At 32.9% G+C, this 288,358-nt stretch overlaps 2 protein-coding genes across 3 annotated transcripts; one reads left to right on the forward strand and one right to left on the reverse strand.

Moving 5' to 3' along the window:
* The first annotated feature begins 36,564 nt into the window (after positions 1 to 36,564).
* LOC140447217 (uncharacterized) lies at positions 36,565 to 238,789 on the forward strand. 2 transcript variants are annotated; one of them, XM_072539734.1, is made up of 4 exons: positions 36,565 to 36,864; positions 218,243 to 219,840; positions 225,639 to 225,853; positions 236,660 to 238,789. In XM_072539734.1, exons 1-4 carry the CDS (start codon positions 36,828 to 36,830, stop codon positions 236,871 to 236,873), a joined length of 2,064 nt encoding a protein of 687 aa, XP_072395835.1. In that variant the 5' UTR covers positions 36,565 to 36,827; the 3' UTR covers positions 236,874 to 238,789. The 2 variants fall into 2 exon arrangements, with proteins under 2 accessions (XP_072395835.1, XP_072395836.1); XM_072539735.1 differs by lacking the exon at positions 36,565 to 36,864 and adding an exon at positions 122,706 to 122,762.
* A 692-nt stretch (positions 238,790 to 239,481) lies between these two features.
* Positions 239,482 to 240,516, reverse strand: LOC140448716 (uncharacterized). The gene has a single exon (XM_072541829.1). It carries the CDS (start codon positions 240,514 to 240,516, stop codon positions 239,482 to 239,484), a length of 1,035 nt encoding a protein of 344 aa, XP_072397930.1.
* Positions 240,517 to 288,358: the final 47,842 nt, after the last annotated feature.

Below are 288,358 nucleotides of genomic sequence, written 5' to 3' on the forward strand. Positions count from 1 at the left end.
CGTGTCCCTTTATCCATGATATAATAATGCTTTTCCCTAAATTTGTAATTTTATTGTAAATAGTCATAATTTCTAGTTCTATATGATTTAGTTGTTTGGACCTATGTACGTTTTTTAGTCTGTCGACGACACTCTTACTGTCTGTAAATATTATGCAGCTGTAGGGTTCGTTACTATGTATATGCCTTAATGCAAGAAGAATCGCTGTCATTTCAGCAGTGTATATCGATGATTCAGCTGGCAATTTTAATAATTTTTTAAATCCACTTTGAACATTAATTAATGCACATCCTACTTTGTTTTGTACTTTAGATCCGTCTGTAAAGTAAAACTGATAATTTGGCCATTTATGTCGTGTAAATGATTGAAAAGCGACTGGATCTAAATTACTGTCCATAAAAAAGGTATTAATATGTTTTGAAAAAAGCTCTTCTAATATATGGGAATACATAGGTGAAACTTGATTTTCATACGTATAGAAAGTATGTCGGTATTGAGAAATCCTCAGGTAACTATTTACCAGAAGAGAACATTTTTTCTTCGTCCAATATTTATGTGTTAGATCTAAAATTGATAAAATATGAATATCCTGTAGATAGTTAGTATTTTTCCCTATGGCTCTAGTAATGAATTTATCACTTAAAAACTCCCGTCGAAATTTCAGAGGTGGTTCTATCGCCTCAACTTCCATTATATTAACAGGTGTAGAATTCAAATATCCAAGACAAAGCCGAAGGCATTTATTTTTTTGTATTTCTAATTTATTTAAATGTGTGTTTGCGGCAGTCCATATAAATGACAACTGTAATCGAAAATGGGACGAATCATAGTACGGTAAAATAAAAGTGCTACATTTGGATCAGCGCCCCAGTTAGTTCTACAAAAGGCTCTTAGTATGTTCATTGCATTTTCAGACTTTTTTATGACATGATGAATTTGATCCTTCCATAGGAGTTTTCTGTCTAAATAAGTACCGAGATATTTTATACAATTTTTAATAGGGAACTGAATTTGACCTACTTCCAGATGCCCTTGTGGAATTTGATGTTTTCTAGAGAAAATACAAATTTCTGTTTTAGATTCTGATATTTCTAAACCAATATTTTCATAGTGATTAAGAACAGCTTTAATTGAGAGATCAAAATTATTTTTACATATATCCAATGATTTGTGGGCTGTGTAAACTACTACATCATCAGCATATTGAATAATTTTTGTTGGGCTATTAATACAATTTTCTATATCCATATTATATAAAATAAATAGTATTGGGCTTAATATGCTACCCTGTGGAAGTCCTATATTTGTAAGACGTGGTGGAGAGATGGAGTGGTTGATTTTTAAAAAAGTTGATCTATTAGTGTACAATGTCCTCAGAAAGCTAGCTATGGTGATGGGGAAGCCGATGTCTAATAGCTTTTTATGCATAATGTCCAAGTTAACGGTATCGAATGCAGAGGAGACATCAAGAAAAGCAGCCATAGTATACATATTATCAGTAAAGTTTATTAGTATGGATGAGACTAAGGCAGTTATGGCATCTTGGGTTGATTTTGATTTTCGAAATCCATACTGAGATTTTGGGAGAATATGTTCTTGCTCTAACCAATGTTCAATTCTATTTTTTATTAACCTTTCTAACGTCTTTAGGAAGCAAGAGGCTAGGGATATTGGTCTATATGATCTACTGCAATTTTCTGGCTTACCAGGTTTTTTAATAGGTATTAGAATATATTCCTTCCAGCTGTCTGGAATTTGTGACGTATCATTCCAAATGTCATTAAAATTTTTTAATAATGATATTTTATAGTGGTGAGGAATATGGTATATCATGGAATATGAAATATTGTCTTTACCTGGAGCACTGCTATTTTGTTGACTAAGTACTCGCTCTAACTCCCACATTTTAAATGGTTCTTCTATGCCAAACCTATCTCTTGACACTGTTTCGCTGTACTCTGGAAAATGTTGTGTAGGTACCCACTGTGGAGATATTTTCTTATGAAATTCATCTAGCCAGCTGGATTCTGGATCTATTGGAATCTTGTTGGACTGTTTGCGGTTTTTAAAAACGTTTACTTTCTTCCACACTTCACTGATTTGTGTTTTTGAATTTAGACTTTCGCAGTATTCTACCCAATTCTGTTTTTTCTTTTGTTTGAAAAGTTTTTTTGCGACAGCGTCAAGTCTCTTAAATTCAACTAAATTATTTCTTGTAGGATCTTGTTTATATTTTCCATATGCAATTTTTCGGTTATCAGCGGCGGTTTTGCAACTTTCACACCACCATTGGTTCGAAATTCGTCTCTTATGTGTTCCATTAGATGAAAACTTTGGTATTGCTAAATTGGCTGCTTTATTAATGTTTGCTATTAGAGTTTGATAGTTTCCAGGAGAATTTTCAGCTTCTAGTACAGATGTGTATAATTTCCAATCGGCCTTGTTAAGATTCCAGATCTTGTGACAGTTTTGAGCTGTAAATGAAGTTATATGATCTGTTTCCATGTTAATGATAATCGGAAGATGATTGGATCCATGAGGGTCCAGTAGGACTCTCCAAGTAAAAAATTTTGAAATATCTTGTGTACAAAAGGTTAAGTCAATAGCGGATGGACTCTTACTAGTTGCTAATGTGGGCGATCCATCATTCAGGCATATCAAATTACAATGATCAATACATTCTAAAAGTTTTTTACCATAGCTGTCTTCAATTTCACAGCCCCATGCGATACTGTGGGAATTAAAATCCCCACCAATAATAAACGGTTTAGGTATGTCTTTAAAGAATTCCAACCATTGACTTTCAGATATCTTGGTCTTTGGTTCAATGTAAACTGACACAATATTGATGGGATTTTTACCTCGGAAAATTTTAACTGAAATACATTTGTGAGTGAAAGGATATCTATTTTTAAGATTTATTTCTTCGCATCTTAAGTTTGATTTTAATAAAATGGCAGTTCCACCATATCCGTCTGCCCGATCTGATCTAAAGCAATTGTAACCTTTAAAATTATAATAGTATTTTGATTTAAACCACGTTTCTGAAAGCAATGCTATGGAAATATTATTTTGATATAGCAGATATTCTAGATTTACTTTATTAGCTACTGCTGAACGACAGTTCCATTGCAGCAAATTTATGTTCGCGTTTGTGTCTGCGAATTTGAAGACAAGGTATGGTTTACATGTTTACTAATTAATTCCACAATTTCAGATTTTGATACATCGAAATTGTTTGTTTGTTTTATATTACTTATAATATTGAGAACTACTTCTAAAACTAAACTTATTGTTGCATTTAATTCCTCTGATTGTAATTTTACTCCGACTGAGTTTTTTAAATAATGTTGACTATTAAAAATTCCCCCTGAGACAAAAGAGGTTTTTGGTTGTGTAAGTATTTCTTTTCTTGAAATTTCAATGGGATCAGGGCTGGTTGGTCTGTGCCTTTTGTTTGGGTTTGAAGTTGTAGGGGAAGAAAACATATAATTAGTAAAATTGTTATTATAGGATTTGGGTTGTAAATTTTGGGACTGTGAGTACTGAGGTTGAGAGGAATGATACTGTATTGTACTAGAAGGGGTAGGTCCAGATTGAGGCCGTTGGGAATAATTTGTCGAGGATATTTGACCACTTTCCATGGCAGAAGTATTATGAGCGACTATGTTTGCGTACGTATTTTTTGGGACCTGTTTATTTGCATCAAAGAAATTAATATTGCAAGAGCTCATGGTTTCCTTTACAATTTTTTGTCTTTTAAATTCTGGACAAGCAGACAAATTAGTAGTAAGATGATTTCCTTGACAGTTAAAGCAGCGTGGTATGTAATCTGAATTTTTACAATCTTGTGTGGTATGGGACTCCTGACATTTGCTGCATCTTGGTTTACTTCGACACTGACCTCCCAGATGACCAAAACGGAGGCAGTTATAACATAATAATACTTTCTGGTTATACGGCTCTACTTCCTTGATAACTTTATTAATAGAAATATATTTTGGTAAGATTTGTGATTTGAAAATAACAATGCAAGACTTTGTGGGTACATATTCTACTAATTTACCTTCATCCGTAATTTTTTCTACTTTACGTTTTATTCTTTTGACATTAGATACTTCAAAAGTGCAATGTTGATCAAATTGTCTTATTTTATCTTTTATGTACGCCTCTGAAAAATCTTTTTCTATATCTCTAATAACACCTTGTCTATGAAGAATGAATTTTGGGATATACAATACAAAGTTATTTTTAACAAAAATATTTTCGTTTTTATTATTTATTAGAAAATTTGCTGATTTATAATCCTTTAACTTGATCCTAACCCTATTCCGACCTATAGAATCAATACTTATAATTTTATTGTCTATCTCCGGAAAGTTAGAAAGAATAATATCTCCGATTTTAAGTGCATTTAATTTACCTTTAAATTCGACCGAATTATTCTCAACATAAATATGATACGGGCCTAAATCAGTACTTACATACAAAAACTCCTCTCTTTCTTTCGATGTGTTATCGTTATCGATGCTCATACCTGTTGTTGTTTGTATATCATTTGTATTTTTTTGACGTATATCTGGGGGCACTGGGTCGTCTGGGGGTTTCCCCCCGACTAACTGGTCCATTTAATTGTTCTTAACGCACAATCTAATTTTATTTTTACACCAAATCTGCAGATTTATAAAAACACAATTTTTAAACGAATACAGTTTAATTTAGTTTCGCTTTGTCGATAGGCACGTCCGATTCGTAGGTGAACTAGAACACGACTCCATCTCACCGTATGTCATAATAGGAAGAAAGCATTGGTCAAATGTCTTCCGTTTCATAGCTATCGGGATGTTGCTCTTAAAGATGTCTCTTAGTGAACCATACGCCGCTCAAGCAAGTGTCGTCGTTGAAATTCGCAGGTCTGGTTGTCCTTGCCTATTCTGATTTTATGACCAAGATATATGTACTTTTCTGTCAATTCTATCACTTGATTTTGGATGATTAGGTGTTCGCTGGGAACTAAATTTATCATTAATTTGGTCTTACTGATGTTCATTTTTAGACCTATTGTTGAAGATACGTTTTCTAATTCTTGTACCATTTTTTTGTGCTTCACCCAGATCTTCGGTAATAAGTACTATGTCGTCGGCAAAACGCAGATGATTGAGCATTTCTCCATCTATTTTTATTTCTCTATTTTCCCACTTTAGCATTTTAAAGGCGTATTCGAGGACCGTTATAAATAATTTAGGTGAGAGAGTGTCGCCCTGTCTCACACCTCCCTTGATATGAATTTCTCTGGTGGTATCATGTGGTTTTACACGCATTGTGGCGTTTTGGTATAATGTTTGTACAAGCTTTGTGAGCCGGTAATCTATTCTACTATTGTTCAGAGCAGTTATAATGCTGTCTAATTCCACAGTGTCGAAGGCTTTGTAAAAGTCTACAAAGATAAGTACCAGTGGTCTGTTATATTCTAGCGACTTTTCTATTAAGGTTTTTACTATTTGTAGGTGATCGTTTGTTCCGAATTTTGAGAGGAAGCCAGCTTGTTCTCGGGGCTGGTAGAAATCTAACTGTTTCTCTAGTCTTGTCGTAATTATTCGGGTAAACATTTTATAGATGTGGTTCAATAAGCTGATTGGTCTATAGTGTTCTAGGTGCGCCTTGTCCTCTTTTCTTGTGTAGTAAAATTGTTACTGCATTGTTCCATGTTTTTGGTATGCAACAATCTGTTAGACAAAGGTTAATGCAAAGGCTACTGGAAACGACAGAGATGAGAGTACTGAGAAGAATTACAGGAAATACGCTGAGAGATCGAAAGAGAAGTGAAGACATTAGAAGAAAATGAAACGTACAGTGTATAAATTAATGGACACAAAATAGAAAAAAAAGAATGGAATAACCATATAAGCAAAGAAAATAGCAAGAGATAAGTCACCAATCAGCAGAAGAAGTATCGGACGACCTTCCATAGAGGTATTAATCCGCCAGTGAACAAGCAGAACTGCTTATAAAGAGAAAGAAGAAGAAGAACTTTATAAACTGTGATGTTTAAGTTACAACAGGAATGGATAACATAGTAATATAAGACTCAACTAGAGGTTGGTAGTCCTGAGACGAAGTGTCTAAGAGGACTTGTTGATAGCAACTCTTGATAAAAGATAAAACTTAACATATAATCTTCCGAGTTTCATATTTCGGCAAACACTTGTCTGAATAGAAGCATAATATTCTATTTGTTGCATGAATGTTTTTCTTCTTACAAAGAATTATGCTTGTTCATTGACGGATTGATAACTTTATGGAAGGTTATAACTCCAATTTTTGATCGGTTGATACTTATTTTACCATTTGGCAACTTGTACCATACATAGTAAACTAGATTATGAAGAATTAAAATAAAAAAAGTATACTAAGGCTCGTAGGCACCATTGCTCAGTTCTGATAGATTATCGTTATAAGAGGTGAGAAACGTAAGAAAGAATAAACATAAAACAACAAAAAGAAACAAGCAAGAAAACAACTCTTCAAAACAGCTTCCGAACAACTACCTCCATTATATACACACTGTTCCTGTTTCTCCATTTTTTAGTCCGAAAAACTGGATTTTTTTTAAAGGGGAACCCCGTTTCAAGTAGCACATGAAAGACCCCCATCGCTCCTAGTACGGCATCATTCTCAGCCAAGTATTTCTTTCTTCCCCACACTCTGACTCATACAGTCTAGCTCATACAGTCTAGTTCACTTTTTAACTCTTATCAATACGTATTCCCTCAACTTGCAGCATCTTTTCCTCTTACCTTTGTCGTTTGCACAGATGTATTTCTTCCTCTTCTTTATTCTTGATCGCTCCACGGATACAGTTGTGTAGACAAGTCTAACCTGCTTTAATTTCAATCTTTTTCTCAATCAATCATTTCTATATATATTTAGGGATTCTACAGTATTCACTGCCTTCCCTCGCTCAACCGATTCCATCTCTCTCTGTTGTTCCATTCTCCATCGTTTAGTCCTCTCTTACTCATGGCGTCGTCTACTTCGTTCCTCCAGGATTTTCGGGGTCGTCCTCTTTTCCTCCTTCCTATGGGGCTCCATTCGGTTATTCTTTTTATCCATCTGCTGTCACTAGCTCTTCTTACATGTCCATACCACTTTAGTCTTTTTTGTTCTATATATGTTAGTATGTCTGTTTCTATTGATGTTCTTTGCTTTATTTCGTCATTACTTCTCCTATCCATTCTTGTTACTCTGCAGCATCTTCGCAGGCATTCCATCTCTGTTGCTATTATCTTACTGCTGTTTTTCTTGTTTATGATCCAATTTTCGGCCCCATATGTCATAATACTTCGCACTAATGTTTTATAAATCTGCGTTTTTGTCTTCATATTTAGGTGTCTATCCCACCATACTGAGTTAAGTTGTCGGATTGCTGTTCTTGTTTGTCCTAATCTTTGTGTAATTTCTTCCTCTGTTGTTGCCTTTTTCGTGATTATAAACCCCAGGTATTTGAATTTATCCTTTCCTTTGATTGTTACGTTGTCATCAATCTGTAGATCTTCTATGTCTTCTTCACTTGTAGATAGGTACTCTGTTTTCGCGAGGTTAATATCTAGGCCAGCCTTGGTATATTCTTCTTGTAGTTTCTTCATCATGTAGCTGAGGTCGTCTTGGTCTTGTGCAATCACTACTTGATCGTCTGCAAAACTTAACGTATATAGGTATTCGTTCCGTACCGGTACTCCCATGCCTTCGCATTTTCTTTTCCATGTAGTCAAGGCTTTCTCTAAGTATATTTTGAATAGGGTTGGAGATGTGGAACAACCCTGCAGGAGCCCTTTTGTTGTGGTGAAGTCTCCTATGATTCTTGTTCCCATTTTAATGGACACTTTATTTTCTTTATACAGAGCTTTTGTAGCTTCTATGAGTTCCGTCTGTATTTCTAATTTGTACATTGCCTCCCATAGTTCTGACCTTGGTACAGAGTCATACGCCTTTCTCAGATCCACAAATGCCAAGTGTTTATCTCTATTTTTTGCTTTTTTCTTTTCCAACAGTTGTTCCAGTGTGTATATGTGGTCTATGCATGATCTTCCTGCCGTGAAGCCTGCCTGATCCTCCCCGATTTTGCCTTTTATCGCTTGCTCTATCTTTTCTCGCAGTATCTTCCCATATAATCTTCCTATTGATGATATTATTTTCTATCTCCTTTCTTAAATATAGATGTCATATATGCCGCCGTCCATTCCTTTGGGAGCTGTTCTCCATTTATGGCTTTCTGAAATATTCATTGTATCATCCGGTGTAATTTTTTTTCAATCATTTCTCTCAATGTAAAAAAAAATCACACTTGTATCTCTTTATGAACCTAAAGAGGTAGGCCCTGAAATACCCGTGTCATGTGAGTACCTGCGTTAGGAAATAATCCAGTTACCTGTTACCACAGTCCACCCAATCTCTTATGTTCGGGATTAGTATCTTTGTCCGCTGTGCCATATTCTCCGTGTTGCTTCATTGTTTTTGTCATCTTTCAAATGACCTTTCCCTTTCCTGTCTTCTCTCGGCCATAGTAAGGTCTAGGTCTCTCATCTAGAGCTCTTTTTTTCCACTACCAACACACGCAGAAGAAACACATCCAGTGATGGCAAACATAATAAAGCATTCGATAAAGTACGATATAAACATTTAATGAATGTAGTGAAATCAAAGAAGATTGACTACAACGACCTCAGGATCATATCAAATTTATACTATAAACAGCGAGCAAAAGTACGTGTTAACGAACAGCTGTCAGAAGAAATTGAAATTAGATGTGGAGTAAGACAGGGATGCGTATTGTCGCCAATTCTTTTTAATGCCTACTCCGAAGAGGTCCTGAGAAAAGCTCTTGAGGGTGAAACAGCTGGAATAAAGGTAAATGGAGTTCCCATTAACAACATTAGATATGCGGACGACACTGTGATCTTAGCCGAAAACATTGAAGATCTTCAGAGACTGGTGACCAGAATAGCAGAGTATGGAAAAGAGTATGGTCTAACAATGAATGTCAAGAAGAGAAATTTATGAGAATATCGAAAACTCAAAGAAATAACGAGAATCTTCTAATAAACGAAACCAACGTCGAAAAAGTGGACAAATATGCATACCTGGGCACAATGACTAACTCCACAAATGATTACAATAAGGAGATAAAAATAAGAATAGAAAAGGCTAGAGCAAATTTCAACAAAATGAGAAGAGTTCTATGTACCAGGGATTTAAAACTGGAACTAAGAGTTAGGTTGGCGAGGTGCTATGTTTTTTCGACTTTATTTTATGGAATGGAATCTTGGACCTTGAATGCGACATCAATGAAAAAACTGGAATCATTTGAGCTGTGGGTGTACAGAAGAATTCTGAAAATATCATGGACAGAACACGTCACAAACAAAGAGGTTCTGGGAAGGATGAACAAAGAAATGGAAATTTTAAATTCAATAAAAACAAGAAAATTAGAATATCTCGGACATATTACACGTGGAGAGAAATACACCTTGCTCCAACTGATTATGCAGGGAAAGATCCAAGGAAAGAGAAGCATAGGGAGGCGTAGAATGTCATGGCTGCGCAACCTGAGAGAGTGGTACGGATGTACATCAAATGAACTTTTCAGAGCAGCCGTCTCAAAAGTCCGAATAGCTATGATGATTGCCGACCTCCGCCGAGGAGATGGCACTTAAAGAAGAAGATGGCAAACAAAGCTGCTGCAGACACAGGCCTGTAGGAGCATGCCACTCAGTCAAGACCTTATTATGTGGCTAGTTCTAACTACTTTATAGATGTAAGTAGTAGCCACATTTCCATTTAACAGTGAAAATTTTATAGCATTTTATAAAACTAAGTTATTACTTCATTGTAAGTTTTTTTACAAAAGTAAACCTTACAAAAAAATTTTATGGCCGGTCCTAGTCCTAACATATAAGTAATCAAAACACGTTAGGTTGTTTCGAAAGAATAGTACTAAGGTGAATCTGACAAAAGAGTGTGGAGAAGGCGATACAACTTTGAACTTTATAGAATATACCAAGAACCATATCGGTTGCCATCGGTGTTGCCAACTGGAAAACCAAAGCATGAGACGAAGCAGAATGGTGAAGAAAGTTTCAAACGGTTTAGGCCATTTAAGAGCTGTAGCACCATGATGATGATGATGCTCCACTTTTAAAATAAATTAAAATAATTTCAACGTGGTCTGCGATATAATAGACCATTTTGAACGAATTTATAAAATACTTATTTTATATCGCTATTAAACGCTATCAACAACAGTGCAAATAACTAAACTTTTGGCAATTTTTTTTATTGTAGTTAAATCTAAAATGTCGTTATTCTTTCATATTTATTTTTATCGTTTTACAAGCTTGGTTTAAATACATAACATAACATTTTTTCTTGTTGAATTCTCGCGACTTATTGTACCTTGTATCTTGCATGTACAATATGCACTTCGTGCAGAAATGTGCGTTGTGAAATGGACAGACAAGTACTGAGTTTCCAAACGAAACATCGAATTTATAAAAAAAACTGTATCAGCCTACGGATGTTAAGTAATAGACGTAGTCGGTTTAATTCCGATGAATAATGCATGTTAGCGATATATTTCTTAAGATAAATACCAAGGTTTCAGAGTGTAACAAGAAAGACACTACGGAAAAATCCTTTAAAAAAATGTATCAACATCGTACTAATCATTATTAAGTTATCAAGTGAATGATTTTCAAGTTATTATATATATATATACAGGGTGGTCCTTAAGTAATTGTACAAACGAAAACCGTAAATTCTACACTTTAAAATATTACGATTTAAGCCAACTTGCTTTAATAAAATGTTAATATTAAGAAAGATACAGGGTGTTAAAGTGGAAATTTAAAATTCTATTTTTCGCTACAACTTTTACGTTTGTAAATATTTTTGGACAAAAATTTATAATTGGATGCTCTAAAGCAGGATAAATTATAATTTTATACAAACTTTATTGTAACTGATAGAGGGCGCCACATATGCCACATGTGTAGCATAGATTTGCGCTTAACTTTTTTGCCTTAAAGTTAGCTCATTTTGTGTTAAAAAATATTAAAGATACATTATTCTTACAAGGAAAAGGTATACTTGTTGATAACGTCAAAATTCAACCGTTTTCGAGATATTCGCATTTTATAAGTCAGCTGCATAATAATTCTTAGTTGTAATATTTGTGCGGTGAAGCATTGAATACCTGTAGATAAGCATAATTCACAGTTTATTCTTATTACAACAACTCAAAGATGATAATGTAACATTACAAAATTTTTGTTATGGCTGCTAAATGTCTTATTGAAGAAAATATTCTTCATCTTCTTCTTTAGGTGCTGTGTCCGTATTCAGACGTTGGCCGTCATCATGTTTACAATTTCTCTTTTCTATCGCTTCTTAAGTTTCTATACCTACTGGAGTTGTATTACTTTTTTCCTATTGTAAAATGCTGAAAACCCAAAATATGTGATTTATGTAAGATGGTAGACCCCCACATTCTAGAGAGAAGGCAGTGAGAACATACTTAAATAACTGTTCTGAACGTTGGATTGATCGTGGCAGTCATATTCCTTTGCAATGTGGTGAGATATTGATATAATTATTTAATTTATAAAAAATTCCAAAAGAACACTTATCATTCATTACGTAAATTATTTAACCATTTTTATTAGGACAATTAGAAACTAAAGCCCAGGTATTGAATAACACATATCTGTCTTGTTCCATAATACTTTTTCTACCAATCTAACCTTAAAGACTCAGCATTTTTACAAAAACATCATCGTTGGCCTAATAACCGATATTGCTATAAATATAGTAAACACACATGTAATTTAGTTCAGCATAATATTAGTTCGTTAGTTAATCATAACAGACCATTTTTTCGAAATATAATTATAGTTACTCGTAAGCTGTAACGTAATCATATAAATAAGTAATGACATCAATAGGTTATTCCGTGTTTATATAAGTAACCCATGAATCAAATACATCACAGTTTAACACATTATTTAACCTCTGCCACAAATAAGATGTAGTTCCATAATATACCATAAGGTTTGGATATGTATCCAGAAGAATATATTCATCCATTATACATTATAGCCACCACGTATCCCAGAATTTAATCCACTTGATTTTGGTCTATGGGGCGTATTAAAACAACGTGTCTGTACGAATCCCATAAACATTCGCAACCAACTATGGGAAGAAATAAATACTGCAGCAGTTTCTTTAGAACCAATGATGCTATTTAACATGAGACGATCTTTTATGTAATATATTCACAAATGAATTAAAGAAAATGGTGGACATATCGAACACTTACTTTGACAAAAAGTTATGTTATTTAGTTTAACTATTTCTTAATTTGGTTTGTAAACAAAATGTTTTGATTATGACTTTAATTTAACATAAAACGTAAAATGTTTGATGTAAAATCCTATTATTCTGTTTTTGTAAAATCCTATTATTAATTATACTGCTGATATATTTATTTTATTTAATATTTCTCTAACTATTAACTTTAGTTAAAGGTATTTTATACCAAAATTTAGATTTATTAATGTTTTTGTCTATTTTTCCTTCGTTGCCTGGAGTAATTGCCTTAAATCAGAATTATACAGCTGATTTGTAAAATGCGATTATCACGAAAACTGTCAAATTTTGAAGTTATTAAGAAGTATACCTTTTTTTTGTTAAAATAATGTATCTTTAATATTTTTTATCAAAAATACAGGTAACTCAAACAGTAAAAAAGTTAAGTGCAAATTTATGCCACATATGTGGCATATGTGGCGCCCTCTATTAGCTACATCAAAGTGTGCATCAAATTATAATTTCTCATATTTAAAAGTACCCAGTTGTAAATTTTTATGCATAAATCTTTACAAACATGAAAGTTATAGCGAAAAATAGAATTCTAAATTTGCACTTTAACACCCTGTATCTTTCTTAATATCAACATTTTATTAAAGCAATTTGGCTTAAATCGTAATATTTTAAAGTGTAGAATTTACGGTTTTCATTTGTACAATTACTTAAGGACCACCCTGTATTATATATATATATATATATATATATATATATATATATATATATATATATATATATATATATATATATATATATATATATATATATATATATATATTATATCAATGGTATTCCGGGTTTGACTCCGCGTTAAATGTTGTTGGTTTTAATAAAAACCATTTTGACGACGTTTCGGCAAGATCTCACTTGCCATTTTCAAGTCTCTCTGGATGGTCTGCTTCTTGTCGATGTTCGAGTGGAAGTGACGCTACGGGTGTTGGGCAGCTGACTTGTGTAGTTACTGCGCGTTGCGCGCGCTCTTGTAATTGGTCCAGTGCGCAGGTCAGTGGGCGGGGTCTTGGTCGATTCCGTTCTTGCGTTATTCTTCGGGATACTTGGTTTCCATGTTTTTGGCAATCTTTGGGCATCGTCTCGAGAATTTAAATTATTTTCTTGTTTTTCTATTTCTATGGCTTCTCTGATAATTCGTTTTCTCTTGTTTTCGACATTCGCTAACATTACCGTATGTTGGAGGTCAATTTTGTGTCCTGTAGCTAAAGAATGCTGGGCTAGGGATGACGTCGTTTCTTTTCGTTCGATGGCATTGCGATGTTCTTCTTGTCTTACTTGGATCCTTCTATTTGTCTGTCCAATATAGGCTCTATCGCATTCTCCACAGGGAATTTTGTATACTCCTTGGTTTCTAGGGGAATCTTTGTCTTGGCAGATGGTAATATGTTTGCGATTTTTCTGTCGGTGTTGAAGACAGTCTCTATTTTGTGTTTTCTCAGGACCCTGCTTATCTTCTCTGTTGTGCCTTTAATATACGGTAGAGTGGTTTTGGCAATCGGTTTTTCATCTTCTTTTATTTCTTTTGTTGTTTTTTGTAGTCTTCGTGCCTTTTCGATTCTGTGTGTGGAAAAGCCGTTGTTTTTTAACGCTTTTGTAACTTTCTGCATTTCTTCTTTCTTGTGTTCATCGTCTGTTAGTCGTTCAGATCTTATAGTCAGAGTTTTTATGACTGAATTCAATTGTGCAGGATGGTGATGTGAATCTGCATGTAGGTATCTGTCAGTGTGAGTTGGTTTTCGATACACGGTACTACAAAAACACCCAGTACCGCAAGATACCCTAAATTTGACGAGGCACTGCTTAAACAACACATATTTTATATATTATATATATATATATATATATATATATATATATATATATATATATATATATATATATATATATATATATATATATATATATATATATATATAACAAAACTTCCAATCCCCAAATACACATTCGCTGGCTTTCCATGTATGAGTTTGTATCTACCCGACTGTCTGAAGACGTAGGGCATACAGAAATGACGTAAGAACAGTCTATTGATACCAATTTATACAAGAAAAGTTTGACGAATTGTGTTTCTTTCGCCGTTTATTATTGTAATCAAAGCCGTAGCAAAGCTCCTGCTGAAATTTGTAAATCATTTACACATTTCGTACAGCTCAAAAAGACAGAAAGTGGCAGTAGTTTTCGTTTAAGGCTACCAAAATAGGTGGCGCTTTTTGCAGCTACCACTGGAGAAGTGACAATAGCAGAACACATTGACTGGCTTTCCGTGTATGAGTTAGTATCTACCCGATTGTTGATGGGATTGTCATCAGGTGCCACCAATCACGCACCTCGATGTGCATCGCCCTTCCTTCTGGAACTTATAATTAAATTTAATTGGTTGAGAAATGAAAAAGTTTCATATAAAAGTTAATTTATCTTTAAATATGGGACATTTTCGGATCTCAAGTCAGTGTATAGTGTGGTTTTACTCGTCTAGGGTAGCTCCTTAGAGCACTTTGCTCGAAGGGCTCTGCGAATTTTCTAAGACTCTGAAGCTGAGTTTTTCTTCTTAGAAAACCTGTGTTTTATTTCCACCAAGTAAATAAACCATAAAGGCATTGTCTTTTTCAAGACAATGCCACAATAAGAGCGTACCGGCTAACTACGCAATATTGCAACATATTGCGCAATAGTTAGAAAAATTAATAAATATGGGAACTTGCACCAAGATGCAATCAACTTTTCATACGTTTATTTATTCTACCGGAGACGACATGGCGCCCAACCATTTAACGAACTCTACCACGACTCCGAGATTTCAGAGTTCTCATGCTCCAGCGATCGAAAATCGCAAAAGTGCCAACACGACGCCTGTATCAAAACCACTCAAGAAAACAGCGGGGAGAAGCATCGGATGTTAGTATACCAAACTAACACGCCGATATCCACCTTCTGCAGCCCTGAAACCGTCGATGTGCCATATCTCCGACGAGCCAGCCTACTTGATGCTAAGTACCGGATGCGATGGAAGTCCCCGGAGTAGCCAGTCACTGCCTGTCCTACCATTATGTGGTCCAGAGTCACCACGGAGGCTCAGACAAACTCGCCTACGACATACCGGCGACATGCAGATGGGAAACGTATAGCTAGAGAGGACGAAGCCGCCGTAGAACGAGCACATCACCGAGGATGGACCTGCAGATGCTGTCAACAACACCGACCACCGCCTGTGAGTGTTTTGTGCAGTGCAAGTGCGTGCTACGCGAGTGTAGTGTGTGTTAGAGAACTGTAAGTAAATTTGACAATATGGACATATCCATTTTTAATATATTTTATGCATTTTTTCTTTCCTATATATGAATTGTAAAAAAATTGTTTTCTTAAGTTTTTTTATAAAATCAGCTTTTTTATCAGCCTCAGAGTCTCCAAAGCAGGGGGGATGTCATTAGGTGCTACCAATCACGCACCCCGATGTGCATCGCCCTTCCTTCTGGAACTTATAATTAAATTTAATTGGTTGAGAAATGAAAAAGTTTCATATAAAAGTTAATTTATCTTTAAATATGGGACATTTTCGGATCTCAAGTCAGTGTATAGTGTGGTTTTACCCGTCTAGGGTAGCTCCCTAGAGCACTTTGCTCGAAGGGCTCTGCGAATTTTCTAAGACTCTGAAGCTGAGTTTTTTTCTTCTTAGAAAACCTGTGTTTTATTTCCACCAAGTAAATAAACCATAAAGGCATTGTCTTTTTCAAGACAATGCCACAATAAGAGCGTACCGGCTAACTACGCAATATTGCAACATATTGCGCAATAGTTAGAAAAATTAATAAACATGGGAACTTGCACCAAGATGCAATCAAATTTTCATACGTTTATTAATTCCACCGGAGACGACAGGATGATGAGAGTTGACCTAACCGATGAGATAACTTTATATAGAGAAAACAGCACCATAACTACTTCATGGTACATCAAAAAAACCTGGTCGTCGAGATATCTGAATTTCAACTCTCATCATCCCTTGCCTCAAAATAAATCTGTAGTTATCGGACTCGCCGATAGAGCTATCAGATTATTCAGATTATCCTCTCAATAGACCTCAGGCTATTAAGAAAGCAAAAACAGCACTAACACTTAATTCATACCCACACCACCTTATCGACAACACTTTCAAATTGCGACTACATATATTTTACGATAACAGTAATAACAATAAAACCAACACGGTAAAGAAAAACTATATGTCTCTCCCCTTTATAAAAGATTTATCAGAACAACATGCAAATTTTTTGTCTAAACATAACATTACGGTTGCTCATAAAGGGCACAATCTTTTGAAAAAGAATTTTACAAGACTAAAAACAAAAACCCCTCTATTAAAAAAAATGGCATGTTGTGAAATTCCCTGCTCGAATTGTGAAGTATATATTGGAAAAACCAGTCAGCTACTTAACTCAAGAATACGTTCTCACAAATATGACAAAAAAAAACTCAACCGTCTTCACAAAACATAAAAACGAAAAGAAACATAAATTTGATTTTGACAATACCAAGATCCTAAAAAGTGAACATAACAGGAAGAAGAGGAGCTCCTAGAGTCTATACAAACCAAAAAAAATAATAATGCAATAAATGATAACAAAGATGTCAAAAATTTAAACAAGATATATTTTATTTCAATTTAAAAACACGTTTAAATGATAAACCAACATCAATAAACAACATATTCAATTTTAAAATACATTTTACATGTAGTGATTAAGTGGTTATGTCAAAAGTTTCTCTTTTAAACCTTATAATGTCTTTGATAAAATGTTTTTTAGTCAATATTATTTCTTGAAAAAGGCATGGATTTCCTGCCGAAACGTAGAAAAAGTAAATAAAAATGTCTTGAAAAAATAAAAGTATCATGACAATTTTTTATGAACCTATCCCAAGAAAATCTACAAATATATATATATATATATATATATATATATATATATATATATATATATATATATATATATATATATATATATATATATATATATATACTTGAGTGCAAAATAATCGACTCAAAATTATTTTGCGAAAGTATGTCTCTTGTTTCAATGTAAAAAGTGTAAATTTAAAAATATTTAGTGTATAATCATTAACTTCATTATTTAGTTTTAAAAAAGTTTTGTTTTTTGGTGAATCCGATGACTTATTACAAGTAAATAATGCAACACGTAGAGAGGGGGTCAGAATTTGACTCATTTAAATCGACATGCACCGACTTAACGCGTTAAGTAACGCGTTAGTTAACGTTAAATACGTAACATCGTACGTATCAATTTTCATAGCAAACCCACTAATACATCAGTCACTAAGTTCGCAACTGCATTACAAATGGATACCACATCCGTCAAAGCAGTTCAAGCAGTAGCATTATTGTGAGAAGGCCTGAGTCAGAGGGCCCTGGCAAATCGACTAAATTTAAGCCAATCTGCTGTGTTTCGAGTGTATCGTCGGTACCAAGATACTGCTGATTATGTCCGCCACTAAGGGGGAGGCCGTAAACGAATAACAACTGAGAGAGATGATCGATTTCTTATATCGAAATCACTGGGAAATCGACATTTAACTGGTGCTAATCTCAAAGAAGAGCTTAGCGAGGTCCGAGGTGTAGTTACCAGTGTTTGGACAGTCAGAGGGAGACTAAAGGTAGTCAACCTGACACCAAAAAGGGAAGCTACGGGTCAAAGGCTAACTGCAGTCCAGAAGAAAAGGCGATTAGAATTTGCTTGAGAACATCTGGATTGGGGCGACTATCAATGGAGTCAGGTATTATTCTCCAACGAAAGTAGGATATACCTACATGGCAACGACAAGAGGCATCAAGTCTATAGAAGGTCAAGAGACCGATTTGCTCAATGTTGTATACGAGAAATTGCGTCATATGGAGACGGTTCTCGTATGTTTTGGGCAGGCATTTCTATGGATGAAAAAACCGAGTTGGTTTTCGTGCCTGGTGGAGGATGTTGAGGAGTTTTAACGGCGGATCGTTATATCACAGACATTTTGGAGTAACATGTGGTTCCATACGCGGGATTTATTGGTGATGCCATTATTTTAATGCACGATAAGGCACGATGGCATACCACACGAGTCACCATCACCTATCTGATTGAGATCGGTATACCTACAATAAATTGGTCGGCGTTGAGCGTGGACATAAATCCAATAGAGCATGTTTGGGATGAGCTTAAACGAAGGGTCCAGGACATGAATCATGCACCAAGGAGCATAATGGAATCGAGATCTGAGCTTAATGATGAATGGGAAGCAATGCCTTACAAATTTATTATAAAAGTCATCCGATCCATGCGAAATCGATTGGAAAGTGTAACTAGGAGTAGGGGTGATAATATCAAATACTGAAAAATAAAGAAATTCATTTTGTAATTGATGATTTCTCTGTTCATAACGTCTTTCTTGCGTTAGTTCCAATGATTAATATTTAGGAAACTCTGTTCGTATTGCATATTGTTTTTATAATGCGTCTTCCAAATAATACAATAGCAGTTTTTGTAAGTTCAATAATAAAGTTATTGTTTGCACATGACATATTTTTATGTTCATACTTCTTACATTAAAACAGAAGGTAACCTCAAATATCACTTTTGAGTCGATTGTTTTGCACTCAAGTGTATATATATATATATATATATATATATATATATATATATATATATATATACATGTATATATATATATACATATATATATATATATATATATATATATATATATATATATATATATATATATATATATATATATATATATATATATCTAGCTATATCTACTATTTTATATTTATTCTACAATTAGTCTCAAATACTATTGTAAATGTACTTGAAAGCTAAGCAACTACTGAAGATTCCTTTTTGATGAATCAAATAATGTACTTGTATGTTTTATAGCGTGTATATTAACAAAGGGCAATTAAAACTTCGAGGTTTAGACTGTAAACTGTAAATGACAATAGCCTTTCTAAGTTTGCACCGAAAATTATTTTAGTTCGGTAATTAGACTTCCGAAATTAATTAAACTGTGTGCATAGCTAAAGTTTACACAAATTCGTCGAATGTACTCCAATGGTTAATACAGCTGAGAAACTGCATTTGTAATAGGTTAGAGAAGTCCAACTTTTGAAACAAACGTGAAATTCTGATAATTAGACTAGATCTTTGTTTTCAATACAATCGGTAAAATAAACTTGACTCTATTCCTTGATAAATTCTTCATTATAAAACGAAACTAATTGGGGTCATGATAACTTCGAAATTTAACTACCTCAAGAGTTGTCTATATTATTCGAAATACTAGCCTTAAACTGATATAGCTTATACAATGTGTATTATTTACATTGTAAGACTTAGTAACACTTTGTATTGTTCAACATATTCATTAAAAAGTGTACAATTTTCAGAATAATCCTCTTCAGACCTTTTCATTATATAGTTTGTATTTACTAGTACAATTCGTTTGGGCAACTATGACTCGTTTGTCAGGTCATGGAGTTGGAGTTGCCATTGTAAAAAAATTACGCGCACCCTATCCTCCATGCTATAGCATGCTGGACGAGCCATACAGTCTGTAGTCAACATCCCGAGGAATGAACACAAGGTGCATTAATACTCATACGCTTATGAAACGCACCTGGCGCATCATAAGGGCATTCACCAATTACACTTTTTCAACTTGTCTTGAGTGATATATCTTTAATCTTTCCTATCAGCCTCTCCTGGCTAACTCTTGTTTCTTTCGACCCCAAATGACTATTAGGTTTCAGAATGCAGATGGGTCACTATATTTCCTTCTACCTCATACTCTTCAGTGTTGCGACTCATTCAGTGTGACGGGTCAGTCACCGAGGAATTGCCGGTATAAGAAATCCTCTACTTACTGACCAACGGCTTCGGGCGGATGAGTTGGTAACTGGTAATGATGGGGAAGCACAAGTAGGATAAATACGTCATTAAAGATCCACAGTGATATGCCCTAGTCAATTAATAATGGCAATGCTGAATACTAAAATCAATTCGGGAGTAAGTTCTCCGATCGGGTTTCCGGGGAGGACAGTTTTAAGTTTACCAAAAGGTAATAAATTGAAGTGCAGAAAGAATAGCAAGATCTGCACATGGAATATCAAAAATCTAGACAAAGCAGGAAAAATCCACAATGAAATACAGGAGATGAAGAGAATGCATATTGAAATCATGGGAATAGCAGAAATTAGATGGTCAGATTCTGAAGAAATACAAATAGAAGATCACAAGGTATATTACGTGCGAAAAAGTGATGGATCGCATAAATATGGAGTCGGAATAATCGTATCACCCAAGGTTGCCAAATACGTTACTAACTTTACACCGATATCAGAGAGAGTAATGTTACTATAAGTAGAAGTCAACCCTATTAATATAAACATCATCCAAGTCTATGCTCCCACTGCAGACAAAGAGGAGGAAGAAGCAATTGAGTTCTATCAGAACATCAACGGTATCATACAGAAAATTCCTCGATAGCCAGATTTTAATGCCAAGATTTGAGCTGGAGATAAGACACAGTACATTGGAGCACATGGACTTAGAAGTCAGAAACGAGAGAGGAGACCTCCTAGAAAAATTCGCAGAAGACTCAGAACTAGTTGTCACCAACAAATTCTTCCAAATACCACCTCGCTAGTTGGACACGTGGAAATCCCCTCAAGACAGACCCAGGAGAATTATTAGGAATCAAATATACTACATTTTAGTAAGTAAAAGATTCCGAAACAGCTTTACATCTGTCAAGACTTATCCTGGAGCAGACTTAGAGACACCCCTCCCAATGGTGGGAGTATTTCAAGTCAAACTCAAGACAGTGCAGAAAAGAAAAGCACAATCGTAAGACCTACGTATACTGAAAGACCTAGATATGAGGATGAGAGTCCAAGCCACGTTAAACGATCAAGTGACTGCAATTAGAGGCGAATCGAACGAAGAACAAATGATCAAACATATTACAGAAATAGTGCAAAATGTAAAGGATAAACACGTAAAGACAGATATATTAATGAAGAAAAAATCAGGGATGACAGATGAGATCCTGAAACTAATGGACGAGAGAAGAGAAGCCAAAAATAACCCAGACAAATATAAAAGCATGAATGTATTAATAAGAACAAAAATCAGAAAAGCGAAAGAAAAAGAAGCAAGGGAAAGATGCGAAGAAATTGAGACTCTGCAGTCAAAGTACGATAGTCACAATGTACATAGGAAAGTTAAAGAACTCACAGGGGGACTAAAACGAAGACAGAAAGGAAATATAACTAATTCTGACGGAAACATCATCTTGGACAAACAGAGTAAAATAAGAACGTGGAAAGAATATCTAGAAAAACTATTTGAAGACCAAAGAGATAACACCTTTGAGCTAGAAGAAGATGTAAATGATGGACCAAGAATATTACAGCAGGAAGTTTATTTGGCAACAACACAGTTAAATAATGGCAAAGCGGCCGGCCATGATAATATACAAGCAGAACTACACAAACTAATAGACAACGAATCAATAGCAATAATCGCAAAGATATTCAATAAGATATACAACTCTGGAGAAATACCAACAGAATGGCTGAAATCTAAGTTTATTGCACTTCCAAAAAAAAAACAGGAGTCAAAAAATGCGAGGATTCCCGTACTATAAGTCTCATTAGTCATCTCCTAAAATTGTTCCTAAAGATAATTTATAGGAGAATCTACAAGTTGTGTGAAAGTTAAATTTCTTCCAACCAGTTCGGGTTCAAAAATGCTGTTGGTACTAGAGAAGCTTTGTTCTCAGTACAAGTCTTATTTCAGAGATGCAGAGACGTCAACTGCGACCTATACGCATGTCTTGTTGATTACGAGAAAGTGTTTGATCGAGTACAGCACGCCAAGATGATGCAAATACTAAAATTAACTCCCATCCAAGGATTACCTTAACATCCAAGATTTGAAAATAATTAGAAATCTTTACTGAAATCCGACAGTAAATCTCAGAGTTGAAGGTGAACACACTGACTATGTGAAAATTATGATTGGAGTGAAGCAAGGCTGTATTTCGTCTCCTCCAATCTTTAATCTGTACTCTGAAAGAATATTTATCAAAGCTTTGTACGAAACTGAAAAAGGTATTCTACTAAATGGTTACCGGCTAAACAACATCAGATATGCAGATAACATCGTAGTATTTGCGGACAACTTAGAAGACCTACAAGTTCTTATGAACAAAATCACGTATTACAGTCAACAATATGGACTCAATATAAACGTTAGGAAGACAAAGTTTATGATAATTAGCAAGAAAATGGTAACAGAAGGTCAACTCTACTTTAACCAATCCCCTATAGAAAGAGTGACGCACTACAACTACCTCAGCACCATATTAAATGAAGAATGGACCATAAAACCAGGAGATTACTGCGATGCTACGTCTTCTCTGTCCTTTTTTATGGTATTGAGTCGTGGACCTTGAATGAAGATATGTGCAGAAAACTGGAAGTATTTGAGATGTGGCTATATCGGAGAATACTTAAGATCCCGTGGACTGACCGAGTCACAAATGAGGAGGTCCTCAGAAGAATGAATAAGAACCGAGAGGTACTGACCACCATCAAATCTCGAAAGTTACAATTCTTCGAACATATTATGCTAAATGAATCCAGATATGCTCTCCTTCAAGCCATCCTGCAAGGAAAAATATTTGGAAAACGAGGTCCACGAAGAAAAAGAACATCTTGGATAAAACCATTTCTTCGGATTTTTCTTGTTGGTTCTTCCTTATTTAAAGCTTTAGTCGCTGTTTTTTTGATCGATTGCATCCTGTCTTTGTAGAGTGTCCACGTATCTTGGTTTATAGATACTTTATATATATATATATATATATATATATATATATATATATATATATATATATATATATATATATGTATATTCGTCTATATATGAACTTTATGTATATTCGTCTCTCCTCTAGAGCTTCTTTCTACTGTCGTCATAGAGACCTGTTAGATTAAATCTTGTTTCTTTCTCTGCTTCATTGCAAATTGAATCAACTTGGTAGATAAAGTTGTTTTTGATGAGTTTATTTTTACTTTTTTTTAAATCTTAAATAGTAACTTAGGATTGATATAACAAATTAGCATAGTTTTCTTACTTAGAATAATTTAATATCAAAAGATTTTTTCGTAGGAATACCTGAGTACAGAAAAATCACTTAAAAATAAATTTAAAGAATACATAATGCATTTAAATAAACTAAAGGCGCGTACAGACTAGCACACGCATGCGGTGAGAAGCCACGCATATGCGTGCGTACTCAAACCATTCGCGCTCAGAGCATTCGTTGAAATTATTAAAGTTATTAGTTCATTAAAAAATAAAAAATAAAGGAAAAATAGGCGATGGTGGACGACGCATTTAATTAAAAGAAGAACCCTACAAATGAAGCCCGATTTACTAGTGGTTTTGGCGTTAGAACCTAATACTGGACAATTTCAAAATTTTACACGTGTCAGTAGAAGACTTTGAACGCCTTTTAAATGATATAGGTCCCGTAATAAAGAAAAACAACACAGTCTTAAGAACGCCATAGCATTAAAAGTTTGACGAAAAAGTTGCACAAGTACGTTAAAACAGCAATGCTTTATCTTCCATAACAACCGAAATAACCTATAAAAGTGTCCGAATTGGGACACCCTGTACTTACTGTAAAAACACAATACCTTTGCCTGTACCCACGGACCTCTTGCAGTTGCTCCTTTGAGCCCTAAAAGACCCAAGTAAGCTACTCATTTTCTTCTTCACAATCGCTGAATCTATATCAAGATTTCTTGAAATCGACTCCCATGCATCTTCTTTTTTTGTTTTTGAATAATAAAACTTATTTTTTGGATCCCATAATATGGAGTTTTCTTCATACAAATCTATTAATTGCAAACATTGTTCATTTGACCACTCCATTTTACACATAAATCAATAAAATGAATAAAACTCAATATATCCGAACTTGTCTTGCAAATGCAACAAATCTCCACGCTAACCGTCTAAACTGAGCGCGAACGCACACGTATGTTTCTTTGATGTGTGCGAAAAAACCGACACCACTCTGGCTCGCAGCATGTGTGCTCAAGTCATTCGCAAGAAGCAACGCATGCGGCGAGAGTTTACGAAAGCGCCGTCCACATTTGCACACGTATGTGTATTCGTGGCTTCTCATCGCATTTTGTAGGTCTGTACGCGCCTTTAAACTTTGCTAGCGCCACCATGTACCCGCCTGCAATCCGTACTGAATTATGTACTTTTAGTCTTTACCGAAAGACTTGGTCATTTATTGTTTCCATAATTTTAAGGAATAGTATTTTACTTTTTTACTACTTTCATTATAATTAATTAATACATTACAATTACCTACTTAGTATTTAAATTTATTTATATTGTTTTCTAATTAGTAAAATAAACATTAATTAATATAGAGTTATTAAATATATGTTTTTATTGACAGTAAGCATATTTTCTAAACAAAAATGCATATAATGCATATTTTCTAAAAGAAATGCCCATTTATGGCGTATTTTTGTGTAAATTAGTGCATATGTATGCCTATATTTTTCACTTTTTTTTGCATATTTGCAAGGAAAGTAAAAAACCATGGTAAAAACAATTCCCGACCTATTGAAGAGGGGGGGATAACTCAATTATTATTACTGAAATTATCGCACAACTTTTTCTGCAAAAAAATAAAAATGCCACCTCTCACATCCAGATATACCCGTTTTTTCATAGATCCGCCCTGGTCTATGGGTATATTGATGAAATTCTGTAGGAAAATAAGAAAATAACACAAAAACATAATTAACGCAAAGAAAAAAGAAAAAAGATATAATTTAAATTAACTTTGCAATTAAAGCACAGTGTGCAAAGTGTGTACCTATAAACATATCAAAAGCAGAAACTAGTGTGCGTAGATGAAAAAATAAATTGGAAACCCGTTCTATCATTAGAATAAATAATTAAATTACATATTTTTCACTCAAAAAGTAAATTAACAAATCTGTTGTTTATGTAAAAATAAAATGAAAAAATAGCTCGGGATTTTTGGATATTTTTGTTGATTTTGGAAGGCAGGGATGGAACAACTTTAAATGAAAATAGTTTAAACAGTTTGATAGATTAAAAATTATGGACTTTTGAAATAAGTGGACAATGATAAGATGATAAGTAATATGCTAATTTTTTGAAGCGAAACTTCTTAACCTTCAACTACAACACGCCTTTGTACACGACGTTTCGTATACAGCGCTTCAAAAAAAAATGTAACTTTGCTTATAATCTTAATCTTTATTTTTATATATACGATACTGAGAGAACTAATTCAATATTTTATGTGAGAAACCAGACCAATCGGAAGTGTCAAACATTCCACCAGATAAAGGCATGCTATGTGTATCAACGCAAGGTTATTGTTTATCCAGAAAAAAGTTATTTTTTTTCATAGCTAATGTTAAAGTGTTGTTATAACAACTGTTTTGAGTAGATAAAGTATCACTTTAACCGCAAGGGTAGATAAAGTGACACTTTAACAGCAAGAGTAGATAAAATGTTTTAACTTTTTTTTATTCAATAAAATTTACAAATTCAAACACATTAAGGATTAAAAACAACTGAACTTTTACAATTAACATTATTAGAACTATCTATTTTTGGAGCATCACAACTTGTACTTGTTTGCTTAAACACTTGATTCGAGGTACTGGATTGATTTTCTGGTCTGGCCTGGATTTTCTGTCGTCCACGTTAAACACTTCTAACTTGTACAATTCATCGGACCTAGTCGCTCCATGCACACCAAAAATAGCAATAACCTTCATCAACAAATAGACGTTATTAGGAGCTTCTGTCAGAAATTTAATAATGTCATCTGACTAAAGCATTTTGGACTTTTTAGCTTTGTATCCTCCACTCAGGTTTTTTAGTAAGGTCGTTAACTTACTGAATTTAGAAATGTCACAATTTTCATTCACCAACAACGTACGCTTCAGCATCAAATAATACGACCAAAATGACGATGGCATCGCTTTCTTCTACTTTTCAGAAAAATACGCCAGAATTATTTTTTCACTCACGCCATTGATATTCTTAATGCTTTTTCACTTTTTAAAAGACTGGTATTATTTCTGATACATCATCCTAGATCTCTTTTCAATTCTTTTGCGTCCATTTCGTATTTATTCACTTTGTACACAAAACGCAACAATATTCTCCGCAAAAACTAAAACGTAACATTTGTTTGACATTTGTGGACAGAGTAATTCATATCCATAGCAACGGAGAAACAAAATTACGATTTTTGTGGTAAAAAATACAATTTTCTGTGAAATTCTATTTTTCACCTGAACTTGAAGTCTTGCTATAGAAAAAAATGTTGTATTGCACACGACGATAAAATCGCATTATCTTCTCGAGCATAATTAGCGTCTCAACTGACGTCTCGACGCTAAAAAATGCTCTCGAAGATAAAGTAAAATTTTATCGTCTTGTACAATAAATAACTATTTATTTATGTTCGTCAAAGTAGAAGTCTGCTTTAGTACGCCAACACTTAAGTGGAAAAATGCAAAGATATATCTCGTCGGTCTTTAGATTTAAGTTTGTTTAAGCTTACGGTAGTATGATGATAACCAATAAATGTGAAATCGTCCTAATATGTTAGTATTTATGAATTAAAATAAAAATAAGAACAGAGTGTTTTGCTCTTTGTATTCATTTAGTCTTTCAACCAAATGCTACAATTATTTCTCTTTTAAAATAAAGGCAGAAATTACATTACAAGAAACGTCTCATTAAACGCTCTTTTAAACTATTTTTTTTTCGAATTGTGTTTACATAAGCGCCTTAAAAGTTATCTTCGTGTGTTTAAATTATATATTGTATAAGAAAAATTCGATATATTGTTATTTTGACATTTCGATTTTCACTTCGGATTTAATTTTCGGTTGTATTCAAAAATAGTAAAGAAATATTAAAGCTTCTCTCATCTACTGTTAAGTTTTGTGGTATGTAGGTATATCAAACATAACGTTTGATGTAACCCTACACATCACCACATTTCGGTTTACGTTGTTACACAAATAACTATATTAAATAGGTGCTTGGTAAACTTTGCCCAACGTTAATTAGATTTTTACCCTATTTCCGACTGCAAACGGTAACTCTATATTTAGTAAACGATAAACAACTTCAATAAAACCATTCGAATTAGAAGAAATCCAATTACGAAGCACAAATATTTAAAAGAGTGTATTAGGTTTTCGCAAATCCTCAGGTTAATTAAAAATACAGGTATAAAAAAATATACTTTTGTATATTTTTGTGATGTTATTACAATTCTAAACGTTTCTTCTTTAATTTTTAATATATTTTTGTAACTACTCCTCTATTATAATAGAGCATTCGTAGCCAAGCTCCTTGATAGTCCGAGCCATTTTTCAAAATTTAAAATGGGACTTGGGAACAAGAGAGGCGTTGTTTGCGATTCAAACACCAATTCAAAAATGCCTCGATCACCAGAAGAAAGTATATCTCTGTTTCATCGAGAAACAGAAAGCTTTTCATAGATTCCAGCATGAAAAATTGTTGTGTGAACTACAGAAAATAAAGCTAGATGGAAGACCATCAATGGTCATAGGGGAATAAATATTTGTTTTATTAGAAGAGCTATTACTTTAAGCAATTACTGTAATTTAAAGTAATAAATATTTAAAGAATATTTTCAAAACATTCAATTTATGAGAATTAAATCAAAATATTGAAGTCAAGTGTATGGTCCATATGAGATTGAATTAGAGGTTAGAATATTATATAATAATAGAGAATAAAAGATTATATTATTCTCGAAAAAAAATTCAAATAAGCACTAAACGGCCCCAAAATTGATATAAAAATAAACAGTAAATATATTAACAATATCAAGTATGCAAACGATACCGTTCTGATAGCAGAAAAAATAGAAGTCTAAAATTATAAAATATACTATAAATAGACTGAGTTATAGAGTTATAGACAGAGTTAATAATGCAAACAAAGCAATGGGAATTGCAATAAATCTTTAAAAATCAAAAGTAATTGGGACTAGAAAAACTGATGAAAAACAGTCACATTGACCTAACTCTCAATTATAACAAGTTCACAACTTCAAATACTTGTGAGTAGTACTATACGATAAGTGGGATCCAGATATAGAAATAAAAACACAAATAGAACAGGCTAGGAACATGTACCTACAATAAATGGAAGCAAATTAAAATTAAGCCGAATGCTTAGAATATCACAGACACAACACATTAGGAATTGAACAGTACTTAACATAATAAATAGAGAGTTAGAACTTATATCAACGATTAAGAAAAGAAAGACCTTGTACTTAGGCCACATCGTGAAAAATGACAAATATCATTTGCTACAAATAATAGTCAAAGGGAAGCTAGAGGGCTGATGAGGAGTAGGCAGAAGAGCCATGTAATGGCAACTTGTAGAAATCGTATATACTAAAACGCTAAGCCCTTTTCTTATCCACCACTTTACTCAAAAACCATATTAGATAATTAAAATATTTTTTCGGAATATTATTAGTATTACGTATGAGATTGTCAAGATATACTTTTGGTACAAAAATTCACTTCCGGTTTTGAGATGACCGGAAGTTAAAATTTACTTTAAGTTTTAGACCCCACAATGTATATATGGATCGAAAGGTCTCGCCGAGACGAATCTAAATATGTACTTCCGGTTGCGATCCGACACCGGAAGTGACCCGAAACGCGCATAAAACGTCAAGATAGAGCAAATCTGACACCGGATTCGTGTTCAGCATGCAAAATTAACTGCTAAATGATAACATTGTAACAAAAAACATTGTTTTCGATGAAATATTTCGTAATATTTAATACACTTTTTACTTGCATTATTATTGATGAATGTTATGTATATTCTTGCTTATATTGTTTGTATTGATCTCTTAATTTTTCTCGCAAAATAAAAATTTCATTTAAAAAACTCGATGTCGAGTTGGTCCGCTAGTTACATTTAAAACTATTCGTCACTAGCATATGTTTTCCTCGTTCTCTTAACATTTCAATAGCTTGAATTTTCTACGACCATATGATCAAGTTAAAGCAATACGCAAAACTATTAGTAAACTAATTTGAAATAGGTTTGTGGCCAAGGGTATAGGAATTTATCGGCAAAGGGAAACATTAGTTAATTAATTAATTAATTAATTAATTAATTAATGTTTGTATTTTGAGAACTATTTCCGAAGTGGAAATTGAAACATCAATAAACGTACTTTAACCTCTAATTGTGGCTTATTCCCATTTAAATAGTAATTACTTTATAATGCCACAAGAAAATAGCTTCAGAACAATCTTACATTATTTAGTTTAACTATTTCTTAATTTGGTTTGTTAACAAAATGTTTTGATTATGACTTTAATTTAACATAAAACGTAAAATGTTTGACCTAAAATCCTATTATTCTGTTAATTTGTCAAATCCTATTATTAATTATCCAGTTCATATATTTATTTTATTTAATATTTCGTTAAATATTAACTTTAGTTAAAGGCATTTAATACCAAAATTCAGAAGTATTAATGTTTTTGTCTATTTTTCCTTCGTTGCCTGGAGTAATTGCCTTAAATCAGAATTGCGCAGCTGATTTGTAAAATGCGATTATCTCGAAAACGGTTGAGTTTTAAAGTTATTAACAATTGTACTTTTTTTGTTAAAATAATGTATCTTTAATATGTTTTGTCACAAACACAGGTAACTTAAAGAGCAAAAAAGTTAAGTGCAATTTTATGCCACATATGTGGCATATGTGGCGCCCTCTATTAGCTACATCAAAGTGTGCATCAAATTATAATTTCTCATATTTAAAAGTACCCAGTTGTAAATTTTGATACATAAATGTTTACACACATGAAAGTTATAGCGAAAAATAAAATTTTAAATTTGCCCCTTAACACCCTGTATCTTTCTTAATATTAATATTTTAATAAAACAATTTGGCTTAAATCGTAATATTTTAATGTGTAGAATCTACTGTTTCTTTTTGTATATTTACTTAAGGACCACCCTGTATACATTAAATGAAACAAGTTATGGTGAATTTCTTTAATTTTACAGTAATAGAAATCTACAATTACGATGATACAATTCTACAATTCTTTGTTCCACAACACGATGGTCGGAGCGAGGGTCGGTGGTCGGCGTCTCATAGTGTCGATCGTAGAGTACTAGGGTCGAGGGTCGAAAAAATACTAAGCTCGAATACTATGGTACAAGTCTATGGTCCGATACCTAGCTCGAGGCTGGGCGCTGCGCTTTGACAGTGAACGCTGGCATTTTTAAAATAATGCATTTATTTTACCTGGCGATGATAATATGATACCATCCCATGGTCTGAGCGAGGGTCGGCGCTTCGTTATGTGCGCATACTAAGAGGGAACAGACCTGCGACATAAATATTTTGTGTTGATATTATGTGACATCACTTACTATGACGCGTATTACGTATATCGGGATTTATACTGTACCAATTGTATATTTTTATATGCAAAAAAATATTCCAAATCTTTAGCTATATTGTTAGCATATTATATTAAAGTACTTATTCATTTTTGTTTATTATTTGCTGTTGTATCAAATATATTATATTTAATTTAAACTTAAGGCATTTTAAAAGTGATTAGTTTTATGTTTTTGCCTTTATTAGTTTTTAACATTAACTATATTGTTAAAAAGAGTCTTCCAAACTCTCCTATCGTAGCATAATTGTGTATTGGATCAATTTAAGACAACAATTATTGTGAATATTAGGATTTAACAACAAATGAGAACATATCCGCTAAATTATAGGACGGTATCTATAATCAGCCATTGTTGGCTACTAGCAGCAATCATTAAATGAAAGCTGTACATCGGGAAATCTTAGCGGTGAATTCTTGAAGATCATCGAGTGTGACCAGTGTCGTTTGTACTTATGAAGTAATAATATAATAAGTGATGGAATTACGTATGTGTCTGAAGTATTGAACAATTATGTTATATACTGCTTCAGAAACAGATTGTGAAAGTTATACCAAGAATTAGATAAGGATATTTTAAAGGATTAAAAATTAGTGTAGAGAGGAAATATAGAAATGCCCGTTCTTATGTATATTAATTATGACAGTATTTTATTATATAATTAAAGCAAAAAATATGCAAAAAATTTCTTTGTTTTAAAGGTTAGTCACAAATTTAAAGAAAATAAGAGAATCTAAAATGAAACCCATAAACGACGTCGTTAAAATGTGGAGAAGGAATATGAGTCCGCCAGATGCAAGACTTTGTTTTTACCGTATAAGCCAAACTCAGTTAATTGCAAGAAAACTGGTAAATTTTGCAAAAAAACCTTTAAATTTAATAAATGGCACTTTTTGTGATAGGGAATATTTGGGAGGGTTGATTCAAACTACTACCATTCAAAGAATTTATAGGCGAGCGGTTTACCCCTCAAAAGACGCTTAGAAACAGAATATACCGACTAAAATTCTTTTTGCATTTCTAATGCACCAAACCTTTTTTATTCGATTCTATATATTTTTCCAAGATGAAATGTATTTTTTTTTAAATTTTTACAAGTGGGCCGGCAATTGTTATTAACAAATAACTTATACAAAAAAAGCAATTTCACCGAATTGCTTCGGAATCAATTTTTTTAGGTGTATCTCATCAAAATAAATACTTTTTTTCTCCTGATAATTTTTCGAAAAATGCTTCCTTTTCTAGTTATTTGCATTTTTTTTTGTTGAAAAAATGCCTCAATTAGTGATTTTTGGGATTTTTTTTCTAAAAAACTACTAAATGAATTGCAATTCTACAAATAGCTTTATAATCTTTAAACCGTCGAGTACAAGTTAGAATATTTTGACAAGGATAATTTTTTTCTATCTTGCTAAAAACGTGGACCCAAATATTTCGAATATGCCTTTCGAGCAGTCTACCGCTAAGTGTGTACAGAGATTGCGGCGATACAGGCGTGCGGCGCGTAGAAATATTTGTTTAAATTTAAAAAATTAATTCAATACAAATATTACGTACAATTTATTAAAAAAAAAGATATTTCTAATTATTTTTATATAGACATATTATAATTAAAACAATTAAAATTAATTTTTTAGAATGCTATAATAATGTAATTTTTCTTTTAATATACGTGGTGACTATATTATTGAATGTTTTATTACAGTGAAATACATTAAGCAATATATAATTAATTTTTATTGAAAAATATAATAAAATTAAAATATAATATTAATTATACATCGTTTTCATTGTCAATAATTTGAAAATTTTCGTCAACAACAACAGGATTTCCATCTAATAAGCTGATTTCATTGTCTTCAATAGAGTCGTCTTTAACATTTTTACAATTCTCTGGTGTACATGCACATACTGCGCAGTATTCTAAATTATAGGAAATACAATTACAATTTTTCGTAGAACATTTAAAATCGAAACAATTATTTTCCATTGTCCAACCATGGGTTAATGGATCAAGAGATGAAATAATATTGTTTTTTGCTTGAATCCATTCATTTATTTGCGACTTTGCTCTTAAGTAATGTTGTAATAATGCTGGTTTCAAAGGTGGTAATTGTTCATTAGATGCATTTTTTTTAATGCAATAATATATCTTAATTCATTTATGGATTCATGATATTTTTTAAACTTATTTTGAGGGTCATACAGTTTATATAAAGATTCGAGCGCCTACAGCACCTCTACCGCTGTACACGCTTAGCGGGATACTCTCGAAAGGCATATTCGAAATATTTGGGTCCACGTTTTTAGCGAGATAGAAACCATTTATCCTTGTCAAAATATTCTAACTTGTACTCGACGGTTTAAAGATTATAAAGCTATTTGTAAAATTGCAATTCATTTAGTAGTTTTTTAGAAAAAAAATCCCAAAAATAACTAATTAAGGCATTTTTTCAACAAAAAATGCAAATAACTCGAAAAGAAAGCATTTTTCGAAAAATTATCAGGAGAGAAAAAATGTTTATTTTGATGAGATACATCTAAAAAAATGGATTCCGAAACAATTCGGTGAAATTGCTTTTTTGTATAAGTTCATTATCCAAACGAGTTAGTAGACATGCTTTTGGTTCAATTCACGGCATATCAAGGCAACATGTAGATCTCATTGCTCCAACTTTTCGTGACAGAGATATTACAGCGTCACCTAGTAACAAAGGAAAGCATACAAATAGACCGAACCAAAAATCTAACGAAACACTCAGAAATCTGAACATGCACATCCAGAGCTTTCCAAGGCGTGAATCGCATTATAATAGAAACAAATTCCGTCGATTCTATTTATCTCCAAAAGTAAATGTAAAGAAGATGCATCAACTCTATTTGGAACTTTACGAACCAGAAAGTATCCTAAAATCTCAAAGAAATCCTAAATATAAACCTAAAGCTCTACTATCGATACTTCAAAGAAAACTTCAATCATAGGTTTGGCTCACCTCGATCAGATACGTGCAAAATATGTGATGTCTTAGATAACAAACTCAAAGATGTGACCCTCGACGAAAATGAACGAAAAGTTTTAGCAGCGGAAAAGAAGTTGCATGAAATTAAGGCCGATTTGTTTTTCAAGGAGCTGAAAGAGAAAACCACATTGTGCAAGTATAGCGACGAAGTAAAGGTTTCAAAAATTCCTGCTGGAGAGCTTTCTACAAACGCTAGTTATGGACATACAACTTCTGCGTCCATTCTGGTAAGACAAATCAAGCACACTTTTATATTTATGATGAAACTACGGCTCGAAAGTCACCAAACGAGGTAGTGTCATTTTTGTACCACTATATAAAAAATATACTCCCTAAAAATGTTAAAGTTTTATATCTTTTCTCCGATAACGCTGCTGCGCAAAACAAAAACTCAGTAATGATTCAGTTGCCCGTGTGTCTATTGTTTTATTTTTTTTCTGAATGCTATCTTTTTGACACCAACCTGTTTTTTTTTACAGATTTTTCGTATTTGTGTAGTAGGAGAACCATAATCATGTGATTGTTGTAACCGAATACAAGAGTTTTTGTTAGGAATTTGTTTTTTTTTTCTCTTAAAAATTATGGTAAAGAAACATTATTTCACGTGTTTGGTGCAAGAATGATGCAGATCCAACTGTTTTTCAATTTTTTTTCTTATTTTTTCAAAAATTGTCTACTTGAAAATAGTCTCAAGTATTGACAAAATCTGGTTGTCATCGATTGATATTACGTCTTTCGGTTTAAAATAAAAACTTTTATTAAAAACAGTTTTTTTCAATTTCCCAACAATTACAAATATGGAGCTGCATTCTTCTTATAGCAAACTCTTCATTTGTATATTATGATTTGTTTCGTTTTTTAACAACGAATAAAGGGCTAAAGCTCTTTTATTCTTTATTATTGATTGAAAGACAAAATTATTGTATTATAAGGAAAACTTTGATTAAAACATAATACTCCCAAATAAATCAATAACTAAAAATCTATTACAGGTAAAGATATGTTTAGACTTTTCACAAATTGTAATACACACCTGTATGTACTGCATTGACAAAGAAAGTACTAAAAGATATATGTCTTCTATTAGCATATGCATTTCACGCAAAAGTATTGTTTATAAGGAATGGGAATACGTTTGCCAAATAAGGAAAGTTGTATGCAGTTTGTTATACTAGACGCAGAATTCGTTCACAATAAATAACTGTCATTGTTTCACTTTCTAGAATGCACTTGTAAATCTGCAAGAAATAAAAAAAACTTTATAGGTAAGGCTTATCATGATCGATAGTTTATATAGTTTATTGAGGCATTTTTTTTAAATAATATAAAAACAATGTCGACCTTCTATTGATTTAGCTTGTTTCTGCAAAAAAAAGTTATCTAGTATTACATCAAAAGAAGAAGATTTTGGGGGTTTGGGGGGAATGTGCAATATAATACTCATAGACATATAATACTAAACAATACTAGTCTGTAATTAAAGCATTGAAACAGTATTAAAAGCTTTATTATGCAAAAATTGCAAGAACAGTGCATTCCATAAAAGCTCTGGTAAAAGGGCAAGTAGAATACCCAATAATAGCGCCCAATGTTCAAATTATAAACAAATTAAGGTTATGGTACCTAAAACAGTATAAAACTTGCTTTTGGAAATATAAGTAGCGACAAAAATGATTTGTATTACAGCGATCTGTAGAAAAACTGCTAATAACGTATGTCCTTAAAGTTTTCTGAAAATTTTAGATTCAAAATTGGAAACCAAAGTTAGTAAACAACAAAACGACATAAACAATGTCAGTTTTGACAAATACGGTTCGTTAAGATGTCGTACAAACTTAACATTCGTCAAAGTATTTATCGTTTAGTTGGACATGTACCAAAACGCGATATTGTAAGAATTTTTTATCGTTTGATCAACGATTTATCAGACAATTAAAGAGTGCGAAAATGGTATACCATGCCTTAGTTTGCCCAAAAGTTAAAGACCAAGAGTTTTAACTCCTGCTCTGGAACTGTGATGGTGATCCTTTCCCAAGTTAACATGCTCCTTTTCTAACTTGGCTGCACCGTACTGAAGACCACCAATAGTCAGAAATACGTATATACGGGTGCCTTCCATCGATATACCTTTTTTATTTTCTGTTTTGCGAATATATATATATATATATATATATATATATATATATATATATATATATATATATATATATATATATAAAACAAGTTACCATTAACATAATTTAGCTAATCTCAAGATTTCTATAGAAATCTTAATAGTACTATGTAAAAAATATTGACCAAAAAAACTTTTCATGTTTCTTTACGTGTATCCTTCTCACATGCATCTTACATCAATCTAGATCTCATCAACTTTATTCAGCGCTTGATATGTAAACAATAAACCGTAAAACACTCCTTAATTAAGTACCACTTAGATGCAATTCAATGCTGACAGTCTCTCACGTTAAGAAGTGCGTACTTTCCAGAAGCGAAGGAAACGGTACCGCGTGCCGTCTATGTTCTTCGCTATTAGAGCACGCCAGTACCATGACAGTAGTTGGAAGAACCGCTGGTAAACAATCGTACTACCGGATGGCACCGTAAAGTGAATTAAAAACTTTCGTCTGTCGTGCGCTGAAAAATGACAAGTTGTGTGAATTTATAATCTTATTTTTTTTTGTTTATAAGGATTTTTTGTGTGCTTTTCTGATATAATTGTGTTATTTCTTTAGTATTTACCAGAATCGATATGTGGAAATATATTTTGGCCTTAATCATTTTTACAGGTGAGTTATTTTCATAAGCAACTAATAAAAGTTGATATCTGATAGTACATGGCATAGATCAGTACACTATAACTGTGTGTTAACTTAAACTGTTTTTACTATTTTCCTTACAATTTTTGCACCCTTTCATTTATTTCTTCGCTATTATCTGTAAATAAGTCCTTGATGTATTTCTCCCAAGTTTGTCTAGCAAGTTTGTTGTTTTTCTTCTTCTGATAATTGGAGATCTCCATTAGAGTTTTTTATAACTTTTTTATTTCTTATGTAGGCTATGCGTGTCTTGTTTTATATTAAATCCTTTTATTTCTTTGCAATTTTTATTCATCTAACGTTCTTTACCTTTCTTGATCTGCATTTCTACTAGTCTCTTTATTTGCTTATATTGTTCTTTATTTGTATTACTGTATTTTTGTTTTTTTTCTATGAGCTTTATAATATCTGGTGTCATTCAGTCTTTTTTGGCACTTGGTTCTTTTCTATCCACAAACGTCTCGCCAGCGTTAAATACTGCCGTCTTAATTTTGTTCCAGGCACTGTTAATGTCTTTTGAAGCTGCTGTGAATGCTGGTGCAATTGCTTCATTTATTTATTGTTAACATTTTTTACACTCAAGCTTTGACAAATCTAGTCCTAATTTTACTTTTTTTCTGTTATTTTTTCAGTCTATTGTTAACGTTGACTCGTTGTGGTTGGAGTCTGCATCAGCACTAGAATATGTTTTCACGATTTTTATCCCATTTTTAAATCTTTTCTTAACAAGAATGTAATTGATTTGGTTTCTTATCAGAATATTTTCGTTGCCTTCTGGTGTAATCTATGTATAAAGTCTCCTTGGTGGTAATTCATAAAAGGTGTCAATGATAACTAGTTCCTTCTCTTGACAATATTGTACTAATCGATCTCCTCTTTTGTTTCTTATTCCTAGACCACAATTCCCTACAATATCTTCTACTTTTCCTATAGCAACTTTGGTGTTAAAGTCGCCCAATATTTAAGATCCCATTTAAGACACGCTAGGCACTTAAAGTCGTTTTGTTTTCACTCTCCATTAGTGATTTTTCTTGAGATATCCTTAGGGATCTTTAATGCAGTGGTTTCTCGTTGCCTTCTGCATCTTTATGCCATTGATCATTCATGGTTCATCTGCTTTTGAGACCGCTCTGTCAATCTCAGGACAAAAGAGTAACCTTCCACTTACCAGCTCATCCGCCCAAAGCTGTTGACCAGTAAGCTCCCTTCCTCGTCAGCCTCCCTACCTTCCATTAGGATTGGTTACCCAATCTCCAGGTAGGGTTGCTCAGGTTACCAGGGTTTACACGTCTGAACATGATCATACTTCTTGGAGGTGAGGATACGAATTGGCTAGGAGAGGCTAGAGTTGCTATCTGAAAGCAACACTTTATGATGCGCAACGCTACCCTATTTGAACCCTGAATAACCAGTATACAGGCTGAGTTTTTAGTGCGACATCGAAGACCCTATATATTTTTTCATATTACTCATATTTATATTCTTCTCATAATTCTTTTTCTTATAATATTTGGCTTTGCATTACTATACAGAGTATTTAACAATTAATGCCCATTTTTATTTCTAAATTTCTATGAAATCAACACCATTTTTATAAAGAAGTATTGCATAAACAATTATTTATTTTATATAATAAGATAAACAATATATTGTTGTTTTTAAATTAAATTTAAATAAAATTATTGACTAAAATTTGCATACATGGTGAACTACAAAACAAAATTACAATTTTCTTAATTTTTTTAAATGGATCACACTGTATTTTATTTTTTAGAAATATTATATTTATGATAGTTTTTTATATAGCATTCCCTATACCTTAACTTATTATTTTTGAGGATATTTTTAGTTTTCTTCAAATTTCGGGAATACCTTCATAATATAACAATTTAACATTTTTATAAGTAGAAATAAGTATTGAGTATTGAGTGATAACAAAATTATGTTAATATAATTATATTATATATAAATATATATATATATATATATATATATATATATATATATAATTATTATATATTATGATAATATAACAAATATATTGAATCATATTTTATTAAAGGTATAGATACTGGCCTAAGAAACGATCCAAAATAATTTTGGAAGTACATCAATAATAAGCGATCTAGTTATAACCTACCTAACTCCTTATTTTATCAAGTCCAATCTGCAAAAAATGGTCAAGACATAGCTAATTTATTTATGAACTTCTTTCAAACTGTGTATTCACCAAATAACAACAACCTTTACTTACCTATCCATCCATTAAATAGCAAATTTAGTACAAATATTTGACCTTCTTAGATTATATTAGTACTTCTAAGATTAAAATGACTGATATTTTTAATGGCATAAATGAGCTGCCCAATAAGCTTACTGCTGGTCCAGATGGAGTGCCTAATTTTTTATTAAAAAAGTTTGTCTGTACCCTTGTAATACTATTTGTTATATTGTTTAATAGATCTCTGAAAACCTCTATGCTGTCTTTTTCAGGAAAGAAAGTTGTGTTGGTCCTATATTAAAAATGGTCAGAAAGACAATATTGAAAATTATCGTAGCATTGGTATACAATCTCCAATCCATAAGCTCTTTGACAGTCTTATAGCAAAGCAACTTTCTTGGTTATGTAAAGGCTTAATATCTCAATTACAACATGGTTTTCATAGCCAAAAATCCACTGCAACAAACTTGGTTTGCTATCAATCTGATATATTATCTCATATGGAAGACCGTAAACAGGTAGATGCAATATACACAGATTTTTGTATATCATTTGATCGTGTAGATCACCAAATACTTTTGGACACATTAATTAATATAGGCTTTAAAGTCAGGTTTGTTGAATGGATTAAAAACTCTACATCTGGGAGAAGTCAAAGAGTCATGATAGGTTGTCATTTGTCTGACAGTATCTCAGGAACATCTGCAGTTCCTCAAGTAGACCACACTTCTCCACATTTTTTTTTATCTTCGTTAACGACATCACTTCCTGTTTCCTAAATAGCAAATGTCTAATGTTGGCGGATGACTTAAAATTTTGAAAAGTTATAGAGAGCTTAAAACATCAAGCCTTGCTACAAGATGACTTAGACCGACTACAAAATTGTTGCAATTAGAACAAAACTCCACTTAAATGTGAAAAAATGTTGTTTTATAAGTTTTCTCGTAAATTCAATACAATTGGAACAAGCTATACTATTCATAATAAGCCACTGAATTGTGTTTCTTCTATTCGGGATTTGGGTGTTATTTTCGATGAGAAGCTTACTTTTTGTCACTATAAACTCTATTTCAATAAAGGCATCTAAACTTTTTGGTTTCGTTACTAGGAATTGCAAGTATGTTTTCATTGATTCAACAAGATTAGTGTATTGTTGCTTAGTTAGAGCTATTTTGGAATACTGTTCAGTTATTTGATTTTCAGAACGATATTGATACCATAGAAGAGTCCAGCATACATTTTTGAGATATTGTGCTTACAATATCCACATTACTATTGAAAATCATGATTATCCCCGTATCGAACAACAATTATCTTTACCCTCACTGAAAAACCGTCGTGATATGTCAGGAGCCATATTTATATATAAGGTCATACATGGATTTATTGATTGTCCAAACCTGTTAAGCCAGGTTACCTTTAATGTTTCCCATCAAGCTCTAAGTTGTAACGAAATATTTTGCCTACCACATGGGGTATTATTATAATAGGTAGAAAAATGGGGACATAAATTATTGGGACGGAGATAGGGCAAGCAAAATAATCGATACTTTTGCGAACGGCACTCAGGGTTTGTTTGGAGAACTGGGATCGTGGATAAGTAAATGGCAAGGGGTTTGGATTGGCGCAACCACAAAAATATGAAACAGAAGGTCATGAATCTCTTGGGACAAATAAACCAAAACACAGAAAGGAAGCAGGAAACACCTCTAGTAATTTAAAAAGAACGACACTTCGAGGTGCTTCATTATAACTATTACAACAACTAGTTGTAATTAGGGAAATAATTATTAGAAATGCAGAACATATATTTTTCAAATGAAACAAAAAAGGGTGAGTTAAAAAAAATAAACAAATAATGTTAAAAAAAAATTTAACATTTATTGTGTCTTACCACAAACAGTTATAAAAATAATGACACAAATATTAACATTAAATTTAAAACAGAAAAATTAAAATGACAGCTAAAGTCAAATCCTAAAATTTACAATTTTGAATATTACAATTTTTTAAATTTTAATTAAAGCAAAATATTTAAAAAAAATGTCTGTCTCTACTTTAAATTTAAACACAAAAAAGTTACCTGGACTGCACTGGGGTTTTACATTAAAATTCTGGAACTATAACTGGAACTAAACAAACTGTTTCAGGAACAAAACAGGAACAGCGAGATTGAAGAAGCACTTATGCTACTTTAGACTGGACTTCTTAAAAAAAAAAACAGGAAACTGGAACATCAGAATTGCTGCAGGCGACAAAAATCTCTTAAATACTTTTTTAACCCCCTCTATAACTACCATACTTCACACTTTACTTAACACCTCTACAATTTCCATAAAAAGGGGCAAAAACAGAAAACTTTACAAATTCGACGAATAAATTTGGATCCAGACCTAAGCCGACTGTCTTTTACAGCGACTCTGGTAAGAATGAGCAATTATCTTCTAAAATTCATCGCATAAGTTAGAATAAACAAAACGCTGGGTATAAACAAACACAAACGGGAATTGAATTAATTTGAAAACGCAGTATCGGGCGGTTTAACTATCAAAAAAAAAAATATCGAAGAATTTCCGCCTGTGACACAAACAAACAATAAAATGATTTATTATCGACTTGGCGACGTGAAAAGAACGAAATATTATTTGGGTTTTAACTTGAAAGATGCGAACTAAGAAACATGGAAAAAATTCTTCGTTATTATAATGCATATATAAGGGGATTTTAATTTAATACATATACGAACGGATTCCAATATATATATCAAGGAATTTATATATCAAAGAATTTGTAAGTGCTACAAAGTTACCACAATGTTTTCAATATCCCTTTCCACAGCACAACCTATGGTATTTACAATCCATTCGATAGATACATGAGGGTATTAAATGTTCTCGATTTTTATCTCGGTTAAAAAGATCTCTTGCTTTGTGATATTTATATTGGGATCGTTAAATTTTGTTCTTTTTATATTTTGTTTCTTTTTTTTTTAATTGTAAGATTTTTAGTCTCATTTTTTAAACTTTTTAAAAAATTTTATTATTGATTTTATAGTATAAGTAATTTCATGTTTTGAATTCTAATTGTGATATTGTATATTATAATGCAAACTGTTAATGGGGTTATCCCGTGTAGTAAATAAATAAATAAAAATAAATAAATATTTAATTAGATTAGATTAAATTCAACTGAATATATTTCTGTACAAGTTACTTCAATTTTATCGCAGAGTAGTTTTTATTACAAAACGAGGTAAATTAATAAGTATAGACACCCTTTATTAAACTAAGTTTTAATAAGAGTGCCAACAAGAATAACATCTAGCTTTTCGAATGCGCGGAAGTAATAACTTTTCGAGTAGAAATTTTAATTATTTCGCAGTCTTTGATCTTTTTCAAATAGTAATTTATTTTAAATGGACAGATTTTAATTTTTGCTATTTCTCTTTTTCATGACACTTAGAAAAAATATTACATTCGTTAAAATGAAAATGTTTCAGACCTTTTTTAAACTTAGAGAAGAGGACAATGTAAAGATTTAATATATACAGCTACAGCGAATTTTATATAAGTACGACAAGCAAAAAGTGACTGGTCATCTGAGCGTAAATAGAAATAAAAAAGATATTAAAGTAGGCGGTGTAGTAGACTAGTACGAAGCTTTGTAATATGTTTTATGTATTTTTAAAATTGAATAAAGTTATTTAATTATTTTTTTATTATTTATATTTTAAACAAATTATGTTATGTTTAAATAATTCATTGAGGTATTATTTTTGCTACACCATCTATTGAAGTATTAACAAAGCATAGAGAGAGGGCGAATATTTATTATACGGGACAGAAAGAGATAGAAAATAAAGACAGAGGAAGAAAAGAAAAACAGAGGGCGCCAACTACTTTTTAAATAAAAAATAGTAAAAATTAAACTGAAGATAAAGAAATTAATAAATTAATAAAGAAATTAAAATTAAATAATTATTTAAATATAAATTAATACAGATGTGACGTTTATAACGTTACACACTCCTACCACTTATCAGAAAAATTTCAAACACAACTGAGAAATTTTTCTCACAGAAAACAAGAACACATTGTGTCTTAATAATAGTGCTCAAGCTATGTATAAAGTCATGGACTCAGTTATAGGTCCTTTATTAGAACCTTTTGTTTTTTATTATCTTGATGATATTATCGTTGTAACCCCAGATTTTGATACTCATATCAAAACTCTGAAAATGCTATTCAAGCGTTTGAAAGATGCAAATCTCACTGTTAATTTTGAGAAATGCCGGTTTTGCAGATCTTCACTGCAATACCTTGGGTTTGTAGTAGATGATCAAGGGTTAAGAACTAATCCTGGTAAGGCCCAGTCTATTTTAGAATACCCTGTTCTCACAAATACAACCCAGATACGTCGGTTAATTGGCTTAATTGGTTATTACCGTAGGTTCTTAAACAATTTTGCTTCTATTTGCAGTCCCATTTATGACTTGTTCAAATGCAGAAAGAAAGGTCAACCTATTACGCTGGGCGCCAATGTGTAACGATAAGACTACCAAAGAGAATTGAAGTACTATTGTAAAAATAATACCCCAATCAACCATGGGAGCTTATCGTCTATACCTTGCCTAGCTCTCTATCTCAAGGGTGACTTCGTCTTGTCTTAAACTAGGGATTGAACCTGAGTTCTTAGTTGATAGCAAATAACACAAATTTTAACCAAACATATTTATTAAAATAAATAGAAAAACAATAATTAACCCTGCAAAAGCTTAACAGTTAATAAGTGCTACTTATTGCTTCGATGGGCTGCTTGTGTGTTCTAGCTGTTAGGTCCTCCAATTAAAAGTTGGGGTTTCTGGAGAGCTACAGTCACATGTGGTTGTTTGTCCTGATTAGGTTGTTAAATCCAATAAAGTCAATAAAGTTGTCAATATTGTTAAGTCCAATAAAGCCAATTAGGTTGTCGATATGCCAATAAAGTTATTTTAAACTTTAATTGTGGCTTATTCCCATTAAAACAGTAATTACTAGAAGATAAAACAAGAAAATAGCTTCAGAACAATAATAAGTTTCTGCATTTCGATGTACGGCATTGTTGGTGATATACCACGGTATATTTAAAACCATCCTTAATATTTTAGATTGGAAGCTTTGTATAATTTCTATATTAGAATTTGTCGTTGTTCCCCACAGTTTTATCGCATAGGTCCAAACTGGCTTCAACACCGCTTTGTATAGAAGTAATTATTTTGAGTTTTTAACTGGGATTGTTTTTCTATTAGCCAGTATAAGTCTCTCCCTTTATGACCCAGTTGTTTTCTTGTTGAAGATATGTGTTTTTTCCATGTCAGTTCTCTATCCAGGCAACATCATCTTGCTGTAGTATTTGTTTATGGTTATTACGTATAGGTTGACATGTTCCTCTACGGGTTGTAAATGTAATATGTATCGACTTTTGCTTATTCGGTTTCATTCTCCATTTTCTTTAACAAGTTTTTGACTTCATGTACGTTATTTTGCAGGAGTTCTGATGCGATGTATGGATTCTTGTTGGAGCCTAAGATCACCGTATCATCTGCAAATCTAACTGTTGTTGTGGCAGGTGATGTTGGCAGATCGGCAGTGTAGACTAGGTACAGGACACGACACGGATTGGAGTTGTGTTATGCCATTTTAAAACGTCTATTTGTAAAGTATGAAATTAGTAGTGTGTAATAGTTCAGAGGTAAACAACTCCTCGGCTTATAGGATAACTCCTGTTGCCATACTTTGTCAAACGCTTGTACTTGTTGAATGGTAAAATGTTTTCTACCTGAATGTAAATTGGTTAGTTGGAATTATTCCTTTGTCTTCTAGAAGAGATGTTTGTTGATAACAACATGATCCCTAAGATGCAGTCTGGTTTTAGGTTCGAATATATCTGCCTTTCTGCGTTATTAAAAGTGTTTCGGACACATTGGAGAACATTGGTAATAGGCTGACGGGTCGGTATGATTCCATCCTTTCAGGTGGTTTACCTTGTTTTAAAATGGGTGTTATTTCAGCTACTTTTTATTGTGGTGAGAAATAACTGATTTTCATGATTGAATTGAATAATTATGTTGGACATGTATATCCTTTTCCACAATTCTTGTAATATTTATCCTCTGATAAGGTCTTACCCTTGGGCTTTTTTAGGATTGCTATTGGATCCCACTGTGGTTTTTATTTCATTTTTTTAAAAAAATTTTCTTTTAATTCTAGCTGGTATGATTCTTCAAGTGCTCGATTTATTGTTTCCTCTCGATTTGGGTCAGTTGTTTCATTGGGAATCACCCCTTACGGTAAAAGATGTGCTAGTAGAAAAGTGCGAAAAGTTTAATCGTTACAGAATTAAATACCATTTGCCAAACAATCTTAAAAACATTTTAAACTCTAAAACACTTTAATTTACTAAGAAACGTGTATTTAACTGTTATAAACTCGGTTCCTATTCCCAGTCCGAACTGTCTAGTGAATTTAGTAATTATTTTTTTACGAAGTTAGTTACTTTTTAACAGACTAAAAGTGGCTGGAAATTACTATACAACCAAGCATACGTACTCATAGCCAATATTAATAGCAAACAAACTAAATAGTAAATAACATAGAACTTTGCGAATTACTGACAATCAATATTTATTTATCTGCATCATTTAATAAATAGTTATGTTAAATTATAACAACTAAAATATATTTTTTAAATATATACTACCCAAAATTTGATGGGTTTAGTATCCACTTCCACTATTTAGAATAATTCTTCTTTTTTTAAAGAAAGAAGTCTGCAATAGTAGTATACTTGAGCTATTAATACTGAGAAGTAGGAATTGTTGTGTTGTAGGTTTCCGACAATGAATCTGTCAAAATATGCCCGAGCTAAGCGAATGGAGTATACCGATCCGCTAGTAACCTTGTATGAGATTATTACAGGTGAATAAAATAATTTTATTCATTGATGCATTGTAACTATTCCAGTTTGCGTGTGGAGGGTTTAATTGAAATTTTTGCTTAAATGCCTTAATTCTAATCTGCCTCAGGTGTAAATAATCAAATATGCCGTAAAATACATATATTCGAAAATAATAATCTATAGTATATGGGCCTTGTGTCGAAATAAATAATAAAAAACAGTAATTATGTTTTAGTACATTAACATATGGGAGATATGTTAATCTTAACATATTGGACGTAATTATCTTAATGGGACACAGATTTTTGAAAATAAAAGAACCGACTTAATTAGCAAAATAGCTAAATTTTATTGAACTTATATATTTATGGTTTTTTTGTCTAGATAATACTAAACATTAATCTACACCGAACATGATTTATTCCATAATTAATAGAACTACTAATTATGTAATAGAGTATACAAAAATAATAATAGCAAACATTGCTGTAAATATAGTCTTTATTCTGTCTTCGTGTTCTCACCACGACGTGATGACCTGCCCAATAAAAACAGAAAAGTTCAGTAACTTTAATATTATTTACACTGGTGCTTTTGCTACCCAACTGTCCTTGGTCAATATATTCGAATTGTATGATCTCACAATCGCGATCGAAAACTGTGTGGCAAGAAGAAGGCAAATGAAAAGAATTTGCAGAAAAAAGAAAAGAACAGATAGAAAAGCAATTAGCAAAAAGCAATAGAAACAAAGAAGGCCTTGGTGGCTACTTCTAGATGAAACAACAGAAAAATTAAACAGATGGGCGGAATATTTCAAAGATCTATTAAATACAGAACAACAAGAGGAACTTAAGGGAAATCAGAATTAGCCAGAAGTTGAAGAAGGGACGTGCGAGGAACCATTTTTGAAAGAAGTCAAAGAAATAATAAGAGACCTAGCGCACAAACAACTTATTTGTCCTATTTATAAAAAAAGGGACAAAATGTAGTGCGAAAACTATAGAGGTATAGCACTATTAGAAGTAGTCTATAAAATACTAGAAAAAATTATTAGGTAAATATTAATAAAATATGATGACAAAGTGATTGGAGAATACCGAAGAGGTTTTAGGCCAGGAAAAACAATTACTGATCAAATAAATATGTTAAAATTAATACAAATAGCTACGAACAAAACTTTGGATTTTTTTTTTATTCAAAAAAATAAAGTCGCATCCACCCAAAGGTTATTAGCGACATTCCTGTAACATTTGTAATAATATTAAATTTTAACATTTGTAACAATCAATCATTGTAACAATTAATTACAATTTGTGAACAATTGAACATTTGTAACAATTAATTAAGTTAAATTTTGTGTAACATATTTATACATTTTAAGTAACCCAATAAATTGTTCGGAACTAAACTTTTGTTGAGGAGTGCTTTCAGGTTATTTGGCAAATTGTAAGACTGTCTTTGATTTACGTATTTAGGACAGTCTATCAAGAAGTGCTTTGTACTGTCTACTGTTTTGCAGTTTCGCATTTTGGAGGTACACTATTTGAGAAGAAATAGGCATGAGTATACCTACAGTGTCCAAGTCGTAGACGTGTAATAATAGTTTGGCATCTTCTATTTCTAGCTGTGGACTTCCATTAAAAAATATCACTTTTGATGGTTCTGAGTTTCGAACTAGAGTCATTCCACTCCCGATTCCACGTACTTAATACCTTATGTTTGTAATAACCTTTTAGATCGCCTGCGATACTCCGACACTCTGTTTCTGATGCGTCATTGGTGATAGCGTTACGCGCAATAGTATCTGCTTCTTCATTCCCTTCTATGCCTATATGAGATGGTATCCATAGGAAGTGGACTCCTCTGAAATTTTCTTGAGCTTTCATTAATTCGGCCCTGATAATTTTCTCAATGGGGAGTTTAGGGTATACATTTTGCATAGCTTTGACTGCACTGAGAGAGTCAGAAACGACTAGACAACAAGGGATGTTTTTAATATTTACTTGCTTGATGGCTTTGAGCAAACCAAATAGTTCTGCAGTATAGCTGCTGTAATTTGGAGGAAGTTTAAATTGAAAAGTGTCATTTGGGGTTACCACTGCTATTCCAATGCCAAGTTCACCGTTGGATGCATCTGTATAAATTTTAATCCACACCGCCTGAAGAAAAATTAATCTTTGTTATCCTGTCTTTGCGAAAACAGTCATATTGGTTGAAGTTATATTTTTTTGGGGGTTTCAGATTAGTTTCCTGTAGGCATATTACATCAGGAGATTGTTCACCAATTAGATGATGGAGCATAGCAAGGCGATGGAAAAACCCATCAATATTCCACTGAAATAGAGACTTGAATTTAATGTTAGCTTAACTGAGATGTGTCACTTTCCGTTTCCGATGCCTCACTGTTAAGATAATTATGGATTTTTTTTCTTATGGGCGCGAATTTACGTTTTATGGATCTTTGCTTTAAATGAGAATAAACTTGACTGAGCATATGGGACAAAGTTGGTAGGTCTGTGGTATATTCTTGAATTGTGGTTATAGGATCTGTTGACCCTGTGATATTCATTAGGAGCATGTTAAGTTGATCAACGTTTATAGGGAAAGGTAGATGGTGATTTTCTATGAAGTTTTTAGCAGGGTCAAGTAAGAGAGAAAATGAGCATTCAGAAGTGCTTGCTGAACTAATTTTAGCTTTTTTAGATTTTGATTGGACTTTAGAAGGTAGAAAAATGTTACATTCTTTTGAAGATGGATCTGCTTCAGGTGAAATAATTTCATCAAAGTTTCTTTTTGGTTGATTAATTGTGTGATTGTCCTTATTTGATGCATCTACTTTGTTCGGTATCTCCGGGATATTAGAAATAGACATTTGTTCACACTGAGAAGGGTTTGTGTCATTGGATGCTAGCAAGGATATATTTGTTGCGCTGGATACCGATGCTTCATTGTTTTGGTTGGGGTTTAGTTGAGCTAGTGGTTCGGTGCACTGTGAAGCGATGTGTCCTGGCTTCTTGCATCTAAAGCAAACTAAACTGTCTTGATAAATGAATATTCTATATGTCGTGTTGTCAAAAACAAGAGTAAATGACTCTGGTAGTGTTAGATTGTGAGAACTGATATAGATTTTTCTTCGAAAACTAAGGATGTGATTGTACTCAGGCATAGAAGCACTTAAAGCACTTATCTTGAGGAAAGTCATGGGGGAGACAGGAACTATGCTGATTTTTTGTAACTCATTGATTAGCAAGTCGTGCGGTATTGAAGGACATACGCCGGAGAGCACAAGTCGTTCCGCTGGTGTAACTAACCTTCTTGCTCTGACAATTTCACCTTGTATTTGTATTTGATCATGATTATTCATAAAATCGTCCACTATTTGTTTATTGGATAAATACATACATATGCGACTATTAGATAATCTAGAAGAGAAGATTATATTTTTCGGTTGAATTATATTTCCAAGTGGGAGAGGTTAGTCTTGAAGTTTGGTGTTTTCTAAGGCACTAAAGATAATTGCTTGGGACTTTAAAGGAAATTGCACTCTCGACGCTGCCGAAGAGTATGACTGTGATGTGTGTATTTGATTTTGATGGTCTTGTATTGTAGAACTGTTGTGTGATTCCATGTTAGAATTCATTTCGATAAATGTTTGTGAAAAGTAAGTCCGACCCTGTACACCTGCTAAAACAGGTATATCGGTCTTTACTAAAAGCGGTTATTTGCTGGTAAAACTGGATTTTTTTATTGACAACAATAACAAACAATTGCAATTTGCTGATTTTAATGCTAATTTAACTGGATATTATGTAAAGAGTTTGTACACTTACAGTTTATTTCAATATATCACTAAGATTCTCAATTTATAACTTACATTAAACTTTGTTAATGTTAAAAATATTCGGAGCCCACATTTAATACAACATTATAGTTATCGATACAGAACCGAACTCCAAAAACTTAGGATTACATATGCTATTTTTCCATTTTAAACAAGCATATGACTCCCTAAATCGAACGATGCTATATAAGTCCATGAGAATATTAGAAATACCAGAAAAGCTTATAAGGTTAGTGAGAATGACGCTTTTAACATTAAAATCTCTTAAAATTAAATTAATTAAAAACGATCTTTTTAAAATTAAGATAATAGACAGTCCGGCATATGAATGCGGAGCAGTGGAAGATTTAAACCACATTTTCGTTGAATGCCCCATTAATGTTATTCCTAACATGGATTTATATTCAATTTTTATTTCAATGAAATTCCAAACACCAATCTCAATATTCCCTAATGAAAAGTCAATCAGTGAAATCTTATAGTTTCTTGACTATAATAAAATTAATTTGTAATTTACGATGTTCAACTTTAATTCAATATTTCTGCCTTTCAGTTTCTCCTTTGTGGCATCCTGTTTATTGTGTAATATCTAACCCCTCCATTACCATTTGTTTACAATATGTGTTTATAACTACCTAACCTCAAATTTAAAAATTCAGAAAAAACTACTATTCAGAAATATTATCCTGTTGAGATTTCTCAGATATAGAAGTATCTTCAGACATGTTTTCTCAGAAAACAACATTGTCCAAACCCAAAGATATCAAACGCAAATTGCAACCAACTAAAATCATTTCAAAAAAATTGTGTACAAGGAATATTGTGGATCAACCAAGCTGTTTTACATCACTCTTAGTCGATGATGCCCCACAGAAAGAAATAGAAGGTGCTGACGCTACAGCCAGCATTCCATTTGATTCTATAGCAACAAACGACAATAGGTTATCGAAAGATTTAGGGAACGAAACAATATTTAACCTGAACAATTAAAAGAGTTATTTGATATTGAAACTTTAGCTCAAACTCAATTAGCAGATACTGAAGATCCAGAAAAATGAGGTTGGAGCTAATTAAAATGTTCTAGAACATACATGGACGCAGCCAATTGGAAATTATCACGAATTTGAATACTCCGCAGAAGATGGATTATGTGGTAATTACGCTGCAATACTTATAAATTATTTATCGCCTTATAAATGTGTTTGTACTTTCGTTGATGATGAAATTATTGACGAGATTGTAAATCAAAAAAACTTATATGCAACTCAAATATTGTGTGATTCCAACGATATAACCAATGATTCAAGACTACACAAATGGCTTCCAACCGACAAAAAAGAAATGATTAGATTTATGGGTATAGTAGCTTACATGGGTCTGGTAAAAATGTATTCTTTGGAAAAGTATTGGAGCAACGACAACCTATATAAAAATGTTATTATACCAAAAACCATGTCCCGAAATAGATTTCAGCTGCTTCTTAGAATGTGGCACTTCTCACATAATGAAAGTTGGCCAGGAGATCGTTTATTTAAGGTACAGCCATTAGTAGAAAAACTTCAAAAGGTTTATACTCCAAGTCGAACATTTTGTATAGATGAGTCTATCGTTCCATTTCAAGGACGATTAATATTATATACAACAATATATTCCCCAGAAAACGCACAAATACAGAGTAAAACGTTTTCAATTGTGCGGTAGCAATGGGTACACGGGAATCTACGAATATATACCGGAAAGGAAAAAAAAAGGACGGCAACGCTTCTGTACCAACTAACATTGTCATTAACCTCTCAAAGGACCTACTAAATTTAAGACGAACTAGTATTGCTGATAACTATTATACAAGTCTTGAACTAACAAATATTTTGTTGGAAAATAGAACACATTATATTGGTACATTGAGAGCTAACCGACGTGGAAATCCGAAAGAAGTCATACTCAAAAAGTTAAAAAACGAAAAAGGTGTATGCGTCCTGAAGTAGGAAGATAAAAGAGATCTTCTTCTCATCACTAAGCATACTACAGAAACCGTAGCCATTCAGCGACGCAATGGTATAGTTCATAAACCGAAGGCAATAATTAAATATAATAAAAGAAAGTCATCTATTGATCAATCTGATCAAATGACTCTTATAATTCATCGTTACGAAAATCGTTTAAAGTGTTATCGAAAACTAACGATATAATTCATTCTGGGGACAGCAGATGTAAATTCTAACATAATATATAACCAGCTTTCTGACAAAGAAGTAAAAATTACAGCGTTTCGGGAAGAATTAGTGAGATCCCTGCTAACTTATGTTGAGAAAAGTTATGAAATTGAAACAACAGACACGACATTAAAGAAATCAGCACAAATTCATAAGTTGCTTAAAAAAGAAGGGCCTTTCAACAAAGCCAAAAAATATTGTAAAGCCTGTTATGCAAAAAAACTTCGTGGAGAGGTATTCAAAAATCATGTAAAAATAGTTGTGACCTATTGCGGTATCTGCGAGGGCAAGCCTCATTTTTGTTTAGATTGTTATAATATGCATTTAAAGTAGTTATATCTATTTATTTATAGTATACTGTAGCCTTTTTGTTGTTGTGTGTGTTTTTTAATAAAAAATGAAGTATTTTCATTTTTTATTAAAAAAATAAAAAAATTAAAATTGGAGTTTTCTTCAATATTTTTCTAGCAATTATATGCGATCCTTGTATGCTACAGCGGTCGTATACTGTATGTAAAACGATAGTATGACTGCTGGCAAATATAGTACTGACATTTTTGTCGAGTGCATAGAAGCCATATACGCCGGCCGGGGCATATTGAGAAAATTGCGAAGCGGGCGTATACGCCCGCCGTGGCAGTCAATCTGTTAACATCTTTTATCACAAAACTGTCATTCTGTATTACTTATTTTTTCAGTTATTTATAGCTTACTTTGAAGTGGTTAGATTAAAAAAAAATTATCAAATGCAGAAATTTAGTTCTTTCGTTATTGTTTGATCTTTTCTACATCGTTATTGTTACTTCTTTTTTAGGTCAGTTCTTTTATAAAATCTAATTAACAAATTTCAAAGAGAACAACTAAATTCATTAAGCCAGGACGCTTGCCTATTTACTTGAAGAAGGGATATTCCACAGATGAAACAAAAGCTGTAATTAATTTAAGGCACGACAGCCACAGGGCGGAAGCTGTAAAAGCCGTAATTTCTAGGGAATCATAAAGATTTAACTGATTTTAAAATTCCCTTCAGGCAGGCAATTATTGAAAAACTATATTGTAGAAACTTAAATATTTTTAGGTTATATTATCTTAATGTAGATGGAACCAAGCAATTTTTTTCTCAATTCATCGGGTAAATTATCTTCCAACAAATCACGAAAACTAAAAGTTATAATAGGAAATAATTTACTTAATCTATATACATTAAAGCACCAAAAATTTAATAAAGATATTAAAAATAAGATAAACTCTTTTCTAAAATTAAAAAGTGGCATTTTATAGACAAATAAAATAAATTTATAAATCTGGTAACATTAATATTATACGTAAAAATCAAATGAAAATGAAAAGGTAAAAATAGTAGTAACTGTAACAAAGAGATAATTAGGAAAAATTCGGAGATAAAATGAATGACGATAGCACACCCAAAAGCTACTCTACAGAAACCTGAAGACGATAAGAAGACAAAAAACATGAAATATACAGCATTAACACTTTCGCACCTGACTACCACTATACTGGTAGTTCGAGTTTTCCGTAATATACTGACTACCACTTTACTGGCTCATAGCTCTACTAATTTCAATGCTTTATATATTCGCACAGACAAGAAGTAAAGGAACGAGATGTAGACGCCGTATATTTATGTAGTCTCTAATATTGTACTCTTTGCCAATATACTGGTAGTTTGTTCCTAAACAATTATCGACACATTTAGAGCACGTGATAATTTGAAGGTTATATCGCTCATCCGGAAGAACAGTGTCACAAGTCAAAAAACATCGTTTTTCAGGAGAGACAAAAATAGATTTTTTAGATCTTAATTTAACTGTCAGTTTTAAACGGTAATTGCTAAAATTTTTAGATCAAAAACGAAGAATATGGATAAGTGAACGTTTTTAATTGTGTAAAAATCAAAACCAAAAAAAATATGATATTTGATTTAACAAAGAAAAAAAGATGAACATTTTGACTTATGTCACTTTTCTTTTAAAATGTTTTTTAAAAATTAATGAAAGTATTAACTTGAGAAATGAAATTTTATTTATAATAATATGGAAATTATCTTAGTATAAAAAAATATTATTAAAAATATAAAAGAAAATATAGATTTTATGACTGACTTGATAAAACGAAAATACTTGGATATAACAGGTAAATAGTAGGTAATCTACAAAGATTCATAAAATGGCAAACAGCACTTTCATCATCATCATTGGTGCTACAGCCCTATAAAAGAGCCTCGACCTTCCCAAGTCTATTACGCCAGTCAGTTCTATCCATTGCCAGTTTGCTGCGCCTATTTGTCTACCATCCTCATCTACACCATCCCTCCGTCTGAGTTTTGGTCTACCCCTATTTCTACTTTACACAGGTTGTGACATAAGGATTCTTCTAGGAGGGTTGTTCTGCTGTGATCTTGCCAGATGTCCTGCCCATCTTAGTCTTCCTATTTTTATAAAGGATACTACGTCTTTACCACCAAATATATGTTTATATCTGTGATATATCTCGTAGTTGTACCTCCTTCTCCAAACACCATTTTTAAAGATGCCACCAAATATTCTTCTCAGGATCCTTCGTTCAAATATAAGCAGGAGATTTTCATCTGCCTTGGAAATGGTCCATGTTTTGTATATGGTTATTTTTGTTGTTTGGCTTAAGTTTCTGCTTCTCATATGTCTACTCAGTCCAGAATAGCATTTGTTTGCTAGGATTATTCTTCGCTTGATTTCTTCCGTCATGACGTTCTCCTTGGTGATCAGGGAGCCTAAGTATGTGAATTTGTCCACCACTTCAAAGGTAGAATTATCAACCGTGAATTGGTGGCCGATGTTTCTGGCTCTATTGTTGGGTGTTGATGCACTTTGCAAACAGCACTTTGGAATACAATTTTTTTTTAATGATAACATCAGCCCTTTCTTCTTTTTTTCTTATATCCCTACTTAATTTTTTAAACTTTTATCAATTTTGCTTTGATATTTTGTCTCTTTGATTCAATATCATCACACTATTAAAATGTTATTGCTGGTAAGAGGTTTTATAAAACAATATTCCAGAGAATTCTTTTGTGATTTTTAAAATGTTTATATCAGAAATTTTTACGCCATGGGTTCGCCATTAGTATCATTGGAAAAAGAGTTTAAACTCATAATATCAGCTGCTAATTGTTTCAGACCAAAAATGTCTTGATGACAAATTTTATTAACTTTGTATGATTCTCCAGATTTTTTACCAGTGCGTACAAACGTCGCATACTGATCAGGGGTATATACAGGTCCTGATCTTTTTGATCTTTTAATTTAGAGTTTAATAACTGAATAAACACTATCTCCCTCATTCTGACTGTGTCCTGTAATCAAAAACTTATGTGTTATGCTCTGCAGCTCATCGATATTCAAAATGGCGTATACGTACGCAGCTATCATAAAACGGTTTTTTTGTTGGCCTGCACAGTTATCAAAAAAAAATTCCTATTCATATTCCTATTTTTCTCTTTTTCTATCTATTTCATTTACTCCTCTTAGAGCCTCCCCTTCATGCCACATGTAACATTGAACATTTTTAGTTTGAATGTTGCACACAGTTAGATTATAAACGTTCACTTTGGAAACATAATAGAAGGATGAGGTTTCTCCAGACGGGCATGTTCAAACCGCCTGAAGATCATAGACTGCAACCGTGTTGTTAGAACTTTTATCGTTTTCCTTTTCTTTACGAGATGAATCTGTTTCTACACGATGCACGTCATACTTGATCCGTAGACCCTTTTTCTCCTCTTCCGTAGTGTTATTATAACCAACACATACTTCGCACCGGTCTTTCTTTAGAACAAAGAAAGACAGATTAAATTCTTCGTTAAATACGAGCTTACAATATGTAGTTTCCAAACGGTTGATTTTTCTCTTCACAAATTTTAGTATAGTTGTTATGTAGCTCTGCAATTGTTTCACCTCCTTCTATATATTGCTTTTTAGTTTTGGCACCGAAATAGTGGCTTTCCACTCTGGGTATTGATTTAATGTGTTCTTTGATATCATTTTTTATGTTTTCGTCAACTTTAACATGATGTCCGTGTTTCTCTCTTAAATCAGATAATAACATATCTACAATTTGGAGAAAATTTTAAGATATACAATTTGTATTTAAACCATTTTTCTCTTAACGTATAAGAAACGTTTTATAGTCAAAAAATGATTTTTGTAGTTTTTAACATTGTTTAAAAAAGACAAAACATAATCAGCTGTACGTCTTTGCGGATTTTTATCATCTACCCCTCAAATAACTTTTAGAACCTTCAACTATCTGTATATGATGTTAACGTGAAATCAATGATTTTTTTACAGATAGACTGGTGCTTATAACTAGACTTCGGCAAATATGCATATTGCATATTTTGCATATTGTGCATATTTTATGCAAATATTTCATATTTTGGCATATTTGTATAAAAGTTTGCATAAAGTGCATAAAAGTTCAGATTTTTATACTGTATTTGAAAATTTTTAAACATACCAATTTATTTCAATTCTTGTATAAAATTTTGTAGTCATTTTAATCAAGAAATGATCTAAGTACGTAATCTCTACAGGTACAAAACATTTACAATTTCAAAGAAGATCAATTTAAGTAGCCCTCAATATTCTTAGAAAGTCTCGGTCACTGAGGCATTCAGTTATTGGATAATCGCAAAGGGTTCGCTCATTTGCATTTTATGATCTAATCCCCAAATCTATCTACAATTTATTGTATCTTAACAGCAGGTAAACGGCTAATAGTTTTGTTCCTAATTTAGGGATTTTCCAAAATCTCCCAGTTTATTGAATTAGGTACCTAAACATTTCTAATTTGATGCTCAGATTTGGAAATCATTTTTGTTTTACTATTCAAAGCGTAAACACTCGTTGTGCGTAACAAAAAGGAAGATTGTGATTTTATAATGCCTAAAACAACCAGTGCTTCAACTTGGATTAAACCTTATAAAGAGCTGTCTATGGATATGGGAAAAATCTACTGTTCAGTCTGTGGCAAAATTGTAAGTATCTAATATTTTCTATTAAATATCTAATATTTCATACATACAGGGTGTTTCCAAATGACACTTACAACGTTTGACTGTAGATACTTCTCGAAAAATTGAACAAAACGATATAGTTAATGAGGGGTCAAACATATTTACTTTTCGAGATACAGGGTGTTAAAATTAAAAAAAAATTAAATTCTTTTAGTTAATAACAACAATAACTTTAAAACCAATAAACGTATTTACTTGAAATTTAGTACTCGTAGGTTGTTTTTAAATGAAAAAACGCTTCCTTTAGTGAGAAAAAATTGTCCATGGTACAATACAATGGTGTGTATTTAGAAAAATTTTTCACCTTTACTTTTTTTTATGAAGTCAGCTATTCTAAAACACAATTATTTTTATTGTAATTGAATTAACAAAAAAAAAACTTTTGTTGAATTTTAAAATAAGTTATATGATGTACTAATGGTTAGTAACAAAAACTAATTTGTGGATTAATACTGCATTTAAAACGCTTAGCGAGTGTTTTTTTTCCAAACCAGTTATTTGATTAACCAAAAACACCTTGTATATTTTTATATTTTAAAGGTTGGGTTAAAATAAAGGTTTTTATTTTTATTTATAAATAGCATGTGAGAAGAAATTTCAGATAGACCAACATGTGAGAACTGCTTCACACATTGCAAAAAAAGGAAAAATAGGAGGAAAACATCAAACTTCAATGGCTAAATGTTTCCAATCTACTTCAAAAAAATTAGATGAGCAAGAAACTTTTAATGAAGACTTGTGTCGCGCATTAGTGTCTGCAAACATACCGCTTTCAAAATTAGCAAATGTAAATTTTAGTTCGTTTCTAAAAAAATATTGCAAACTTAATGTTCCAAGTGATCGGTCTCTAAGAAGAAATAATGTGAACGGGCTATACTAGTCGGTGTTAATTAATATTAAGGAAGAAATTGCAGATAATTATTTTTACATATCTTTAGACGAAACCACTCATTCCTCAGGAAAGTATATTGCTCATTTATTAATTGGTGTTCTTAAAGAAGATACCTTACCAAAATCTCATCTTATTTCATGCCAGCAACTTGAGAAAACAAATGCTTTAACAATTTCGCGTTTTATACAAGAAACATTAGCAACTTTTTTTCTTCCGACAACTATTCCTTCTAATAAATTACTGCTTATTTTATCGGATGCTGCTCCTTATATGGTGAAAGCAGGACAAAATTTAAAAATATTTTTCCCAGATTTAATACATGTTACTTGTGTAGAGCATGGATTAAACAGAGTTGCAGAGGAAATACGAAAAAAGTTTCCTCTTGTAAATACCATGATATCCAGTGTCAAAAAAGTATTTCTTAAATCTCCTATAAGAATTCAACTTTATAAAGAAATGCTACCTAACATTCCTCTTCCACCACAACCTATTTTAACGCGATGGGGAACATGGTTAGAAGCAGCTTATTTTTATGCAGATCATTTTGTTAAAATAAAGAACATAATTGATACGTTAACAGATGAAAGTTCCCAATCTCTTTTGGATTCTAAACAAACTTTTCAGAGTAACTTGCTTCAACAAGAACTTTCATTTATAAAATCAAATTTTAGTTTTGTTCAAAAAACAATTACTCAGTTAGAATCACCAAAACTGTCATTGTTCGAAAGTACAGCATTAATAAAAGAATTTGCGTCATGTTGTCGGAACGTTAGAGGTAATATTGGAAAAGATATTTTAAAAAAATTTGAAGCTACTATGGAAAAAAATAAAGGTTACCATATTCTTTCTGAAGTAGTCAGTGTTCTAGCTGGAAATATTTCGGAAACAATTAATTTAGAACCAAATGTTTTGGTTAGTTTGAAAAATGCTCCCGTTACATCAGTTGATGTTGAACGAAGTTTTTCCATATATAAATTTATGTACTCAGACAGAAGCCACAAGTTTTTGTTAGAAAATTTTGAACACCACTTGGTCATTTATTGTTACCATAATTCTAAATAAGTTTATTCATACTTAAAAATGATGTAGTTACTTAAAATAAATGTAAATCTTAATGAATAGTAGGAAATATTTAGTTATGTACACTTTTTTTTTAAATAAAATTGTTACTATTTTACGATTTTTTTATTTATTTGTATGCATATTTTGTAAAATATTTGCATATTTTCGGGTAAACACGTGCATATCTATGCGCATATTTTCTACATTTTTATTTGCATATTTGCCGAAGTCTACTTATAACGAATGAATGAATGATAATGTGCAAAGATCAAGCGGATATACTGTAATTAAGCCATGTTTATGTATTTTGTATATAATTTTTTATTATTATTAAGATTTTTTACTGTTTTTTAATATAAATATTGGTTAAATCGATTATCAAGTAAAAAAATTAAATCTGTAATAAGAATAATAAACAGTTGTTGGTTTTTGCGGTCTAAAGAAATATGAATACTTGAATTGAAAGTTGAAAATATCACTTCGTGAAGAACAAGATTAAATTACCAATTGCGGAAAAATAAAATGAGTTTAAAGAAATGTATCATTTTCTGTAGGTATATAAATAATAAGACAACCTACTATTATTTAGTGAAATTGTACACTATTGGCGTACCTAATACTTTATAATAGGAGATTATATCAATCTTCAGAGCTAATTACAAATGAAAAACTATTAAATATAAATAGAAATTCGAATCCAAAAAGAATATATTTTGCAACAATTCCATTATATCGGCGGCAGCTGATGAGTTCCAGAAATTTATTTTATCTTAACAGAGTACCTTGCCTTCAGTTCTTATATCCGGCCATATTCACTGTTAATCAGAATTTATTATATGGGGTATTTATTTCCTAAAACAATTTTAATAAATCATCCCAAATTTTGCCATATGCAGATGATATTGACCTAGTTGCCCGCACAACACGCCAGCTAGAAGACATGTATACCACCTTGTCAAACGCATCGAAAAATATGGGCCTGCAAGTAAACGAGGAGAAAACTAAGATAATGGCATCAACAGCCAACAATAGAGCCAGAAACATCGGCCACCAATTCACGGTTGATAACTCTACCTTTGAAGTGGTGGACAAATTCACATACTTAGGCACCCTGATCACCAAGGAGAACGTCATGACGGAAGAAATCAAGCGAAGAATAATCCTAGCAAACAAATGCTATTTTGAACTGAGTAGACATATGAGAAGCAGAAACTTAAGCCAAAAAATAAAAAAACCATATACAAAACCCTTATACAACCAGTGTTGACATATGGGTCGGAGACATGGACCATTTCCAAGGCAGATGAAAACCTCCTGCGAAAATGGTGAGAAGGAGGTAGAACTACAAGATATATCACAGATATAAACATATATTTGGTGGTAAAGACGTAGTATCCCTTATAAAAATAGGAAGACTAAGATGGGCAGGACATCTGGAAGATCACAGCAGAACAACCCTCCTAGAAGAATCCTTATGTTACAACTTGTAGGAAGTAGAAGTAGGGGTAGGCCAAAACTCAGATAGAGGGATGGTGTAGATGAGGATGGTAGAAAAATAGGCACAGCAAACTGGCAACAGTTGGCAATGGATAGAACTGACTGGCGTAATAGACTTAAGAAGGTCGAGGCTCTTTTATAGGGCTGTAGCACTAATGATCATGATGATTTATTTACTAACAGTTTCCATTATTGACTGTCTGTAATAGGAATTGATCAGATTGCGCTGACTCAATAAATGAGCTTGTTTGCCACACTAAAAAAAATTACATAAATAAATTAAAGGATATATTTTTGGACACACTTTAAAACGAGTAAAAAAAGTTCTTTTTTAACGAGTTGGCAAATATATAACAATATATTTGCACATCCCAACAGGGGTAGGTCTAATGTACTCAATAAAGATGAGTGTCAACCTAAGAACATGTGTTGAGAGACTTCAGACTGCCGTCACGTATTCGGCTGCTAAGAATCTTATTGCCAGCAGTAAGGTGCAAAGGATATGTGGATGACCACTCTAAGTTGTACCTTCAAGATATTGTTTCTTGATGTGACTTTCATCGTTAAATTCTAAAAGTGGTGTTTGTTTGTGGGGGATCTGTCGAGAGTAACGCATAGGTATTTTCGAGTTAGGTCGTGCTCTAATTTCGGACCAGATCACACAACTTTAGGCTTTTTGTCAGCTTTTTCATCATTTAAATGAAGATTCCAGACTTGTGCTTTTGACGGATTTTACTTCAGAAGGTTTCTTTCATTGTAAACTTTCTATTTATCCAATGATCTTGACAGTTTGTCCTCCACCTCCGCAAATGATCTTCATTGCGCAGCGATGGCTATGTTATCTGCGTATATAAATTGTTGTGTTTCATATATTGGGTTTTCGTTCATTATTTCGGGTTCTCCAGCGGTTGTTTTTTCACCTCGAAGGTAAAAATTGAAGAAAAAGGCTGGGTCGAAAAAAAAGCAACTATTCTGGCTGCGTAACAATAGATAATGGATAGGTCAAACAGTCGAGGAATTGTTTCATCTAGCTGCCAATGGAGAAACAATTCATCAGCGTGTTAATGCGACGACAGCCAACGCTTAAAACAAGCACGGGACACAAAGAAGAAGAAGAAGTTGATCCTGCTATATCTTCTGTGAATAAATGAAGAACCAAAGAATCGAAAAAACCTGCATTAAAAAAGCTGTTTGTCGAATTATTTTCATACTTGGAGCAGAGTACTTATGTGAATCATTTTATTACACTTTAAAATTATGCATTAGAATGCATTTAAAGATGCATTATCCAATACTATGACTTACTAGAGTTACTACCTGCACACTGGAGAATGTTCTCGAACCACTTCTTGAATCATATGGAGTTTATGTCTTCATGATAGTCCCCAGTTTTCTTCGATATACAAACAAGAACATCATTTTGCGGAAAGCCAGTATCGCTGCCAATATGAGCGACAGTTAGACGCTTTCCTTTTCGTGACAGCGCTCACAATCTTGTCATTAAACCTTCAACAAAGGCTTGTTGTGCATTTGTTACTGTTGTATCTTGCCATATCTTACAGAGCCATAATAACAAAATTAATTTCTAATAAAATAATTTAACTCTAAAAATATAATGAAATAAAAACGTCGCTGGAATTGTATGATTTTCCAACAATTTCTGTTTCCAACAATGTTTATTTATATTTCTCCAGAAAAGGTTCAAATAATTAAATGGTATTATCAAGGCAATTCTATGTCAAAATGTATAGATCTATTTGCTAATATATTCGAAAATATACCCATACCTGGTAGACAAACAATTGCAAATATTGTGAATAGTTTTAAAACACATTATTATTTATAAGTAGACTTCGGCAAATATGCATATTGCATATTTTGCATATTGTGCATATTTTATGCAAATATTTCATATTTTGGCATATTTGTATAAAAGTTTGCATAAAGTGCATAAAAGTTCAGATTTTTATACTGTATTTGAAAATTTTTAAACATACCAATTTATTTCAATTCTTGTATAAAATTTTGTAGTCATTTTAATCAAGAAATGATCTAAGTACGTAATCTCTACAGGTACAAAACATTTACAATTTCAAAGAAGATCAATTTAAGTAGCCCTCAACATTCTTAGAAAGTCTCGGTCACTGAGGCATTCAGTTATTGGATAATCGCTAAGGGTTCGCTCATTTGCATTTTATGATCTAATCCCCAAATCTATCTACAATTTATTGTATCTTAACAGCAGGTAAACGGCTAATACTTTTGTTCCTAATTTAGGGATTTTCCAAAATCTCCCAGTTTATTGAATTAGGTACCTAAACATTTCTAATTTGATGCTCAGATTTGGAAATCATTTTTGTTTTACTATTCAAAGCGTAAACACTCGTTGTGCGTAACAAAAAGGAAGATTGTGATTTTATAATGCCTAAAACAACCAGTGCTTCAACTTGGATTAAACCTTATAAAGAGCTGTCTATGGATATGGGAAAAATCTACTGTTCAGTCTGTGGCAAAATTGTAAGTATCTAATATTTTCTATTAAATATCTAATATTTCATACATACAGGGTGTTTCCAAATGACACTTACAACGTTTGACTGTAGATACTTCTCGAAAAATTGAACAAAACGATATAGTTAATGAGGGGTCAAACTTAACAAAAACTAATTTGTGGATTAATACTGCATTTAAAACACTTAGCGAGTGTTTTTTTTTTTCCAAACCAGTTATTTGATTAACCAAAAACACCTTGTATATTTTTATATTTTAAAGGTTGGGTTAAAATAAAGGTTTTTATTTTTATTTATAGATAGCATGTGAGAAGAAATTTCAGATAGACCAACATGTGAGAACTGCTTCACACATTGCAAAAAAAGGAAAAATAGGAGGAAAACATCAAACTTCAATGGCTAAATGTTTCCAATCTACTTCAAAAAAATTAGATGAGCAAGAAACTTTTAATGAAGACTTGTGTCGCGCATTAGTGTCTGCAAACATACCGCTTTCAAAATTAGCAAATGTAAATTTTAGTTCGTTTCTAAAAAAATATTGCAAACTTAATGTTCCAAGTGATCGGTCTCTAAGAAGAAATAATGTGAACGGGCTATACTCGTCGGTGTTAATTAATATTAAGGAAGAAATTGCAGATAATTATTTTTACATATCTGTAGACGAAACTACTGATTCCTCAGGAAAGTATATTGCTCATTTATTGATTGGTGTTCTTAAAGAAGATACCTTACCAAAATCTCATCTTATTTCATGCCAGCAACTTGAGAAAACAAATGCTTTAACAATTTCGCGTTTTATACAAGAAACATTAGCAACTTTTTTTCTTCCGACAACTATTCCTTCTAATAAATTACTGCTTTTATCGGATGCTGCTCCTTATATGGTGAAAGCAGGACAAAATTTAAAAATATTTTTCCCAGATTTAATACATGTTACTTGTGTAGCGCATGGATTAAACAGAGTTGCAGAGGAAATACGAAAAAAGTTTCCTCTTGTAAATACCATGATATCCAGTGCCAAAAAAGTATTTCTTAAATCTCCTATAAGAATTCAACTTTATAAAGAAATGCTACCTAACATTCCTCTTCCACCACAACCTATTTTAACGCGATGGGGAACATGGTTAGAAGCAGTTAATTTTTATGCAGATCATTTTGTTAAAATAAAGAACATAATTGATACGTTAACAGATGAAAGTTCCCAATCTCTTTTGGATTCTAAACAAACTTTTTAGAGTAACTTGCTTCAACAAGAACTTTCATTTATAAAATCAAATTTTAGTTTTGTTCAAAAAACAATTACTCAGTTAGAATCACCAAAACTGTCATTGTTCGAAAGTACAGCATTAATAAAAGAATTTGCGTCATGTTGTCGGAACGTTAGAGGTAATATTGGAAAAGATATTTTTAAAAAATTTGAAGCTACTATGGAAAAAAATAAAGGTTACCATATTTTTTCTGAAGTAGTCAGTGTTCTAGCTGGAAATATTTCGGAAACAATTAATTTAGAACCAAATGTTTTGGTTAGTTTGAAAAATGCTCCCGTTACATCAGTTGATGTTGAACGAAGTTTTTCCATATATAAATATATGTACTCAGACAGAAGCCACAAGTTTTTGTTAGAAAATTTTGAACACCACTTGGTCATTTATTGTTACCATAATTCTAAATAAGTTTATTCATACTTAAAAATGATGTAGTTACTTAAAATAAATGTAAATCTTAATGAATAGTAGGAAATATTTAGTTATGTACACTTTTTTTTTTAAATAAAATTGTTACTATTTTACGATTTTTTTATTTATTTGTATGCATATTTTGTAAAATATTTGCATATTTTCGGGTAAACACGTGCATATTTATGCGCAGATTTTCTACATTTTTATTTGCATATTTGCCGAAGTCTATTTATAAGGTTGTACAAAATGTCACAAAAGGAAAGAGATGTCCCCGGAAAGACAGCAGGAAATCGAAAGGAGAGATGAAAGTATTTGTGAGGAGGATAAGAGCCACTAGAAGTGTCGCCAAGGAGTTGGAGGTCTCGCATATCACAGTTAATAAAGTTTTAAAAATATATGGCTTTAAGAGTTTTTAAATATTCAAAAACTCAGTAGTTATTTCCCGGAGATCAATTTCGTAGAATGGAGTTTTGTGAAGCTGCAATGAATGCATCTCACGAAAATGATACTTTTATAAAAAATATTTCATAATTAATCACAATTCTTCTAGAACGCAGTATTTGTCTTACGAAAATGAACATCGAAGTATTGTACATGGGACCCAACGTCCTCAAAAACTTAATGTGTGGACCGGCATTTTAGGTGACCATGTAATTGGTCCAGTTTTTATTGAGGGAGTTCTGAATTCACCTAAATATCTTACTCTTTTACAAGGTAACATTATTCCAGTTATTCATAATCTCCCAGATGTACGTCTAGAAGATGTCTGGTATCAACAGGATGGCTCTTCTATTCATAATGCACGTATCGTGAAAAATTAAACACAATTTTTCAAGATCGCATTATAAGCAGAACAAGCCAAATTAAATGGCCTGTGAGATCTCCCGATTTGACTCCCATAGATTTCTTTTTCTAGGGACATATTAAATTCACCATCTATGGCATTGATCTCGAGAGGGCACATAATCTAGTTGATTTAGAAAATAAAATAAGAAATGCATGTGCTACGATTATCCCACAACAGCTTGCAAACGTAAACCAAGCATTTTATAATAGACTAGGTTATTGTCTTGCAAAACAAGATGGTATATTGAAATCTTTTATTTAGTTTACTTTTTATTTTGTACAGAAGAATGTTTGGTTGTTTTTCAATTTTTTTTAATGAATTACTTATTTGTGTTTAACTACTTTTAGACTAATACTTTTTCGTTTTTCTGTGAATTCTGAAATAAAATTTTTCAAAGGTTTTTAACTGCATTGCAATAACTTTAAATTATTTACGTAGATTTACGTAACAGAATTAACTTTCTCGATGTATACCCAATAGAGTCTAAATTGATACTAAATGTTAAAAAGTCTACGGCCATGTGGCATTGACTACGGCAGTGGGCTTAGGAAAGCGCTTAAATTAGCTCAATGTATATTACCTATGTCCAGTTGAGAGATTTACGCACTGTGTAAAACTATAAAACATATAACAAAATATAAAAAAAATCGATGTACTGAAACGCAAATCCAAAATTGCAAATGAATATCACATCCATCGAATTAACTCACTGATGTACTTCTAGTGTAATTAATATAAAAACAATTCACCTGACCCACGGATGAACATCGCATATGCAAATCGCACTTTAACAAAATAACTCATATTATTGATAATATGATTTTATCAACATGTAATACAGTCCAGTGCTCCACTAGTTTTGTAGCTCAGAATCACTAAAGCAGAAATTTGTTTGAATGTATATATGTGTACAGCGATTTTTTTTATTAGAAATCACTCGTATGAAACTAATTTTGAATAAATTCATCTTGTAATTAAATTACGTTGACTGCGCACGTGAAAATTGTTCTTTGTCGACCCAACAAACTAGTATGTGGCTGGCATAAAATATGCGTGTGTATATGTTTATTTCGGATATGTGAGCTTGCCTTGGTAAATCAGCGGTTTGTACTCAGGTTTGTTCTGTCTAAATCGATTTGCAGCTCACAATAACTTTAAATTATTTTGTGTGGTAATTTACAATGTTACGCAGAACTAAACCACGAAGTAGCGAATTATCAGGTATGCGGTCTGTATATTTGTAAATAAAACCCCTTTTTTTCTTTACGTCTCTATATTTCGCTAATTGTTTATTAAATTCATCAGTAGAAACTACGATATACACTAGTGCCCAAAATTAACGCACCACCTTAAATTTACCATTAGTTTGAAGCTATTTTTCTTCTGAACGAATGATTGGATTTTGATGATTTTTTTTTAGAAAATAAAGCTGTGCTTTTTCATCGTTTTTTGCAACACCCTCTGGAGTTTGTTAGCAATAAACGCTATATCTTATTAATATTTTAAGATAAATTTATGAAATGAAGCTTAATAAAATAGAACCTTAATAATCTTTAACAATTTTCCGTTCCCAAAAACACTAAACAACGAGTATTCTCACCTCTACATCTAATTACTTCTTCTCAGCGACGAGGCATACTTAAAATCAAGCGGCGTATTTGGTCTTGATCAATTGTATCCCAAACTTCTCTCACCATAACTTCTATGTCGTCAAGAAAGACAGGTGGTGGTTATCGGCGCCTGAGTTGACGACCAATAATATCCCACAAATTATTTATGGGATTGAGATGAGGGCTTTGGGGTGGTCAGTTCATGGTTTGTATTCCAACCTCGTCCAAATATTCACGGACAACACGTGAAACATGTGGTCGGGCGTTATCACGTAAAAAAAGAAAATTATTTCCTATGTAAGGAGCAAATGGAACTGCATAGTTGGACAAAATGTCTGTAATATAACTTTCACTTGTTAAGGAACCTCTTAACCTCAACCATTACAGATCCTCCATTTACTAAAGTAAAAGACGTATATTACACCGTGCATAGCGTTCTCTTGGCCGTCGAGTAACTCTCACACGTCTATCTGAGCTATATAAGCAATATCTCGATTCATCAGTGAACAACACGTGCTCCCAGTCATCAACATTCCAGTCAAGGTGGTCTCTGGCAAATTGTAATTTACTTCTACAATGATTTACGTTTAAAGCTAGTGCTCTGACTGCTATCCTTATATGCAGATCTTGTTCAACGAGACGCCTTTGTATAGTGTTTCTACTAATTTAAATATTATGAACATTTACCACTTGTATTTGTAAATGTCTCATTGTGAGAAAACGTTCTCTTATAGCACGAAATCTGATAAACTGTGTGGTCTTGTCGTGGTGTTGTAAGTCTTCCCCTTCCTTGTTCACGCTGTGTCGTATAGTCGTTTGTTTCTCGAAAACGTAGAATGACTCTTCATATTGTAGTATGAGATACTCCTAACCTCAAGCCTATTTCACGATAACGTAACATAACATCAGCTAAAGTAATTGCCTGAAACCATTCATCTCGGCTCAGATTTCCTGAAATACGGTCCATGTCAACTAATTAACACACGCAAAATAACAAAACAATTTTTTAAAATGTAAACAGTATTGACAGTCTAATACTGTCCTGTCAAATTGTTTGATAGCCAACTAACTGCTTCCATTAAAATGAGTAGTACAATTCGATAAAATCACGTTACGCTTTGAACGTACTTTTCTTTTTTGATAATAAAGATATCGATGATTTTTTACGAAAATGTTGAAAGAAAAATGAAGCCTTTTCGAAATATTGATAAGATGTAGTGTTTACTTCTAATAAATTCCACAGGGTGTTGCAAAATAAGATGAAGATGAGATTTCGTATATGAGCGAAACGTTCACATTTCCCAAAAAACATGAATACAGCAATTACTTAGAAATAGGTTTGCAATGCGAAAAAAAATTATCGAAACCCAATTAAGGAATATAACATATCAGTCTTCAAAAATGATCTTAAACAAAAATTAAAACATTATTTCACTAGGACTAGGAATATAAGAGATGGTAAAAAGCATAATAAAATTTAGCCGGAATATTGTTACAGTCATTGCAAATTGGATTTACATGTTCCAAACAAAGATACTTTTTACAAATCGAAAAAAAAATGTTTTGTTTTTCGATTTTTTTTTCTATCCACAATCACAACACTTACCAATTTCTGCCGGAGTCCTTCTCCCGGAGATCTTCAACTAAATGACAGATCTCCTTTAGTCGAATCCTTATTGTCTTGTGTATATAGACATTTTGACTTCGATTCTTCTAGTTATTGCACATAAGGCTAAATGCTAAATTTGTCAAAACTTCTTGTCGAGTCTTTATGGAGTTTGAAATGTTATAATTGTAAATAACAAAGGAATTTATTGCTGTAACATTTAAAAGGCTGTACAAAACAACCATAGGCCATCTTCTACTACAACGTGCCACATCATATTGTATGCATAATTTATCTACGTTATCAACACCGCTTTTTGTGGTGTTATATGCTCATATGACTTCCCATTTTGCAGTTACAGGATCAACGTGGTTTCTATTATGCATAGAGGAATATAATACAATGTTTTTGTTTTTTTTTGGTTTATATGACACTAGTATTCCTTTTGAACCAAACCCAAATGTACTAGACCTAATAGGTCGTCCTTGATTGTTAGAGAAATGTGCAGGATTTTCTCTTCTATTTATATTTATTGTTCCTACAAGAGTTAAACCATTTTCGTTCAAGCTTATACCAAGATCTAAGCTGATGTCGGTGGTAATATTTCTCTTAGATCCGTAGAGATGGTGACAGACCCGTTCCGCCACTGCATTGGTACTAGTATCTAGATAGTATGGACCACCCACTTGATTTTTTCCAACATAAACTTCCATGTTACTGATGGACTTGGTCTACGTTGATCTTCGGTAAACTGAGTAGGTAGCTGTTTCTTATTTATTCGTATTGTACACAAGAAACTTAATTTATGCTTATTGAGTAGTCTTTCGTATAGTACAATACTGGTGAACCAGTTCTTAGTGGTTATATTTCAATTTGATCTACTAATTGGCTGAACGATTCTACTAACCACATCAATCGCGGAGTTACTAGGTTCAAATGAAGAACGATTTGGTTGTTTACCGACATATAACTGCATATTTGTGGTATAAAACATTCTGTATTTAGCAGGCAAGGAGGATATATACTGTCAAAATATACCGTTTCTCGATTTAGAACTAGTTTATCTAGAATAGAGACAACTCACAGAACTATAGTCATAGAGCCAGTACAAAATGACTGAAGTGTTTTAAGAAGATTAGTGTAGAGGCTCAGCATCAATAATATCTTGGATATATTTCACTGAAAAAACTGTGATCATCTAAAAAATATAAAATGATATTTAACAACATCTTATTTATTTCATATTACTTAAATATTTATTATTTTAACTATATCCCGAGACACAGTTGAGATTTATAAAAGGACTAGGCACACATAGATGATTGAAGGCAATCAAGAGATGTACGTCTGTTTCATAGATTTCGAAAGGGATTTTGACAGGGTACGTTATGATCTACTTAAAGATATTCTTGAGAGCAAAGTCATAGATATAGATCTGATAATTATTCCGAATTTATACTGGAACCAGCTAGGAAATATTATAATGGAAGATGAAGTTTCAAACGTAATAAGAGTTACACGTGCAGTGGGACACGGATGAATAATATTGCCACTATCGTTTAACGTTTATCTTCTTCTTCTCTTCTTCTTCTTCATGTGCCTTGTCCGTTCCGAACGTTGGCAATCAACATGGCTATTCTGACTTTGTTTACGGCAGATCTGAATAGTTCAGCAGATGACAATCCGAACCATTGCCGCAAGTTTTGGAGCCACGAGTGTCTTCTCCTCCCTGGACCCCTTCTGCTGTCTATTTTCCCTTGAACGATCAGTTGTAGTACTCTATATTTATTATGTCTCATAACGTGACCCAAGTATTCCAACTTTCTTTTCTTTATACTTATTCCTACCTCTCTCTCTTTACCTATCCGGCGTAGTACCTCTTCGTTGGACACGTGCTCAGTCCAGGATATACGTAATATACGTCGGTAAGCCCACATTTCGAAGGCCTCTACTTTTTTCATCAATGTTGCGGTCATTGTCCACGCCTCCATTCCATATAACAAAACCGGGAATACATAACATTTCAGAAGTCGAATTTTGAGAGGTAGGGTGAGGCTTTTAGAGGTGAAAATTTGCTTCATGCTAGTGAACGATGCTCTTGCCTTTTCTACTCTTATACGTATTTCCTTCGCTTGATCCCAATTTGAGTTAACTATTGTTCCTAAGTAGATGTACGAATCCACGTGTTCAATTCTTTCATTGTCTAATATCAGTTGCTGTGGTGGTTGTTGGGTTTTGCTTACTAACATCCATTTGGTTTTTGTGATATTTAGTCTGAGTCCGTATTGTGCACTTGTTTTTTGTATCTTACTCATTAGGCAACTCAGTTCCTCCATGCTACTTGCTAGAATCACAGTGTCATCAGCATACCTTATGTTATTAATTATTTCTCCATTTATCTTTATGCCTTCTGTGCTTTCCTCCAGCGCTGTCTTAAATACTTCTTCTGAGTATATATTAAAGAGAATAGGAGACAAGATACAGCCCTGTCGTACCCCTTTTTTGATCTCAATTTTACTGGTCAATGTAGATCCTACTTTCACTTTAGCTGTTTGACCCCAATAGAGACTCGCTATTGTTCGAATGTCTCTGTAGTCGACTCCGATCTGATGGAGAACTTCAATTATCTTTTCGTGCTTTACGTTATCGAATGCTTTTGCGTAGTCTATAAAGAATATGTACATGTCTTTGTTCATATCTCTGCAGCGCTGGATGAGTACCTGTAGACTAAAAAGTGCTTCTCTTGTCCCAAGAGAATTCCGAAACCCAAACTGCGAATCTCCAATGTTATCCTCGCATTTTTTGCTTATTCTGTTGTAAATAACCTTGGTGTATGCCTTCGAAATGTGGTTGATTAGACTTATCATCCGATGTTGATCACAAGACTTTGCTTTTGGTTTTTTCGGTATGGCAACAAAAGTTGACTCTAGCCAGTCTTCAGGAAACTCCCCGCTGTTATAAATATTGTTAAAGAGTCTGACGAGTGAGTCTAGAAATTGACTGTTTGTTTCGCACAGCATTTTCAATACTTCCCCGTATACGTTATCGTTGCCTGGTCTTTTGTTATTTTTAAGACCCTTTATAGCATTCTCCACTTCTGATTTTAGAATAGAAGGGCCAGTATCATCATTGCTCAGTGTATACCCAATAGGACGGTCATCATTAAACAGTTGTTCCACATAAGTTTCCCAGATTATAACTATTTTGTCGGGGTCTAGTTGTAGATTTCCATTATCATCGCACAGCCCTTTTGATAAAATATTGTAGCTTTTCTTTGTTGTGAGTTCCTTTATCTTCTTATGCATATTGTGATAGTCGTATACCTTTTCGCACTGTTCGATTTCTTCGCATCTCTCCGAGAACCATTTCTCTTTAGTTTTTCTTATCTCAGCTCTTATTGGTCTATGGGTTTCACGGTATTTGGCAGTATCTTTAGTTTTATATATCCGTCTCTCTTCCATCATGTCAAGGATGTCTGCAGTCATCCAGTCTTTTTTTTTTCTCTTATCAGGTAGTAAAAACTTAGTGCTTGAAGTCCTAATCTCTTCTTTAATTTCACTCCACTTTTCCAGCGGTTCATTGTTATTTTTAAGGATTTTTGATATTTCGGTATTTAAATTCTCCTGCATCTGTTGTTTAATATTATTGTTGGAAAGCTTCCTAATATCTAGCGTTTCGGGCCTGTTCTTTACATTTGGCTTTTTTAACTTTACTTCAAACTTACATACCACCGGATTGTGGTCTGATGCTACGTCCGCACCCGGGTAAGTTTTTACGGCTTTGATGGAGTTTCTAAACCTGATTGGTGCAGCGATATAATCTATTTGATTTCTGATTATTTTACCAGGTGAGTCTGCCGATGATTTCCAGGTATAGAGTCTACGGTGCGGGAGCTTAAAGAGAGTGTTAGTAAGTACTAGATTGTGTTCTTGGCAAAATTGAACTAGACGATCTCCTCTTTCGTTTCTTTCACCAAGTCCGAAATTTCCCACTACCTTTCCTGTTTTGCCTCGTCCTACTTTCGCGTTGAAATCTCCCATTATAAGTGTTATTTCATTATTCTTTTTGGTTGCCTTAATTAAGATTTCTAGTTGTTCGTAGAAGTCTTCCATTATTGTTTCTTCTTTGTCAGCTGTAGGTGCGTATATCTGTATTATGTTCAAATCAAATGGGGACGCATACAGCTGTAAAAGAATCATTCGGTCTGATAGTGCAATGTAGGATTTTATTGACGATTTTAAACGAGGTGCAACGATTATTCCAACTCCATGATTGTGTTTAGGGGTATCGTTACCAGAGTAGTACATTGCATGGTCTAGGATATTAACGTTTATAGTAAACACATTTGCCTGGGAATTTTATCAAACGCAAACAGCTGTAACACTTAGAACAGCTGTAAACAAAGTTTGAATACCCTTAATGATATCCAATCTCCTATAGGAGAGAAAAGGGAAAGAACAAGAAGATGTATTTATTTCAATTATTTATATGCTATATAAATTGCAATACAAAATTTAGTTATTTTCTTTATCTTATCTATTTATATTCTAACCAAATTGCACACTGTTAATAAATGAGAAGTTAAGAAAATTAAATGTCACTATTTTTGTCTTCTTATAGACAGTAGTCTTCAAAACACCACGTCACACAACTGTGCAAACATCTCTTGTATTTTCATCTTTGTATTATGTACCACAGCCGGCCGGTAGTAGGTGTTATACCGTTTTAAATCCATCATTAGCTAATAATTTGCTCGAGTTAAAGCTTCCCAAACAAACTAATTTTCTACGTCGACTATAATGTCCTGTTAAATTACCCTCTGCAGGGCAATATGTCAATCGATTGTGTCTAATTGAACTGATTGCGTGATGTGCTACCAACTTGTCGCATGACATAAACTTGTACTTAACACAGTTAGAACAGGATAAATAGATTCAGCTGTAAGTTTTAAACATCTATAACACTCTTTAAAAAATCAATTTTAAATATTTTTTTTATTTCGATCACAGACTTTGGAGGTTTAATTTAATATAATGTATAATTCAAAACTTATAACTCTTTACACCTAAATTTTATAATTTTCCTTACATTTCTTACGACTTATTTTTCTTCTTCTATTCCATGCGTCTCTCTTCCGTACTTGTATCACTATCCTTTTTAATATACTTCAACATTAATACTTCATCTTTGCTGTGGCCTGCCTTTTCTTTTTTCTATGTTGGTTTTGTATGTAGATTAATTTTATATATAATAATACATATATTAGGCTAGGATGACAAGTCACACTGTTTGTCCAGTAAGGTCACCTAGGAAAGAAATGTGAATACCTACTTCTGACATTTTAATCATATTTTGTCCTTGATACGGTTGACTTATTGCTAATTCATTCTACACATTGATGACTCAAATATTCTTAATTGGAAATTTTGCTACTTCACAGTAATTATTTTTTATTTATTTATTTATTACTGTATTTATTATATGTCAGTGGGTAAGATACAAATATACACTTACAATAAAAATAAAATAACGTTTTACCAAAATAAAATAAAATTAAATAAAATTAAAAAAAAATTAAATAAAATTAAGTAAAAGCTATACCTGTAAAAAGGCTGCTATACCGTTTTGTGCTTGATTTCCCATGTAAAATCCCTTTAAAATGCTGGAGTCATTCTCCTCATTTTTTGAGAGTTTTGTGGTGGGAGTAGAATAGTTTGTCGGATCATGACGAATGATACATCACTGAAAAGCAGAGGTGGTAGCGAATATGTTGTGTATAATAAAAAACACATTGCGGCATTGTCAAGAGGGCATTACATTATATTTCCCTTGTTAGTGGTCCGATTGGAGCGTGTGATGCGTTAAATAAAAAGATAGATAGATAGATAGATATATAGATTTAGAGAGATAGCCTTTTGGCCTATTCCACCGCGACCTTTTCAGATCTATTGTGGTCCTCTAGTCCTAGATAACATTCTCTAGCCTGACCCTTTTTAAACAGTCTAATAGCTACGAGACTGTACCTTCCATGTAGCTATTTGCCGGTGGATTTTCTTCTCCTAATGCAAAGAACCGCACGTTTACCAGACTGTCACACAGACATAGAATGTGCTCTGCTGTTTCTTATCCGAGGTAACAAAATCTGCACAGGCCAGACGGCTAGATTGTGTGTTGATGAGCAGATGTGTTCGACTAAACTCAAGCATCGTCTTTGTCAATTTATGCCAAATAAGCCGCAGAAATGGGGCATCAAACTGTTTGGGCTTTTTGATTCTCAAGGTTAGGCATATTGTTTTAAAGTTTACAATGGTGCAGGTGACAATATATTTCTTCCTGGCGCACCCGATCTTGGAAGCACATCAAACGTTGTTGTACGTTAGACACAGACCTCTCACAGACCTCTCTCCTAGCTTTTCTCATCACATCCTTTACTTCGATAATTTCTATACGTCTTTACCTTTGTTAGTGTATTTACATATATATATATATATATATATATATATATATATATATATATATATATATATATATATATATATATAAATGTGCGGATCATGTGAACAAGTATACTATGGTCAAACATCAAGATGCCTTAAAGATCGCATTACATCCCACAAGTCAGATAATAGACTGCATCCTGAAAAAACTGCATTGGGTGAACATGCATTTAAAAATGGGCATCAGATAGATTATAATAACATCAAAGTAGTAGAACAGGAAAGTAACATCACCAAAAGACTTTTTCTTGAAATGGCCTACATTTGCCAAAATAATAATGCAATGAATCATAGAACAGATATTAGCCATCTAAATGAAATGTTCTCCTATTTGTTACTACTAGATAAATGCAATAATAACACAAACAATAATTTATCAATTGACATTTGAAAGAATTTTGTCAAAATAATGTCACGTATTTATTTAGAATAATTAAGTGTTTTTGGATTTACAGTAATTTTTTTTTTTTTTTTAAACTTTTAAACATAAAAATAGTTTTTATATATTAAAAAAGATGAGAGACTATGATAAATTTTATCAACATAATACATCTTCTTTGATACAACCTCATTAAGTTTGTAAGTAGAAACAATTTTTAATTAATTATACCAACGCCAACAATTTATTAATTACATTTGTAGCTCCCTGATGAAGGACATAACCAATGTCCGAAAGCTTGGAATAAAAATTTAAAAGAGTACACGTTTCATTTTTTATTGCTGCAAACCCACTATTTAACGTTTACTTCCTTACGTTGTCAGCAAATACTTCTAGTTCATTATATATATATATATATATATATATATATATATATATATATATATATATATATATATATATATATATATATATATATATATAGCCTTGGTACAATACGGATAACTAGAATTCCAAACTGTAAGCTTCCGTTGGACTTACGTTGGCATTGAGCCGTTTTTGAGAGCAAATCCAAATCAACCAAAATGAGTTGCAAAAGTACCATGATCTGATCGAAAGAAAAAGAAATACATCGAAGTCAACTGTCCTCAGATCATTCGCGAATAACACAGACATATGGGAGGAGTCGATCTAATGGATGGATTGATGAGTCGCTACCATATTAGAGCGGAACACGTAGTGCAATGGTTCGAATTTTCTATCACTTGATCGATATCAACGACAAACGACAAACGATAGAAACGACAAACGCTAGACAACCATTTGATATCGTAATAAAAGTTGAAATAAATATTTAAAATTTTGAGCCCAAAATATACCTTAGACATAACCAACAAAATCGAATGTTTCTAATTTAAATGGATGACGCTGTATATGATTCCTTTTTTTCTCTTTACCTATTTGGTTACCCTCAAAGTAATCTCTGGTTATTATCTTTAACGCAACAAATAGTGTCTGATAGTAATCTACCGAAATTCACGCATTTTATCTCTAATTTCAGATCCAATTTGTAACATTAAAAGTTACCTCACATTGTACTTAGTTAACAATAATGTCCCCAAAGAATATCTATTCAGTTTTTCACTAATTACTACATACCTCCATGTGAATTAGAAATAAAAGCAAGTCCATTATAGCAACAAATTAGCATTTTTTGTTTGTTTGTAGAGTTTCAGCAATCCGTCATTGCAACCCATAATCAAGGCTGTTTGTAGAAATAGCTAGTTTGTCATTAAAAATTATTCATAACCTACTGAACTGATTTATTTGTAAATTGGACAAGCATTTGGATTAGTTATTAACTTTAACGACATTCATGGTTTTATTACTGTTTTTAATATATCGCAAAATTACTAAATTACGGACTTGTAAAATTCATCTGCGGTTATATTTACTCCAAATGGCAGAATTTTAAATGATATGATATAATTATATAGTTATTATATATGTATTATGTTTAAAGCACTTTTTAAATCTAGTAATAAATATATTATTGGATCATATTTTATTTTGAATATTAACTTTATGCGTGTATTCACATTTATAGGTTTATAGAGTATATTTTTGAACGATAGAAAAGCTCTTTGTGTATTTAATTTTCTTTTTTGACTGCTATATTCATTTTCACGTCTATAGAAGTTACAGATCCTATAGAGAGCATGCACAAACTTTCAAAAGTCTTTGTCCCCCAAATAGATTCAGAATTTATTTGATAAAATATATAATAAAATTAATATTTATTTATTATATACAGTCCATTTAATTTACAAACCGTTGCACGTCATCGGCGTCATAGCCCGTGACCTCACATGATACCAACACGAAATATTTAGGCGGTAGGTGTGTTCATTTTTAGAATCACTTTGCCGAGTACACTGGCATTACAGCCACTAGACATATTTTATTATATACGCGTAAAAATAATATTTAAAGATTTCTATTAATGTTAACTTGAAGAAATACACAATAATATGTTTCATTTAATTTGTGTAAATGCATTATAAAGCGTTTTTATGAAGAACATTTGTTCGGAATACACTATAACTATAATCTAACGAAGGTGATATTTTGGCATAAATTGGTAACACTTATTTGACAGTTGCGGTGTTGACACTTTAGTTTTGTTTTTATTATTTACTATTAATTAAACTATGTTGTTTTTTAAACAAGCGGCTCAAATTGTTTTTAACAAGATTATTTTTTAACTCTTGTTTTGTTTCTATTTATTGTTTAAAACAACAGTTACAGCTTAAAACGTGGGACCCGAAAATTACATCAGGCACCTGTCAAAACACATATTTTGGCCTGAGCACGAGGTCGGGTGTTTGAACACCGGGGCTGACGTCATTGGTAGGCCGCTAGAGGCACTATCCCGTTTTAACCAAGTGTCCCATTTTACCTCATCTTCCCCTACCCATATCTCTGTTTGTATTTTGATGTTGAAAATCTAGTCGTCTTTTTTATAGTAGTTGTTTAAAGTAGTATCCATTCTTTTCTGTCAAATTGCTTGAGTTAACTGTATTCATAGTGGATGGTTTCATAGATTTTAGTATTCTCCAGGCTTCTAAGCTTTTGATTCCTCCTATGATTTCCATATCCTCCCATATTCGCATTTATTTTCCCATCATTTGTTTTTCTTTTGAATCACCTCCATTTCTACGTATTTATTTGAGTACTCGTATATTTACGTTTTATTTAAGGATTGTAATGTAATTTTTTTTAATTTACTTAAAAAGAAATATGAAATAAAAATTATGTACAGCTCGATCGTGTATAAGCAAAATAGCTGATAATAAAATTGGAAAATGGCTTAGTATTACTTCCGTCCCCAATCGTTCTCATTCTGTATCAATCTCTCTCGGTTTCTAACATCATCAAAACTTACTATAGATCAGTTACTGAGGGTTTTTACCTCCGACTTCTTTATAACTGAATCGATTCATTTGAAATTTTGTGTGTTGGTAAATAATTACTCAAGGAACAAAAGTTATATAGTGCCGATGTGCGCTTCCACCCTGGGGGCGTTTGCCACCCCTTTTTGAGGATGGAAATTTTTATACCCAAAATAACCACGCTATTCGATAGAAGAACAAATTTCAAACAAAAAATATAGTTAACATTTTTTTCGCTAGATCAATACTTTTTGAGTTATTCGCTGTTGAAAAGTGTCATTTTTCGTTAAAAAAAAAGCATGTTTTTCCAAAGTTTTTTAAGAATAGCTCTGAAACTAAGAGTTTTATCAAAAAAGTGTAACAACTAAAATTAAAGCTCATAAAAAAACAAAAAGATTGGCTTTTTAATGAATATTTTCAGTTCAATATTAACTGAGTTATGGCTGTTCAAAGAAGGTTTGTTTTTGTTTTTGTCTTTCAATACGAGTATTTAACGTTAAATAACGGAAAACGGGTACATTTTTCGACAAAAACTCATATAATATTTTTAAAAGAGCTTGATAAGACCTTTAAAATGAGTGGTAGTAAAAGTCCTTTTCACCAACTGTACGTGAGATACGATCAAAAAAACGATTGGTTTCTCAAATGTTTGTAAAAAAAACGCAATAAAACTAACGTCATGTTCACTAGGATTGAAAAAAATTGTTTTCCTTATAGAATTCACTTTATTTTAGTGTTTTTTGTATGATTCAAAAGTTTAGCCACTTTAGAATACCCAGTTTTTGAAAAACGTATGATTACATTTTTTTTGTAAATATTAAAAAAAAATATTTTTTTTATAATAACTTCAAAACTATAAAAGATACTTAAAAGATGACAAAATATAAAAAAAAAATTGTTGTAGCTTAAAAAATAATGGAGATATAGTTGGTTGAAGTTTGCTTTATAGCGCGTGAACCACTGGTCTCCGACCCTTTGACCTTTCACCCTTTAAACATGAAGGACTTTAGAATGTTTTAACATTCCTATACCTATAGCCCCTTAAATTACCTGTAAAATCGTTTCTTATGCAAGATGTAGTATCAAAATTAACCGAGTTATTGTAAAAAAACCAATAGTACTTTTTAGAATAAATTTTGAAGCATGGAAAAATTTTATAATTTGGAGCATTGGATTTATTTTTAGTTTTTTGGAAAATAAAAAAATTCTAATATATTATAAACTGAATTTTTTTTATTTATGTCCATGTCTAAGTTAAGGATTTAAGGATTTTATTTTATCAAAAGGGGTGCGAGTAAGGGTTGAAAAAAGTAGGCTCATTTTATAAGTAAAAAATTAATTTTTGTCTACAAACAATGCACTCTAAAAATGTTTCAAATCGTTAAAAATATTTTTTAATTCATTTTTGACAAACGGGGTGGTTGTGAGGGTTGAAATGTTGAAATTATAATAAAATGTTATTTTATAAGCAACAAATTAATTTTTGTTTAATAAAATGCACTCAAGAAATGTTTCAGACCAATAAAAATTTATTAAATTCATTTTTTAAAAAAGGGGTTGGTTGTGAGGGTTGAAATGTTAAAATTATAATAAAATGTTATTTTATATGCAAAAAATTAATTTTCGTTAAATAAAATGCACTCAAGAAATGTTTCAAACCGATAAAAATATTTTTTAATTCATTTTTAATTAATTTTTGTCATAAGGATGGTTGTAAGGGTTGAAAATTTCCAATAAATAAAATATAATTGTATAGCTAGGGTATTAATTTTTATGTGTATTTAAATACATAATTGAAATGTCTCAAGCTGCTACGACTTTTTTTTCATATTATTTTTATAAAAAGTATTAACTTTTAAGGGGTTTTAAAGGTTTTTAGGGTTGAAAATTGTGAATAATTAATTTTCGTATTAGAGAACACATTACTATATTTACCTTATGCGAATAAACAAGATTTAAGTGCATAAAATAATTAAATTAGTGTTTTTCCCAGTTTCTTCAATAAGGGGTAGTTTTCACCCCTTAAAAACAAAAAGCGCACCTAAAGCGTATATAAATTTTAAAGTGGAGGGTAAGATAAGTTTAATTTGAAATTTTCAAAGAAATCGGTGCAGTTATAAAAAATTCGGAGGTATTACCATATCTTAAGCTTCAGTAACTGAACTACTACAAAACTACTAAGTTAGATGTATTATGTAAAAAATGTTTCGCTTATAACCCGTAAATATTTAAGGTTTATAATAATAAAAATATTTGGTTTTAATCAAGTATCGTTTCAAAACATATTCAAAATATTCTTAATAATTCTATTCTAAATATCCGTGAAAATTAGAAACTCAAGAAAGTGGTCGTAATTAAAGACATTTTTCATTATTATATTTAAAACATTAATTTTCATTAGGTATGAGTCGACTGCCTAACCTTTTTATTGTCATAATAAATTACCTGTTGAAAACGCAGCAGTTGGGCACTAACGAAGATGAATATGCAGATTTTAAAATAAATCCAAGATATTGGACCGCTGAAATAAAAAATGTCTATCAGTCTTATCAAATGCAAACAGAAAAAGTACACAGTTGGAATAATCGATTTCAAGAATCGCAAAGAAGGATATATACAACTAAAACCCAAAATGATTAAAGATAAAGAAGGCCGTTTGATGAGTGAATGTGGAGAGAAAGAGCAAAGGTGGATACAATATGTTGAAGTGAAGATCTCTCTATTTGTTACAAAGAATATTATTTCAAAGAAAATTATATAGAAGCTATAGGTGAGTAGGTTAAAGCGACGTTGAAACAGAAGTAATCTAACCTTCTAATTTTGTCGAGTTACTTCAGACAATCAAATGAAATTGCCAAAAAAAGTCAAAATCTAAGTAAAAAACTGGAACGACTCTTAAAGCGCATTTTGTAGAAAATTGAGCAGTGTATTTTGAAGGATACCTACTTAATATTCAAACTGTCAAATAAACGTCAAATCAAAAAGGCGGATATTTTGAAGCTCTTACAAAAAAATATCAATTTTAAAAGGTTTTTCTTCACTTTTACGGTATCACGTGTAGTGGTAAAGACAGATTAAACTAGTGGGCTGTAAGAAAGTGTATATTATGTGTGTAGGAAGTGAAATCTCTAAAAAATCGACATGGAAAAAATTCCACCAAAGTCTCCAGATAGAGGGAAATTTCATATAGAATTAGGAGAAAATAGGATGATGGAATTTGAAGAATTTTAAAAAACTAGCAACATTAGGGTAAATGATAAGGTAACAAATAAAAAAAGCCAAACAACTAGCACTAACGAAGTATTACAATTTGATTTTAATAACGATGCAACTTTGACAAAATTTAATAAAACAGATAGATCAGCTAATCCAAATTTAAATAAAGTTATAAATTTAAGATTAAATAATAGATATAAATTAGGAGATAATGCACCATATATAGTACATATAAAAAATAAAAACGGTTATATCGGCAAATTACACAGGATAGGCACGGCCCGATTAATTTTACGTTCAGTACCTGAAATTGAAAATAATATCACACAAATTACGATAGTTGGTAGGAATAAAATTAAGGTAGAACTCAATAATTTTGCTAGTGCTAATAAATTAATTGAATCTGAAAATTTAAAAAGCAAACAGTACGAGGCATATTTTCCAACGTTTTTTACTCAAAGAAAAGGAGTTATAAAATCTATAGATAAAGGGATAGAAGAGGATGATTTGTTATCATTAATTCAACCTAGGTTTGGAATGAGGTTTGAAATCTTACATGTAAAAACAATAATGCGCAAAGTAGTACAAGAAAATGGATCTACTATCTACGAACCCTTTCAGTCACTGTGTCGTCAATTGACGACACAAGAATTTTAACTTCGTTTAAGTAAATATTACAGTTAGTCACAATTTCGTCAATTAAGAACATCAAAAACGGGCCCTATTTTATTAAAAAAAATGCTAATATTCCTACCAAAAGGGATTACCTTACAAAAGAGTACCATAACTGGGAATAATTTGGAATTATTAACAAAATATATTTCATTACACTAAAAAAAAGCGTGACCGAAAGGGTTAAAACAAGAACTGTAATAGTAACTTTTAAACGTCAGTTTATACTTACAAACGTAGTAATAAAAAAAATGATATACGAAATTACACACCCAGAATGTTACAATGTTTAAAGTGCATGAGATTTGGGCATATATGTGCTCAATGTAGGGGAAAAGATAGGTGTGACAGATGCGGTGAAAAACATAATAAATCAAATTGTTCCAATCCGAACAATTTATTTTGTGTATTGTGTAAAGGAAAACGTAGCCATACTGACAAGGGAGCAAATTGTACGGAAAGAAAAAAACAAGAGTATATTAAAAAGATTATGAATACTGAAAATTTAACATATTACGAAGCTAATAATAAATATAGAAAATATTATTCCACAGTAAGTAAAGAACAAGAAAGTACTTCCAATAAATAAACAATCTATAAACAAAAACAATCAAGTAGTATTGATTCTAGTAACGTAGACAAGGAAATAATGGAAGCGCACAGAAAAAATCTTGTAAACACCAAAACTACAAAGTCAGCCTTGTTATAATTTTAACAACCCCATTTATCATAATAAAACACAGATACAAAACGATAATCAAAGTAATATAGGAGAAATTATAGTAAACTTTATTTCAACAACTTTTAATCAGATTAATCACAATTTAGATGAAAAAACGTTGGAATTACTGAAAAACAATATTTCACAATTATTATTAAATCGTGATGGCTAACGTATGATTTCTTCAATGGAATGCTAGGTCAATTAGAACAAATAAGGGTTATTTAGAAAAAATTTTGTATGACAATAAAATATATATAGGACTAATATCAGAAACATGGTTAAAGAAAAGTAACTTTATTAACTTTACGGGTTACAATATCTTAAAAAAAAAATAATTTTTATAATAGTCCTACTTTTCATCCAATCAATGACGTAATGTGTAATAGCGTATCAATTAAAATTAAAACCGGTAAAAAAATTAACATTTATTCTATTTATGTAAAACCAAATCTCAAAATTACGGTAAATGAATGAAAAAAGTTTTTTAATAGTATGGAGAAACCTTTTATAATTGGTGGTGATTTTAATAGCCACAATTACGTTTGGGGTTGTAGTACTGTAGACACTATAGAAAAAAAAAATCTGTTAGAAGCTATTGAGGACTGTAATTTCGTACTTTTAAATAACGGCAAAGAAACTTTGCTATGTAGACCTAGTAGTATTAATAAATCGGCAATAGACCTTACAATATGCTCAGCAAATCCTGTTTTTATACAGATACAATAATTAATATAACATAGCCTGGGTAAAAAAAGGATTTTAAAGGTTATTGTTATGTTTAATGATTACGTGTTAATTGGTTAGAGTGTAAGAACACTCTCAATGTGTTTAATGCATTTTATAATCTCGTCCTATGATTCCCTCGTTTCTTTTTCTAAATTCGTTTGATTACACCAGAGCGGTTTATCAAAAATCCATAAGTTATCTTTTTTAAAATTGTTATAATTTCTTAAAAATTATACTATTTTGTTAACGACATCTGCTCTGTTACACAGAGTTTCTTTTGTTTTTCTCTTTGAACTCCTAAATCCAATCTGTTTCAAAACTCTCTAGATACTTATTCCGAAAATTACAAATGCATCAGTTTTTATTTTACCAAGACTGAATCTAAATAAACATATTTCTTTTCATGCATTTTATATACATATTAAAATTTTTAGAATTGTAACCTTCGGGAAAATCCATAATCTTCTAGAGTAGGTAAAGTTTGTACTGTGCGAACTATTGATCATAGTCGTATGTATCTCAAATACAGGGTGTATCACATACAAGTTTATGTACGGATAAATGTGGTAACAAAGCATCCATTCATTATAAATTTACAAAAAAACCTCTAAAAAATTAAAATGCATTTTAAATTATTTGCACTTACTTTTTCATGTCGCGAATCAGATGAAGTTTATTGCGTTGGTGTTGACCTTTTTCTACTGGCCTCAATCTTACTCTGTTGATCTTCACTCGATCTTATTTGGTTCATTATTGCCCATGCCCTTTAGTCGCAGTTCAAACCAGTCGGTGTGTTTCGTTCGGAGGATACGAGATTGGAGGTTCCATGGAATCGCCAGAATACGGGAGCGGATTGGCTTTAGTTAGTAGGACTTTTTTAGGGCGCCACATTAGAGCCAGGAGTAACTGCTCCTGGCAAAAAGCTCCCGAGATTTTGGCAATATATACATCAATATACTCGTTGTTTAACCTTCTTTCCGCACTATGTCCAATACGTTGGTTATCATATTGGTTATTATAATTTTATTCCCAGTAGCTCTGAAAAGGGACGACGAAGAGTATTACTTCGTCCTAACCAGTCACGTAGATTACGAAGCCATGATATTCTTCTTAAAGAAGAGCTGCTCTCAAACATTAGGTTGGAGAATAGTATTTAGATAATGCTGAGCTGCCGCCCATAATTATTTCTTCTCATACCATTATTGTACCACCTTAATATGAGTAGAATTCCTGGGCGTGTCTCGTACGTTCAACATTTCTCGATTTTTTTAATCTTTCGGAATCACAACAAAATTGTTTGTAGTAACAACTCCATAATTTAAATAAATATTTTTTGAAAACGATTTCAGGATTGGAAATCAAAACATCAAACAACAATAATTATAAACTTAATTTTTAAATAAGAGGATTTGTTGAGTGGTCACCTCGTTTTCCAGATTTAATTTCCTTCGTCTTTTGAGTGTGAAGTTGTTTTAAAAGCAAAGTCTATGTTAATATATCAGACAACATCTGAAGCAGCTAAAACAACGCATTCGAGAATAATTTTTAAACATCACGCTTAATATTATTCAGAATATCACGGATGGATTTAAACATCGAAATGGCCACTGTCAGGTGGTTAATGGTGGTCATTTTCAACATTTGATTTAATAAAATGTCGTTCTTTTATAATTTGATTTTGATTTTTTCGTCATTTTCGTCCTTTTATAGAACTCTGAAGAATAATAATGTTCTTCTATATAAGAATAAATCTTTCATCTAATTGTTTTTCCAAAAATTTCTGATCTTCAATGTTCTTAAGATTATCTAATAATACTACATTACTGTATCGTTTGTGGTATATACTATTTGTATATCGTTCAATCTTATGAGATATTGAGGAGAAAATAATAAACTATAATGACATTCTTTCTATAGAAAGCTTTATTAAGCGAGTTGCTATCTGACTAATCTCTCGAACTTGCCAATCATTGCTTTTGTATTTTGAAGGTAAAGGACACACAAGTAATTTTTAATTGAAACACTTCTCAAGTAATAGCAATACAAAACATAGCGATATTACAATTAAAAATCAGATTAATACATTCTCAATGTCAATGTTCGTATTAGGTAACTATAATATGTGTAAATAAGGAAGAGATTACTGAATTAATAACCTTGCTCGAAGTTGAAATTGGTTCAATACTGAAAGGTTAGAGGAAAAAGTATTGACAGGAAGGTAGATAGCTACTAGTTATAATGAGGAATATAATTATGTTATCTTCTAAATATTTTTTAATAGATGAATTAGAAAAAATAAGAGAATTAAAAGTTTTGAAAATTTGGAATATCGTTATGGAAACTGAATGATTTTCATAAAAAGGTAAATCTGTAAGTATTGGAACATATATACGAGAATTGGGATATTTGAACCAAAATATGTTTATAGACCAAATATGCCTTAATAAATTATTTATGTGAAAAAAGTCACAGTAGGTCATGGATTATTCCTGATGATGAAATTGCGTCGTCGCCAAAATGTATTTCGACGAAATTTTCTATACATCTTGAACATATAATATAATAAGGGATGAAATAATAGGGATGAAAATAAATCGATTTCGCCTAACTTACCTATATGTAATTTTGCATCCAGAAAAAAATTACACTTAGAAAATAAACCAATTTAAAACTTTTTTATGAAAATTAATAATGTGTGTTAGCAGGCTATATATTTTTTTTCATATCTGCTAAAAGATTTTAATTTGAGCTTCTACAAATTAGCATTAAAAAGTGGTTAAAAAGTAAATCAAATACAAAAATTTAATACCAAAGTGTCTTAAAAAAAAATCGGTTGCCTGTAAAGTCGGTTTTACGGGCGAAGATTTTACGTGACAACGTCTTTTTCTCGGTAGAATATTTATTGATATGAATATTATTAAATTGCACAATAGTTGTTTGCAGTTGAAACGCGCTGTTTCTTCTCAATCGACTGAATTACGATTGATTGCAGAGTGATTTAAACTAATAATTTACTTAACACTATCAACATTTGTCAATAGTATGACATAACCTATAAACTCAGTTTCTCAACTTTTGTGTCAATCTAACAATTAATCAATCAATCATAGTTTACGATAATGAAATATTAGTGTACAATTATTTACCTTTATTGTTGTAGTTGTTGTAAATGACGAATCTAAGCACTCCACATTTTTACTACAGACACAGCTGACGATACTTTAACCACACGTGTGAACTTGTATTATGACGCTTTCTCGGTTTTAAAACGCCAAGAACGCTCGAGAAAGACAGAGACACAAGCACGCACCGATTCAACGCGCCTAATTCTCTAGTGCTGCGCGCGCAGCGGACCGATCATGTTTGAGTGGGAGAGAGACGCAAGGCATTCGCCGGTCCGGCGGGCCTCTCTCTCGTTCGGTGACTCATCGTAACAGACGTGAGCGGGCGTTACACTTTTTCATGAGTGACTCCGAGCCACAACCTAATTTAAGACGTTGTCACGTCAAAACGGTTGTCTATCTCTTAATGTATAACAGCGAAAAAGTTTAAAAATCTTAAATTCATTCAGACGCCGGTGATAAATAAACTAGTTTTTTCAGTAAAATAAAAGTTATCAAAACAATATCCTCCTCCTTCTAAGTGCCTTTTCTGTTTTGGTTGGCGATCAATATGGCAAATTTCTCTCTATTCTGGCCTTAATGAATTAATTCATTTCCTTTTGTGTGGGTCCAATCTCTGATGTTTCGTAGCCAAGATTTTTTTCTTTCGTCCTATGTCCCTTTTACCTTCAATCTTGCCTTCTAATATTATATGGAGCTGCTCAAATTACCTATGGCGCATTATGTGTCCTAGATACGACGTCTTTCTAATTTTGATAGTATTGACCAGATGAGGGCGTGTCTTCATTACTCTCAGTACTTCTTCATTCGTAGTTCTGCTGGTCCAGCTTATTGTTAGCATTCGGCGGTACATCCACATTTCAAATGAATTTAATTTGTTGACGTCATACTGTTTTAATGTCCAGGTCTCACAGCCATATAGTAATAGAGACCACACACAACACTTTAGTGTTCTCAATCTTATTGAGACTGACAACAATATCGAGTGTTAATAATTAACAAAGATAATTTGGTGATAATTGGTAAATACGCCATAGACCAGTCAGTGTGTTATAAAATTTTTTAAATGGGACCCAAAAGAGAAAAATGGATAAATCATGCCATTTCATCCAATCAAGGAATTCTGCGTGGAAGCCAACAAACGGAAATGGATCTTACATCTACGTAATTAGAAGGTAATGTTTATATTTTCCAACCTTTCACCACATTATATTCTCAACTACTGCAACAACCCTAATACTATAATCCACCTCCAACTACACAAAACTCATCTGAAGCTTGGAAATTTGTCTAAAATCCAAATAAACGACATCGCCAGACAAAAGAGTCGTAAAATGCTCAAAAAACAAACGATTAAGTAGCTGGACTCAGTCTAAAAAAAAAACAAATACTTAGAACTAAGAAAATCTCGCAAGTTACTCAGAGTCTCTGTACAACCTGTACAGCCTGGCATCAGTTTTGCTTAAATCGCTAGTAACAAGAATGTTGACAAAATACAGAGTACCAATATGACCTAAACAGAAACCACAAACCACATGAAGAAACTAAAAAGTATGTTAAAAATATGAAACAAATGGGCACTATGCTAAACCTACTCACAACTGTTATCGCTTAAATCGCAAAAGTTCATGAAAATAGTCGTTAGGAACGCTAACAGGCTAGCACAACATACCCATGCAGTCAAAACTTTTATAACAAATCACAAGATTAACATAATGCTAATATATGCATGAAAAGAAAATAAATGGGTCTTCAACTCAACAGACTTTACTGGTTACTAGGTCAAAGATCACAACTATCTTTACGTAACAACTCATGTTGAAGTGTATAAATCAGTCATAAAGACAGTATGAAGTTTTGAGATCCAGCTATTGGGATCAGCGTTCAGGTCTAATTTAGATAACTTGGAGAGGTTTTAATCAAAAGTCCATCGCGTCATTACACATGCACCATAGTATATACCAAATCAGTTCATTACGTATGATCTTCAAGTCAAGACTGCTAAAGAAGTGATTACAAATTGCTCCAAAAATATCCTGCCGACAGGACGTATGTGATCCTGCGACATAATAAAAAGAAAAGTGCACAAAGCAATATTAGCCCCTGGTCAAAGTGTAGATGATCCTGTTGATTCCTTTTGTTTGTTTGTGGACGAAAAAACTGTGGACGAAATAGTGAAGTCTACAAACAAAGAAGACTAAAAAGTGCTGGGGATCGACAATTGGAAATATTGCGCCTCTACAGAGCTATATGCCTTTATTGGACTACTACTAACTAGATACTAGATATACTTTGAAAAAGGGGTATGTTTTTTACTTATAAAAAATTGTAATAACTTCTATATTTTTCAAGCTACAGACTTGTACGTACAACCATTGGATAGCTGGTAAAAAAGCTCACATTAAAAAATAAAAAACCTTCTATGACCAATAGGAACGAAGTTAGTGACTATTTTTAAAAAAATCATATCTCCATTGTTTATAAACATTAAGAAGTAAAATTTGCACAAATTTTGAATGAAAATCTAAACTTTATATTGAAACTTATAGCTATAAAATTTATCTAATTTTTCGAAACGACGGTACTTTCGAAAGATCGACATAGGAAAGTGGAGAGGATATCTGTTTCAGCTCCGTTTTTTTTTTTCGGCATCGGAACTTCAAATTGCAACACGAAGGAAAAATATACATTATCTTGGCTTCCTTTGCAGCTGCAAGCCCCTTTTTTTATTCTGGGGTAGCTCGTCGAAATATTAATAACTACATAGTTTTCACTGGCCGGAAAATATGGGAAAACACGGAAAAATTGAGTCCATTTGAAATTCACCCTAAATACTTACTTTTTTTTAATTTGCTCGAATAGTCTGTCGCAGTATTAATAATGATGACATAATTTTCACCCCCCAAAAATCTCGGAAAATCCCGGAAAATCAACATATGTTTTTATATTAATGATGTAATAATACTTATATATTTTATAAATTAAATTTCAGGTAATTTTTTACACATTATATTATTATATTCCTTATATTAATTATAATTGTTTGTATTTTTATAATTAACAATATTGATTTTTATTCTATTTTTCTTACAAATATGATACACTATTAATCTAATCTACCTTACCGATTTGATAAAATAAGTCGATTTTTTCATCACTTGCCTTATTAAATTTTGCAATGTTTATTGAACTTTACTTTTTTTATTTTCTTTACATACATTGGTTTAAAAGTTAAAATTTGGTTCATTTATTCGACTTCACTGTCAGGTCTGAACCTTTTTATTGCAGGTTGTTTGTCTTCACTTATTAAGTCAGTCTTTCCATACATTAACATATTAATGGGCGATCTTAATGCCAAGGTGGGTCAAGGTAAGGTAGGAGAACAAGTAGAAAAATATGGGCTTGGAAACAGAAATGACAGAGGAGATCGATTGATTCAATTTTGCCAAAGTGAAGACTTCGTAATAACAAATACCTTTTTCAAATTACCTCCTCGACGGTTATATACCTGTACATTTCCACAACATACCAAAGAAAAAATAGTGAGAAATCAAATAGACTACATTATGATAGCAAGGAGGTATCATAATGCTGTTAAATGTACTAAGACGTACCCAGGAGCTGATATAGGCTCTGATTATAACCCGGTAGTTACTGTGATAGAGGCGAGACCAAAAAAGACCACACAGAAAGGCACTAGATTTAAATAAACTTAGAAACAAAAATATACGACAAGAAACAGGAGAAGAAATAAATGAAAACCTCCGTTCAGTGCAGCAACAAATTAACGATACAAACAACGTTAACCAAAAATTAAAGTACATAAATACAGCAATACAAACAGCAGGAAAGAAACATCTTACAAAAACAACAACAAAGAATAAGGGGTGGATGACACAAGATATACTAGACTTGATGGAACAAAGAAGAAAGATGAAGAATTACCCAGACAAATACAAAGAAATAAATAAACACATAAAAAAGAGAATAAAAGAAGCCAAAGAGGAGTGGATTAAAGAACAATATGAAGAAATGGAAACCTATGAGAAAAAGTACGATGCGTTCAATATGCACAAAAAAGTAAAAGAGATAACAGAAAACAGGAAGCATAAAGAAATGCCAAATAGGTAAACTTAAAGACAAAGATGGAAATCTTATTGTGGATCTAGAGAACAAAATAAAAAGATGGACAGAATACCTGAATGAATTATTTGAAGACGATAGAAACAACTTAACTCAGATAATCAATGCAACTGGGCCAGACATATTGAAAGAAGAAGTAGAATACGCAATAAGAAACGCTAAAAATGGAAAAGCAAATGGACCTGATAAAATTCCTACAGAACCGTTGAAGCTTTTGAATGATAAATCTGTAACCATATTATTAAATTTTGCAGCGAGGAGCTAAAACAGTTTCCCCTCCACTTTCCTATGTCGATCCTTCGAAAGTAACTTCGTTACGAAAGGTTTTAAGTTCCGAAAAATTGGATGAATTTTATAGCTATAAAATTCAATATAAAGTTTAGATTTTCATTCAAAATTTGTGCAAATTTTACTTCTTAATGTTTATAAACAATGGAGATATAATTAACTCCGTTCCTATTGTTCATAGAAGGTTAATTTTTTTTTTGTTAAATGTGAGTTTTTTACCAGCTATCTATAGGTTGTACGTACAAGTCTGTAGCTTGAAAAATATAGAAGTTATTACAATTGTTTATAAGTAAAAAACATACCCCTTTTTCAAACGTTTATTTTGTAAATAATTTCGATGAAAACTCAATATTCATTTACCTTCTGAGATAGTATAAGTCTTAAAGAATCCTATGAAATTTGTTAAATGTGTCTAGCATCATTCATGGAGCAAGCTCAATAGTTTAAATAATTAGTCCCAGGGATAAACAAGTTGAATAACTTTTAAACTATTTGACCGATCGGGGGGAAATTTCGCACAAATTTAAAGGACGGTAATTCCTCAATGTTGAAATGTATTAATAACATTTTATTATGTTAATAAAAAAATTAATTAAATTTATAAATTAGTGCAAAAAACTGTTTTTTTTTGCAAATATCTCCGTAAATTATTTATCAATTTTAATTGAAAAAACGGGAAAATAAAGATATTCTTGATATAAAAAAATGGTATAATTTTGTTTATTTAAATTATAAGGGAAAACAATTATAGATAAAAAATCAAATTCTGACCATAAATTATTGTTTAAAAAAAAACGCAGGGTAAAAATAGGAGTATCTTTTTATCTATTCGTCATCTAGTAACCCCCACCTATGTCTTAAAAACTTTAGATATCTGCGAAACATTTTGCCGTGAAATCGATGATTTTTGTATAACGAGACTGGGCTAGGTCTAGAATAGCATTATCATTTGCACAGCTTTTTGCGCGACCTCCGTTACCACGTATTTGTTTTTCTAAAGTCCCAGTTTCTCTTAAATGACAATCAATTGCTAGGAATATGGACCCGTCCGTATTATTAGGGTAAGAAATGAAGGAAAAGGTAGGCGCAAATAATATTTCCGTAGTTGTTATTCTTAAAAACGTCTAATTTTAATTACAATCAATGTGATTTATTCTTTAAAAATATAAAACATTCAGCGCGAAACATACCAGAACCAGTTTTAAATAGTTCAAGAACTATTTAAAATAAATAGATAATTTTGTATAGCGAGGTTGTCATTAAAAATCAATACGGTTTAAATATCGAATATAAATTCAAAGGATATATTCACAAAATCTTCGTTTATATTCTCATAACCTAGATTTCAAGGTTATGGTCATTTCATCTTCCGTATCTTATTTTCTCAATAATAAGATAGTCAAACAGTATCTTCAGTTTTATTTACGGATACACTTTTATTTTCAACAGACACCAGCTGGCGAACGTGGGGGAAAGTATAAAATAATATAGCAGCCGTAAACACATGTTTTCGTTGTAATATAATAATACTAAAACATGGTACTTGCATATAATTAGAGAATAATATATGCCTACGGGATTTTATTTTAATTAATGTTTAAAACAAATAAAATTTACTACAGAAGCAATGCGACCAATTTGTGGCAATAATGTTAGAAGACTCTGAGGTTTCCAGAGCAACAACCAACACATCCTGTAGTGATCATTTCCCAAGTTAATATGCTCCTTTTCTATGTCAATGTTACCTAAAACTTTAAGAGGACCGTTAAAAGTTAAATTTTAGAGGCCTCTTAAATTTAACGGAAATGTTAATATAAATTTATTTTATATCTAGGTTAGACCAGTAATTCGTTTTCCTGGAGAAATAATAAATTGTTATCTTTATTTTTATTTTCCACCTCACCATTCATCTAGCAAAGTTTTTTCCGTCAGTAGTTCGTTTTTCTACGTTAATAAAAGTTTTAAACATTTGTTAGTTATTTTAACCGCCCTTTTTCAGTGAACTTTCATTTATTAATTGACTTTAAACTTTTCTATTTTTCATGGTATAAAACTTCGATGGGAAATAGCAATGTGCTCAACTATTGAACTTTTACATTTAAATTTTAATATTTAAGCGGATATTTACGATTTTACCTTTGTTTCCTCGAACTGAACAACTGTTATTTGCATATTTTTATGTGGAAATATTGTTATAAGGCGATCTATTGTTCATCTTAATAACCACTCGTGAAATGAAGATGTTTTGGAAACGAAAATAACCGTGCGACTCGCTTTGAAAGGCTATTCAATGCAATTCCCATGGAGGTTTGTTACTAAACACTCTTCATTCAAAATTAAATAACCACTTTTAGTTTAATTGTTTTTGAATTATACTTAAGTAATGAGACAATGAAAGCATTATTATATTCGGTATTTTCACATTTGCAAAATTTGCCGCGGTGGGATCGTTTAAGTAGGTGATTAATATATTAGCACAGAGTAAAACTTGCAAAAATTGTAAGCCAAGTCTTTATATATCACAGAATCACACAAATCTTATTATCTTAGTGATTTTCTCTTTTATTTTGGTTCAATAAATAAGCTATATGAAATTAAATACACTGCTGAACAAAAACAATGTGTAAACTCTCATTCTTTCTGGGATTTTTATTATCTTAAACTGGTGAAAGTAAATTAAAACATCAAAAATAAAAAAATTATTTTATTTCACTCTATTACAAAGCTAGACTGGAATTAGTTCCTACGACATATGTAGACTTTTATTCATAATCTGCCATTAATAATTATCAATAATTATTAAGTCATCATCATCACCATTGGTGGTACAGCCCTATAAAAGAGCCTCGACCTTCTTAATTCTATTACGCCAGTTAGTTCTATCCATTGCCAACTGTTGCCAGTTTGCTGCGCCTATTTGTCTACCATCCTCCTCTACACCATCCCTCCATCTGAGTTTTGGTCTACCCCCACTTCTACTTCCCACAGGTTGTGACATAAGGATTCTTCTAGGAAAGTTGTTCTGCTGTGATCTTGCCAGAAGTCTTGCCCATCTTAGTCTTCCTATTTTTATAAAGGATATTACGTCATTACCACCAAATATATGTTTATATCTGTGATATATCTCGTAGTTGTACCTCCTTCTCCAAACACCATTTTCACAGATGCCACCAAATTATTAAGTCATTTGCATTAATTTTTACTAGAGTAGTAAAATGCAATTACAAGAGTGATTTCTATAACAACAACCTGCGTTATCCGTTCCTTGTAATTACAAAACCGGAATGGATAAATTTTATAAAGTAATACTGTGAGCGAATATGACATCCAAACAAACTATAATAAAAACTATAAATAAAAGGAAAGTACACCTAAGACCACTGACAGTGAAAGAGAACAGAAGTAGGTTATGCTTAGAAAAATTTAGCCACTTGCTCTTTCTCTCTCTCTCTTCAATCCTGGCCCCCTGCAGGGAATGTAGTGGTCTTCGTGATATCGTGTATTGTCCATCTCCATCAGATCTCTGTCTCTGGTCATTTCTTATAACTAATGCACAGGTCTTTTACTTAATCCTGTAATTTAATCAATCCGATCCGTCTTGTTGTGGATCTTCTCTGTGATCTTCGGCCTTTCATCTTCTTTTAGATAATAAGTCTTTCCATTTTTTCTGTGTTTGCTCTCATACCAAGTTCAAAGTATTTTAATTGTTGGAGATGGACTTTGCTGGATAGCCTTTCAGCTCATTTAGAATTGAATTATTTGTCCTGTGGTCGGTCCACGGAATTTGTAACATTCGTCCCTAACAAAACATTTCAGTGACGTCTATCTTTCTTCTTTCTGCTTGCCATACTGTTCGGACTTAATAAAAACTTACAACAGCGCTCCTACGTCGTACTCCTCGCTGCAACACTGCGCTGTCCAAAATTTGACTCAAAAATCTCTCTACGTTTCAACTGCCGAGCGAAGCAGCCACATCGGTGAATTATCCGATCATCCGATCTTATACAAAAGCAGAGAGCAAATTAGTGGTAATTGTATCATCTATCGAACAACTTAAAATATACTGTTTATAATTGCAATACATTTCTATTAAGTAAGAAGTAAGTAGTTTATTTAAATTCTTACAACAAAAAGAACCACCGCTTAATGGAAATACACCAAAAGTCGAAGGAATAATCTGAAGTAATTTTACCTAATTACTTATATCCAGCCTATTATTTATTCATTTATACACTTAAATGATGTTAGAGAAACCCTTCCCATTTCCACGTACAGTCCAATATTCACATCTGTATGTCAGTATTGGAATATTAAGCAAATGATCAAGCTTGTTTTTAGAATTCGTAAAATTTACGAGTCCTTCCATATTTTGGCCATCTTTTCTACAGCGACTTTTACTAGATCACATCTATGTTTTATTTTTTTTCTGTAATGACCCTGTGTTTGTTATTAATAATCCTAGATATAAGTATGAGCTTACAACCACAAACCGGTCAATAGTGGTTATGTATGGATCATTGTTATGTAGTCTATCCACTATCGTGATCTTTGTCTTTGATATGTTTAACTGTAGACCAAATATTTGACTTTCATTTTCATCAGTCGTACGAGATCAGTTAACGCTTCTTGACTATTTGCAAGGGAGGCTGTGTCATAATATTATTGTGGGACAAACACATATGCATATTCTTGTGGGACCTTATAATCTCATTTCTACTTCCTATCAATTCATTACTTGAGTTTTATTTTTATTATTTATTTATAATGCTCTTTGAGTAGCTCTCGGGCATTTTAAGTTTATATTTCTATCTATTATGATTTAGACTTTTCCTCCAACGTCTTTCTTTTTTGATCTTTTGATATTTTGTAAGTAAGGAAAGATTATATCTTATATTGGATTATTTTTAAATTCGATTAGTTTGAGCCCGGTCCTGACAAACTATTTGCCTCCACGCAGATCAATCTTTAGCTACTGACTTTAACTTCTACCTTCTGGAATTCCTCAGTAATTCCATTCTTTCAACGTAGCTAGTCTATTTTAGTTTATCTACTTTTATCTTTAATACCAAGCCAAAATCTAGGCATCACGACCTCCTAATCTGATTCCTTGCCACACGGCCTCACCAAAAGGCAGATCAGACACCAGCGTATTCTAGTCTAAGCTGCAGATTTATTTAAAATTTTAAATTACTTCAAACGTACTTTTGCTACAGCATTGTATCAACTAAACTAATATCAGTCTCGACCTAGGCTCGAGCAGGGCATACAAGATATTAAGTTACAAATAGGCTCTTGTCATTTTTCTGTGGTTACTCTGGATGGATACTTTAATACTTAAAATGTTTTAAGACTTTTTACTTTAGATTAACTCTTTTTATACTGCAAATTCTCAACACAGGTATTCGACTTCTCATTCGCCAAGAGGCTATTAAATATAATTTATCGCCTTAAGCAAATATATATAATATATATAAAGAACAGCTCAAGATAGAAAGCAATTTGCTGTACTAATAGCCAACCTTCAGAAATGGAGAAGGCACCATAAAAAGAAGCAAATATGATTGTCATTTTTCAGGTCCAAACTGCTCAGTCTAATTCTATTTTAATTGTAGCATATTGGTTTATAAGTTAATATATTTTGTATTTTGTAACATTATAGTTATTGTTGAGTCATTTACCGATCGTGAAGTCAATGGCATATTTAAATTCATCGTCATTGTATCATTAGCTTATATGCCTGTAGAGTGTCAATATTAATACCCATTATTTAGAAAGCTTGGAGAATGCGTGAACTACCGTTAATCTATTTTAAATGATGGTCATAAATTGTGTTTCTGTTATTAACTTGAGTGCGTACTCCCAGTATCTGTGTTTCACCATAGGTTGTTTGATGGAATTAAAGTCTTTAAAAGAATTACATATCATTCGCTGTTGTAAATGGGAAATAACCGTGAAAACAAAAGCTATCTGTAATTCTTATTACAAATACTTGTGGTTTAATCCTGTATAAAACAATATAAAACTTAATACTTAGTGCCTGTCTGCAAAGTTATGATAAATACTCTCTTCCAAACTTTGAGTATCGCTTCTTTACGCCGAGTTCTGACACGGTTTTGTTTTTTGATTTTTTTGGTTCAGGGGCGTTTTTCCTTTAATTTTACCAAACCATGTCTATTTTACATCATACCTAAAATTTATATATATAATGTTATTCTTTTGTATTAAATAGCTTAAAAATTATAAGAAAAAAACATGATAATAAAATTGCCTGATGATAAATATAGGTCATTCATCGCAGTTGATGATTCGAACATGTCGGAAAACGACTGTGAAGAAATTCATTTTTCTGTGAAGATAACCAACAATTTTTTTTAACAAGCAAAAACAACTTTTCATATTACCTGACGGAACTTGTTTTCCGAAACATTTTTTGTTTTTAAATGAAATATAGAATATGATGGAATAATTGTATATTAGTGAGATAGGGTTGTTTTCACAGAATTTTAAAAAAATTAAATTTTATATTGATTTTTCCATCGAAAATGGTACATTGCGTTCATAAGTAATTAAGATATCTAGCCCAAAATACCATTCCGCAAATTTGAGAAAAGTTAAAGATATTTTAGAAAAAATAATTATACACCAGAATCTTACAAGGATTTAATTAAAAAAAGAAGTTATATTATCAGAAATCAATTTTATTCCTATACCAAACCAAAACAAACCCAAACCATACCTAGCAATAATAATAATAATAGTGTTACTAACTCAAACAAATAATATATATCCTTACCATACAATAATGGATTTTCTGAACAAATGTCAAAAATGTTGGAAAGCGTGATGTTAATGTTGGACATAAATCATCAAAAATATCTGGAAAATATTTTTTAAAATTTAAACCCAAGGTTAATAAAGATCATCAATCAAATGTTATTTATAAAATCAATTGTAAAGACTGTAATTTAACATATATTGGGCAAACACACCAATACCGATATAGAAGAGTTGTTGCACACAAACATAGTATACAGATCAATGGATTAATTACAACAGCCCTAGCCAAACATTCTCTAGAAAATAGACATTCTTTTGATTTGGAAAATGTATAGATTTTGGAAAAAGAACAAAATTGCAACAAAAGGTGCATATCGCAGATGATTTACATAAAAAAAGATCCAAATTCTATCAATAATAAGACTCACATCAAAGATCTTTCCAATATGTAGAATAATTTAATAAATTTGAGTTGTTTTTAAATGCACCATGGCAGATATTTAAGATACGACCCTGAACCACTCCTTTTTAAGATACCTGCCAGATGTCATCTGTCAATCTCAAATACCAATTTTTTAATCCATGTTAAACTTTTAAAAAAGTGTAAACATGAAATTCAAGAAAAGTTTCTCAAGAATATGAAATCCTTTTCCTTACGCTTATTACAGTAGGTACTATGAATAAACGAGAATTGATATAACTTTTTGATCATTTAATTTGGAAATCTGAAACAATTAACAGTACATACAATAGTATTTAATTTTAAAAAATCTCCATTTTGTTTATAACCAAAATTAAGAATTTCGTAGCACAAAAATTATGCTATGGTCGTGTGCATATTCTTATGGTCGTTGTATCAGATCGTGCATGATTGTTGTTTTTAGGATTTCATTTATATATTTTCACATATTTTCAGTATTTCGATTGTGATATTTGCCAGATATTTATTGTTGTTTGTTTAATAATACCTTTTCGAAGTTTGTTATTTAAACTAACGAACTTTGCACAGCGTTCAGTTAATTTGAAGTTATCAAATACATCTTCTTCTTCTTTTAATGGCTGCTTAACAATATTCTTTCATTCTGCCCTGTCGGATACTTTCCTTCGCTACTGCCTGGTGTTCATGGTTTTAAGATCCCTCTCTACGTCGTCTATCCATCTTTTACGGGGCCTTCCCCTTGTTCTGTTTCCTTGGGGCTTCCATCTCTGGACTACTTTTGCAGCTCGACTATCTGGCATTCTTTCTAGGTGACCAAGCCAGTTTGTTTTTTGTGACTTTACAAATCTGACAATATCTGCGGTCTGCATTAGTTCATCCAGCTCGTGGTTCATTTTAATTCTCCACGAACCATCGCTGCATTGGGTTGGTCCAAATATCTTCCTTAGTATTTTGCGCTCAAATATTCTCAGTTGGGAACAACTAGACATTTTTAAAAATGTCTATAGGCCCCAGGTCGACTCAGCCTGAATAAAATGAGTACCTTGGGTAAAACCAGGGGTAATAATAGGCGGTTGAAGCGTAGCACTGGCCATGTTACCTTCCTTGTATACCGTAGGCCCTAGATATAGCAGACTACCCTGCTATACTCCCAAAGCCGCACAGCGGTATAAAACGGGAGACTACTATTATTATTATATATTCTTAGTTGGTTTTTATGAGTGGTTGAGAGGGTCCACGTTTCGAATCCATATGTGGCCACTGGTCTAATTACTGTTTTGTAGATTCTCAGCTTAGACTCACGATTCAGTAACTTACTTTTCATTAAGTCTTTGTATGCATAAAAGCACTTATTACCGCTAAGAATCCTTGCTTGTATTTCTTGACTGATGTTGTTGTTGTCATTTATTATTGAGCCTAGGTAAGGAAAAGTGAAGCCATATTTGTAGGTATGGTTATCTACCTTCAGATTCTCATGTTCATTCGATTTTGTAAACTCCATATATTTTGTTTTGCTTTCATTTATATATAGACCAAAAGTAGCAGCTTCTCGTTTCAGTTCTATAACTTTTTCGCTTAATACCCTTTTGTTGCGGCTTATTATGGCAACATCATCCACATATGCGCATATTTGCTTTGATCTTGTATTAATACAGCCGTTTATATTCAGTTTTCTAACAACAGCTTCTAAAGTTAGATTAAAAAGTGTTGTTGATAAGGCATCACCTTGTTTAACTCCATTTTAAATATCAAAGGCCAGCATCATATCTCCATCTATTCTCACCATAGCTTTGGAACCCTCCAGAGTCATTTGTATAAGTTTAACCAACTTATTGGGAATCCCTAACATAGATAGTTGCTTTAACATCTTTTGTCGATCTACACCATCAAACGCCTGTTTGAAATCAATATACAAGATGTAAATAAGTATGTTATATGCAACACATTTTTCATGTATACCTCTTAACATATGTATTTGGTCTATAATTGACCTCTTTGGTCTAAAGCCACATTGGTATTTAACAATAATTTCCTCCGAAAACGATTCCATGCGGCTGTATATAATTCCTGAGAATATTATCAGGAATTACCTAATTATCAAATACATAAGTTGAAGATATTTCTTTTATTTCATACCGTATATTTGGTTTATAGTTTAAAATATTATTTATATTATTATCTCTTTTAGGTAAAAATTGTTATTTAATTGTATTAATTATTCTTTATATATTATGTATATATGTCGTATTTTTAGCGTTTACAGCGGGATATAATTACTCTTCCCTACTTTTTTTGTTCCCGTCTATCCACCATCTCTATCTTTCTCGTATTGTTTTTGTCTTATTGTACATATGCACACTTTTACACAAATTAACAGGGGCATTTACTACGCTACACTTTTAATCAATGTGCATCTTGTATTCCTAGTTTTAATCAATTAATTTGCCACATTTTTTATACTCGCGCAGGTAGTGAATTTAGTGTACATCATGATTTTTAGACGATTTTTTAATAGCTACTCAATGGCAACCCCTTTAGTTTTGATTAAATAAATCATAGTTTATTAAAAATGTATTTCCCTTTTTTAGCTTATGTTTAAATCTTCTGAATAACTAATCATAATTGTATAGTAGTATTACAATATTATTGAGTCCGGCCCTGATCCCACCGCCATATTGGTAAGATCGTTAACCACACCTTCTGAAGTCGTTTTTAATATACACCTTAATATGCTCATAGCTTCTCCATAGATTCTAACTCGATGGTATATCAGTGCAGATTTTTATGACGAAGATTTTGGTTTCATATTTTACCGATTGCCAACGAGCTATGGGGTTTATCTAAAGCAATTTGTAAGAGTTCGCCGTGCGTCAATAAGTTGGGCCTTATTAAGCTCTACATTGGACGATCTTAAAGTTATTTCGATCAATAAACGTTTTTAAAAGTTTATACTGTCGCTCCTTATTAAATATCTTATACCTTGTTGTTGAGGCAGTTTGATTAATTCTAATAAACTCAACTTATTTATTATTGAAAGGAGTTTGTTTTATAGAAATATTTCAAGGTGTAAGTGTTTTAAATACTATTTTCTCGGTCAATTAACAATAATTAACATTCATAAATATTTATAATTACATAAAATATTCAACGTTTCGAATAAAATTTAATCAGTTTTGTAAAACTTAACACAAAAGGAAAAGTAGGAATTTAAACGTACATTTAAAATAAGTTACATCAATTTTACTGAAATTTATTATGAAAGTTTATTAATTTAGTAAATAACGCAAATTTCTAAATTTGTTTCATTTTATAATCTCGAAGAAAATGGCAACTAATTTATTGTTTTGAATTGAAGACCTTGGGACCAGAAGGAGCGAAGCCACAATTTCGTCAAAAATGAGTTAAAGTAGAAATTGCACACTTTAAAACCATATTGTCCCAAACAAAAAATTTCAGCTATTTTCTCATAGATGGCGCCATTGTGGTAAGTCCCGTTGTGTCACCATTAGGATATATTGCAACAGAAGGAGATAAGCCATAGTAGTAATCAAAATGGCGGCGGAACATTCTTGTGCATGTAAACGGAAAATAGACTTTTCTGAGTTTGATTCTGAACACAGTAACCAAGATCCGTTTTTAAATAAAAGTGAAGATGACAAAGACTATACAGTGTCCAGAAGTAGCAGCGATTCGAAAAATAAGGGCAGAGGAACGGTAAGTTTATTAAATGTGTGGCTTGTCCCCTTATGTTATATTTTTCTAAACTTAAAATATTAGGATTGTGCTAAAGGTTTTTTGTGGCTTATCCCTTTTTAGTAAAATACCTATTTTATTGCAGGAAAATAAAGAGGTTTATACCCCACAGTCTTGCCAACTCCTTCTAGATGGAGATACAAGAATACCCTACGCCATAAAAAAATTAAGCGCAAGACTAAAAGAAATCTAGGTTGTAAATATATAAATACAAAAGGGAAGAAAATAGAACCAAAACTATTTGGTGTACCTTGCAGTTGCACAAAACAGTGTAGGCGGGCAAGGAAATTAATATATTTAATGCCTTTTAAAACCTGGGTAATTATGACAAGCAAAATATTTACCTATTCTCAACTAAGAAAGTAATTCCAAAGAAGAGAAGTTACCCAAAGAGAACAAAACGAGTTCATTCATCCAGAAATATTTCAGTTAAATATAGAGTCAAAAAAAAACGTAAAAATTGGATTTCAGGATTTGAAAATAAGTAATGTACAAAAAAGTAACAAAAAATAGAAAACTGTGCATTGATAGGTTTCAACCCTTCGACGATTTGAATGGCGGAGGGTGCCTTTCGCATTGCGACAGTATTTCTTGTTATGAGTTGGACCACGCTGTCAGATGTTAAGAATTAAATAAATTAGGCAAAAAGCATAGTTATTTTTTTGACATAGGTTTCGTTTCGTATTTTTTAGGTATATCTTGCGTTTTAACTGAAATAAAAATATATTTTTATGGTTTTATTTTGATAAAACCAAATTTATTAGAAGGGGAATTATAAGAATACGATTTTTAGTCTAGAAAGCAAACAACAACGCAAATAAACAAATAACGAAGAAAATAAAAACGAAGGAAAAAGACACGAACCGGAACACGACAGCTCGATTGAAGAGGACAAAGAAGAGCAACATAAAAGTAAGAAAGCTCTAGACAAATGCATAAAAAAGTAAGTACAGTATTAATGGACATGGAAGAGATTAGGAAATTGCTAAGTCAGATGAGGCAAGAAATTAAAGAAGATATCCTGAAAAGCAAAGCCGAAATTAAAGAAAAAAAACGAACTAAAAGATATAAAGCAGAAACTTAAGCAAAACAAAGTAGAAACAAAAAATTAAAAAAAAAGTAGAAACAAAATGGGAGAAGGAAAACGAAGAACTCAAAAAAAAATTAACACTCATGAAGAATAGATTAGAGAAGATCGATAAAGAAAAAATACCCAATAAAGGAAGAGAAATGGGGTAGACCTAGAAGATGAACTAAGAGAAAACATACAAAAAATGATTGAAAAAGAGCTTAAACTAAAAGTAGAAATTAATGTGCGTTTACAGGAAATGTATAATAGAAACAAAAAGCTGGCAAGACAAATAGAAAATACTGCAAGAAAAAGGTAAACTCAAATACACAAGACACGGTAGAGAAATATATTTAAATGCAGCGCTAACGTCCAGGAAGCAAAACTACAAAAAAATCAGAGACATAGCCAAACAAGAAAGAAGAAAAGGAGAAAAAGTAAAAATTAGATACCAGAAATTAGAAATAGATGACAAAGTGCTGAAATGGAATGCAAAAGAAAATAAACTCACAGAAATTGAAAATACTCCAAAAAACTAGAAAAAGAAGAATGGATGAATAAAAAGGAAACAGACAATGCAAACGAAGAGAAAAATAAGTCAAATAATATTCAGAATGATAAGAAAAAAACAAAAAAGAGAAAGATAATTAGGAGAATGATAAAAAACATTAGAACATGGAACGTGAGGATGCTGCTGGAAAGAGGAAAAATGAAAGAATTAGCGACACGGTTAAAACACTACAAGATAGATATTGCAGGAATTCAGGAAACCAGCTTGGGGGACATGAAATAATCAAAAAGGAAAATGATAGAGTATGATATGCTGGCGAAGATCAAATTTTAAAGATTAATAAGTTAAAATAAATTATACTCATTCATATTAATAAAAAGGCATTTTTCAAATGCAACATTTATTATAGCTTAAGTTTATAGCACTATCTGTTTAATAACTGTTTATTATCTTTTTAAAAGACAGCCCATTAGTATTATTATTCTCTATAAAATTATAGTTAATCTAGTTTTATTTATTTTAAACAATTTGCTGTGTTTAAGTGACCTATTAATGTGTGTATCTTTATAATCCAATCCCTTTATCAGAAAAGACTACAAAAGGATATTCCTATTCTTCTAATATTAACTTAATTATAATTTTGTGTTAGGATATTTAGTCTTATTATATTGATACAATATACTTAGTTACAGTATAGATACAGAATAGTTACAGTATGTATACAGTATAGTTACAGTATAGTTACATTATAGATACAGTATAGTTACAGTTTAGTTACAGTATAGTTACAGGATAGATACAGTATAGTCACAGTTATAGTTCCTGTTTTATTCACTTTATGTCTAACCGTATAACGAAATTGTATGCTATAAAAAAATAATCACTCCGTAATTACCTGTGATGTGGAATGCATCATTGAAAGACGTTTTAGCGTCTCTATTATGCAATCCACATAATATGCCGAACTCAAACTTAACTTACAGAGAAAGTACAAATCGTCCGTTCGCAAGAAAAAGTCACTATGTGCTGCCACAAACTATTTGAGAAAAACACTTTTTATTTGACTAAAATTTCTTTTTTGTTTTGATTACTGAAACTTAAAAGTTTTGACTTAATATTGCCTAACTACACCAAGGTAATAACTTACCTCGGCTGTGTGCATATTTATGAAGACTTTGGTAGTTAATGATTTTTTTCTGCAACTAAATTTTCTAAGTAAAGTAAGTTTCTATACCAGATAGTTACTTCTTCTGGTATGTGTTCAGAAGGTCCAATCGGTAAAAGTTGCTGATATGCAGATTTCAGTTCAACTGTCTAGGTCGACCTCGTCCAGAGATATTTACTTTTTTATAATAACTTGAATGGACATATCCGTAAAAGAATTCTTCTTCTTCTTGATGTGCCTATCCGTTACGAATGTTGGCGATCGTCATGGCAATCTTTATCCTATCTGCAGCAGCGCGGAAAAGCTGCACAGATGTTGTATTGAACCAGATTCTAAGGTTCTTTAACCAAGATGTTCTTCTTCTTCCTGGACCTCGTTTTCCAAATATTTTTCCTTGCAGGATGGCTTGAAGGAGAGCATATCTGGATTCATTTCGCATAATATGTCCAAAGAACTGTAACTTGCGAGATTTGATGGTGGTCAGTACTTCTCAGTTCTTATCCATTCTTCTGAGAACCTCCCCATTTGTGACTCGGTCAGTCCACGGGATCTTAAGCATTTTTAGATATAGCCACATCTCAAATGCTTCCAGTTTTCTGCACATATCTTCGTTCAAGGTCCACGATTCAACTCCATTGCAAAAGAATGCTTAGGGATATTTCTTCTGAAATCTCAAGCATTTTATATTCAACCATGAAACTGTTTCCCTATTCTCATCTGTATTTCTGTTTTGATTTGAAGATTTGAAGAAAACTCTTGCAGGTGGAAATAGTCTGTATATTTAAGGATATGAACATCATATTCTTTTCTTTTGATTTTTTGGGTTGAAACAACGGGCAGATTTAAATATTCTCGTCCAATCGTTTATGGTAAAGGCATTCTTATATTTTTTGCAGACTTTATTGCTGAATGAATTCAGTCGCATTTCATATGAGAATGATCTGACCACAAAAATTTTATTTCGATTATTTTTAGGTTTGGAATAATTTCTTCAGCATACAGCATCACCGCAGCAACATTTTCACAAAAGATAGAAACATGATTTCTATCATGATTGTAAAAACTTAAACAGAATTGCCCCTATTTCATTACTCCCCCGTTTCTCATTCAGCTCATCCAAGGTGAAGTAATGTGCTTTCTCCCTATAACTAAAATTTCCTTCTATCGCCCGCTTAGTTTCTGAAATATATTTTACATTATTGTTTTCTTAATGTACTCTTCTTTGGTAAGGATTTATTAAAATGTTTTTAAAAAAAGAACTTAAATTGAGGATGATTAACTTTTTACAAAGCAATGTTGGATGCAATCATTATCTGGCATAAATCAAATTTTAATGTATCTTCCTCCTTTTTTGAACTGTCTAAACTATCCCGCAGAGATATTTGTACTAACTTAGAGGAGCTAAATTTTTCCAAATTACGTTTATGAACTAGAGTTTTACAATTTTGGTCAAAAAAGTACTTTTTACAGCTTGAAATCTGAGAATTTTATTAAATAACAATAAATAGAATTTTAATACCACTTTTTAATTTAGTTATGGGATAAGAAAGAGAGAGAAAAAATAAAACTTACCGATTTGCCGCACGGTTTACACAATGATCTATGTCTTTCTAGAGAAAATTTCAAATATGGTATGATCCATACACTAAATTTAGAAATCGTCTTTTAAAAAAAGTCTAAAAGGTTTTAAAATGTGTACTCTTTGCTTTTCTGCATCCGCAACAAAACTAAACTCTGATACATTAACCGACTGTCCAACTTCTTGTTTATTCAACTTTATTATAGTAAGGATTAATTAATAGTGGCATATAAATTAAAAACATGCATAAATAAATAGAATTTACGGAAAAAGGCCAACCTCGCCATAACATCTTCTTCTTCGCCGTCTTGCAACGAAGATTCGCGATCCCTTCTTTAAACGCTTTTCTAGCGTTTAAAAATCTAAAAAGCTTTCTTTAAAAGCTTTAAAGCTTTTTTCCCTCTACTCTTGATTGCATACTGACGTGTAGAAGAGAGTATTTATCGTTTCGAAATATGTGGTCCTAATAAGCTTTCTACTATGTCCAATTCATTTTAATACTTCTTCGTTTAAGACTTTTATATATACATAACACCTAGAATAAGAAAAAAGGTAACTTTTCCTTTAATCCGATCTTTAGTCATAAATCATACAAAATGTTTAGTGTAAAGACATCGAGGAAAAAGAACGAAAAAAATTCAATAAGATGAGAAAGGTACCTTGCAAAAGAGACCTGAAACTGGGCTTGGGAGTTAGGCTCGAAGCAAATAATAAAAAGGCACAATGAATCGAACAATTCAACGCAGCCGTATCTATGTTCAGAATAGCCTATAAAAAAAAAGAGAATTCTTTATAATAAATTCAAATATTAGTTAGATAAGTTTAGTTTTTAGTTAGTTGTATTCTGCTAATTTTCAGTCAGTAATTATTTGGAGCTGTTCACTTTAAACCCACATATTTTATTTCTGCAGTACCACCAATTTATAGATTTCCCTATCCATCAAAGGATAAAGCCATCTAGCGAACTAGCATAGACACATTTTAATTCATTTTTCTCTCGAGTACATTATAGTTAAATGTTTGTGTTTTCCAGTTCTTTAACGGCAACTAAATAAGATTTTCTAACAAAGTTTTCCCTAAAAAATTAAATACAAATAGAATATATGGAATCCGGCTAGCGGACCACATGCGACTCTCACTTGATTTTTTTAATGTTCCGCTAGCAAATTACAAGATATTTATATTCATTAGATGCGCTTTGCTACATAGCGTGAATTTGTACCACGCACAGTAAATATAAAGCGGTAGTATACTATGTAAATATGCATCCAAACAAACAATATTTGATTTAAAATGTCGTATATAACGGTGTGTTTTGTTAATTTTTTTGTTTGCTTGGCGGGTATTTTGATAGTATTTTTATAATTTTTTTTGTGGTTCAAGCCGTCTTTTGTCTTTTTTTTTGTAGGATGTCTAAAAAATCTTATTATTGTATATTGAAAAATCTTAAAACCTGGGTTTATAGAGCTGCGCTTGTACTCGTTGTTAGAGCTAAGAAACTATCCACTTTTATTTCTTGTTTCTGTTTTCTTTTTATTATTTTACTTTCTCTCTGGTAAATTTACTTATTTATTTTCTCTTCGGGATTTATTTTTATTTTATTCCATTATTTGTTGCTTAGGTCTTTTGCGCTTTCATCTGTGGAAAGCGTCGTATTACATGATCTCTCGCATTATGGGACTTGGGTGATTTTCCAGTTCCGCGAATTTTTCCGAATTCTTTGAATAAAAATCGTTCCGCGATGTAGTTGACTGCTTCTCTTAGGCTACTGTTGTGTGCCGCTTGTATCCACTTCTTTGTGGTGTTACAGATGTGTCTCCATGCGAGACTCGCATGTTAGTATTGCTAGAATTATACTATTCATTAGCTTTATCTTTGTTTTGGTCCTCAGTTTACTTTTTCTACTTGCGAGTCTTCTTATTGATGCTTTTGCTATGATGGCTTTTTGGATTGTGGCGCCTACGTACTTTTGAAATTTTATCCTATGTCCGTGGTGACTCCTAGGCATTTTGCTTCGCTTTTTTACTCGATGGGGTTGTTTTGCAATGTCAGTTTTTTCTCTGGCTGTTGATGTATCTTTTTAAAAAATACCGCTTGCGTTTTGTCGGAGTTTAAGGCGATTTTCTATTTTATACTCCACTCTTGTCATCTAACGCTGTTTGCAGGTTGTTTACTGTTAGTCTACATTTAGGTGTTTGGCCGCTATCGCCGTGTCATCAGCATAAAGGCTTAGTATAGTTCCTGGTGTTCTTGGAACGTCGGTGGTGTATATTGTGTACAGTAGTGGTGACAGGACCGCTCCCTGTGGTACTCCAGCAATCGGGGATCCGCGCTCGGACAGGACTTGTCCTATACGAACTCTAAAGCTCTGATTGCCCAAGTACGAAGAGATTAGTCTCGTCATTGCCCCACTGTATCCATATCTACTCATTTTTAAGATTAGTCCTTTATGCCAGGCTCTATCGAAAGCTTTGCTTATTTCTATGAAGGTTGCTCCTGTGTTCTGTCTATCGTTAAATCCAGCTGCTATATAATCTGTTAATATGAGTACTTGTAGCTTGCTTGAGTCTTCTTCTTCTTCTGGTTCCTATCCGTTTCGGATGTTGGAAATCATATTGGCAATTATGACCTTGCTCGCTGCGGCTCGAAACAGCTCCGTTGAGGTTTTCTTAAACCATGTTCTTAAATTCCGCAGCCATGATATTCTCCTTCTACCGGGTCCTCGCTTACCTTTGACTTTACCTTGCAATATAGACTGCAGCAGGGAGTAACGGTGCTGATTTCTCATAACGTGTCCCAGATATTGCAATTTTATGCGTTTGATCGTAAACACAATCTCTGGTTCCTTCATCATTCTTTCTAGAACTTTCTTGTTCGTGATCCTTGCTGTCCATGATATTCTCAGCATTCTTCTATAAAGCCACATCTCAAATGCTTCAAGTTTTTTAATAGTGGTGTCTGTAAGCGTCCATGCCTCCGCCCCGTACAACAACACAGAGAAAACATAGCATCTCAAATGTCTCATTTTTGTATCCAGGGATATGTTGTGACTTTTGAATATGGCGCTCATTTTGTTAAAGACCGTTCTTGCCTTTCCCATGCGGCACTTTATTTCCTGTACATTGCTCCACTGTTCGTTTAGTTGTTGCTTGAGTACTCTGATCTAAATTCAAACTGCGCCTCTGGGATTATTTCTATCCAATTTGTTCGACTTGAAGTCTGCTGAGGGTGATTCTCTCCTGCTGGAAGTAAGCTTATTGGCCTGTAGTTTTGCGGTAATGTCTGATTTTTCCTACTGGTTTTGGGATCATGATGACATGATCCTTTTTCCATCGATTTTGAAATTGCCCAAATCTTAGCATATTGGTTTTTAACTTTCACGTCGCCAGTCGAATTTTGATTTAAAGTGATTTAAAATGTTTTTTTTTTTCCAATGAATACTGCATCCGCTGCCTTTCTAAGATCCAAAAGGGATTAGAAGTTTTTAGTTCAGTCGTAATTACCATCGAAGTTTTCTTGAGACTAGGGTTTTCGCTGGGCTTCTTTATCGCTGCACAAACGCCTTTCTGTACCACCCTGCCATCTACAGTCTGATTCGCAACCATTTTCAATAATCAGATTCTTGTTTGTGTTTGGTAAGGCGGCAGTCACTGTTATTTAATACAATTTTGGTGTGTCCCGTTTATTTTATTTTAACGGTATAATACTTATACCACACATATTTGGAAGGTATTTCTCTATTCGCCAACTGAGGAGATGCCCGATGGGGAACAAGCAACATCACACATCATTGTACTTATTTCATTGCATTGGTCGTTCGTAAAAATCTCTGCTAGTCGATTTCGTAAAAATATGTTTTTTACAGGAGAGGATTTTAGCCAAATGCATCTTCATTCCGCATTCATCCTTTGAAACGACGCTGGCGTTCGTTTACTGAGTTACTCGATCAATTTTAATTTTATGATCTATACAAAAGACTAACCAATTAAAAAAAAATTGTTTTTAATTTTTTTTTTTATTTTAAAAACGTGAGATGGATGTTAAGTAAATAAAAATAGATGTTTTAAATATGTCCGTTTGAGTTTTAACTTTCCAGTTGCCTATCAATATTTGATAGATGGAAGATCACTTTCTTCTTTAAATAAAGACTTTTACCCAAACAATTTGGTCAGTTAAATGCTAAATCATGTCACGATTTATTTCGAATTTAAATAAATTACGAAGGTAGCCCGTTCAAATTTATGTTCTCGATTATGACAGACGAATCTAGGAAGATTTAGAGATCCACTTGTGTAATCATTAGAATTTTCTATGTGGTCTTACGTGATTTCTTCATCAAACATTAAGTATAAATCAAATATTTTGATTTCCTGAAGTGTCACTGCTGCGGGTATTAAAAAAATAAAACAAATCTGACCACATCTTGAGAATCATTAAAAACTAGTTTTATTTTTGTTGTGGGCGTGTTTATTTAGATATTTTGGGTTAAGTATTGGTTCATTTGGATTCTAATTACGATAAATGCAATCGTGTAATTTACTTTTGTAAAATTTTTATCATCCGCGTTTATAATCTGGTCAATTTAGACATAAAAATATTATATATTATACATTTTAAAATGTATAATGCCGAGCACATGTAAAATATTTTACACAAATAGTAGAAGGCGAACATTTTTTGGGAAAAGTTCGCTTTAGGTATTCTTTTTTATAATAATTAAGGTCAATACACGTTTTCATTTAAACAAATTAATCGTGAACTCATTTATAACAGTACAAAATAGACATCCCTAAATGAGATTTTTGTATTCTTCGACCGCTTTATCTGGCGTCCTAAATCGTTATCTGTGTAGTTTGTTTTTAATTCTCGGACACACCAAGAAATCATATGGTGGCAAGCTAGGAGCTTATGCAGGATTGTCCACCAAATTAATGTTTTTCGTCGTCAAATCCTCGGATGTTATACAAGCGTAAGGGCTGGCATATTCTTGATGCAAAAAGATTCGATGAAAAATGGTATATATAGTTGTCTCCCTAGTTTTGTATTTACAAATATATTGTCCTTCTTTGGTCGTATCACTGGTGATACTAATAAATTAAGGAAAAACTTGGGGTAAAGGTAATTATCCAAAATTAGTAAAACGAGCCACAATTTTATAGTTTACATATATATTTACTAATAATTTAAGAGCATTAGTTAGTGCTGATGAATTTATCCTATATAAGGACCACTTCATTTCATAATATTTTTTTAATAACGACAAAAATACCCTATAAACAATACCTAGAGAGATAAGGAAAATTTAAACTGGACCCTCATTAGTATTTGAACAGCCGGTTTAATTCTGATCAAAAAAACTAATAAAATGAAATTGGTCAACAATAATTTTACCCACAACTTCACTAAACACACTTCTTTAGGAACTGTATAGTAATATTTATCTTCAGCATTGAAGGTAAGAAAATTAATGATTGAGTTTTTTCTTTTGGGTCACTAGTAAGTCTGATTAATTAGATTTTCTTCCTCTAGAATCGTTAATAACAGTGAATAGGTACATTTACCTTTAATCTATAAATACTGTTGATTTATTTCTTTAAGCTTGCAAATATATTGACACAAATGGATATCATGTCGAAATGTCGAAACGTCGATGTCGAAATAAAAAGATTTACACAGATACTTATAACCATCTAAGACGTGCCCTATAATCCCGAATCTAATAATTAAACAAGAACTACAAAGATGGTATCGATCCTGCTTCCAAAATAACTTTTTTACAAGTTTGAAAGCGAATACAGTTTTGTTTTAAGTTTTAGAAAGCAATCGTTCACTACAACTTTGGAACGTATATCAATTCCTGATTCTTCTCTTCTCATTGCGCCGTCTCCTTTCGAAGGTTGGCGATCCAAATGGCACTTGTAGTTGTGGAAACTGCTGCGCGAAAGATCTCTGCGGATGAGCGGTCGAACCATCTCCTCAGGTCTTTCAGCCACGAGGTTTGGCGTCTTCCTACTGATCTTTTGCCCTGTACTTTTCCTTCCAGTATAACTTGAAGTAATTCATATCTTTCGCCTCTCAACACATGACCCAAGCATTGCATTTTTCTCATTTTGATTATTCTTAGTAATTCTTTTTGTTTACACATGCGACGAAGTACCTCAACATTACAAAATCTTTGTATTCGTGGAATCCTCAATATTCGTCTGTATATATACATTTCAAAGGCATCTATTTTTTTTTTCTATTTCAGAGTCCATTGTCCAACTTTCACAGCCATACAGTAAGATAGAGAAAACGTAACAATTCCTGATTATTCTAACATAATTCATGCAAATGGCTTTTAACGGCTATATCTTTCCATAGACGGATTCAGTTGCTTTAAATAAAATACCATTGGTCATCAAGAATCAGAATGCATTGATATTAAAAACCAAACCTCTTCAATTACTTTATTAGATTTAACCAAACCACATTAGCGTTATCTAAACTTCATGAACCCGATAATAAAATGAATCAATGTATAAAAATCGACTCCATCCTTACCACACTTTAAGATAATCCAAATTCTTTTTACTTTTTTTTTTTCAGAACAATATCACCAGCTGTAGACAACATCGAAAATACTAACTTTCTTAAAAAGAATAACTTCCTTAAGTAATGTAGACAATTTAAACCCACTAAACATGTATATCACATCGTCTTCTGAAATTATTGACGACAATTCAAAAACATCTTTAATATTCCTAAACAATCTAAATCCAAAAAAGCTCAAAACTTCTTGCAAAACCTCGCAGGAAGATCTCATTTAATTTTTAGAAACCAAGACAAAATCGAAAATAGATCATATCCATGTGTAGTCAATTATAATAAAATGTATTATATAATAATGTTTATATTTTGAAAACGATTTCTGTAATGGAAATTGAAACGTAAATAAACTTACTTTAACCTTTAATTGTGGCTTATTCCCAATAAAATATGTGATTAAACAAGTTAAAAAAATTACTTCACTGAACCAACTGAAGTGAGATCCTAAATTTTGTAAATAATTATACGCAAAATTCAAGATTTAAAAATGATCTTTCCAGGTTAAAAAAAAATATACCCCAACTCTTCTTCAGCTGATGAAACAGACAGATCATTATCACAAATTGAAGGATTATCAATCCATGACCAATTCGTTTATAGTGCAGTGGAACATAAATGGGTTTCATGTCTAATATGAGCAATTATACAGCGCTAACCTCCTTCTTCTTCTTCTTAGCTTTCTGTCGTCCATGTTTGGATATAGGCCTCTCCCAACTCCTTCCATCGGTCTTTATCCTGAGCAACATATTTCCAATTTGTTCCGGCTATTCTTTTAATATCATCAATTCATCTCATCTGTGGTCTTCCTCTTGGTCGTTTACTTTCGTAAGGTCTCCACTGTTGTATTGTAGTGTTCCAACGTTGGTCTTTTTGTCTAGCAGTGTGGTCCGCGTTAAGCGGTAAGGTAAGCTCCATTTAAGTTTGGCAATTTTTGTTGCTATGTCCTCGACTTTTGTTTTGGATCTTACCCAGTCGTTCCTCTTTTTATCTGATAGACTTATACCTAACATTGCTCTTTTCATTGTTCTTTCTGTTGTGGCTAGTTTATTCATGTTTGCCTTGGTTAGGGTTCAGGCTTGACATCCATATTTCATGATAGGAAGGATGCATTGGTTGAACACTTTGCTTCTCAAGTATTGGGGTATTTTCCGGTTCTTAAGTATTAAACTAAGTTTTCCAAATCCTGCTCATGCTAGTTTTGCTCTTCTAGTAATTTCCGCACTTTGGTTCTCTTTGTCAAGTCTCAGGATTTGGCCTAGGTAGATATATTTCTGGATTTGTTCTATCTCACTGCCATTTATAGTTATCCGTCTGGGGTCATCTGTGTTTGTCATTATTTTTGTTTTTTTCATATTCATTTTTAGGCCGACGTATTTGTAGCTGGCTGCTAGTCCCCATCATAACATTCCCCCTGCGCTAACCTATAAATTCTTATAATAAAAGAAGAATTTTTGTCACCCTACGTAAACTGTTCTCTCATAATAATATTCCGATTGTCTGACAGGAATACGAAGAAAAAAGAAGAAAATATATTCATAATATCGGAGCTAAAGAAATCGGAGGCCCGCAACAACAAAATCAACATAGTAAACCATATGCCAACCAAGGCATTGACAAACCATACATAGAAACTTTAGCAAATATATACAGACAAGCAAAAGCTAAAAAAATAACAGCCTGGTACGCTAGCAGCGGCATCCATACGAAGTAACAAGAAGTCGGGAGACCTCTATCATCTAAGTGTTCCTGATGAGGAGTTGAGTAACTCGAAACACGTGTAAAACAATGGTGGAATTCGAAGTGAAATGAAGTGCAATATTTTACTTTTCAATCTTAATCTTTTTACTTTACTACCTCATTCAATGTTAATAAATCAAATCCCTTATCTACGTTACTCAACTAATAACCCTGTATAGTTGATGTGGATTGTATGTTTTAAATAAAAAACACAACATTAAAAAAACTGGAAAAATTTATAATAAGTACACATATGATTAAATATACACAAAAATGTATTCAGAGGTGTAACAGTTAGTAATCAAAAATGAAAATTAGTCTGATAGTTTGTTTCACAGCGTGTGTTAACGTAATTCACTATTTGTACTAAATGCATAAATTAGATAGCCAACCGTTTTGTTTAGCTATTTAGTGAAACCGCCTTCAAACACTTTACAAATAATTTAAATTTAACATTAACTTCAACGCAAATTACACATTTCACTTAAAATATAAGCAAGTTTAAAACAATTATTTCCTTTTCCGGGAATGCATTCATTTGTCTTAGAGTGATTTATTTAATAATTATTACTTAAAAATTTAACTACGCAACTGAATGATTATTAAATAGAAAAATTTAAATTTTACTGGAAGAAATACTGAACTTAATTTGGCATTGAGAAGAAGTAAAAAATTTCTGTCAAGTACCTATCGGTATAAAAGGGTAGAAATAAAATAGTTCTTATAAAATGTGATGAGAATTTTTGCGAAAATTGCGACATTATAAAAAAAAAATTAATAATATGGCTATCAGTAACGTGGCCAGACGGGTATCCAGGGACTCCGGACGCAACAAAAATATTAAATTGGACCCTTTTTTTTTAATTTAACACACGTTTTGATTTTTCTAAAGATTATTGTGAAAATGCAAATTAAATAATATTGTTTCTATTCACAAAACCTTTTATTAGAAAGCAATGCCTCTTAAACTATTGTAAATAGTGTTCATAATAATGACCAGTTTCTTACGATTTTTTTTATTTAAAAATTACAGTCGCATTCTAATTTGTACATTACATGTTTCACATATAGGTGGATCACTTTTGGACAATAAATCTTCTTCTTCTTCTAATGGCGCTATAACCCTTTGTGAGTCTTGGCCTGCTTAACAATGTTCTTCCATTCTGCCTGATGTTCATGGTTTTAAGATCCCTCTCTACGTCGTCTATCCATCTTTTACGGGGCCTTCCTCTTGTTCTGTTTTCTTGGGGCTTCCATCTCTGGACTACTTTTACAGCTCGATTATCTGGTATTCTTTCTAGGTGGCCAAGCCAGTTTAGTCTTTGTGACTTGACAAATCTGACAATATCTGCGCTCTGCATTAGTTCATCCAGCTCGTGATTCATTTTAATTCTCCACGAACCATTGCTGCATTGGGTTGGTCCAAATATCTTCCTTAGTATTTTGCGATCAAATATTCTCAGTTGATTTTTATCAGTGGTTGAGAGGGTCCACGTTTCACATCCATATGTGACCACTGGTCTAATTACTGTTTTGTAGATTCTTAGCTTAAACTCACGATTTAGTAACTTACTCTTCATTAAGTCTTTGTAGGCATAAAAGTACTTATTACCGCTAAGAATCCGTGCTTGTATTTCTTAACTGATATTGTTGTTGTCATTTATTATTAAACCTAGGTATGGAAAAGTGGAGCCATATTTGTAGGTATGGTTGTCTATCTTCAGATTCCCATGTACATTCGATTTTGTGCACTCCATATATTTTGTTTTGCTTTCATTTATATATAGGCCAAACGGACAATATTATTTGGACAATAAATATGAATGAGTAAGTCTCGTGTGTCCAATTCGTAACCTCGTTATCACCAATTATTGTCTTCTGTTCCTGACTGAGAGTTCCCAAGCTGTCACGTCATTTTTAATTTGTTTCAATGATCTTTGCGAAAATTGCCATTCGTTTTTCCACTTGCACAAGACTCGTTTGTAAAAGCTTTTATATCACTTACGGTATTTCGATACTCGGCTTTTTCTATATCGGCACATTTAGCAATTTCACTCGCGCACTGGTCCGCACTTTCGTTACCTGCAATGCCAATGTGGGATGGAATCCATACAAATCTGATACTAATAGAATTTTCTTGAGCCTGTATAAGTTCTAGTTTTATCAGTTTCTCAAGGGGACCTTTGGGTCTGTTTAAGGGTTTGAAGGGCACTTAGTGAGTCACTTAAGATAACAGAGTTAGGAATGTTGGATGGCTCCTCATCTGCACAATATTAATACTATACAAGGGCTTCAAGATCTTCCTAAACAAGAGTTGACATATTACCTCAAAACGTAATTGATAATTTAATTTTAAGCAAGGAAGTGTCAAGCTGTAATTAATGCTGCTTAATGGAACACAGATAGTATGTTAGATTTTTATGATCTATGTTGTCACTTTTTAAAATCCTATCAAAATTGATGTATATATATATATATATATATATATATATATATATATATATATATATATATATATATATATGAGAAAAAGCTTTGTGTACCTTAAACATTTTTGATATGTTTATCTATACTTCTATACTTGGAAAATCTCTTTATTGTACAGACTTGTCACTAATATCACTTTATGCATGCTAGTTATTCTTTAAATAAAAAAAAACCTTTTGTACAACATTGTTATCAAGATCTCCGAATTAAGAAAATAATCATAAAACATGAAACCGCCTGCCTAAATAATCCAAATTTAGTATGTATCATCAAGCGCCATCGTATCTATTTACATTTCCAGCATTTTAAATTCCTATTCCGGCTATCAAAAAAATATTATGCGGTCACTTTCTCCAATGCTAATGTCATCGTCAACGGAAGGTTCGTCGTTTATTTCTTCTTCTTTCCTCAAGTGCGACGGCCTACGACGCAACAAGCAAGGACGTTCCGCAAGTTTTGTTTTAGATCCGGTCAAACAATAATTTGCAGTTGCGCAGTGGTGGAGGGTTTTCATTTTTCACTTTGTGTGGCTGTTGTTGATAAACTAAACTTATCACAATGATGATTTGATTTGAAATTATGTATTTGGGCCATTTCAGATATTAATTTCTTTAAAATCACAAATTGTAAAATAATATTCTTCATTACAACAATGTAAAGTTTTATTATGTTATACCGGGTATTTAAAAAGTTATAACCAACATTACCTGAAAATCGTATTGAGTTTAACTCTCTGTATAATTAAAAAGGAGTATAGGAACATTGATCTATTGCAACCATAGTTTTTTAATAATTGTTAAAAATTATAAAACATATTTGTTTTTATAATATTCGTTAAATCAAATACAGGGTAAGTCAAAATGCAAGTACATTATTTTCTTGGCAATTTTAAATAGAACACCCTGTCTTTTATATCACAGTCAAAAAGTAGTAATATCGTACTTCAAATTTTATAAAGTACTCCCTATACCTAAAGTTATCAGTTTTCTAGATATTTTTATTTTTCTATCAAAGTATTAATTTGGTAGATATTTTAACATTTACCAATAATTATTGTGACTTGTCCATAATTGATTTGTCAGAAACTGACAGTATTATTGTTTATTAATTCAGTATTGGGGTACACCGTAAATTAGCAACAATTATTATTTAGTAATTTAGTAATTAATTCAATTTAAATTAGCAATAATGAATTTTACTACCGATGAAATGGTAGATATGATCTGGATATTGGGGGAATGCAATAAAAATGTATTACTTTCAGCTAGAATTTATCAAGAACGGTTTTCAGATAGGCGGCAACCTAGACAAGATACATTTGAAAAATTAAAAGATCGATTTAACCGCACTGCTTCAGTGAATTATGAAAAACATGAACGAACAAAAACTAGGGTGACAGAGGGAAACGAAATGAGTGTGTTGATGGCAGTTAGAGAAAACCCACACACAAGTATAAGGAGTATTTCCAATTCTTACTCTATTCAAAACATTATATCTAAAAGCAAGGTGCACTCTTATCATATTCAAAAGCACCAAAAATTAAATAATGATGATTTTCAGAAACGAATAGTATATTGTGAATGGGTCTTAGAAAAAATTAGTGAGCAGAGAGATTTTTTTTATTATGTCCTATTTGGTGATGAAGCTACATTCCATCGAAACGGTTTTGTTAATAGGCATAACTTTCACTACTATTCAACAAGTAATCCATACCACATAATAACATATAGTCAAACAAGATGGTCTCTAAATGTGTGGGGAGGTATCATCGGTAACCATATAGTAGGACCATATTTTTTTTAAGATAACTTAAATGGTGAGATTGATTTAGATTTTATCGTAAATCAGTTACCGATATTATTAGAAAAGGTTCCACTTATTATACGTGAACAAATGTGGTTTCTACATGACGGTGCTCCTGCGCACCACAACGAATTAGTACGTGGTGAACTTAATGATCAGTTTCGTGAAAGATGTATCGGAAGGGATGGACCCGTAAGGTGGCCCCCAAGGTCACCAGAATTCATTAAAATGGACTCATTTTTTTTAAATTACTGTAAGAACAAAGTATATAAAATACCTCCAACAACAAGGGATGATATAAAAAATAGAATCCGAATTGTCTTTCAAAATATTTCTTTACAAATGCTTAGTAATGTCAGCAACTCTTTCACTGACCGCTTTCAAGTATGCATATATGTTTTGGGAGGTCATTTCGAACACCTTACTTAAGTAAGATACGTTAAAATTACTGTTGTTTTTTATTTTTCTGTGTTGTTATTTTTTTTTAATTTTCCGTCGGTTATTTTTTATAAATTTTATTTAAAATAAATTGTTTTCTTTTATGTGTCGTTATTTCGTTACTGAATTAATAAAAAATAATATCAAACTGTCAGTTTCTGACAAATCAATCATGGCCAACTCACAATTATTATTGGTAAACGTTAAAATATCTACCAAATTAATACTTTGATGGAAAAATAAAAATATCTAGAAAACTGATAACTTTAGGTATAGGGAGTACTTTATAAAATTTGAAGTATGTTATTAGTACTTTTCGATAGTGATATAAAATATAGGGTGTTCTATTTAAAATTACCAAGAAAATAATGTACTTGCATTTTGACTTACCCTATATTTGATTTAACGAATATTATGTAAACGAATATGTTTTATAATTTTTAACAATTAATAAAAAACTATGGTTTCAATAGTTCCTATACTCCTTTTTAATTATACAGTGAGTTAAACTTGATACCATTTTCAGGTAATATTGGTTATAACTTTTTAAATACCCGGTATAACATAATAAAACTTTACATTGTTGTGATGTGGAAGTGAAGCTGATTTCAAATTTAAAATAACATACAGGGTGTTGCGTTTAAAAAAACATAAGTTTGGTCTGCCACCATCTTGGAGTTTAAAGCTGCCTACAATTTTTGTCAATAACTTTTATTTGTAATTTTTACTTTAACAGATCTACTGAGCTTCCTCACAGTAATCAATCACCCTGTATATATATATATATATATATATATATATATATATATATATATATATATATATATATATCAAAAAAAGGAGTGCGACCGTTAATCCAATATAAATTAAGGATCACCCGAAGAGTGATGGGTTTTTCGGTCAAAAGGTGGAGAAAATCAAAGAAGTTGGCTACTTCATCTATTATGATATGTCTAATATCTTAAGCTTCTTTACATATTATACCATTGACATGTCTTTTTGAGGTAACACTTTTATATTGACTTTTCTATGGATGTTTGGTTTTTCATATTGTTCTTTTTAGATGAACTGATGATGCTTTTTAATTAGAGAGCAAAACGTCTTCAAATAAATAGATGAAGTAGCCAACTTCTTTGGCTTTTTTCTTCACCTTTTGACCGAAAAACCCACCACTCCTCGAGTGATCCTTAATTTATATATACAGTTAAACCTCCCTTAACCGAAACCTTTTTAACCGAAACATCGTTTAACCGAAACGGCTGACAGTTTCAATAATTTTGTTAATAAAAAGTAAATATTTGTCCCAAAACGTAAACAATTCCGTTAATTTCACTCACCAATTGATGTCTATGTGTGTTGGGAAATAACAAAAACCAAGAGCTCTAAAAGATATTTCCGAAAAGGCATTTTAAGGTATAGAAGCCAAAAAAGTTCATGGATGTCGACCACTTTATTTTTAGAATGGTTTGAAAATGAATTCGTCTCAAGTGTAAAATTCTTTTTAAAATCAAAAAACCTTCCCATCAAAGCATTGTTGCTTGTTAACAATGCGCCCTCACCCTTAAAATCTACAAAATGGTGACAATTGTCAGATTTTTGCCACATAATGTCACAAGCTTAACCCAGCCGTTAGACCAGGGAGTCATAGAGACATTCAAGAGACATTATAGAGAAGCGTTCTTAAGACATCTGTTATTACAGGAGACGAATTAGTCCAAAAGTGTTCCCGTTATTCTCAAATCTTTAACAATAAAACATTTTTATTGGTGAGTTGAGTCGTGGGCCAAGATCAAATCTTCAACTTTGGAAAAATGCTGGAACAAACTTTATGATAAGATTTTGATTGACGATCCTGAAGAAGAAAATGGTAAGAAAACGACAGAAGAAATTTAACCTTTCATTCAAAATTTGCCGGGACATGAAGAAATTAACTAAGAAGAGATACGTGACTGGTTAGCAGCTGATGACTCAGAACGTGAATTCATCGACCAGGACATCATTGATATGGTTCTTTATCAAGACAACCTGAGCATATCAGATGACGAAGATGACGACCCAAGAGGCAACAGGCAGCACAAGGCCGTCGGCGAGATTTTCAATGCTTTAGAGGAAAGAATTTTATATTTTTATTACTTTATTTTGGATTTAATTATTAGAAAACATTACGAAATCAACTCATAGTATTTTTTAATACAATAATTTGATCAAGAATATTATAAAAAACAATGTTATTTTTAACCGAAATTCTTGTTATCCGAAACGGCCTCCACCCGAATTATTTCGGTTAACGGAGGTTTTACTGTATATATATATATATATATATATATATATATATATATATATAATATATAATGTGTGTCTAGATACATACTATCGATTTTCTGTTTTAAAATAAACAACTAAGCACTGAACATATAATTGCATTTGATAATGCAATAATTCGTGCATACCTTCTTCGAATGTAATTGAAATTTATATCTTGCCCAACAGGAACAATTTTCATCATTATTAAAGTCAACCTTGTTAAAATACATTCTAATAATATCCATTTTTGTTAATATCCGCAATCGAGGGAGGTGTTGATACGTTTTTTTTTACCAGAAACCTTGAAATTCGAAACCGTATTTCAACACTCCCACAGATACACCAAGACGGTATTTTCGTACTTAATCGTGCCGGTTTAGTAATGCTGTATCATTATTCAATGTTAATGAGGTAACCACGCATATTCTTAATCTAATATTAGTTGCATTTTGTTGCAGGTAACGGAAGTTTATTGGTACCGAAGAGATATTAACAGGATTGAGAGGTTAAAGGTTTGATATGATTTATTTCGAGGCTATTATAAAAAATTATATATTCAATGGATTTGTTTTAATTGAAAAGGAAACTGGTAGTGATAGTTATGTAAAAATATGGAAAAATGATATATGTGTAAATATATTATCTATAGAAAGGCAGTAAGCAAACGATACAATAATTATTGAAAGTACATGTTGGTCTGTTTTTAAATTATTAGATTTCAGAAAGAATTGCGTATGAATAATACATTAAGTATATATATACTAGTGATTTTGCCCGTCACCATGCAATAAATAGAATTTACAATCACTATACTTAATTTTTTTTGTATTCCTCCCATTTAAGACTAGGAAGACAACAGAATAATATTTTAATCTATTGTACAACTTTTATAGCAAATTTATTTGTTGGAAAAGCTCGAGTTTTGTATTATATCTTTTACCGATCACCAAATTCGCAGTAAATTTCTTAGGATCAACAAAATTTTTAAAAGAATTAAAAATTTAATTTTTAAAATAATAAACTGCTTGCATGAAAGGGTCAGTCTTTTCACCTCCAGATCAATATTGTCTGGAGTATTGTCTATCTATAATGTATAATCTCTTTTGATTATACAATGTGTGGGTACAGGAATAAATTAAATTATGTAAAGAAAAATTTAATGAAGAGTAAAAAATAATATCTGTTTAATGATTTTTCTCAGGTTTTTCCATAACACTAAAATATTATATAATGTTAGCTCAAACATCTTCAAATTCAAAAAGTTCAGTAATGTCTTCATTTAGCAATTTATCTTCAATACTGTCTTAATTTTGATCTCTCCCTAGGTTATACTAGTAGAATGTTGCTCTAGATCAGAACAGTTGACTCTTTTCAACCCTACAGCCACTGCCACTGGCTTTTATATCCAAATTTGATCTCCCATTTCTTTTATCCCATTTCTATTATCTCCATTTAAACTTCTTATCAAGAATACAAAAACTAAAATGTTCACTTCTGCATCAAATATTATATTCTTGCACTAACTGTATAAACATTAAACATCATACTGATCATACTCTCCGATTTCATTAAATCTTTTGATATCCATGTCTCTAACCTACACTAAACACCAATATTTAGGTTATATTTTTAATTTCGCGATAACCTATACCTATAACATAATAACGAACTACAACAAACACAATTTATTTTCCAAATAACTTTATATTCAGTACTTTATTCGGCAAATAAATATTTTATATTGTATCTATCTATCCATCTAATTAGCCTTCTTCGGTCCATTTTTGGACATAGGCCTCCCCAATCCTTTTCGATTCTTCTCTGTCTGTGGCTACAGTCATCTAGCACGTGCTTCTTGAGATCATCTGCCCATCTCATTTGGGGCCTTCCTATGCTTCGTGTATATTCCCACGGTCTCCAACTTATAATAATTTTGTTTCATCGGTCTTCTTTTTGTCTTATATTGTGTCCGGCAAATCTCCATTTCAATTTTGCAACTTCTTGTCTAACATCCCTCACTTTTGTTTTCTCTCTTATGTTTGCTTTTGTAAATTGTAAATGCATTGATTGTATACTTTGGTCTTAAGATTCTGTGGATATCTTTTGGTTTTAAGGATGTAGCTTAATGTGCCAAATACCGCCCATGCCAGTCTAACTCGTTTTTATCTTTGCTGTTTGATTTTCTTTGTTAAGTTTTATAGTTTGACCCAGATATGTATAATCCTCAACTTGTTCTATTTCATCTTGTTTGATCCTCATTGTGATGTCTTCATCTGTATTTGTTATGATTTTGGTATTGCTGTAATTCATATTAAGGCCTCTTTTTCCAGTTTCTACGTCCAGTTCTTTTATCATTTCAAATAATTCTTCTTTTTTATCGGTTATCAATGCGATGTCATCATCGTACCTTGGATGGTTCAAGCGTTGTTGACAAATGTTTATACATTTTTCTTCCCATTCTTATCTTTTAAAAATATCTTCCAGAACCTGATTGAAAAGTTTCGGTGATATTGTCGAAAGCCTTTTCGAAATCTAAGAACGCTATATATACAGGAATGTGGTATTCATTTGCTCGTTCTATAAGTATTTTCATACTTAGTAAATGGTCACTTGTGCTGAATCCCTTTCTAAAACCAGCTTGTTCTTTCGCTTTTGTCTGTTTGTTTCTTTTTTTTGTCAATCTATTGGTTAAAATTCTTATTAGGAGTTTATACATTACATTAGGGAGTGTTATAGGACGGTAGTTTTTATATCTGCTTTATCCCCTTTCTTGTGTAGGATAATAGGTTACGGATTCCTTCCAGTTGTTTGAGATTCTTTTTCTTTTAATATCTTGTTAAAAAGGGAATGTAGAGTATTAATTACCACTTTTTCACCATATTTCAGCATATCTGTAGTTATTTTATCTTTTCCAGGCGATATATTGTATATGTCAGATAATTTTAATTTATTTTATCTGTCAGTTTATCTGTTCAAATTCAAAAACAAATTATGATTGACTCATAGATTGAAATGTCAGTAGTTCAGATTTCTTTGTTCAGATGGCGTTAGGATTTTAAATCTAAACTAACATAAAGCTTTAAATTATTTTGTATTAAATTCTACCTTAAAAATATTAAAATTAATTATTTTAATATGTAATTAATACTGATTGATTGAAAATGAAATTTGATGAATTGATTAGATGATTGAAAATATGATTAAAATGTCAAATGGTCGTAGTTCAGATTTCTTTCCTAGATGCCGTCGTTAGTTTACTATACAAACGGTGTAACCTGTTTTCATAGTACTTTAACTGGAATTAATATTAAACTCACCAGTCTTCCGGCTTGAACCCCGTCGATTATCTTTGCGCCGAGATTTCAACATCCTCTTCGATGTCTTCTTCAGGACTTTCGAGGTCGCAGTCTCCCGAGCCCCCAGACACTACTACACTAATTACTAACCAATGCATTACTTACTACAGTAATAGTACATTAATACATTACTTAGTACAGTGAGTCCGGACCGTTATATTTCCATTCATCGTTGTTATTGGTAATATGACTTAGGGATCAACGACTACACATTCTGACCAAACTCTATTGGTACTATACCATAGGCACAACGGTATTACAACTCGGAATCGTCAAGTGCAGTAGTCGTAGCACAAATTTATCCATATGATGAGTCAGTTGTGGTGCTGCTGTCTGATGATTTGCTGATTAAGCATGATGTAAATAAGCGTCTTTGGCTTTTAGTGTGTATGTATGTGTCTTTGGGTGAAAGTGTGCGCGCGTACCTATTTATATGTAAATTTGATCTTCAATCAACAAATCCACAGTTAATGATATATCTGCAGCTCCTCGGCTTTGTTCTCAGTTGATCTGCAGGTATTTAGTTGGTTATATATGATTTAAACATCTTCTATAGTCCTATATACCCAAGAAGGTTCCGTATTAGAGCCATTGGGATGCGCCATATTGGAGATGAGCTCCCACTCCGTCGGTCTTGTGTAATCTACTGGCCTCAGATTTGTACGGTTTAGGGTATCTCAAATCTTTACAGACATACTTAATAAATTTATTTCTTCATTTTTTGTTTTTCTTTCGATCACAATTACATTTTCTAAAATTTGAAATATTAATATTATGGTTAAAAGATCTAATTATTATGATATAAAAATTTTATTCATCACAGGTATTTATATAAATGGCCGTAATGTCAAAAACTTTTGCTGAATTTCAAAATCTTTATCTTGGTATATAAAACACACATACCTAACATATTTAACAAAATCCTTAAATTAAAGAGAATCATTTGATATCCTCCTTTATATTAAATTTTTGACCTCCTACACCACTTAAGACGATCTTTCTGATACTTAATTATCTTCAAGTTTAATCTGACAGCCTGTCCTTTTCTAGAGAAAAAAGAACATTTATATTAACTGTATTCCATTATCATTCTTAACATTTTAAATCCTGAGGCTGAGCTTTCTCTTGTTTATGGTTGTTTTTATTTTAATGCCATGTGTTAACGGCAAGAAATTACTTTTTTATTTACTACAGAGCAAATGTTTGTCATTTATCAAGGCATCTGTCCCCTTTTTTCGAAAGACAATCAATGAAAAACGTAAAATTGCACTAAGTGTGTCTAATTGAGTTATAAGAACAAAATTAATAGTAATTAATCCAGTAAAATAAGGCAAAAAAGGGGGCAAACCTCGGAATGAAAGATTATAAGCTGAAAATTTGCATACGTCTTTATTTTGATGGTATAAAACTTACCTCAAAAGTCCCTAATAATCACGTGTCCGCGACTTAAGATATTAAAGGTCAAAGGTCACGAAAATGAGTTTTCTGCAAATATCTCGTTTCCCTTACACTTTATGACATTTAAGGTGGTAAGAAAAATTGTAGAATGGAAAATTCTCTTCAATTTTTGTCTCAAGTACTTTATGTACCTTCAACCCTTCTTAAGATAGAGCGCAAAGAGTGGGGGCCGCTTTTTCTCACCACCAGAGAAAAAACCCAGTACCTTCTGCTCGATTACATATACAGGCAAAATATCAACAAAAATAGCCAAACACATAAAAAAAGAAAGGAATAACACCAGCTTTCAGAACAAATAACAATCTAGGCAAATATATTAAAAATAACAAGAGCCAACATAAAAAACACTTACACAGTGGTGTGTACAAACTTTAAATGTGGCGACTGCCCAAAAACTAACATTGGTCAAACAGGTAGAAATTTTAATAAACGAATAGCAGAACATAAAAGGGCTTTCAATAATAGAAAAACAGATTCTACATACGCACTTCACCTTCTAGATCATAATCATTCTTTTAATGACGAATTTAAAATTCTACACATTCAAAATAAAGGCCTTAAGCTATTTTTGTTAGAATCTATGGAAATCAACAAATTACAAAACACAGATATAATTCTGAATAACCAGCTTGAGACAAACAGTTCTCCCCTCCTCAACCTATTTCATTAGAGACTATAAAGTGTAAATCCATGCCAAAAACAGATCACTTGAGAAAGGCAATTAGCCGAAACAGCTGTAGTGATAATAGTGATAAGAATTTAAAATAAATTTTGTGAAAGTTTTGAAAACAAAGTTTTCAGTGTTTTATTGTTATATATTAAAATTTGTGGACAACACTTGAACCATCTAAGGTACGCTGATGACATCGCATTGATAACCGATAAAAAAGAAGAATTATTTGAAATGATGAAAGAACTGGACGTAGAAGCTGGAAAGATAGGTCTTAATATGAATTACAGCAAGACCAAAATCATAACATATACAGATGAAGATGAAGACATCACAATGAGGATCGGACAAGACGAAATAGAACAAGTTCAGGATTATATATATATATATATATATATGGTTTCAGTTGTTTTCCGGGTTTGACTCCGCGTTAAATATTTTTGGTTTTTAGAAAAACCATTGTTTTGACGACGTTTCGGCAAGGTCACACTTGCCATTGTCAAGTCAGATTCTGCTTCGTCTTGATGTTACAGGCGAACTGATTTCTCGGTCGCTGCACGCTGAGTTTAAATATCTTGTTGCGCTTCTTGTCATTGGTCCTGTGCGCAGAGTGGGCGTGGTCTTCTTCGCTATTTTAATTTTTACGTTTTTCTGCAGAATTGTTTTCCACGTATTTGGGAGTCTTTGGGCATCATCTCTGGTGTTTAAATTTTTCGGATGTTTTTCGATCTCTATGGCTTCTCTGATTACACGTTTGGCCTTATTTTCGATGTTGGCTAGCATTGTTGTTCCATTTAAGTCTATTTTATGTCCTGTGTTTATGACATGTTGTGCTAGGGATGAAGTTTTTTCTTTTCTTTCGATGGCGTTTCGATGTTCTTCGCGTCTAACCTGTATCCTTCGATTTGTTTGTCCGATGTACGATTTATCGCAGTCTTCACACGGGATCCTGTATACGCCTTGATTTTCTAATGCAACTTTTGTTTTTGCTGATGGTAATATGGTTGCTATTTTTCTGTCGGTGTTAAAAATAGTTTCTATTTTGTTTTTTCTTAGAACTCTGCTGATTTTGTCTGTCGTACCCTTTATATAGGGCAGGATAGTTTTACCGACTGGTTTTTCTTCTTTTTCTGGATCTTTGCTGTTGTTTCGGGATTTATGTGCTTTTTCAATCATGAACATGGAGAAACCATTTTTTCTTAGACTTGTTTTGACTTTGTGCATTTCTTCATTCTTATGGTCCTCATCTGCCAGTTTCTCAGATCTTGTTATTAAGGTTTTTATTACCGAATTTAATTGTGCAGGATGATGGTGTGAGTCTGCGTGTAAGTACCTGTCAGTATGGGTTGGTTTTCGGTATACTGTATGTCCTATGCTTCCATCTTCTTTCTTAATAACTAACACATCTAGGAATGGAAGTTGTTGGTTATTCTCCCGTTCCATGGTAAACTGTATTTTTGGATGGATATTGTTAATGTGTTGTAGAAATTTATTAAGTTTCTCTTCTCCGTGCGTCCAGATAATAAATGTGTCGTCAACATACCTAAGCCACAGTTTGGGTTTATGCTCTGCTGTTTCTATTGCTTTTGATTCCATATCTTGCATAAAAAGGTTGGCTATTACGGGGGACAGTGGTGAACCCATCGGTGCTCCTTCGACTTGTTTGTACCTCTGGTCCTTGTAGATGAAGTAGGTGTTGTTTAAGCAATGCCTCGTTAAGTTTAGTGTATCCTGTGGTATTGGATATTTTCTATGTATAATTTCTAATGTTTCTTCTACTGGGACATTGGTGAATAATGAGATTACATCAAAGCTCACTAATAAGTGTTCAGGTTCCAGAATAACGTCCTTGATACGGTCGATAAAGTGGCTTGCGTTCTTGACGTAAGAATCCGCTTCCTCCGCATATGGTTGTAGCTGGTCAGCCAGAAATTTTGCCAGTGATTGTAACGGTGATCCAATAGAGCTGACTATTGGTCGTAATGGTAGCTCTGCCTTATGTACTTTAGGTAAACCGTACAGTTTTGGACATCTTGACGACTTTTCTCGTGGAATAAGCTGGAACTGTTGTTCTTTCTTGATGTTTGACGCTTGTATTTTGGCTTTCGTTGTTTTCTCCAGATACGTTGTTGGGTCTGTTGCGATTTTTTGATATGCACTATCGTTTAGAATGTTTTTTATTTTTGTGTCGTAGTCTTCAATGTTCATTATGACAGTAGCGTTACCCTTGTCAGCTGGAAGAACGATAATGTCTTTGTTTTGTTGTATATTCTTCAAGGCTTTCTTTTCTTCGTAAGTTAGATTCTTTTTCGGAGGCTTGGCTGTTCTTAATATTTGTGATACGTCTTGTCTAATAATCTCGGCTGTTTCTGATGGTAATTTAGTGATAGTCGTTTCCACTTATTCTGGAACCTGAACACTTATTAGTGAGCTTTGATGTAATCTCATTATTCACCAATGTCCCAGTAGAAGAAACATTAGAAATTATACATAGAAAATATCCAATACCACAGGATACACTAAACTTAACGAGGCATTGCTTAAACAACACCTACTTCATCTACAAGGACCAGAGGTACAAACAAGTCGAAGGAGCACCGATGGGTTCACCACTGTCCCCCGTAATAGCCAACCTTTTTATGCAAGATATGGAATCAAAAAGCAATAGAAACAGCAGAGCATAAACCCAAACTGTGGCTTAGGTATGTTGACGACACATTTATTATCTGGACGCACGGAGAAGAGAAACTTAATAAATTTCTACAACACATTAACAATATCCATCCAAAAATACAGTTTACCATGGAACGGGAGAATAACCAACAACTTCCATTCCTAGATGTGTTAGTTATTAAGAAAGAAGATGGAAGCATAGGACATACAGTATACCGAAAACCAACCCATACTGACAGGTACTTACACGCAGACTCACACCATCATCCTGCACAATTAAATTCGGTAATAAAAACCTTAATAACAAGATCTGAGAAACTGGCAGATGAGGACCATAAGAATGAAGAAATGCACAAAGTCAAAACAAGTCTAAGAAAAAATGGTTTCTCCATGTTCATGATTGAAAAAGCACATAAATCCCGAAACAACAGCAAAGATCCAGAAAAAGAAGAAAAACCAGTCGGTAAAACTATCCTGCCCTATATAAAGGGTACGACAGACAAAATCAGCAGAGTTCTAAGAAAAAACAAAATAGAAACTATTTTTAACACCGACAGAAAAATAGCAACCATATTACCATCAGCAAAAACAAAAGTTGCATTAGAAAATCAAGGCGTATACAGGATCCCGTGTGAAGACTGCGATAAATCGTACATCGGACAAACAAATCGAAGGATACAGGTTAGACGCGAAGAACATCGAAACGCCATCGAAAGAAAAGAAAAAACTTCATCCCTAGCACAACATGTCATAAACACAGGACATAAAATAGACTTAAATGGAACAACAATGCTAGCCAACATCGAAAATAAGGCCAAACGTGTAATCAGAGAAGCCATAGAGATCGAAAAACATCCGAAAAATTTAAACACCAGAGATGATGCCCAAAGACTCCCAAATACGTGGAAAACAATTCTGCAGAAAAACGTAAAAATTAAAATAGCGAAGAAGACCACGCCCACTCTGCGCACAGGACCAATGACAAGAAGCGCAACAAGATATTTAAACTCAGCGTGCAGCGACCGAGAAATCAGTTCGCCTGTAACATCAAGACGAAGCAGAATCTGACTTGACAATGGCAAGTGTGACCTTGCCGAAACGTCGTCAAAACAATGGTTTTTCTAAAAACCAAAAATATTTAACGCGGAGTCAAACCCGGAAAACAACTGAAACCACATATAGCTCCCGCGGAAATTTCAAATTCAATATATATATATATATATATATATATATATATATATATATATATATATATTATATATATATATATATATTATATATATATATATATATATATATATATATATATATATATATTATATATCTGGGTCAAACTATAAAACTTAACAAATAAAACCAAACAGCAGAGATAAAAAGACGAGTTAGACTGGCATGAGCGGCATTTGGCAAACTAAGCTACATTCTTAAAAACAAAATATATCCACAGCATCTTAAGACCAAAGTGTAGAATCAATGCTTACTCCCTGTTCTCAGTTATGGTTTCCAAACGTGGACATTTACAAAAGCAAACATGGACAAAATCATAAAAACCCAAAGAGCAATGGAAAGACAAATGTTGCACATAAGACTAATGGATAAAAAGAGAAACGAGTGGATAAGAGAGAAAACAAAAGTGAGGGATGTTAGACAAGAAGTTGCAAAATTGAAATGGAGATTTGCCGGACACAATATAAGACAAAACGAAGACTGATGGAACAAAATTATTATAAGTTGGAGACCGTAGGAATATAAACGAAGCAGAGGAAGGCCCCAAATGAGATGGACATACATCAATTAATTCAGATAATAGCAAACGCCACATTATTAAAGCAAGAAATAATTATTTTGCAGATATTAGAAGTTTTACCTACATTTCCTCAGATGTTAACAACCTTGAATAATAAACAAACAAGGATTTGATTATGTTAAATTTAGGTATATAGAAAACAATGGATTTTTTTTTTTGGAAACGGTTAAGTTTAGAAAAAAGTGCTACAGGACTTTTTTGTTCCAAATTTTGTATTACATCCATACCTTAAAGGGGGTATTAAATCCATTTTTTTTTTTGGGGACACCCTGTATAATATATTAATGGCAATAATTTATCACTAATAATCATTTCTATTCAAATTAAGTACAATATCGAATATTTGTGCTTTGGTTTTATATTCAGAGCTAAATATTTCATTCCACCACGAAATGTACAATATACTCGTATGTTACAATTATATAACCTAACAATAAAAAACAACACTTTTATTGAAGGTACTTACCATGGCTATTATTGCAGCAAAGAATGATATATTTCTTAAAAAAAAACTTGACCCAAAACACTATTCTAAGTAATTATTGCGGTATTTACCTTCACCTGTTTATATGTATTAAATTACAAAAAAAATGACAAATGGACTATATGCATTTATTTTACGTTTCATTGTTGTTTTATGTAAGTGGATCTAAAAGGACGGAGCAATTTAAAAAATTACTAGAATAATAGTTTTTTTAAAGACGTGGGATATTAATAAAAAAACCCATTAGGAGTTAAAAAAATACAAACGGACAACAATTTAAATAAGTGCCAATATTTAAAAGAACTAAGATATTTAGATCTGTTCTCTGAGAGATCAAAACAAAGTGGAAAATACATAAAAATTGCACAAATGATGGTGACTTGTAGTAGTCCATAACAGATTTCATTAAAATTTAGATTTAATGTGACACTTTTGAAATATTTGATTATTTCTTTAGCACAAAAAAGTTTTTAGTTAGAAATTTTATATTTCATTGTAAAATCTCCAGGGACTCCTATAAGGAGACAAAAATAATGATAATTATTAAGAACATTAAAACGCCCAAATTACAATAAACAATATAGCCCAGTCCGGTTAAAAAAAAAAGGTCGAAAAATTTTTCGCAGATATCTGAAGCTTTTAATACATAGGTGGGGGTTACTAGATGACGAATAGATGAAAAAGTACTCGTATTTTTACCTTGCGTTTTTTTTTAACAATAATTTATGGTCACAATTTGATTTTTTGTCTAGTTTTTTCCCTTATATTTTACATAAACGATATTTATATCATTTTTTTTTCAACAATATCTTTATTTTCCTGTTTTTAAAATTAAAATTGATTAAATGATAATTTACGAAAATATTTGCAAAAAAGCAGGTTTTTTTGCACTAATTTATAAATTTTATTAATTTTTTTATTCACAAAATAAAATTTTATTTATACATTTAAACATCTAGGAATTACCGTCTTAAATTATTACATGTCTACGTATTTCTTTAGGTGCTCACTACACAAGACCCATTCGAAGTCTCTATTGGGAAAGTGGAGAACTTCCTCTTTCTTTCAGAATACAATATCTAAGCCTAACATATGCAGCGGCAGTGTCATCAAACAGAAATATTCCAGTACTACATAACGTTTTTGTGATCGATTTACAAATAAATTTCAACAAACACATCAAATTGATCATCCTTTTTACTTTCGTATAAAATCATACTTATCCAAATTAAACTTTCAATTTCCAAAAACCAATGATACCTCTTCAATCCACAACCCTGTACCATGGACAATATCTATTCCTGATATCGACATCAGTCTAACAAACCTAAGAAAATCAGAGATATCATCAACCGTCATTAAACAAAAGTTTTATACACTATTAAACAGATATGGCAATACCTACAACGTATACACCGATGCGTCAAAAAACGAAGACAGAGTTGAAGCAGCAATTTATTCGGAAGACTCCTCAGTTAGTTTCAAATTGCCATCAGTTACAACCATCTTTTCGGCTGAATTATTCGCAATTCTAAAAGCACTATTGTTATTACAAAACAAAAACAAATAAAGATGTATAATAATCACAGATTCATTAAGTTCATTATCCTCACTGACTCAATTGTACTGTGACAACCCCCTTCTACTTCTTATTAAAAAAGAACCTAAAAACATTGCAAATAAGAACATCCAAGTTCATTTTTTATGTGTGCCTTCTCATATCGGAATTAAAGGTAACGAAGTTGTAGATAAACTGGCTAAAAACGCACCAACTAACCCGATGTCCGAATAAAGTAATATATTGGTACACAACGATTTAAAACCATACTTAAAACAAAAAATAATTCAAAAATGGCAACAAACTTGGAACAACACTCCATTAAGGTTATACGAAGTCAACAAACATTCACATCTTTGGAAACCAAAAATAAAAGACAGGAAAGAGCAAGTGATACTTACCCGTCTCCGTATTGGCCATACACGACTTACTCATGACTATTTATTACAGCGCAAAAATAAACCAGTGTGTGAAGTGTGCAACAGTGTTCTATCGGTAAAACATTTTTTAATACAGTGTCCCAAATATAATAGTGAACGACTCAAATATAACATACCCAACTTCCTAAGAGATGCCCTAGAAGAAAATACAGACACCCGAAAAATATTTTCCTATCTTAAAGACTGCCAACTTCTTCAAAAGATCTAAAACGTACATTGTAACACACAAAGATATTATTATTATTATTATTATTATTGTAAACTAATTTATATTTCACTTATTGTATCTATATTGTATTAATCTAAATATGCTAATGACCCTGCGTGGTTGATGCGTTAATAAAATAAAATAAAAAAAATTTGTTATATGTTGAAATATAAATCACAATATAAATTTTCTAAAAATGTGTTATTTTTATTTCAATTTTTTTTTAAATTTGGGGTATCTGATACCCCACACACAGGTTTTTACAGTTAAAAACAAGTGAAGAGCTTGACTAAGAAGCAGGGAAATTCAATATAGATATACAACAGGCAGTGTGGGTAAACAATAAGCCAATAAAAAGAAGAGCAGAAGGTAATAATTACCCAACTGAGTTAGGAATTATGGCTGCCAAAACAAGGCAGTTCAAAAGAAAATGGCAGTAATACAAAACAACTGTGAATAAAAAACATTGAAGGATATCAATGGGAAGAACTCAACAAACGTTAGTTTTAATATTGTTAATAAAGAAAACTTACTCGTTAGTCTATTATTTTGAGACTAGTTGTAAATAATCATCTCTTAGGCTTTTTTTTTAAATAAATAAAATCCTTTGTTTTTATTTTAACGGATGTATTATAATAAAAATATTAATTTAAAAATCTAAATATTATATAAACTGTATTTCTAATCATACGTTCCAATGAATATTTATTGAAGAAATTGTATACATTTAAGCCCGTAATCTAATCCTAAATTTACGATAAGATCCGACACGGCAATTAATAGTTAATTCATTTTGCCTGATGCAAAACGTTGTACATTGTACATTGTACACGCTTCTCCAAATGACGTCTTTAATTATGTGTAGAAGGTGTCGACTGCCCCTGATTTCTACGAATTGATCAGTTACCGCAAAAACCAAATTTCTGTTTTCGGTAGTTAACCATGAATGGAATTGCAATCCGTAGGTATCGATTTTGTGTCTATAACATGTACATGTGGACGTTTTGGTGTTGCTGTAATTAAAACAGGTGTCAAAATATAATTGAATCACTTATAGAATTTGCTCGTAGAAATATCTGTGTTCTCTTGGTTGGGTATGTTTAGGAAATCGTATTCGGTGATATAATAAACTTGAGGTACATTATTTAAGACATCAATTATACATTATACTATATTTGTGTGTAAAAATATTTGTTATTAGAGGTACTGTCTCAGCAAAACATCTTCTTATATCTACTTTGTATGTCAATTTTTTAATTAAATCACAATTAGGACTAGTACGAAAATATTTATATGGAAGTGATCACTCCCAAATTTAATATAAAAAACCATTCGCTCCCCTCAGTACGAAAAAAACCCACATTTCCTTTTATAAAAGATGATATATGATTATGAAGAAAAATAAATTAAATCCTGGAAATATATCGGTTATTCACCGATAGATCTAAGACAGAACATTATGTACCATCTGCCTTGTGTGGTAAGTGTTTATTTCTTAACAATGGGGTGTGCATTCCCAAGTGTATAGTGCTCTCACACACCCCGTATATATGTTTACTTAAATGCTAAAAAGTATGCGTGAGGTAGGCTGTACATTCCCAGGTGTATATTGCCATAACACACCGCGTGTATATTGTTCTAGAGGTTTTTTTTTTGGACTTCTTTCACTGCTTGTGTTGACAGTTGCATGGCTATCTCAGTATTCTTAGATCCTGCTGGTTCACTCTATATCCTACTAGTTGTTGTTTAGGCCGTCTGTGAACCGTCCGTAGGGTGCACCTACAAGTTTTCATCGTGTTCTATTAACTCTCTTAATATTCTATTGGGATGGTTTCTGAGGTCGTTAAAAATCTCATATGCTCTCTCGTCCATTGTTCGTTCCTTTGGGTTGAGTCTCTATATACGTACCTGAACGGTACGTATTTTGGTATTCCCAGCACTTCTTTTATTATGGAGTTTTGGATTGTTTGGATCTTCTTTCTGTTTATTCTGTAAGTCTGTCCCCATAATGAAGAAGCATCTCTATATTTATGATTAGCAGCGGTAAAGAGGGGCATCATTAAAATGAGTTGTCTTATTAATTAGAGCAAGAAACACGGAATTGTATGACATATTACTTAATTACTTAATTTATGGTGACAACTGTATTATACTTGCGTGTGAATTTATGCATGGAGAGTGACAGAGATAATGACAATTTCAGATCTTTTGAAAATTTTGAAACAGTGATCTGTTTTTCTGCAATTGTGGCATACATTATTAATGACAATCTTCTTCTTCATCTTCTTCCTCTTTATAAGCAATTCTGCTTGTTCATTGGCGGATTAGTACCTCTATGGAAAGTCACTCCATCTTTTGCGCGGTCGTCCTATACTTCTTCTGCCGATTGGTCCCTTATCTTTTGCTATTTTGACGACGCTGGTCTCCTTCATTCTGCTTATGTGGTTATTCTGTGCGTTACATTTTCTTCTAACGTCTTCTCTTTCGATCTCTTAGCGTATTTCCTGTAATGCTTCTCAGTACTCTCATCTCTGCCGTTTCCAGTAGCCTTTGAGTTGTGGCTGTGCCGGGTCTTGTTTCTGAGACATATGTCATTATGGGTCTTACACTGGCTTTATATATTTTTGATTTCATCTCAGTGTTAATGTGTCTGTTTCGCCATATAGTGTTATTAAGGCGTCCTACCAGTCTATTTGCTTTTTGTACTTAATCTCTTACTTCTTTGTCCAGGTCTCCATAGCTAGACAGTGTAATTCCCAGGTATTTTATTTCCAATACTTGTTCAATACTGATGCCATTAATTTCTATTTTACGTCTGGTTGGTTCTTTGCTGAGTACTATTGTTTTAGTTTTCTGAGATGCGATTGTCATATTGAATTCTTTTGCTCTTATGTTAAATCTGTGGACTAGTCTCTGCAGACTATCTTCATCTTGGGCTATCAATATTACGTCGTCTGCGTAACATAGTATTTTGATTTCTTTGTTTCTCATTTTGTATCCTCTTCATTTGTTAACGCTTTTGATGATTTCATCCATGATCAAATTGAAGACCATGGGGTTCAACTAATCCCCTTGTCTTATTCCGCTGCCTATTTCTATAGGTTCTGTAAGTTGTCCGTCTATTCTGACTTTCGTTTTGTTGACAATCTATTGGAGGTATTCTATTAGAGTTGTCGATGCGTCTGTGATAAGTTTCGTATTACATGACTTAGATTCTTATTGCACAATTTAGATCCACTTCTTGTGTAGATGCATTTTCCTTTTCTTTGTGCACTTTCGCCGTCATTGCTTGTTCCAAGCAAAGACCAAGGTAAAGAGACTCTTAGTAAGACCAGAAACCTAATAATATAAGGCGATTTGTTCACAGGACCAACAAATCGCAAGCTGTCGACAGAAGCAAGAACAAAGAAAAAGATTAGTAATAAAAAGATCAAAAAAAGAGAAATATGAGAATAGTAACTGGAATGAAGTCTTCTTTTTTCTGTGACTTTTCCTCTAATTACAATTGGGTAAAAATCGTTTTATGTATTGTTATTCATAGGTGGAGTTGCATACCAAGCAGCTGTTTAGATTTTAAATGTAATGTTTTCTAATGCCACTTCTATATCAGATTGTGATTTAAGGGAAACATGCAGTTCGATTGTCTGGTCTAGTGTTTCTCTAAGAGCAACCCAATTTGTGTTTTTGTTAAATAGATGTGGATCTTTTGGTTTTTGCACTATTTCAGCATATTAACAGAATTAGAGAATGAATAAATGAAACATCAAAGCTGGATTTTATTTTTAGATATCTGGTATTTCTTTGTGATAAAGAAGTCGATGGCATCTGGATTTTTTTAGGGTCTAAAGGCCGGTATGTAGTTTTGCCTGTATCCGTCGAGTTTAAGCTATAGTTAGTGATATTGAGAATCAGTTTGCAGCATTTTGTGTTTGTCAATCGGGATCCCCATAGTATATTCTAAGCCTTAAAGGCTCCTAAAGCGTCTCCGCCGCTTATGAATTTAGTGCCAAGCGTTTGGATATAGCTTTCATATTTATTTTTTTATTGTTAAATTTAGGTGGGGCTATATATTGCGGATATTATCAGTGTACCTGTATAACTTTTCAGAGCTGCTGATGTGGCTAAAAAGTGTGTAAAAGCCTAATGGAATAAATTCATTATTTAGGTTACTGTACATATTTATAAAAAATCCCGAAACACGTCAAATTTAAATTATAACTTGACATTCTTTAACGTGAAAATGCAACCCCTACCTTCAACCCTCTTAGAATGACAGGTACAACCTCCAATTTTTAAAATAGGAAGTATAGGCTTGTGATATATCGTTTGAAAGGTCTTTTCATTCTCCATTCAAAAATATTGTCGCTTTCAAGTTTATTAAGATTAATTAAGATAAAATAAATTAAAATCATGTGGTTACCGAAATTCGCTAAAATATACTCAAAACTTATTTCCCGTTTAGGTCTTGATAACGAGAAAGTGAACAAAAACCATAGCAATGTGGTTTTTAGATGGTAACCATTAAAAAACTTTAAAGAATTTCCGTGGCAACGTTATTTTAACACGCATAAGTAAATTATTTTATTTAAGTTATCAGTATTTTAATTTAAGTAAAAAGATCGTTCAATTCAATTCTGAAAAATGGTTAGATTAACGAAAATGCATAAAATAACAGTTTTACAAATGATTGGTTACGGAGATAACACCCGAACACAACAGGAAGTAACTCCTTACATGACCAAACTAAGTTTGGTCATGTAAGGCAGATAAAAAAAAGCAGCTGCCAATGCACTGAGTGATGAACACAAATTAGATGTGTTGCTTGAGTGTCAGAAAAATCCACATACATCGAGTAGACAGGCCTCCACTACATTCAATGCTAGCCATACATCGATAGTAAACATATTAAAAGAAAATAAATTGCATCCCTATAAGATGATACCTACTCAGGAGCTCATGGAAGACGATTTTGATAGGAGAACTTTTTTTTGTGAGCAAATGATGGACATGTTGGATAACAATATTATCCAATTAGAAGACGTTATGTTTTCTGATGAGTGTACTTTTTCACTTAACGGTCATGCTAATCGGCAAAATTGCCGCTACTGGGCCACGGAAAATCCTCACTGGATGAGAGAAGAACACACTCAATACCCTCAAAAGGTTAATGTTTGGGCAGGGATTGTAGGAAACAATATCATTGGTCCCTTTTTCATTGAGGGCAACTTGAATGGCAACAATTATTTGGCACTACTTCGAAATGATGTCATTCCAACGTTGGCAAATTTTTATCCTGATCCAGGAAACCCTCAAGTTTCCTGATCCAGGAAACCCGTATCCAGCGAATACGATATGGTTTCAGCAGGATGGAGCACCACCACATTACCAACTTAATGTCCGGCAGTACCTCGATACAATATTTCCCAATCGGTGGATAGGGAGGCGAGGATCGATTGAATGGCCAGCGCGATCACCTGATCTTACATTATTAGATTTCTTTTTATGGGGATATGTGAAGAGCCATGTGTACAAAACTAAACCTTCTGATTTAAATGACTTAAAAGAACGAATAACGCTTGCGATTAGGTCGATCACGCCTGTTATGTTAAATAATGTTAGAAGACAGTTTTAGTAATGTTGCCGAGACGTTCGCGGTGAACATTTTGAACATCTACTTCATTAACATTCATAGTCCTTTTTCTGATCTACGTTTTATTACGTTTTGCATTACATTTTAGTTTTTGATTGTATTGTAGCGAATTTCGGTAACCACATGATTTTAATTTCTTTTGTCTTAAATAATCTTAATAAACTTGAAAGCGACAACATTTTTGAATGGAGAATGAAAAGACCTTTCAAACGATATATCACAAGCCTATACTTCCTATTTTAAAATTTGGGGGTAGTACCTGTCATTCTAAGGGGGTTAAAGGTAGGGGTTGCATTTTCACGTTAAAGAATGTCAAGTTATAATTTAAATTTGACGTGTTTCGGGATTTTTTATAAATATGTACAGTAACCTAAATAATGAATTTATTCCATTTGGCTTTTACACACTGTATGTTTATTCTTATAACTTTCTTGGTTTATAATATTTTATATAATTACTTATCATTTACAGTTCCTCCATGGACTGTGTTATCTGGGTGATTAGTCTGATAGATATTATATTATATTTTAGGTTATTGTTACTTGTAATATGTGTCTCTACAACTGGTAAAATATCAATATTTAAACACTTAACTATACTTATTTAAAATCAGCTGGTGTTTATAAATTTCAGCATCGTCTTAATTATGTTAACAAACTACCAGTTACGCTAACAGTCGTTGATCGGTTTCAAATCTGGCGACACTTTCACAAAAATGCGAGACCTTCGTAAACAAATATTCGTGTTTGCGATAACTTTTCGCGTCACATCTATTCCATTGCCGGTGGTATCACCAAGTGTATCAGATCATGTTTCGCATTTAGATCACGATTGCCCATGCACTTTTTTACTTTCGTTGCAACATCGTCGTTTGATCATAAAACTGTAAACTGCAAGCGTGATACACATCGGAGGTGACTTAGATCGTTCATGGGCGGGTCTCTAGAGAACTATCACGCAATAGTACATTATTGAGATTATTTTTATAGACAGAGAATACTTATTATAGGTATAAATATTAATATTAAATTAACTACAATAAACGTAAAATACATTTAATTTTTTTAACTAATGGCTTAATTTGACGTTTAGAAAACCCGTCTGAACACGGGTACAGAAAAGTTACGCGGCTACAGGCGCACGGTCGAAATGACCGGGTCGTTATTTAGAATTTTAATTAGTATGGTTTTTTAAAAAAATTCACTTTCATTCATAAAAATAGATAATAAACAATAAACAGATAATATTTACCACTAATGCTGAAATAAGTAATCTTGAGGAAACTTAGTTAAAAATTTATTACATTTATTCCTTTTGTATAATACCAAAAATAACCGGCCACCTTAAAAATGGGTAATTTTTGATTTCTTAAATCTCCTAAACTTGTTGTCCGATTTAAGTGATTTTTTAAATATTTTATAGCCTTATTCCTTGACAATATCTTTATATTAATATTGTTGCTAAACAGGTAAATTTTCATTGTATACCGGGTGTACGAATCAAACTGTGTTTTTTTCTTAAAGTTTGCATCACCCTGTGGACTATTCTAGCATTTGTAGAATACTGAAATTAAATCGCAACTATAGCCTCATGCTTTCTCGACATTTTGTTTTTTGATTGATTTACTTATGTTGGATAATACAAAAGTTAGGTGCTTTAACAACTAGACATGTTTTTTATCAATTTTTATCTCCGCGGAAGAGAAGCTTGGCTTTAAAAAAAAAGCCATTTGTTACATTAAAAATCCAATGAATAAAATCTTCGAAAAAAATTCAAAATTTTTTTTGAAAATCAAAGTCTAATTGACAAAAAAAAGTGGGTATCAATAATGGGTGTTGCTGCCTCTAGCCCTTAGGACTTCTTGGAGCCGGTTTGGCAATCAGTTCATGATATCCTGGATATCAGATTGAGAGATATTGTGCCACTCCTCTACCGCAGCTGTCTTTAGCTCTTCAAAGGGTGCAGGGGCTGGTAGTTTTGCTCTTACCCATCTTTTGAGGTTGTCCCAGATATGCTCAATTGGGTTAAGATCGGGACTGTGTGCTGGCCATGGTAGAACTTGAATGCCGACCTCAATAAGGTACTCACAACTAGAATTTGCTGTATGGCAACGTGCATTATCATGCATTAGTCTAAAGTTATCACCAATGAATGGTGCAAAAGGCATGACATGGTCTTGGAGAACTTCTTGCACGTATACTTGAGCGTTAAGACTGCCTCTACCGAACACAACAAGATCAGTACGCGCTTCGTAAAAAATTCCTCCCCAAATCATTATTGACCCTCCTCGGTAAGCCACTGTTTCGCTTATAGCGCATGCAGCAAACCTTTCATTTTGAGACCTATAGACACGTTGGCGTCCATCTGGACCTTTTAGGGCTATTCTGCTCTTATCTGTGAACAGTATATTCTTCCATTCCGCCATAGTCCAGTTAGCATATTCTCGCACAAAATGAAGTCTAGCCCTACGGTGCTGTGGGAGCAGTTGTGGTGCGCGAGCTGGACGAAAAGCCCTCAAGTTTATTTCTGACAGTCTTCTTCTAATCGTTTGTCTACTCACACTAACGTTTCTCACCTCAAGAAGAGACCTACGAGCTTCAGGAGCGGTGCAAAAGCGATTTCTCGATACTTTAGTGACAATGAAGCGGTCATCTCGAACTGAAGTGCATTGTTTTCGGCCTTAAGCTGGCCTGCAGTTGTACGATCCTGTCTCCCGAAATCGTCTGATAGCATCTTGTACCGTAGTTCTGGATACATCGAGTATACCAGCGATATGACGTTAACTGTAACCAGCGTCAACTAAAACCACTACCCTAGCAGCATCAGTTGGAACGAGTGACATTTTTAAAATTACAAACAATAAATAAGCACTAAAATTTCAACTTAAACAATATTCGCTCACAATGATATAAAATTACAATTTTAATTGTTAATTTTAATTACAAATTGAATTTTAATTAAAATTGTTCAAGAATTGTTATTAACACTGAAACAGATTTGCAACAATGTCGTACAACGACTATACGTCAAAAATCCTTCGATGACACAAATTTAGGAAACAAACTGTCATAGGTAATGTAAACAAAACAATAATAAAGGTCACTACCTTTAGGTTAATTTTGCTGCTAAGTTAAATCGTCTGTATTGATGGAAAACATGGCTAGTTGTTAAACTACCTAACTTTTGTATCATCCAACATAAGCGAATGAATCAAAAAACAAAATGTTGAGAAAGCGTGAGGCTATAGTTGCGATTTAATTTCAGTATTCTAGAAATGCTAGAATATTCCACAGCGAGATGCAAACTTTAAGAAAAAAACACAGTTTGATTCGTACACCCACTATACAATAAAAATTTACCTGTTTAGCAACCACATTATTATAATGATATTGTCAAGGAATAATATAACATTAAAAAAAAACACTTTAATCAGACAACAGCTTTAGGAGATATAAGAAATCAAAAATTACCCATTTTTAAAGTGGCCGGTTAATTTTGTGAATTTGACAATTTTTTTTAATTTTTTTGTAAAATTAATAAAGACATAATTAGATAGATAAAGAATAGACAAATGCTAAAAAAAATGTAACGTAACTTATTTTTCAATGTTTTCTGACAGCAAAACATAATTTCTTACAAAAGAAATATAAAAAATAAAATCAATATTTCTTTTTCGATTTTTTCATTTCATATAACGAACAAGGAACTAAAATATATAAACTATCTAATTAAAATATACTATTATCAACAAAATTTCAAACTATTTACAAGTAACACTTTTCTAAATGCAATTCTTTTAGTTCCATAATTTTAACCTTGTTTAAGCTTAACGCTTCTTCAAGGAAACGTTTTTTAATGCGTCCATGACTTCTATGGATGAAAACCAATTGTCTGCTATGACATTTCGGTGTGAATTAGCAATTGGATGACAGTCTCAACACCGCTTGTGTTGGTTTCATAAAACATCTTTCTTCACTTGTTAGAGAAAAACCACTATCCTCACCATAGTAAATGTAGCCATTATAGAAATTGTGGGTACATGCGTCTGTTAGGACCATAATTTTCAGTCCATATTTCCGAGGTTTATTAGGTATATACATGCGGAACCTACATCTACCTCGAAATCCTATCAGCATTTCGTCGATACAACACAATTCTTCCATAGAATAGCAGTCTTGGCAATTTTTTACAAAACGCTTGAATAACCAAGACACTGCTGTAGTTTGATCATTAGTTTTACGTTCGTCTTCATTATCTGCATTAATAAACCTAAAACAGAAGCAACAAACTATTTACACTAACTATTTAGTCAACAAACTTTAGGCATGCGAGCAACACATACTCTTTTCAAAGATATAATGGATCTGAATATGTCTTGTCCCGTTTTATCTGTTGCAAATATTTCGTGCAAATCTTCATTATTGAAAACTGCAGAGTAATACAAGATAGCGAGAAACGCTATAAATTCTTCCTTTGTTAGTTCTCTCAGTTCTGTTCCATCAGAATTGTTAAATTTTATCTTGAAATAACAATATCTTTTCATTTGTCCATAAAATTATTTCGTTTTCCGTATCTTCTGTGAAAAGATTGCTTCATATTTAGGAGAAGGGATCACAGACATCACCACATTTTGCAGGTCCTTTCAACCTCCGGATGAACTTTTACCAGATTGTGTTTTTTTGTTCTAATATTCAAATCTGGATTGGCCGGAACAGCAAACCACTTGTATCGATTTTCACCAAAATAAAACTTTTCATTTGTTGTTCCTGGCCTCTCTTGTTCTTCACCCATAGCCTGACTTTCTTGTGTTTAAGCATTGTCCCCCGGATCTTTTATCTCACAGAGTTATGGTCCCTCTCTGGAGAAAAATCTTTGTAGTTGTAGTCCTCATAATCACTAAACTGACTCTCTAATTCATCATACCACCGCCTTACACTTTTATCAAAATTAGGCTCTCCGAAATACACTCTTTTGGAAAAATCTGTCATTTCAGACATAAAACACTATTAGCGGCGTGGTACCACACAGAATACGCAATACTGAAACATAGTTGACGTGCATGATACAAATATAAATGTATTCTTGTATCATGGTTGACCTGCGAATCGGAGTGGCTTACGAGTACACCAACTTAAACGTAGATGGCGCGGTCAAGCATATATGCAAAATTTGCAAGTTTACTGGAAGGATGGATTTAAAAAGTACTGGGGGTCCGCCTGACCCTACAACGCCAGTTAAGGGGTTAATTATTATAAACTAGCATTATATAATCACAACAAAACTCTAATAAGCATATATGCATCTCTATTAACAGGTAATAATGGTGTTACATAATAATACTCGTACTTAAGTTAATTTGATGATTTTCACACAAACAAGCTATTTTAGATTGTATAAATAAATCATTAAATATAATACTTAATATAATTATGTTAATATATTACCAAAATCCTTTAACTGAAATTATTTTTTAAAAACACGGCAATAACCGTTGCGCCGTATATTGAAGATCTACAAAAACTGAATTTTTAGAAAAAATGGTCTAAAATTTAGTTAAGTATCTAATAAGAAGTGTAAAGTCTGAAAACGAAAACGCTTGAACGTAAAATAATTAGAGTAAAGCGAACGAGAACATTAAATAAATTGTTTAGAGCAATTATGTACGTTCATGAATAAAACAATCTTTCACAGGACAATTTATTAAGTTTTCTCTGTCTTTCTTCACGGATGTGATTCATATTACAGAGCAAATTTATGATATCCATAAAATACTTAGTTATCCTGTAACACAGTTACGTAAAATAACACTTTGTTACAGTTAAAAAAAACAAAATAACAATTAAATTGTCTAGGTGAAATTAATGTCCTTATTTTACTGCTCAAACCATACTAAACCCGGCTTTGGTTCTTACCTGCAACAACTGCAATCGAAGATTGAATTATTAAGAAATATTGGTAATAAATTTTATAATTAACTATTTTATCGTATGTTTGATAAATAATATGTTTTTTATATTATGTAATTTAGTTCATACCGCAATATGTATTTAATCAGTAGCATATACAAGGGGTACCTAATTATACTTTAAAAATATCAGCATACAAATCAATACATTACACTTTTTTGCATACATTTAAAGTAGGTAATCGAAGAGTGGTCAAGCTAAGTGATCAACGTGCAAAAATTAAAATTTGCCAGAAATCAAAAAAAAAAACTTGAACATTAAAAAAAATAAAACAAATATATAATTGTTTATCGAAATTCCACGTAACAAGTACGGAATTAACATTAGAAGAAACTCAGTAATTCACAATAAATGAAGAAAAAATGGAAATGATCCAAGTCCACAGAAATAATATATGATTAAAAATCTAAAATAAAGGTGAAAATTTTCCTGGTTAATGAACACGTAAACATATAAACACCAGGAAAGGCTAAGAGCCAAAAGAATGGAGTGGTTATATTATCGTGCCAATACATAAAAAAGGCAGAAAGGATACATGTGGCAACTACAGGGGAATCTCACTAATCGGTACTACATATAAGATGCTAGCTTCAGTTGTACTAAAACGATTACTGCCATGTACAGAGGAAATTATTGGCGATTACCAATGCGGCTTTAGCCCTGGAAGATCAACAATCGACCAAATATTTACTATCAGACAAATGCTAGAAAAGTATTGGGAATATAATAAAGAAGTACACCAGATCTTCATAGATTTCAAACAAGCATATGATTCCATAGATCGCTTAAAACTGTGGAGTGCAATAATGGAGTCAGGCGTACCAAAGAAGCTGACCATGATTGCGCGAATGTGTGTCAACAATTCCTTTGCACAAATTAGAATAGGAGGCAAAACTTCAAAGGCTTTCGGCATAAGCACCGGACTCAGACAGGGAGACCCGCTGTCCCCATTACTATTTAACCTAGCATTGGAATATGCAATGCGAAAAATCTATACCAGAGTCAAACCAGACATAACTGCCAGAGGAGCAAAGATTATTCTCGCATTTGCAGATAATGTAGATGCAGTAGCACAGACAACACTGGAAGTTAAGGATATAGTATCGAACTTTGAAGAAGTAACACTAAGCGTAGGCCTGAAAATAAACGAAGAAAAAACTAAATACATGGTCGTATCAAAAAAGGAACGACAGCGAATAAGACAAAACATTACCATAAACGATCATAATTTTGAGGTGGTCAAAGAATTCAAATACCTAGGAGCAACAATTACCAGTGAAAACACAGGAGAATGGGAGGTTGAAATACGAATACTGGCGGGGAATAAATCATTCTTTGCCATTCAACATCTAATGAGGTCAAAGCTTCTCTCAAGGCGTGCCAAAATCCAAATGTACAAAACCATAATACGACCAGCAGTGACATATGGAAGTGAAACATGGACATTGAGAAAGAAAGAAATCAATAAGCTATTAGTATGGGAACGCAAAATCCTGCGAATTATATATGGTCCTTGCAGGGACAGCGTGACAAATGAATGGAGGAGCAGATACAACAATGAAATAGAGACTCTCTTCGGGAAAGGAAACATCGTAAGATACATAAAAGCCAATAGATTAAGATGGGCAGGCCACGTGGTACGGAGTGATGACGACAGACTGATTAGCAATGTGTTTTGGGAAAGACCAGATGGTAGAAGATCGACAGGAAGGCCTAGAAAAAGGTGGAAAGACGCAGTCAGGGAAGACCTGGAGAAGATGGAAGTAAGGCCATGGGAAATAATAGCACAGGATCGGAATCAATGGAAGGCAATAGTAAACGCGGCAAAAACTCATGAAGAGTTGTAACAGCCAGTGATGATGATGATGATGAAAGGCTAAGAGCTCTGTTGACTTTAAATTTTGGAAATTCACACCTTTTTTCAATATACGACACTACTCCCATCCCATAAGTCACTGAAACTTTTCTCGTACAATACTGTTCCTGGATCTTCTTTCGTCAGACGTAATGACGATGCTTGAGTAATGTCAAGTTTAGATGTATCTATAGATTTTGATGATATTTTATCGAAATCAAAAAAAGTACATTCTTCCATATCTAACACTTTGTAAGGCTTGGAAGATCTACCATCAGCAATTACGGCTTTTACATCTTGTACTGTTTGAAGCTTGGAACATTTTGCACGTTTCTCAATAAGAACAAAATCTTGATCTGAAGATGAAAAGCTATGACTGGAAACTAAAAATTTATGATCGATGGTATCCAAATATCCATTGGCTACTAAGAAAATGTATAAGAAAATAAACATTCGGTTTTTCAATTGCCCTGCACAGTTGTCGCTTACCAGAAACGCCAAATATAATATCTGAGGAAAAGACCGAAATCTCACAAAACGATGTGAAAGAAGGAATAAACAAATTAAAAAACAGAAAGTCACCAGGAGAAGATCAAATACCAAATGAACTCTTAAAATATGGAGGTGATCATCTTATACAACAACTGCAACTTCTTATTAATAAAATAATCACCACGAACAGAATACCAAATAAATGGAGGAGAGCGATCATGGTGATGTTCTTCAAAAAAGGAGATAATAAAGACCCCAATAATTATCGAGCAATAAATCTATTAAATAAAACACTCAAATTGACAACAAAGAATAATAGAGACAAAAATAAACGAACGAATATCTCTGAAAGAGGAACAGCAAGGATTTCGGACAGGAAGATCATGCACGGACGCAGTTTTGGTAATAAGACAAATAAAAGAAAAGTCGCTGGAATACAACAAACCAGCATATATGTGCCTGATAGATTTGAAGAAAGCGTTTGATAGAGTGAGGATTCGGGACGCGATAGAGCGATGAGGATTTATTATATGAAAAGGGGATATCACTGGATTTAGTAAAAACCATTGAGAATATATATAAAGATAACATAGCTATGGTAAGATGTAAAGGAAAACTATCGCAACCTATCAAATATGAAACTGGCATTAGACAAGGAGATTCGCTGAGCCCACTCATTTAATCTGATAATGGATGAAATCATAAAGAAAGTTAAAAAAAGAAGAGAATATAGAATGGGAGAAAAGGAAATAAGGATAATATGCTACGCCGACGACGCCATAATAACAGCCGAAAATGAAGATGACCTACAGAGATTAATTAAAGAATTCGAAGATACGGCGCTCATATACAACATGGAGATCTCAACAGAGAAAACTAAAGCGATAGTGATATCAGCGGAACCAAGAAGATGTAAATAACAAAATAATAGAACAAGTGATGGAAACTGAATACTTGGGAATAAAACTGTCAAGTTACGGAAAAGTGAAAGAAGAAGTATAAAAACAAGTGAACATGGCAAACAGAGCAGCAGGATGTCTCAACAACACAATCTGGAGAAACAAATACCTCACAACGGAAACGAAAACCAGGATATATAAATCAACAATAAGACCGATAATTACTTACACAGCGGAAACAAGAGCAGATACGGCGAAAACACAAAGACTACTGGAAACAACAGAAATGAAAGTCTTACGAAAAATAACAAACCAAACTCTAAGAGACAGAGTAAGAAGTGAGGAAATACGAGCGAGATGTGGTATAGAGGAAATAAACGCGTGGACCAAAAGAAGAAAAGTGGAATGAAATCAACACATCGAAAGTACGACAGAAAATAGAATAGTACGAATAGCAAGAGACAAATCGCCAAATGAAAGAAGATCATTGGGACGACCGAGAAAAAGATGGTCAGACAACGTCAATTGAGGCTAAAAACCGAAGTAAAACAGGCATTTTGCCTATTTATAAAGTAGGAAGAAGAAGAAGATCATTGGATTTCTCTCCTTCACGTCCAAAACCAGTGTTATTAAATTAGATTGTAGATTGTAAATTAAAATAGTTTTAATAAAAATACAGGCTTTATAGTACATATACCTATTTTTCTCTCATCAGAAAATTTATTTATGATTTTTGGTACCATGAATTTACTACAATCAGCAGTCTTAAAACTGCATAAAACAAATATTTAAATATATTAATTTATTTAAATTGAGCAACCTCGTAGGTAAAAATTATCTCCGTAATTGCATTGCGGCACATATGTCAAGAACTTTTTCTTAAAACACGAGGTAACAGGAAAGAAAGTTCACGAGCCTAAGGTACTAAACGAGTGGATTGTATGTCGGCACTCAGAAAAAAATCTGTCCGTTCCGCTCTGATGATGTAGAGACTATTAAGAACATAGTGCGGAAACGTTGAACGCTTTTTTGTAAACATTTATTAAGACGTGAATGATGAATAAGGTGTTTTATACTAATAAGAATTTCAATAATTTCATAAAAAGTACATCCAACAAAATGGTATATTAAAGTTATAACAGAATTATTATTATATAAAATTACAAGAATCATTTAAAATGTTGTGTAATGTAAACGGAATTGTGGAGTTCCTTTTAATCTATTAAACAATGCGTTTAACGATGTAGAAATGGTAGAATTGAAAAAGTTATAAAAACAATTTGACTTTTTATGCAATAGAAATCTACAAAAAAATCTCACTGGCAACATATATGCAACATCTATAACATCTATGGTTTATGTCAATAACTTTTTTATACTCCACATATCCAACATGATGGAGTTCCTCAAGGTTTAGTTTTTAACATCCTTATTCACTCTTACAAAAAAAAAAAAGAAAAAAATGAAAGAACTTAACAGGCAATTGACAGACAAAGAAGAACACTCATAACAAGAGATAATAATGGAGGAATACTTACTGAAGAGAGCAAAATGAAGGAAGTATGGGAACAATATATAATCCATCTGTTCCATGACGAGAGGGAAAATAAAGATATAGGTGAAGAAGAACAATACCTACAAATTTTACCCTCAGAAGTAAAGAATGCCCTACAGAATGCAAAACAAGGAAAAGCACCGGGTCCTGATCAAATTTCAGTTGAACTGTTAAAAGCCTTAGATGGCGGTAATATAAAGAGATTCACCCGAATTCTCAACCACATATATGTAGAGGGCAACATCCCAGAGGAATGGCTTAAATCGATATTTTTACATCTACCAAAAAACAACAATCCCAAATCATATAATGACTATAGATTGATAAGCCTACTGTGCCACACTTTAAAGATTCTCTTAAAAATTGTTCAAAACCGAATTTATAGGAAATGTGAGGAGCAGATAGATCAAACGCAGTTTGGCTTCAGAGGAGGCATGGGTACAAGAGAGGCATTATTTGCAATGACGGTACTCTTGCAGAAATGTCGGGAATATAACAAGAGTGCATATTTATGCTTCATAGAATTTAGGAAGACCTTTGACCGAGTGCAACATATGAAGTTAATAGATGAATTAAAAAACATCAATTTAGACAAAAAAAAACATTGAGTTTATTAAGACTATATACTGGAACCAGAAAGCAGTAGTAAAGGTGAACGATATAGAAACAAATAATATACCGATTGCGAGAGGGGTCAGGCAAGGATGCGTCTTGTCTCCGACGCTTTTCAACGTGTACTCACAGGTCATATTCAGAAAAGCTTTATGGGCAAGAAAAGTGGGAATAAGAATTGGTGGAGAAATCGTAAACACCATGAGATTTGCAGATGAGACGGTAATTATGGCTGAGAGTATAGAAGAACTACAAACTTTACTAGATGCAATAAATAGTGAATGCATTCAAATGGGACTTGACATCAACACAGATAAGACCAAAGTTATGATCGTATCAAGGAGTCCAATAAATAATGACCAACTAACCCTTGGTGAACAGCAAATAGAGAGAGTGACAAAATATAAATATCTGGGAGCTTACATCAACACAGAATTAGATCCAGACCAAGAGATCACGGTACGAATAGAAATGGCAAGGGCAGCGTTCTTAAAATTCAAGCAATTGTTCTATGACAAAAATCTGGATACTGCGCTGAGACTGAGGTTTGTTGAATGTTACGTCCTGTCCCAACTATTGTACGGGGTAGAAACATGGACGTTAAAAGCGCAAATAGTTAAGAAGCTTAAAGCATTTGAACTTTGGATATACCGGAGAATTTTAAGAATTCCATGGATTGCCAGGATCACCAGTGAGGAAGTGCTGAGAAGGATGGGTCGAAACAAAAAATTGTTGAGTACGCAAGACTGCATACCTTGGTCACATACTGAGGAATGATAAATATAGTCTTCTGCAGGTCATCATGCAGGGTAGAGTCGATGTTAAAAAGGGAATAGGTAGAAAGAGGAAGTCATGGCTGCGAAATATTCGAGACTGGACAAACATGACTGTAGACGAATTATTCCACGTTGCAAAGGACAGAGAAACTTTTAGAAATGTAGTCGCCAACCTCCGTTAATGGGGACGGCATAGGAAGAAGAAGATTCATTCTTGCAACTAACAGGTTAAATCACAATGTTGCTCCACCAATTAAATGCGTATTATACGCCAATGACTTAATAATGTAAGGTAAGTCATGTCATGTAAATTTCCAATGCAAAAATTCAACGCAACTACCAATAAAATTTTGTAAATAAAAGTAAACGATCTACAAAACAAAGTTGCTTATCCAGGACTTACCCTTTTCCATTCTAACTCCAAAGTTATTAAATGTAACAGCATAATTAATTCTTTTAATCCTGAAATAACTGTAAATAACTGGAAATTGACGGAAAAATGTTAGCTCTAATATTAGATTCAAGATAAACTTAGAAACAACATACTCAGGAAACTTAAAAAGTTTGCCCAAAAAGTTTAAATAAAAAATACTCTCACATTATCAATAAGAAACTAGATTACTGCAAGTAAACAAACTCTAAATTTACTAAATACTCAAACTCAAAAGGAGGTTTGTAAAATGTTTAATAATAAATACCCTGGTCAACAAGTTTCGGAGTCTACAGTTAGAAAAATTGAAAAGAAGTTTCGGTATACTGGACATGTAAAAAATATTGAAAAACGGAACGGTTAATAAACTCAGAGAAAATCCTCACTTGGTGTATGAGACTCACGCAATATCCTAAAAAAAATTAACATTTTGGCTGGTATCATTAATAATAAAATTATTGGTCCTTATTTTTTTGAGGGTACAGTTGAGGTTTATCTAGATTTTTTGATTAACTTTTTAGTGCCTACATTACGAAGACTTTTTCCTGATGTCAATCATACAAATAAGATAGATCAATCTATTTACTACCAACAAGACAGATCTCCTCCGCATTTTTCACATTTTTTCCCAATAGGTCAGATTTGACTCCTCTCGATTACTTCTTATGGGGTTATTTAAAATCTAAAGTATATTTTAATAGACCAAACAGTATTGCTGATTTAAAAGTTAGGATAACGGAAGAAATTAACAAAATAACCTCCGAGGTCGTACAAAATGTTGTGCGAGAATTTCAAAATCGCCTCGGCTATTGTCAAGAAGTGAATGGTGGTCATTTTGAACATTTAATTTAATTGATAATTTTTTGACTGTTCTAACAACCATTCAAATTTCGCCATTTTGTGTCATGTGGAACAATTTCACCCAATCATGTCAACATTAGACTGATAATTGCATTCAGTGCAATTTTCAATCCCTATGACAACACGATCGAGTTTGACAACTTCATCCAAATAAATTTCAAAATGTCACGTTTCGGCAATGAGAATGTTCAAAGTATAAATGCGCTAATCAAAGAAAAAATTCCCAGAAATACAACCTACAGTCAGAAATATATTTGGGGAATATTCATTTTTTTTTCGAAAAATTATCCGCCGAATATCCCTCGGACATCGATGAATGCCTCATAATTTCATGACAAATTTCTCAAGCTCGTTGCTTGGCAACGGGTTCCTTGGTAACCAGGAACGAGCTTTCGATTGTCATGAAATTATCTCGTCTGTTACCAATGTCCTAGGGATATTACTACTGAAAATTACATTGAAAAATACATTCTAAATATTATATGACATTATTATCTTCATTCAACCTAAAATTTTGTGATAGAGACATTATCAAAATTTTACATCTTAAAAATCAATTTTCTCAGTGAATATTGCACCAAACTTAAAAAACTTTATATTTTTAAACAGAAGACTAAAATCCCTTTCTAACAAGGTACCACACGACCCCCTTTGTTATTTAAAATTTTCGAAGGGGGTGCTTATAATTCAAAGGGGATAATATATTCAGACTGTAAATTGTTAATTTAAGAATAAAAATCGACCTGTTTCAGGTTTTTTTTTTAGATAGTACATAATAACGCCAAAAATGAATTTATTCCATACATGTGGACCGCATGGTATAACTTTACTGTTAAACTTTTTTTCATTGGACTGGTAGTTTTGGCGGGAAGCGTGATAAATCGTTTTTACCGTTAAAAACTCACCTCCACCACTTCCCTACCTCAAACCAACCGTCAATTATTTTCTCTTTAAGTTTTGTTATATTTTCATCCTTTTACAATGGCTTCCATCCTGTTACTATTTTTTTTTATTTCGGTCTCAAAAATTATTTGCACTGGTCTATAATAGCTCATACAATGTCAAAACGCATCTGTCCTTCTTCTTCTTCCTTCTTGTATGTAGGCTTTAAGTCTGTTTCTTTTTCAATATTATCCTCCTAAATCGTTTAAATTATCGCACCATCTTTTTCTTGGTCTGCCAATACTTCTTCGTCCATTTGGTGACTTATCGTGTGCTATTCGTACTATCCTATCTTCTGCCATTCTACTAATGTGTTCGTTCCCCTCCTGTTTCCGTTATATCACCCATCCATTGATGTCTTCTATATTGCATGATCTTCTTATGTTTTCGGATCTCTCCACAACAACAGACTTTTCCCTGATATTCATCGGAGTATTTTCATCTCTGTTGTGTCTAGTAGTCGTCTCGTTTTGGACGTGTCAGGTCTTGTCTCCGCCGTGTATGTTAATATAGGTCCAATTGCTGCTTTATAGATTCTTGTTTTTGTGTCTTGTCTTAGGTGTTTGCTCTTCCAGATTGTGTCATTAAGAGATCCCGCCATTTTACTTGCTTTTAAGCTTTGTCGTCTTACTTCTTCTTCAACATCTTCATAACTAGTTATATCGATTCCCAGATATCTAAATAAAAGAAGATGTGTGTTAATCTTTGAAGCTGGTCTTCCGTCTCGGCGATTAATGCCGCGTCGTCTGCATAACATAATATTTGGATCTCTTTATTCCCCATTCTGTAGCCATAACATTTACGTACTGCTTGTATTATTTCGTCCATTAATATATTAAACAGAAGTGGACTTAACGAGTCACCCTGTCTGAGTCCGTTTTGGAAAAAGCGGCTTTCAAAACGCATATGTTCAATTCTTTGAATTACGAGCCTTGTGTGAAAATTTTTGCGAAAAAGTTGTGTTATTTTTGTTATAAACGTTGAATATTTGGATGAAAAGAATAGAACTTTTTATAAATTTGTCAATGCTGTATATAATTACTGATGATTTTTCTAATTATAAATTAAACAGATTATCGTATTTACATAATCAAATAAACTGCATGATGGTAATTGTCAGAGATTGCCTTTACCTATTAGAACAATTTATTGGATGAAAGGCGTAGTGGTGGTAGGCCACGAAAAAGAGACAGTATGAAGTAGGCAATGAATGTCATGTAAGTGTGTTGATATTGCAAGTTATTATTGCATATAATAATATTTAAGTAAATGTAATACTGTATTCTGTGTAAAATAAAAGCAAAGAAAACCGAATCCAACCTACGCAAACCTCTTCAAACGGGTAGTTTTTTGGTGGTGCGACAGTAATCATTCTTTAATTTAATTTAGAAAACTGATGCGGTTATACAACATATGTTTAGTCCGTATTTATTTATATCATCCTGCAATATGTTGAATGCAGTTATTAAAATCCATATTAAAAAGATTTAGCAAGTACGATATAACAGATAATGTCAGTTAAAATGACGTTAATTGTTTAAAATTTATAACAACTCTCGGGCAGACCGCCCAAACATTTACCAGTGCCAACGGTTTATTTTTATTACATCAATCAATGTCGGAAGATGTTAAACCAGTTCGCTACTTTCCTAAAACAGAAATGTACATTACCAATACGATTATTTTCCTAAAAGAGAATAGAAAAAGTAGGATTGTGTTGAAGATTTAAAATGTACTTTTTTAAGAGTTAAAATTTAATATAATTTGACTTGTGCAATAATTCTGCTAATTGGTTAACTATAAGAATTGCTCTATTGCTGCATGTACAGCGAAAACTTGAAATCAGAAACGTAATTACAAATCTATGTGCGATAGTAAAATATATGGCAATTATTTTCAACTACTGTTGTCTGAAATTCGTTGGAACGTAAACCTTTTGGATCAGTACCGACATGTGCATTCGATGCAAAACATTTACAAAACATCCCGCAGATATCAAAATTACGAGACTAGCTTGTATCTGGAGTCCGATAAATCCTCATCTCATCTACAAATTAGGTAAACTTAGTAAATGTAACAAACGATAAATTCAAAAGGACCCAATTAAGTATTTTGAGACGAAAAATAATAGCATAAGAAAATATTTTTTATCAAAATAATTAACAATATTTTTAAAGTGATTTTTGCGTTTGAAGCGTTTGAAGTTTGTGCGAGACAGTGTTTTTCGTATTCAAATCTAAGGTGACAAACTTTTTTTAATAATTTCTAAAGAAATAATTAGCCAGTGAAGTTTGGTTTTGTTAAAGTTTTCTAAATAAACATTTAACTTTAATATACTAAGATTTGCTCTCATTTAAGTTTTATTGATCAGCTAATTGTCATATTTTAGTTTCTTTAAAATAAAATTAACTTTTGATAATTAATTAATAATTCAGAAAAGTTGAGTAGTTTCATTTCGATATATGACAGTTAGTACAATTTTTATGTCATTTGATACATAACCATAGTTTTAAAGTCTGTTTTGTTAGAAAGTTCAATGGAAAATTTGTTGACAGACATAGTTTTTATTCTGTTTTGTTAGAAGGTCCAATTCAATGTAAGGTTTGTTAATAAATTTTAGTATTTTTATTTGTAATAACTGTTTATGTAAAATAAAAATAAATAGTTAGTGTTTTTCTTTAAACCAGGAGTTTAAAATTATTTTTAAGATATTTATTCGCCCAATAACGACAATTTTGTCTATTAACAGTACCATTTAAACAAAAAGTGTCCTTGTCGAGAAACAAGACATTGTATTCAAATCTATTATTTCGATTACACAATTCTTGCATATTTTCGCAAAACTCCATGCGTTTATCAAAGTCATCTTCATTGAGTTCATTTATAAGTTTAATTTTATATGGATGTAATTTGGCCTTTTTTAGAATTTTATGAACAGCACCACGACATATCCCATTGTTAGTTAATAAAGTTGTAATTGAAGAATGAAGATTTTTCTTTAATTTCATATAATACATTTAATTGATTGTAGTAGGGAACAGTGGGTCTGCACTTTGCCACTCTTGAGCTTATCTCTAACATTGCCAGTCGCAATTACTTTTTGCGTCGCTTTACTTATTGATACTGGGTCAGGATATTTTTCATTAAAGATATCGCATGCTTCCGCCATACTTCTTTTACGATCGCAATAACCAAGATCATCATAACTTTTATTCGCTGCTTTTCTGACAGCACCACCGTTATTTCAAATCATTTCCATTAGGGTAATATTTCTTAAAAAGACACTAGTGCAGACTTCTTAATCGATGTAATACAACAAATCAATTTAATATTGACATATCCAGTGGTAACTACGAACTTACTGTCTGATTGCTAAGGAATTTGACATGTCTTTACAGCTTACTTGATTTTTGGCAATATACTGAGTACAGTCGTTGCCACTTTATTTTTTTTGTATTGTTGACCTACAGCCCATTACAAAGCCATTATCATTTGAATGGAATTAGTTATCTTTAATAGATAAACAATCTAAAGTATATTCGTTTAGCAAATTCCCATCTGTAAACATGAGCAGTTGATATTCGCCTTCTCATTCGTCAAGAGGCTATTAAATATAATTTATTGCCTTAAGCCAGACGGATTCTCATGTTACATATCCAAACTTGCCAGTCTGTTTAAATTCAAATTGTAGCGAATTGTTTTTTAAGTTAATATATTGTGTATTATATGTTATAGTTATTTACTGGTCGTGTTATTTTTTAGAGTTTAGTTTAAGTGTTTAGTATTAAGTTGTATAGTGTGTAGTGAACTTTTAGTATCCAAAAACAAAGCATTTGTTAACCAAAAGTAAAAATAGCTTGCGGTAATCACTTTAATAAAGGTAAGAGAAACCAATATTTTAATTTATTGATGTTTGGAAAAATTTTATTTCCTTTTTAGTCCATTTATTCACGTTTTTTTCTGTAAATATTAAACAACCGCTTGGATTGACATGAAATTTGGCATATACATAGCTAACGGCAAAGAAAAAAGTGATATTATGCCGATGTGTGCTTTTGCCATGGGGGTGAGTGTCACCCCTTCTCTGGTGTGAAAAAACCTGCGTTCAAAATAAATCCAGAATTGAATAGACTAAATAATTCTAAGATACTTTTATTTTATGCAGTTTTTGCAGAAAGTCAATACTTATCGAGTTATTTGCGAGTGAATATGATTATTTTTCAACAAACCACGTTTTTAGATGGTTTTCCGCAAATAGCTCAAAAATTAAGTATTTTATCGAAAAACATATTCTTAGCAAAAATATAGCTTATAAAAAAGTTAAACAAAATGATGTACTTATAACTATATGAAGTCTGTAGACTCAGTAAAAGCAGAGTTGTAGCTAATGAAAAGTAATTCAAATTTTAAATCGAATATTTCAACGAGAAATATCAACAAAATAAAGCACTTTTCATGGAAAACTCGATGTCGGGGAAAGTAAAGTGTTTGTTTTTTTTATTCGTTTACGTTAAAATATTCGATTTGGAATTTGGACGAATAAGAAATTACTTTTCATTAGCTACAAATGTGCTTCTGGCTTTCTACGTACACCATTTTTTTGCTATTTTATAAGCTATTAACGAGTTATTTGCAAAACCGTCTAAAAACCCTGTTTTTTTGTTGTTGAAAAATGAACATATTCACTCGCAAATAACTCGAAAAGTATTGACCCAGTAAAAAAACTCTATAGAACAAAGGTTGCTTAGAATTAGTCAGTTTATCTAATTCCTGACTTATTTTGAAAGTATCTTTTTTCACCCCTGAGAATGGCTGAAACTCACCCCTAGGGCGAAATCACACATCGGCACAATATAAATTTTTTTATTTAACATGTTAGTTATATTTATCCCAAATGTCATGTCAATCCAAGCTGTTCTTTAGGGAGGTTTTATCGTGAGTGAATGGAATATTTCTGGACTTGAAAAAGTATATAGAATGCAGTTTCATAACTTCACCGATATTTTCGATGATGCTGGTTTTATTACAATACATATTATTTTTCCCTAGGCTATTTTGACATTCTCTCAATCAACTAAGTACATTAAGTTATTGAAGATAGATAGAATAACAAAAATGTCAAGTACTGATACAGCCGATGAACTCCTTGATATTGATTTAACCCTCACTCCAGCTAAAAAAAGACCAGTAAAGGGACATTTGGACGTTAAAACTAGGGAAATGATTATAAATGTTTTTAAAATGGAAATGCATACAAATACGGCATACAAATTTGGCATACAATGCCGAAAAGTGCGATTTCTATTAGAGTAGCAGATAAAACAGGTACTGATATTGTTTCTCCATTATTTATTTTAGAGTGTGCATTTTCACTTTATTTAACAAATATTGTTACTTTTATCTATTGTAGGCATGTGTAGCAGTAGTGTACGCAATGTGGTTTATGAATACGAACTTACGGGAACATTGTCGACACCAAAATCAGTTGAGCATTGTAAAAGTATTGTTAACTCGCTGAATCAATTTGACCGAGAAGCAATAAGAAGAATAATCCATCAATTCTTTTTTCGAAATGAAATACCCACAATAGACAAAGTTGTGAGGGTTTTTAATGAAGATCCGGTTTTGCCTAACTTCAAAAGAACTACGTTTTTTAAATTATTAAAAGATATAAATTTTAAGTTTCAACGTCGTCAGCGAAACAGCATTTTGATGGACAGAGACCAAATTGTCTTGTAGAGACGAGAATTTCTGATAAAAATTAAGTCCTACAGAAATGAAAACCGCAAAATTTACTACTTAGACGAGACTTGGCTAAACGCTGGTCACACCAAATCTAAAGTATGGGTCGACAATTCGGTAACGACTTAAAAATAAGGGTTTTTAGATGGACTTTCTACGGGGTTAAAAATCCTGCAGGTAAATGTTTATGTGCTCTTTCACTTCAAGTAGTTTTTAAAATAATAAAATTTTCAGAAAAAGGAAAAAGACTAATAATCTGTCACATTGGCAGTGAAGATGGGTTGGTTTCAGAAGGTCTGTGTGTATTTGAATAAAAAAAAAGTGGGGACTACCATGAAGAAATGGACGGTAAATCTTTCGAAAATTGGTTCAAAAATATACTGCCCCGATTGTAGTTTACCTTCTGTGCCGTACAACAATAGGCCACTCTATTCGAGCATTTGTTGTAATGATGTTACTTGTTTGTCTTTAATATGAAATGACTTCTTTAATATTTTTCTTTGTTAAATAAATTTTGAATTAAATTTTAAAAAAATATTAGCACTGGTTACCTTTACACTCTGTATACTGAAGTTTGAATGTGATGAGTTTGGTACGGTTTTAATCAGAAAAATATCGGCTTTTAATTTTTTTAGAGAAAAATATGACCTTTCTATTTAAAAAAATTATTGATGACGTCACATCTGCTAAGATAGTGGGGGAAAAAGTTATTTTTTTTTTTTCAAAAAAGGTTAAAAAACAAAAATTAAAATCGACCTGTGAGAGCTTTAACTCTGAAAATCTGAAAATGATTAAGTCAGGAGATAATAGACCGTTTCCACATTTATGAACACACTGTATAATACCTGATAAGAATTACTTTGACTCATCCTTACGCAAAGATCTCTACGATCCATCTACACATCCTCCTGTACAATTTTAAAATCATTACCTTTTAATTAATAGTTGCAGAAACCAATACAATCTCCATAATCATTAAATATACGATTTGGCCACCTGCTGCGAATTGAGTACTAGTAATCAGTAGGTGGCACATCACTCTCAGTGCAACATCATCAACTAGAAAGTGTAATTGATGGAAACACCACGAAGTTATTTTGATATACATTAGTTTTAAATACCGTTACTAGTTTATAAATAGCATTGCTCTTTCATTTACGTAATAAACTTGGTTAATAGTAATTATCAAACATTAATGCTTTGATTTTTGTTGGTTTACGTAAAATAATTAAAATTGTCCTCATGTTTAGTTTCTTTTATGGTAATGTCAACGAGAAGTCCTAACTACAATGTAAAAAGTGAAAATTAAATGTTTGAGAACGAAACTTGTTTGCAAAAAGTTGATAATATGAATTAATCTGGAACTAATATAACTTGTTAACATTTTAAAGCGGTCATGTTTATGCACCTGAGAGTATTTTTGATGATCTTGTTACTTATACAATCGTCATTGGTGCTATATTCCAAATTGATGTTCGACCTTCTAAGCTGATTCCTCCAGTTGATCCTTTTCTGTGCAACTTGATGCCAGTTGACGATACTGATCTATTTATCATCCTCATCTACACGATCTCTTCATTTCAACCTTGGCCTACCTGTTCGTGTAGTTCTTCTTCTTCTTCTTGACTGGCTTTACAACTCGGGGTGACGACCTACTGATCTGTCCTCCACCCCTGTCTTCCTCTGATCCTACCACATGACCTGCCCATCTTATCCAGTTAGCTGTTATATGTCTTTATATGTTTTCAGTACCATACACAGTCACGAATTCAGCATTGCTGCGCCGTCTCTACTCTGCTGCGAATTAATCTCTTTGAGAGCCAAATATCTTTCTGAGAATCTTCCTTTCAAATACCAGCAGCTTATTTATGTCCCACTGATGTAGTGTCCATGATTGTCTTTTTAGCAACTTAGATTTTAGTAATTATGATAGAGAGTTTAATGTTTTGCTGAGACCTCTTTTCCTATGTGGTTTTCATCTGTAATTACCGCCCCCAGATATTTAAATTCTTTTACTACTTTAAAGTTGTGGTCAATAATAGTTATGTTCGCCTAACTCTTGGTCTTTGCCATATAAATATATAACCTATTAACAAAGTACACACAAGTACTTACAATCCAATCTACAACTTTTCTAATTAAAAAAAAACACAGCTATAAGGATTCGAAATATCTAAGAAAAACAAACTACAAATTTCTATGTCTAACTACCAAAGTAAATCTCTGGTAAATATCTGTAACGAAATTAATAAAAATAAAATTATATACAACAGAATGGAAATTCCTATTAACGAAACTAACATTATGTTAGAAAATACAACCAAACAATACAGATATTTTAATTAATACACAAATCATAAAACAACTGTTTCTATATTCCTTTTTTACCTAGTAGCTACATTTTAAAGACAGGTTTGGTATCGACTAATCACAAAAAGCAGTAATTTTCGACGCCCAACCTTCAAAATATTCTTTGAACCAAATACTTGCAGTGAGTCACACACTTGGATTTAATTAGTTGACAAGAAAACATATAGAAAGCATTATAGATAATATCAGGAAGTAATTGGTCAAGTAAATAACCAATTACCTTCTGTAAATTGACTTGTTGAAATGAAATAGGTGGATCATATGAATCGTCATCACTCAGAAGTTTCTACTAGAGGATCACACCCACATGGAGGCGGGCACTGTCCATGTACTGATAAAGCGAAAGAGAGAAAAAGTACACAAAATTGTTATTTTAACGCCCTGGGACTGGCAGCAGTTAGTCAGACAAACCTCAATGAAATATACTGTACATAATATGGAACTAGAAGATTTTAAAAATTTTAGGTCTGTGTATATGTCAAAACATCTCAAAATCCGCCTTTGATTATTAAAAATGGAGACATTAACAAACAAGTTCTTCTGTCAAACTGTGTTTAACTGCAAGTAAAACAAAACAGCATGTAAACTCTGTTTTTGAAAAATAATTTTCGTAATGAAAACAAGGAAATTGACCTTGTTAGGTTTCGAAGGTAACATCTTACATTGCCAAAATATTTGCAACCGGTATCACAAAGTTCAATACCTATATCACAACAAAAGCTTGTTGATATATTGGCATTATTGCCATCTGTTCCTACCCAACCAGATAAGTAGGTACGATGCCATAAAAAGTACCCACAGATGAAGAAGCCATGAAGCCAACAGCAGAAGTCCAGGAATCCAAAAGGAAGAACCATCCACAGCAGGCGGTACAAGAGCGGGACGTCGAGAAGAAAAATAAGATACTTAACAGTTTAAAATGTCTTATTAATATGGCAATAAACGTTTTTATTTTTTATTTTTATTTTTTATGATTATATCTGTTCCTAAATTTTGTCTAATATATAATGTCTAATAATAACACTAACGCCCAGTGATATATTTAAATGACTGGCCAAAATTAAAAAATGCAAATATTTAAAACAATTTCCTGAATATCTTCATATTAAGAACAATATTACCGATAATTATGTATAAGTAAAATTTTTAAAATAATAATTTGGTCGTTAATGAGTTACAAGATGCAATATTCTTTTCTCTAACAAATTTCAAATAGCGCTTACATAATACATCAAATTTTTGGTTAAAATCATAAGTAAACATTGAAACTTGATTACATAGTCACTTCCAACTCATGTCAAAATTACCTCAAGCCAATAAAAAATGAAGTACTAGAGAACCCCACTTAAGGCTCGAGTGAGTTTGCGAACGAACTGTCCTATATACCGCTGAGATTTGCGGATATGTTGTGTTAACTAATAAACTCCGAACATATTTTTGCTGTTTCTCTTGTAATTACTACCTACGGTAGTAATTTTGCTAATATGGTAATAGAGTTAATTGAAGATAATTTTAGTGAAATACCAAGAAATATATTATTCAAGTTTGTTGTAAATTGAATTATTTGTTGGTTAATTTGAAGTAGAGGTTTAATTTGTATAAGTAAAAAATCATTTATAATTATAAACATGTTACACTGAACTAGATAGGCAAAGTAGTTCTAGTTTCTCACTGGTAAATAAAATAAATTAGTGCTAAATGTAAACTTAGTTCAGATTATTTTAATCAAGACTTGTACGGATTTTCAACAACATCCGTAGGGGTATTTCGTACACTATAGAGTTTATAGTGTTTCTTCCCAACCTGCTAACATAGATGCAATTCTAGGAAGCTGTGAGAGATTTTGCCCGTCGACTTCAAAGAATTAACAAATTCAGGACTTGACATTCCTGGAGTCAATTAAAAGACATTTTCCTACTTTTTACATGCAAGAAAGTCCATATAATTTATAATTAAATTATTTTTACTTGCACTTGTACTTGCGGCCCTGAGGAAAATTTTATTCAAACTATTAGGCTCTCAAAGAAATCCTAGTGAGGATCCCTGCTGTACACGAAGCCCCTAAGCAGAGTGTACAGCGGAGTGGATAATTTCAGAGGTTCACTCTTCCTGTGATGACATGGCGCCTAACCGGTTTTCGAATACACTTCCCGATGATATGTTGCTACTACACAGAGGCCTGCACTAACGAATTCATGTTGGATTCAAGACGACAGAGGGGAGAGCCACCGGAGATTAGGATGCCAAAACCTAACACCCCGCCATCGAGGTCCTTAGCAGACCTGACGCCTTCTGTGTACCAGATGCCTGAGACGAGCCTGTCCTACCAATATGTGGTCTGAATCACCACGGAGGCTCGAGCAAACTTACCTACAACACCGTGGGTAATGCAGAAGGGAACCGGATAGCTGAGAAGAAGACGAACCTGTCGAGGGATCTGGTACATCGATCGAGGATATAGCCTGCCGAGTATGGAGATGATGTTAGCACCATCTTCCCCTGGAGTCGCAATAAAGTGCAGTGCTTAGTGTTCGAACAATTTTATAGTATTTTGAAACTTGTATTTTTCGTCGTATTTTCTACTATGTATTTTTTCTATTTTATATCTGTATTTTTTGTATTTTTCTAAATAAATTTTATCTACCTACAGAGTCTCCAAAGGAGGGGGGATGTCATTAAGCGCCCTAGTCTATCGACCAATAGCACGCACTTGATACGCATCGATCCGCCCACCTCGATTCTTGTGTATTAATATTTGTACAATTTTCAAGTCAGGATCAGTCTACTGACTACGGTCTTACCTAGAGTATCGTACGCTCTAGGGGGTCTCCGGTATAGGTATATATACCTGGTAAAAACAATATCCAAGCTGAAAATATTGTAATAAACCGGCGCCTATTTCAAGGAGACTCGTTGATCCCAGTGTGGTTTTGTTTAGCAATGAACCCCCTATTCCAGCTACTGAACTCAACTGACGAAGGTTTTAGCATCAAAAATAACACTACTGTTGTGGCAAAGCTTAATCATCTATTGTATATGGATGATTTAAAACTATTGGCTTCCACTCAAAGCCACCTGGATCGGATGCTGAAAACAGTGGAAAATTTCTCTACTGATATCAGTATGCACTTCGGTCTTGACAAGTACTGTGTCTTAAATATATTCAAAGGAAAAGTTCTGCCCGGTGGATTCGATATGCAAAAGGGCCAGAACATTGAGGCCATGGGTGAAAATGACATGTATAAATACCTCAGAATAAAGCAAGCGCTGAAGATTAGCCATAAGCAAATGTAAACTGAGATAACTACTGAGTTTATACGAAGGGTAAAACAGCTGCTTTTTTCACACCTTAATAGTAAAAATTTGTTTAAGGCACCAAACACCTATGCATGTTCCGCGCTTAGCTACTCATTTGGTATTGTTAAGTAGACAAAAACGGATAAAGAAAATCTTCAGCAAGAAGTACGAACACACCTCACAAAGGCACAAAAACACCATCCTGGAAGTGCAATAGAAAGAACGACATTACCGCGTTATTTAGGAGGACGAGGAGTTATGGTTATATGTGAGCGACTAGAAAAACACATTACTAATTTAAGAACTTATTTTTTCAGGTGCAAGCTGAGACATCGTCTCTACATCGAGCGATTTGTGCAGTAGATGATACAACATCGATCAAACTGAGGGAACCAGAAATGCGCATAAACCATCTTACTAAGGACGAAAAAATCCGCACCTGGATGGGCAAACTTCTGCACGGGCGACATCCCAATGAGTCAGTCAAGACCATGTCGACAATATAGCGTCGAACTATTGGCAGTTATCAGGAAAGACGTTCCCTGAAACAGAAGGTTCATTACTCGCCATTCAGGATAAGGTTATACCAACCAAAAATTACCTAAATATATCGTCAAAGACTCTCAGGTCCAAAATGACAAATGCCGATATGAATGTCAAGCTCAAGATCCAACACCTTACCAGGGCCTGCCGGGCATTTGCTCCAACTGAAGATAAGGAACTACACGACTCAGTAGGAAAGATCCTTCATTAAGAGATAGTCATCAAACTGGGACTTCTCCAAACAAACCATCTCCCATATTATTAATACGTTCCTGAAAGTATACTTAAGACTGATAACTACAAGCTATACTGAGACCACAATGTGCTCACAAACCAAACAGTGGCACATAGTAGACCAGATCTCCAGTGGCACAAGAGACAAACAACATTAATTGATGTGGCGATACCCAACAACAATAATCTTGGTGTTAAACAGAACGAAAAGATCGCCAAGTACAGGGATCTGGAAACTCAAATACGAAGACAGTGGAGAATGGAAAGTACCAAGACAATACCTATTATTTTTTCTACTACTGTAGTCATTCCGAAGAACCTCCTAGAAAACATAAAAAAGCTAGGTCTGAATAAACATGTCTACAAGACCATGCAGAAAGCTGTACTGCTCTCAACGTCCAGATGTGTACGAAAATTTTTAGGAGCTACTCCAGCATACCAAGTCACCTAGGGCTTGATAACACGGAAAGAGTCCCACCAGAGCTCAATCCTTTTGATACCGTAGGTATCTGGGATTAAGTGAATTTTTTCCTTAGAGGAAGTGTGAGCCGAATGGCTAAATCTAAATGTTTGTTTAGAAAGCTTACATAGATTACAAGAAACAAAAAGCATACTAAATAAACATAAAAACTCACTAAAGTAGAGCTACTATAAAAGTAGCACCCCTTGTGCGTGAGACTTAAAAATATATATTCAAACAAAGAAATTCTTAACAATTGTATAAATATAAATAGTAGGTTACATATGCGTACTTACTTTAAATACATTAATTTTAATTATATTATAGCATGTGACACAACTGTGAGTACACAAATGTAAGTACATGCTATTAATTGCAGTAAATTCAAGAAATGTTGTAGTTTTTAATCAAAGTCTATTTAGATATTTATTATTTATTACTATTGTCTATTAATCAGTTCTTCATAGAATTGTGTTGTTTTGTTTTCAATTCATAATATGGTAATAGAGTTAATTGAAGATAATTTTAGTGAAATATCGAGAAAGATATTATTGAAGTTTGTTGTAAATTTAATAATTATTGGTTGGATACATTAAAGTAAAGGTTCAATTAGGTTTAATTTGTATAAGCTAAAAATCATTCATAATCATAAACATGTCACACTGAACTAGGGACGTAAAGTAGTTCTAGTTTGTCATTGGTTAATAAAATAAATTAGTGCTAGATGTAAACTTAATTTGTTATGTTGATTTGTTTAAAACGAATTTGGTTTCATAGAAAATATTATAAGAGTGATTTTTTTTTTATTTTTTATTTACAAAATTGCTTCAACCACTAGGGGTTATTAGCATGGTACAATAAATTACATAAATGTTAATAATGTTACACTATATTTTGTGAAGTAGTCTTGCATTTTGTGAAAAGTTTATAGTTTTGTCATTATTGAAGCCGTTTAAGCACTCTTTGGATGAAGTGGGTAATCCAGCTTGAAGTCGTTCTAGGGTGTACAAAGGGCAGTCCACTAGCACATGGTCCACTGTAGTTACACATTCACAACTGTAGCACATGGGAATTTGTTCTTTACTTAGAAGGTAATCGTGTGTTAACTTCGTATGGCCTATACGTAATCTAGAGATGCATACTTGGTCTCGTCGCTTGAATGGGAGTTTGTATACAGCTACCTCTTGCTTAATGTTTTTCATGGATGTCTCTGAATTGTTCCAGTGTAGTTGCCATTTCTCGCTTATTTTGTTTCTAAAATATTGCTTCAGGTCGCTATAAACGCGTTTAGTAAATAATGTTGATTGTGGATTTTCTGCTGCTTCCCTGGCCAACTGATCAGCTTTTTCGTTTCCAGTTATACCACACTGTGATGAAACCCAAAGGAATTTAACAAATCGGTCGTTTTCTTGACATCTCATTAGTTCTGACTTTATAAGCAATAGAATGGGATGGTTTGTGTATAACTGTTTCATAGAGCTGAGAGCACTTAAAGAGTCAGTTATTATCAAAGAGTTTTGTATGTTTTAATTATTTACAAATGTTATTGCTTGCAATATAGCAAGAAGTTCTGCGGAAAATATGGTTGATCGTAGGGAAAGTGAGAAGGAGTAGTCTTGGTGTAAAGTTGTAAAAGAATCGAGGCAGATTTAGACGTGGCTGTAAAAATGAGGGAGTTATGAGAGCAGTTTAATTTCTCTGCTGCTTTTTTTTTAAATATACTACGTGGTGTGTCATATTTGTTATTGATAGTAAGACTTGTATCACAAATGGGCAGCTGTATTCTCCAAGGAGGTTGATGATTAAGGTTAGTTACATTGTATGTCTCAGGAAAATGTATGTTTAAACTATTTTGTAATTTTTGGATCCGGATATAAAACGGGGGACTTAATAAGAGTGATTTTGTCAACATCCGATGACACATTTATAATGGCTCATACTCTAAAATAACAGTGAACCGAACTAGTAGGCTCAGCACATTGGTGTACTTTGTATCTCGAAGGCACTACTGTTGTTTATTTGTTGCAGATAATGGGCGTGGCAGTTTACAGAAGTAGAGAATACGCGAAAGATATAAACAAAAAAAAAAATAAAAAAAGCAAAAGTATCGAACACCAGTTTACAAAAATTTCACAATGGAACCACAAATGGGGTTTACAATAAAAAACGTAAATTGAACTCTGATAATACAAAATGATAAATCATATATATATATATATATATATATATATATATATATATATATATATATATATATATATATATATTATATAGATTCGGTTTTTTTATAACGTCTTACGACGTTGTCCGACTCCCAAACGCCACTGTATTCTGTCTTGAGTTAGATCTTCGTCCAGATTTCGAGCGCTAATCGCTTTCCTAACTCCCAGGTTCTAGCTCTGTGGTGGTCTTCCTCGTTTCCTCTTCTCTGGGGGTTGCCACATGATCGTTTTTTTAGGCAATCTTTCGTCCCCCATTCGGCTCACATGCCCATACCATATGAGCTGTTTTCTCTCAATATCCTCAACTATAGTGCCCTCTATACCCATTTGTTGTTTTATCACTTCATTCCGTATTCTGTCGGCTCTTGATATTCTCATCGATCTTCTGATGGCATCCATTTCCGTGGCTTCGACCTTTTTCTTATATTTTTCGGTTATTCTCCATGTCTCAGCTCCATAAAGTAGGCTAGTTTTAACCATTGTCTCATAGATGTTCCATTTTTTTTTCTTTGATATTTCTTTACTCCATAGAACTCCGTTCAAACATGTTATAGCTCTTCGTGCTTGTACAATTCGATGTTCTATTTCTCGTTCATCTTTTCCACTACGGTCGAAGATGACGCCCAGGTATTTATATTCGTTGCATGGATTTATTTTTTGATTGTCATCGACATCGAGTTGTTCTGCTTCAGCTCCAATTGAGAGGTATTTTGTCTTTTCTAAATTGATATTTAATCCCCATTTCTGGTATTCTTCAATTAGTTTTCTAAGCATGTATTCCATGCCATCTTTGTCAGTTGAGATCACCACCTCATCATCTGCAAACTGTAAAGTATATATGTAATCCTGATCGTTCAATTGTATACCCATTCCTTTGACTTTCCTTTTCCATTGTTTCAGAGCTGCAGAGATATAAATCTTATAACTAAAGATAAAATGATAAATCAAAATGTCAAAAAGAAACACAAATATTTTCAATGTTTCTCTCTAGTTCCATCCCTCTTTGCGGAGTATTGGACGCTTATGAATTTCTTGGCCAAAAGGGTAAGATTGCTGACTGGCCAAATCAGCGCATCTTCTATTCCCTTCTATTTATTGCTCTGTTTTTAATTTGATCATATTTTATTCCAATTTTTTCGGGTTCTCTCGTTGTAGTTTTTTTCAGCTGTTGTCTGGTTTTGCTCTCTTTCTTTTCTTTGTGGTATTCCACATATAATGCTTTTGTGACTAGAGTCAGTATCATTTGCTCTAACTAGTTGTTTCCTATTACTAAAGTAAGATTAAAACCAATTGAAAGAAATACCTCGAATTCCGTAAAAATTTAGTTTTTTTATCAAAATGTCGTGATTTACACAATCAAAATCTTTGCCATGCGCATCCACAGATGTGCATTAACATATTGGTAATTGATTTACTTCTATAAGTTTTTTCAGTCCATATTGAAATTTTGATTGTTTGTTTATTTTGCTATGATTTCGTGATAGTGAAACATTTTTCATAATGTGTATAAACAGTATATAGTGTTTATAGATTTAATGTTCTATTGCCATTATGCAACTCATTGAAAGAACAACAGTAAAACATGATCTCGTTATCTTTTTTTAATACTAAAAAGTAATTTCATTTAACGCCTTAATTCAATTAATCTTTATTCAAGTTTCTGTACAAGGAAAACCATTAATGTCGTCATTATATGGTGATCGTTTATTTTGAAACGTAGCCTTGTCCCTATATATGGTCAGATTGCAAAAATTAACCCTAATCGAGATTCGTTCATGCAAGTACACAAATAAACAAAATTACGGTACATAGTCGTAATAGGAAAATTTGATCTAAATGAAATTAATATTAAAGGCACGATTTGACACGAACAATATATAACTAATAACTGCGTGCTTTTGTGTAATTGAACTAACAAACAAGAGACTGCAAATACAAATGCTTGATTGGTTAGAAACATGCCGCATTGTAACCTAAATAATTGACTTGTTTCTAATAAAAAAAGCACATAGTGGTTACTGGTTTTTGAAATCAGACATCTCCTAACAAAACTTTTCTAACTCCTTTTACAGAAATTCAAAATAACCTTTACCGACAATATTTTCACATATTCATTCGTATACAGGGTGAGTTATGAGGAACTGTACAGACGCATATCTCGTATGGAGGCCTCTATGAGGAATAACAAGTCGACCCCTGCAGTGGAGTCCCGGTAATCTGAAATAATTGGGAGCGAACCCATTTCGGACTACTGAATTTTTAAACAGATTTTCTTCTTAAAACACTGTTTTAATCAAAAATAACGTAAATAATATGCCTATCATTAAGTACAGTACTTTCGTTTTGAACGCAATATGATCCTATGATAATAAAAAGAAAGTAATGTACCCTTTAATAGAAGGAATTCATTTATCTGAGACGTACGATTAAACACCTTTTTCAAGATAAATGGACGCATAGACGAGCTCATGCTTTACTCTGTTGCTGATGGCATGCTGACTCATCTGATGAAAATCAGACGAGTTTCCGTAATCGGAATTATAGATGCGATATCGGTAAAAAACATAGATGTTGAGCATGTATGGTATATATCATTATACAGGGCGAAGGCAGATCGGTGATGCACAGATTAATTCATAGTCAGTGACATATAACCAGATGCATAGTACTGACAATAGAAAGCTAATCGAGGAGCTAAAAGCCGATATTGTGATGGGAAAACCTATCGATGCAACAGCTACGAGATATAGCTTTAACAATAAGTTCAAAATTAAGATACCAGACAGGGAAGACTGAACTAAAGGTGTACCCATACAAGCTGCTACCTGGTACACGGATGGCACAGAAACATCGGAGGGTGTGGGAGCCGCCATATTAGGGACAAATCAAGGGATAGATTTTCCGGTAAGTCTATCTAAGGATGTGACAGTTTTTCAGGCGGAAATAACTGCAATCCATCACTGCGTGGAATAAATAGAAAGGCAGGAAAGAACGTTCTGTTCAGTTGCCATCTTCACAGATAGAGGCAGCGCTTAAGGCACTCAATTCTGTAGAGGTCAATTCTAAGCTAGTATGGGATTGCGTGTGTGCCCTAAATAAACTACCGGGGCACGAGGGTCATAAAAGCAATTAAAAAGCAGATGAAATGGCCACACAAGGCTCATCAATGCCATTTATTGGATCGGAACTCTTCTGCGGCGTTGCAAAATCAGTAACAAGAACGGCTACAAGGAAGTGGGTAGCTCAGAAATCTCTGGAATAGTGGAGGAATTCACCAGGACAAAGACAGGCGAAACAGTTCATTACAGAATATTTACCAAAATTTACGACAGACCTAATAAGCAAAACAGTCAAAGCCATAGTAGGTCTTCTAACATGTTACTGTAAGCTGAATAGGCACTTGAAGCTGATGGGATTATCAGATGATGACCTGTGCAGATTCTGTCACCTCGAAGAAGAAACAGCAGAGCACATTTTATGTCAGTGTGACAGTCTGGCAAAATGTGCGGTTCTTTGCATTAGGGGAAGAAAATCCACCGGCAAATAGCTACATGAAAGGTACAGTCTCGAAGCTACTAGACTTTATAAAAAGGGTCAGGCTAGAGAATGTTATCTAGGACTAGAGGACCACAATAGATCTGAAAAGGTCGCAGTGGAATAGGCCGAAAGGCCACCTCTCTTAATCTAATCTAATTTAATCTGAGCATAGATGGTATTATCGAACCTGAACATTGATAGTACGATATATCGATATAAAAAATGATTTAATTGCTGAAAAATCTAGTGTAACTGTTATTATGTAACTGTAATATTAAATAATTAAAAATTGTCTCTTGATAGATATCTTAAACACAAAGAAATTATTAGAAAAAAAAAAACGAATAAGTAATATAATAAAATTGTAAGCCCCAATAATGCTTATCAATATTTTGTAAAAATAACAGTTTTAGTAACAGCTTTTCTTTTATCGTGTTTTATTGCTGGGATTTACCAAGTAATTTCAATAATCGTGTTATTATATAAATTACCAGCCAGTGAAAACAGTAATCGATACTTAAATGGTGTTCGATGTTTTCATTTAACATCTATGTTACCATTGATGTTAACGAATACCTAAATATCGATGGCAAAACATCGACCATCGAGCGTTCGACATCGATGTTTTTCAATCATCGATGAACATCGTGCGTCCGTAAGCGAAATATCATCATTTCAAACTCGTGTTCTCAGTTTTGTTGTTTGGATACCGTACCGCTGCATTCTTAGCTTTTGTTGTGAACTTATTATATTGTTGCTATTTATCCCATAATATTGTTTTATTTATTATGTGGATCAGGAAAACCAACCGTAATTACCTACTGTACTTTTATTCCAACACTGTACAATATGGTGTCAAAACGAAAACAGAGTTCGTGAACCTTAAAGAAAAAAACTTGAGGTGTTGAACCTCAAACCAAGCTTGACCAAGCTTTGTTTTTGTGGTTTTCTCAAGAGAGAGAAAAAGCCTTTAATGGGCCCCTTATTAAAGAAAAAGATTTAAACTTACATAGGCTAATGAATGGTGACGAAACGTTCGCTGCTAGTACAGGTTGGCTTGATCGTTTCTTGAAGCATATGCTGCGTTTAAATATGTAGGTAAATTTGCTGAAATGATTAATGCAGAAAACTACACACCTCAGAAAATATATAATGCTGATAAATCGGACCTTAACTTTAAGGCATTGCCAAGTAATTGTCTGGCGGCTAAGAGAGAACTAACTGCTCCAGGTTTTACAATCAGCGGGGTAGCTCCGGGAAAGAAAAGAGGGAATAAGAATTGGTGGAGAAATCATAAACACCATGGGATTTGCAGATGACACGGTAATTATGGCTGAGAGTATAGAAGATCTACAAACTTTACTAGATGCAATAAATAGTGAATGCATTCAAATGGGACTTGACATCAACACAGATAAGACCAAATTTATGATAGTATCAAGGAGTCCAATAAATAATGAACAACTAACTCTTGGTGGACAGCAAATAGAGAGAGTGACAAAATATAAATATCTGGGAGCTTACATCAACACAGAATTAGATCTAGACCAAGAGATCCGGGTACGAATAGAAATGGCAAGGGCAGCGTTCTTAAAATTCAAACAATTGTTCTGTGACAAAAATCTGAATATTGCGCTGAGACTGAGGTTTGTTGAATGTTACGTCTGGTCGCAACTATTGTACGGGGTAGAAACATGGACACTAAAAGCGCAAATAGTTAAAAAGATTGAAGCCTTTGAACTTTGGATATACCGGAGAATGTTGAGAATCCCGTAAATCAACAAAAAACGTTGGAAGCCTTGACAGAATGCCGAATTGACTATCGGTATATAAATATAATTAAACATATATACCAAAACGCAACAGCCAGTGTTAGAGTGGGTGATCGTCAAACCCAGAAATTCCCGATACAACGTGGAGTACGCCAGGGGGACACCATATCGCCGAAACTGTTCACTACGCTTTTGGAATATATATGTAAAAGGGCAAAACTGACCGACAAGGGCATAAACATAAACGGAGAAAAGCTTAGCCATCTAAGGTTTGCAGATAATATTGTACTAATAGCTGATAGGATAGATGAGGCCAAAGAACTTTTAAATCAGCTCTATCTTTCGTCGCTAGAAGGGGGATTGAAAATAAATATATCTAAAGCCCAGATGATGACAAATCTTGTAGTCAGCGAAGATATATGCGTAGGAACAAGATCCATAGACCAGGTAAGGGCCTATAAATACCTAGGTCATGAGATTCGCATAGGAAAAGATAACCAAACCGTTGAGCTTCTCCGTCGTATAAGACTGACTTGGGCAGCCTTCGGCAAGCTGAACCATATTTTCAAATCGTCTGATATACCAATATGCCTTAAAAGAAAAACGTTTAATCAGTGTGTTTTGCCAGTGCTAACTTACGGTGCCGAAACGTTGACCATGACAAGGAGAACAGTTTAAAAGATCCGTGAGTGTCAAAGGGCGATGGAGCGTGCTATGTTGGGCGTTTCACTACGAGACAAGATCCCAAATCGCCAGCTACGACAAAGAACAGGAGTGGCTGATGCAGTAGAGAGAGTAGCAACACTAAAATGGAACTGGGCAGGTCACGTGGCTCGAATGACAGACAATAGATGGACAAAGCGGATACTGGAATGGAGACCAAGAGATGATGCCTACCGAAGTAGAGGTCGTCCACCAACACGTTGGACTGACGATCTAAAACGTTGTCATAGGAATTGGATGCAAGAGGCACAAGATCGAAATAGATGGAAAATTATGAGGGAGATCTATGTCCAGCAGTGGATAAGCGAAGATTGAGTGATGATGATGATGATGATGTTAAGAATCCCATGGACTGCCAGGGTCACCAATGAGGAAGTGCTGAGAAGAATGAGTCGAGACAAAAAATTGTTGAGAACGATAAAGGTACGCAAGACTACATACCTTGGACACATACTAAGAAATAGTAAATATAGTCTTCTGCAGGTCATCATGCAGGGTAGAGTCGATGGCAAAAAGGGAATAGGTAGAAAGAGGAAGTCATGGCTGCGAAATATTCGAGACTGGACAAACATGACTGTAGACGAATTATTCCACGTTGCAAAAGACAGAAAGCTTTTAAAAATGTGGTCGCCAACCTCCGTTAATGGGGACGGCATAGGAAGAAGAAGGGGTAGCCCCGTCTTATTGAAACCACGTATCGTTGGTGTTAGCTGTTGACCTTGGTAGCCTGTTCATTGTCGTTCTCAAATAATTATGAATAGGTGACACCGGCAGCTTAAATTTCACGCCAAACGGTGACTTTTTTGGGAAACATTAGACACTCTTGGATCTTAATTAAATTGGTAGTGTCCCAAATTCGACAATATTGTTGGTTCACATACCAATTCGACTTATCGCTGAAGACGATTTTTTGATGAAAACTAGGATCAGTTTACACCTGTTCCAGAAACCATTTAATGAACACACGTCGTTATCTAGAGTCATGTATCCTGGGCCAGTTGAATTTATGGGTACAGACCCAAATCATGACGTATTATTTCTTAAGTTGTTGTATGTTGATTGGCTCTCCAAAGACTCTCCAAACTGTCCTTTGTTATGAAAGTTGTGCAACAGATTATTATAATATTCCGTTGTCTTCCTAGCCTTAAAAAGGAGGAAGACAGAAAAAATTAAGTGAAGTGATTGTAGATGCAATTTATTGGATCCTCCGTCACGGGCAAAATCACTAGTTTTCTATAATTGGCCGTATATACCACACATTTAAAAGCAAAGAGTGTAAATACAAAGTGTTCATATTTTAATCCGGTGAGTATTATTACTGAGCATCACGTCGTGTACTTCTTCTCTAAGTTCCATCTTCTATCGAAGGTTGGAAATCATCATGGCTATGTGGACCCCGTTGACTGTAGCTCTAAATAGTTCTGCACTACTGCATTTAAACCATTCCCTTAAGTTCTTAAACCACGATATTCTTCGTCTTCCCACATTTCGCTTTCCTCGAATTTTCCCTTCCATAATAAGCTGCAATAATGAGTATCTTTGCCCTTTCAAAACATGGCCTAAGTACTCAAGTTTTCCTCTTTTGATAGTCAATATTATTTCCGCTTTATTTTCTATTCTTCTAGTAACTTCTGCGTTTGGCATTCTTTGAACGACGTACAAACAAGGTCAATTGTAAGCAAGTTAAAGTTTTTTTAAAGTACAAAGTACCAGTTTTCTTTCTTTTTGGAAAATGTCAACTTAAAACCAGCTCTACAATTTATCTAAAAGGCGTATTATTTCCTTCATCTAATTTATTGTTAAAAAATGTATCATATTAAAATGTACAAGAATATGGAAAATAAATCAATTATGTCTTCTTAAAATAAAATAAATGATTCAATTACAATATGCAAACCGCTACCAAATTACATAATTTTATAGCTTTAACTTTATTAATGCTCTCTCTCTCCAATATTACGTTATTAGAGAAGCGACGGCTGATTTTAATCTTATATAATCGTCTGATAAATCAGTCTTTGGTAAACACCTTTACTCTTTAATATTTTTAGTTTTACTACCGTTTTAGCATGTTCTGATGTGGGTTTAGATATTTTATGTCGATCGAGAAATATTATAAAAAGCACATTTTATCCCGTGTATCCGCTTAACGTATTAACTGTAATACACCGATTTTAAACATTATGAAATCATTTTAGAATAATATTATACATAATCAAACTAATATATGAAACATCATTTAAATTATTTAGTATCTTTAATGTAAATTAACCATATTTGATTGAAAATACGGTTATTTTTACATTTGAATATCCATTTCGAAAATTGTCTTTCTTGGAAATCTCTGTTACTTGGTAATACAAACAAATTCTACTAATAATTGGATTTCTATCAATTGATGCTGGTAGTAATGATAAAGTTCTAATAGGTATACCTCTATTTTCTCCAAGTGTGCCATGGAAATCTGACATTTATTGATTGTTATGACGATAAATCAACAATAATTAGAGTTTTGAAACCTTGTTATTTGTAAAATCAAATCAAAATGTACTCAAATGTTGAATACACTGACATGTTATTAACCTTAGGCGAATGTTTAGGATGTTCTAGTGCACCTGTGACACGTTATGCAGAAAAGTTTCCTAGAAGAAACTTACCAAGTAAAAAAACATTTAGAGCCGTTGAACGTCGTTGTCGAGAAACTGGGAATGTGAGACCAAATAAAATAAATTCTGGTAGACCAAGAACAACAAGAACAATTAATAAAGAAACTAATATTTTAAATTTACTTGATCAAGATCCAACAGTTAGCGTAAGGAATATAGCAAGACAAACAAATACTTCTTCTTCAAGTACTTGGCGGATACAGAAAGAATAGCAATTACATCCTTATCATTACAGACAAGTCCAAGAGCTCTTGCCAGATGATCTACCGGTTAGAGTGGATTTTTGTGAAACATTGCAACAAAGGACAGCCCACAATCCAAATTTTTTAAAATGCATTCTTTTTACGGACGAAGCCACCTTTACGCGACAAGGTATGCTTAACTCCCATAATGTTCACTACTGGTGTGATGAGAATTCACGAGTCAAAAGGGTATCACATTACCAACACTCATTTAAAGTTAATGTTTGGGCAGCAAATTTAGGTAACAAGTTAATAGGTTATCATATTCTACCTGGAAATTTAAATGGTGACATGTATCTTGATTTTTTAAACAATTCCTTATTCGAGATATTAGAAGATTTAACGCTAAACGAGCGAAGATCTTTATTTTTTATGCACGATGGAGCTCCACCACACTTTGATAGAAGGTGTCGTAATTGGTTGAGTAATCATTTTCCGAATCGATGGATTGGTAGAGGTGCAGAAGCTCCGATTCATTGGCCTCCTCGGTCATGCGATTTTAACCCTTTGGACTACGCAGTTTGGTCGTATATTAAAGAAAAAGTCTATGCTACAGAGGTAAATTCACGCCAAGAATTGGAAGAAAGAATTCAACGTCAATTTAATGACATCATGGCTGATCCCCTACCGTTTAGAAGGTTAATGGAATCTTTAGAAAAAAGAATAGACTTGTGTATTCGCGAAAACGGAGGGCATTTTGAACACTTACTGCAATTGAATTTTATTTTATTTTCTTAGTCATTAATTTAATTTTCTTTTTGTGAGTTTTGTTTAATTACTAACTATTTTATACCAGCATCAATTATTACTTCATAATTTTCGAATCAAAATATTCCGAAAACGGTACACAGTATCGAGTTTTACCAAGAGTACCTTTTTCGTGTAAAATTGAATCAAGTTTAAGTTTACTTGAAATTTGGATTAATAATTATACTCTTAAAAAAGTTATATTGACTAATACTTAGTACGATCCGTGTAACTAGCGCCCTCTATGAGAATCAGATATAAAAACAAATTCATGGGATGTATCAGCTTCCAAAACATATTCATATAAAATTTCATTACAATGTTGCCAGTAGTTTCGGCAAAATCGTAAAATATGCGTAAATTTTTTTTTCTTCAACCCTGTATCTTGAAAACGGATGGCGTTACAAAAATTTTTTACTAAGCAAACCCCAATTATTTTTCAGTTTTTTACCTACCCTAGATACGGGGTTACTTTTTTTTGAAACACCCTGTATATTCACATTATTCAACTGTCAAATTTACGACGGGCATTGTAGCTAATAATGTGACGTCAGTTCCTTCGTTGATCAGCTACATGTGAAAATATCAACATGTTCCATCCTTAGTGCATTACAGTTTAGGTCTATAGTAAGCAAAACTTTAATGAATTTATAAATAAAAATAAATTATGCTAAATCGATAATGCGACTAAATAAATTATTTTGAAATCAAAAACAAATTTTAAACATAAATTAAATATAAAATATAAATATATAAAAATTAAAATTGTTGATTTATTTGATTAAAATAAAACAAATTCCTTTTTTTCTATTTTTTCGTTGATTAAATTAATATGCATTACAGACTAGTAGTAAATTAAATTGGTGAGTTTTTAGGTAATAGCAATTAAATCGACATCGACAAATTTTTGTAAATGTAATTAATTACGCGTTTTTAATTGTGGTAAATAGCAGACAGTTACAAATGCGTCGATGTGTTAATAGGAGAGATTTGGTCGAAAATAATTAGACCGTGAAAACATAAATAATCGAAAAATATTAAATTTAATTTAAAATTTGAGACATGATTAATTCGTTACAAAAACAGTTTTTTAAATCTGTTGCGGTAATGATTTGTTATAGAGATGTATGTTGATGTAGACTTTAATGCAGTAGACGTAACCAATTAAAATTCGTCGACGAATAACCATCGACACCATTTGGCACACTACAGGCCTTAGATTCGCTTAGCTTTTGACGTTTATTATTTTTTTGTTGGCATTTGTACAGCATGTCATGATTGGAAGCCTTCGAGTTATGGGCCTACAGAAGGATATTAGGAATAAGTTGGGTGGATAAAGTCACGAATGTCGAGGTGTTGAGAAGAATGGGAAAAGATAAAGAGGTTTTAAATACAATTAAAGTCAGAAATTTGCAATATCTGGGACATGTCATGAGGGGCGAGCGTTATAACTTGTTGCAATTAATAATGCAAGGAAGAATACAGGGTAGAAGGAGTCACGGAAGAAGACGCATCTCCTGGTTAAATAATTTGAGAGCTTGGTTTAACTGCACTTCTGCTGACCTCTTTAGAGCAGCGGCGTCGAAAGTGCGAATTGCCATGATGGTTACCAATCTTCTTAGAGAAGATGGCACGTGAAGAAGAAGAAAGCATGTCTCAACCTTCTAACTTTTTGTGCCCTGATTTTATGTGTTTACTTGGGTCTCTTATATATCTTTATTAGCTCCTAGTTTGTTCTTCTGTGTCATTGCCCGTTAGCCTCCTTTATACCACCAAAAACTTTTCTCCAGGTTTTTCTCTCCCAAATCTCCATTTTTTTCTGCTTTCTGATTCATTATCCAAGTTTCACATGCTTACAATGCTGTTGGTGTCACTATTGTTTCATAACTTCGAATCTTTGCTGTCCTGGACACATGTTTTGCCTTTTCAACGTGTGTTTAATGATCCTAGCGGTTTGCTATTTTTTCTACAACTGGTTATCTATTTATTTCTCTTTGTCATCTCTATTTGTAACTGTTACTCTCTCCACCTCATTTGTCCTTAGATTGATCCATTTATTTTCTGCTGCATTTTCCTCTCTTATTTACGAGAACGCTGATTATAGTTGTTTTTTTTTGTAACTAAGAGGTCATAGGAGAAATGTCTTAAAGAATTGCGACATATTAGGTATTGTATTAAACCGTGGTGGGTTGACTTATGCTTAAATATAGCTGCAAAAAATTTAGGCTACCCTGTGTTTCAATAGCCACATAGCAGCTGTGATAGACTAAGATTGCCTGATAATCAGATCTATTCTGTAAAGCTGGATTTATAGTTTGACGTACTGTAAACGTAGACGCACTGGAAAAAGATCAACATAGAATTTTGTGTACTCTTATTTATAAATGAACGTAAACGCATGACGGAACGTAAGTGAAACGCACTGCAACGGAAGAGTTGGGCAACATTCATCTTTTACAGTGCGTTACTTGCATCTGGCCAATCAAAAGGAAGAATTTTGTGCTGTCAACCAAAGTGAACTGTCTGGCCCGCCTACCATTTTGTAAAGTTGTTTATCAACATATTCGAATTTTGATTTTGTTGATTATTTGTTTTTTGAATTTATAAAATAATAATAATAAATAATAAAAGGATATTATAGTACCATGGTCACCAACTCTAGCAACTGTTTCTACTCATGCCAAAAAATTCCACTCCGTCGGTTTATAAATTGAAATAATATTTACAGTCCATTTGTTACGTCTGCAGTGCGTCTACGTCTACAGTCCGTCAAACTATAAATCCAGCTTAACTTTTAACAAATGGAATAGAAATGACCAAGTCGAATCGTAATTACCCGAAATCGGAATGTTGGATATCTATCGCGTCGTTTGTGTGTTTGGATTGGCATTCTGTAACTCACATCGTAATCGGTGTAAATCGAAAACGCCAACTTCTACTTGACGCGCTCAGAAGTTGGTGTTCTGTGACGTTGTGTTACTGGAAAGGCTAGTGCGCGCGAAAAATTCATCAAAAAAGAAGATTATATTTCAAGCTTGTCGTCAAGTAGTTTTGATTTCGTTACAAGAATACAAAATGGCAAGCGGAACAACAAAGAAAAAGACATCTGCTAAGCAGTTGAATTATTTAGTAAACTTTATCTAAATAAATAACACCACAGATTACAAGAAACATTTTAATGTAGTTGTATAGGAAAGACTTTTAATTTTAAGTTTTTTTATATAATTTGGCTAATTTAATTATAGTAGTTATAAAGAGATGATAAAATTATGTTATTATATTATTTATCCTTTATAAAACATAGATATCCTTTATAAAACAAGTTTTAATTATCTTTTATTGCACGTAGGTACAGGTTAATTAACTTATACTCCAGAGTTCGATATTTCAGATGTTTAAAAAGATACAGAAAAGTGGTAATGGAGATACACAAAAGTTGTACGTATATATACCTACTGAACTAAACACAAAATTAAAATAAATAATAACAAACTCAACTTTATTTATATCGAATGAGCTAGCTGGCCATCGAATATGAGTGTAGTGAGAGCACACAATATTGCACAACATTTAAAATGACATTTTTGTAATATTCACACATAAAATTATCTTGGCATTGTTTATAATAATAATAACATTGTATATTTTAATAATGATAACATGATTTAACAAAGAAAAATATGTTATTTTGGAAGATGCTAAATTGATTTCCTCCGAAACAGTTCTTATTGCAAATTGCATAGCAGGCTGAGGCTAGTTTCTTACTTAACAAATCAATATGAAAAACCATTTAAGGTTTCATGACTAATTATTAATAAAAATAAAGATTTAGACTTACGTCGTTGACCTAGAAGTAGTAAGAAGCTACTCAACATACTTTTTGGACTCTCTGTGTTCGCCTCCTTGTACGCGTTTTTCTTGGTTGGTTAAAAGGGTAGCCGATGTTGATTTAGGCAAATAAAGACTAGGTACTGCCTCAGGTTTGAGTTTTAGACCCTTTTTAGAAACGTAATTTAAAAGTTCCTGTTCTAGATTTCTTAGGTAATCTTCAGTTTTAAAATGTGTATAACAAATTCTTGCAGTATTACAATTAAAATTATTCTATCTACAACAAGATATAATCCACAGTTTTCTGGTCACACTATCTTTAGGAAATGTATGAAACCTAAAGAATTTATCTTCATTGTCACTATTGCAACAAGCAATTGCACAGCGTACTTTGAAAAAGGTACAAAACCAGATATACAATGGCAAATAAAAACTTTCAGTTTTACAAAAAAATACTATACAGTATAAATAAATAGTAACTAAACACCATTTGTATAAAGACACATAATATAAGCATATATCTAAATTATTTTTCTATTATAAAATAGATGACTCAGTCAGTATTGAGATACTTTAAAATATATTTATTATCTCATAACTTGCAATTTGCAATAGTCACCATTGATAACCGATATTATTGTTGAACTTTTGTTTTTATACAAGCTTTCTGTCTTGCCGGTGTAAAGTCGTCTGAAGTTGATATTTATTGTGTTTTGCGTTTGAACTAATTTGTGTCTTATTTTCATATTATTATATTGTTTGATAAGTAAATTTTGCATATAATAATGGTAGGTTATAGTAATGTGTATATTTTTTATTTTACTAAATTTCATTATAACTCATCTAAAATAGCATATTGAATTGTAAAACAGATTTTTCTCTATTGTACTCTATTTTGTTTTTATTTCAGTAAAACTGCTTGGAAGTGAGTGACAGTGAATCAGAATAAGCAAATCTACTACTATTTACCTATTCACAGTATTTCCTCTGCAGAAAATTTTTAAATTTCAAGGGATTTGCATACAAAAAGAGTACTTATATTATTAGTATATGTATGAAAACAAAAATAAATATTTCGCCTGAATCTCTAGGAGAAGTAAAGGTTTTACGCTACTGAAAATATATTTTTTATTCAATTATAACCAAAACAAAACATTTAAAAAAAAATTAGATCACTTTTTAACCATAATTTCAAAATTAATGTGTACGTAAAGCTGTAATAATGGGTTCGAGGTGGTTCAGGCGATCTTAACTACGTCACACTCCTGGACCAGCTGTCAAATGTCATGCACAATATCATACCTTGTGTATTCATTGTACCATGAGTCGAAATCAATTTCTACACAACATTCCGATAGTAGAGGTCGAGATGAGTTACAGAATACCGATTCCTACAATTCCGATCCGACTTGCTGATCTCTATTCGATTTGACTCATTTCTATTCGATTTGTAGTTACAGAATAGGGCTGAATATCACCATTGATGGCTACAATTTACATATTGTTGATCATTACAAATATTTGGGTATTGTTTTGGACTACAAGCAAGATGTGAGGAACGGAAATCTCTTCTTTTTAAATAGCTTATACTTTTTAATAGATTCTGGGTATACATTGTATGGTTCATCCTCACTCAAACTTATATAATGTAGTATTAGTAACGTAATAATGTGTATGTCAAAATTTTCAATAAATATGTCAACGTCATAATGTCAGAAATAAGAGTATTATTTACTTACCAAATTTTAAATTTTCGTGTTTAAATACTATTATGGAGCCAGTTAAAAGATGTGCTAAACAAACCGAAGATAAGAAGCCATTAACAATAACTATTACTGCATGCAAAAATAAGCACGTTCATATCTGTACCCACGATGATTGCTGCCCAGATATAACCCAACAAGTTAATAACCTATTAAAAGAAGTAGAAGCAATCAAACACAAAACAGAAGGTGAAGAAGTCGATAACAAATTAGAAGAAGCAGAAGAAGTTAATAATAAATCAATACAAGAGGAAGAACTCGATAGCGAAACAGAAGGAGAAGAAGAACCTAATGACAAAATAGAAATAAAAGAAGAAGAAGAAGTTAGTAACAAGACACAAGAAGAAGTTAGTAACAAGACAGAAGAAGAAGTTAGTAACAAGACAGAAGAAGAAGTTAGTAACAAGACAGAAGAAGAACTTAGTAACAACTCATTGATACAACAGAAAACTGCAAGTAATGTAAAACAATAAAGTTTGTAGGAATCGTTTCCTGTTTAATGATAATATATAGTAATATTTCAAACAAAACATATTTTCTAATTCTCGTATATATTTTTAAACTTACTAAACTTATTATTTAAACTTTTTGTCTTGCCAGAGCCTAAAGCTGTTCGTTCCATTCCACACCTGTGTGTCCCGGTATCCATACCAAGTTGACTCCATTCTGCAGCGCAACATCAGTCAGTGCCGTCTTGCACCCAAAAATAAGTTTAGAGCTACTTTGGGTGCTTTAAAAGCCCTTAGTGCTACTTTACAGTCAGAGCAGATAGAGATGATTCTGCCTGAGGAAGCATTATCTGTTATCTCCTGAACATATACCAAAATCGCAAATATTTCGGTCTGCTAGACTGATGCATGGGAACCGAGAGCCTAGCTATACTCAAATCAGTTTCCGCAACCGTATATTGCAGCGCCTGCTTTCTTGTGTTTTCTGGACCCATCTCTGAACCAGGTGAGTCCGCTCCGACGAATAAGTGCGGGTTCTTGTTCCATCGACTAATCCTGGTCAGAAAATTAAACCAAGAAGAAGAGTGATAACTCAAATTGATAGATCATGTTATCCTATGACATAGAGAGCACACTCGATGTCACTACAAATCTTACAATCGACGATCCGACGATTTGGAAGACCAAGAGCTGAATGTAGATCCGATCATAAATTGTTATGGGCTTGCTTTAAGATAAAGATAAAATGAACAATGCCGCAACAAAATCAAAACAGGCTGGAGATTTCAAATCCGAAAACATTTAGAGATGCATGAGAGGAAACTAGTATATTGAACACACAAGACAACCCAGAAGAAATGTGGAAAGGTTTCAGAAATGACATAGAAACCTTTGTAGAAAGAACCAGAACCGAAAAATAATCATCAAGAGAAAACACTGGATGACAGACAGAACGCTGCAACTTCTCGAAGAGCGAAAGAGAATCAAATCTATCATATATCAAAACGACAGCGACAAAAACGAATTAGCAAGGTTAAATAGAGAAATTTTAGAGAAAAGAGCATGTAGGGATAATAAAAATAAACATGTAAATGAAGAATGCAAAGAACTAGAGAGACTTGCAAACCGGTATGAATCCCAAGAGTTATATAAACCAACATATTATAAATGACGAAAAAGGGATTGCGGAGGTATGGAGAAAATATTGTCAAAGTCCATATGCAGATGATCACCAGAATGCAAATCACGACGAATTTACTCCAGAGAGAGAACCAAACATTCTAAAGTCAGAGGTAAAAAAAAGCAATCAAAAAGTTAAAAAATAGAAAATCTCCTGGCGCAGACCAGATCACCGCAGAAGTTTTAAAAGAGATTGGAGATGTTGAAGTAAATGTTATGCATATGGTATGGAAGAAGATTTGAGAAACCGGAGAGTGGCCCAACGACTGGACAACATCCACTTTCATCCCTATATTCAAAAAAGGAACTCCGCTAGATTGGATCAACTACAGAACGGTAACCCTAATATCCCATGCAATCAAGGTTCTAATATTTCTTTAATACATGAAAGACTAAAAGCTTTTCTATTGCCTCAGATATTAGAAGAACAAGCGGAATTTGTCCCATAAAAAGGCACAAGAGAACACATTCTTAATATCAGACAGCTAATCGAAAAAACTCGTGAATTCAAGACTCCTATGCTTATGTGCTTTGTGGATTACACAAAGGCCTTCGATAAAGTCCAATGGAAGCAGCTATGGTCCATACTAGTGGAAATGGGAACACGCCACCACTTAATTACTTAAGTCTATATGAAAATAATAAGTGCACAGTAAAAATAAACAACACCCATTACGATCATTTCAGAACAGAGGCAGGTGTAAGGAGATACATAATCTCGCCAACTCTGTTTAACATCTACAGCGAACACATTATCCGAAAGGTACTAGACGGATGGAAGGGTGAAATATTAGTAGGCGGTCAAAAAATCAGTAACTTGAAATATGCTGATGACAATTATTTAATAATCGCGGTAAATCAAGAAGAAATGGAAGACATATTGAGATGTCTGGAGGACAAAAGCAAAACATATGGACTAAAGCTAAATAGGAGTAAGATAAAGATCATTAAAGTAGACAGAGCTCGGAATAATCTTCAACACGTTAGAAAAATTGGGGGCTTAGAAGTAGTAAATAGTTTCATATACCCGGGGTCTCTAGAAACAAATGACGGAGGGTGTGACGGAGAGATACGTAGAAGGTTGACTATTGCTAGAACAGCTATGATGAAACTGGTAACAATTTGGAATAATTCTAACATAACAGTACACACAAAACTAAGGCTGGTAAGGGCACTTATTTTTCTCATAGCCACATATGCATCCGAAACGTAGACCTTAAAGAAAGCGGATAAAAATAAACTAGACGGTTTTGAAATGTGAGTATATCGCCGCATGTTAAGAATATCCTGGATTGATCATCGCACTAACGTATCGATATTAGAACAACTTAAAGTAAAGGATAGATTGCTTAAACAAATACAACAGAGATATTTGCAGTATTTTGGACACATTGCTAGAAGAACAGGTATGATGGAAAAACTGATAGTCGAGGGTAGAATTGAAGGAAAGAGACCTAAGAGAAAATCTCCAAGCCGTTGGGTAGATCAAACAAAAATATTGATTAACCAAGAATTACATGAAGCCGAACAACAAGCCCAGGACAGGGAAGGATGAAGGGAAATCGTGAAAAAACTGTAAAGGCCTGATGGTGTCACCACATCCCAAAAGGGATGAGGACTGGGAAGGATTACTATAATAAATTACCTGTTTATTCCTGCAATATTCATCAATGAAAAAAATATTGTAAGTGACCATCAGCAATTTATTCGAGAAACGGAGTAATTACATTTCATCTGGTTCACAACATCCACTGCTCCCTTTGTCGTATTGTAGAAGGTTATAACCTGCGGCTTAAAGTTTTTACCCGTTTCTTCATCAATTGTGTCATCATCATGAAACGTTGATAACATCAGAATATTTTTGTTTTTCTTGGAGCGTGTGCTAGTAAAAGACAGTCTTTACCATAACCAATAATGCTGCTGTTTAGTTGTCTTTTTTTGTAGCTATACAAAGAGGAGGAATTTGTTATTTATTCTTTCTCAGGGGTCCTACTAGAGTTATCCTGTAATTATGCAGCAGGTCAGTAGCCCGTGGAATGGACGTAAACCAGTTGTCGCAAGGTATGTTGCGTCCAGTATGGGCAATTGGTTCTATCATATATTTAACTATACTGCTAGGACTATTATCTATCTCAAAGAGGCCTTCTGGCTGCTTTCCAGCATATATTTCCAACTTTGCTGCATAAAAAGTTTGCAAATTAATAAGTGCGAACATTTTTATCCCATATTTTGCCGGCTTACTGGGTATATTATACATTCCAACTGTATAGCAAACCATGTACTTTTGTATTGTTAAACCATCATTAGTAATAGGTTTCCATTTTGCAATTAACACTGTTTTACAAGTAGTCATTTACTTATACATCTTTATAGAAGTAATATTCGTTAATAAAAACAACGAACAGCTAAGTACAGCCCAACAAAATATAGAGACCGAATATACAATAATTGAAGAATGTGAAAAATTGCTGTGGTTGAATACCATTTTTGTATAATATTCCAAAAAAATTTGTTAAAATAAAGACCTTTTGTATATATTCTATCTATTCAAAAAATGAAATTAAAAAAAATTGGCATAAGCAGCGAACAGACTATATTAAAATACAGATTAAACTATAGTAAAGTATGTTAAAGTATAATATGTTGTCGTTTTGGAAATATACCGATTTTAATTAAAATATCCTGTAATGTACAAATTGATTCTGAGCTTTCAAACACATTATGACGCCTTAATTCAGTTTCAAACCGAGAATTTATCAACCACGAATTTATCCTTTCAATTTTAGTTTGATAATTGGAAAGGATTTCCTGAGTGGACTTTTAACAACGTTGGTTGATTTAAAATCATTGTCAGAATGTATTGATAATTTATTTTGAATAAACTGTAATTATTGTTATGACTAAAAGTATTTATGTCAAAGTCTATATTCAAATAAGAGGCATACATATATACACAATTTTCATTACAATTTGATTCTACGAAAATGACAACCATAATAGGTATATCTAAACAAGGATTTGATATCAAAATTTGTCAACAAACGTAAATTTTTATTGACAAGGAAAGATTTATTAGTACCTATCTAATAAGCAGTGGGGCTGCTAACAATCACTCATGTAAGATGATGGTTGGGTTTTAAAAACAACATTTTTCTACAAATATTTCCCGGATTTTTCGAATATAATTAAACACACTGATATACAGGGTTGAAATATAGTATGAAAGCAAGATCTTTAAAACGAAAAGGACGTTATTCATGAAAGAACTTGCATTGCATGCAAGTGCAATGATACATATTGCAATTGATATTTTTTATCACTAACTTTTCCTATAGTTAACAACGATAGTATTTCAAAAAATATCGATTTTTAAGGGATGTTTTTTATAAATTGTTTAAACAAATAACACTGTTTATGAGTTAATTAATTTATAAACAAATTACATATTTGTAATGCATGCAAAAAATACATACAATTTAAAAAAGGAAACCCTAAAATTCGTTGAGTAGATCACGAGATGTAAACAATTGTATTAGTTTGAAGATGCGTTTTCATTTTTTGAACGCGTAAATTAGTGGGTTCCTTATCCACTCGCCACTATTAGTCTTAACTTAAACCATATTTTTGGACAATTCGCAACTTTCACAATTCACACTTTGTTAAAGTGCAATGTTTGTACAACTTCTTGTATAAAAACTACGAATCCTCTTCTTTCAAATGCCGATAATTGCGTTCCTTAATTGTTATTGTTATTAATAAAAAAATCCAGTTTTACCGGCAAATAACCGCTTTAAGTAAAGACCGATATACCTGTTTTAGCAGGTGTACAGGGTCGGACTTACTTTTCACAAACGTTTATCGAAATGAAGTCAAACATAGAACCACATAACAGTTCTACAATACAAGACCATCAAAATCAAATAAACACATCACAGTCATACTCTTCGGCAGCGTCGAGAGTGCAATTTCCTTTAAAGTCCTAAGCAATTATCTTTAGTGCCTTAGAAAACACCAAACTTCAAGGCTACCTTCTCCAACTTGGAAATATAATTCAACCGAAAAATATAATCTTCTCTTCTAGATTATCTAATAATGACATATGTATGTATTTATCCAATAAACAAATATTGGACGATTTTATGAATAATCATGGTCAAATAGAAATACAAGGTAAAATTGTCAGAGCAAGACGTTTAGTTACACCAGCAGAACGACTTGTGCTCTCCGGCGTATATCCTTCAATACCGCGCGACTTGCTAGTCAATGAGTTACAAAAAATCGGCATAGTTCCTGTCTCCCCCATGACCTTCCTCAACATAAATGCTTCTATGCCTGAGTACAATGACATCCTTAGTTTTCGAAGACAAATCTATATCAGTCCTCACAATCTAACACTACCAGAGAGTCATTTACTCTTGTTTTTGACAACACGACATATAGAATATTCATTTCTCAAGACAGTTTAGTTTGCTTTAGATGCAAGAAGCCAGGACACATCGCTTTACAGTGCTCCGAACCACTAGCTCAACTAAACACCAGCCGAAACAATGAAACATCGGTATCCAGCACAACAAATATATCCTTGCAAGCATCCAATGACACAAACCCTTCTCAGTGTGAACAAATGTATATTTCTAATATCCCGGAGATACTGAACAAAGTAAATGCATCAAATAAGGACAGTCACATAATTAGTCAACCAAAAACTAACTTTGATGAAATTATTTCACCTGAAGCAGATCCATCGTCAAAAGAATGTAACATTTTTCCACCACCTAAAGTCCAAGCAAAATCTTAAAAAGCTAAAATTAGTTCAGCAAGCACTTCTGAATGTACATTTTTCTTCATGGAAAACTTCATAGAAAATCACCCTCTACCTTTCCCTCTAAACGTTGCTCAACTTAACATGCTCCTAATGAATATCACGGGATCAACAGATCTTATAACCACAATTTAAGAATATACCACAGACCTACCAGCTTTGTCCCATATGCTAAGTCAAGTTTATCCCCATTTAAAGAAAAGATCCATAAAACGTAAATTTACGTCCATAAGGAAAAAAATCCATAATTATATTAACAGTGAGGCATCGGAAGCGGAAAGTGACACATCTCAGTTAAGCCAACATTAAATGCAAGTCTCTACTTCAATGGAATATTGATGGTTTTTTCCATCGCCTTTCTATGCTCCATCATCTAATGGGTGAAATATGACTGTTTTCGTTGTCTAGTCCTTTCTGACTCCTTCAGAGCAGTCAAAACTATGCAAAATGTATACCCTAAACACCTCATTGAGAAAATTATCAGGGCCGAATTAATGAAAGCTCAAGAAAATTTCAGAAGAGTCCACTTCCTATGGATACTATCTCATATAGGCATAGAAGGGAATGAAGAAGCAGATACTAGTGCGCGTAACGCTATCACCAGTGACGCATCAGAAACAGAGTGTTAGAGTATTGCAGGCGATCTAAAAGTTTATTTCAAAAATAAGGTGTTAAGTGCGTGGAATCGGGAGTGGAATGACTCTAGTTCGACAATCAAAAGTGATATTTTTACATGGAAGTCCACAGCCAGAAGTAGAAGATGCCAAACTATTATTACACGTCTACGACTTGGACACTGCAGGTATACTCATGCCTATCTCTTCTCAAACAGTGAACCTCAAAAAATGCGAAATATGCAATACAGTAGACAGTATAAAGCACTTTTTGATAGACTGTCCTAAATATGTAAATCAAAGACAGTCACAATTTGCCAAATAACCTGAAAGCACTCCTCAACAAAAGTTTAGTTCCGAACAATTTATTAGGTTACTTAAAATGTATAAATATGTTACACAAAATTTAACTCAATTAATTGTTAAAAAGATCCAATTGTTCACAAATTGTAATTAATTGTTACAATGATTGATTGATACACATGTTAAATTTAATATTACTACAAATGCTACAGGAATGTCGCTAATAACCTTTGGGTGGATGCGACTTTGTTTCTTTAAAAAAAAACTAACTTTGTCGCAAATTATCATAGAACAACTTTTTTTTTAAATTTGCTTAAAAATGTAAGTTTTTCGAATATAACAAAAATTTTATCTTTAAGCAACACTTTAAGCAAGTTATTCTATTTGAGTTGTAAAAAATTATTTTTTTTTTCACTTTTTTTGATGTACATAGTTTAACTCTTAAACTTTCATTTGGTATGCATAAAATTACTGTATCCTCATTATTTTCTGACTAATATGACTACAAAAAAAGGCCTTTGAGATAAACAAATAGAATAAATTTTAAACTAATTAATGGATCGATATGAAAGTTTAAGGGGTGTATTGAAGACCACAATATCCAACTTTAGCGAAATAACAAATGCCTAGGTTGATTATTTTCAATAGCTATAAATAAATAACGCCTTATTTTGCAATTTTTGAAGCAACCAATTAATTTTACAACTTTCAAAAATCGTACATTTACAGCTTTTTTATGTTTTAAAAAATAAAGTTTTGTAATTTTACCTCAAATATTAAGCTTTTCAATGGTAAGTAAAAAAATCGAAAAAATGGCATTTTTTTCACTAAATTGTTAATAACTAAAAAGAGGCGCCGAAATTTATGCGGAAAACATATGGGTTTTCTTTATATAGGCCTATAATAACTAAAAAAATTGTCAGATATCTGGATTAGTCACGGTCCCGAGAGAAATCTTAATTCCCCGGTCTACTCTATTAATTTGGTATTAATAATTAGGTATTAATACCTCCTAATCGACGGTTTTTTTACTTTATTAATAGTTACTTAAAAAAATTAGCTTAGTTTTCCTGAAACCATCTCTATAATTTCCGTATGTATTTAAAGACCTTGTGTAATTTAACATACCACAAATCTTTTAATATTAATTCATTTTCTCTTTACTTGTTTGTATCCTATTCTTATAATCGAATTCACAATTCACCCTACATTTACGTACGAACGTGACCGTTCCTCATTTATTTGTCAATATTCAACCCTTTATGAAGAAAAGTACACATTGCCCTTGACCTCCGTCAATATATCAACAGGTTGTCCGTGATTTCCTAATTAAACAAAAATTTTATCGAATTAAATCTCTGATTATATACTTCTAAGAGTTCTTCCTTTTTTAGTTAAATAACAAGAATGTCACGTTCAAACTTCCGTTGTCTGCATCTGGTTTTTGTGGAAATTGAAACGCCAATAAACTTACTTTGACCTTTAATTGTGGCTTATTCCCATTTAAATAGTAATTACTTTAAAATGCCACAAGAAAATAGCTTCAGAACAATGTTGGTTCTTGAAAAACAACAGTCTTTTTTCAGGGGTGAGTGATTGGCCCATCACCCAACCTTCTGCTCGGAGTGTCAATATTCCGCTCTTGTTATCCCTAAGGCTGTTTTCCACCGAGATTAGTTACCACGGACGTAACTGCATTTTCTGCGTAAATACCCTTTACCGAACCGTAGAAATAAGTTATTTCATTCAAAGCCTTCTTAAAATACGATTTTTTTATATGGCTCTATACTATTATAGTTTTAATGTGTTAATAAATAAATTCATTTAAATAATCTGTAGACGATATTTTTCCAATATCGATTGAAGTTCTGCATTTGAAATATTTCCATTTTTTATTCACAACTAGGACCCGGAAACGTGCCGTACTCGACCAATATTCAAAACTTTTGTTTACATTGTATAGAATCGACTAACTCCAGTTCGTAAAACAAACAACAGCGCGTGATAATAAACATGATAAACAAGAACAGAAACACTTGCAATAATCCTTCAAAACATAATTAGTGTGTGTTCACCGATGGAGCGATTTTCGATTTAAATCCAGTGATCATGACTTAGAGCACATTCCATCAAAATTTACAGCTTTATTAAATACGTAATTGGTTATGTCCATTTTAAACCAGCTGTTGAGGTTAGGAGAATTAATTATCTGATTTAATAGTAATAGTTTTTGGCGTAGCAACTTTATTTTTGCACTGGCACAATAGCAATATACAGTGTGGTCCAGTTAATAGGAAAAGTACAGATCAGACAAGACATAGGGCTAGATAAAATCAATATTTTTAATTAAATTAAGTTAAATACTCTATTTAATAAAAATCGTATAACAATTAACCCAAAAGTACACGTTTCATGGTCAATTCGACTGAGTTTTTTTTTAAATATTATTAGACGAGATATTTATATACAATCCTAGGAATGCCCATTTAGAGTTATCCTTAATGAATCACAGATATTTCAGGTAATTTCGATATTTACGTCGAAAAGGGTAACTATAATCGGTTCACAATTTGTCGATAGCTCACTACAAGTTTAACCCTAATTAGACAACTGGAATACAGAGGGGATAGGTAATACGATATAATAGTAAAAACCAACCTGAAACTGACGGTATAAGATGTTTTCGACTTATACAATACAGCCGTCAACCTTATAATCCGATTACGAAGGTATTTTGAATGGTTACAGATGACCGACCAGTGTCGTAAAGTATATGATTGAAACATTTATTTGAACTAAATAAATATATTTTTTAAATTGTACTTATGTAAATTGTATTTTTGTTATAAAAGATACATTTATTTAGTTAAGGGGAAAGGCGCCAAATGTCGCCTGGCAAAATTTTCAATGTGTTTTAAATGTATCCATTATTTTCGAATCCGGAGAAAACTAATAAATATTTTTGAAAAATTTAAAGACAGAATGAAAGATTACATTATTACTGAGGGCAGAAAGTCCCTGAAAACTTCTACAATGTTTATTTTAATATGTTATGTAACAGGGGTGAAAATAAAAGGGAAAATATAGTATAATTTTTAATTGAAAATATTGCATGCAAAAGAAACTTTTTATTTATTCTAATAAATATTTCATTTTGCCTTTAAATTTTTCAAAAATGCTTTTTAGTTTTCTCAGGATTTGAAAAAAAATGGATATATTTAAAACACATTCAACATTTTGACAGGCGACATTTTGCGCCTTTCCCCTTCAATACCTTACGATTACAACTACTATTACTTACCTTATATAATTACGATTAGAAAACTATTCAAATTCAAATGAAATAGGATCGACTTCGGAATCCCAGTCGTCTTGAGGGTTAATAATTAGTGGTTGTGTCTCTACGGTCGCATCAATTATGTTATCAAGATCCCACATTTTTTGTTCTTCTTCTACTACATGTCTTACTGCACCTTTCCAGTTTTGTTCTGTAATATGTTGTAAAGATTCGTATAACAATTCACGTACAGCTTGTATTTTATATGACATATTTTTTCTAGCCACATACCTTTTCATTTGTGCCCAAATAAGTTCAATTGGATTTATTTCGCAGTGGTAGGGTGGAAGTCTAAGGACTGTGATGTTTTGCCTTTCCGCCATTTTGTCAACTACGTATTTCTTGAACTTAGATTTGTGTTGCCGGGCAATTTTTAAAAGTTCTGCTTTTACCATTCCATCTTCGTAAGGCAGATACTTATTCCGCAGCCAGACAAGAATATCCTGTCTTCCACGCAGTCGTTGGAAGTCTTTCTACTAGTCGTGAATGATAAGGGGCATTATCTAGTACTATAATTGAATTTGGTGGTATGTGTTCAATCATCTGCTTAAAATATTCTTCGAAAACATTAGCTCTTATCTCCTCGTGATAGTCTTTTGTGCTTTTGGACTGAAATTCCAATAAACCATGCTTAACAAATACTTTTTTACTACCAATGTGAGAAATTATTAATCTACTGCCTTTACCAGAAGGTGGGGAGATACCAGTAGACCAACCTTCCACAACGGCTTGCTTGGAGCTTAATACATTTTTATCTGACCAAATTTTTTTTAGAGTATGACCTGAGTTTACCCACGTTTCATTCTGGTAGAAGATTGGCCTTCCTTCAGACCGGAATTTTCGTATGGATCTTAGATAATTTCTTCTCCAACATACTATCTCCTCCCGGTCAATCAAAAGTGATTTTCGGTCTGATTTCTCCCACCGGAAATTTAATTCTTTTAAAACTTGCCACAATTTAGTTCGTCCGATATGAGGCAAATCCGGGTCGGCTCTAACTTCTTGTAAAATTTTGTTTAGGTTTGGTATTTCTTTTTTTGAAAAAAAATCCATGAAGTTTCCTTTGAATACCATTTTTGGCAAATTCATCAATTTCAATAGGCTTTTACCCTCTCTTTAAGTCTTCGTTTGTGTTTGGGTTAGCTATACCGTGTTTTTTTCTTTCTGATAAGAACCTATATTATATAGTTGACTCCACTACGCCAGTCATGTTGGCACAACTTTCGACTATGTTGCGAACAGTGTTTGTGGGATTCTGAGAAACCAGAGAATCGTGAACATTCAGGACAATAGTCTTCTCTCTTGGTGAATAGACAGACTTACTGACTGTACGCAACAGTACCGGTGTAAAACTTGATGATGTTGATGATGAAGCCATCACAAACAATCCAACAAAACGAGCACGAGCGAAAGGTACGTATATGTTCGTAAGTATATGGAATAAAAAATCACTCACGCACTGCATATAATTCGCAAAAGAAATATTCGAGACGCTAATTACTGCCGTAGACGCGGAAACACCGACGAGCCGTAAATTACATGCGATAAAAATCGTACTAAACAAAAAAATTGTTTTCGTTCGTAATAACTTCACCCTTTCAAGTTAAGTTTCGAATATAAACTGAACAGACGAGGCACGTGGCCAAAGCCGGCATCTTTATACCCATTATATTATTAAAAATCTGGAGAATTCCATCCTAATTATCTTGCAACGAATAGTACCTTCGGATATGAATTCCAGGTTTTCTAGTAAAGTGATTAAACGAGAAGATTAGTATTGAAATATCCAAAAAGATAAGGTATTCATATTTACAAAATTGTTAATGATTAAATTCTTATTTTTATTAATATAATATAATAACCAACATTAGCCGTGAAAGTTTTAATTGTTTTTTGCTAAATATATTAGTATTAAAATATTAATAATATTATATATAAGAGTATTAAAACATTATATTATTATTTAATGAATAAACACCTCAGGAACGAATATGATGATACAAATTTTACGACCGTTTTATGACTTTGAAGCACATTTCGTGCTCTCAACAATTTGTGAACGGAGAATAAATCTTCAGTTGTTCTCACTCAATGCTTTCGACAACAGCGCGTGTTGTTACGGAATAAATTGTTGTTTAAGCTAATAAAGATATACTTATTTTATTGTAGATAGATTGTATATAGATGGAGCAAACCGACCCAGCTAGAAAACGCTCCTTGATAGACCTATTGGTCAAAGAAGAAGAGGAAGACCCAGAACAAGATTCCTAGATAACATCGATGAAGACATGAGAAATATGGAAATACGTGCTTGGCGGAGGAAGGCGATGGATAGGGACGACTGGAGAGAAATTCTTGAGAAGGCTAGGACCCACACAGTGTGTAAAGTCAAAATGATGATGATATTTTATTTTCTTCTTATTAAAATTAGGTAACTAGTGATAAAATATTTATTGTTCATTAGCCAGAATATCAGCTTGTCTATCCTTCATCTCATTCTTGTAGAACTCACTACAATTTTAATAAGTTCCTGATGTTGTATTTTATTTAAGATTTTTAATATCTTGGGCAACCTTTTGAAGTGGTAGGTAATCTTCGTTTGGGTTGAATAAATTCCAATCATTTCGATCTGCTACGGTGTTATCAGCTTCTTCGATATAATGGCCGTTAAATTTTGCGTCGAAAATTTCAACCCACCGGTTCAAGACCTTCATCCTTACAGCTTTTTATTTTTGGCTTAAACTATTTACTTGTTTGGTTTACATTTCTGTATAACTTTTGAGTTTCGTTTTGCCATAGCCATTCTATGTTTTCTAACTGCTTTTCTTTAAATTTCCTTTTTTTTCTTCTATGTAATCTTTTTTCTTCTCTTTTTAGGGTCTGGTATTGCTCTTTTGCCCTTCTTGTGCATCTAGCTTGATTTATCTTTAGATATGCTTTCTATTTTTGTTATTTGTTGCTTCTTGGCACTCGTTTGTTTTGTCTAACTGGTTTGGTTTTCCTTAATATTTCCGATGCCTTCTCAGCTATATTTTTACATTTTGTCCACAATTCCTTCATATTTTCTCCCGCTTTCAGGCTCTCTATTGCCTCATCCATTTGTCTCCTACACTCTCTCGCAACGATTTTAATGCACAGATTATCAACAATCTTTAGGCTTGATATTCTTCCTCTGATTTTGGCCATTACAAGAAAGTGATCACTATCTATGTTTTTACCTCGGTAGCTTGTGACATCCGTGAGGTCGGAAAAATGCCTTGCATCTATTAGGATATGATCAATCTGGTTAATGGTGTCGTTGCCAGGTGATTTCCATGTTCCTTTGTGTATTATTTTATGGGGAAATCTTCTGGGGTTCCTCCTACTATCATGTTTTTGGTGCTTGCAAAGCTTATTAGTCTCAACCCGTTATTATTTGATTCTTCATGTAAGCTCTCACATCCTATAGTCTAATTTACTTTTTGCATTTAGATCTCCAGCAATTATTTTCACATCATTGGATATTGATCATATTGTTTGTCTAAAGTGTCGTAGAATTCATTCTCTTCGAAGTAAATATTGACTTTTGAGGCTCATACTTAACTAATTTTGCAAATGTACTTCTTCTTCTTCTTCTAATCAAGCTACAACCCTTTGTAAGTCTTGGCCTGCTTAACAATGTTCTTCCATTCTGCCCTGTCGTATACTTTCCTTCGTCACTGCCTGATGTTCATGGTTTTAAGATACTCTACGTCATCTATCCATGTTTTACGGGGCCTTACTCTTGTTCTGTTTCCTTGGGGCTTCCATCTCTGGACTACTTTTACAGCTCGTTTTTTTTTTCTTTTCTTTTTGCTAATGTATTTTCCAATTATTCTAGTTGAATTAAATTATCGTAAATAAAATTTCTTTGCTAAACAAAAAATATTACTACTGAAAGATCTCTATTTTTATAACCAGCAACAATATTCTCTATCAAATCTCAAACAGTTGCTCAAAAAACTAAATGTTTCAAATCACAAGGTTCTATCTGACTAAAACAATAATGACTGACTTACTGCCTAGATGTTATTAGCTCATTATATATCGGTACCTCGGAGGTAAAGGACACTATGTCCATTTTCTTACTTTTTCAGGAGAGCAGTTTTAAAAATTTTTAAATTTGTAATCAGTAAATACTTAAATGTTTCTTATATTTAACCAATATTAATATATTATTATTGTGGTGTGTATAATCGTTTTTCATTCCATGAAGTGTTATATACCTGAGGTTTACCGTTCATTATTTAAAATTTTTTTAAAAATGTGTAGTTAGACATAGTGTTGTTTACCTCTAACAACTTTTTTAAATAATGTGGCATTGCATGTTAATGTCTTTACGAAATAAACAATACAAACACATTAAACAGCCTATACTATTATTTTATTAGAGGTAAATATTATAATGTTATAATAATTAAGTAAAATTATAGACAAGTTTCAAAATTGTTAAAGATGCTCTATATCATCTTCATCTTCTTGTGGGTAATCGTTTGTGGCTACATCGCTATGTGTTAAATTTTGATAAAACGCATGACAAACTGACGGAACAAAAGGCAGTAGTGCAATTAAGTCATTGTACTTTTGTTTTGTGATTGGTAATGGGATTACTGGGACTTGATTTAATTGGGCTGGAAACGTTACTTGCTGTCTTCGATACCTCATGAAGTCAACTTCATACATATTTTGATTATTGAAATCGGTCTTATAAAAGAACTTTCCAATGTGTTATTGTTGGACTTGTAGGAAAACACATGTTAACAGCAGAACAGGGTCTTTATTAACATTTTTTTCTACTTACAAAAGGAAGATTAGATGACAATTTCTTATCGAACAGCGTTTTGAAGTTTTTGAAATCTGCAAGTTTAATATTGTGCACTGTGTATTTACCTGATGTTTGCCGAACTAGTTGTTACCTGTCCCATGGTGTTAAAATGGCCAAATTTGAGAGTTTCTTTCTTTTTCTTTCGATTAAAGCATGAACAGTGTCTGCTTCCATATGTGTGTGCCCTTTCACTAAAAACTTTTGAGTGATCGTCTTTATTTGCAGTATCCAAAAATAGCACATTATAATACTTATATTTTTATTTTGTCCATGGCAGTTATCGGTCCAAAGAGTGATGTCCTCTACTTGACTACCTGGAATTGTATTGTCAGCCCATTTCAAAATTGACGAGGCAATTTCATTTGCACCTCGGGCCCCTTTCGATTTGTCTCACATTATATATTGTACAGAAAATGTAAAATTGTAAAATGTAAAATCATGTAATGTAAAATTTAATGTCCAAAGCTTCCTTTTGTAGAAACTAATACAATTGTTTGTTAGTGGTGAAGGCAAACATTTTTGCAAATCACCAGATAGTACTTTGTATTTTGGTGACTCTTTAGCTATTATAAAGTCCAATTGTTTTAAGTTATACCGAGTTTTAGATTCAATTAGGTGAGCATCATGATCAGCCTGTACACTGGTTAGTTCAGCTGCAGTAAGATTATTTTTTAATTGAGCGGTGAATGTACTGCATGTATCGCAAATTTCTCTTTCGGGCGGTTTAAACGACAACTTAAAGTCTTTATTAAAAATATCTGCGTACAACCACCTTTTTGCTCTAAGCTTTGGATCTACATATCTTTCATTGCATTCATCAATGTACAGTTGATACATCTTTTCTATTGTAAGTTCTGTGCCCAGATAATCTCTCTTACTCCTTTCTCTGGAATAATGACTCTCGTATTTTGGGAATGATATAATATGTTGATGTATACTATTTATGGTTTCGGTAGAAGTTTTATTGGTTGGCGTGTGTCTACCTCTTTGATCAGCTTTTATTAAACCTCCTGGCTAAATTTTTTTTAACATATTTACTACTACTAAATTAGATATGCAAAGTGTGTTTAAAAACATAACCTTGCACACCTTCAATAGCTGATTGTTCACTGTAAAATGGTAGTGTAGTGTATTATTTTTAGATTTGGTAGAATTTAGATCTTTTTTCTTGATCGAAGAGTAGGTTGGATGTCGATACATGAGAAGATAAATTGCTGTTTAAGATCTGAAACGTTTGTCTTAGTCCAGTATGAGTTGAAAATTTTTTGTCTTTCGTATTCTGGCGATCTTTCAGAGCATTTCATGCGACACATTCAAGGAGGTTTTAACATTTTTGCAGGCATGTCTTTGCCTCTGTTACTGAGATACTCTTTCCCACCAGCTATTTTTTGTTTGCGAACATTACAGGCCCAATTTTGTTCATTTACTACACGTTTTTTACCTTTTTGTTTGCACTTAGTTATATTTTGTACCTTTCTTTTAACACTTTTCTCTTCTTCTAAAATAACTTCATTATGTTCATTGAAATTGCCTGCATCACTGCTTAGGGATAAATCATCCTGAAGAAGATTTTTTTTATTGCCCCACTAATCGTAGGAGTTATAATAGCTTTCTCTTTTACCTTTGTTTTCGCTGGTTTACTTATACGTCTCATATCATTTTCGTCCGATTCTGAGCTTTCACCACTTAGAGGCACATAGATTTTATCAATATCCGAATTTTCATCTCCAAACAAATTATCATTTTTGTCCACTTCTTTCTTATAACGAATATATTATATCAAACCAGCTAAAAGAAGGACTTGAATCATGCTTTATTATAATTTATGAAAATATTTTAATTCAAAAATAATGTTAAAAAATAAAAAATTTAGACATGACTTTAAATTATTATGTTTAATTTCAAATCGAGAGCTGTCATTCGTTTCTCGTAAAGTGTAGCACAAAACTGTATTGGGTTGTGGCATACTAGAATAAATAAAACACACTGAAAAAATTAAAAATTTAATTTGAAATTAATTCAGAATGAATAACTTTTACAGTGAACAAGTGTGGAATTTAAATATATGTTATATAATTCGAAACTTCTGAAATAATAGTATTTTGTCATATCTCCATTATTAAAAAATTCTTCAAACATTTTGGACATTAACTCAACCATCTCTCTGGTTATTAAATTTATTAGATACCTTTTTTATATATATAAGTGTACAAGGGTACATAACACTATATCCAGATAGTAAATGACGGTGCACACATATAGTAGAGGTAAACAACACCAAGTCCACATGGTGTTGTTTACCTCTGACTGGAAGTGGACTTGGTGTTTATTAAAAAGTCGGTAACTTGCCGTAAAATTGTCTCTGGACATAGTATGGTTTATTTATGTGTCGAGTCAGAAAAGTTATATTCAAAAGTGTAATAATCTAAATTTCGATAAAAATCGACATAGTATCCTTTACCTCCGGGGTACACATATAGAACTTTAAAAATCTATTAACATATTTGTTTGCATGTAAAGAAATATCTGATTTATAGGATTAAAATTGCTGGTTTATAATTAGTTAATTATATGGTCGAATTCACGAATTAGTTTCCGTTTGAATTAACATTGTTATCCAACGCAGTGGAAACTTAAAATACATGCAAATTAACAATTTCATTTTAATTTTAATCCTCACTTAGTAAATTCTATAATTGCTTCATTTAATGTTTCTCAACTTTTATTTATAAACCTCCGCTACAGACTTACACACATTCAGTTTTAATTTAAAATCCGTCTGATGGAAAAATATACACATAATGCTTAGTTTTGATTAAAGATTTGCTGTTTGTTAGATAATTTTACCTAAAAAAAGTATAATAATATAATCTTCACAGGGGAAATTCCCAGTAGTTGTTTGTATTCCGTAGTTCAAGAAAACTTAGCATCAGTGTTAAGAGCGTAGGCGCAAAATTTCAGGCCAATGCTTTTTAAATGCATTCATTTTTTTCGAATCCTAAAAAAACTATTAAATATTTTTGAAAAATTTAAACGCAGAATAAAAGAATACATCATTATTGAGGGCCGAAAGTCCCTGAAAACTTCCCTAATGTTCATTTTATTAAGTTACAGGGGTGACAAAAAGAGAAAATTTAGTGTAATTTTTAATTTCCAATATCTCATTCAAAAAAACTTTTTGTTTATTCTAAGGGACTTTCGGCCCTCGGTAATAATGTAATCTTGCATTCTGCCGTTAAATTTTTCAAATATATTTGTTAGTTTTCTCAGGATTCGAAAAAAATAATTGCATTTAAAAAGCATTGTCCCGAAATTTTGCGCCTACGCTCTTAAGAAACATAAGTTGCTTGTACTGGACATCGAAGTAAAAAGCGAAACCAAACCAGAATATCGGAGAAGACCACAAAAAATCAAGTGGTGAATGTTAAAAGATGAGAAAGAAGTTTTATTGGGGGCAAAAATTGTAAAAAAAATGTGTTGGAATATAAGAAACATAAAGCAGGAAACAAAAAAGAAGTTTGAGAATATGGATACCTAGTGGTGGTCTAACGACAAGAGAAAAGAAAAGGTCGGACATATAAACAGTGGCAAGAAAATAGGTAGGACACAGGATTTTCAAAACTATTGGGTCGCCAGAAAGAAATCAAAAGTGACAGTAGCAAAAGCGTATAATTCGATCAATTATAATTCGAGAAGCCAAAATTTATAAAATAGCCAAACATAGTCAGCTTTTAATCAGATTAGGTGTATCCGAGATGAAAACAGTAAAATACTAATTAACGAAAAGGATGTCAAAAAGAAATGAAAAAAGTATTTTGGCAGGTTATTAAATAAAGAATGTGACAGACAACCAGTTGAGTGAACGGAGACAGTAATAGCAATGGTGACCGAAATAGCAAACGAATTAGTGGCTCAAGCAATTCTAAAAATAAAGAAAGAAAAAGCAGTTGGACCAGATAATATTTCAGGGGAAGTGTAGAAAGCATTAGGAAAGACAAGGACAAATTGGTTAACAAGTCTATTTAATAGAACTATGGAAGTTGGACAAATGCCAGACGAATGCAGTAGCAGTGTATTAGTATCTGTCTACAAAAATAACGAAGATGTACAACGATGTTCAAACTACAGGGCCATAAAACTATCTAGTCACACCATAAATATATGGGAAAGAGTAATTGACAGACGAATACAACAGATCAACAACAGACGCAATTTTTATTAGAAGGCAGTTTATGAAAAAATACAGGAATAAAGAAACAAACGCTCATATGGTATTCATTGATCTTGAGAAAACATACGATAGTGGATAATGAAGTCCTTTGAAACTATAATAACGAGGCTAATAATGACCCAAATTTTATTAAAAACATTTTATTCACTAATGAATCTTCTATTTCGTTAGTAGGGACACACAATCCTTCCATTACGAAGTATTATGCCGGGAAAACCAGCCCAGAAGTGTTGTTTACCGAACTTAACGTCCTAAAAAAGTTAACGTCTGGACTGGTATTTTAGGAGACCACATAATAGGTCCATTAGGTTACTATTAAGGGTATCTTACATAGTATACATAGTATACTTCAATTTGCTTAATCTCAATCTTCCTAATGTAAATCTGGAAAGCGTTTGGTTTCATCGAGACGGCTGTTCAGTTCACAACGCTCGAATAATTAGGGAGTATTTAAACAATGCTTTCCCAAATCGAGTTATCAGTACAACATTCGATATTAAGTGACCAGCGCGATCTTCAGATCTTACACCCATGGACTTCTTTTTTTGGGAACATTTAAAAAGCATCATTTACGATCATTCTGTGGCCAGAGTACAAAGTTTGGAAGAATTAAAAAATGGAATAAGAGAAGTCTCCAATTCTATTATAGCAGAAACTCTTTCACCTATCCGCAGAAGTTGTAATGACAGATTGGGATACTGTTCAGCCGTAGAAGGTCAAATATTTGAATCATTTTTGTAGGGCATAAAGAATTATTTTTTATTTTATTAGGAATTATTTTTTATTTTCAACAAAAGTATATTTTTTGTTTTATCTTTTTAAAGAAGTACGCTCTTATTTTTAATTTAACCACAAAAAATTGTTAACATTATTATAAACCTACACAAATGCACCGCGTTATAAAAGTCAGTGTATTTTTATCGAGTTTATGTACTTAATCCAAAACCTAACGTACTATATGTTTATGTATATTGTATTTTTCTTTATCACTTTTTGTATTTTGTTATGCTAATACCCTTGAATGGTTGAAGCAAAATAAATAAAAAAAATGTGTTATATTGTATAATTTTTTAATATATTTTAGTATAACAGAATGGGTATATAACTTATTTTCATTATTGTTAGAACAAAAACAAAATATTGTTATAAACTAAATTTTGGTGGAAGTTCTTCCACCATTTTCAAATCGACATGCAACTGAAAATTTGGTGTCACTGTTTGTGGTAAAATACATATTAGACATAATACTTAATACATTTTATATTCGACAGATGTTTTAATAAAACAGTAAATTGAATTTATTAATATACGGTAAAGAAAATCAAATGGAGGGTACTATAAGTGATGGTAATCACACATGCGATAAATAAAGATATTAGAAACAAACAACTGATCTGATACGGTCAAGTATTATTGGAATCTAATAAAAAAGCGAGGAGTTGTAGAATAGCATCCCCAAGCTACAAAGAGACTAAAAATATTAAGGGAAAAACCCAAAAATCTTTGAAATGGGTGTATAACCAAAATAAATATCTTTATAAAACTATATCATAGAAAATTTAATACCAGTAAAATGTCGCTTTTAACAACCTTTAAAATCTCAGTATTCAATCGTCTTAATGCATAGTTGTCTGTTAATTTCGTTTATTCTTTTTTGTGGTGTTTTTACTTAGTTTTTCTTTTTTTCAGTCTGTTACGGGCAACGTTTCTATTTTGCATCTTTTATCCCTGTGAGATTATTTATTCGTTAAGATTAGTTAAGTTTAAAATACTATTTTTCGTAAATTTCAGTCGCGCGTCATTTGCGTTCTTTTCAAGCAGTACATTTATTTTGTTAATTTTTGGGCCACTGTAGTGAGTCTGAGAATATATTTCATGCCATATTATCAGTGAATATAGACATTTCATTTAAATAATATCTACGTTTTATTTATGTTTTCTGTTTTCTTATAAGTGATTTAAATGTTAATATTGGATAGGTAAGTAAGAAAGTTATAATTTTATATGGTTGATTTGCAGGAATCTAAGAAGAATTTTGATAATTTTAGGGTTAATATCGCATAATGTTAATTGGGGTTTTAATATTAATTTTGATCAGTTCGTGATAGACATCATAATTTTTTATTTTGTTTATTAGGTATTACCAAAATATGTTTTCTAATGATTCTATTTGTCCACATTCACAGTATGGGTTGTCGCGAATATTGATTTTATATAAATGTACTCCTGTCAGGCAATGACCAGTCCTCATTCAGCCAGTACATTTATTTTGTTAATATTTGGGCCACTGTCGTGAGTCTAAGAATATATCTCATGCCCTATTATCAGTGAATATAGACATTTCATCTAGATAATATCTACATTTTATTTATGTTTACTGTTTTCTTATAAGTGGTTTAAAAGTTATAATTTTATATGGATGATCTGCGGGAATCTAAGACGAATTTTAATAATTTTAGGGTTAATATCACATAGGAGCATTGGTATGTTAATTGGAATTTTAATATTAATTTTAATCAGTTCCTGATAGACATCATAATTTTTTATTTTGTTTATTGGGCATTCCCAAAATATGTGTTCTAATGTTTCCATTTGTCCACATTCACAGTATGGGTTATCGCGAATGTTGATTTTATGTCAGGCAATGACCAGTCCTCATTCTAATAATGGTAGTAATATGCCGCCTATCTGTGTATGGGATTGAGTCAAACCATGGTTTATTAAGAAAACATTTTTGTATTTTTTTATACCACTTGCTTTTATATTGAAAAGAATTTAACCAATTAAATTGATGCACAGAATATATTTTATTTTTAATATTGGCATGATATCCAAGTTACTTAATCTACTTTTAGCAGGAATATTTATTTAGCTTCAATCTTTGCTAGTTTGCCAGCTATTTCATTTCCCTCGATATCATTATTTCCAGGAATCCAACATAATCTAATATCTTTCCCATAATTATTTAAATAGTATAGTTTCTTTTTAATTTCCAAGACTCTGTAGTCCTTTGTTGCAGTTATTATATTGTTATTAATTTTATCTACAGCGCTTTTTGAGTCCGTAAATATTATACCTTTATCAATATTTTCTTCCTCACAAATCATTAGGCCCTTTTGAATAGGTATTATTTCAGCTGTACAGGTATTAATATGTGAAGGATTTTTTTTCAGAAATGGAATAACTTATACTATTCCCGTATTGGCTTCCTCAAGGTTTTGATTGTTTTGTTTTTTTAAAGCATCTGTAAATATTCGCATGTAATTATAGTAATACGAATTTACAAAATTATAAAATTCCCAACGGTTATGTGAACTAATTTTTTTAATAATGTTTTTATGATTGGTATATTATAAGAGTAGATATTGTATTCATTTGAGTAGCCAACTGGTATGTCACTTGTGTTCATTGATGGTAAAAACCTTTTTACTGCTGTTAGGGCGTCAATCAAATATGTTGGATTTTTTCCCTTCCAATATCCTTGTTGATAACCATGATATTTTTTTAAGTCTAGAAGCATATTTAATAATGAGTGATTTAAAGTTGTGCTAATTTTTGCTATGTATTTCGTGGCAATCCATTTAAATCTATGGTGCAGATCGATAGTTGCACTTTCTGCTAGAATGACATAAGTGAGAGTAGATTTCATTATCCCATGTGTTGTTCTCAAGTAATTATAGCAGCACCATAATCTAATTGTGATTGTATCAAGCCATTATATATTAGTTTTAGTGTTCTTGGGTCGGATCCCCACCATACTCTACAAAGAGGACGTATTATAATAATGCCCTTTCGGGCTTTATTAATCATGTGATCTATTTGGTCTGACCAATTGAGATTGTGCTTAAATATTATACCTAAATATTTTTTCGACAGAACATTAGGGATTATATAGTCATTAATTTTTATATCTGGTGGATAACTAATAGGTCGGTTCATTTTAAATCACATAGTCTCGAATTTTGATGAAGATAGTTTAAGATTATGTGTATCAAACCATATTGGTAATTTATATAGGATAAAGTTTACCTGATTTGCCATGTGATTAAAATTATTGCCTTTTGTTAAGATAATTATATCATCCGCATATGACAGAAGTATACAATTTTCAGGCATTATTGTGTATATATTTTTAAGATAAATATTAAATAATATCGGGCTTAAAGGTAAGTTTGTATTAGACCTTGTGTACTATACGATGATCCAACCATTTCGTGATAATGATTTTTAACATATAAAGTCCTATTGTTTAAGAATTGAAATATACGGTTATTGATATCTATCGGAATACAAAAGTTATTAAGAAGTCTGTATAGTATTTAAATATTCAGATTCACATGACGAAAGCTGCTATATCTACATCTATTTATTTTAAGTTAGTTTTTACACAAATATCACCAGGTAAATCGTAAAGGAGAATTTTATTGGCTGGCAGCTGAAACGCACGTGGCCTTTGCAACCAAGAAGAAGAAAAATTATATTCTTTTATTCGTAGAAAAAACACAGTAGTTAAATGTTAATATATCAATTAATATTATTATTAATAAATCGCAAAATTTTAACATGATATAACCTATATATTCAAAAGTAATATAAATTGCATAAATTTTATAATATAGTTTCGGAATGGTTTCGGTAATGTATGATCATAAAACTATAACATATAAAACAAAACTATATATTCTAGTGAATTATGTGTTTACTTGAAATATTTTTATATTTTATGTAACCATTAATAATGTAACAAAAATATATCAAACCCTTTTATATCCTTAAATTTGATTCTAAGCCAATATATGAACACAGTTCACCAGCTTGCCAAAACTGCGAGAAGATCGACATTTTAAAGTTTTCTTGAAATCTCCCTGTTATAATAGTAATAAAACTTTAAAACGGTGTTAATTAATTCATTATATTATTATCTTTTATAAGAAGAAACGATTATTCGAGAAAATGATGCCATGGTTGTTTGTGATGAAACAAGAATTACCTTTCAGAATAAATTTACACTTGACAAGAAGTTCAACCTTTTTGTTTTCTTTTGAGGATGAACATTTTCTAAAGACCGTACCAGATTGACCTATCACTAGGAATGGTTGGTGTGTATTGAATTCATAGTAGAGGAGTACGTCCAATCCCATTTTCTTCTAGAAGGAGGTCCTGCAAACAGAGGTCTTCTTATTATCCTGCCTACCAACTAAAACCACCTTCTTCTACATGTGCGCAGTTGGCTGACGACACTTTCGTAGTACTCCTTTCTCTTTTCTAGATTTTATCCCTGTCGCTAGTCCGACTGCTGCTTTTCTTCTTCTTCTTTCTTCTTAATGACTAGACGGATGTAATAGTTGATACTATTCTCTATATATTTTGCTTTTCTCCACTGTCCATCTATTACACTCCAGCATTGTGTGAGTACCACAGTCGGAGTATTTGCAGTATAGGTACTAAAGATAATGTTTTGTATAATAATATTTTATAACAAGATTATTTTTATTCAATAACTAACTCATACAAAACAGAAATCATAGCAATATACAATTGATGTAACAATTTTTAGATTGTTATATCAACAATATTCTAAGGCAGGATTTTTAATAAATCATTCCTAACTGCCGATTGTGGCGCGCAGTTATTAATAAGTAAAAGACCATTTATTTAGTTACAAAAGTAAAATAGTAGGCTTTAAAAAAATGACAGTTTTAATAAGATTAAACCGTAAATGGTAGGCTTTGAAAATGACAGTATTTATATTATTACCGATTTAATCGGTTTGTATGGCTTGTCTTTATCGTTAAAAATAATTTTTTCTGTAGAACAATTAACAGATATGATCTGGGTATTAGATTAAAGTTTGACAAATTGCTTACTTGCATCCAGAATATATCACGAGCCATATCCTTTGGGAGGAAGCCAAACCCAAGAGCTTTTGAAAAATTACTGGATCGTTTTGTTCGCACTGGGTCAGTTGTATATAAAAAAAATTAGAGAACCAAAACTGTTCTAAGTGAAGAAAAGGAATATAATGTACTGATAGCTACGAATGAAGATCCTCACATCTGCACTCATGAAATTTCACGTCAACATGACTCTAGTCAAACTTTGGCAGCAAAAATCCTTCGTAAACATAAACTGCATCCTTACCGCATACATTTACATCAAGAATTGACAGTCGATTATTATTAACGCATATTAGCTTTTATAGAAATATACTTTATTGTCACTAAAAATTGTACAATTTTATGGACAGAGCTTACAAAAAGTCAAAAAAAATAACAATTAAAATTTACTAAAACTACATAAATCGTCAATATCACAAAATAAAACATTATCAAATATACAATCCATTGCAAAATTTTACTAAATTGCAAATTGCATAATAAAACCTTACGAACTAGTTTACGAATAAGTATAAGCTACTGCATGTAATACCCAAATATATATAAAAATACTTTGTTGCTTGTACCTAAACGTGCTGTAATTTCTTCGTTATTCGTTATTAAAAGATTTCAGTGCTAACGTATGGTCTCACAGACGGAGCGAACCTATTTATACCGATAATTAACGATCTGTTCCGATATTCGGGCCAGGTCACTCAATAGCTTCATATTTTACCTAACCCTTGTTAGTTTTAAAAGATTTTTGAACTTAGATACATAGTTAGTCCGTTACAAAAAATTTCAGTCTCAGAGACGGATGTTAGCTTTTGTGGTTGTACTAAAGATAAGGATTGTAACTTTTAGCGTTGTATTTTTAGTGAATAAAATATTGTTTTTTTACTTCTTAGAAATAAAAATGAACTACGAGGAGGAGCAAAAATATTTAGAAGGACTTCTAGAGGAAGCTGACAGTAATGATGAATTTAAATGCAATGATTCTGCGGATAGTTTTAAAGAAGATGCAGTTGAAATACAAAATCTTAATACAGATAGTAAACAGGATAATATCAGAAGCAGAAAATGATGTTTTGCATGAGTCAAAAGCAGAAAATATTTGCCGAAGAATTCCTATTTTTTTTTTGGTAAGGATAAAAAAACTAAATGGCGAAAGCATCTTGGTAATAAGCAAATTCGTACACGAGCAGAAAATTTAGTTACGCATTTACTAGGTGTAAAGGAGAGTGCTAGGGAGAAATTAATTTTTAGTGATATTTGGGGCTGTTTTATAACAGAGCAGATGTTGGAACTTATTGTGATAAATACAAACATAAATATTGAACTACATGCTGATCCTCTAAATAGAACCTACAGAAAGACGGATATACTAGAAATAAAAGCACTTAGAGGCCTGTTGTACATAGCAGGAAAGTTAAAGAATAACCATCTCAATGTTCGCGACTTGTTTAGAAAAAACGGTACTTCCTTAGAAATATTTCGCCTTACAATGTATCATACATGTACTTTGTATAATGTCGCATGTGATCAATAAATTTGACTTGACTTGACTTGACTTGACAATGCCATACGGGCGATTCAAATTTTTATTGGCATTTATTCGCTTTGATAATAAACAAACTCGTGCAGAGAGACAAACAACATATAAATTAGCTCCTATCGGAAACTTTTTTGAAGACCAACACCAATTTGCCAAAACACTACAGCATGTCAAACCATTGTACAGTTGATGAAAAATTAGAAGCCTTTAGAGGGCGCTGTGGTTTCAAGGTTTATATGCCAAAAAAACCAAATAGGTACGGTATAAAAATATATGCCTTGACTGATGCTAAATTACCTTATACCTCAAATTTAGAAATTTATGTTGGTCAGCAACCACAGGGACCCTACCAGCAATCCACAACAACTTTGGATTTAGTAGTACGTTTGTGCAGACCTATCTGGGGTACAAATAGAAATGTTACTCGATAATTTTTTTACCACTAAGCAGCTAGCTGACACATTATTGGCCGATCAACAGCTAACTGTAATTGGAACTCTTCGAAGAAATAGGCCAGAACTGCCTTTACTGAGTTTACGGCACCTGTCTAAAGACCTACTTCTACAAGTATGTTTGCATTTCAAGATAAATGCACTATGGTTTGGTATATTCCAAAACCGAAAAAAGTTGTGCTCCTGATGTCAACTATGCATTATAAAGATGATACGTTAGATCCACAGAGTGGTAAGCCTAACATAATAATTGATTACAACGCAACCAAAGGAGGAGTGGACACTATTGATAAAATGTGTGAAAGCTACAATTGTGCAAGATTGACTAATCGTTTTCCCATGGTGATTTTTTATGTAATATTGAATATCGCTGGCATAAATTCATTTACAATACACAAGTGTTATTCTGCTCGGACGGCTCAACTCATAACACTTAAAGAACATTTTTAGACACAATGGGTATGCAATTGCTTGAACCACATGCAAGACGTAGAGAAATTGCAACAAACATGACAAGGATGATAAGTATACGACTCAGAGAAATGTTTGATATCACGTTGAATGTGCAAAATATTGGAAAACCACATGGTCGTTGTTTTTACTGTGAAAGCCAGAAAAGTCGAAAAACAAAGTACAGTTGCTACTCGTGTAATAAATTTATGTGTTTAAAATATATAAAGGGTATATGTGTGAAATGTTCGGAAAAAGATTGACTTGTTTTAATTTTGAAGTTACGTCGTAATATTAGAATTGTTTAAATGTGGTTATTATAAGTGGATAAATTCATCTTTAGTTTACAAATAATTAAGACAATTTTTTGTTTATAGTAAGATTTTAAGGTTTCTTTTCTCACTTTTTACAATAGCTGCTTGTTTTTTTAAGGAATTATTTTTGTCAAAACAAATGTTCTTAAATATAATTTTTAAATAAAACTGTAGGTATTTATTTTAATTAAAACTATATTTATTAAGACATTTAAAGTAATTTTATTTAAAAAAAAATTAAATTGATAGTATTAGGTCATTTATAAATACACGGTCCCAGAGACGGAAGTTAGCACTTATGTTTAAATAATTCACGTTGGCACTCAAAGGTTAACTCTTCCACTGGATAATATGGTCTTTCAGATAGATACGCTTTTTTCAATTTACGGAACTTAAGGAAATAAGTTGTAGATTTAAGTTGCAAAGGGGGATGGTTGTATAATTTTTTTGCAGAATATAAAATAGATTTCTTTACTAACTCAGTGGACGGGATCGGTAAATACACATCAAAGCTTGAATTTCAGGTGGAGTAGTCATGATTAGGTCTTGCTGAAAAAACATGTAGTTGTTTACGAATTAAGCAAACAGTTTCTAGAATATATAGAGAGGGAAGAGTTAAAATCACGTGATTTTTGAAGTAGCTTTTGCAATGTGTTATTCTACTGAGGCCAAAAAGATACCGCATTGCTCTTTTTTGTAATTTAAAAATAACATCAGATTGAGCAGCTGTACTAGAACCCCAAAAAGAAAGGCCATATCGAAGATGAGACTCGAACAAAGAAAAGTATGTTATTTTGGAAGATGCTTAATTGATTTCCTTCGAAACAGATTTTATTGCATAGCAAGCTGAGGCTAGTTTCTTACTTAACAAAGTGATATGAAGGGACAATTTAAGGTTGCTGTATATAAAAATACCAAGAAATTTTACAGATTCAACGATACTGATCTAGCTGTTATTAAGAAGCAAGGGTTGAGGAGCTCCTTTAAAGGATAATGCTACTGTCTTATTCACGTTAAAAAAGAGTAAATAAGAGTCGGTTCAGGTTTTTATTTTAAGTAAATCTGAGAAATCTGAGACAATATAATCAATTATGGTAGATGTTGTTTTAGTAATTCTTGTAGGAGAAATAACTAGCATTGTGAAACCATACAATTTGAATATATTGACCAAGGATAATTGGGTAGCACAAGCAACAGCGTAATTAATATTCAAGTTACCGCATAGAATTTTTCTACTTTTATTGAGCAGGTCGTCTAACAAATTTAATAGGTTCTAAAAAAATAGTTCCGTGGAAGAATCAGGTGATCTATAAATGCAAAGAATGTATAAATTAAGATTCATGTTATAATAAACATGGTTTTTGTCAATGATCTCAGCAGACACTTCATATAGATCGATTTTTTTTTCGATTGTGTGCTTTTTGAATATAAGGCTGCATTTCACAAAAATGGAATGGTTAATCGGCATAATTTTCATTACTATGCATCAACCAATCCCTATTTTGTTAACACTCATAGTCAAACAAGGTGGTCTGTAAACGTTTGAAATGGTATTGTTGACGATTATGTGATTGGCCCACATTTTTTTGATGGTCGTGTGAGTGGGCCATATATCTGGATTCTCTAAATAATCATTTGCCAATACTACTGCAAAATGACCCGCTTAATTCGACAACGAATGTGGTTTTTACACGACACGATAGTACTTCAGTTCACCAGATTCACCACCTATTCACAATCATCTAAATAATAACTTTCCTGAGAGGTGCATAAGTAGAGGATGACCAACTGTTTGGCCACAGCGATCACCGGAATTCTCCAAAATTGATTTTTTCATGTGGGGCTATATAAAAGACTTTGTATACAAAAGCCTCCAATAACGCCAGAAGATGTGAAAAATAGAATAAAAGAAGCTTTTAATAAAATTGACTTACAAATGTTAAGAAATGTGGCTGTTATTTGAATATCGGTTACAAACTTGTATGTACGTTGAAGGTGGACATTTTGAACATTTACCTTAGACTTATTTTCTTAATATCACATTAATTCTTACATTAATTACATATTATTATGGTTTATGTTGTTGTTAGTTCATAAGGATTTCAAAATAAAAATTGTCATTACTTGTTAAATACTCTGTATAGTAATGCGAAGAGGAATATAAATATAAAATAATATATAGGGTGTCCCATTTAAAAAATTGTATGTTTGGTATACTACGTAGTTATTAACCACCCTGTAGAATTCCACATATTTTTTAAGTATGGAGAATATCATTTCCTTCATTTTTCCTAAATAAGTTTTTTGGATATCTTGTATAGTTTATTTCACGAAAAATGGTTGAGTGCTTAATGATTGCAATAAAACCCGACCGCAAGTACCCCAGCTTAGTCAACATTAGTTGAGCAGGTAAGTATTCAGGTAAAATTGAAGCTACTGTGGATTGTCGTTATCTTGTTTGTATAATAAATTCCTGGTAATATAAAAACGATTAAAAAATCGTATAACATTATAAAAACAATTAGAATACATTTTATTTCATAAAGTTGTAAACATTTTAACAATAAGTTTCACTATCAATGGTTGATCTTTTAATGACCACAATAAATTTGTTGATCGTTAAGTATTTCCTGGAATAATTATACAGGTTCCCTCTATTCTGTATAATTTGTAAAAGTATATAAAACCGATGAGAAATTTTTAAATATACATTTTGTTTCATTTAGTTGAAAGTGTTATAAGTGTTACCAGTATTATACCTATTTATATCTATAAAACAGCATTATGTGGCGTCCGTGGAAAAAAATTGATGGTGCTTCTTCCAGTGTTCCAGCAAAGAAAAAAAATTTATCTGCTGACGCTAGAGAAATCGTAAAAACAATATATAGTTCTTTACTTACAAGAGGACTTACTGCTAATACTGCTGCCAGTGAAATATCTGATTTAACGAAAATACCTTTAACCACAGTGAAAAGAATTACATCAAATCCCAATAAGTCAAGAAGGAAGCGTAAGGATGCCGGTTCTACCAAATGTATTGACGAAAGTGATAAGGACTTAATAAGACGAAAAATTTACACAATGTACGAAGAGCAACGGATACCTACATTAAATGCTTTAAAACAACGGCTTACTAACGATGATACACAAATAAACTGTAGCCGCATTAGTCTTTGGAGGATTTTGTCTAAGATGGGCTTCAGATATCGTACAATTGACAAAAGGCAAGTGCTTATTGAGTCCCATCGTTTACAAAAGTGGCGTACTGAATATATAACTTCCATAAGAAAGTACCGTACGGAAGATCGACCAATAATTTATCTGGACGAGACATAGTTTGACACTCATGAAACACCATCCAAAGGATGGTCCGATTCTTCCAACAGGTGTCAAACAAAAGCTGCATCAAACAAAGGGAAAAGAATAACAATTTTACATGCAGGATCAGAAAATGCTTGGGTCCCAAATGCCTTATGGCTTTTTGCAAAGAAGATTAAGGACTCCTGCGTGGACTACCATGAGAATACAACGGCAGAGCTTTTTGAGCAATGGTTTAAGAATTGTCTTATACCTAACCTTCCTCAAAATAGTGTGATAATAATGGACAATGCAAGTTACCACAGTCGTCAATTACATAAGTCTCCAAGTGCAAATAACACGAAAATTGAAATTCAAAACTACCTGTTAGAAAACGATATATATTTTGAAGAAAGTTATTTAAAAAATTAACTCTTAGAAGTGTTAAAATCATTTTCTATTAAAATTAAAATATGTTTGTGACGCATTGGTCGAGGACATGGACAGCGAAACAGAATTAGGTAGTTAGGAATTCATAAATATATTTTGGTTATTTTGGGTATATTTTTTTTCAATTCATCTATTTTTTGTACATTATGTATTCGTTTGTATGTATATACTGTAAATAGAACTATTATTACCGTACATTTTTAACGATATTCGATTAGGAAGAGCAAAAACTTTTAAACACGCCAGTTTCTTGCAGACAGTCCCAAGCCTGTAAAAAGTATAAGGGAAAGTACCTTTCTAAATTTAGATCCATATACTACAATTATTCAGTGTGTCAAGAGCAAATGAAAATTACCCACCCAGACGAACTCTATTATCGGTCCTAGTGGGAAATAGGAGTAGAGGCAGACCACGACTGAGATGGAGGGACGGTGTGGACGAGGACGCAAGGAAAATCGGCGCGGCAAATTGGCAACGGTTGGCGATGAACAGAAACGACTGGCGAAATAGACTGGGGAAGGTCAAGGCTCAACTAGAGCTGTAGCACCACTGATGATGATGATACTACAATTATTCACGTAGAACAAAAAAACTACTTTCTTCATGTTAAAAATTGTTCAATTATCAAGTACTTATATTCACTTGAACAACCTGAAAATACCATATGAAATAATTTAATAAATTTTTATAATCGTGTATTACACAGCTACCAATGAAATATATTAAATAACAAACTTTCTGAAGTGCGACCCTGTGTACTTCGGTAGTTTATTGAGAGACTCTTGTATACACAATAGGATCAACTCAGGTAACCATTAAGCACTCAACCATTTTTCGTGAAACAAACTATACCACAATGGAATGAAAACTCACCCTGTATATATATATATATATATATATATATATATATATATATATATATATATATATATATATATATAATTTATCAAAATATACTAATCTATTTTAATTTATATTTCAGATGACCTTCAGCGATCATTCCAAATAACTACAATCCATCATGATAAACCAGAAGAAAGCAACATACACAGAATGGCAACCACAATGACGACCAACAGTACGCTAGAACTAAACAACGTTACACTAACAAATAGCGAACGTCAAAAGAGACTTCTGCCATACGTTAACTTTTACCAATCTGGAAACCAAAACCAAGTTACCTATGAGAAATATCCTCCAACTGCCCCGAAAAAAGTTTACCCCGTGTACAACGAACAAAACTCGGATATTGTGTACCACCATAATCTGAAGTTTACTCCTTTTTCTGTCAATAACGCAATTCCAGGGCCTTTTAAACCGATGATGTCTGCCCCGCAGAGAGTTAAATTTCAGTACGTTCCGTTAACTCAAAACAAAGTTCCAAACTTCAGCGAAATATACGATAAATTGGCTCAATTGAAACTATCGCAAAGCTACAGACGACCCGCCTACTTTCAAATTAAACGTCCCTCTAGCCATCAATCGTTTTTACTAAAGCCACAAGTTTATAACGAGCATAAACTTATACAACCGTCTAAAACGACAATAGAAACCTACACTGCTACAAATATAGATATACCAACTGGATCCATCGACACTTATCAATATGATACTCAAAAGAATTTTCCTCAAAATAAACCATACATAAACTCACAAATAGCCGTAGAAATACCTTATTCTAGTATACCTCAAGAAAACTATAAAAGAAAGCCATATCAAGAATTCCAGAAGCCATTTATAATTGTACCAGCAAGCCCACCAGATAACAGAAATAAACAAGTTGTCATTATTCAACAAAGAAAACCTATTTTAAGTAATAATCCAGATTCCTACGAAAAAAATCCATACGAAAACCGATATCAATTAAATACTCCTCAATATGAGGAGTATGAACCTTTTCCGAAATACGAACAAGTTCCAACGTACGAAGATGATCCACGGTATGAAGAAATACATTATAAAGAAGCTGAAACATACGCAGTAACTCCAAAGTTTGAAGAAACTCCCAAATATATAGAAGCTTCCAAATATGAAGATTCTCCCAAATATCTGGAAGCTCCAAAATACAAAGAAAGTTCCAAATATATAGAATCTTCAAAGTACGTCGAAAATCCAAAAGATATTGAGATTCCAAAATACGAAGAAGTTCCAAAATACATAGACACTCCAAAATATGTCGAAGCTCCAAAGTACGAAAAACCCTCCAAGAATTCTGTCAACCTAGCTATTATTTTAAAACATCTCCAAGCTACAAATACTTTACCAAAAACTCTTACCCCTGACAATATTGACAACAGTATAAAAACTTTAGTTAAAATTTTGAACGCTTTGAAGAAGCAGCCAAAAGTAGGCAAACCCATTGTGGTACAAGAGCAAGTAGCTCCCGAGTATATCGACGATATCGAAAACGATGCTGGTTTAAGCGTCAACGAGATTTATCCAGAAGATACTGACGAAGGTGGAACTCCAGGAAAGCCAGGTGTTGATTACCCAGCTTTGTCCAGTATACCACAAACAAGTTTTAATTGCAAGACTCAACGATACAAAGGATTCTTTGGAGATCCTGATACACACTGCCAGGTAAGTCAATGTTTGTAATAGAATAATGTTTATTTTAATGTATTTGAACTCTTCTAATACTAAGACTAAAATACAACGAATGTATAACGTTTATTTATTTAACCGTACAATGCATGTATTAGACTAACTCTAAAATCTAATTGCTCTTACATACATAGTTCGCTTTTTTCTTCGCAATATTTCTGAAACTCTTGTGGCGTCATATTCTTCTTCTTGATGTGCCTATCCGTTACGAATGTTGGCGATCATCATGGCAATCTTTATCTTATCTGAAGCAGCGCGGAAAAGATGTATTGAACCAGATTCTAAGGTTCTTTAACCAAGATGTTCTTCTTCTTCCTGGACCTCGTTTTCCAAATATTTTTTCTTGCAAGATGGCTTGAGGGAGAGCATATCTGGATTCATTTCGCATAATATGTCCGAAGAACTGTAACTTTCGTGATTTGATGGTGTTCAGTACCTCTCGGTTCTTATTCATTCTTCTGAGGACCTCCTCTTTGTGACTCGGTCAGTCCACGGGATCTTAAGCATTCTCCAATATAGCCACATCTCAAATGCTTCCAGTTTTCTGCATATAAGCCGTCACATAAGCCGTAGAATTTCTCCAAATGCCGAGAAGATTTGATCAGGGAGTAGCATGAACCAGAGTACCAACAGTCTTATATTCGAATATTAGTACTAGGATATTGGTCTCGCATGTTTAGGTTTTAAGTTTCTAAACCATATTCCCCATGTTTCTTCTGGCATCCTGTCGACACAGTCTCTTTAAAATATTTTGCGTGCGCTAACAAATTTCACTTCACCCTTCACTTCCAGTTCTCTTATATCACGTAAGCATATTTTCCTAAAAGTTTTTAATATTTTTATTTCGATTCTTTCGTGCTCCTTATAGTATTTAAATGTTGCTCTTACTCGATAGTGCCACTCTTAAAAAAGTTATTAATTTATGCTGCTTGGTTGCTGCTACCCTCGGTGATTTATGTGATTTCGATTGTTCCTATTTTGCATCGCGCGGGTTTTGGCAAACAAATCATTACTGGTACATTTTTCATTGAGATGCTCATATTGAATTTATCTGCTGTTATTTTGGTCTTACACCCTGCGGAGTAACTTGAAAAAATTTAATATGTTTCAGATTGTTTTTGGTCGCAAAACAGTTTATTCACGAATTGCTTACAGAAAAAAGTTTTTGTTTTGTCATCTGTAATTTAAGTAAAGAAATAAAAATAAGCAACTTTACTTTATTGTGATTCTTCTTCGACTGCTGTCTTAGTCTTACAGTATGCTTTTAATGTAGGATTTTGGCACTACCAATTGTGAACTATGCGTACTTCTGATATATTATTATTGAAAAGGTACAGAGATTTTCATTCATCCCAGTACTTTCTTATACTATATTTGGTTATCTGCCAAATAGTTCTTACTTTATATTTTAAAGCCATTCTCATATAATTTTTAAAACATTACCTTTCTTTTGGCTCTTTTTAAGGTTTTCCAGGGAAGTCTGATCATTATCATCTTCCTGTTTAACTGTGGTCACCTTTTCCTGAGATGGTCAGAAGTCAAATGATGCTCAATACATACGTTATGTGTTGTGTACATTTTAAATGCTTCCAAGCATCTCATAATATAACTTTTCAAGCATCAAATTCATACAGAAGCCTATTTCAGATATCCAAGCTTAGTTTCTTATCTAAACTTGTGGATTTGTTCTCTTCTTCTTAAAATGCCATTTCCCTACAGTGGTTGGCAATCATAATAGCAGTTTTTATTTTTAATCTTGCTGCTCTGAACAAATCAATCAAGAATTCTTCCTTTGAATAACAGATCTATTTCCTTAAATCTTTTCCAGATTGTGGCCTAGGTATTCCAGTTTTCTTGCTTATTTATAAGTATTGTTATTAATTTCTCATATCTTATTCTACTTCGTAGTTAACAAAGTACAAGTCTAGGCCAACTTTTACATCACGACATTGCTGAATCAGTATGTTGGTGACAAATTGTTCTTTTCGAGTACCCATTCCACTTCAGAACCCGAACTGAATCTTAGTAATCTCCTCCTCTATATTCTCATTGATTCTCTTATTTATTAAAGTATAACTCATCAGTCTCAGTGTTCGATAGTCAAAGAACTCTTTTTCTGTTTGTTTTTTAGGCATGGTCATAAACGCTGAATATAGCCACTCTTTCAGTATTTAACGATTTATAATATTTATAATATTAATATTTATATTACATAATATTTATAATATTTAATAATTGAGAACGATTTCCGAAGTGGAAATTGAAACGTCAATAAACGTATTTTAACCTTTAATTCTGGCTTATTCCCATTTAAATAGTAATTAATTTAAAATGCCACAAGAAAATAGCTTCAGACCAATCTTTCAGTATTATTCCCATATCGTACACTGTGTTGAACAAATCTGTTAATACTTCCAAGTTATCATCTTCCACTAGTAGTAACAGTTCTATAAGTATTTGGTTTTCTCCAGCTGCTTTTTCTAGTTGGATGTAATTTAGATAAATACAGTTTTTAGACAATTTCGCACTCTTTGATCTGGATTAAAGGTAGCGCCAGTCGTCACCCGGACTGCGTGGCAACATCCGAAGTATTCTCTTAGACATCTTTCTTGGGAATGATAACTCAATGGATTCCCATGCACTATTGCATCGCAGTATCACAACCATTCCCCTGATACAGCTGCGTTTGTGAAAATCCAATTATAAGCCGTCCAGGATCATATCCTACGTGCCTTATCTTGGTACTTCCGGTTGCTACTGCCCTCTGTCAGGAATATTTAACGATTAGGTGGGTACAGGATTGGGATCTGTTTTCTCCCAGGGAGAGTTTAGGATCAAAAAAGTAGCTGGAGTAGGGGCAGGGTTGTCCAGCCCTAAAGTTACTGGGAACTGTAGTTGAGTACTACCCGTTACTCCTTTGTATTAATCGCAGAAATTGTACAAGACCAATTTCTATGATACATTCAATTAATCTATGATTTAATATATCACGATCTTATTTAGAACACAATGAGTCTTCTCACTCTAAGCCTATTTCATATGAACTTGGTTAAATAATTTTTTTCTAGCGTTTTAGTTACTTCTTTGCCCAATATATTTTTCATTGTCTTAATGCACTGGTATGCTTTTGCCACATCTTGTATTTGAGACAAATGTGTGGTTAGTAATAAATAACCTATCGCGAAGAACTGTTGACTTTTCTTTTTTAATTTTTAATGATAATGATGGAAGATAAAACGCATTACTGCTTTAATTAAATTACTATTCATTACTCCCTGATTTTTTCAGCTAGTATGATTTTCCAGCGTTTCAATTACTGCTTTAACTAAATTAAAACAAACAAATAATTTATTTTTCAAACAATAAAATTCGATAAAATATTATAACTTTACAACATGCTGAAACAGTTAAAAGTCCTTCAAAATGTATAGAACAAATTTTATCGAAACACGAGTACCTACTTACAAATGTGTACAAACACGTGAAAATGTTTTAATTTATTCAAACGAGAGCATCAAACATTAAAATACATTTCTAGGTAGGATTAAACAATTAATATGTAACAATTTTTATTAAAATACAAGGTTATTTGGTGACTGAAACAACATAATGAATAACGCATATTTTTAATATATTTGAGGAATATTGAAATATTGATATATTTCTAACTGTTTCGAGCTCTACAGTTATAAAAAAAATATGCATGTGAATCACAAACACTATGTATTTATGTACATATAGAATAACAAATTATTGATCTTATTCTACCTTAACGGAAATTAGCATATTTAATAATACAAAAAGATGGCGTACAAAAGATGGCTGAACACTAAGAATCTTGAAGATAAAGAAATATACAAAGAACAGCAAAGAATATTTAAAGATATGACAAGGAACAACAAAAATGAAACATGGGCTGCAAAATGTAAAGAAGTTGACTGTTACATCGGAGGAGCGCGATCATCAGTGGCATGGAAATTAATAAAAACCCTGAAAACCGACACATCAAATAAAAGTCGAATACAGCCCATCCAGATAGATACATGGAAAGATCATTACGCAAGGGAACTGAATGAAGACAGAGATATTTATAATACTGACTCACCTCAACGAATACGAGTACAAGGTGAATATGTAAACATGGAAGAAGAACAAATACAACAAGCGCTTAAATCGATAAAGAATAACAAAGCATCCGGGCCGGAGAACATACCAGCAGAACTTCTAAAAAACGGAACACCAAAACTAATAAGCTATCTTAAAGTGCTATTCACAAGATACTTAAATGGGGAAGAAATCCCGAATAGTTGGAAAGAAGCATGGATTACTCCAATTCACAAAAAAGGTCCAAAAGATATTTGCGGAAATTACAGATGTATCTCTGTCACCAGTACCTTTAGCAGGCTGTTTGGTAAAATCTTAAAAAACATGATTGAGAAAGAATACGAACCTCATGAAATTAAACAGCAAGCAGGATTTAGAGCTGGAAGATCTTGCGTAGACCACATATTTACCCTAACACAACTGAATGAAAAGAAAGTTGCAAGAAACCAGGAAATACATCTTTTATTTGTGGATCTCACAAAAGCATATGACACGATTCCTGTGAGAAAGCTGTGGCAGTCTCTTGAACGATCTTCATTAAATAGCACGATCATCGCCGCAGTCAAACAATTATACAATAAAGCATCATCAAAAATCAAACTAAACAACTCCTTATCAGAAGAATTTCCAGTAACAAAAGGCTTACGACAAGGATGTCGTAAGCACTAAAACACTGGAGAAGATCATGTTCAGGAATGGGGATCCAACTTGACGACGATACAACATTATACACTCTACATTTTGCGGACGACCAAGTAGTAGTGGCAGCAGACAAGGAAGATTTAGAATTCATGACGAGACGGTTATTTAAAACATATGAAGAATGGGGCCTCTCTGTAAATAGAAACAAAACGCAATACTTATGCATCGGGAATGAAGTAGAACATCTAATGGTCAACGAACATGAAACAATCAAGAACTGTGAGGAATATATATATTTGGGAACAACAATCAACAAGAGTGGGCGCACCGAAAAAGAGATAGAGCAAAGAATCGTGAAAGGAAAAAGGGTGATAGGATGCCTAAACCCGATGCTATGGTCAAAAGAACTATCAAATCAAAGAAAGCATCTCCTCTTTAACTCCATCTTTAAAAGTATAGTGCTCTATGGATGCGAAACATGGCAACTTACTAAATCCCTTGAGCGACGCCTACTTGCATTGGAAATGGACTTCTGGAGAAGATAAGCTAGAAAATCAAGGCTTGATAGAATACAAAATGACCATATCAGAAATATAATGGGAGTCAAGTAAACCATCATTGACGAAATTCAAAGGAGAGAACTGATCTGGTATGGTCATGTGAAAAGAATGGACGACGACAGGCTGCCAAACCAAATTTTAAAATGGACGCCAAGGGAAAGAAGGAAGAGAGGAAGGCCAAAACAATCCTGGCTGGGCGGCATTCAGAAGGCAATGTCGGAAAGAAACCTTCACCCTGGCGAATGGAATGACCGACGTAGCTGGAAACTGGGAACCGTAAGGCGGAAAACGCTATAAAAAACCGAAAAAAAAAAATATGCTTCGTAATGGAAGCAGAGAGATAAAGTAAAGTAAAGATCGTCTTATATCTCAGATCTAGGGATAGAGTTTTTAGGTCGCACAAGCATATCTAACATGACTTAAGTCACGTAAGTAAGTTTACTAATATTAGTTTTATTATGTTTACAGGTTTGGCATTACTGTGATCTAAATGGAGGACAAGCTTCTTTCTTGTGTCCTAACGGCACCATATTTAGTCAAGTTGCACTAACATGTGACTGGTGGTACAACGTAAAGTGCTCTTCTACTGCTCAGCTGTACGTACTCAATGAGAGGCTCTATAAGTATATAATACCCTTGTCTCCTAAGTTTCCAGAGGATTATACTGGACCGTTAGTAGATAAGTAAGTAAATTATTTTTTTACAAATGTAAAGTATTATTTAAATATAAATAATTAGTATACTATGACATAAAAATCTCACTCACGGTTCGTTCTAAATACACTATTTATTTACAAATTTTAATAATTTGTACAATTGCTTATTAAATTTATTTGCAGACTAACCCTTCAATAAATACAAGTGGCTTTTTGAAGCATATACAATATTTCAATAGTTCTATTTAGAGTGGTAGCAATGGTATCTAGAGTCTAGTGAGGATAGAAGCTCCCCAATTTTCACACAGGTCTAGATAATGAGGTGAATCACTCTGCTACGCATTTCTTATGGACATCTTAGAATCTTAAAACTGCAAATCTTAGAAATGCTCGAGAGGAAGAGCATCCGGTTAGTTATGTATTAGTGCCATGACACACGCGGCGATTTTGACCGGAGCGTTTACCAAAAATAAAATTGAATCGAGAGGTTGTCTATGTTGAGTGAATGGGTAGTGACAGAACGAGCGGTGTGCGCTGCCTGACGGTTTTGAAACCGAGTCGGTTGATAATTGGGACGACTTCCCGGCTCGTTTTTCAAAACTCCCTGACTATTATTCTTCTTCTTCTTCTTAGCCTTCTATCGTCCATGCTTGGACATAGGCCTCTCCCAACTCCTTCCATCGGTCTCTATCCTAAGCAACATATTTCCAATTTGTTCCGGCTATTCTTTTAATGTCATCAACCCATCTCATCTGTGGTCTTCCTCTTGGTCGTTTACTTTCGTAAGGTCTCCAATGTTGTATTGTAGTATTCCAACGTTGGTCTTTTTGTGTAGCAGTGTGGCCCGCGAAGCTCCATTTAAGTTTGGCAATTTTTGTTGCTATGTCCTCGACTTTTGTTTTGGATCTTACCCAATCGTTCCTATTTTTATTTGACAGTCGTATACCTAACATTGCTCTTTCCATTGTTCTTTCTGTTGTGGCTAGTTTATTCATTTTTGCCTTGGTTAGGGTTCAGGTTTGACATCCATATGTCATGATAGGAAGGATGCATCGGTTGAACACTTTGCTCCTCAAGTATTGGGGTATTTTGCGGTTCTTAAGTATCCAACTAAGTTTTCCAGATCCTGCCCATGCTAGTCTTGCTCTTCTAGTAATTTCCGCACTTTGGTTCTCTTTGTCAAGTCTCAGGATTTGGCCTAGGTAGATATATTCCTGGATTTGTTCTATCTCACTGCCATTTATAGTGATACGTCTGGGGTCATCTGTGTTTGTCATTATTTTTGTTTTTTTCATATTCATTTTTAGGCAGACGTATTGGGAGCTGGCTGCTAGTTCCCCCATCATAATTTGCAGTTTCTCGAATGTGCTCGCTATAATAACTATGTCATCAGCGAATCTGAGATGGTTTAACTTGTTACCATTAACGTTAATGCCATAGGTTGACCAATTTGTAGTTTTGAAAACGTCTTCTGGGGCTAGGTTGAAAAGCTTTGGCGATATTACATCTCCTTGTCTCACTCCTCTGTTAATGGGGATGGGATTTGTATTTTCGTCTAGTTGTACTATCATAGTTGCATTTTCATATATATTATGTATTAGTTGCCTATATCTCGAAACTATTCTACAATTATTAATAGTTTGTTCTATGGCCCACACCTTGATACTATCAAACGCCTTTTCATAGTCGACGAAGGCAATAAATACGGGTAGTTGGTATTCTGACTATTAGTAGTTACGGTTTATTGCTCTTGCCATACGTATCGATTCTCTAAAAGCGGTTTTCTAACAATTGTTGGATTTCTGTTTGTTTTTTCTTCAATATTTTTATCTGAAAATGCCAAAAATATATTTTGACAAATTGATTAGGAAGGTAGAGAAGCGTCCCGCTTTATGAGACATGAGAAGATCAGAATACAATAATAGAATTATTAAAAAACAATGCTGAAAGGAAATTTGCGACATATTTGCTTCTGAAGGGATGACGACAGCAGTAAAATTAAAAACTTGCTCCTCATGACTCCTCAACTCAAAGAACAAATTATTGAAGTACGTTTTGTTTTTCTTCTTCATCACTCATTTCCATAAACTACAATAATGTGAAATTTTTCTATTTCTTTCTGAAGTAACTGAAAACTCCCGTTTTGATTAAACAAACTTGTTAAATTAAATAGACCACTGGTCTAGAAAACGGCCTTGATAAATGCTTCCGTTAAACCGCTGCGTGTGTTATTGGCCTTATGGTGGATGGAAGTACACTATCCTAAATTAGTGAAGAAACGTGAGTTCTGGGTGTGCAGTGAAAAATTTTAAAAAGTGAAGAAGCTTCAGTCTCTCAGAATTTACACAGCAGGTACATTTATATAATTTGCCGGCTCCTTCTTTGTAGTATTATGACGTTGTAATGTTGTAATAAAATACAATAAAATACAAGTGGCACAGAGAGCTATGGAGAGGTCAATACTGAATATATCCCTCAGAGACAGAGTATCAAATACAATAATTAGGAGAAAAACTGGTGTTACTGACGCAGTTCAAAGGATACCAAACATTGAAATGGAACTGGACGGGGCATGTTGCCAGATTAAAAGATGGAAGGTAGACGCAGAAAATTCTGGAATGCAGACCTAGACACGATGCTTATCGTAATCGAGGACGTCCTCCAACAAGGTGGTCAGATGACATCAAGCGCATTCAGTACAACTGGATTCAGGGTGCTTAAGATAGAATGCATTGGAATTTTACGGGAGGCCTTTGTCTAGCAGTGGACTCAAAACGGCTGATGATGATAAACGTTGTAATATAAATATGAAAAATATGCGAAAATGATAAGTTCTAAATCAAACGCAAGCAAAAAGAATCAGAAAATGATCAGGTGTTGTAACGAAATATATTTTTTGCCTGGGGTATTATCATAAGGGGTAGAAGATTGAGGATAGAAATTACTGGGGGCGAAGATAGGGCAAGCAAAATAAACCCTACTTGTGCGAACGGCACTCAGGGTTTGTTAGGAGAGCTTGGGGTCGTGGGTAAGTAAATGACAAGGGGTCGGATTGGGGAAACTACAAAAAAATTAAACAAAGGGGTACTAACGTGAATCTCTTGGGACAAACAAAACAAAAAGAAACAGGAAACACCTCCAGTAATTTAGAAAGGGCGCCACTTCGAGGTGCCTAATTATAACCATTACAACAACTAGTTTACCATTACAGTAACTAGGGAAATAATTATCAGAAATGCAAAACATATTGTTACGAACATGCTCTCGGCATGGCCCAGGTAACGGTTGCATTGCATCTCTAATACTCTTCCAGAAGCTTCGCGGTGTATCGAGTACGAGAGAGAATACCGGTCACGTAGGCGAAATTTAATCTCGCTACAATATCTTTTTCAAATAAAACTCAAAAAAAGGGTTAGTTAGAAAAATAAACAAAATGTTAAGAAAAAAATTTAACATTTATTGTGTCTTACCACAAACAGTTACAAAAATAAGACAATGCAAAAATACTATATGAATAGTTACAATTCAAAAAATACAGAAAAATCTTATATGTCATCCGTTTAAAAACTGCAGGAGTTGGAGATACTACAAACACTTACAAATATTACCGCACAGAGATTAACCTTTTTTTATAACAAACAAAACAAATAAATATCGAAAATAATAAAACGAGCTGTCATATGTTAACATTAAATTTAAAAAGTCAAGCTAAAGTCAAACCCTAAAATTTTACAATTTATTAATTATAATTTATAACAAATCCTTTTAAATTTTAACGAAAGCAAAATATTATTTTAAAAAAATATATATCTTTACTTTAAATTGGACACAAAAAAAGTTACCTGGATTTCACAAAAACACTTTAAGTTCCTGAGGTTGGAAACAGGAGTTGAACTCTGGATATGAACACACGAACAAAAGGACCGCATCTCACACTGCGAATTGGATCGACCATTTGAGGCCGAAGCCGGCACTGGACACAAAACCTATGACTCTGCCTCTTACAAAACAGGAACAGGTAGAATTAGACTGCATTAATTAATTAACTGCTACTAAAATTGCCCTCCATAACGCAAGACGAAGATTTCCCTGAAAAGGGAAAAAGCAAAAAACAGAAAACCACAAATTCGACGTGAATTTGGACATAACGCTGGAGCCTATCACTCTTGACTGGATTGCAGCTCCAGCGAGAGTGACGAAATTATCTTTAAAAATTGATCGCATAAGTTGGAATAAACAAACGATGGTTAAAACGCAAATTATTTATTAGAAAACGCAATATCAAGCATTTCGAATAAAACATTAAAAGAAATACCGAGGAAGTAACATCTGTAAAATATAAACAAACTATAAAATTGTTTATATTAACTCGAGCCGACCTAAGAAGGAATTGAAAATACTTTTTGCGTATTTTAACTTGTAAGATAGGAACTGAGAAACATTAAAATTATTCTTCGATTTTTCAAACATATATATGGGGATTTCAATTTATCACATATACGAGGGGATTCCAATAAATTTACAAATGCTACAGTGTTAATAAATTTAAAGAAAGTGCAGAAGCTTTTATATTACCTAATACAGTTGAATATATATATATATATATATATATATATATATATATATATATATATATATATATATATATATATATAACGAGTTTATTACAGCTGCCGCCGTTTCTCGCAACCTAACTTCCAACGCTTGCGATCGTTCCAGTCATCTACTTGTAGACCCCTATCTTCCATTGCACCATTTACTTCTTATCTCCACGATCTTCTTGGTCTTCCCTTTTTCCTGCGGTTGGTGGGGATCCACTGTAACATTCTCTTTGGCCATCGTTTATCATTCATCCTTTCTACATGGCCATATCATTTCAGCCTTTTGCATTCTATAGTTTCCAGGACGTCAATGTATATGCCCATACGCTCTCTGATTTCAGTATTCCTTACTCTATCTCTTCTAGTGAGTTAACAACATCTTCTCCAATAATTCATTTGCATTGCTTTTATTTTGGATGCGTCATTTTTATTTATTACCCAAAGCTCTGAACCATATGTAGCAATGCTTTCTATGATACTTTTGTATATCCTAATTTTTGTGTTTCGGGTGATGTGGTTATTCCAAAGTATACTATTCAGTTGACGTATTGCTGAATTTCCTTGACCAATTCTAGTAGCTATTTCTTTTGTATTCCGACCATTGTTTGTAATGTTTACAGCGAGATATTTATAGCTATCAGTATTTTGAATTTGTTTGCTTCCTAGTTCTAAGTGCTTACCTTCACCTCCCACTACTACGTACTCTGGTTTTGATGGATTAATTGATAAGCCCCACTTAGTATATTCTTCACCTATTTTTCGTAACATGTAGTGGATATCATCTTGATCTTCTTCAAGTATTACTTGGTCATCAGCAAAATGCAAGCTGTACAGTGTATGGTCTCCAATTTTAACACCCATAGGTTCACATTTTCTTTTCCAAATATCGAAAACCCCTCCAAATAAATCTTAAAGAGTGTAGGTGCAATGCAGCAGCCTTGGCGAAGTCCTTTGATCACTTTTATCTTTTTTGTCACTTTTTGTCCAATCTTTATTACACTCGTCATATCATCGTACAACTCCCTTACAGCATTAATGTAAATTGGTCGAATATTCTTGTCTTCTAGCACCTGCCATAGCTTGGCTAATGGGACACTGTCATACGCTTTTTGAAGATCAATAAATACCATGTGTCTCCATATTATGTTCCAAACGCTTTTCTATTGTGTGTTTTAGGCAGAACACATTGTCTATACAAGAACGACCAGTACGAAAGCCACTCTTATCTTCAGCGTCTTCCCAGCAATCTTCAATTCGGCTTTTAATTATCTTCCCGTAGACTCTACAGATTGAGTTGGTTACACTAAGCCCTCGGTAGTTTTTACAATCTTTTCTGTCGCCTTTATTTTTGTATAGATTGCTGATATATGCAGTTTTCCATTCTGGGGGTAGCTCTCCTTCTCTCAAGAATAAATTAAAAGTATAAGCCAATAGCTGAAATAGTTTGTCAGGGCCATATTTAATCAGTTCAATGGGTACTCCCCCCGGTCCTGGAGCCTTTCCATTTTTCATAGCGTTGGCGTGTTTTTTAATTTCTTCTGGTGTTATTTCAGTTTCTTCGCGGTAGGAAATATCATATTTTTGGTAGCCAATATCTTGGAATTCTGTTCGATCTTCTGTCAGCATTTGTTCATAATATTCGACCCATAATTCTGGGGTTATTAGAGTTAACCTACTGCATTCTTTTCTATCTGTTCTACTACCTCTAATTGTTTTCCAGGCTTCTTTACTTCTTGCTGTACCCATAAAATTTTCTACGTTATCGCAGGCTTTATTCCACATCTCATTTTTGGCTGTATTTACCTCTTTTTTTACTTCTTTGTTTAAGCTGTTGTATTGTTATCGATAGTAAGGGTCCTTTGTTGCTAGCCATTTGTTATACATATTCTTCTTCTTCCCCACAATCTTCTATTTCTTTATTCCACCATTCATTTCTATTTTCTATGCTATCCACTTCTCCAATAGCTTTCATTGCAGCTTCATCAAGAGCTTTCATAATTTCGTTATACGTGTTAATTGGTGAGGAGTAACATCGTGCAATTTCAGATTCAACCTCATTCGATACAGAAACTGGGTAGACTCATTTTCAAAACCTTGTAGATTATATCTCTTTGTTGAAATGTCTTGCAGTATCATTGAACTTTCGTTTTCATATTGTCGTTGGCTTCCTTTAAATGTAAATAGTAGTGACGCTTTAAGCAAATGGTGATCAGATCCACATTCTGCTCCTCGATGGACTCTAACGTTATTATCCTTTATTGTGGAGTTTTCTTTGCATATACAGTAATCGATTATTGATTTCAAATTCCTCGTTGGCTGAATCCACGTGAATTTATGAATATCCTTGTGCTGATAATATCCATTCATTATCTTTAAATTCATATGATCGCAGAAACTTATTAATCTCTCACCGTTTTTATTTATTTTTTCTTCTTCAAATGGACCGACCACTTTGCTATTTACTTTTCTTCCGGTTCTAGAATTTAAGTCACCTAGTAGAATTACTTCCTTCCTAGTTCCAATACTCTCTACCAGGTCCGTCAATTCGTCGTAAAATTTATCCTTTACCTTGTCCTTTTCATCTTCAGAAGGTGCATATGCGCCCACTACCACTATGTCACGTCCTTTTAGCTTCATCTCAACTTTTATTAGCCTTTCGTTTATTTGTTCCCAGTTCTTACACCTCATCAAGCTTAGTCCGAATACCTTGCACATTCCATGTTCCAAAACTCATTAACCTTTTTCGTAAGCTGGGTCGTTTTCCGTTAAGACCGTCCGGCGTTTTCTTTCTAGGATTTTTTGCAATACAGTTTTTTTTCCGTGTGATGGGGAGCAGGCCCATCGCCACAACCTCCAATCCTGGTGGACCGGAAAGATTTCTGTAGAGGCCTTCTACCCTTAGCCGAGTGGCCCAGGTTTTGAGCGTTGGAGACTCGCCCTCACCCTTCTCATTCTGAGATAGGATTTGCTGACTATGTGTTAGTTGTTCTATACTTTGAGACGTTTCTTGGTATTTGTGATCCCCACATATCGGCATCAGTGAGTACCCCAAGATCTAAAGTCAGCTGTTTCACCCTCCTCCTTTCTCAACCGGGCTTGGGACCGGCTTTGTCGCAGTTGAATATCTGTAGCTATATTTTCTGACCCAACTGTTATATTATCTTTTTGTCCGATTTACTAATAAAATAGCTGGTTACTTTGAAAAACACCTGGGGAAAACTCTAGAGACGGTACTAGCGTACTAGTTTATAAAAGGGATTTTAAAGGTATCGTGTAATTGCATTAATTAACCCAAATAAATACCTTTAAAGGCGAAAGTGACTAGTTTGCAAATAATGATTTACCACTTCGGGTTACAACTTGTTTGTCGGAAAATAACAGAATTAGCATTAACAGATGTATTATCTTCCACGTAACTTATTGATTAACTGTTTCAAATGTTTGAATCTGCAAAATAAATAAACCACTCATTTTGATCCGTTAAATTTAATTCATGATTTACATACAGTTTTATTATTTTTCCAATCAACTGTTTAAAAGTAAATATCAGCTCTTTTATCGCATTAGCCTTTCTTCAACGTACTTTTTTAATTGAAAGGTAAAAGTCCATGGCAAACAATAACAAGTAATCAAAAATAAAGTATTCTCATTGAATATAAAATAGTTATAAAAAACCAAACTGTCGGCAACAATCTTCTGAATTTTTATAAGACTTTCATCTCCGTCGTAGAACAATCGATAATAATCGATTATTATTTTAGTCGATTTTTATTAATCGATTACTAATCCTCCATATTTTTAGACGAGTAGATTCCACAATCACTTGACGTTTACACATTTCGCTTTCCTTGGATTTTGCCTTGTATAATAAGTTGTAGTAATGCGTATTTTTGCCCTCTCATCACATGTCCTAAGTACTCAAGTTTTCGTCTTTTGATAGTTAATATTATTTCCGCCTCATTTCCTATCCTTCTAGTTACTTCCACGTTTGACATTCTTTGAATTCATGATATTCGTAGGATTCTTCTGTAAAACCAAAATTCAAAGGCGGACAACTTATTCAGATGGACTTGTTTTAGTGTCCACGCTTCCAAGCCATAAAGAAGAGTAGGGAACACGTAACATCGAAGCATTATCAGGCGTAGTTCTAACCTTATATCCTGACAACAAAGAAACTTTTTAAGTTCAATGAATGATGTACGTGATATTTCAATGCGTGTCCTAATTTCTTTGGTTTGGTCTACATCTGATGTTATCCATGTTCCTAAGTATTTATAGTTATTAACACTCTCAATTACAATATCTTCAATAGTCAGTTGGAGATTTGCATGTGCAGATTTAGTAATGGTCATGCATTTAGTTTTCTTTAAATTTATCTTCAGTCCGTACTCATCACAGCGCTCATTAAGGCGTTGCATTACGTTCTGTATATCATTGTTTTTATCCGTCATTATTACTGTATCGTCTGCAAAACGTAAGTTATTTAAAACTTTTCCATTGATAGATATACCTTTTATTGAGTCTGAGAGCGCTTTTTGAAATACCGCTTCACTGTAGACATTGAAAAGTAGTGGGGAAAGCACGCAACCCTGGCGGACTCCTCTCTGTATTTTGATCTTTTGGGTGTACTGGTTGTCAACTCTCACCTTGGCAGTTTGATTCCAATATAAATTAGATATAATTTTCATATCACGTCTGTCAATATTTTTGCTTTTTAATATATCTACAAGCTTTTTATGTTGAACCTTCAAATGCCTTTTCAAAGTCTACAAACCATAAGTACATGTCCTGATTCATGTCCATGCATCTCTGAGCCAGCACATTCAAGCCAAACAAAGCATCTCTTGTACTCATAACAATTCTAAAGTCAAATTGTGTGTCACTAATTTCATATTCAGGAGTTTTAACAATTCTGCTGTGAATTATTTTCAAAAATGTTTTAAGTGTGTGACTCATTAAAGCTATTGTTCTGTGATCTGAGCAAGTTGTTGCACTTGGCTTTTTGGGAATTGCTACAAAGGTCGATTGCAGCCATTGTCTGGGGATTGTGGCAGTCTGATATATTAGATTACAGAGTTCAACCATTACATCAATAACATCTTCATCAATGAGTTTTATTAATTCGATTGGCACATCATCTGGTCCTGTAGCTTTACCCTCTTTTGTGTTTTTGATGGCATAGATGACTTCTTCTCTTAATATTGGTGGTCCGGTATCCTCGGTGATTTCTAATGACAGTTCTTCTCTTTCATCATTAAATAGTTGTTGGATGTAATTGGTCCAGTGACATAATCTCTCCTGCATATCAGTAATAATATCTCCTTTATCATTTTTAAGGATATTCGTTCTTGTACGTTTTCGAGAACCTGTCATTTCTTTGATTTTTTGTGTAAATTAAAGCTATCATACTTTTTATCCAGATCTTTTCTTCTACTTACTATTTGTTTTGTTGTGGACCACACTGTGTTCATTGGTCTTCATGTTAAGGCTGCCGTTTCCTTTACTTCTTTCTTCTGCTTCCCGTTGCGTAAATGTTAAAACAGAGTTAGGATTTTACAAGCTTATGCACTCAAAATCTAATTTTTTACGGTACTTACGTTATTCATTCAAAAATTATTTCACCTCTTAGTTTTTGTTATCAAAATGCTACAAAAAACATTTTACGAATTACGAAGTTCTTACGTTACATCTGGCAATCTAATTTTTTACGGTACTTACGTTATTCATTTTAATAAAAAATTATTTCACGTCTTAGTTTTTGTTATCAAAATGCTACAAAAAATATTTTACGAATTACGAAGTTCTGACGTTACATCTGGCAACGTTGCAAAAAATTAGTGTTCAATGCTGACTAAATGGATGTTTACGCTTCGCGCACTTTCAGACAGCTGAGTCGTCATTCCTCGTTATACCGGATAGAATGACCTTGAAGGTTGCAGCTATTTGTGTCCATTTATACTGCCTTTTCATCTGCACACCTCGCGGCTATTCCCTATTTTGGGTTAGTGTACAGAAGGAGAGGCAACGCAGCTATGTCCTTACGTGCCCAATTAATGTTGATTTGTTGATGTTAACTTTTTCGCACTTTTTTGATGTAAGTCAATAGATTTTTGGATTGTTTGTTTTATAAAACAGCAATTGATACATTTCTGTACCAATATTTAAATTCTTCATTATATTTTACAAGCATTTAAAAATTGTACATTTTAAAAATAAACTTGTATTTTTTTAGATACCTCGCACTTAAATTTCAAGAAATGGAAGAAAAGATGAGAAAAGAAAAAAAAGGCAAAGGTAATTCCAGTAAAGAAGAAGATGACGAAGTGTCCGAAAAACATGACGTTGAAGCTGAAAACACGGAAAAAATTATAAGCGTTGAATCCACCTCGAAAACTTCTATTCAAAAGGAAACACTGCAAACCGTTGAAGATGATAATAAAAATTAATAAAACAATTTATCGAATAATACTGTAATCATCTTCTCATTTATAATCGATGTTAAAAATGGTTTATAAGCAGATCAAATTTGCTGAGTCTGCAAACAATACGAATTGGGCACTAATTTCAAATAGATCAGGGCGGATCTATGAAAAAACTACTAAATTTGGATGTGTGTAATATTATTTGACGTATCCTCCCTCTCAAATAGGTCGGGAACATTAATATAAATATTTAAAAATTACTAAAAATATCGGTTTTTTTCTACTTTCCTTGCTTATCACTTTAAAACAATTCATTTTGTCGTAATTAAAATAAAATGACGATTATTCAATTATCTACAAGAAATGGTTGGTTAATAATGTTTTAACCCTGACTTTATTTTTTACTGCAAAAAAAATTTCTACTGGTATATACTTCCAGGGTAGGACCAAATTAAAACATGTTTAAAGATTTTTTAATTCTTTATTTCTTTTGTTTTAATAGGGTTTATGACTCTCAAGTTACAATGGGAAAATTTTTTATGAAAGTCCACAAAGCAATTAGAATTAGGCGTAAAGCACAAATTTAGATTACATTTTTCACATATTACTTTTGGCAGAGCTAGGCATTCCGGTTTCTTGCAACGACCGCGCTTTTCTGAAAATTTAGGCCAATAGCCTATTCCGTCTTTCCGAATGTTTTTCTCCAGTAGAGAAGCAATAGGTCCTCTTTTCCTTTTCTGCTCTATTTCTTGTTCGATCATAGATATACTGGACCTTCCCCTCTTCTTGAGCCTCTCTTTACCCTCTTGATAAAGACAAGCGGCAATATATGCTTTGAAATCTAAAACACTTAGTTCATCATTTTTTTTTATAACCAGTAACTGGGTGTCTCTTCTATAAAGTAACTAAGCATTTACAACTACTGCTAAATCAAATACATGGAACACAATGCGGAGGTACCACTTTTTAGAAGAATCCTAGTTCTATATAAAGAAATCAACGAGTCCATTAACTCCATTCTGCCCATACATTTATTGTAAAACGTTACAATGTTAAGACAATCGATAAGAATGGTTTCTTTCTGTGCTTTGTCCCATCTTTGAACTTAACTTGTAGGATTCGTGCCTACAAGCGAACTCAGTAAATGCACCGGCTTGTTGTCATACGATTGGACTTCTATAAGGGTGATTCCTTCTTTATTATAGACAAGTTCTTCGAAACTCCCCCTTCCTTTCTTTTTCATATCTTAGTCGGTAGAGAAATTACATCCTTTCAATCTGCTAGGAGGCACCGTACTTACAGAGGGAATAGCCAACTTGTTCAGTTCAATTTGGAATTGCATACTTGTAAACCAGTTATCAAAATATATCGTATGGTAAGCATTTCTTGCTAGTTATACAGTTCAAAATTGTACTACAGTAATACAGTTCAAAATTGTATACAATTCACTCTGTATACAAGAGTGAGTATACAAACCAAACGTCATTGATTGAATAAACAACGTCAGTTAAACGGATTAAGTGCCGTATATACCAATAGTAATTAAATTAACCCTTTTACCATCGATTAGAGGATGAGAAAAGATATTTCACTTAAAATCTACTGCAAATAGTATATCTGTTTAAATCTAAAGTAACAAATTTGCCATATTAAGTAAACAAGAAAGAACTGAAGATAATGGTTTCAGTAGTATTAGATAAATTGATTTCCCTAGTCAAATCGGCAACAAATTTTGATAGGTGCGTTTTATTTTTAGCTATGCTCGATGCAAAATCAATCTAATGCTTTTTGTTTTAAATCTCTACCCATATTTATGTCCATAGTAAAATCCACGTGAAGCGTTCAATGTTGGCCTTACGGCAGGCTTGGTTGTCATTTAATAACTTCGTACGCACTTCAACTGCATATACAAAAGACATGGCCGCACTGGCTCTCATATATATATATATATATATATATATATATATATATATATATATATATATATATATATATATATATATATATATATATATATATATATATATAATTATTTGGTAGGTAACTTTCGGGAAAGCGTCAAGTCAAGGATCGGCTAGAGATGGTATAAGCCAGTTTGGTGTAGAACTTTATTCTAAATGTGAAATTTTTTACTCGTATCATCCGGATGAGCAGAAGATTAACATCATCAAAGGCCTGAAAAACAGAATAAAAAGAATTTGTCACCCTTCTAACTACAATAAGAACATCAAGTTACTTTATAAGATTCTTAGAAAAAATCACTATCCTAAGATGCTGCTCAGCAAAGAAGTCACAAACATAATTTTTGGCACTGTCTTTTCCACTGCATTGAGAATGAGCCCATTTCGAGCAAAGTGTACAGCGATACAAAGTTCAGTGTCTTCAAATTCTCCACAAATTAAACATTTTTTCTCATCGGCAAACACAGTGGGTAGGGAGATATCATCATTTGAATCATCATCACAAAGTTTGTCATCATCAAAATCTTCTGACGATGTTTCATCAAAATCGTATTTTGGTCTGATAGTTTTCTTCATTTTCTTTGTTTTTTTATTCTTAGAAAGCTCGTCTTCAGATATAAACGTCTTTCTCTTTTGTTTCGATTTTTTCGATTCTTTTTCCAATATTTTTGTTATTTTCGCAATCTGTAAAATTTCGTTTCACTACTTTCGCTTTTTGCTTTAACTCTCTTTTTTTCTTTAGCATCTTGCAGGATATCTTTCATTGGTGTCGAAGTCAGGATAATAGAATGTTGTTTTCTATCCTGACCTTTTTGTTTAGGATCGGTCCTGTTAGATGGCATTGGTGAAATGTCGAGAATGCTTTTTAAAAAATCTACTTTTTCTGACGATGTTCCCAATTGACTACGATTAATAATCTCGATAGCAGTAGCAGGACTTTCAGGAGGATTTTCATTAATAGGTGCTTCATTAGTAGAGGTATCATTGAGTCTTTCAGAATGTTCCTCCTTGTCCTCAACAATTATTTGCTCTATGACTGAATGAGCAGGAGCAAAATCTTGTTCACTGAATTTTTCTGGTTGAAACAAAAAAATTCCACATGCTTTGAATCCTGCCACTGTCTTGTCAAGGGTAGCAATTCTCAAGTAAGCTTTGCTAAATATCGGAGCAATATCGTATGGAGTGATTTTTTGATAAAAATTTGTTTTCATAAAATTATCACACTTATTATTGAACGCATTCTTAAAGGGTCCGTAGAAAGATGCATCTAAGGGCCAAAGTCTGTGCGAGGAATGGGGTGGAAGCGACACAACGTGAATGTGGTTTGAACGGCAAAAGTCATAACATGGCAAAGAAATATGGGTTCCATGATTATCCATTAACAGAAGGACATGGTCTTCTTCACTTGACTTAGTGGTTCTCTGGAAATATTTCAGCCAATCTAAAAATAAATCTTCGTTGGACCACCCATTGTGTGAACATCTATAAATGGCTCCAGGAGGTCCTCCTCGCTGCAACAAAGGTGACATCCGTTTCCTTGGATAAATAAACATTGGGGGCGTATATATTCCTGAAGCACTCATGGCACACACTACAGTGATATTCTTGCCACGCTCCCAGCTCGTAACTCCTCCCACTTGCTTCTGTCCTCTTGGTGCAGGAATTTTTCCCGGTTTTTGTATTATGTAAATTCCAGTTTCGTCCATATTATGAATACGGTTCCGTGGAAAGTTATACTTAGTCATTACAGTGTTTAAATTTTTGTAAAACAAATCAACTTCGTCTTTATTAAATGTTTTGACCTGCTCAAGCTAGTGGCTTGCGGTTTTCATAAACTAATTTTATGCCTGCTGATAAACCCATTTAACCAATCTATCCCGGCCAACTTGGTCTCTTTGCTAAAGTTGTGTTTGATTTGATGTTTTTCAGCCAATTCGAAAGCCAGTCTCCTTAGTTTTGGTTCAGTTGTAGTGATGCCATAAAATAGTTTTGATAGGCTCTGCTAAATTTTGTTCTTACTCTACAGAAAAAACGCATTTTCGACCCAATCTCGGCTTACTACCTTCGTTTGCCTTTAGCCTATCCCTTAATATTGTTCGGTGTATGCCAAACATTGTAGCTGCTTTTTTTGCGAGATACGCGAGACCATTTTGCTGTGGAAATATGATTTGAGATCTGTCGCTGGAGTTTTTGGATAGAACTCAATAGTTGTGTTCTCTAAGACTTCTCGTGCATATTTATCCGCCAGATCGTTTCCCGTGATTCCAGTATGAGATGGCATCCACAGGAAAGCAATGTTTCTGTGATTTAGGTTGTGCAATTCTTGTCTAATGAGTTTGGTCACAGGATGGAAAGAATAGATTTTTGAGATGATTTCTAGAGAACTCAGTGAGTCAGTAATTATTAAGAAGTTAGTTTCAGGACATTTTGTAAAGTGACATATGGCTTTATATATTGCAAAGAGTTCTCCTGTTAAAATAGTATTAGTCTCCGATGGTTTATATTTCTTTATTTCATCCTTTGTGGCAAAGGCAGAAACTACACAACGTTCTGTTCTAGATTAATCTGTGAATAACTGTTTGAAGGAAAAAAATTGAGAAATTAAGGTTTGATATTTAGAATTAATTAGACGACGATTGCTTTCTTTCTTATTTTCTGATAATAGATCCAAATTTATATGAGGAGAAGATATTAGCCACGGAGGGGACGTTGGCATCTTGCTACGATAGATTTCGGGGACTTTAAGGTTTAATTAATTTATAATTCGTTTCTTTTCTTTGTATGTTAAGAAATCTTTATCATAGTTAGAATTTGTGGATGTTAACTTGAATGTTTCCGCTATTTTTTCTACGATTTCTGCATGGTTTGTTATTGACGATTTATTTTCTACTTCTAATAAATCGATTCCTTGATATGAGCTAGTGCCTGTTATATTCTTTATTGTCCTCCATATATTTGTTAAAGATGTGTAATTATTTATCGTTTCTACATATTTTATCCAGGATTGTCTTTTAGATCTTGTGGTAATCTAAACTATTTCTTTTAAAATTATTTAAGTTTTCTAGGTTTTTGTACCGTTTGTACTTTTGAAGAGCTTCTTACTTTCCTTAATAGCTTCTTTGCATTCTTCATTTCACCAGGGAGTTACTTTATCTCTTTTAATAAACTTTGTTTTACCTATCGCTTCTAGAGCTGCTTCCGTTATGAGTTTATTGAACTGTAGAATTATTTCGTCTATTGAATTTTCTAAGCAAATTTTTGATGATTCGCTACGGATAATTTCTTGAAAACTGCGCCAATCAGCTTTATCTAGCCTCCATTTCAGATCAGGTGTAACTGGGTAAATTAAATATTCATAAATGATGTGTGATGTAGATACTATTTTAATACTTCACCACTTTTTTCCCAAAAATTTGTTTTAATATAATAATTAAAAACTCATTCATTAAAAATCAATTATTACGAAATGATAACAACGTGTTTACTCTTCAAATGTTCGAGTGAGACTCTATAAAATATTTGTAGATGAAAAAACCGTAGTGATTTTGTTGTTGTTTCTATAAAAATACATAAAACATTTTCGGCCTAAGCTGATTATTATCAACGACGTTGAAATACAAATTATAATAGGCAGTATTAAAATAATAATGGATCAGAATAAAATTTAATAATAAAGGATCGGGTAAAAAATAACCTCTATATAAATTTTGTTGTCGGGGACGCCAATAATAAATTTTGTTTTTGACTAGATTAGAAATGCGTTTCGGTAGACACGTTGTCACGAAAATGTAATGCTGTAAAACAAAAAGTATTAAAATTATTTAATGTGTATTGTTATTTTGTATTTAGTTTAGACAATTATTTATGCTATATACAGTTGTGATATAATTAAAATGTATATCAGCTGAATGGTGGATATTAAATAATAATTTGTTATTATTTATAGTATTTAAATTCTATGATAATATATTTCATTTGTTATGTTTTGGATTATTTAAAAAAGGTTAAAATTATTTGTTTGTAAATACATGCTAGAATAAATGAAAGTATGCTTTGTGTTCCTGAGTATTTTTTATTAGCCGTACATTCAAAAAAAAATCCGTGAGGAATTGTCTGTCTCCGATCGGACGCGTTCCCAGGTGGTGGATAGGCAAACGCCCTAACCGGTCATAGGACCGGTGGATAGTTGGGAAATGAAAATACCAACCGCGAACCAAAACAGACTATGGAAACCTTAGTCTGTTATCGGAAATCGTTCTGATTTCCGAAGTGGAAATTGAAACGTCAATAAACGTACTTTAACCTTTAATTGTGGCTTATTTCTATTAAAATAGTAATAACTTTAAAATGCCACAAGAAAATAGCTTCAGAACAATATTAAGCTCCATCAAAGTGAAAGACACCAGAGTGAAAAGAGGGGGCAGAGTGTGGAACAGATCACAAACTTGTGGTGGCATGGATGGAATTCCCCTATATCTGGACAAAAGAAAAACATACATCGATTGTTACAACGGGAACGACAATAAACGAAAAGAGGCTCAAATTACATCTATTGCAGGAAGAATCAATAAAAGATTTATACAAAAGAAGACTAGACCAAAAACTAGAAGAATTCAGATATGAAACGTTAGATGAAATGCATGAACACATAAAAACCTGCCTGATTTCAGCGGCCTTAGAAGCTCTTGGAGAAGATGACCAAAGGAACACCCATCAGAATATCAAATTAAGGGAAGACACATTGAAATGCATAAAAGAAAAGAAAAAACTACACATAAAATACCTAAACACCAAAAACAGGAAGACTTAGACCTATATAGAGCGAAAAACAGAGAGCTAAAGAAAAGAGTAACAAATGAAAAGAACGAACGATGGGAACAAGCATGCACAGAGATAGAACGACATATCGGAGGAACGAGAAATTCAGAATCATGGCGAATATTAAAAGCACTTCAACGAAATAAGACAGAGAAAACCCAGATCGGCAAAATTAGTGAAAACCAGTGGCAAGAATACTACGTAGAACTACTTACAGAAAACCGTCCCCAATTTCAGGAAGAGAATATAGAACATGCAGGAAATGGGGCATACGACCAGATAGAAATAAGCCTGGCAGAAGTTAAGAGAGCAATCAAGACATTGAAGAACAAAAAAGCCAAAGGACCCGGAGGAATACCAAACGAACTAATTAAAAACGGAACGGAAAAGTTATTCCGCATGCTACATAGAATGTTCGAAAGAGGACTAAATGGAGAAGAAATACCTGCGGAATGGACACAAGCATACATCACATCCATACATAAGAAAGGAAACAGGAAAAAATGTGAAAACTATAGAGGACTTAGTATAATATCGTCGGTAGGTAGACTTTACGGGAAAATTATTAAGGAAAAACTAGAAACTGAAATAATAGGAAAAATTGGAGAAGACCAAGCAGGGTTCACAGTAGGAAAATCATGCCTAGATCATACGTACACATTAAAACAACTGATAGAGAAGAAAATGGCAAAAGGTAGACCGATCCATCTGGCCTTTGTTGATCTAAAGAAAGCATATGACTCAATACCTAGAGTCAAATTATGAGAAGCAATGAATGATCTCGGAATCCGACAAACACTAATAAAAGCAGTTAAAGCACTATACAAAGAAAACAAAGTAGCTATTAAATGTGGAAATAAGGCCTACAATCCATTTAAGACGACAAAAGGACTTCTACAAGGCTGTGCTACGTCCCCTACTCTGTTTAAAATATTCTTGGAAAAGACACTCAAACCATGGAGGAGAAAGTGCGAAGGAATGGGCATACCAGTAAGAGACGAATACCTATACACCTTAAGTTTTGCCGACGATCAAGTAGTCATCGCACAAGATGAAGAAGATCTCAGCTTTATGCTCAGAAAACTAGAAGAAGAATATAAAAACAACGGAATGGAAATAAACTTAGAGAAAACCGAATACCTAACAACAAAAAACAAGAATATGAGAAACCTAGAGATAGACGAGGGAAGACAAATAAATGGAACAGATAAATTCAAGTATTTAGGAACCATAATATCGAACCAGGGAACAACAGAAGAAGATATAAACAACAGACTGAGACAAACAAGAAACTGTATAAGACAACTAAACTCAGTGTTGTGGGATAAGAACATTACGATAAAGACAAAAAAGAGAATATATAATACCCTGACAAGAAGTATCCTGACATATGGGTCCGAAAACTGGACAATAAACAAGAGAAATAGAGGTAGAATAAGAGCAGTAGAAATGGAGTTCCTGAGGAGAAGCTGTAGACTTACAAAAAGAGACAGAATTGAAAACGCAGAGATTAAGCGGAGAATGGGAGTGCAATCAGACATAATCAACTATATAGAGGAGAAGAGACTATCCTGGTACGGCCACGTCAGAAGAGCGGACAGAGGACGCTGGATAAACAAAATCACAGAATGGAGCCCGATTGGAAGAAGAAAGAGAGGAAGACCCCGAAGGTCATTCAGAGATGAAATCGACGAGGCTATGGAGAAAAGAACCCTGCGAGATGGAGACTGGAATGACAGGGAAAATTGGATAAAACGGTTGAGTGAAGGAAGACAGTGAAAACTGTGGAAATCCTTAGTAGTAGTAGTAGTAGCAATATTGAGTAAATCCTGGATTCGCTCTGGGGGTAGGCAGGGTACCTGATTTTTCGTGGAGTCTTTTTTGGAAAAGTTTTAAGCGCACAAAAAACTATAATACTTGTAACGATTATATATTTTACCTACCATAGGGTAAGATTATGGGGTAGAAAATTGTAGACAGAAACTAATGGGGGTCAAGATAGGGCAAGCAAAATAAATAGAAACGTATGCGAATGGCACTCAGGGGTTAACTGGAGAGCTGGAGTCGTTGGTAAGTAAATGACAAGGGGGTTGGATTGGGGTAACTAACAGAATATGAAACAAAGGGATACTTACACAAATCTTCTGGACAACTGTGTGTGTGTGGTTGGGATATTGACTGCGAAACCTATGGTTTCATTCGCCTAATCACGTTTGATTCTGGACAACTGGATTAAGACAACAAGAAAGGGCTTCTAGCTATTTTAAAGGAAGGACGCCGCTTCGAAGAATCCTAAACTTGCTGGATTTAGGAATGTTAATTATTACCTTAACTCACAAACTTTGCCACTTAACTTTGAAAAACTTGATACTATCTCTGGGATTGGAGCTGCAAGGACAAAACGTGCAAAAAGACGTAGATGGGGTTGGATCAAGCAGGCAAACGACAACAAAGCTGGTGGGATATCCTATATAATAATTTTCAAAATTTCATCAGTTCCGGTGTACTGCACAAATCTTATGGTTGATACTCTGTTCTAAACTGCATTATTACAAAAGAATATTATCCAAACTTTCACCGGTCTTAAGACATAACACAAAAAAATGAATCGACTCCTGATTCAAAATCGCCCAAGCATCTTTCCAGTCTGAAATCTCTTGCTTGACTCCTCTCTGCGTTACATTTTACAAAATTCAACGCCAAATAATTTCCCTTCACGTCTCCAGCCAGTTTGTGGTCTACGAACCTAAACAAACAAAATACCCCTCTTGACCTCGTTCTCAGCAACGAACCGAAAAAAAAAATCCTAAAATATTTACCTTTAAATTGGGTAACTGGAAATTCCTTACCTCACAATACATACAGAGAATAGGGGGACTTCAATGTAAACAAAGACAAAAAAAATATTTTCAGCGTTAACACGGCTTTACTACGAGATAAACAACACGCATTTTATTAATTATTTTAAACGTCCTCGTTTTCTAGTTTTAACCGGAATAATCTTCTACCTGACAATGTAACCGACACAAAAACATCTATATTTTGAAACAACTGAACACAAAACTTAAAACAGAATTTATACTATTATATAGATATTAAATATAAAACGCTACATACTAAAAACTGTTGACAAATGTTTGACAATGGTTAACATTTTCTTTAGAGTGGGTGCATTTTTGTCAAAATTGGAGTTAAATACTAAATTAAAAATTTTGATAAATAGTTTTACATGTTCGAATGGATTTATTCGAACATGCTTCCCTCCAGGGGGACACATATGAAACTAGAAAAGAGAAAAGAGAAGAAAGCCTATATTAGGTGGGGCTAGAAAGTTTACTTACTTGCCTGATGGATCTAAGACAAGTTGTGTTTTTTGTCCGAAGTCGTAGTCCGAACCAGGCCATCATTGCTTGGTATTAGCTCTAAGACTCTTGCTAGCTCCCACTTTAGCGGGGGTAGGTAAGCGTCTATTATGAGTACTATATCATCGACTTGTACGGGATTTTGAGTATCAGTACACCACTCGGATAGATATTGTATGGTTTGGAGGTATGAGACACTCCATTTCTTCCAGAACAATAATTGTATTTAAGACAATTTCTGGTAGAGGGACAGTCTGTTTTCTGGGATCTCTAAAATATTACTAGGCTCCGGTGGAGCTAATAGAGATTGGCCCACCAGAAAATGGACAAGGCAAAGAAAAGAAAGATCTTCTGGGCATTCTGAGATCCTAAATAGTGGTCTAGAGTTAAGAATCGCCTCAAATTGGCATAGTATTGTATTGAAGGATTCGTGAGCACTGCGTTTCCGATCACACGACGAAGATGAAACTTAGCTGACTGAATGCCTCTTTCATGTATTCCTACACTTTCAGGATTAAGAGGAGTAGCGAATTTAAAAGTGATTTGGTTCTGAGCTGCGAAGTCTTTAATGGATGTTGTGTGGTCTTAATTCATAAAAAAATTATAGAGTTCATGGAGCTCGTTTTTTGCCCCATAAAAATTAGTCACATGGTCAGAGCAGATACATAATGGAACTGACCTTTGTGCCATAAATCTTTTTAGTGCCAAAATATAGGCTTGACTAGTGAGGCCGGTTAGATGGCAACACTTAGTGGTGGTGCAAATGAAAAATGCTACATAAGCTTTATAGGAAGGAGATCTACGGAGGTGAAATGATTTCAACGTAAAATGTCCAGCGTAGTCCACTAAGACAAACTGAAAGGGTCTTGTACCTGAAACATGGTTATAGTGAAGATCAGACATAAACTAGTTGACTGGTTTTGCTTTAAACCTGTGGCATACCATGCAGTTGTGAATTACTTTATTTGAGTTAAGCCCGACAAAGACCAAAATTTCATTCTGAAATGAGACAGACACACTTGTGGGCCACTGTGGAGTAGGGAAACGTGCATTTGATACATCATCAAAGATACAATTCGATTCTTACTAGGAAGAATCATGGGATGTTTCTCATTGTAAGAGAGATGAGGAGCGTTGTAAAGTCTGCCTTCAACACGTAGAATACTTCTGATCATAAAAAACATGTAGTTGCCTAAGCGATCTGTTCGGGAGAGGTTTTCCACTTTTTAATTTTGATAGTTCGCTGTGAAATGATCGTAATTGAAGGTATCGTACAATGCTTAGAGTGGCCGCTTCAATTTCTTCATTCTGTAGGGAAGATGAGAGCAATGGGAGATTAGAGCTTTTATTCTTCAGATTTTTGATAAATCTAGAAACACATGCCAATACTCTTTGCATGAGAGAGAAAGTCGAAAACTTAAAGAAAATAAATTCTAAGGTTTCATTCACTTGTATTTCAGTGGAGGCTGTGGTTAACATAACTTGTGTTGACCGAATTTCAGGTAAGTTTTGCGTGATGAGAATAATCTTAAACTGAGAAAAATTGAGAGAATGCTTAATAAGAAACTCTGGGTTGACAACCGTAATACTGAGAGGGTGGAATTGCGTGTAATGTCCTTGGGGCGAGTCGAAATATCTGCTACGTTTAGTTGAGACGGAATGTGATAATAAGAGTAAGTAAGAGTAGAGCAATAATCTTCTGCATACGATTATGAACATAAGGATTCAACGAAAGCCTTTTATTCAAAAGTGGAATTAAATACTAAATTACAAATATTGATAAATAGTTTTACATGTTCGAATGGATTTATTCGGACAATATGGATACGCAAATTAATTGAAAACAATCTTCCTTGTCTTTGTGCTTTTAATAATCCCGATTCAAAATATATTTTTTTTGAACGTCAAAAAACTGTCAAAGTGTTTAGACGCATTTCAAAGTTTCTCTTAAAAATTTAAATATTTAAACGATTATTTCTTCAGTTCCGAACATGTAAATAGTGAATTATATTAAAATCAAAATCATGTTCAAGTCTAATCTAAAATAGCTCGCAAAGAAGTTAATTTTATAGTGGTTTAATAACTTAAGAAAAGTAATTAAGTATAAAAGTGAAAGTGATTTGTATACTGAATATTGGAATCGTGAGTAGATAAAATATACTTTTTTCATCTATTTGGATTTATATATTTAAGTAAACAACTGCAATCAGTTATAAGTATTATCCAATTTACATGAACTGGTATCACAACGAAAGTTGTAAAACAGCATCGGTTTTAGTCGGATTTTAAAATCCATTTAAAAGATGTCATCTTCCAATCAGCTACCACAAAATGCATCATACTCAAAAGCAGTTAGTCAACCACGTAGTATATTAATCCCAAGCAGAGATCAAGCTATTTTGTTTAACACCCTAGAGAATTGTACAATTAATGACTATCTTAAAGGATTGAGTCAGCATATAGAACCGAAAAATATAATTTTCGCATCCCGTATATCAAACGGTAGAATATGCATATATCATATCATCCAAAAACCTAGTAGATAAATTCATAGCATAAACAAAGAAAATAATAGTAAATGGAAATATACTAGAAGCGAGAAGATTAATAACTCCATCAGTCCGCTTAATTCTGTCCAATGTATGTCCAAGCATACCTTCTAACATAATAATAGACGAATTAATAAAACTAGGTTTAAATCCTCTCTCAGATATATCATATCTACAGATAGGAGCAACCAATCCTGCCTTTAGTCATATTCTAAGCTTCCGAAGACAAATTTTCGTTTCACCTTTTCCAGACAACTTTGTACTACCTGAATCTTTTATTATCGAGTTGGAACAAACATCATACCGCATATTTATAGCCCAAAACGAAAATTGTTTCAAATGCAAATTAACTGGACACCAGGCAGCTAATTGTCCAAATATTTCACCTTCTAACCATCCTTAAAATGATAGTGCAATGCAAACAGAAATAAGACAAAATTCATCAATAGATCATACTCAACAAGATAATCTACAAAATACTCCCGCAATCTCAAATACCACTCCATCCACACTTACTACGTCTTCTCAAACCACATTACAAAGAGTAGCAATCCCAAATTTATCAATAAACCAAACCCAACAGTGCTCACTACAAAATACATCCATACATTTGACCACTTCTTCAGTTAACACTACAATCGCAACACCTACATCGTCTGAGTCATCCTCTTAATACCCAAAAACATAAATGAACTTTACCCGAAACAAGTCAACACTTACCTCCAAATAAAAATACACATTTGAATTCTTACGAAACCCAAGTAACTTCGAACAAAGCAACCGAAAAAAGAACCCTAGAAGATGCAATCACGCCACCCTCCGAAGAAAACTTTGAAAAACCTAAGCTTCAATTAAAGAAAAAAACCAAAACTGATGACAAAAACTTAAGAAATGATATACCAAATCTCCAAACATTATTGGAACCAGTTTGAGAATATGTAGAAAGGGAAAAGCAATTGTTAAGCTTCGATCAAGTAGTGGATCTATTCGAGAATATACAAGGATCAAAAGACATAATCAGAGTAACAAAATTGTACTCAGAAGACTCTTATGTACTTATAAAGGTTCTAACGGAATTACATTCATACTACATCGAAAAAAGAATGAAAACCATAAACACCAAATTAATACGAAAACTTGGCAAACACATAGGTTTACTCTCTACAGTGAAAACTTCATTATCGGAAGAAGATTCCGACTCATCGGTAGATAATTCCTCTAAAGAATAATAATATCACTGTTGACTTCATGTCTGTTCCATCACAAGTCTTAGGAAAAAACATGGATATTAAAAAACACAATAAGTTATCTTAAAGACTCAGAACTGTATCAATTATTTTAATTTTTTCTACCTTTACCTGTATTATATTTTTTAGGTCGCTAATAACCCTTGTGGTTGCAGCGTAAATAAATAAAAAAAAAATATATATTTTTATTGAACACTAACAAGGTTCGTATACTGTTTTTAATCGTATTATATTCGATAGTATGGGATTATAATAATATCCTATTATACTTACTTTATAAAGAGCAATGCGAACATATTCGATAATCGTGACTCCCCATGTATACTCTGCATTAAATGCATAAAAAACTAAATTTTAGTTTAAAAATTGTGATTATTTCGCGATGATGATGCTTTATCTATAAGCTGCATCTACTACCAGTATTATAGAACAACGGAAATTTTTTGTAATAGAAATCGGCCATACTGCCATTAACCGGTACAACTTTGTTTGCGTTTGTTGGATATTTGTTTTTGTATGTTTTTCATGTGAGCTTGTTTTTCGCATGAAACGTACATTTATGGTTTAGTGTGTCTAATTAATAAAACATGCTATATATCATTCTTTAACATTCTTAATTAGCAGCAAAATAAAAAAGGTCACAAACAAATTAGCAACGTGAGTTTACTGCAATTTAAACGTTATTGTTTTGGATTTCAATGTTAAACTTCCGTACGCAGTTTAAAAAGCATCGGAAAATATTTAAAATAGTATCTACATGAGAGCAAGCAGATATGGTAACTTTCTCCCAAATTAAATGTAGTTAACAATTAATTAATTCATTAGTATTTCATTAATTATATATCTCAATGATCTTATTTACAGACATTAACTTTACTCAAATGTTTAAATTGAATCTCAGGGTTCCTCTTTAAGTTCTGAAATACCTTTTTCTTATAAAAGTGTAAACATACAACAGGAACAGAACGAAATAAAAAAAATGTTAGTTGTTCAAAAAATCAAATCTTCTTCTTATTGCGCGGTCTCCTTTCGAAGGTTGACGATCCAAATGGCAATTGTAACTTTGAAAACTGCTACACGAAAGATTTCTGTGGATGAGCGGTCAAACCATCTTCTCAGGTCTTTCAGCCACGAGTTCTGCCGTCTTCCAACTGATCTTTTGCCCTGCCAATATGATTTGAAGTCATTCATATCTTTCACCTCTAAACACATGACCCAAGCATTGTATTTTTTTCTCTTTGATTATGCTGAGTATTTCTTCCCTAATAGCACACGTACGTCCAGTGGACGTCCATAGTACGTCCCTCGCGGACTTTAGGGACGTCCCTCGAACGTCCGCTTTGGTCTCAAGGACGTCCTTTCAACGTCCTATATTGTTCCGAATGTCGCTGTGCCGAACGTCCTATGGACGTCCATTTAACGTCCCGAACGGACGTTCGTTGGACGTACAAGGACGTTAAATGGACCTTAATCGAACGTTCATAATACGTCCGGTGGACTTACTTGACAAACTTTTGTGATGTCTCTCGGACGTCTATTTTAGCAATGAGGATGTAATACAACACCAAATAGTACACAGTGAGCACCATACACACTCCTTAAGAGTCGAATCAATATCACAAGGACAGGGGGAGATTGGTTTTCTGTGGTTTCCCAATCTCATTGCACAATGATATCTGATCCTAGGTGAGGACACAGCCAGAGCTATCCTCCATGCGTTTTTTCAAACAAACAAATAATGGCCAACAATCTGAAAGGAACCGTTTTCCAAGGAACTTGTACTTAGTGATGGCCCCTAGTCGCTTCCAGTCGATCACGGTTATTGTTCTTCTAACACTCCTGCTTACAGCGGCGATACCCGGTCTTAGTCATCACACGAACCAACCAAGCACTATGCACCAAATAATAAACATATAAACCCATCCTTGAAGAAGCGCATAGCTTAAACAAGGTTAAAACTCAGGTGTATGAGGATGTAAATTAGACGTCAACGCCATTGTATAAAGTACTTCTAAAGTAAAAGTGCCGATATACATATTAACGTAAAGAGAGAAAGACGAAAACTATTAACAACAAACCCTTTACCGACGGCAGACATCCTAGCCAGTAATAAAGAGAAATATCAAGAGGAATTAGCACGGAAACTAGTAGCAAATACCTTTGAGCACAAGAATATAGATGAACTAGCTGAGAAAATAACTAAAGACATACAAACAGTCACTAAGAAACTTTGTTGCAGAATAAGAAAACAAAAAGAAGCTAAACTAAAACCCGAGACTCTAGAACAGATAGAGAAAAGAAGAAGAACGAACAGAGATAACCCGGACTATAAAGCGCTCAACAGAAGCGTTAAGAAAAATATTCGAAAAGACCTCAGAGCTTATAGAACAAACTAGATTCTTGAAACCATAGAGAACAATAAGAACATGAAAGTACTAAAAACATGTAAATCCGCTGGCAGGAATAAAATCATAAAGATAAAAGACGACCGTGGAACATTGTGCTCGCATAAGGAAGAGATCGTTAGAGAAATCCGAAAATTTTACGAGAAGCTGTATACTTCTACTATTCCGAACCCTGATATACCAACAAAACATATATTAAATGTGGGTTCAAAGGATCTCCCTGAAATAATAACATCAGAAATTAGAGCTGCCCTAAAACAAATGAAAAATGGGAAAATACCAGGAGAAGATAAAATTACTTCAGAGATGCTAAAAATGAGTCATTCTACTCCATAAAAAAGGAGACGCCGCAAATATAGAAAACTACCGACCAATAAGCTTGTTGTCACACCTTTACAAACTACTAACCCGAATAATAACAAATAGATTGACAGCTAAGCTAGATGCATACCAACCGGTGGAGCAAGCAGGCTTTCGTAAGGGTTTTAGCACTATCGATTACTTGCAAACAATCCGGACAGTTATTGAAAAAACAATAGAGTACAACATACCACTACATCTGGCATTTGTCGATTATCACAAAGCATTCAACAGTATCGAGAAATGGGCTTTCTTAACAGCATTGGACGACGCCAGAGTAGATTCAAGATATGCTGCCCTCCTTAAGAATATATACGATGATGCTACTCTTCACGTAAAACTAGATGATGATCTGGAAACTATGAAAATAGACCTTGGCAAAGGCGTTAGACAGGGTGACACCATCTCACCCAAGTTATTTACTTTGGCATTAGAAAATATCTTTAAAAAACTAAATTGGGTCGAAAAGGGATTAAAAATAGATGGAGTATATCTTAACCATTTGCGTTTCGCAGACGACATAGTACTAATAAGCACAGATATCCATGAACTAAAATCAATGCTACAAGATTTAAATCACAAATCGAATCAAATAGGATTAAAAATGAATCTCGACAAAACAAAGATATTAAGCAACAGCCTAGAAAACATCACGATAGATAACATCAATGTAGAAAAGGTAGAACAATATATATATATCTAGGACATGCAATTAAAAACGAAAAGGAAAATCAAACCCTAGAAATTAAAAGAAGGACACAATTATCATGGGCTGCTTTTGGGAAGTTGAGCTTCATTTTAAAAGACAGAAAAATCCCAATACACTTAAAACGAAAAACCTATGACACTTGTATACTACCAGTTGCAACTTATGGATTGGAAACTATGGCAATAACAAGAAAAATGGCAGAACAATTAAGAGTAACTCATGGGCCATGGAGAGGGCCATGTTAAATATAAGCCTCAGAGACAAAATTTTTAACACCGAAATACGTCGAAGAACTAAAGTAACCGACATCATGGAAAAAATAGCGACATTGAGATGGCAATGGGTAGCACATGTAGCAAGACAAGACACCAACAGATGGTCTCATAAAGTGACATTCTGGAGACCTCGAGAAACAAAAAGAAGCGTGGGAAGACCCAAAAAGAGATGGATAGACGATATAACAGCTGTCGCTGGAAAGCAATGGATGAGAATTGCAAAAGATAGGGAAGCGTGGAAACAATTGGAGGAGGCCTATGTCCAACAATGGATGAATGAAGGCTGAAGAAGAAGAAGAAAGTAAAAGTGGCTTCATCCTGTGCAAATTAAGAGTGTATTTTGGGAAATAAAACGTAAATGTTTAAAGGAACTTACATTTATTATTACATATATTTATATTTATTTATTAATAACAAATGGAACAAATTCACTGTCAAAATTATACAAAAATGCAACATTATAGATATACACACAAAATTACAGATAAAAATAAAATATACATGAATAAAATAAATAAGTACACGTTTATAAAAGTATCATTTTGCATTAGAGTGCTTCAAGTAGTACCTAAAGCTATTGATACAGAAGTTTCAGACCATACCTTTATTTGAACCATAATTAGTTCTGCGGTAAGGAACATGGAAATGTGAATTCTGGCGCAGTGAATGGGGAGGAATATGAAAAGAAACTAGCTGAAGCAATTCAAGAGATTGGTTATTTTATGAACAAGCTTAAAAATAAAGATTGAAAGATAACTCTTCTGGTAAGAGAATCCAAATACAAGAAATTAATCATACGAGAATAGAAATATGGTCTACAAAATTTACAAGAACAGTAGATGCTTGTAGATTAATCAGTATAAATCTAATCGACATAAAAAATGTTTTTATTGTAATTATAATATAATCAGTGTAAATTAGTAGAAGTTGAACGACCAGACAGGAAACCATGCTGACCAGTATGGAGCTGATTCTTCAGATTTACTGTCAAAAAATCAGTCAGTAGGTAAAGCCTCAAAAATTTTAGGAATGGCAGCAAGAATTATGAAAAAATTGTGATGAAAAAGTGACCATCAGTCAGAGATTTATTAAAAATAAGCTATAGAGGCCTACAAAAAAAGAAATAAGTTAGGATATTCCGTCTGGACCAAGATTTTTATTGGTATTAAGACACTATAAGCATGCTAGAATGTCACAAATTTTAATAGTTAAAGGGTGAATATGGCTGTGACTGATATCTCTAGAAGTACATCTAACTTTTTTTTATCAGTAAATTCAACAATTCTACCTGGTTTTTCAATATTTTTTACATGTTCAGTATAACGAAATTTCTTTTCAATTTTTCTACCTGTAGACTGCGAAACTTGTTGACCAGGGTATTTATTAATAAACATTCTACAAACCTCCTTTTGAGTTCTTGTTTTATTACCAAAACCAATCATAATTAAAATGTCTATTTTTTGAGTCTCGGACAAATGAGTCATAATTAAATTTAATACGCGCACAAATATTATACTGATGTCTTTTAGTAACTTTAAATACCTTATTGGGGCGTAGGAAATTTCGACACTAAGCAGGTAGCGACTAAAATTTAATGGCAATTTTCGACACCAGCCCCAATTCCCGTTTTTATCTTACAGGTATATTCGACACCAAATAAATATAGCTGCGACATAAATAAAATACCATAATTAATTTATTTATTTTAATAAATGTAATGTGCATTTTATTTCTTTATAACTGTAATAATATCTAAATATAATACAACTAGTACCTAATTTTTGTACATTTTACCGTTAATATACTTGTATACAATGATTTATTTGCTATTATGGGAATGATAAGATACAGCTTTTATAAAATCTAACCTACGTATTTGTTGGAATCGTAGTTTATCCATCATTTTCTCCAAAAATGCCAATTTAGCCTTAACAGTAGTATCTTTGATTTTTGCTGGTATATGTAAACTATTTATTTTGACATAAGTGTCTACTTGAAATTCTTTTAACTTTTCAATAAAAATTAAAATAGAAGGATGTGTTGAATAAAAAGAAGAATTAAATCTCGAATGAAAGGATTCACAGGCATTTGTGGTCCTCGCTATAGACGGATTCTGATTAGACCATATGTGTGGTGGAAATAGAGCGCTATCGAAAATGTAATTTTCCAGTAAATAATCTGCATATATATCAAGTGTTGCGTTTATAGGTTTATATGACATTAAATCATAAAGAAAGCATTCTTCAACTTCTGCTGGATTTAAATAAGTTAAACCAAACGTATGCCTTAACCATTTTCCAATTTCTGAATTTGTATCCTTATATTCTTGTACCAAACCCAAAGATTGAATTTTTTTAAACCAGTTTTGGTGTAAGTGAAAACGGCATCCACTAATTTTTGCATTGGGCCACATATACAATAAAGCACAGTGAATTGCTTTTTCAAAGTCCACAAATATTTCAGTTGGCTCTAATGATAATTGAAATGTTTCAAAAATCTTAGACCTTAATAAAGAAAATAAATTTTTGTATGTCATTGACAATTTGTCCTTTAACAAACAGTATGCTAAAGGAACATAATGTCCATTTTCCAAGCCATGTATAGTAAATAATTGTAGAAAATATTTGGTACTGTATGAAAATGTACCATCCATATACAAAGTTTTTAATTTACACAACTAACGAATATTTGTCTCGCATGAAAATACAATTACATTTAATTCAGGATGATTTAAAAACAAAAAACTTTCATTGAGACAGGTTTTAGGAGAATAATTACTAACCACGTTATGGACTTCTGATATGCTTCTTGGTAACGGACCTGGTAACAGTTTACGACGACAGTTGTAAATGTTCTTTCTTGTGCTAGCTATGTTAGGAACCGTCAGCAAATTGGCATCACACTCAGCAACAGCAGTTCTTGTAATTTTGGCAGGCTTTTCCGATATGTCCTCTTGGGCTTTTCTTTTACATGCATTGGTTACCATCTTTACTTTTTTGCTAAGCTTAAGCTTTTTTGGATCGGCTTCATGATTATGTACCAAATCACTTCTTGTGATGGTGAGGTCCTCACAGCCTATTGTAAACACTTTTGCGGAACACTTAGTGTTTCTTTGGATGCAGCGCCAAAATATCTCGCCGCTTTTTAACACTTTCTGTTCCAAGAACGAATGATGCTCCACCACTAATAAATCTCGACCACGGGAACTTTTTATCAAACTCATTTTTTAAATATCCGTATACGTGCACAAGTCAACGTCAAACAAGAAATAAATTACAACTGAAATAATTTAGTCACAAGTACACAAGTACCACGCCCCCCGCCGTGACAATAAATATTGGGAAAACCCGCTTGTCCTGCTTGGGTGCAAATGTCCATCGCCGCTAATTACCTACCTACCTGCTTTACGCCGCGGTGTCGAAATTTCCTATAATAAAATTTGACCCTTCGATTACCCCAGGTACAAAGACAATTTGGTGTCGAAAGTTCGCCCGCCGCCTTATTGACTGCAGCCTACTAGATTCATATCAAGTGTTTATTTGGCTTTTTGACTGATATTTTATTATCTTCAAAGTTTTTTCCCTAATATTTAGCTGATTAGATACGAAAATACCTGATTATTTCTAAAGTATATTTTAATAGACTCGGCAATATTTCTGATTTGAAAGTTAGGATAACGATAGAATCTAACAAAATAACCCCCGAGGTCATACAAAATGTTGTACGAGAATTCTAAAATTGCCTCGTTTATTGTCAATAAGTGAATAATGGTGGTCAAGTTGAACATTTAATTTAATTGTAAAAATCAATTTTCACAAACTCAAAAAACCTTATATTGCTGAACAGAGGAATAAAATCCCTTTCTGACAAGTTGCCACACGACCCCCTTTGTTATTTAAAATTTTCGAGTTGCTGTGTTATAATTCAAAGGGGGTGCTGGAAGGAGATAATATTTTCATACTGTAAATTGTCAATTTAAGAATAAAAATCGACTTGTTTCAGGTTTTTTTCAGATAGTACATAATAACGCTAAAAATGAATTTATTCCATACATATGGACCGCATGGTATATACATTTCAAAGGCATTTATTCTTTTTTATTATTTATTCAAAAATCAAATATATTAATAAAACACCCTAAAAATGAAAGTGAACATAAATTTAAATTTTCTTTAACTCAAGTTGGTTTTTCCAGAAATTATAATCTCATGCTCGGAGACCAGTTGAGTGGTGTCATTAAAGTATCGTAATTAGCATCAATAGAAATTAAGGGTATGATTATCTTTTATTACCTGCTCGGGAAGCAGGTAATAGAAGCTGGAAAGCTAACCTGGAAAGCTTTAAACAAGATTCGACAAAGTTCTTATATAAAATTAGAATAGCTCAGAAAATAAAAAATATAGAAAAAAAGGACTTAGACCCTGAAAGTCTGTATGAGGTAATTAAAAAATATATTCATGAAGCGGCAAATGAAGCACTGGGAAAAGTTGAAAATCGGAAAAAAGGTAAACCTGAATGGTTGTCAACGGAACTAGAAGAGAAAGTTCTCAAGAAAAAACAAGCATATCACACATGGCTTCAATCCAAAGACCCTCAAGACAGAGAAATATACGCTAAATGGAATAGAGAAGTTAAAAAGGACGTGGATAAGGCGAAAAATATAAACTGGGAGGCTAAGTGTGATGAACTGGACAGATTTATGGGTGGAACAAAAGTGGCACAAGCTTGGAAAACATTAAAGCAGTTTAGGAAAAATGAGAAAAGTGAAGACAACATTTCTCTCATAAAGTTAAATGAATGGGAAGAATATTATACGAAACTGCTGAAAGAGGATAGAGTAGAGTACAGATGGGAAAAGATAAGGGAATTAATAGACAACAGAGACGAAAGACAGGAAATCCCTATAATAACATTATCTGAATTGACGGAAACCTTAAAAGAGGTTAAAAACGGAAAAGCCGCAGGGCCTGGAGACATTCCCATAGAGCTTGTTAAATATGGGCCGACTGCACTTTTAGAATTAATAGTAGACCTTTTCAATAAATGTATGTGTGGAGACCAGGAAATTCCTAAAGATTGGAATAAATCATATATAAGCTCCATATATAAGAGAGGGAATAAAAGAGACTGTTCCAATTATAGAGGTATTAGTGTGACGAGCTCTGTGGGCCGGTTGTACGGCAGAATATTAAAGAAGAGGGTTGAAAGACAGATACAAGATATTGAAGAACAAAGCGGCTTTCGTACCGGGAGATCCTGCCTTGATAATATATTTATCCTACGACAAATAATTGAAAAGCGTGTCGAAAGAAGTAGAGAGACCCATTTGGTATTTATAGACCTTGAGAAAGCATATGATAGTGTCCCGTTAAAGAAAATGTTTGAGGTCCTCGAAAGGTCCGGATTGGATTCGACGTATATCCGAGCGATATATAAATTGTACGAAAATGCAGTTAGTTGTGTAAAAATTGGAACCAGAACCTCAAATGAATTTAAAGTCACTAAAGGCCTAAAGCAAGGATGCTGTTTGTCACCGACACTCTTTAAAATATACGTCCAAGAAGCATTGAGGAATTGGAGAAATAAATGTAGATTTATGGGCATCGAAGTGGGACAAGAAACTCTGTATACATTGTTATTTGCAGATGATCAGGTGGTGGTTGCAACCGATGAGGAAGATATAAATTATATGAATCGAAAATTATTTGAGGAATATGCCAAATGGGGGCTTACTGTAAACATAAGCAAAACAGAATATTTAAAAATTGGAGGAAATACCACAGATCTGAGGCTTGAAAACGCAGTTATAAAAGGCTGCAACCAGTATAAATATCTAGGAAGCATCATATCAGCAGATGGCAGAGTTAAGATAGATGTACAAAACCGAATAACCCAAGGGAAAAAATGCATCCGAATACTGAATTCATTACTGTGGTCTAATAAAATAAAGATGCATACCAAACTTCGCGTATACAGAGCAATTGTAGAACCAATTACCACATATGGTGCTGAATGTTGGACGATGACAAAGAATGAACGAGATAAAGTAGACGTTGTGGAAATGGATTATCTTAGAAGGTCATGTCGAGTATCGAGAATGGAAAGAATCAGGAATGAGGAAATACGAAACCGTACAGGAATTAGAGATACTCTTTCAGATAGAATACAAGGAAGGCAATTACAATGGTATGGTCACGTGATGAGAATGGAGGAGGAGCGGTGGCCAAAGAAAGCCTTAATGTATGTTCCGCCAGAAAGAAGGAAAAGGGGAAGACCACCAAATTCCTGGAGAAGAGAAATTACAAAAACAATGCAATCTAGAGGCTTAGAAGAGGGAGATTGGAGAGATAGGAAAAGATGGAGGCTGAAATGCGGGAAGCGGCAATCGCCGTAGGACCCCCGTTATATGATGATGATGACCTGCTCGGGGACGAATTGAGGGCCGACCTTTTTTCAGTTCATAATTTATAATTTAAGCACCAACTCTTTATTTATAAAAAGAAAATAATAACCGGTCAAATAAAAAATCTAATTTTTATCGGAGCTTTATAAAAACGAAACAGGATTTACTCTGTTATTAAATTATTAATTAAAAAAATTAAACCATAAATTTAGCAATTTGTTATTTTTTCGTAACTTGTGGATAATTAATGTTATTCCATTGTCAACTCTCGCATTCATTGATAAATAATCAGGAAATAGGAAACCCCCGTCAGCTTTCCATTAAATGCATTTCATGAGCTCCTAATACAGACGGTTGTGGGGCAGGTTGTTGCTATAGCGTGCGATGTTTTAGCCGACCTTGACAGCAGCAGCCAGGGTTACTTGAACGGGGTGACATTTTACAGCGTTTGCCCTTGTCCGTGAAAATCGTTGTACTACTCTGCTTGGATTAATTTTCACTTGGCAACAGGGGCGGGATCTACCGAGAGTGGGACTTATTTAAAAATAAGAAAAAACTTGAAATTGACATACTTTTGGTTTATTTATTAAAAAGTTCAGTGAAAGGTAATATTTCCAACAGGATTAATAAAGTATTAATAAATATTCCTGGTATCGTTTACTTTACAATATAATTGTCTTTTTAATAATTAAAGAATGTTTTAGATTAAAACATTTATGAAAATTGTTGATGGTTAAAGCATTTGTATATTATATACAGGCCTGACCCTCCTCAGCAGGAGAAAAAGCCACCCATCTATGGGCCATTCTGCTTTGGTTTCCCCAGGGAATCAATTCGCATTTTCTATGCTTTATAAATAAGAAAAAACTTGAAGTTGGCATACTTTTTGTTTATTTATTAAAAAGTTGAGGATAAAATCGAACAGGATAAAATAAAGTATTCATGAATATTCTTGGTATTGTATACTTTACAATATAATTACAGCGGCCATTACAAGCTATTCGTAGCCATCCATTGGATAGTTTTCAAAACTCCATTATACTTGATATCACACAATTATTACATGATCTAAAATTCCCAAAAAAAATCAGTTACTTTACTCTGGGTTAAAGGACACAATGGAGTAATTGGAAACGAATTAGTGGATGGTATGGCAAAAAATACATCTGAGATATCCGAAATTACAAATTTTTACTACTTTAAAGATCTTTTTTCTATTATTAGGAGTATTGGCAGGGAAAGATGGATGTCAAAATATAAAGAGGTTCAGAAAACTTCAAGAAACCATTACTTTTCTATTCATCCATGCTTACCAAAAAATATTCCCCATTTTAATTTTAACTATAATAAAGTACATTCTTCGTTAATAACCCAGTAAAAACTTAACCATGGCCTCTCTCCAGAGCATCTGCATAGGATTGGAATCTACGAAACTCCTTTCTGTCCTTGTGATGGTAAATCTGTCGGAGATTTAAACCACTTATTTTTCGATTGTTCTAATCATAGGGAACAGACTCGAAGCCTATATTTAGGTTTAATTGATCTCAATATTAGCCTACCAGTTAACATCAGCAATCTGTTATCTTATTCTGACAAATCTATATACAATATTCTAATCAAGTTTATAAGCGATTCTAAAATAAAAATTTAAACATCCTTATAACAATTTTCTGTAAAAATGAAAACAATTCTCTGCAACGAAGATCTTAGATTAGAAGTGAGAGTAAGAACACTGAGATGCTACGTGTTTTCGATACTGCAATATGGACTTGAAAGCTGAAAGGACATTAAAGCAAGAACACATAAATCAGTTACAGTCCTTTGAAATGTGGTGTTAAAAAAGGATGGTTAGAATAGCATGGACACATAAGCGATATGAACTGCTAAGGCTGATAATACAGTGAAAGATAAGTATAGAAAGGAGTATAGGAATTAGGAGAGTGTCTCTTTGAAGAATTTAAGAGACTGGTTTAAATAGAGATATATAGAACTCTTCAGAGTAGCAGTAGATAGAGTAAAGATAGTGATGATGATATCCAACCTCCAATTGGGAGTACGCACTTAAAGAAAAAGTTTCAGTTGTGTCCCAGTGGATAAACAGTCAACATGTTTTCGAAAAAGCGTAAAATGCTCTCGCTAAAAGAAAAGTTATCGATAAGTCTGTCAATAGAGAAAGGTGAAAAACAATCGGATGTCGTTCGCCGTACAGAGCTCAGTCAATTGAGGATACGACATAAAAGGACAGGAAAAAGTGGCTTGAAGCGAAAATGAAGAGCAGTACCAGGAAGAAGTTGCGGAAACCTCAGCACGAAGATTTAGATCGCGCTATGCTTCGGTGATTCCAGCAGCAGCGTATGAACCATATTCCACTTTCTGGGCCTGTGGTCAGGACAAAAGCTGAGGTTTTTGCAATTGAGAATTTTAAGGCATCTGAAGGTTGGCTGAGCAAGTAGAAGCTGAGGTACAATGTAACTAATTTATATTTTGCCTACCATAGGGTAAGATTATGGGGGTAGAAAATTGGGGACAGAAATTATGTTGGCGAAGATAAGGCAAGCAAAATAAACGGTACTAGTGCTTACGACACTCAGTTGGTTGTTGGAGAGCTGGGTCGTGGATAAGTGAACGAAAAGGGTGTCAGATTGGGGTAGCTACCAAAATATGAAACAAAGGGGTTACTTACGTAAATCTCCTGGACAACTGGACAATTAATACAACAAGAAAGGGCTTCTAGCTATTTTACAGGAAAGGACGCCGCTTCGAAGAATCCTAAACTTGCTGGATTTAGGAAAAATATCCTAAAATAAAAAAATACATAAAGGGTTAGGAGATTTCTACAATAAATAAAAAAATGGTTGGAGCAATAAATTAAACATTTATTTGTGTCTCTAACAAACAGTTATCAAACATATAAATGGCACAAAAAAAATATAATCATGAAATCATAAATGTGTTGCTTGTGAGTCCATTTCCAAAGGTAAAAGAAATAATAAATTAGACTTACTTACAATCAATTTAATTTAACTATTAATATGCAAAGCATCTTCAGGTCAAGATACAAAGTTAAATAAATGCTGAAATAATAAACCCATATTAGGGTGTTGTCTAATAAAGATAAACAAAGATAGATGATATAAATTATATAAATTACAGTAATTATGCCAATATTACATGTCTGTGGTTATTCAAAATGAATAAAATGTTTAAGCAGACAAGGCAAGACCCACAAATTGGTAAAATAGTTTATTAAACTGTAATGAATTAATAAATGAACAAATAAACAAAACATTACTTACATGCCGGTACTCTATTAATTGATGGTTGAAAGAACATGGTTCAAACTATCTTGTATTGTTGATTGGAGAACTCAAGTCTGCTACTGTAATTGTTTGACAGTAAACGGGGAAGTTCTTGAGGAGACAGATTTTATCCAATGAAGTAGAGATAGGTGTAATGTAATTGTTTGTTTAATGAAAGTAATGTTCTATACCATTAAGTTATTTAAAAGTTATTTATATTTATTCTAGAGATATATTTATGAAATGTGTGTTATTTATTGAGATTATTGTTTTTGAAGGTGACAGTTGTGAGACAATGAATGAGAATAGATGTACAAATTGTGTGAGTGTGCAATTATATCAACTTGTAATTATCAAATTTCTTTGATAAAGTTCTGTTGCAATATGTGGCAAATGGTTGTAAAGTCCAATATATAAAGTTAAAAATTAAAATTGAGGACACTTTAAGACACACAGAAAACACTTAAAAACGGGGGGACGAAACAGACATTAAATTTAAAAAGGGGGAGGATTTGAAAGTACTACATCTCTTACTTGGAGACAATGAGTTTTTTATGTTAGGTATTAGATTTTAGAGGTAAATTTGACAAATGTAGGTTAAAGTGTGACAGTTCTTCTTCTATTTTAAATGCTGTAAGTTAAGCTGTAAGTTAAGTTATCTAGTTTTATGAAAATAAGCTGATGTTAATAAATGTCTAAAATTGTTTAATTTTAGATATCAAAGTTATTTGATGTGTTAATATTGGCATACTTTAACAAACTTTAAATAATTAAATTTCAATGTAACAATATAAATAATTGTAATACATCTTCTATGATAACTAACTCAGCTTAGTCAAATTTACAGAACAAACTTAAGTGATTAAAAAGTGATTTTTAAAAAAAATATATATACTATATAAATAGTTGCCAAATACAGAATAAAAAAAAAACTTACATATGTCCGTTTACAAACTCCGTTTACAAAGGGGTTGGAGATACTACAAAAACTTACAAATGTTACCGCACAGAGATTAACCTTTTCTTTTAACAAACAAAACAAATTAAATCGAAACAAATAAAGCTAGCTGTCATATGTTAACATTAAATTAAAAAAAAAACAATTAAAATGACAGCTAAGTTAAACCATAAAATTTACAATTTATTAAATATTACAATTTCTTTAAATTTTAATGAAAGCAATTATTAATAATTATCAAAAAAAAAAGAGTCTGTCTTTACTTTAAAATTTAAAATGTTAATGGTTACCTTAATTTCACTTGTTTCACTTAACTTCAAAAAAAATCTTGCTACTTTCTCTGGGATTGGAGCTGCAAAGGACAAAACTCTGAACTCGAACAAAAGGAAACCATTTCCATACTTAGGCAGGAACTATTGAAACAGGAACTTGGTGGAGGAAATCAAGCTGACGACGGGGACATCCTATATACTCATTTTACAAAATTTCTTCAGTGCCGGTGCACAAATCTTATGGTGATTACTCTGTTTTAAAGTGCCATTATGCAAAGAGTATTATCACCTTAACAGGTCTTAAAACATTACACAAAAAAAATGAATCTACTCCCGATTCAAAATTGCCCAAACATCTATCCTCTCTGAGATCTATTGCTTGACTCCTCTTCGTTAGATTTTACAAATTCGACCAAAATAAATTTCCCTTTACGTCTTACAGCTAGTTTTTGCCTACAAACTTAAAACAAACAATCTACCCTTTTTTGACCTCGTTCTTAGCAACGAACCGACAAAAAAACTTCTTGATTATTTACTTTTAAATTGGTTAACTGTAAATTTTTTATCTTACAATACATACAGAGAATAGGGGAATATTAATGCAAACAAAGACAAAAAAATATTCTCAGTTAATACGTATTAGAAAAACCGTATACCTGACTTGCAATATTATATTATGGGACTCGAATGTAAACAAATCGTTTTCAACGAAAAAAACCACTGTTTTAAATTCGTCGAAATAACACATAACACGTATTATATTGATTTTAGTTTTAACCGGAATAATCTTCTACTTGAGAATGTAACAGAGACAAACACATCTATATTTTGAAACAACTGAATACAAAACTTAAAACAGAATTTTTACTATTATCTGGATATTATATATTAACAAATTTAAAACGCTACAACAAGATCAAATACAAGCAGATCAACGAAGAGGCTCACGATGATAACAAAAACGTAACAGATGATTGACTAGAAAATGTGTGGCCTAGACAGAACGCATGATATGCGTCAGACGACATTTTCAATGCCAATGACACTGGATTATTTCTTAAAGTGACATCAAAGAGAACTTTAAAATTTAAATCGGAAATGTGCGTTGGTGTAAAGCTCTCTAAAGAACACACAGTCGTTTTAGTGGCCACTAGCACGACAGGTTCAGTGAAATGAAAATTGTTAGTAATAGGAAACTCGAAAAACCCACGTTGCTTTAAAAACATCAAAAATCTACCTGCAATCTACAAAACAAAAAAGAGTGCGTGGATGACTTCGGAAATTTTTTAAGAAGCGATAACAAAAATGGAAAGTCGAGCTTAAAGCTGAAAAAAAATTCTGCTTGTATACAATAAATTGTCTTGCTCATCCTGTACTGTGTGACCTTTAAAACATTGAACTTTGTTTCCTGCCAGCAAACACAACGAGTGTCCTTCAGCCCTTGGACCAAAGTCATTAAGAGATTAAAAAGCCATTACAGGAGAAGACTTTTGATGGAATTTGTTGAAAACAATGGCGGTCTCAAACTAAACGTTATTGAGGCCATCTCAGTGACTAGGATTCATATTTGCATATAGCAAAATAGTCTAACGTTATTTTGCTGACTTCTTTCCTGCAAATTTGTCATTTTTTAATGCAAACGTCTTGTTAGGTATGGCTCAGTAATAAAGCCCAGTGTCGTCAGCATTGTATACACCCCGTGGAGAATAATTCCTTAATATAAAAGGTAACTTTGTTTTTCAGTCCTCTATGTCGTCCAAATGACCTTTTGAACCTTTGAAGACTCGCCACAAATTGATTTAAAAATTATATTATGACGCTTGCAGAAAAATTATTTGATGCCGCAAAATTTTCCATCTGCTTCCTACTTCGAGTCTTTTTTTTTAAGTAACAGCCTAGATAACCAAACCGTTGAGCTTCTTCGTCGTATAAGACTGACTTGGGCAGCCTTCGGCAAGCTGAACCATATTTTCAAATCGTCTTATATACCAATATGCCTTAAAAGAAAAACGTTTAATCAGTGTGTTTCGCCAGTGGTAACTTACGGTGCGGAAACGTTGACCATGACAAGGAGAACAGTTCAAAAGACCCGTGTATGACAAGATCCCAAATCGCCAGCTACGACAAAGAACAGGAATGGCTGATGCAGTAGAGAGAGTAGCAACACTGAAATGGAACTGGGCAGGTCACGTGGCTCGAATGACAGATAATAGATGGTCAAAGCGGATACTGGAATAGAGACCAAGAGATGATGTCTACCGAAGCAGAGGTCGTCCACCAAAACGTTGGACTGACGATCTAAAACGTTGTCATAGGAATTGGATGCAAGAGGCATAAGATCGAAATAGATGGAAAATTATGAGGGAGATCTATGTCCAGCAGTGGATAAGCGAAGATTGAATGATGATGAACAGCCTAGATATTGGAATAGCTTTATTTCTGGCTTTGCAAAATCAATTGTAGATTACTTTATCCACTGTCAATCTTTCTGACTTCAGAACCTTTTGTTTTTGCTTCAAGTTAACACCTTTATCAACATTCTTTCAGTTTTTTCTTTCCCCATATTTTTTGGGGATCCAAAAAATCCTATCCCCAAATAATACGAGCAGTAGTTAAGGTCATGGATATAGAATGAGGAACAAAAAGATTCAAATATTATGTTATGCAGACGACGCCGCATTAATCGTCTACAATTGTAGAGTCGAACAAATGAATTAGATACGGCACATCCCGACGTTATCTTGAAATGTACACTGATTAATTGCAAATCAAGAAATCTACTTATTGCATTGAAATTCCTATATTCCGAAAAATTATTTCCATACCTGTGTGTAAAAGAATTGTTAATGGCTTCCTTGTGCCTGGTGTCCCTCACATAATTGCTTTATGTTTGGCTGGGCGTAGGAAATTTCGACACTAAGCAGGTAGCGACTAAAATTTAATGGCAATTTTCGACACCAGCCCCAATTCCCGTTTTTATCTTACAGGTTTATTCGACACCAAATAAATATAGCTGCGACATAAATAAAATACCATAATTAATTTATTTATTTATTTTAATAAAAGTAATGTGCATTTTATTTCTTTATAACTGTAATAATATCTAAATATAATACAACTAGTACCTAATTTTTGTACATTTTACCGTTAATATACTTGTATACAATGATTTATTTGCTATTATAGGAATGATAAGATACAGCTTTTATAAAATCTAACCTACGTATTTGTTGGGATCGTAGTTTATCCATCATTTTCTCCAAAAATGCCAATTTAACCTTAACAGTAGTATCTTTGATTTTTGCTGGTATATGTAAACTATTTATTTTGACATAAGTGTCTACTTGAAATTCTTTTAACTTTTCAATAAAAATAAAAATAGAAGGATGTGTTGAATAAAAAGAAGAATTAAATCTGGAATGAAAGGATTCACAGGCATTTGTGGTCCTCGCAATAGACGGATTCTGATTAGACCATATGTGTGGTGGAAATAGAGCGCTATCGAAAATGTAATTTTCCAGTAAATAATATGCATATATATCAAGTGTTGCGTTTATAGGTTTATATGACATTAAATCATAAAGAAAGCATTCTTCAACTTCTGCTGGATTTAAATAAGTTAAACCAAACGTATGCCTTAACCATTTTCCAATTTCTGAATTTGTATCCTTATATTCTTGTACCAAACCCAAAGATTGAATTTTTTTAAACCAGTTTTGGTGTAAGTGAAAACGGCATCCAGTAATTTTTGCATTGGGCCACATATACAATAAAGCACAGTAAATTGCTTTTTCAAAGTCCACAAATATTTCAGTTGGCTCTAATGATAATTGAAATGTTTCAACAATCTTAGACCTTAATAAAGAAAATAAATTTTTGTATGTCATTGACAATTTGTCCTTTAACAAACAGTATGCTAAAGGAATATAATGTCCATTTTCCAAGCCATGTATAGTAAATAATTGTAGAAAATATTTGGTACTGTATGAAAATGTACCATCCATATACAAAGTTTTTAATTTACACAACAAACAAATATTTGTCTCGTCTCACATAAAAATACAATTACATTTAATTCAGGATGATTTAAAAACAAAAAACTTTCATTGCGACAGGTTTTAGGAGAATAATTACTAACCGCGTTATGGACTTCTGATATGCTTCTTGGTAACGGACCTGGTAACAGTTTATGACGACAGTTGTAAATGTTCTTTCTTATGCTAGCTATGTCAGGAACCGTCAGCAAATTGGCATCACACTCAGCAACAGCAGTTCTTGTAATTTTTGCAGGCTTTTCCGATATGTCCTCTTGGGCTTTTCTTTTACATGCATTGGTTACCATCTTTACTTCAAGCTTTTTTGGATCGGCTTCATGATTATGTACCAAATCACTTCTTGTGATGGTGAGGTCCTCACAGCCTATTGTAAACACTTTTGCGGAACACTTAGTGTTTCTTTGGATGCAGCGCCAAAATATCTCGCCGCTTTTAAACACTTTCTGTTTCGAGAACGATAGATGCTCCACCACTAATAAATCTCGACCACGGGAACTTTTTATCAAACTCATTTTTTAAATATCCGTATACGTGCACAAGTCAACGTCAAACAAGAAATAAATTACAACTGAAATAATTTAGTCACAAGTACACAAGTGTCACGCCCCCCGCCATGACAATAAATATTGGGAAAACCCGCTTGTCCTGCTTGAGTGCAAATGTCCATCGCCGCTAATTACCTACCTACCTGCTTTACGCCGCGGTGTCGAAATTTCCTATAATAAAATTTGACCCTTCGATTACCCCAGGTACAAAGACAATTTGGTGTCGAAAGTTCGCCCGCCGGTTTGGCTCAATGTTGGTTAATACCAACCTCAAGTCCCCTCTCTCTATTACGTCGAGCCTATTTCTTTGTCTGTTTTTCAATATACACACAGAACTAAAACCTTTTTCCACTAGATATGTTGTGGGGAATGCTAATAATAATAATTTCATTGCATTCCACAAGATTGGATACACTTCTTTTATCCGCGGCCAAAATCTTTCATACCCACACTCCACAAACTTTAAATTTCAACATCATGTTTCAAATCCATCAAGTTTTCTTGAAGAGAAGGACATACCGTTGAAACTTCCACGCTGAAAGGATTGATAAACGAAGTTGGCCCTTTCAGACTAGTGAAATCTTGGAATCGGGACTGCAGATCTTCTTTCAGTGTTTGAAGGTGGAGGCAGTATGTTTTAATATCCTCAGAATCACCACAAGAAGATTTCAATTTGGGGAATTTGGTCAGATCTCTTCTCTGCATATTTTCTTCAAAAATAGATAGTTTGTCAATGAATGCTCCTACTACTCCCTTCGCTTTGGCCATATTTATGTTCTTCCCCTGTAGATGCAGGTTTATTTCATTTCATTTTTGAAAAATATTTGATAATTAAGCGATGTCATAGCACCACTGCCCCAGTTAAGAGTCGCCCGTACTCGGGGCCATCATTAGATCTTAATTCTAGATCTCTAAATATTTTTAATTGTTATTACATACGGTATAACGTTAATACAGTAACTTATATCGACGAATTTAGTAAACTCGTTCTTTATTGTAATGTTTAAGAGCATGAAATCTTTCTTTACTTTACTTCATGTAATTATGTCGTCTAGTTATTAAATTTATAAGGACACAACGCTAAAAAAAGGAACTTGTTCGCTAAAGTGAATTTTAATTTTGATTGGATATTACGGACCCTTCAGTGTAGGAAGCTGTTATGAAACTTTAATTATTCAGCAGACACTGAAGACGTCTCCAAGAATCTTATTTTATTTTCGTTATAGTTATAATTATGTAAATGGGTTACATGTAATAAATCTTGGAAAAATTGACGTGAAAGATAAACTTTAATTGCTCACTAACTTGTGCAAACTCAAGTGCATACATTAATTCTAAGCAGACGATAAACAATACAGTGTAACGGGAAAATTTTTATGGGAAATATAATACTAAATCAGAATATAATTTATATATATATATATATATATATATATATATATATATATATATATATATATATATGTAAAAGATAAAATCTTTTAGCGAAAGCCGCTATCGCTTTATTAAATTAAATGGCCAAAAATACTACCTAGGAGGACAAATTTGTTAAACTCCCCGTGCTCATTTCTTCCCGTGTTATGATCATTTCAGCCTATCCCAGCCTCATCAGACACTTGGGCTGATACAAATTCAAACTCAGAAAGTCCAACGAATGTCTCCCAAAACTTCACTACGACAGTAGTTACCTACAAAGGCGCCACCTGCTTTGGCGGCCGTGAACGAGAACGATATGATTATATTGTTTTCTGTATCCTCTGCGCTATGCGAAATGTGTAAAAGATAAAATCTTTTAGCGAAAGCCGCTATCCGTTTTCTAAATTAAATGGCCAAATATATGGCCTAGGAGGACAAATTCGTTAAACTTCCCGTGCTCGTATCGGTAAAGGTCCCACGGCCGCCAAAGCAGGTGGCGCCTTTGTAGCTAACTACTGTTGTAGTGAAGTTTTGGGAGACATTCGTTGGACTTTCCGAGTTTGAATTTGTATCAGCCCAAGTGTCTGATGAGGCTGGGATAGGCCGAAATGATCATAACACTTTATTGATACCGATTCGAGCACGAGAAGTTTAACGAATTTGTCCTCCTAGGCCATATATTTGGCCATATAATTTAATAAAGCGATAGCGGCTTTCGCTAAAAGTTTTTATCTTTTACACATTTCGCATAGCGCAGAGGATACAGAAAACAATATTATCATATCGTTTCCGTTCACGGCCGCCAAAGCAGGTGGCGCCTTTGTAGCTAACTACTGTTGTAGTGAAGTTTTGGGAGACATTCGTTGGACTTTCTGAGTTTGAATTTGTATCAGCCCAAGTGTCTGATGAGGCTGGGATAGGCCGAAATGATCATAACACTTTATTGATACCGATTCGAGCACGGGAAGTTTAACGAATTTGTCCTCCTAGGCCATATATTTGGCCATTTAATATATATATATATATATATATATATATATATTTAATTATTATATTTTTTTATTATATTATTTTCTATTTATATTGGCAATGAACATGTCGAGAATTTTTTCAACCTCACACAAGTAAGTTTTTTATTCTTATTTTGTAAATTATACAATGCACCATATTGACTTCTTGTCTCCACGATCTTTGATTGTTCATCCTTTAGATATGGCCATACCATTTCAGCCTCTAGTTTCCAGAATGTCAATGTTTATACTCATACGCTCTCTGGTTTCAGTATTCCTTACCATATATCTTCTAGTGACTTGGCTATATCCCTAGTAACACAAGACGTCTTTTGGATGTTCAAAATACGTCAAGTTTTGGTCCTAACGTCCATCGACGTTAAATAGACGTATTTGGACGTACAAAGTGGGACATACTTTGGGGTGGACTAAATATGGACGTTCTCTGGACGACCGTACTCGGACGTTTTCTGGACGTCCGACATTTACCAATTATTGGATCAAATAACAAATATTTCAATAGAATAATAAATTATTGACGTTAATAAAATAATTAAAAGCGAAAAGGTTAAATCATGTTTAATTAAAAATTCTATAGGTTAATATCCATAACATGTTTTTGTTTTTAGGTAAAGAGTGAAAATCTTTTATTTATACCTAATTCATTACCTATACCTAATAAAAGTTTTATTATTTTTATTTCTAGCTAATTCGTTACAATTGTTTTAGTTACTAAGATGATATAAGTTTGCCAATTCTAATAATCTTACAGGTGTACACCCCCACTGCAGATAAAGATGAAAATGAAATAGAACAGTTTTACAATGACATTAAAAAAGCACTAGACAGCACCAATAATGGAGATATAATAATAACAATGGGGGATTTTAATGCCAAATTAGGAAAAGGTAAATTCCAAGACATTATTGGTGAATTCGGACTAGGAATAATGAACGAAAGAGGGAAAAGACTGGCCAAATTCTGTCAGGGGTTTGAAATGATAGCGACAAATACATTCTTTCAGTTACCACCACGTAGATTATATACATGGAAGTCACCTATGGATAGCAAAGAAAAAATTATCAAAAACCAGATAGATTATATCCTTATCAATTAGAGATACCGTAGCTCCATCAAATCGGCAAAGAAATATCCAGGAACAGATGTGTCATCAGACCACAATCCAGTAATCGTAAAATTCGAAATCCACTTAAAGAAAATAAAAAATCAGCAAAAGACACAACAAATAAGCATTCTGCTAAAACACCCGAATATAAAAGGAGAACTAACGTTGAAAATTAACGAGGAGTTAAGCAAAACAATAATCAATGATAATGAAGATTCCAACGAAAAATGGAAAATATTTAAGAACACATTAATGATGCCAATTAAAGATAGGCTGAGTAGTCACAAAATTGATGAAGCTAAGACTCCATGTATGACAGATAAAATCCGGCAACTAATGGACAAAAGAAGATCATAAAAAAACAAAAATGTAAACGAATACAAAGCCACACACAAGGAGATCAGGATAAAAATACGGGTAGCTAAAGAGAAGTGGTACAACTACAAATGTTTAGAGATAAAAGAACTTCAGAGAAATCATGACAGTTTTGAATTGCACAAAAAATTAAAGAAGCAGATATAAGACGGTCCAACATTAGTAACACCCTGGTTGATACGAATATTAAAATAATATCTGATATCAAAGGCAAACTAAACGGATGAAGAGAATACGTCCAAGAATTGTTTGGGGACGACAGGACACAACAAGATAGCATGAACGATTGCGAGGAAAATGATATAGGTCCAAATATAACTAACACACACATATAGTCATGATTTTAAAAGGTTTGTAACTTGTTAACATAAATCAATTTAAGGCACATTTAAGAATTTTTTTTTATTTATTTAGAAAAAAACATATAATCCACATCAACCACGCAGGGTTATTAGTTGAGTAACGTACACAAGAGTTCATTTTATTTACATTAAATAGATGTATATAAACGTAAATCTTTTAAATAATTTATTACATGGTCAGTGTTTATGATTAAAGTGGTTTTGATGTCATCTGAGATTCCATATTTTCTTCGTGGTACTGGCAGTCAATCAGAATATGCTTCACCGTCAATGGGAGAGAACAGTATCTGCGGGTTGGAGAAGATTCTTTTTTGATTAAGAATTTATGGGTCAGTGCAGTGTGTCCAATTCTTAGTCGGTTAGTTATTACTTGGCCCCTTCTATTGGATGAATTATTTAAGATGGTCTTCACATGGGGATAAATCTCATATAGTTTGTTTCCTGAATCTTTCCGGTAGTCTTGCCATATGTTCATACAGTGGTCATTAATTAGGTTTTTGAGATCTGAGTTTCTGATTTTTTGGGTTACAGAAATCATTGGACAGTTTGGTGGACAGTGAGATGTTTGATGATCTGATTTAACGATCTCTTGAGTCTATGGTATTTAATTATAATTTGAATAATATTTTGTTCAGAGGGTAAATAATGTCATAGATCTAAGTGTGGTTTTCTCTCTAGCATGTAATCTCTAATCTACTGTTCTTGTAAATTGTGTAGACCATATTCTTATTCTGGTATGATCAATTTTTTGCTTTGTTCATTATCCCATGCGTGTTTACATATTTGAGATCTATCAAATTCTCTATTTTTAATATAGGATTGATGTTCACTTATTCTAACATTTTTTTTCTCATTATTTACTATGGAATCACTAACAGGAGAATTTTACTGTCATCATGGCATGTATTTGTCTTTTTAAAGACGAATTACTTGTTATGATCTTTTCTGACGGATATTCTCAAGTTAAAGTTGATTTCATGTAATCGAATGAACTATCTTATAAGTAAAGTCGTCCCAGGAACGCAACTCAACAATAATGGTAATATCATTTTAAACTCATTTACTTTAAAATGTATAATGTATGTCTGAATTGTCAATATAGATGAGTCAGATAAAATTAAATTATTAGAAGAATTTTTCACTAAGTAACAAAAAACAAAATTTGTTTAATTTACTAATGTTTGTATTTTCAGAACGATTTCCGAAGTGGAAATTGAAACGTCAATAAACGTATTTTATGCTTTAACTGTGGCTTATTCCCATTTAAATAGTAATTAATTTAAAATGCCACAAGAAAATAGCTTCAGAACAATACTATAATGTTGCATTTTACATTTATTTATGGAAATAAATGTAAACAAATAAATGTATAATATCTAATGTAATATGTAGTAATAACTGCAAATTCCTTGAAACATTTATTTTTTATTTCCCAAAATACATTCTTTAATATTAACAGGATGACGCCACTTTTAGTACTTGTTCTACCTACGATGGTAGTAGATGGTCCTAGATGGATACCTTTAGTACCTACAATGACGTTAGACGTCTTATGTACATTCTCATGACTAAAATAAAGGTCCGAGAGACATCTTAAAAGTCCTTCAAGTAAGATTAAGGTCCTGATAATGTCCCTATACGTCCAACAAACATCCGCTATAGTTCGCATTTGAGGGACGTCTTGAAAGTCCGTGAACGTACTATGGACGTCCACTAGACGTTCGTGTGCTATTAGGGATAATAATCTTCATATTATCAAATCAGAGATGAAGATAAAAGGTTGATCCTACGTACTTGAAGCACACGGGACGAAAATAACTTACCCCTAGATATAGAGCAATGAAAAGAAAAAATAATTTTATTATTTCAGCTTAAGATTTAGTATTTCTTTTAATTAAAAATCTTTATGAACTAAGGCAATACTCTCCAAGTTCAATATATAACATGGATGAATCGGGTTTATCAACCGTCCCTAATAAGTTACCCAAGACATTAGCGAGCAAGGGAAAGAAACTTGTAGGGAAGGTAGCTAGTGCAGATCGTGGACAACTTGTAACGGCTGTATGTTGCATGAACTCCGCAGGTAACTATATTCCTCCAGCACTGATATTCCCCAGAAAAGGAATGAAGGAAGAGCTGTTTTTAAATGCACAATGTGAAACTCTGAACTTCATTTCTGAATCTGGATATATCAACACGGATCTTTTTTGTAAGTGGTTAATCCATTTTAATAAGTTTGCCAATCCCAGTGCTGAAAACAAAGTTCTTTTAATTCTCGACAATCACAGCTCTCATCGTCCTTTAAAAACACCTACAGTAGGGAATGTGACAAGTGGATGGTAAATAATCCAGGTAAAGTAATTACACAATTTCAAGTTGCTGGATTATTTAGTACTGCTTATGGTTCTGTAGCAAATATTCAGAATGCCGAAAATTCAAGCATCGGGAATATATCCGTTTAACAGTGATCAGTTTGCCCCCTCCTATGTTACCGACGTACCTTTGGATAATCCAGTAAGCGCGGTAGTAGATAATACTTCAAATGGAGTCCGTGTAGAAGAAGAAAATAATGGACTTCAGCTTCCAATACCATCTGAAGTAATACCGCCTTCAAAGCAGCCTGAGAATGAAGATGATCTAATCTCTTTTCACGTTACACCGCCTCTGGATGTGGCTAATCTTGATATCGAATACAAAGATGGTGTATTAATACCATCACAAGCTAGCACTAATAGCTTAAATATGTCAGTGTCAGCGGCAGAGATTTTACCATTACCCAAAATTAAAGAAAAGCCTAATCGACGCAAAACAAAATCTCAAAAGTCCGAAATACTTTCCAGTAGCCCATATACAAAAGAACTTGAGAATTTGGAAAAAACCAAAGAAGTAGAACAAAAAAAGAAGACGGAACGAATAAAAAGAAAATTAGTGCCTAGTTGTAGTAAATCATTGCGCAAAGTTCAAAAAGGGAATAAAGAAAATGATTCTGATGTAACATGCCCAGGATGTAATGAATTATATTCAAATTCTGTTGAAGACTGGATCATGTACTTTCAATGCAAGAATTGGTGGCACGAATCTTGTACGACTTACCTAACAGGAGACTTCATGTGTTTTAACTGTAAGGAGTAGCAATGGATTTAAAGATGAAATAAAAATGAGTTCTAAAACATACTTTTTATATTTCTTTTTTTATATATTTGTGTTGCGTTTATTTTAGAAATAAAGTTTGATTTTTGAAATGTCTTAATATTTTTGTACACTTCAGTAATGTGCGTACTCTTAAACATATAGATGCGTACTCTTATGCAAATTTGTGTATAAGAGCACGCATTAGCAGCTTCGCAAACAAAATTAAATACACTTCTCCAATAAATTAACGCACCACTTCAATAAATCAATTTTATTTGTAAACAGGCAAAGAATAAAAAATAAAACTTCACCAGATTTATTCTACATTTTATTAGTAATTATAACAATTTGTCTAATCATCAGAAAATGTTGAAGTACAAGAAAAAAAAATAAAACGGAAAATTCTAAAAAAAATATTGATAAGAAAAGTAAACTAAAATATGAAAAAAGTCTTAATAACGAGTGTTTCCACCTCTACTACGTATAACAGCCTCACATCGTTGGCCCATACTTAAAATTAATTGCCGTATTTCATTTTGGTCTAGTTCTCTCCAAATCTGGATCAGCCTCTCTCCCACTTCCTGTAAGTTGTTTGGTTGGATCGGTATCTCTCTTAATCGCCTACAAGGATATCCCAGAGATTTTAAATCGGAGTTAAATTCGGACTATGTGCTGGTCATTCCATAGTGTTAATTTCTACCTCTTCTAGATAATTTCTGACGATCTATGCAGCGTGAGGTCTGGCAATATCTTGCATTAGTAAGAAATGTTCACCGATATAAGGAGCGAATGGTACTACATGTTGCTCCAGGATCTCCAATATGTACCTTTCAGCTGTGACAGTTCCATTTTGTATGACCACTAGGTCCGTACGTGCGGTCAAAGAAATACGGATCCTCCACCAAAAAATGTGGTGTGTGAGAAGTTACACTGAGCATATCGTTCGTTGGGTTGTCGCAACACACGAACACGTCTGTCGTAATTGTACAAACAAAATCGGGATTCATTAGTAAATAGCACTTGTTCCCAGTCAGCCTCTAACCAATTAACGTGTTCTCTGGCAAAATGTAGTCTCCCCCTTCGATGCTCTGCAGTTAATAGAGGACCTCGGGCGGCAATCCTAGGTGTCACGTTGTATTCCCTAAGTCGCTGGCGAACAGTTTCAATACTAATTTGTATAGCATGCACATCTCGAAGCTGAATTTATAGACTTCGATGTGTTACAAAACGTTGTCGAAGAGCAGAAATTCTTAAAAATCGATCTTGAATAGGGGTAGTTACCCGGTTTTGTCCTTGCCCTGGTCTGCGAGTATGATCCCCTGTTTCGAGGAATCTTTCTAACACTCGTGAGACGGATGTGTGGGACACATTAAACCGACGACCAATTCTTCGCTATCTCCAACCTTCTTCCGACAGTATCACTGCTTGGGCACATTCATCTCGGGTTAAATTACGTGATTGACGCTCCTTAATAAACACAATTAACAATAATCAACAATTAAACAGTAGCCGAATAAAATTCGTGAACACTTGGAAATTAGTATATTTTTATAGAATTAGTACAGTTTTGCTTCTTTTTGTTTTGTTGCAAAAAAAACTATAGTGAACGAATAGCATATACAAGGGGCTTGCAAAATATAATATTACAATGGAAATTTTTACTAACGCTAATAAAATATTTTAATATTTCAAAGTGGTGCGTTAATTTCTTGGAGAAGTGTATTTCTTATTTGAATACAAACATGGTTTAAAACTATTCTAAAACATCTTTTTAAATGGTTGGTTAACAACGTGAGGAATGATAAATAGTCCATTTTCGTAAAAATAAAAAACTGTCGCACTTTGAATATTAAGTGCGTACTTTTATACGCATTTACCCTAAAAAAGTTCCATTAAAGTATTTTATTTGTAATATTCCGCCCGACGATGCAACTGAAAAGGATTTATATATTTTATCCCCATATTGTTTCAAATATACGTCTTGCCGATACAATTTGTTGATTTCGATTTATTCCAACAAACAATAATTTTACTCCACCCTTGTGTATAATACAAACCAAACCTGAAACAGAGAATTAGTGCCCTCCCAACCTATATCTATCTCACCGTCCACGTGGAAGCCGGTTGCCAGTTAACCTTAAAGGGGGTGGCAACCGTGACAAAACCCACTGAATTAAATGAAAATGAGAAACGCATAACGCAAACTGCACCGATGGTAACAAATTCATCATTGCACATGCTCCTGCAACACCGGGGGATGACACACACCAAACTTGCAAAATAATCCGATTAGTTTCGCGCTGATTGAGTAGTTGGAAACGCGTTAATTCTTCTCCTAGAAACAAACTTCCTGTTAGTCTAGCTGTACGACAACTTTACAAGTGAATTTTGAAAAGATATCTACTGTTAGTAATAAAGACATTTCTGTAATATAACATAACCTTAAACTTAAATTTTCGGTGTTAAAGTTGGTTCTCCGTGTCGCTTACTCCTGCTATTTCTTGTAATCTGTGTCAAAAACTACAACAATATAAACTTATAACTCTTCTAGTGCTGTGCTATATATACATGAAACTATTTCATTGAAGTACAAACCGGCAATTAGGGACTATTATTGGTGACCTTTATTTGCCACGTGTAGATCAACAGGTTTCTTCAAGCTCAAGTTCAAGGTGAAACGGCATCGATTTTGAACACTTTTGAGGTAACAGTTTGAATTGAAAGCCAGGGACCAATTGAGGGAGGAAAATTTTAAGAAAAAATTATTTGTAGATTTTGTCATGCATGCTAGAATTTTTTGTTTTGATTTCACAATAATTTTCATTAAATATTTATTAGTTCAGTCAGTTTTTCGTAGAGTAGATTCTTGCACGAAATTTTCAAAAGTTTTATCGAAGAGAAGAAGAAAGAAGACGGAAGAAATCATCCGTGAGGGAAATGCTTTTCTGGTAGGTTTTTAAGAATGATATAGTTTATTTCAGTTTTACTAATAGGCTAAAGATTATTTTATTGGATCAAAAACCAAACAGAAGCACTTTTAACACTATTTAAAACTAGATGAAATGTTTTGTTTTGCTAAAAACTTATTTAAGTTTTTTAGAAACCGCCAAATATTTAATAGTTCTTAAAAAATGAATAGGTCTAATTGGTAATTACATAATACTTTCGCATAGTACAATTTATATGATATTTATTCTATAAGAACTAATACTAAGAAGGTAAAATACAAATATCTTCGCCATGGACAGGGTATAGAATAAAGCTTACTGGGAAAAGATATCGAGATATTATAAATTCTTGTCACAATAAAGTTTTATCTATTTTTTAGTATTTTTTTTTTATTTATTTAAAAATTACAGCCGCATCCATCATAATGGTTATTAGAGGCGGCTACAGAATTACATACAAAATTAGAGTTTATAAAATATTACCATAAATTTTAAGAAATTTACAATATTATTAGCTAAAAAATTAGTGCCTAAAAATTACTTATGCTGTTAAGTATGTTAAATGTAACACGAAAATTGGCAAAACAATGGCATTTAATTAATAAATGGTTAACAGTAATTTGTACATTAGATGTTTCACATATAGGTGGATCACTATTGGACAACAAATATAAATGAGTAAGTCTCGTGTGTCCAATTTGTAATCTCGTTATCACCAATTGTTCTCTTCTCTTCCTGGTTGAGGGTTCCCAAGCTGTAACGTTATTTTTAATTTGCTTTAGTGATGTTTGAGAAGATTGCCATTCGTTTTTCTACTTGCACAAAACTCGACTCTTATAAAAGCTTTTATATCACTCGCGGTATTTCGATACGCTGCTTTTTCTATATCTGCACATTTAGCAATTTCTCTCGCTCACTGGTCCCCACTTTCGTTGCGTGCAATGCCAATGTGGGATTGAATCCATATAAATCTGATACTCCTAGAATTTTCTTGAACCTGCATGAGTTCTAGTTTTCTTAGTAAAGCTCGGATTATAGGCAAAATGCCTTTTTTGCCTATTTTGCCTATTATAATTGTTTTAATTATATAATTGTTTGCACTTTTTGCCTTTTTTTGTAAATTCCGCTTATTTGTGCCTTTTTTAAAATTTCATGGTACTACCCATGATATTATTCTATTACTAAACCATTCTATAATAAAATTTTGGGTCAATAATAAAATATCAATGGTTTGTTTATATAACAGATTTCTAGGAAAATGTACCTGATCGAGACTTGAGGGTTAACTATTTGGAAATCCCTAAGCTTTATTAGTTTATTATCAGTTGTACAGTCGGTTACTGTATCAGAGTTTAGACACAAATTGCTATATCCTAGTTTAGTTTTGTTGCGTATACTGAAAATCAAAGAACACGTTTTAAAACGTTTTAGACATTTTTGTGAAAAGATGACATCTAAATTAAGGCTATGGATCGCACCTTATTCGGAACTTTCTCTAGAAGGAGATGGAGCATTTTGTAAATCATGCGGCAAATCGGTAAGTTTTATTTTTTCTCGTCCCAAAACATAACTAAATTCTAAAGCGGTTTTAGAATTCTAATTATTTTTTTTAATTCTCAGATTTCAAGTAGAAAAAAGTACTTTATTGACCAGCATTGTGGAACCCCACTTCATAAACGTAATTTGGAAAAATTAAATTCCTCTAAGTTAGCCCAAATATATCTGAAGGATAGTTTAAGCAGTTCAAAAAAAAAGGAGGAAGACGCATTTAAATTTGATTTATGCCAGATGATGATTGCATCCAACATTCCTCTATGTAAAGTTAATAACCCTAGTTTTAAATTGAGAAACCCGAGAGTACATTGAGAAAAGATACTGTGGAAAAATGTTATGTGTTATGTGGAATGTATTTCAAAAATTAAGCGGGAGTTAGAGGGCAATTTTTTGTATATTATCGTGGATGAAACGACAGATGTATGCGGCAGGTATATAGCTAATTTAATGATTGGAATTTTAAACGAAAACTTTGCGAGAAAACCTTATTTAGTTGCCGTTAAAGAATTGGAAAAAACAAACAATTTAACAATAAGTCGATTTATACAAGATAGTTTAACAAATCTCTTTTTACTCAACGCTATACCAGTGAATAAAATAGTTTTAATGCTTTCAGATGCTGCGGCATATATGTTAAAAGCTGCTGTTAATTTAAAGATTTTTTATCATAATTTAATTCATTGCACTTGTGTAGCCCACGGGGTAAATAGAATTGCTGAAGAAATAAGAAGTTGGTAAATAATTTCATAAATTTTATGAAAAAAGTTTTTGTAAAAGCTCCGTTGAGGGTGCAAATATATAAAGAAAGACTTCCCGGTGTCCCTTTGCCACCTAAACCAGCAATTACAAGGTGGGGAACCTGGCTCGAAGCAGTTTTTTTTACTTTGAACACTGCAATGAAATAGAATTAGTTATGTCAGAATTTGATGATGATATTTCCGAAGCCATTCGAGAAGCAAAAAAAATATTAAAAAATCCCAAATTGAAACAGGAACTCGCTTATATCAATGACAATTATAAATTAATAGTTACCACAATTACCTTATTAGAAAAACAAGAGATAAATTTATGTGAGTCAGTAAAATTAATAGATAATTTAAAGACGAAAATTAAATCGGCACCTGGAAGTAACGGTCAATTAATTTTAAACAAAATGAAATATGTTTTCGACAAGAATGAAGGTTTTTCGTTTTTATCTAATGTTGCTAAAGTTTTGAATGGGACATTTTCCGAGGACTTTCAAATTATGCCAGATTTATTATCCGCTCTAAAATATGCTCCAATTACATCTGTCGATGTCGAACGTTCGTTTTCAATCTACAAATTAATTTTAAGTGATCGAAGACATAATTTTAAGACCGAAAATATTGAAAAACATTTAGTTATTTCTATTAATGATAAAATTTTAAGTGGTTACAATGTTTAATTATTAATTTACAGTTATTTAGTTACTAGTTTATTTATACTAATGTTATGATTATGATGTGTAAATATGCCTGCCTTAAGTTAATATTACGTTAATTCACTTTGTACAATAAATAATAAGTTATATTCCTTTATTGCCTATATTTTGCCTAAATGTTAACATTCTTGCCTTTTTTAATAAAAATCTTTGAGGCGCCGTTTTCTTCAATTTTTGTTGCCTATAAATCCGAGCTTTATTTATCAGTTTCTCAAGGGGACCTTTAGGATAGATCTATTTAAGGGTTTGAAGGGCGCTTAGTAAGTCACTTAAGATAACAGAGTTAGGAATATTATTAGAATTTACATGCATGATAGCTTTAAGCATTGCATAGAGCTCTATCGCACTTAGATGCATCTGTAAAGATTCTATAACAATGTTCGTAATGCTGACGGAGAATTAGATCTAGATTATTCTTAATATCTGCCTGATTATTAATATGTTTGTCAAATTGGGTTAGACCAGTATTTATATTTGAAGTATTAATTATCCAAGGTGAGGGGCTTTTAATATTGATTGGAAAAGTATTTGGGAATTCGATATTAAGACACCTCAGGTAACACCCTACTCGCTCATAGTAAGGCTTATGTTTGATACTATTGGTAAAGAGATTTATATATTTATTAGTGAACGTATTATTAAATAGAGGTTTGTTTACATTTAAGGCTATTGACGTTGCGTGTGATAGTTTTAAGGAAATTTGACGGTGATATAATGAAGGCTCCTCACTTTCAGAATATAAACTTTCCACCGGTGACGTTCGAAATGCGCCAAGAGAGAGTCTAAGAAGCAGAGGCGTAAGCGATTGAACTATAATCAATTGTTGATCTAATTAGAGTTCTGTAGATTGTAAGTAAAGTAGAGAGATCAGAGCCCCAATATCTATTTGACATTGTTCTCATTAGGCTACGTTTCTTATTACAAGTCAATACTAATTGCCTAATATGTTCTTTCCAAGTCAGTTGATTATCAAACAACATACCTAACAATTTTACACATGATTTGAAGAATAGCGATGTATTGAATTGTGAGATTGGGGTTATTTGAGAAGTTCTTTTTTGAGAATACCATACCTACGGTTTTTGTAACAGAGAATTGAAAACCAGTATCGCAAGACCACTTTTCGAGTTTTTGTAAGAAACTGCAAAATTGTTGAAGTTAAATTGATATCTTTGCCTTTTACATAAACCACCAAGTCATCTGCATATAAACGTGCTTTTAAAGGTTTTTAATTATGTCATTAATAGCGATTAAGAAAAGTGTAGGACTAATAATTGAGCCTTGAGGGATACCGTTTTTTTCCTGCTGCTTTTAGGAATAACAGTTGTTAACTCTTACGCAAAAAGATTTGTTTTCTAGAAAGTTCTCAATAAAATAAAGGCAATTTTCACGAATATTCCATGACTGTAACTTTATTAAAATGTTAAATCTCTAACATGAATTAAATGCTTTTCTTACGTCAAAAAATACTGCGATACAATGATGTTTTGTTGCCAGAGATTCATGAATATCACTTTACAGGTCTAATATGTTGTCTACCCCGGATCAGTTTTGTGGAAAACCATTTTGTTTACATTAAAGAAATCAGTAGCGGCATACGTTACGAAATTATTTTTGCAAGGCGGTGTTAAACTAAATTGAATGTGAGCAGTAATAAGCGAGTGGTCAGAAAGACCCACAGGAGAGGACACTTCAAGTGTAGAAATTAATTGATCGTCATTTGTGAAAAATAAGTCTAAAATTGAAGGATTATTGTTCGCTCCAAACCTTGTAGGTTCAGTTATAAGTTGTAATAAATTTGAGTTCATGACAAACTTTTTAAACAAATTTTGGGAATCGATAGTATCAGTTTTGGAAATAATGGGCCAGCTTATGTCTGGAAAATTGAAATCTCCAACAACAATAAGATTTTCAAGGGATGATAATTTCTCAAGTTTGTTAATAAGCATATTGTCCTGAGTAAGTACTGTATCCGGAGGTCGGTATATGCAAACTATATTAAATATGAAAGAGTTATTAGTAATAAGTAAGTATATAATTTCTATACCGGGTACGTCTATTGTTTTATTACTGATGGAAAAAGTATTGGTAATTTCATTTGCTAAATAGATGCATACTCCTCCCCCACGGCGAGTACCCCTATCTCTACGAAATATAGTGAAATTATCAATGTTTACAACAGCATCGGGAATAGAAGAATTGTGAGGTTTTCAAAGTTGAACAGTACTTATAAATTCATTAAATTTGGACATAAGTGAGTTTAGATTCGTATACATAAGAAGCCAATCCGTAAATTTTGATGCAGAAAAATTATGAACGAAATTTCATTATCTTTTGACAGTCATTCACATATTTAATCATAAGGTTATTTTCTCCATTATTTTTACGAGTTTCAAGCTCAGTACGAAGTTCCTTTAAACAAAGTTGCTGCATAGGTGTCTTGTCATCAATAACAGAATAAGTTTCAGTAGATTTGTTTTCCAAAAGTTTATTTTTGTTACGAAGAATTTTTCGAGTGTGGTGTTCAGAACTCATTATCACTTCTTCTAGGGTTTAATTTATTTTATTCTTATTATGATCTTTTTTATTTTGTGCATCTCCTGTAGGTTCAGGGACGCCTGTAACCAAACAATTTTTGGAACGAGATATGCGGTCAGCTGCTTCATTGACAATGCTGTCGGTAAATTCTGTTGTTGTAATAGAATCAAGTTGATTTAATTTATTGCTGAATTCAGATAATTTAATATCAAAGTTTTCAATTTTCTTCTTAATCTCCGCTTTAAACTCGACTAGTAAACTCTTGATTTCAGTAATATTCCCAATGTTTGAACTACATGCATTGCAAAGTATACATATCCCACGTACTTTCTGCCTCGTAACTCGATCATCGCCAGACAGATCCGTACAAGCAATGTGTATTGGTTTCTTACAGCCATCACACTGGAGCTTTCTATCGGAGGTAGAAGTTGGCTTTGAACAATTAGTGCAAAACGATGTATTAGGTATAATTAACTTTGTGCTAGTTTTAGATATGAATTGTAATTATTTGATTGATAATAAACACCAAATGTATCGTTATCACTTACTTGAATGTCTACAAACACAATCACAATAAATTACTTCTTTGGTTTTTTAAAAACACATTTAAAATCAATTAAATTTTAAATTGTCGGAGTGTAGCAAAATACGGCTTATACAGTTACTTAAAGATAAACACATTGAAAAAAAGACTTAAGAATAATAACTCATCTCTACTTTAACCAAACAGCAAAAGTCAGAGTAGGCAAAGAACTTTCGGAGGAAGTAGAGATAAAAAGAGGCGTAAGGCAAGGTTGCATACTCTCCCCCTTATTGTTCAATCTATATTCGGAAGAAATAATTAAAAAATCACTAGAAAATGTAACAATTGGAATTAAAGTCAACGGCAGACCCATCAACAATATCAGATATGCCGATGATACTATACTAATTGCAGAGAATATACAAGATCTACAGACACTTTTAGATAATGTAGTAAATGCTAGTGAGGAAAGCGGACTAACGCTTAATGCTAATAAAACAAAATTTATGACAATTTTCAAAATACAACAACAAGACATTTTAAACATAAGAGGGGTTCCAATAGAAAAAGTAAAAAAATACAGATATCTTGGTACAAGTATTAATGAAAATAACGAGTATACAGAAGAAATAAAAATGAGAATTGGACAAGCTAGAGCAACATTTAATAAGATAAGAAAAGTATTATGCAGTAGAGACCTTAGTTTGCAACTCAAAATAAGAATATTACGTTCATATGTGTTTTCGGTGCTGCTGTATGGAATGGAGGCCTGGACCTTAAAGAAAGAGGTGAGCGATCGACTTGAAGCATTCGAGATGTGGACCTACCGAAGAATATTAAAAATAAGTTGGGTAGACCGAATAACAAATGTTGAGGTCCTCAGAAAGATGAAAAAAGAAATGGAAATCATGAACACGATTAAGATAAGAAAGTTACAGTATCTCGGCCACGTTATGAGAGAGGATAAATATGTGTTGCTACAAACCATAATGCAGGGAAAAATACAGGGAAAACGAAGTATTGGAAGAAGACGTATTTCCTGGCTCAACAATCTGAGAAAGTGGTATAATTGCAGTTCCGTCGACTTGTTCAGAGCTGCAATCTCAAAAGTGAAAATAGCTGTGATGATTACCAACCTACTTAGAGGAGACGGTACCTAAAGAAGAAGAAGAAGCAAAATACGACTGCTTCGATCGAAGTCTGTTATTGGCATATATCAAACATATATTTAAATATATTTGATTGATATTGATATATATTTATTGGTTATTTATTTATTTAGTTTCAATTTTACTAGATTGTTTTTCATTTAAGTTTTATTTCGTTTCTTTTTCCAATTTTAAAGTCATATTTAATAATCACACACTTAATTACATATTGGCATAATTGCTATATATTATGTACCAGAGAGCACCCTAATACGGGTTATTATATTTTCAGCACTTAGTTTACGATTTGCCGTTGACCTGAAGATGCATAGCAAATTATACTATGCGAAACCGGTCCTTGGTGGTAGAATAAATTAATTGTGAATAAGTCTGATTCTTATTTCTTTTTTACCTATGTATAAGAAACCTTTTATAGTAAAAAAATATTTTTTTTTCAATTTTTATGATTGTTTAAAAAGAACAAAGCAAAATCAGCTGTACCTCTTTAAAAATTTCTCATCAGCTATATCTTATATACCTTTTAGGACCTGCAAAAACTGTGTAAGATTTTTTTATTTGTTTTTTTTTGCTTTACTGGCCTAATAACTGTCATATATCATCGAGTATTTTATTCCTGGAATAACAGAAAAAGTAAATGAGTTCCTATAGAAATGTTCATTCCGTATGAGCTATATGG

Source organism: Diabrotica undecimpunctata, chromosome 8 (assembly GCF_040954645.1).
Source record: "Diabrotica undecimpunctata isolate CICGRU chromosome 8, icDiaUnde3, whole genome shotgun sequence".
NCBI classification, from domain to species: Eukaryota; Metazoa; Arthropoda; class Insecta; order Coleoptera; family Chrysomelidae; genus Diabrotica; species Diabrotica undecimpunctata.

Excerpts from the sequence above, each read along its gene's own strand:
- LOC140448716 (XM_072541829.1), bottom strand. The coding sequence starts at position 240,516 with ATGGACGAAACTGGAATTTACATAATACAAAAACCGGGAAAAATTCCT.
- LOC140447217 (XM_072539734.1), top strand. The coding sequence starts at position 36,828 with ATGTGGAAATATATTTTGGCCTTAATCATTTTTACAG. Across the intron at positions 36,865-218,242 it reads GGCCTTAATCATTTTTACAG|ATGACCTTCAGCGATCATTC; the intron begins GTGAGTTATTTT and ends TTTATATTTCAG. Across the intron at positions 225,854-236,659 it reads ACTGGACCGTTAGTAGATAA|ATACCTCGCACTTAAATTTC; the intron begins GTAAGTAAATTA and ends GTATTTTTTTAG.